At 41.2% G+C, this 241,228-nt stretch overlaps 1 protein-coding gene, 5 non-coding genes and 3 pseudogenes across 6 annotated transcripts; 6 read left to right on the top strand and 3 right to left on the bottom strand.

Annotated features, from left to right (window-relative positions):
• The first annotated feature begins 845 nt into the window (after positions 1–845).
• Positions 846–16,634, top strand: TRIM27 (tripartite motif containing 27). The gene is made up of 8 exons (XM_036249038.1): positions 846–1,578; positions 2,731–2,826; positions 6,519–6,749; positions 9,996–10,018; positions 12,449–12,564; positions 12,681–12,713; positions 14,462–14,488; positions 15,812–16,634. The coding sequence occupies exons 1-8, from the start codon at positions 1,159–1,161 to the stop codon at positions 16,405–16,407; spliced, it is 1,542 nt and encodes a 513-aa protein (XP_036104931.1). The 5' UTR covers positions 846–1,158; the 3' UTR covers positions 16,408–16,634.
• A 9,397-nt stretch (positions 16,635–26,031) lies between these two features.
• TRNAL-CAA lies at positions 26,032–26,135 on the top strand. Its single transcript has 2 exons — positions 26,032–26,069; positions 26,090–26,135. It is a non-coding gene; the product is annotated as a tRNA-Leu (tRNA).
• A 2,110-nt stretch (positions 26,136–28,245) lies between these two features.
• LOC118621687 lies at positions 28,246–29,149 on the top strand (annotated as a pseudogene).
• Positions 29,150–50,302: 21,153 nt separating this feature from the next.
• Positions 50,303–50,374, top strand: TRNAA-AGC. The gene has a single exon. It is a non-coding gene; the product is annotated as a tRNA-Ala (tRNA).
• A 22,543-nt stretch (positions 50,375–72,917) lies between these two features.
• LOC118622041 lies at positions 72,918–73,024 on the bottom strand. The gene has a single exon (XR_004957880.1). It is a non-coding gene; the product is annotated as a U6 spliceosomal RNA (small nuclear RNA).
• An 11,910-nt stretch (positions 73,025–84,934) lies between these two features.
• LOC118621279 lies at positions 84,935–205,704 on the bottom strand (annotated as a pseudogene).
• Positions 97,353–97,424, top strand: TRNAA-AGC. The gene has a single exon. It is a non-coding gene; the product is annotated as a tRNA-Ala (tRNA).
• Positions 99,194–99,294, bottom strand: LOC118622079 (annotated as a pseudogene).
• Positions 154,206–154,277, top strand: TRNAA-AGC. The gene has a single exon. It is a non-coding gene; the product is annotated as a tRNA-Ala (tRNA).
• Positions 205,705–241,228: the final 35,524 nt, after the last annotated feature.

Here is a 241,228-nt window from a genome sequence, read left to right as displayed (position 1 = left end):
TAGTCAGTATAACTCTATGCAGCGGGTTTCTTTCTTTAAAAAGTTTTTAAATTGATTTTAGAAAGAGAGGAAGGGAGAAAGAAGGAGAGAGAGAAACATTGATTTGTTTTTCCACTTATTTGTGCACTTACTGGTTGATTCTTGTAGGTGCCCTCATGGGGGGTGGAACCTGCAACCTTAGCTATTAGGACGACTGCCTTTTTTTTTTTTTTTTTTAATGAATAAATACCCTTGTGGTTAAAGAGGCAAAGGATGTAATGAAGTCTCCTTGGTGGAATATCATTATCCTCATTTCACCAGATAGGAAACTAGGCCTCAGAACGGTAAACAAACTGCTTAGGCACAGTAGTAAGTAGACTGCCTCGGATTCTGTCCCACAGACGCGTTGTCTGATAATTAAGTCTTCCTTTTTTTCTGAAACAAAACTGCAAGTGCCTGTAAATGGCGTTAACAAAGCGCCCCACAGACCAGGCAGGCTAGGTCAGCTACCCCGCTGCTCCTGTCGGTCCTGGGGAGGCCAGATGCCCGTTCTTCCCGCACCACCCCGGAGCCAGCGCTCCGTCTCCGGGCACCACCCCGGAGGCCAGTTCCCTGCCTGCGGCCGCGGGGCTCGGCGGTAAGCCCGGAGCGTGCAGGCAGGGCCACCTTGTCACTGCCGCACCCCGCGGACACCGTGCGTGGGCGGGTGGCCCGGCCTCCTCGGTCCTCTCGGGAGGACACAGAACCGTTCAGGACCCAGGGCCACGAAATTCCGTAGCCGCCAGAGCCGGGCAAGCCCCGCCCCCGGAGCCGCCCCTTCCGCTGTTGCCGGGGTGGGGTCTGTGCGGCCGCAGGGATCCGCTCGGACGCGGCCACGTTGTCCTGCGGTCTTTGGCGCGTGTGGCCCACGGGGGCGACCCGGGGCATCGCCGCTGGCCTCGGCTCGGCCGCAGTGTTCCCAAGCCCGCTCAGCGCGGGGAGCGGCCCGGCCACGCCGCGGCTCACGCGCACGGGCGCGTCTGGGCCCTGGGCCCTGGGCCCGGGAGGAGCCGCCCTCCGCCGCCCCGCCGCCGCTGCACGCCGCCCAGACACAGCCCGCCGCGGGGAGCGCGGTCGAGTGGGGCCCCGCGCGGACCTGTGCGCTGGAGCCCATGCTCGTGCGCCCCGCGGGCCCGCGCCATGGCCTCCGGGAGCGTGGCCGAGTGCTTACAGCAGGAGACCACCTGCCCCGTGTGCCTGCAGTACTTTGTCGAGCCCATGATGCTCGACTGCGGCCACAACATCTGTTGCGCGTGCCTCACCCGCTGCTGGGGCGCGGCCGAGACCAACGTGTCGTGTCCGCAGTGCCGGGAGACCTTCCCGCAGCGGCACCTGCGGCCCAACCGGCACCTGGCCAACGTGACCCAGCTGGTGAAGCAGCTGCGCACCGAGCGGCCGTCGGGGCCCGGAGGCGAGATGGGCGTGTGCGAGAAGCACCGCGAGCCCCTGAAGCTGTACTGCGAGGAGGACCAGATGCCCATCTGCGTGGTGTGCGACCGCTCGCGTGAGCACCGCGGCCACAGCGTGCTGCCGCTGGAGGAGGCCGTGGAGGGCTTCAAGGTGAGGGCCGGCGGCGGGGCGCGGGGGCAGCCTGACAAAGGGAGAAGCGCCAAAGAGGCTTCCTTTTTTCTGCCTAGAAAATGGCCGAGCCGGACGTGTGGTTCACAGCCGTCATTTCCTCTCTGTCTGCTCTAGAGCCTGGGCACTCAGATTTGGGAGGAAAACCTGTGGATGGTGAGGAAGTCACAAGTCTCCCCGCCCCACTCTCCTTTTCTTATGTGCCCCTGTGTTTTCCGGCTCGCGGGCACCTTATACAGAAAGACTGCCCACGGAAACCCCCTTTTGTATAAAAGATGCTCGTTAAACCACGTATGTATCATCAAGTTCCAGAGATGCGCATACAACTGTTGGCTCCTGGTTGATCTCAGACAGAACATACGTTAACTGGCAGTATACCCGTCAAGCAGATGCCCACTACTTAGTCTGTACGCATTTCCCCGGCACTTCCCTGTGTCCTGTTCTGTTCTAGAAGCTCAAGAAAAAGAACACAACTATTTATTGCTTAAGTTATTTAACCATTCAGACTCTAGGAAGTAACAGTTATTATGAAGATTAAGTGAAATAAAATGATGTGTGGAGCCCTTTGTGACTGTTGATCCAACAGATAGCACATGGAAACAATGTCAAGCCTCAGAGTCCAGTCCCATTTCCACTAGGACAGTGACTTTCAACCCCTGTGCTGCGGCACAAGAATTTTTAAAACATGCAGTACCTGACTACTTAGTCATGGGCCACTGACCTCTTTTCCTTAGTTTATCAAATTAAAAAATGACAACAGCCAACACAATAGCCGTCCTGTGTGAGTGAATAAAAATTATACCTTTTTTTTTTTGTCAGATTGGCAAAAAATATAGTCTGTTTTTGGATGTGCTACAGAATTGGTGTGCCATGAGATTGAAAATTGATGCACTAGGTCATAACAATATCCTTCCAGGGACAGGTAGTCGACTCACTGTTTAAGTTACACACTAATTGCCACAGGAGAGCTGTGGTGACCCCTGTGCCCTGGTGAGGGCAATGTGGTCCAAGGATAGGCTCTAACCCAGGGCTTGGCACCAGAAACATGGGTTGCGTGTGTGGTGATTGGAGTTGCCATGCTGATGTTAAGGTCTACCTAATCTTGAATAGCTCCACTATTTTTGCTTTTCTTAGGAGCAAATCCAGAACCAGCTAGACCACCTAAAAAGAGTGAAAGACTTAAAGAAGAGGCGTCGGGCACAGGGGGAGCAGGCACGAGCGGAACTCTTGGTAAGGGTCTTTGGAATTCATGGATATTATTACTGGACAGGGACCTGGCCCTGAGCAAGTCTGTCTAGGGCCAGCCAGTAGTATGTCAGTTCTTGTCTGCATGCAGGAAAGATTTCACAACCCGAGTCCAGGTGATTGAGGACACGTTTATTAAAGCTGGGGGCAGTGGCACAAGGAAGGGCCCAGCATAGAAGAAGCAACAGGAGAGCCCAGCCTGGGCTGCTTTGGCTCTCTAAAAACGGTATAGGAAAGGAATGAGTCAAAGTGGGGCTACTTTAGCTCAATGGGAAGCCAGAGAAAAGGGAACCTTGGAGACAGGTTCAGGGGGATAGCCGAAGAGGAGCAGCTGCTGTCCATTGCTTCCCTGGTTGTAAGTCTTGTGAGGTCCCTTAGAGTTTAGGAGATGCACACCTGTGGGTGAAGAGGGGCCAGGGGAAGGCCAGGGCATGCTCCCCAGAGGGAGAGCACGTGCTGATCCTTTGTCTTGAGGGTTTTTATCTCTCTTGCAGGCTGGAATTCTAGGGGAGGTCTCTGGGGAGGGTTTCAGCAGAATATTCATCGCTTTTCCAGGTGTGCCCTTTCAGAATCATGGTTTCTGCTGATTGGTCAGTGTCCTGGGGTTGGGGGGGTGTCATTGCAGCTGGTCCTGGTGCCGCCCACCTGGTTTTGCTCCTTTCCTGGGCCTGGAGCTGAAATACAACTGAAGCCTAAATGTTATCTCTACAGGGGTGACCTTCTGTATCTGGCTATAAATTGCTTGGACAGTTTGTTCAGCTCTCTGTCTCAGTTTCCCCATTCCACTTGCCAAGGAATTTCCCTAGCTTCTTACTATCCTGCCTCAATATCACTTCTGCTGGTTACTTTCCCTTTTGTGAGGCTGTTGCTACTTCCTTAACCTTGTCCAGCCAAGTCATCCAGACATCTAGGTGAAGGTGGAACAATGCCGTATGGAGATCTGACCTATCGAAAGTTTAACTTTATAGCGCTGGCCAGTGTGGTTCAGTTGGTTAAGTGTCGTCCTATGCACTGCAAGGTTGCTCCTTTGATTTCCGGTCAGAGCACATACCCAGTTGTGGTCTGGTTCCCGGTTGGGGTTCGCCTGAGAGGCAGCCAGTCGATGTTTTTCTCTCTCTCTCCCTCTCCCTTTCTCTCCAAAATCAATAAAAATAAATCTTTAAAAAAAAAAAAGTTTAACCTTCTAGCTTCCTGTAGATCAGGGTTGACTGTTGGCAAAGATGACGTAGGTGAAATTCCGGGGCCTCCTTTGGCACTGTGTGCAGACAGCGGCCGGTGTTTGTGAGCCTGACTGCGCCTTCTTATTGAAGTGTTCATTTCCTTTGTTTCCCTTTTTATATTTATTCTTGAAAGTGTTTCCCTTTTTATATTTATTGTTGCCCTTTGTGAAGTGTTCACTTTCTCGACAACACTTCAGTTCTGACTCCTCATTTTGTTCCCCCTGGTCTCCCGAGGCCTTAGCAGGTGGCTGCTGTGCTGATTGGGGATATTTGGGATATTTGGGGTTTTGTTTTGAAAACCAAAAAAAGAAGTACAGAGACATATATATATATATATATATATATATATATATATACACTTAAAAACCCACCATCTAGGTTTTGAGCATTTTTTTGAACAATAAATATTAAAAATTCCCACCCATTACAGGTGCTTGCATGTGAGAAGCAAACTTGGATGAGTGTGTCTAAACCGGCTTGTGAGAGTCTGTCAGTCCTGGCCAGGGCGTAGCTGAGAACTTTGGTCAGGGAACTTACTCCTTGATGCCCTAGATGCTACCAGTTGTTCTGCCCTGACAGTCCTCTGAGACCTCAGCCCCCCTTGCTTGAAAATAGGTCTGGTGGATGGAGAATCTTCATGTGAGCTTGAGTGGAGTCAAATTATTATGCACATAATCTTGTCCTCTGTGGGAGGGTTGTCAGAGGGGAGACCGCCCTTCTCTGATAGGCAGGGTACCTGAACACATTTCTTGGCTTTGATACTAGCCAAGTGGATAGATGGAGAGAGTAATACAATCTCTTCAGGCCTCAGTTTTCTCATATGTGACATAGGTAGGTTAGACTAGACTTGTTCTTCAGCAAGGCTAGTGGTACTGCCCTCTCCTTCCCTGCCAGAGTGTATGTGTTTCTGTGGTTGTCACTTGATTGGGAAGGGTGGGGCAGGGATGCTAAATGTCCTGCAATCTAGAAACAGTCCCACAGCCAAACAGAATCCCCCACCCCACCCCCACCAGGGTGGTGATGACCTCCCTTTGAGAAGTACTGACCTAGTTGATCTTTAAGGTCTCTTTGAGCTTTAATTTTCTGTTTCTAAGACTGTAATGTATTGTTTATGCCTTGGAAAGGCTTATCCAGCCGAGGAGAGGTATGAGCTCAGGCAGGACGGTTAGGGAGGGAGGGTCTCAGGAGCTGAGTGAAGTGGTCAGCAAGCTGACTGTAAGGGGCCACATAGTAGATATTCTTGGCTTTGTGGACCATAGCATCTGTCACAACCACTCAGCTCTGCTGCTGTGGCCCAAAGCTGTTAAAGACAATATGTAAATGATGGGTGTGGCTATGTCCCAATAAAACTTTGCTCCAAAGGAATAAACAAAGGGGGTTTGCTCACCCTTTGTTTAGAGCCAGTTACTAATAAGGCCCTGTCTGTAGGTGGGGGTGCGGTAGAGAAGGAAGGGCCAGGAAACGGGGGCAAATAAATCTGTACTAATGAACCTTGACAGTGAGATAGTGGAGGCACTAAGGGAACCCATCGAAGTTATGTGAGGATTGTCGCACAAGTTGTGTTCGAATGTTCCAGATCGTCCTCCACAGGCACATGTCTGACCATGTCACTTCCTGGCAGCCGTCCATGGCTCCCTTTTGCAATCAAGTCCTTGCCCCTTAGCCTGCCTGGAAGGCACTTTCTGGTCTCATTGTTTCTGGGCTCTGCCTTCCTCTGCTCACTGCTGACCCACGCAGAGCCGTTGCCTTCTCTCCCTGCTTCTCCGCCTGCGCCATTTCTTCTGCCTGGAAGGCTCTCCTGGTCTTTGACCACATGGCGAGCTCCCGGCCATCCTACAAGTGTGGTGAACACTGCTTTTGTGAAGACTACCAACTTCTCTGCCACAGTTGTCGCTGCTGGCTTTTAACTGCCGCGGGCACCTGACAGTGACTGTGTCTTCATTATCACTGCTAACTCAGCTCTTGGACATTCTCTGTCCAGTCAGTAAGGACTGGAAAAAAGGAGTGAACAAGATACGTGTTCAATTTTATTTTATTTATTGATTGAGAGAGAGAGAGAGAGGAAGGGAGACAAACAGAGAGACATGGATTTGTTGATCCACTTATTGATGTATTCACTGGTTGATTGTTGTATGTGCCCTGACCAGCCATCGAACCCACAATCTTGGCGTATCAGGACAACGCTCTAACCAGCCGAATAACTGGTGACACCCTCTTAGGCCATATTGTCCCCATTACAGGAAAAGAGAGAAAAAAATGAGAAGAGAAAGGATTCTGAATGTTTAGGAAGCAACAATCATAAGCTGACTTTGCCCGAGTCCCTGTGAGCGTCCACTCCCCCCCCCCCCCGCTGAAATTTCCATATACTGGATGCAACATGAGTCTTGGAGTGTGTGTGTGTGTGGGGGGGCTGTATGGTGAACCTTCCCTGCTTACTGCCCCTCACTGTGTGCACAGAGCCTGACCCAGATGGAGAGGGAGAAGATCATTTGGGAGTTCGAGCAGCTGTATCACTCCCTGAAGGAGCATGAATACCGCCTTTTGGCCCGCCTGGAGGAGCTAGACCTGGCCATCTATAACAGCATCAACGGCGCCATTACCCAGTTCTCTTGCAACATCTCTCAGCTCAGCAGCCTGATCGCCCAGCTGGAAGAGAAGCAGCAGCAGCCCACCAGGGAGCTCCTGCAGGTAAGGCTAGAGCGCCCTGCCCTGCTGGCAGCTCCCTTTTCTTGGACAGCACGCACGTGAGCAGGAGTGGTCAGCCCGAGCAGGCACAGGGCACCTCGCCCAGCGAGACCGCGGGAATGGTGATGCCTGTCGTGCTCACGAGCACGTGTGAACGGTCTGCTCTGCGAAGGGCATGCTCCCGGCACTGGGACGAGTGGCGAAGAAGCTCTCGTGAAATCGATGCTCTAATGTTGAGGTCAGACGGTGAGGAAGCAAACTAGTATCACAGGTGTTGACAAATGCCATTAAAAATGGGGCTCACCACCTGTTTGTGTGTCCTGAGGTAAGTAGGGTTTTTACATATTAAAGTGGTTGGAAAAAATCAAAGTAGTGTTATTTCATGTATGTGAAAATATATAAAATTCAAATTTCATTATCCATACATTATACTGGAGCACACCCATGCTCACTGACAGCATACTGTCTGTGTTACTTTCTCACTATAACTGCAGAGTTGAATAGTTGTGACAGAAACTGTTTGGCTTTTAAAAAAAGTAGTTTTGCAGCTCCTGCTTCAAGTAAGGAGAGGGGGGGCCTTCTCTGAGCTTTGTGAACTCCAGTGTTTCTTTGCCAGGCGAGAGGGAGGGTTTGTGCAGGGAGCGGGTGGCCAGCGCGCAGTGTAAGCAGGAAAGATGTTTCAGGAAGAAGGGAGTGGACAGCAGACTTGAGGTGAAATAGGAGGGCTGATGTTGGTGGGTTTTGAAAACATGGCCACTGACAACCTGTGTGAAGATCTCAAGACTAGATGACTATTTGAAGAAGAGATTGAAGATGTACGAAAATACTCAGAGATGAGGTGGGGTTGTGGGGCTTCATGGGCAGAGATGATCAGGGAGGCTACTTACACATTTTAAAGGGATCTACAAAGGGGAGAGCCGAGGTCAGGAGCAAGGTGAGGAAAGTCAGAGCCGTAACAGCGATAGACTGATCACTACAGTGTTGTCCTGAGAAGGCAGAATGGGAACTAAACCATGTGTGTGGGAGCTGGTGTTGGAAATCCTCTGTTGTGTGGGAAGAAAGGAGACGGCAGGGGGTGCAGGCAGGTGCGAGGCGTCATAAAACCTGGTGGGCTTCATTCTCTGTTGAGGTTGGAAAGCAAGGTCATCTCCTAGCAGGAGTTAGGGAAATGGATCCTTGAAGAGTGTGGGGAAGTTCTGAAACTATCGTTTCAAAGTTGGTTTCTGAGACAGTCCTTGGTCAGTGGACGCGGGCTGGGGCCGTCTGCCCGTCACAGCTCTGACACGGCGGAGGGACACACGGAGTCGGGCTCCTCTAGGGTGAGGACTTTGAAAGATGGACTTCAGGGTTTTTTGTTGTGATAAACATAATATAAATTCACTATTTTGGCCATTTCAAAGTGTACAACTCCGCAGCGTTCAGTAAACTCGCTGAGTTGTGCAGTCATCACAGCTGTAGTTCCGGAACCCGGACACCCCGAAGGAACCCGGGCAGCCGCGGCGCCTGTGCGCCTGTGCGCCTGTGCGCCTGTGCGCCTGTGCGCCTGTGCGCCTGTGCGCCTGTGCGCCTGTGCGCCTGTGCGCCTGTGCGCCTGTGCGCCTGTGCGCCTGTGCGCCTGTGCGCCTGTGCGCCTGTGCGCCTGTGCGGCGGGGGGGGGGTCCGCCTGTGCGTTCGCTCCGGAGGGCACAGGAGGGCAAGGACAGCTCTGAACAGAGGCACTTCCAGGATGCGGTCTTAAGTGAAAAAAATCAAAGCACAAAATGGAGAGGATGCTACTTATTGTGTAACAAAGAAGAGATCATTGGAAAATCTATGTATTTAGCTTATTTTTGCAAAGGAAATACTGGAAGGGTAAACCAGAACATACGGGAATGGGGATAGTGATGGAGAAAGAGTGACAGGTTCAGACTTTTCAGCACCAAAATGAAGAACTGATGGATTATAACCCATTGAATAATGTAAGAACCTATCAGTCCATATTAATAAATAATAAGGGAAAATTCTTCCTTCCAGTAGACTGTCAACTAAGTAATATAGAAGGAATTTTGAAGTTAGAATTTACCAATTGGCAACTGTCACAATGAAAGTGAATTGAGACTTATCCGGCTGGTGTGGCTCAGTGGTTGAACGTGGACCCATGCACCAAGAAGTTGCTGGTTTGATTCCTGGTCAGGGCACATGCCCAGGTTGTGGGCCGGATCCCCAGTTGGGGTCATGCAGGAGGCAGCCAGTCGATGTTCTCTCTCATCAATGTTTCTCTCTCTCTCCCTTCCTTTCTCTCTAATATCAATAAAGGGGGAAAAATTTAAAAAAAGAAAAAGAAAATTGAGATCTTAATTATTGATGGATGCTAAATCTAAGAAGGGAAAGTTTTATAAGAATTGAAATGTTAACATAATTTCAAAGTATCACTTTAGGTTACTTATTAATTACACAAGGAAATATTGTAGCTATATAGTGATGAAAATATCACTGGTAAGGGGAAGGCAAATACTGTGAACCTTTAGAAGGATACAACACACTAGTCCCAGGTTGTACAGCCTGACTTTAGTCCTGAAGGGGAATATCTGACCAACCCAACGGGAGGACAGTCTAAAATAAACCAGTGTCAGTGTCATGGAGGGTGAATCAAGGCTAAGGAAGTATTCAAGATTAAAGACACTTATCACTAAATGCAGTGGATGTTCCTGGATTACTTTAGGGGAGAGGAGTAGTGTAAAGAACATTATAAAGGCAGCTGGTTACATTAGAGTATGGACCATGGATTAGATAAACATCACTGTTCGGTTTGCTAGTAACTACTATAGTTATATAGGAAATGCACACAGAAGTGTGAAAGGGTCTGGGGCGCAGTGGCAACAGTGGCCTCTGGCGCTCCTGGGGGTAACTATGTTTGTAATAACCTGGTAAATCTGGTGAAGCCTGAACGGGAGCCCTTTGTGTTGGCAGCTTTTCTGTGTATTTGAGATAGTTTCACAATAGAAAGTCAAAGGAGCAAGCCGCACATTTGTGATGCGAGGGTGGGGTGCGTGGGTTAGTACAGGTGAGATTGTAAGTCCTTGGGCAGTGTGGCAAGCAGTGTGTACCCCAGCTTCCTGGGCGGGTTTCTAGCTCCTTGATGTGAGTGGTCCTGTCTGCCTGGCTTCTCCAGGAGGGCTGGCCCCTACTTGCGATTTCAGCAGACATCTAGGAGAGAAGACTAAAATGATGGATGACTTCTCATGGCTGTCCTTTTCCTTTCTGTTACAGGACATCGGGGACACATTGAGCAGGTACAGTTTTCTCTCCCTGGTGTGCAATCAAGCAGGGGAAGATGCCCTCTTCATGCTTATAAACCCTGAAAGGAGCCCGAAGCCAGAGGTGGCCGTTTGACCACGTGCCATATACACTGCCTGTCCCTGAACAGGTCACTCGTCGCCAAGAAATGGGATGAACCGTAGCTCTTCTCTCAGAACGCAGGAGTTACTGACACATTGTGGGGCGGGGTGAAGTAGGGAGGGGCTCTCGGTGGGTGCCACGAGGACATTTCCATGGGGAGGGTGGGTGCTCACAGGGACTCGGGCAGGGTACAGTTTATGATTGTTGCTCCCCAAACATTTCAGAACCCTTTCTCTTCTCATTTTTTCTCTCTTTTTCTATAAATGGGGACAATATGGTCTGAGAGGGTGTGACCTGCTCGGTTACTAGTTGGCGATGACGCACCTGGGCTGGCCCTCGTCATCTGTGCTGCGGCCAGACAGTGCGGAGGAAAGCCCCCCGGTGCCTGCAGAAGCGAGCAGGCAGAGCTGGGCTGGGCGGATGGGCCTGGGCCTGGGCAGAGGGTGTGCGTGGCGCCTCCGGGGTGGGAACCGACTTGGAGGGGCTGAAGCTCGAAGTTGATTGACACCGTGGAGAGGAAGTGCAGCCCCGACTGCACGAGGAGGCGGGGACCTCATAGACGCAGCGGCCGGCTGGGTCTGTGGATGGGATCACGTTGATGGACTTGTTTCTTTTCTTTCTTTTTATTTGACGTTACATTTTTTATTTCAAGGAAGAATTGGTGTTTTTTACACAATTTTGAAATTATATTTCACAATTTATGTAGCTGACTTGATATACTTTATTTTTATTTAGAAATTTATTTTTAAATATTCTTTATTGATTTTAGAGAGAGAAGAAGGGAGAGGCAGAGAGAGATAAAGAATATCAATGGGAGAGAAACATCAATCGGCTGCCTCCTGTACATCCCCCACACGATGGGCACGCAACCTGGGCATGTGCCCTGACCAGGAATTGAACCCGTGACCTCTTGCCGCATGGGCTGACACTCAACGACTGAGCACACCAGCTGGACTATTTTTTGATTTTATTTATTTTAATATGTTTTTATTTATTTTTTTAGAGAGAGAGGGAGATAGAAATATTGATGAGAGAGAGAAATATTGATCAGCTGCCTCCTGCACACCCCCTACTGAGGATCAAGCCTGCAACCTGCATGTGCCCTGACCAGAAATCGAACTGGGTGGGACCTCTCAGTCCATGGGACAATGCTCAAATCCACTGAGCCAGACTGGCCATGCTGATGTACTTTTTAAAATTGATTTTGTTTTGAGAGAGAGAGAGAGAGAAACATCAATTTGTTATTTCACTTATTTATGCAGTCATTGGTTGCTTCTTGTATGTGTCCTAACTGGAGATCAAACCTGCAACCTTGCAGTATCAAGACGAGCTGCCAATTGAGCTACTGGTCAGGGAGATAGACTGGTTTCTTGAGGGCCCCTGGGAGGGAGATGAGCTGGTACCTGTAACTGTCCCAGCCAGCTGAGCCCAGCAAATGCTGCCTTTCTTGTTTTGTTGACTGCTACCAGTCTAGTTCTAACCTAACAAGACCCTAGAGCAGCGGTTCTCAACCTGTGGGTTGCGACCCCTGTGGGGGTTGAATGACCCTTTCACAGGGGTCGCCTAAGACATAACAGTAGCAAAATTACAGTTATGAAGTAGTAATGAAAATAATTTTATGGTTGGGGGTCACCACAACACGTACTGTATTAAAGGGTCGCGGTATTAGGAATGTTGAGAACCACTGCTTGAGTTTGTGCCATTAAGGTTTGGGTTTGGCTGTAGGAGATAGGAAACCCAAAATTTCGTTAGCTTCAGGCTTAAACACAATAAAAAAAAATTTGTAACCATGTAAGAAATGTGCCCAGGGCTGGTATGGTGGCTCCAGTGTTCATCAGATTAACACAAGATACTTTTTAACCTCTCGGTGGCCAGAACTGTCGCGAGGTTACATCTAGACTGGGCAGCCATGAACCGGTCGAGTCTGGGAGACGGAGGTGCAGGAATAACTGTGGGTAGGCATTTAGCAATCACCGTGGCCTCGGCCCTTTGAAGCGTGTGGTGATCGGTTGTTGTCCAGAGAGGACCCGTCTGTCTGAATGTGGTTCTCACCCTGTCTAGGGACCCGTGAATATCTAGGACTTTGTCATGGAGTCAGTGCTTTGTGGCTTTAACTTCAATTTAATTCATGAACCTCATGCTTTGGGGGATTAAAAAATGAGGATGTCTCCCCTTTTCTTGCCTAGAGGATCACAGTTCAGAAGGGGACTGGAAAAGCAGCTTTTAAAGACTGTTGGCCTCTGTGAGCCAGTCGGGCCCTGTCCTCGGCCCTGGAAGGGCATGGGGTTGGCGAAGGCATTCACTCTCTTTTTTTTAAAACTTAGGGCTGAAAGAATTAGGATCCCTGAGCCTTGGATCACACCTCCAGATCTGCAAGAGAAAATCCATATTTTTGCCCAAAAATGTCTGTTCATGACTGAGAGCCTGAAGCAGTTCACAGGTAATGTGGAACAGAGCTGTAGGGGAGGGGGTTTATGCTCTGACTGTTGCCTCACAGGATACGTTTTCCAGCCAGGCAATGGGATGTAAACTGATGATCTTCTTTTCTCCCCTTAGAAAAAATGCAGTCAGATATGGAGAAAATCCAAGGTAAATTCATCTACCAATGGGCTTTTGATGTTGAAGTTTCCTGGGAAAATGAACATCTGCATTAAAAATGTGGGGAAATTGGGCAGGGGTGATAGGTGCCCACTGGCCAGTCGTCTCTGATATTTTACACCTTCCTTTTGCTTTGGTAGTTTTTTCAATTAATATCCTCTTGTTTCACTTTGATGTCTTTTAACTGTGTGTACTCGGTTCTCAGTCTACATTAATGGATGAGAAAAATAGGCAATCTGAAATTAATCCAGAATTAGTGTGATTATTTTTATTCTTTAATTGGGAAGAAAGGGAACAGAAACTATCTTAGTTACATTTCATCTGACCCAGTATTTATAGTTGTAATTTATGGAGTCTCTACTGCTGATGGGCGTAGCTGTGACCAGTTGAGGAGGGAAGTGATGAGGAGCGGGGTTCAGGAGTGAGGGTGCCTGGGTCCGGGCCTGGTGCTGCTATGTCGGTTCTGCACCATGTGGGTGTAGCTCGGGTACTGCAGGTTTGGTTCCAGACCACCGCAGTAAAATGGATTTTGCGGTAAAGTGAGTCACACAAGTATTTGGCTTTCCCAGTGCTTATAAAAGTTATGTTTACACTATGCTGTCTATTAAGTGTGTAAAAGCATTATGTCTAAAAAACAAAAAACAACAATACTTAATTTAAAAATAATTATTGTTTAAAAAAAAAACGTGCTAACCATCATTGGAGCCTTCAGCTTGTAGAAAAACCACAATATCTGCAAAGCACAATATAATGAGGTATGTTTGTAATTTCTTCATCTGTAAAATAAGGAAATCAATAGTTCTCACCTCATAAGGTTATAAAGATTGAATTATATTAGGTGCCATTTGTAAAGCCTTTAGAACATAGCCTGACTCATAATAAACCATATGTTTCTGTTTATTAAATAAAGTATTCTAGATGTTTAAGGAAAACTTTTAAGTATAAAAGTTTCTTCTCATGTGCCACATTCAGGTAGAAGCTGGCTATATATTAAATGCCAAAAATTCCTAGGCAATCTGGTGGAATCGAAATCCTTATATGTAGGTGAACTCTTCTTACTACTGCAACTACAATTTCCCATAATCTCTGATAATTTCCTGCGTTATGTATGCTGACTTTTTATTTGCATTGTATCTTTTCACACGCATACTCTTGGTATCTGCCAACATAGTTGTAGGGGACACTAATGTCCATAAGCACCCACACGGGGAGGAAGGCCACTCGGTGCAGCGGAACCAGCAGAAGCCGTTCGCGCAGGCCCGGCTCCAGGGCCTGGCTCTTTCCCTTCTCTCCTGCCCCGACGAGGCTCACTGCGAGCGTATGGTGTAAACACTCCATCGACAGCTCCAAGGCCTTCTCAGTGAATGGCCTGGTTTGTCCCAGTGTGGCAGTAGGGACTTGAGCCACTCAGCCCCTAGAACAGATGTGGCTGGTGAAAGCAAGAGTTGTGTCTGGACTGAGAGTTGTTTCCCCTTGCAGACCCAGCTTGCACCCTGGAGGGTGCGGCCCTTGAGCTTGGCTCAGTTTGACCCAGGAGGCTGCCAGGGCCAGGCATGTGGTTGCCCTTTCACCCAGACTTCCCAGTCCCTGTTCCCCTGAAGCTGGGTGAGGGAGTCGTGTTGTAGGAAGATCAGTGCATGACTCAGGGGTTCTGGTGGAGACTTGAACCAAAGCTCCCTCAAGTCGGGTATTTCCTGGAATGTGACTTTCATAACTTCTTTTTTCTTTTGTTCTTTCAGAATTAAGAGAGGCTCAGTTATACTCAGGTAGGTGATAGAAAAACCATTCAGGGTAGGAGCACAAATCCTTATGAACGTAACCAGTATTGAATGACTAGAAATTGCCTAATTCGGGATCCTTTAGGTTCCATGTGTAAAAATGACAACAACCATTAAAAAACCATTGTTTCCTTGCGTTTACAACACTGTTGCCTCCTACAATTCAGAGCTGAAGCCATGGCCTCTGAAACAGGAGGAAGTCAGGCTCAGTGCCATGGAGAGTTAGCACGAAGCTGCCGCTCTGGAAAGCATCGTCCTTCCCAAAGTGGTTTGAGCCCAGCTCTTTCTGAGTGCTAGGGAGAGCTTAGGAGTCCTGTGCGGCCTCATCTCTGTGCCGACGCCCCGCCCCGGGGCCATCACCGGCACCTAGCGGCAGGGAGACTGGTAAGTCTGTTCTCAGGAGTGCCAGATCTGAGGTGTCCTTTCCATAGTCACATGGCCGTATTTAATTCTTTCAACAAGTTTTAATCAAATACCTTGTTTCTGCCCTCCACTGTCTAACACTGTGCAGAGGAGCCTAGGAGGAACAAGAGACCATAAGACACTGCCCTGTCCTTGGAGTTCAGTGTCTGGTTGGAGGTAGGAAGTATACCTGTGGCGTGAGAAAGAAATGGGTGACTGTTGTGGACAGATGGTTGAACTGAGAACTGACCATCTGGGATCTGTCACCTCTGCCAAGTTGCCTGTCTTGAACCTGTTGTGGGATCCATGTAGCCACCTGAGCTTTGGTTTGGAGGGATGATGTCTGGCAGTCTTCCTCCTGAAGGTGATGAAGAGCAAGTGAGAGGATATGTACCAGGCTTGTCAGTCAGGGCATCCACGTGAGTGAAGGTCTGTAACCCTAAACTCTGGGTGTGAGACACGGCCGGCACGGTAGATGTAAGAGAGGGAACATGTTAAACACAGCGCTTTGAGGAAAACACGGGTCACGAACTGGACATTCGCAGAAGGTGAATAAGGGTTTGGATGTGCTGAGCCAAGACCCCGTGGAATGGAGGGTATAAAAGTGAACTGAAAGATGGCAAATTGTTCCAGGTTCCCAGAACTAAATGTATGTGGGAGATTCAGTCTGCAATAGATATTGTGGCTCAAGATGTGAAGGAAAGGAAATAGAGATAAAAACCTCAATATTTCAATGTATTCTGGCTTAATAAGGTAACCAGCTAATCTAAACAGTAATTTTTTTAAATGCTGCTTTCAAGGTGTGTTTCATCATCAAATGAATGCAGCCTTAGTGGAGCAGGTAGGAGAAAACGGGGCAGGTGTTCGGGGTGTTCTCAGCTGACTGTGCCTTCACCTCTGTCTCCGCAGTGGATGTGACCCTGGACCCAGACACGGCCTACCCCAGCCTGATCCTCTCTGACAACCTGCGGCAAGTGCGGTACAGTTACCTCCAGCAGGACCTGCCTGACAACCCTGAGCGCTTCAATCTGTTTCCCTGTGTCCTGGGCTCTCCATGCTTCATTGCTGGGAGACATTACTGGGAGGTAGAGGTGGGAGATAAAGCCAAGTGGACCATAGGTGTCTGTGAAGACTCAGTGTGCAGAAAAGGTGGGGTAACCTCTGCCCCCCAGAATGGATTCTGGGCAGTGTCCTTGTGGTATGGGAAGGAATACTGGGCTCTTACCTCCCCGATGACTGCCCTTCCCCTGCGGACCCCTCTTCAGCGGGTGGGGATTTTCTTGGACTATGATGCTGGTGAGGTCTCCTTCTACAATGTGACAGAGAGGTGTCACACCTTTACTTTCTCTCACGCTACCTTCTGTGGGCCTGTCCGGCCCTACTTCAGTCTGAGTTACTCAGGAGGGAAGAGCGCAGCTCCTCTGATCATCTGCCCCATGAGTGGGATCGATGGGTTTTCTGGCCATGTTGGGAGTCATGGTCATTCCATGGAGACCTCCCCTTGAGGTGAACACAGGCCCGCAGGGCTGTCGGACGCAGTCTAACCCAGGCACAAGGGATCTCGCTGCCTTGCCACTTCCTGCCCTCACAGCTGGATGCCCTTGCCACTCACCATGCCCCTGCAGTGGGAGACGGATGTCCACGTCCTCTGCCATCCTCTCCGTTCCCGGGAAAATGAGATGTAACGAGAAGCACCGAGATTTTTCAGAAATAAAAACCAGGTGTCCACCTCTAGTGTGTCACACTTTTTGGTCTGTGCATTGCTGGAGGGGATAAAGGGTTTGGATGATCCTTGGATTTGGAAAGCCATTCGAGACACTTGCACCGAGCTCAGCCTGGCTTCCTCTGGTGCCGCCCGCGGTGGACATGCGGCTCTGCAGTCACTTCTGCCCTGGCCTCGCTGAGCCCCACAAGGGCCGTCAGCATGGGTCCCTTTACTCCACTTTTCCCTGCTAGGAATGGTTCCTCTCCCTGATTCCCACTCTGCCATACTTTTTAAAAAAATAAACTCTCTTTAAATTTTTTTTTTCCTTTATTGATTTTAGAGAGAGGAAGTGAGGGGGAGAGAAAGATAGAAACATTGATGCGAGAACATTGTTTGGTCGCCTCCTGCATGCCCCCCACTGGGGATTGGGCCCACAACCTGGGCATGTGCCCTGACCAGGAATTGAACCGGCGACCTCTTGGTGCATGGGTCCACGCTCAACCACTGAGCCACACCAGCCAGACATGCCATACTTTTAGTAACTCCATTAAACAGGGCTATATGTGTTTTGAATAGTTATTTTACAGTAATGTGGGAAACGACGTGCCTCTGTTATGAAGTCATGCTTCAGTCTCTTCTGAGGTTTCGTCGGCTCACTCCATTCTAATAAAGTGTCCTGGTGCTGGATGGACGTCACTGAGGGTAGTTTTCTGCCCAACACCCTCCATTGCCCTTCCATCTGTCAGTCAACATCTGTGGACTGCCAGTCATTGCACAGCATCCTCAAGGATTCTGGGGCAGAGTCCAGGGATTCACGCACCTGTTGCCTCCTGTTCTCCTTTGGGATTGGGGGACTCAACCTTTCCAGTGTGTATCCCATCCAAGGGCCAGGTCCCCATGGCCACTGCCTACAGGGCGTACCACTCTGAGCAAAGTCCTCGGATGGCTCTTAGTTACACTTCTCTTTGGGTACATGCCCCTCTGAAATAAAGTGAGTTTTGATGTTGTTCACATTGTTTTCTGAGTCGGTAAGATTGGGTACGTAGATGTTGGAAGAAAGGGGGAACTAGTTAATGGTGTTGATTTCCCGTTCTGGCCAGTCTTTTACTTCTGACTGGGTGACCAGGTGGCTTCCTCAGCACCACACCACTCCTGCTGGTGCCTGGCGCTCTGCATTGGCTCGCCCTACGCGCCCCTGGAACTGCCTCCAGGCCTTCGGATAATGGGCAGTGGGATCGTGCAGCCGTGCTCGGCATGCAGCAGGGTCCAGAACTTGCCTTCCAACCCAGAACCACTGAGCTAAACCCTTGCGGGTGTTGTCACAGGCTGAGGAGGAGAGATTGGGCTGAGAGAATGTCTTCAGATTGGGCTGAGAGAATGTCTTCGTTCCTGGGGATTTGCATTTCCTGTTTGTGGACATGGCCTTGGAAGATGAGGTTCTGGGGTCCACACTGAGTCCTGGACCAGGTGTTGGGTTCCATGGATGAAGATCATGAGTTGGTGATTTGTCTTAATTCATTTATCTGCTAGATTTTAAGGGGAACAATACAATGAGGTGCTGTAGAGGGCTTGCAGAGGCCAGGTCAGCTTTGCCAAATGCTCTTAAATTAACACAAAATGCCGTAAATGTGTATTCCATACAAATATTTCACACATGTATAGTATAGGTGCTTTGTGCATAATAATTTATTTAATGTTCATAACAATCCTATGCCCACAGAGTGGGTATTGTTGCCCTTATTTTACAGATGAGGACACAAGTACAGAGAGGGAGAGTGACTTATCCAAGTTGCAGAGCCAGGATTCCAGTTGAGATGGAACACATGATGGAGCACATCTTACCTTGTCCCACCACAGACACACATATGTACACGCAGTGCATGAGAAGGCGGAGCAGAGACTAGCAGCCTTGGCGTGCCAGTACTTGGACATCTACCTTGAACAGTAACTGCTCTAGATTTAAGGATCTGCAACTGGAAAACAGTGAAGAGTGATGATCAAAACTGCATTCCACTGTCACCTAATGTAGTCCACTGGGGCCCACAGAGAGGGCACCGGTTTGTGGCAGTCCACCCTGCCAACCCCCCGTCACGGCCTGACGGCACGGGCTGTCTGCAGACTGATTGGAGGGTCACAAACTGACTGGGGTCCGCCTGCTCCCCAGCTCAGGGGCAGCAGCAGCTGGAGCAGGAATAAGCAACCTTGTTGGATTAAACAAATCTTCCAGTTTGGATGGGGATGTACCACAAGAATGACTTTTGTTGTTGTTAATCCTCACCTGGGGATATTTTTCCATTGATTTGTAGAGCGAGTGGAAGGGGGAGAGAGACAGAAACAAACATCAATGTGAGAGACATCAATTGGTTGCCTCCTGCACGACCCCAACCAGAACCGGGGAGCAAACCTGCAACCCAGGCATGTGCTCTTGACCAGAAATCGAACCCATGACCCTTTGGATCATGGGCTGACACTCTAATCACTGAGCCAAACCAGTCAGGGCAAGAATGACTTTTACTAAATATATTAAATTAAAGAAGTCTTAAGAGTATATATCTTATGATACCCTGTTTATTTATTAATTTTTTTTTTCTTTCTTGATTTTAGAGAGAGATGGAAACATCAATGAGAAAGAACATTGATTGGCCTCCTCCTGCATGTCCCCCACTGGGGATCTGGCCCACAACCTGGGCATGTGCCCTGACCGGGAATTGAACCGGTGACCTCTTGGTGCCTGGGTCGACGCTCAACCACTGACCCACACCAGCTGGGATTTAATTTTCTTTTTAATCCGGGATATTTTTCTATTTATCTCTAATAGAGTGGGAGGGAGGGAGAGGAGGAGAGATAGAAACATCAACGTGAGAGAGAGACATCAACTGGTTGCCCCTGCATGACTCTGAACAGGGCCCTGAGACTCTGGTCTGTGGGCTGACACTCTAACTGCTGAGCCAAACCGGCCAAGGCATGACAGCCTTTTTTAAAAATAATATTTTGTTGTTGATCCTCATCTAAGAATATTTTTTTCCCCATGGATTTTTTTTTTTAAGAGAGAGTGGGGTTGGGGGGTACATCTATTTGAGAGAGACACATTGATTGGTTACCTCCTATACACACCCCAGCGATCAAACCTGCAGCCCAGGTATGTGCCCTTGACCAAAAATCAAACCCACAACCCTTTGGTGTGCAGGGCATCGCTCTAACCACTGTTCAGCCAATGCTTGTGATAGTCTTCTTCTAATATGGACAAAAGGCTTGTAGTTAGCAGAGGGGAATATGGGAGGAGGGGGAGTGGGGGGGCATCAGTTATTGTGTGTTGATTATTTTCTGATTCTTGTGATGGATTCATAAGTATTTAAATTTTTAATTTTTAAACTCTGCCATTTTGGATGAATCCAAATGAACGTGTAAATGATTCTAAAGTGTACTCATATGCGCCATCTGCAGAACTCACTGACTCAGCCTCTGGCCTCCTTAAGGCAGATGAGGGCCCAGTAGCATTTTTTATTGGCTCCTCTTGATTCTTTTCTCAGCTTAATTACACATTAGGTCTTCAAAACCTCTTTCCTTTCTTTTTCCTTTATATTATTTTATTTTTTTCCATCACCATTATACCCCCTATACCTTCTTCCCTCCTCTTTCTTTAGTTCTTTTGCTGCCCCAGGAAAATTGTGTATCTTCATCTGCTCTGTTGTTTCTAATACTGGCCTAGGAGGCCATCTCCCCCCAGAGCAGACAAGGCCTGGAAGAGAGGTTGAGCGTGAAGGGGAACTGGACACGGCCCGGCCTGCCACGGTTACAGCTGTGGTGAGAGAAGACAGCTGGTTCCTGCCGACACAACGGCACCATCCATGAAGAGCGAACATCTCTCATAGGGGAAAAGAGTGCTGTCTTCAGTCCTCTGCATCCCAGCCAGGGTGCAGAGGGAAAGCACACCTCTCTCGGAAAAATAAAAACTAAAAGGGTTAGTGTGCCGGGGGGGTGAGGGGGTGCTGCCTCTTCACAGATGAAAGACAGTGATTCTGTGACTCCAACACACAACTTACCAGTGACTCCAGCTGAACCTGAGTCCTGAGAATAGAAGAGAACATGGATTCTGTTTGGAAAAAGTTAAAGTGAATTAAGAGGAGAAACACACATGGAAAGGAGAGAACAACAGAAGATGATCTGTGGATACGTGAAACATCGTGTACTGCTTGAGACAGTATGGATCACAGTGCCTGCAGGAAGCTGAAATCCCAGGCCCACATTTAATTGGTACCTTTTTTTTTTTTTTTTTGAGGCAGAGAGGCCAGTATTGGTCCTGCAATAATTTTCCTTTATGTGTTTAAATCACAAAACCCCTGCCCCTCCTTTAACCCAGAAACCCCTGCCATGTGAAGTCTGCAGAAGAATGAGAAGGTGCAAACACATCCTGTGTAGGTTGTAGGGGAATTGACTCTGCTAGGATGTTAATCAAGTAACTTAAATTTCAGACAGAAAACAATGCACTAAGTCTTCACTTAGTGTGGTCAACTTTAAGCGAAATGCATGATGAAACTAATTTACCATAAGTTTAAGATATAAACAAGAGCTAAGGTCTACTGACATCTCATCAACATAATGAAATGTTATTTGAGGATCTGCTGTACTTTAACAATAATGCCGCAGTTACAGTCCCCTTTTCTGTTTGGAGAGTGGGAAAGAAAAAGAAAGAAAAGAAATAAAAAAGAACAATGCAGCTGTGGCTGCCATACCAGAGAAACTGCCTTGTGGATCTTATCCTCAAACTTTTGAAATGTTAAAACAGCAAAATTACCTTTGGACTGGTCCTAGGGCAACACTGTGCCCCAAAGAACTGCTTGCAACATAACAAGAACTACTGGACTGAAAATTGAAAACATTTTTAGAATAAATGCCACTGCATTAGCTAGCTTGTCTGCATGGTAGAAATGCCTTTTTTCTATTGATGTAATTATTCCTATTCCCTTTCTCATAAATATCCATTGCCTTTATCTCCTAATGGGAACATTATTTGGGCTTCTGTCTGAATCAGTGTTTCTTGCATTGCTATTCTTTTCGATATCAAAGAAATGCTTGTTGCCTCTCACTTTGAGAGGCATTTTATTTTTAGCTTAATTATAAATTTCAAAGATCTGTTTTGTTGTCTTAATTTTGCATTTGAAGTCTGAAATGTAACCAAGGCATCTGAGGTGCATTCAGAGCACATACAGAACGTATCTGGATAATAGTATGGGATGTAACTGCCAAACCCATTTTGGGCTTTGTGATACACAGAATAATGTAATAGAAAAAGAAAATTTAGTGTAGTGAGATTCCGTATTTTTCAACCTACACATTAAGAATAGAAACTAAAAAAATATATCAAAATAATAACATGTGACTTCTGGTCAAGGTGGCGGCATAGGTAAATGCGGTATCACGTCCTCCCACAACCACATCAAAGTTACAACTAATCTACAGAACAACCATCATTCAAAACTGCCTGACATCAAGCTGAATGGAAGTCCTACAACTACGGAATTAAAGAAGCAGCCACATGGAGACTGGTAGGAGGGCGGAGGAGGGCGGAGGTGGACGGGCTGGTCCCACACCCACATGTGGCGGATAAAAATCAGGAGGACACCTCCGCTGGGAAGGTCCTCCCTGAGGAGTGAGGGGTCCTCGTCTCATACCAGGCGCCCAGCTCAGGGTTCCAGTGCCAGGAAGAGAATCCCCATAACTTCTGGCTGTAAAACCAGCGGGAACTGAGGCTGAGAGAGGCTGAGGCTGCTGGAGCCCCAGGCAGCTCCTCTTAAAGGGCCCGTGCACGGACTTACTCAGACTTGCTCCCTGCAGGCTCCAGTGTTGGTGAGGCAGTTTGAAAGGCAGCAGAGACCATGAGGAAGAACTGAGCTCTTTGATCTCGGGATGAGATCAGCTTTCTTTGGGACAAACGTGCTGTCAGAGGCCTTTGTTCCTTTGGTGAGCCCTTCCCTGGGGCGCAGACAGCCGCCATATCTGGGACTCCAGCAACCTGGCTCACACTGGTAGCCCTGCCCTGGTGATTCCCTGAGGTCCCACCCCACCCAACTTTCAGGCCCACTCAAGCTGTTTCCAGTGGCTTTACCACTGGATTGGCCTGTCTTGGATTTTGCTTCAGGTTTTCCTAAAATCTCTCAAACAAGCAGCACCTGGTCTCAGTGAGCCTCACATCTTGTTAGGTGGCCTCAGGCCTGGCACTAGAAGCAGCCAGCCGTGGTTTACAACAGCACAAGAAGCAGCCATTGGCAGATCACTTTGTAGTTTATGCCTGGTGTCCCTGGGAAGAACACCAGCACACCCAGTGGACAGCTTCAGATCACATCAAAGCACCACCACCCAACCATCTCCACAAGTGACACAATGAGTGGACTCAGTGGGTACCAGAGCCCTGCTGAAGTAAGTCTTGCTCTGTGTGGTGAGCCCCTGCACAGCTGATCCCCCAAGGTGGTCAGAGGCCAGTGGTCAGTGGGCACAGCCAGTCCTTGCAGCTGATCAGTCTTAGTAAAGCCCTCTCATTGATGTGCCGATAGCAATCAAGACTCAGTCACAACAGAAGGGTGTACTCTAGGGGTGCACTCGAGTGCTCAGCTGGGTTGATCAGAGAGGCTGTGCCACTGGATCCTATAGGACACCTACTGCAACAGGCCACCCTACAAAGCCTAGGAGACACAGCAACTCTGCCTAATACATAGAAACAATCGCAGGGAAGCAGCCGAAATGAAGAGACAAAAAAACATGACCCAAATGAAAGAAAAGAACAAAACTTCAGGGAAAGAACTAAATAAAATGGAGATAAACAATCAACCAAATGCAGAGTTCAAAACACTGGTTATAAGGATGCTCAAGGAACTTAGTGAGACCTTCAAGGAACTTAAGGAGGCCATCAAACACATAAAAAAGGACCAGTCAGAAATGAAGGATGCACTAACTGAAATAAAGAATAATTTACAGCCCTGGCCAGTTTGCTCAGCGGTTGGAGCATCGGCCTGCAGACCAGAGAGTCTCAGGTTCGGTTCCCGCTAGGGGCACGTACCAAAAAAGAAAAAAAAAAAAAAGAATAATTTATAGAGAATCAATAGTAGAGTAGGTAAAGCCAAGAAGCAAATCATCGATTTGGAATATAAGGAAGCAAAAAACACCCTATCAGAACAATGAAAAGAGAAAAGAATCCTCCCCCCCCCCCCCCGAAAAATGAGGATAGTGTAAGGAGCCTCTGGGACAAGTTCAAGTGTACCAACATTTGCATCATAGGGGTGCCAGAAGGAGAAGAGAGAGAACAAGAAATTGAAAACCTATTTGAAACAATGATAGAAAACTTCCCTAACTTGGTGAAGGAAACTGACATACAAGTCCAGGAAGCACAGAGAGTCCCAGACAAGGTGAACCCAAAGAGGCCCACACCAAGACACATCATCATCAAAATGCCAAAGGTTAAAGACAAAGAGAGAATCTTTTTTTTTTTTTTTTATCCTCACCCCTTCAATTTTTGTTCAGATAGAGTGGGAGGGAGAGAGAGACATCATCATGTGGTTGGTTGCCTCCTGCACAACCCTAACCGGGACCGGGGACAAACTGCAATCAGTATACGCCGGGAACCCAACCCAGGTCTCTCTGGAGGTGGGCCGACGCTCTAACCACTGAGCCAAACCGGCCGGGGCCAAAGAGAGAATCTTAAAAACAGTAAGAGAAAAGCAGTTCGTGACCTACAAAGGAGCTCCCATAAGACTGTCAGCCCATTTCTCAAAAGAAACTTTGCGGGCCAGAAAGGAGGCAAGAGATATTCAAGGTGATGAAAAGCAACGACCTACCACCAAGATTACTCTATCCTGCAAAGCAATCTGTTAGAATCAATGGCCTTATAAAGAGTTTCCCAGACAAAAAAAAGCTAAAGGAGTTCATCACCACCAAACCCATTATATGAAATGTTGAAGGGTCTTATTGAAGGAGAATAACAAAAATATGAACAATAAAATGGCAATTAATACATATCTATCAACAATTGAATCTACAAACAAAAAGAGCAAGCAGAACAGAAACAGACTCATAGACACAGGGAACTTTTTGTTGCTTGCCAGATGCGGGGATTAGGTGAAAAAAGTGAAGGGATTAAGAAGTACAAATTGGTTGTTAGATGGATAAACCTCAAAGGGAAGGGGGGTGAGAGGGCGATATGAGATAAACCAAAGAACTTGTATGCATATATGCATAACCAATGGACACAAACAAGAGTTTGGGGACGTCAGGAAGGGGGCGGGATTGGGGAGGAGGAGATCATGGGGGAAAAACGGGGGAACCTCTGTAATGTATTCAACAAAGAAGATATGTAAAAAAAAAAAAAAAGCCCGGCCAGTGTAGCTCAGCGGTTGAGCATGGACCCACGCACCAAAAGGTGCAGGGTTCCATTCCATGATGTTTCTGTCTTTCCGTCTCCCTTCCTCTGTCTCAAAAAATTAAAACAAAAAGCCAAATACATATAATAACGCCTCACCCATTAAACTGTTTTGCTGTTGTTTGGGGTATCTAAAATGCTTCAGATTTTTTGGTAAGAAGTTGTACAGTATTTGTCAAAAGCGTTTAAAACTGGATAAACTTTAATGTAGTGATTCCACTTCTAGAAACTTGAAATAATTATCGGTATATGTCTACCTTACTGAAAGAAAAAGAAAAACTTCTGGGTGTCAATAAATACAGACTATATCCCATCGGGGCAAATCTACTTAAAATCCCAAATCCATGTCTGCTTCTGAACTTCGCCGTTCAGAACAGGGCAGCTGAAGCAAGCGTCAAACGGCTTCGGGGGCCACGGGGCGGGCGCCGGGGGCCGCGCGGCGCGGGAGCCGCTGTCCCGCCTCCGCCCGCCCAGGGCCGCGCCGAGCTCCGATCCTCTGCGAAGAGCTGAGGGTCCGCGGAGGGTCCGCGCCCGCCGGCGGCCGGAGGCCCGGGGAGCGTGTGCGCCGGCCGGTCCCCGCCGCTCCCGCCGGCCCGTCCGAGCCCCGAGAAACTGCCCGCCGGGCGGCAAGGCAGTTCTGGGCGCAGACAGGACCTGAGCGGAGGGGCGAACCCGCGGCCATGCCGCAGACTCGGGGTCCTCTGTCCCAGTCGTGGTTGCTCCTCACCGTCTGCGAGACGAGGAAGCCCTGCGACCACGCTGCGGTCGGGGCCGCGGAGGGCCCCCTGGCCCGCGGGCGCGCCCCTTCTCACGGGGAGCCGGCAGGGCCCCCGGAGACCTGCGCTCCGTTCTACGCAGTAACGTTCTTCCTACTCCGCAAAGTCTTCCCTTTCCACCCACGCCGGGCCGTGCTCCGGTGTCCCCGCGTCCAGCACGTCCGCCCCAGCCCGTCCGCGCCGCGTCACCGGGCCGCCCAGCCTTCATCTGAGCGGCCAGCGGCCTGTGCTGCAGGGTGTCAGGATGGCCGAGTGGTCTAAGGCGCCAGACTCAAGCTCTGCTTCCCTGCTGGGGATTCTGGTCTCCGTATGGAGGCGTGGGTTCGAATCCCACTTCTGACACATACCTTTTTCGCCCCCACTTATTTTCCAGTAGTATTTGACCATATCGTATAAACAATTTCCCAACCCAGTGTTAAAAATTCCTTTTAAAAATTTCTCAGAGGAACTGTTAACACCGAAAGTATTAGAAGCGGAAACATCGCGATATTATTTAGAAGCCGCGAGACTTGGGGCACAGACGCTCAAATAAAGAACAGGTTCCTAGAGGACTTGACGGAGGCATCGCCGAGTAATCTGGGAACCGCCAGGATTGGAGCCGGTAGTGCTCGGGCAAAGGGGCCGGTGGCCCTCCGCCTCGTCCCGGGCCCTCCCCGAATGTTCCTCTAGCAGCCTGCCTTCAGTCTCCGGGCAGTGCCTCTCCACGAAGTCCTGCTGCAGGTCCTCTGCTCGCTTCTGCACTTTCAGAAGATATGAGACTAGTTCCCAGACGTTTCCTTTGTGAATGATGCACCTTCACACTCCCTTGGCATCTGAAATTATTGTTTTGTCTCAGTCAAAATTGAGTACCATTTTAACTTTTGAATAAAACAGGAAAGCTGTATACCTTTCTTGAAATGTAACCACTATCATCTTATTGTATATTTTACGGTTCCATTTCTCTGCATTTGCGTGTATGTATTAAATAATATTTTGTTTGCTTTTCACAGAAATGCAGTCATACCAAACAAACCGTTCTCTGAAAAACTTTTCACTTAATATATCGTAGGCTCTTTCCATGGGAACACATGTTCTTTTTCCTTACAAAGGAAATATCACAAATCATTCCACAGGATAGACATATCCTACTTCACTTTTCTACTTTTGGTTTTCTCAGGGAACGTTTAATGTATTTCTAATTGTCATTTATCCCATAACTATTTAATGAGTGCTTTTTAGGTCAGGGGATGCAGCCCCAAGGCCGTGGCAGTAAAAATATGAAACAGAATAAGGTAAGATAGGACAAAAATTAAACTAAAATTTAAAAATAATATAACTTTCTGCCCTTGGATTGTTTATATTCCAGTTAAATGACTTTGTTTCTGCCCCAGGACCACCACATCCCAAGATTTCCTTATTCTTCAGGGGAGATATGAGGACCTTGAGACGGTGTTTAATGCCAGCGATTTAACATTCATATCTGCATGACCATATATTTTACCATCATTATGACCATTCGTGACTGTACTCATTTGATTGTTGATTTTATCCTAATAGTCAAAATGTGAGACACTGGAAAGGTGAACAAAAAAAAGCTGCCTTATTTGACATTAAAAATTTCAGGAAACATTTAGCAAAGACAGGATCTATTGTTCCACTTGAGAGGACACATTCTGAATTCAGATGTTGAAACCAATAGCTTTGAGGCCTACCAGACAGGCTCCCCCTGTGCTACAGCCCACGGTCAGACAGGCACAGCAGTGCAGGAAGGATAGGCCAGGCAGGGAGCCACCAGGGTGGAAAGCCCAGGTGCCTAGCAACTGGCAAAACTGGGAGGACAAGTACTGTAGGTCACCCTCCCCCCCTTTCCCTCCCCTAGCATATGGCTGGTCATGTGGTTTAGACCCCCATCCCTCCTGACCTTTTATATCACTGGCCATGCAGTTCAGACCCTCCCCTGATCTCTCCCTCCCTGGCATGTCACTAGTCATGTGGTAGACCCCCTCCGAGGAGGAACAGGGGGGCAGAGAAAAGCTTCAAAGCCCTTGCAGGATCACTCGCTCCCTTAAGCATTAAGTCACCAAGATGATATTTTGACCGCATCAAATTATCTTAGGAACAAAGCCTTGGGTTTGTCGACTACAGAGACAGAGTTTTGGTCAAACTAAAGATAACACTAGGCCTCAGCTGTGTTTTAGCTCAGTAAAGCAGCTCAGAAAAGCAGCAAGGCCAAGCCCAAAAAACCATGGCTGACATCAGGACTAGCTGGGATGATTAATGAGCCTGTCAATCAGTGGCGACCACAACTCTCAGGAGACACACCTGGAAAGCTGATGAATATTCTATTGAGATCCTCCCCTGAAACCTCCCTGAGACCTCAAGATAAAAGCGCTTAAGACTAAGGACCCAGAGTTCTCAGAGCTTCTTCCAACCATGGGACTTCCCTTCTGGCTCATTCTCCAACTCTCCTCACAGCATGGCCCCCAAATGCCAGTCTTCCCTGCCAGCTCAAACAAAGAAACTGCGACTTCCTCTGCCCCCAAGCCAGAGGAGAAGTCAACCCCTCAGGAATTGCCAAAGGGAGAAAAAGAACAGCAAGAAGCAATTGAACATTTTGATAAAGTACAAAATGAAACAGACAGACTTCATGAACAAGCCAGTGAGGAGATTTTGAAAGTAGAACAGAAATATAACAAACTCCTCCAACCATTTTTCAGAAGAGGTCAGAATTAGAAAATAAAAAAAAAAAGAAAAAAGAAGAGGTCAGAATTGATGGCCAAAATCTCAAATCTTTGGGTAACAACATTTGTCAACCACCCACAAGTGTCTGCACTGCTGGGGAAGAAGATGAAGAGGTACTGCATTACTTGACAAGAGTTGTAGTGACAGAATTTGAAGATATTAAATCAGGTTACAGAATATATTTTTATTTTGATGAAAAACATTACTTTGAAAATAAAGTTCTCTCCAAAGAATTTCATCCAAATGAGAGTGGTGATCCATCTTCAAAGTCCACTGAAATCAAATGGAAATCTGGAAAGGATTTGACGAAACGTTCAAGTCAAACACAGAGTAAAGCCAGCAGGAAGAGACAGCATGAGGGACCAGAGAGCTTCTTTACCTGGTTTACTGACCACTCTGATGCAGGTGCAGATGAGTTAGGAGAAGACATCAGAGATGACATTTGGCCAAATCCATTGCAGTACTACTTGGTTCCTGACATGAATGATGAAGAAGGGGAAGGAGAGGAAGGTGATGATGATAAAGAGGAGGAAGGGTTGGAAGTTATTGATGAAGAAGGTGATGAGGATGAAGGTGAAGAAGATGAAAATGATGAGGGGGAGGAAGGAGAGGAAGATGAAGGAGCAGATGACTAATGGAACACTGATGGATTCCAACCTTTTTTAATTTTCTCCAGTCCCTGGGAGCAAGTTGCAGTCTCTCCCCCCCCCCCCCCCCCCGGCTTTGTGCTCAGTCACCCTGTTTTTGAGGTCTCTTTTCTCTCCTTTACACCATGGTTCTTACCTTATTTGGGGAGGATGTACTTTGAGCAGAATACAGTGGGAAAAGGATCTCTGCCCCTTTCTGTTCCAAATTCATTTTTATCCCTTCTTGTCTCAAGAAACTTTATGGAATCAACACCACCGTGCTCTGTGGGAAAAAATAAACAAACACCTTCTGCTCCCTTAGCACTGCTGGAAGCTGGAGGGTGCTGGGCCCTGTGTAGCAGTGCATAGAATTCTAGCTGTTTTCCTCCTTCCTCTGTATATTGGGCTCAGAGATTACACTGTGTCTCTATGTGAATATGGACAGTTAGCATTTACCAACATGTATCTTTCTACTTTCTCGTTTATAAAAAAGAAAAAAAAACTTAAAAAAAGGGTGGTGGTGGTTATAGAAGGTCAGCAAAGGGTGGGTTTCAGATGTTTGGGTGGGTTAAGTGGGCATTTTGACAACATGGCTTCTCCTTTGGCATGTTTAATTGTGATGTTTAACGAACATCCTTGCAGTTTAAGATGACACTTAAAATTCTCTCCTAATGATGACTTGAGCCCTGCCACTCGATGGGAGAATCAGCAGAACCTGTAGGATCTTATTCGGAATTGACATTTCTCTATTGTAATTTTGTTCCTGTTTATTTTTAAATTTTCTTTTTGTTTCACTGGAAAGAAAAGATGATGCTCTGTTTTAAATGTTAAAAGTGTACAAATTGCTTTGTTACAATAAAACTAAATGTGTACACACACACACACAAGACTAAGGACCCAGTGTGCGCTCGTGGTGGCACAAGCTCGCTCTCTTTCTCTCTCTCTCATGTCCACGCCTTTCTCCCTCTTCTTCCCCCAGGAACATTTTCTTTGTCTTTCTTTCTCCTAAGTGCCAAGGGCCTTCTTTTGCCTCTAACTTGTTTCCTGAGCCCAGGCAGCCCAGCTGGCTCACTTCTTCTACCCTCAGGGCCCCTGTGATTTTCTAAATAAACTTTTGCTTATATTTGAGTTCTTTGGTTCTGAATTCTTTTTAGCTTAACTCAAGAACTGAGGTGTAACATCTGGTGCCATTCATTTTTAACACCTGCAGTACTTAAATTAACTGTGCTTATGAAATAAAATATAAAAGATTAATTCTAACAAGATTTCTATTATATTATTAAATATATAAATGTATAGGGCAATATATCATATGTGTGTATAACCATGGCATTCATAAAATCATTTTCAGGGAACAGATGAGTGTGTCTCTGAAGAGTCTAGAATTTGTAGAGTCTGCTGGAGAACTGGGTGAGTTAGAGAAAGACAAGAGGATAGCATGAGGGACAGTAAATAGCAGCTGTCATACTGAATTTTAAAATTAATTTTAGTTAGAAAAAAAACATGATTACAAAATTTTTATAAAACTACTTTTTAGGAGGAAATTGTTCTCTTAAAGATAATTCAGTTCCCTTCATTCACTTTCTTCTTTGCTGTTTGAATAAGAGTCAGTAAGAATTTTTACCTTTCTCAACCCACATCTCTCTTTGGGTGGCATCAATGTTGAGCGTCACCTGTGTGGTCTCCCTTAGCCCTTTGCACTGGTGGTTTTTCAGGGTACGCAGGCCCTCACAGGCTGCTCGGCGAGCGTGACGACAGGGTTCCAGGTCCAGACATGGTAAAAGGAGTAGAGAAAGCCCGTTATAGATTCAGATCCAAACCATATTCTACAATCTACTTTTACCAGCCACAAAGTTGATATTTTGTTTCTGCCACAGAGTATACGCCACAGTTGTTACCTTAAAAAAATTGCTACTTTGCCTTCACTGAGTGACTTGGTTGTCCATCATCCCATACACCAAAGGTGGCCAGTTAGCTTCCAATCAGGGCACATCCCAGGTTGCAGGTTTGATCCTCTGTCAGGGCCTGTGTAGGAGGCAACTGATCGATGTACCATGTCTTCAGGTGAAGATTAAAAGAGAGATTGTTCCTTAAAAAATAAAAAAGTAAAATTATGACTTTTGTACAAATAGAAATGAAGTGTCAAAGACTAATTAATTAATGAAATAATGAACAACCAGTAAGGTGTTAAAATTAGTTCAAAAGAAAATTCAAAATACCATATATTTATGAATAATCTAGAAGGCTGAAACAAATTTGGAAATAAATTTAAAATTTTTTTCAATTTCCAGGTAATGATTAATTGCGTTCCACTGGACCCAACTTATTTGTATTTCTATGGATGAACACGATTTACATCATTATATGTTTTCTACAATTTAAAGAGCTGTAAGACAGCTCAAAATCAATTCAAGTTGCTCTTATGGACTGAATGCTTGTGTCTACCCCCCGCCCCCAAATTCATGTTGAAACTGTCCGATGGCCTGGGGAACTGGCACCAGGCAAAGTGCTCGACCATTGTCTCCTTGCTCAGCCTTGTCTCCCACCCTGAATGGCCTGCCTCGAGGCTATAGATTAACTCCCATCTTATCTATTCATATTCCATAGGCTCCATGCATAGCCCCCGCAGGGCCAAACCCTAAGAGACAAATTCCAGCTGCAACAGGCAGATATAAAAGACACAAGCCCCTACATTGAGTACGGCTTCTAGGACTCGACCCCCGGAGTCTGTGAACCCGCCCGGAGTGCACCCAATAAAGCCTGATCCCTGTTCATTCGGCTGATTGGCTCTCCAGTCTCTTCTCTGTTTTATTCGGCGGCGCCCCCGATTCCTTACAGAAACCTTACGTCCTAATGTGATGGCATTATGAGAAGGGGATTTTGGAAGGTAATGATTAGGATTTGATGAGGTTATGAGGCTAAAACCCCACGAATGGGATTCCTGTTCTAAGAGTCCTGGGAGACTTTGCTGCCTCACCCCGCTCTCTGCCATGTGGGGACACAGCAAGGACAGCCTTCTGCAGCCAGCCTTCTGCTTCCCCACGGGGGCCAACAGGACTGTCCAACTGTCAGAGCTATAAGAAATAAATGCATGTTACTTAAGCTTCCCAGTTCATGGTATTTTGTTATAGTCGTCCAACTTGACTAGGACGTTTGCCCTAGACAACATACCCAGGAATGCCTTTTCCCATCTCAAACTCACAGTTTTTCCTGGCCATACTCACTTGGGAGAAGGATGTGATGATAACTCTCTAAATTGAACACACCCTTCCTGACAAGGAGAAAATTCTGAGATGTTCTAAATTACAGAGGCTTGGAGAATGAGCGAAAGAGAACTACTAGCCTGCTAACGGCTGTTGTCTGGTGAAAAGGCTTCTCACTTCACTGTTTGGCCTGCTGGGATGTTGTATGAATTTCCAGGTGGCTATCTCTGTAGATTACCTTGGCCAGACGCCATCAGACTCCAGAAGCCTCTGCTCGGGCAGTGGGGCACTGTGTGGCTTTTCATTTGCACAGGGGCGGCCCTGACTGCCGCCCTAGCTGGTCCGCAGGAGCGGACGCTGCTTGAGGACAGAAGGCAGCCTTTTCCTTTCTCATATTTTTTCCACAACTTATTAGAAGCACCTGGTAATTAAACGCGGAGACAGCTGGTGTCTGCACCTTCAAACTGCCTTTCTACCCAACTGCAAGGGGGCAGGAAGGAATATTAGAATTAATGAAAATATTAGAAGAGTAAGAAAACTAATCAGCCCTGGCCGGTTTGGCTCAGCGGTTAGAGCGTCGGCCTGCGGTCCGGAGAGACCCGGGTTGGGTTCCCGCTAGGGGCGCGTACCTCAGTTGCAGTTTGTCCCCGGCCCTGGTTGGTCGTGCGGGTGGCAGCCACTTGATGTGTCCCTTCACGTCGATGTTTCTCTCTCTCTCTCCCTTCCTCTCTCTCTCTCCCACTCTATCTGTACAAAAAATGGAAAAATATCCTCGGGTGAGGATAAAAAAAAAAAAAAAAAAGAAAACTAATCATTGTGGGGCACTAGCCATAGTTAGAAAAACGTTAATCATCCTTTATGATGTTGGTTGTGGTTGCTTTGTTCTGATTAAAGCAAAGGCCATCTGACCTGGCTGGGAGGTGGGCGCTGACCTCGGAGTGGTGTCCGTTCTCCGAGTCTGAGGACAAGGGACTACTGACTTCCTGGAGATGAACGACCTGACTATCAGAACACTGAGCCCGTGGCTGCGGCTCACTGGTGACCAGCCCCAGCCCACATGCCTTCTCTCCTTTTTCCCAGGCATATTTTACAGGCTAAAGAAGATATGACAAGAACCCCCTGGTACGTCTGCCCTTTACTCCCAAAAGCCCCCAATAAAAGAGCAACTCCCACTTTCTGCTCTGCCCTTGTACTCCAGTCAGTGCATGGGCCCTTTCCCTGGCTGTGGGGAAAGTTAATAAAATGTCCTCCCTTTTCTCTCTTCTCCCAGTTGTGAATTCTTTCACAAGCCCGTGTCATTGGCCTAAACAAAAGCCTAGCAATTATTTTATGTGGAGTCTCCTATCCTGGAACTGGCCCTGTTTGACCTTCCTTCACCACTTTGCCTGTAGTTCATGTAAATTGTTCCAGACTATCTCCTTCTTCCTCCTCCCCCTACTTGATGTATAAACACACTTGGCAAACTTTGGGATGACGGACATGTCTTTTTCACTTAGCCATGCTCCTGGTGGTTTAGATTTCATGCCCAAGATTGGTCTTTTGGCTAGCATTTTTGGCTCAATAAAACCTTACTTAAAAAAAGAGTTTCAGTCATGGAAGATAAATTTTTTTGGTTTAACATTTCCTATTTAGCTAATACAATGATAAAAAACTGGGTTTTAGAGTTGAATTTATTAACAAGTTGTGGATGAAAAAGGGACCACATATTAAACCTAACAAGTTCAGGGGAGGCCTGCACGGTGGCCTTACAAACTCAGAGACCAAAAATAACCATGTAGGATGGTCTGAAATAAAAACTTCCTGGAGATTCCAAAACGGCGGCGGAGTGAACAGAAGCTACACAGACCGTCTCCCAGAACCAAACTGGAATTACAACTATAACACAGACAAATCGACGGGAAAAACCAACAGAAAAGCAGCTTGCGAGGACCATATAACCAGGGACACTGGCTCGATCCTGGTAGGATTGCGAAGGCGTGAGACGGGGCTGGAGCCCACGGTCGGCAGCTCGGCAGCGGCCTCAGCTGGGAGCAGCGCCCTCGGGTTACACTCCCAGGCGGCTCCACAGCGCAGCCGGGACAGAGGATAAAAAAGCCACAGCCACTCACCTTGGGCTCCGGCAGAGGGAAGGCAGACTGGACTGGAACTGTGTCGGGACACTCAGGATTTGGAGGGCACTCAGAGCTTTGGCTGAGTGCAGCCACGCAGGACAGTGGCCATATTGCTCCTTCTCAGGGCCCTGGGGAGAGGCAGCAACCCCTCCCTCTGAGATCCAATCCCACCCTGTGGGCCACAAAAGTGCTAATTGAAGCTCATTAACAACCAGCATCTGCCCCACCTTGTGAAATCCCCTTATGCTGAGCACCTGAGGGAGTTTTTCAATCAACTGACAACCCAAAACTCATCAAGTAACCTGGACTGCTAGCCTCCAGGCAAAAAGCTAGAGGATAACAGTACCTTTCCTGGGCTAGCACTTTAACCAGGAAAGTAAGACTTGACAGTGGTGTTTAACGTGGGCCCTCCCTCGCTCATCTAAACCCAGGAGAGGGAGCCACAAACAGCAGAACACCAACACCCACAGAGAAAACCTGACAGGCTCCAAAGCCCACTGTGATAGCCAAAATGGTGAAACACAGAAACAGAAGCCAAATGAAAGAGCAAGAGACTTCCACTGAAGATGAGATCAATGTGGAGCAATTAGGCATGTTAACAGAGCTAGAATTCAGAGCCATGATCTTGAGGAAGCTCAACAGCATGAGTAAGGACATAGAGATGCTGAAAATAAGCCAATTGGAAATTAAAAACCATGAAGACAAGATTAAAAATGACATATCAGAAATGAAAAACACATTGGAACGTTTAAAAAGTAGAGTAGAGGAAGCTGAGGACCGGATCAGTGAATTAGAAGATAGGGTAGAAAAAATCAACCAATCAGAAAAACAAAAGGAAAAAACTATTAAAAAACAGGAAGACAGCTTAAGAGAACTGTGAGACAGCTGGAAACGTAATAATATTCGCATCATAGGCGTTCCCGAAGAAGAAAAAAATGAGCAAGGGATAGAGAATATATTAAAAAAAAATAGTGAGAGAAAACTTCCCTAATTTGGTGAAGGAAGAAGGCATTCAAGTTCAAGAAGCACAGAGAGTCCCAAGTAAGAAGAACCCAAACGGGCCCACACCAAGACACATAGTAATTAAAATTAAAGACAAAGAGAGAATCCTAAAAGCAGCAAGAAATAAGCAACAGGTTACCTACAAAGGAAACCCCATAAGGCTCTCAGCTGACTTCTCACAAGAAACACTACAGGCCAGAAGGGAGTGGCATGAAGTAATCAAAGTCATGAAAAACAAGAATCTGAATCCAAGACTACTCTACCCAGCAAGGCTATCATTCAAATTAGAAGGTCAAATAAAGAGCTTCCCAGACAAAAACAGGCTAAGGGAATACATTAGCACCAAATCAGCACTGCAAGAAATGTTAAAAGGACTGCTGTAAGTAGCAGGAGAAATGGGAAGAAAAATAGAACCACACTAAACAAAAATGGCAATAAATATCAATAATCGCCTTAAATGTAAATTGACTGAATGCTCCCATAAAAAGACACAGAGTAGCTGATTGGACAAGAAAGCATGACTCATCTATATGTTGTTTACAAGAGACCCACCTCACAACAAAAGACTCACATAGGTTGCAAGTGAAGGGATGGAAAAAAATCTTCCAAGCAAATGAAAAGGAAAAAAAGCTGGGGTAGCAATACTCATATATGATAAAATAGATTTCAAAATGAAGGCCATAACTAGAGACAAAGAAGGCCACTACATAATATTGAAAGGATCTATCCAACAGGAAGATATAACCTTGATAAACATATATGCACCCAATATAGGAGCACCAAAATATATTAAAAATCTTCTGGAGGACTTCCAAGGAGAAATCGACAGCAATACAATCATAGCAGGGGACTTCAACACCCCATTGACAGCACTGAATAGATCCTCTAGACAAAAAATTAGCAAGGAAACAGAGACTCTAAATGAAGCACTAGACCAAATGGATTTAACAGATATCTACAGAGAATTACACCCCAAAACTACAGAATACACATTCTTCTCAAGTGCACATGGGACATTCTCAAAGATAGACCACATGATAGGACACAAACTAAATCTCTACAAGTTCAAGAAGATTGAAATCATATCAAGCATCTTCTCAGAACACAATGGCATGAAACTAGAAATCAATTGCAACAAGAACATGCAAAGACATTTCAATACATGGAGGCTAAATAGCATGTTATTAAACAATGAATGGGTTACCGAGGAGATCAAGGAAGAAATTAAAAACTTCCTGGAAACCAATGAAAATGAACACACAACAACACAAAATCTATGGGATGCAGCGAAAGCCGCTCTGAGAGGGAAGTTCATAGCATTACAGGCCTACCTCAAGAAACAAGAAAAATCTCTAATTGACTGTCTAACCTCACAACTTAAAGAACTAGAGAGCAAACAAAAAGAAAACCCCAGAGCAAGTAGAAGGAAAGAAATAGTAAAGATCAGAGCAGAAATAAATGACAATAAAAACAATTCAAAGGATCAATGAAACAAAGAGCTGGTTTTTCGAAAAGATAAACAAGATCAATGGACCCTTATCTAGACTCACCAAGAAACAAAGAGAGAGAACCCAAATACACAAAATCAGAAATGAAAGAGGAGAATTAACAACCAACACTACAGAAATACAAAAGATCATTAACAGCTACTATGAACAACTATATGGCAACAAATTTGACAATGTAAGCGAAATGGACACATTTCTAGAAACACACAGTCTCCCAATACTGGACTGGGAAGAAATAGAAAACTTGAACAGACCAATAACAACTAAGGAAATTGAAGCGGTAATGAAGACTCTCCAGGCAAACAAAAGCACAGGCCTAGATGGCTTTACGGGGGAGTTTTACCGAACATTCAAAAAAGAACTAACACCCATTTTCCTCAAACTATTTCAAAAAATTCAAGAAGAAGGAAGTCTTCCAAACACATTCTATGAGGACAGCATAATTCTAATTCCAAAACCAGAAAAAGACACTACAAAGAAAGAAAACTACAGGCCAATATCCCTGATGAACATAGACGCCAAAATCCTGAACAAAATACTAGCAAATCGGATCCAGCAATAAATCAAAAAAATTATTCACCATGACCAAGTGGGATTCATTCCAGGGATGCAAGGCTGGTATAATATTCACAAATCAATAAATGTGATACACCACATAAACAAAATGAAGACTAAAAACCACATGATCATATTAATAGATGATGAAAAAGCATTTGACAAAATCCAGCATCCATTTCTGATAAAAACGCTCAGCAATGTGGGAATAGAGGGATCATATCTCGACATAATAAAGGCCATATATGAAAGACCTATAGCCAACATCATACTCAATGGGCAGAAACTAAAAAGATTTCCATTAAGAACAGGAACAAGACAGGGGTCCACTTTCACCACTCTTATTTAACATAGTACTGGAAGTTTTAGCCATAGCAATCAGACATGAGGAAAAAATAAAAGGGATCCAAATTGGAAAGGAGGAAGTGAAACTGTCATTATTTGCAGATGACATGATATTATACATAGAAAACCCTAAAGACTCCATCAAAAATCTACTAGACTTAATAAATGAATTTGGAAAAGTAGCAGGATACAAAATTAACGTCAAGAATCGACGGCATTCTTGTACACCAATGATGAACTCACAGAAAGAGAAACTGAAAAAACAATCCCATTTACCATCACTCCAAAAATATTAAGATACCTAGGAATAAACTTTACCAAAGAAGTAAAGGACCTATTTGCAGAAAACTACAGGACATTGAAAAAATAAATAGAGGAAGATATAAAAAAAGTAGAACCACATACACTGTTCATGGATTGGAAGAATTAACATCATTAAAATGTCCATACTACCCAAAGCAATCTATAGATTCAATGCAATCCCTGTCAAAATTCCAACGACATATTTCACAGAACTAGAACAAATACTTCAAAAGTTCATATGGAACCAAAAATGTCCCCGAATAGCAACAGCAATTTTGAAAAAGAAGGACAAAGTAGGTGGGATCACAATACCAGATATCAGGTTATACTACAAAGCGACTGTAATCAAAACAGCCTGGTACTGGCACAAGAACAGGCATATAGACCAGTGGAACAGAACTGAAAACCCAGATATGGACCCCAGGCAATATGCTCAATTAATATTTGACAAAGGTGGCAAGAGCATATAGTGGAGTAAAGACAGCCTCTTTAGTAAATGGTGTTGGGAAAATTGGACAGCTACATGCAAAAAAAAAAAAAAAAAAAAGAAACTAGACCATCAACTTACACCACACACAAAAATAAACTCAAAATAGATAAAAGACTTAAATGTGACCCGTGAATCCATAAAAATTCTAGAAGAAAATATAGGCAACAAAATATCGGACATCATATGCAGCAGAATTTTCACTGATACATCACCTAAGGCAACAGAAACAAAGGAAAAAATGAACTCATGGGACTACGTCAAACTAAAAAGCTTTTGCACAGCAAAAGAAACAATCATGAAAATGGAAAGGCAACCCACTGTATGGGAGAACATCATTGCCAATGATGTATCAGATAAGGGGTTAATTTCCAATATATATAGAGTGCTCATACAACTCAACAAAAGGAAGACAAAGAACCCAATTAAAAAATGGGCAGAGGAGCTGAATCGACACCTCTCCAAACAGGACATACAAATGGCCAAGAGACATATGAAGAAATGCTCAACATCACTAATCATCAGAGAGATGCAAATTAAAACAACAATGAGGTATCACCTCACACCTGTCAGAATGGCCGCCATCAACAAATCATCAAACAACAAGTATTGGCGAGGGTGTGGAGAAAAGGGGACTCTAAAACACTGCTGGTGGGAATGCAGACTGGTGCAGCCACTATGGAAAACAATATGGTGCTACCTCAAAAAATTAAAAATTGAACTTCCATTTGACCCAGTGAACCTGCTTCTAGGAATATACCCTAAGAAGCCTGAAACACCAATCAGGAAGAATATATGTACCCCCATGTTCATAGCAGCACTATTTACAATAACTAAGATCTGGAAACAGCCCAAGTGTCCATCAGTGGATAAAAAAGCTGTGGTACATATACACAATGGAGTACTATGCACCGTTAAGAAAGAAAGATTTCTTATCCTTTGAGACGACATGGAGGGACCTGGAAAGTATTATCCTAAGTGAAATTAGCCAAGGAGAAAAAGACAAATACCACATGATCTCACTTATATACGGAATATAATGAACATAACAGTCTGAGGAATACGGGAGACCCAGAAACATGGAAGTAGGGCACAGACTGACATCCCTCAGAAGAGGGGGTGGGAAGAGATAACCCACAGAACTTATATGCATGTATGCATGACCAATGGACATGAACAACTAAGCCGGGGACGGGGCGGGGGTGGGGTGGGGAAGGGGGTGCCAATGGGGTAAAAAAAAAAAAAAAAGAAGAAATATCTGTAACAGAAAAATAAATAAAAAATTAAAAAAAAAACTCGACAACTTCCTACCTAAAAGCGGGTGTTTGCAGGTACATCCTAGGCCTGCGTCTTCCTTGACAAAGGCCAATTGTTACCTTTACTGAGTCTGTCTACTGTCTTTTTGCACATAAGATAATGTACCTTGGAATGTCAGAGTAATCCCCCTTTTTTTGACCCCTCAGGGTATAGGGCAGGAGACCATAGACCCCTCATTGTTCTCTTGCTCCCCAAATACCATCCCTATGTGCTGTAAATGTTCATTGTTAACTATCCTATAACCATCAATGTGTATTTGTCACTTCATTTTACTCTTTGGCCAATCTCAGAGATTACCCCATTTTGCTTTCTCCTGCCTTTCTAATATACCACCACAAGATTTCATGTACCCTCTTTACATTTCCTCCTTTGACTCTAATGTACCAAATAAGCTGCAAAACTGCCATTCTCTGGAGCATTTTCTCAATCTGTTGAGATTTTGCTTCCAAGCAGTTGTCATCAATTTGGCTCAAATACACTCGTAAAAATTATCTGCAGGTTTGGATGTTTCTCATGTTGACAAAGTGGAGCCTCTACCTCACCACTTGCCAGCAAGCATCTTTAATTTGAAACAATTCTCCAGTCAATCAGTGTCTTATTGTGTGTAATAACAGCAAACATTTATTGAATAATTCTATGAAATTTACAGTATGTTACATGCAAGTGTTACTGGGGGAACACTAGTCTGGAGATAGGTTTGACCTGATGTTTCAGGAAGAGTTTCGGGGACACAGGCGGGGGATCTGAGCGATAGTGGCAGATTTCTTAGCGTGCCCTCGAAAAGGCTGCGGCACGACAAGCACGTCCCAGCACTCGGCCTCTAGAGCCCTTCACTGCACCCAGATGCACTACACCTGAGCCACAGGTGGTTTAGCTCTGTCTCCCTGTGGGCTATGTCCAGCCTCCAGGATTGCAGGCTGGCAACTGCGCCCACCAAAAGCAGGAGGGCCTGGGCCCCTTACCCTGGCTGCCCTCTGGCCCGTGGGGCTGCTAAAGAGAGACTGGGGTCTTTGTTAAGCTTTCCTTGGGCTTGGAAGAGAGTAGGCTTTTCTACAAACTATTCAATCTCTTTCCTGTCTTTTCCTGGACTTGCACCCTTGTCTTATCCAATCTTTTTTCCAGGTTTGTCTCCTCTCCTTGAGGATCACCACCTTGGCTTCCACTGAGCGCGTAGGCACTCAGTAGGGAATTTCCCCCTTGACCGTTTCTCTCTGCTCTCACCCACACCAACCCCGGGAACTGCACGTCTGTTCCCTGGGTAACGGGAACGCCAGTCTGCCCCGCCCACTTGCATGCACATTGGTCCGTCTGGCGGAGCGATGCCGCTATTCCCGTAGTTTCTGTGAAATTGTAATTTCCAGATTTATTCAGGCTTAGCCAGTTTTTCTCCCTTCTCTTTTGTTAATACCCAATAGCTGTCTACTGCGACCCCAGTGCTGCATATGTTAAGTTTTAAAATATTTTTATTTTCATTAACATCATGGTAGTGATGACAAGAAAGACAAGGAGGAAGAGGAGGGAAAATGACTAAAATTTCTACTTAATATAATCACTTATGGTTTGAAGCATTAGCCACCAAACTAAATGACCCCTGACCTTGACCTAGTAATCTCTTCTGGGATAGCTCTTTGTTCCCCACTTCTCCCTTTTCTCATGTTCCCTTCCCTGGGGACATGTTCCCTTCCCCGCGCTCCTGCCACGGGGTCATCTTCTCCGCAGGAACAACAGAGTGACTGCCCCTTATTTAACGAAATGAAAGGGGATTATAAATTCTCTTCTAAATTCACTGAGGAAAGAAAACATTTTTTAAAATCCAACAAGCATTTTATTTTGCAAAACAAAACTTTACTGCGCAAAAATTTGTAGTTTGGCCCTCGTCGGTTTGCTCAGCGGTTAGAGCATGGGCCTGCGGTCCAGAGAGACCCGGTTCGTTCCCGCTAAGGGCACGTACCCCGGTTGCAGTTGGTTTGCAGTTGGTAGCGTGGGTGGCAGCCACTTGTGGTGTCCTTTCCCATCGATGTTTCTCTCTCTCCCTCCCACTCTACCTGAATAAAAAAATGGAAAAATGTCCCCTGGGTGAGGATAAAAAAACAAACGTTTTAGTTTGATGTAGTCCCATTTGTTTATTTTATTTTTTGTTTCCCTTGCCATTAAACATATCGAAAAAAATATACAAAGAATGATGTCAAATAGTTTTCTATGTTTTCTTCAAGGAGTTTTATGGTTTCAGGGTTACATTTAAGTATTTAATCAATTTTAGTTTATTTTTGTATGTAGTGTAGGAAAGTGATTCACATCAGGCTTTTGCATGTATCTGTCCATTTTTCCCCAAACAGTTTACTGAATAGATGGTCTTTTTTTTTTTAGAACTATTAATCATTTCTATTTGATATTTCTAGGGAGATATCCTCTGTAAATTAAAGATTTCAAGAAAATGATTTGCCTTATAGATTATTATTATTATTTTAAAAATATTCACCTGAGGATATGTTTTATTTATTTATTTATTTAATTTATTTTTCCTTTTTCCCCATTGACCCCTCCTTCCTGCTCCCAACCCCCTTCTGCTTTCCCCAAACTATATTCTGTGTCCATTGGTTGTGCATATATGCATATAAGCTCTTTGGTTTATCTCTTCTCACCTCTTTCACCCCTCCCCCCCCATCCTCTGAGGTTTGTCAGTCTGTTCCTTACTTCCATGATTCTGGAGCGCTTTTGACTGACAGCTTACTCTGTTCATGATATTCCATAAATAAGTGAGATCATGTGGTACTTGTCTTTTTCTGACTGGCTTATTTTGCTCAGCATAATACTCTCCAGGTCCCTCCATATCATCTCAAAGGGTGAGAGATCTTTCTTTCTTACAGCTGTATAGTATTCCATTATGTATATGTACCACAGTTTTTTATCCACTCATCTACCGATGGGCACTTGGGCTGTTTCCAGATCTTAGCTATTGTAAACAGCACTGATATGAACATAGGGGTGCATATATTCTTTCTGATTGGTGGTTCAGGCATGTTGCTTTCTCCCTTTATGCCCACTAATATTTGCTTTATATATTTAGGCATTCCTATGCTTGATGCATAGATGTTAATGACAGTAATGTCCACTTGTTTGATTTGTCCATGTATCATAATGCAATGTCCTTCTTTGTCTCTTAGTATATATAGCTTTTGTTTTAAAGTCTATTTTATCTGATACAAGTATTGCTACCCCAGTCCTTTTTGTTTTAATATGTTTTTATTGATTTTAGAGAGAGAGAGATGAAGAGAGAGGGAGAGAAGAGAAACACTGATGAGAGAGAATCATCGCTTAGCTGCTTCCTGCATGCCCCCTATTGTGGATCAAGCTGCAACCTGGGTATGTGCCCTGACCAGGAATCAAACCAAGACCTTTTGGTGTGTGGGGCAATGCTCAACCAATGACCCACAATGGTGAGGGCTGTTTTTCATTTTCACTTGCCTGTAGTATCTCTTTTCATTTCTTTACTTTTATTCTCTCTGTTTCTTTCTATCTGAGATGGGTCTCTTGTAGGCAGATTATATATGGCTTTTGTATTTTATCCACTCAGCCACTATATGTGTTTTGATTTGAGCATTTAGTCCATTTACAGTTGTCCCTTGCCACTTCAAAAAACCGTGTTAGAGTGAAGCCGTAAAGTCAAAGTGCGAAGTGGAAGGGACGACTGTATAAATAAAGAATCCTACTTTGCGGAAATGCATTTATCGCGGTAGAGTCTGGAACTGATTAACCATGATAAACGAGGGCCGACTGTACATCTAAAGTACTTATTGATAAGGATGTGCTTATTGCCGTTTTACTAATTTTTTTCTGGCTAGTTTTGTGCTACTTCTCTGTTCCTTTTTATAAGTTTTTTGCTTTCTTGTAAGTTGATGACTTTCTATATTATTGTGTTTTGATTCTTTTCTCTTTATTTCTTGTATATCTCTTGTAGACTTTTGGTTCGTGGTTATCATGCACTTTTTATATACCAAGCTATGTTTATAGCAGTCTGTTTAAGTTAATGGTCATTTACATTCAAACACATTCTAAAATTACTACTTTTATCTACTCCTTTCTCATTTATATTTTTGTAATTATTTTTTCCTCTTTTGTGTGTGTATCTATCTGATGGTGGGGCAAAGGTATGTTGGCCACCATAACAAGAAGGTATCACTGACCAAAGGACAAAGCAGGCAACCCTACTGAGTAGAACAGAATTTATTATAGGGCAATTTACTTACAGGCAGATTGGACTGAATCAGACAGATGGCCCAGAAATTTTGTGCAAATTATGTAATAGTGTAGCACAGGTACTAATGATTGACAAGCAAAGGGACAAAGAATGCAGTAGTGCCAGGAGCCTACTTCCTGGTAGTCTTTGATAGATGATTCCTGTATTTAATACTATTACCAATTTGATATTTATCTCAGTTGTCATGTTATCCTGGCTGTTGCTAACAAAAATATTTATGGCTACATTTTAAGAAATATAGATATTCATCAACAAGAAAGTGAAGTTGCTCAAAGTTCACAGCATGAAACTTAAAAATGATGAAATCTGGGACACAGAGATGGGGTTGGTTTTGTTCACATCTACATCTATACAGTATCCTTTAATGTACTGTTGTGATTACACATGGTCTTCCTATTCTTGCCTTTCAATATTTGTACTAGCTTTATATTTGATTCACTACTTTTATTATGTGTTTGCTTTTGTCACTGAGAAATTGTCCTTTTCTTTTCTTCTTAAATAAATTCCTTAAACATTTCTTGCAATACTGATTTAGTGGTGATGAACTTCTTTAATTTTTTTCTTGTCTGGGAAATTCTTGATTTCTCCTTTGATTCTAAATGATAGCCTTGGTGGGTACAGTAGTCTTGGTTGTAGGTCCTTTCTCTTCATTATTTTGAATATTTTGTGCCAATTTCTTCTGGCCTGAAATGTTTCTGTTGAAAAATCAGCTGACAGTCTTATAGGAGCCATGTGGGGTAATACAGGGGAGCCAAGAATATGTGCCCCTTGCAACCAAGAGTCCCAAGAGTCCTGAAAACACAAGAGAGAAACATTCTTTGTTTAGGAGATTAAATACCTCAAATGTTCCCATCCTTGCAGTGGCCATGCCTACTCTGGTCAATGACCTGTTCCCAGGTGTAACTGACAGGCAAGCACCTTCCCTATGTCATGCAGACTTTACTGGGCACGCGTCTTGTCTGTTCTTCACTCTGTTTGGTCCCTTTCCTCAGTGATCTGTGGGGAATAGACTGGTGGCTTACTGGGGTATATTGAACTGCAGCTTCCTGGCAAAGCTGCACAAATGGCATGCCTATCCTATTTGGCCTTCCCTTTGCTTCTTTCCAGTTATTCATAATTAGGTTAATTAGAATAGTATCAACTGGGGTGAAGTGAATGGTGTTAGTCAGGTTAATGGAGCATTCAGATTTGGAGACTAGTTGTGCCTGCCAGCTGGGTGGAAGGAGGGCTCAAGAAAGGAACAATGGCACCTGCCAACACTTTTTTGTTGTTGTTAATCCTCACCTGAGGATATTTTTCCATTGATTTTTAGAGAGAGTGAGAGGGATGGGGTGGGGAGAGAAAGAGAGTGAGAGAGAGAGAGAATGAGAGAAAGAGAGAGAAACATCTTTGTGAGAGAGACACATTGATTGATTGCCTCCTGCATGACCCAGACCCGGGCAGGGAATGAAACCTGCAACCCAGGTTTGCACCCTTGACTGGAATTGAACCTGTGACCCTTCAGTTCACAAAGCAACACTCCAACCATGGAACTAAACTGTTCAGGGCCACCAACACTCTTTTTCAGAAGAGAGCTCTTCTAACCCCTACCTCTTCAGCTCTTGCCCTGAATCTAGCCAACCCAGTTCCTCCATTTATGTTCCTGGAGCTTTATGAGCTGTTGCTCCTGTGCTGGAGTTTTGAGTGAGTGAGTTTGTTAGCAAGTGAGCCTGTGTGGGGCCCTTTAAGACCTGCAGTGCCTATGTTTCTAGCAGCCCATTGTCTTTCTTGGCCACCAACCCTGCCGATTTTCACAGCCAGGTGTTGTTGAGGACCTCTCTTTCCCACATGGTACCCTGCACTGGGAATCCCAGTGTGGGGCTGGGACCCCTTGCTTCTCAAGGGATAACTCCATAGCTGAGATATTTTTCCTGAATCTTATCCATCACACCATGAGTTTGGGACCTGCTCTTGGTGTGGCTTCTTCTTTATATCTCTAGTTATAAGAATTCTGTTCAGCTAGTCTTCAGGTGGTTCTCAAGAGTGCTTGTTCTGTAATTTTGACGTGGTTCTGAGAGGAAGTGAGTACAGCATGTACCTATTTTGTCATTTTGACCAGAAGTCAACAAACTTCTTATAAGGAATTAGAGCCCTTATAAGAAGAGCTCAGAGAGCTAGGACTTAATCCAACCCCACCACATACAATGAGATGCCTTTTATTGAAGTCGTTGTAGTCTGCATCTCAGAAGAAGGCTCTCACCAGAATCTATGTTGAAACCCTGATCTCAACTTCCCTTTTCCTGAGCTGGTTTGGCTCAGTGGTTAGAGCATCGGCCCCCAGACCAATGAGTCGCATGTTTGATTCCAGTCAAGGCCATGCCCCTCCCTTGTGGTTTGTCCCTGGCTCTGGTTGGGGTCGTGTGGGAGGCAACCAGTCGATGTGTCCCTCTCATGTCAATGTTTCTGTCTCCCTCTCTGTCCCTCCCTCCCACTCTATCTGGATAAATAGAAAAATATCCTTGAGTGAGGATTAAAAAAAGAAACAAATGCTACTGTTTAAGCTACCCAGTCTTTGGTATTTTGTCAGTCAATGTAAGAAATATTCAAACCCATAGAGAATTTTTGTGAGTTTATTTGAGCCAAACTCAGAAAATGCTCCAGAATATGGCAGTTTTACATCTTTTTTTTTTTTTTTTTTTTTTTTTGTACAGATAGAATGGGAGGGAGAGAGAGGAAGGGAGAGAGAGAGAGAAACATCGATGTGAAGGGACACATCGAGTGGCCGCCACCCGCACGACCAACCAGGGCCGGGGACAAACTGCAACCAGAGTACATGCCCTTAGCGGGAACCGAACCCGGGTCTCTCCGGACCGCAGGCCGACACTCTAACCGCTGAGCCAAACTGGCCAGGGCTACATCTTATTTTATACTTTACAATAAAAAGAGAAGATGTAAGTGGGTTACATGAATTCCACTGGTGATAGATTAGGAAGGCAGGAGAAAGCAAAGTGGGGAACTCTCCAAGATTGAATAAAAAGTAAAATGGAAAGACACATAGTCTTTTACACTGGTGAGTACAGGGTAGTTAACAATTATATTAACTGCACATAGAGGTGGTATATGGGGAACAAGATAACAGTGAGGGGTTCTCAGATCTATGCTCTGGTGGGAGATTGTGCCCTGAGGGGTCTGGAGAAAGGGGATTACTCTGACATTCCAAAGGTATGTTATTGTAGATGCAAAAAGGCAACAGACAGGCTCAATTAAGGTAAAGAAGATATGGCTTGCGGCATGACTACCAACCATTGTTCACTTTTAGGTAGGAAGTTTTAATTTCAGACCATCCTATGTGGTTACTTTGGGTCTCTGAGTTTGTAAGGTCACCATACAGGCCTCCCCTGAGCTTGTCAAGGTATGTCAGCCTCCTGTCATTTTCATCCACATGATGTAAAATCAAATGATCCCTTAAGTATATAATGGCTTAAGCAAAAAAGAAATTATGTTTTGTTCACATAGAGCAAAGACCTGGGGTTCCTAACCACTGGAAGCATTTTTTCAAACAATGGGTCAGAAACCCAGCTCCTATCAATGTGTGGCACACTGTCTTCAACACCTCATTTCTAAGTCTGCCCGCTCATTAAGACTGTAGGTAGGGAAATAACTTCTACGAAATATTTCTATGATCCAGTCCTGGAAGAGGTAAGAGTCACATCTGTTCACATTCCATCAGCTAGAACTCAGTTACCTGTGACTCAGGAAGCAGAGAGTCCAGTTTGGCATCTAGCTAGGCAGTATTTACCACAAGAGGATCTAACAAATATCAAACAAAATGCTTGAAAAGGATCTATACCAGTACATATAAAATTTCAGTGCACTGGAAAGATTCTTACACACAATATTTTTTACTGATAGATCAGCTTGGCTGTCCATACTTAGGGACTGCACATTTAGTGAAGAACAGAGATTAAAAAAAAAAAAAAGGGAGCAGTTTATTAGAGATTTTGAGACTTTGGGCCTTTCCACGTGAGCAAAAATGTAGCACAGTATTCCCTTCAGGCTCTATGTTTATTTAGACTGGAAAGTAAGGGAAACTTTACTAAGGTCTCACTACACAAGACTCATAGACTACTCACTCCTGGAGGGAAATAGAGCAGAGAAAAACAAAAGGTAACTTCTCACTAGGAGAAATGACAGGAGGCTGACATAACTTGGCAATGTGCTAACAAATAATAGTCATACAAGATTTGTTGAGGCCCTAACTTGCATTTTGCATCTCTGACTTCTAACTCAAGGTATGACTTATAAATAGTCCACTAAATAGGGTGTGTGTGCATATGTATACTCATGCACATGTGTATATTAAGAGATATTAAGACATAAAAGGCCATAGCGAGAGGCAACAAGTGTTTATTTGAGATTAAAAAAAAAAGTTATTTGGGAAGCACTGATTCAGGCAGAAACCCAAATAGTATGATGATAGGTGATTCAAATAATTGCATGAATAAAATAAACTTCTATAGATACAGATAAGTTTGCATAATGATGTTTATTCTAATTTTCAGTTCACAGTTATAACAAACAGTTGTTTGGGACACAATGCTGCTTTAGGTTCAGTCCAAAGGTTATTTTGTCCAGTTTTAGCATCCAGACATTTGAGGAGTTAGATGAGGAAGGCAGGTTCTCTGGAATGACAGCTCAGACTTTATTTTAAAGTGGCTTCTTTTATATTATTTTTTACATTAGCTAAAGAACAACTTCACATATTAGCACCAATAGAAACTCCTTAATTCTGGTAATGTGATTATTTTTCTTCCCTTTCTCCTACAAACTCCTTGCCTTCACCCCATTATTGGAATACTATTTGGGTCTCTGGCCTGAATCAGTGCTTCCCGAGACAGCTGCAATTCTTTGATCTGAAATAAATCCTTTTGCCTCTCACTTTGGCTTTTTATTTTTAAGGTTAATACTACCTAGTGCTCTTCCTAGGCGAGGCCTATCACTTTTCCGTTCCATTGTTAGTCTACAAGTCTGAGGATCCGTCTTCTGGGGTGGCTTCTGGAGAGTTTTAGAAGTTCTTCCAGACCGATGAAGTTTAAAGAGGCCTCCAAGCCATTCCTGTGTACATGGAATAGTTCCCTAAGGTCAGAGGGAGAACAGAAAAGAACACTGAATAGGAACCTGTTATGATGAAATGGTCCTTCTTTATGTCCTCTAGGTAAGTTTCAGGGCAATACGGTCATCAGAATGACTCTTCGGGGCAAGATGTGCCCAGGGGCAAGTTCATCCTTTGTTGTCTAATTTCATGAATGAGTCCCACCCACAAAGCCCGAAGGGCACTTCTCGGCCCTCTGCCCATTTTCCACGGACACTGTTCTGCGGCTTGGTCCCGGGCAGAGCCGGGCGGCCGCGCCCCGCCAGCCCCCGCCAGCCCCCGTGCCCGCCAACCCCCGCGCCCAGCCAGCCCCCGTGCCCCGCCAGCCCCCGCGCCCCGCCAGCCCCCGCACCCCGCCAGCCCCCGCGCCCCGCCCCCCGCCGGCCCCCGCGCCCCGCCGGCCCCCGCGCCCCGCCAGCCCCCGCGCCCCGCCAGCCCCCGCGCCCCGCGCCCCGCCAGCCCCCGTGCTCCACCAGCCCCCGTACCCCGCCAGCCCCCGTGCCCCGCGCCCAGCCAGCCCCCGCGCCCCACCAGCCCCCGTACCCCGCCAGCCCCCGCGCCCCGCCCCCCGCCGGCCCCCACGCCCCGCCAGCCCCGCGCCCCGGCGGCCTCCGCGTCCCGCCGGCCCCCGCGCCCCCGCTCCGCCCCGCCCACGAGCCCGGGCAGCGTTTAGGACTTTCTTCCTTTTAGCCTCTTGCACTACACTCTCGGTTCTACGGCAACACTGCCAAGCAGAGAACCGTCATCCCAGGCTGTCCTCGGGGAGCGCCAGCCTCCCGGCCGACGGTGGCGGCCCAGCGCCAGAGGCGGGCTTCTGCTGCGGAGCCGCAGGCCGTCCGGGCGCGGGGAGGGAGAGGTGAGTTCGAGCAAGTACCGCTCCTGTCGCCTCTGACACGCAGTCACTCAGGGCCATGCAGCGCTCGCCCAGGCGGCCCGGCGCCCGGGGGTGTAGCTCAGTGGTAGAGCGCGTGCTTAGCATGCACGAGGCCCCGGGTTCGATCCCCGGCACCTCCAGCCCGTCGGGGTGCGTACCGGCCCCCCCTTTTTCTGGTTCTTTCTTGTTTCTCAGGACTTTTAAGTCACAATCTGACCGAGGCCTCCCTGCGTCAGGACCATTCACTACCGCGAGCAGCGGTCGGCTGCAGCCCACCCCGGGGCGCCAGTGCACACGCTGGGGCGCGGCAGTTCGCGGGGCAGCGGGGGGGCGACACGACGGGGGAGGGCGACCGGGCATCCTTGTATCGTTCGCTTCCTGAGCTCCTCGGGGACCGCCGTCCCAGGGAGGGCCCCGCCAACGCGCCCCGCCGCCGGGCCCTCCGTCGCCTTACACGACTCCTGCATTTCTCTGCCCCGCGGTCACCTTCACGTACCACACGAGCATCGGCTCTAGATGGTCCTGTCGTGTTTAAGTGGTAGTGTTCTTGTCTGACTGACCTGAAGCAGCTGCTTGGCCACTTTTACAAGATTACTGAGGGAGGAGAGTCAAAATAAAGGCACCCTCACACCTCCTTGGTACCCCTCCTGGCCCCATTGCCCACAGTGAGGGCCTCACATGCCTGTGTGAGCCCATCACCGCGCTTCCAGTCCAGCCAGGGCCACCGCCCGCCCAGAAGCATCCCCCACGCAGGCCTGCGGTCCGCAGGATGGGGCAGGACAGGGGCCTGTGCAAGCCCGAGCGTGGTCGGGGCTCTCGTGGCAGAGGTTCTAGGAGCCCTGGTAACAGTGAGGACTCCACCGTACCATGGGAAGACACCCGGCTAGGAGAGGCCTCGGGGTGTAAGTGTGCCCTGCCCAGGGTTAAACACCACATGGGTATGTGCTCAGAGTTTAAAGGTGTATTTGTGTTCAACAGTACCTGAAACAGTTCTTTCCAATGCCTGCTAAGGTTAACCTGACATGCTGTCTTTCCCAAAATGAGCAGTTTCCCGACTCAGGTCTGTGGGGGTCTGGTACTGTCTCTGGCAATACACTTTTACCTGCAGGACATTAGACTGTATACTTGACATTAGATTTTGACAATACTTACAAAACTAAATTTTATGGGGTTGGGGGGGTTGTTTTCTCGGCCTTCTTAGGGTTACTGACTAGGTCCGAAAATTGAATGACAAAGACAGAAGAAAAGGATACACATTTATTTAATGAGTTTTATGTGACAGGACAGCCTTCAGGAGGAGATAAAGATATGTCAATGTAAGAAATATTCAAACCTATAGAGGATTTTTGTGAGTTTATTTGAGCCAAATTATCGACAATTATCAGGAAGCAAAATCTCAATGGATTGAGATGATGCTCCAGAAAATGGTAGTTTTGCACTTTATTTTATACATTACAATCCTGAGAGAAGACATAAGTGGGTTACATGAAATCCACCGGTGCTAGATTAGGGAGATGGGAGAAAGCAAAGTGGGGGGCACCTCTGGGATTGGATGAAAAGTACAATGATAGACACATAGTCTTTTACATAGGTGGGTACAGGATAGTTAACAGTCAACAATTAACATGGTAACAATAACAATGAGAGGCTTTATGATCTCCATCCTGGTGCATTGGTTGTGCCCTGAGGGGTCTGGAAAAAGAGGAGGTACCCTGACATTCCAGAGGAATGTTATCATAGATGCAAAAGAATAGACAGGCTCAGTGAAGTAAAGATGGACAATTGTCGGGAAGATTCTAGCCTAGGACATGACAACCTGCCATAAACTGCTTTTAGTTAAAAAGTTTTAATTTCAGACCATCTTTTGTGGTTATTTCGGGTCTCTGAGTTTGCAAGGCCTCCACGTAGACCATCCCTGAGCTTGTCAGGTTAGCATTGTTGTAAGCCAGGAGAATCAGTCTCACTCGGACACAAAGTAATTTTGAATATTAGGAGCTTTATTACCTGTGCAGGGACTGCAGCCAACGTACACAGAGGAGAACTGCAGCCCTGAGCTCAGGGGAGGGCTGCTTGTATAGGACAGGGGTCACTCAAGAGTTTAGCAGAGCAAGCAAGCTGCATGTACAGAAGTGGAGGCAGTTAGTGATAAGCAGGAGGGAACAGAGATGGGAGGGAGCTGAGGCAAAAGGGAACTGGGCGAACTGGGTCAGCACACATCTATCCTGCTATTCATTCTATTATCTAAGTTTTAAATACTAACAAATTCGCTTAGAGGACACCTTCACTTAGAGGAGTATCAGGCCAGCTGGTACTTCCTCAGGTTGCCTCTGAAAGCTTCACAGTTGGCCTTTTGTTTATTTAATCAGGACAAAGTGATAGGAGCAGGTTATTACATTCCCCACTGGTTTTCAGGGGAATCAAATCTTTGATTCTTGTTCATCTAATGGCAACCTTTGGCCAAAAGAGGCCAGGACTAATAATTTGACAGATTGGACCCTCTCTCTTATGAAAGCTATTAATTTGCTTATAATTATAGGTCTATATGTCAGTCCTAGAAATAGGAGTGTGAGGGGGCCTCTAGGGCGGAGAGAAGAGTAGTGAGCTGACACCTCAACCGAGACAATGACGATCATTTATCTTGGGTCCTAATAAAACCTGAAGGGACTTGGTTTGTATATATCTCTGGATTTATCCACTGCCTAACATCCTTATTAGACCCCTGTATAGTCATAATCAGAAAAATTAGAGTCCCAATAAATGTAAGAGTCTTATTTTTAAGGCATCTGGTGAAGCCTGCACCGTCCATTTTGTTTTTTCTGCCTTCAGCCAGGAATGGTGCAGCCAGACCGGGATGCCGTTGACCTTGACAGCCGTTGGTGAAGGCAGGATGACGGTGTATGGTCCCTTCCAGGCTGGATTCAGTCCCTGGGTGGTGAATTTCTTTATTTACATCGAGTCCCTGGCTGGAAGGGGTGCACAGGGTTTGAGGTGGGCACAGGCAAGGCATTGCAGATGTGTTTATGGTTAGCCTTCTGGGCAGACTGCAGGGCCTGCAAGAACTGTAAGAGGGCGAGGGGGAACAGAGTAGACCAGTTTTCACTGGTTTCTAAAGTCCTGTTTAGGTGCTTGATCTGCCTGGAATTCCATTGTGCGGTAAGCACAATGGAGCTTCTAATTTAAATTTAATCCCTTAGAGATATCCTGTGATATCTTTGCTATCAAGGTGGGGTCATTGTCTGATCTAAGGGTCAGGAGTAGCCTAAACCTGTTACTCCCTTTACTACATCCCAGACTGTTATTCCTTTACTAGGGGTAAGCTCTCCCTTCTCAGTGTACTATCTTCTTCCCTTCTTGAGTATTCCTCCAGTGTCCTGTCTTCCTGTAATATGTATGCCCCTTTCTTTTGTCCTTCTCTTTTTATTTTTTCCCTCTCTATAATCCTTCTTCAGTTTGCTGATAGACCCTTTATGACTTACACAATCCTTCTTCAACTTACATAGACCCTCTGCGACTTTTCTATTTCCTCCCCTGACATGAACCTGAGAGCTTGCTCAATCTATCTGCTGTCTGCACATCCCCTAGCCTTTTTTTTTTCTTCCTCCCTATTTAGATTTATAGATTCCTGTTTCCTTCCATCTTCTCCTTTTCTCTGTGATCTTATTGGACATTTCCTGCCTCCCAGGAATTCAGTAAGCTTGGTGTAACCCAAGAGGGTAGTCTGGTGCAGCTGGTTGATTAAAGTCTGACCTAGAGCCTCTGAGACCAATAACCTCCCAGCAGGCAGTGTCTATTGTTCACTGATTTCCTTTATAACTTGTTTCTGCTCGGTTAAGTCATTTTCTGACCCAGTGTAAGTAGGCGTCAGAGGAGAACTTGGGTTTGGCGTGGTGACTGATATCTGGAGAGGTCCCCACTGGTTTTAGGGCCATATGTCGAGCTTCCTTATTTGCAGCATGGTTTCCCCTTGTCTCATCAGAGAGCCTGGATTAGGGCTATAAGTTCAACCTATTGGGCTGAAGTTCCCCTACTTAATGACACGGTCCAGAGTTATTGCTGTCCCAGCATACTTGATTTCTTCTTGGATACAGTTGTTCCCGTCTGTGAACAATACCTCATCGGATGATGGCAGTGGGTCATCCCTGAGGTCTGGGCAGCCATCTGCAGTGTCGATTGCCTCCAGGCAGTCCTGTAGAGGTTTCTCTGGGTCATCATCTGGAGGCAGGCTGGCAGGATTGATGGCCAACGTCTTGTGGAACTTGATGCGGGGGCTGGCCTGGAGTGGCAGTGGCCAGCAACTGAATCATCTCTGGAGTAGATCACATCTGAGTAGGGGGTATGGGCATTCTGGTAAGAACAGAAACGAATGCGTCACAGTATTTTTCCCAAAGTCTATAATCCTCTTTGAAGTCCAGGGGTAGGTTAGGGTCCTATTTGCTCAGTCAAGACTGAGTCTGAATTAAAAAATGGGCAGAGGAACTAAATAGACACCTCTCCAAACAGGACATACAAATGGCTAAGAAACATATGAAGAAATGCTCAATATCACTAATCATCAGAGAGGTGCAAATTAAAACAACAATGAGGTATCACCTCACACCTGTCAGAACGGCCGCCATCAACAAATCATCAAACAACAAGTGTTGGCGAGGGTGTGGAGAAAAGGGGACTCTAGTGCACTGCTGGTGGGAATGCAGACTGGTGCAGCCACTATGGAAAACAATATGGTGTTTCCTCAAAAAATTAAAAATTGAACTTCCATTTGACCCAGTGATCCCACTTCTAGGAATATACCCTAAGAAGCCTGAAACACCAATCAGAAAGAATATATGTACTCCCATGTTTGTAGCAGCACTATTTACTGTAGCTAAGATCTGGAAACAGCCCAAGTGTCCATCAGTAGACAAATGGATAAAAAAGCTGTGGTACATATACACAATGGAGTACTATGCAGCTGTAAGAAAGAAAGATCTCTTATCCTTTGAGACTACATGGAGGGACCTGGAAAGTATCATCCTAAGTGAAACAAGCCAAACAGAGAAAGACAAGTTTCATATGATCTCACTTATTTGTGGAATATAATGAACGTAACAGTCTGAGGAATGGGGTAGTCCCAGAGATGCGGAAGTGGGGTACAGACTGACAATCCCCTAAAGAGGGTGGTGGTGGGGGAGAGATAAACCACAGAACTTATATGCATGAACAGTGGACATGGACAACAAACTGGGGACAGGGCAGGGAGGGAGAGGGAGGGAGGAATCAGTGGGGGGAAAAGGAGAAACATCTGTAACAAAAATTAATTAATAAAAAAATAAAAATAAAATAAAATAAATTCACTACTCCAAAAAAAAAAAAGAAAAGACTGAGTCTGCTGCACCAGTGTCTACCAGGAAACTAACTAGTTTGTCCCCTATTATTTAGTATTATTCTGGGCTCCAGAGGGCTCATTTGGAAGGAGCCCTGTCATTTTCCTAAATTAAGGACGGCTTTTTATTTTGTTCCTCTATATCTGACTTTGTCCTTGTCTTTTCTATTTCTAATTGGGACCTAGGCCTGTTGTCTTAATCTTTCCTTATGTTTCCCTTCCTAGGGTGATCCTATTCTATGGGCCCTGTGTCCCTTAAGGCTATTATTATTATCTTTGCTAATTCAGCCAATTGGTCCAATAGGCCTAACAGGAGAACACGGTGAAAAGTGTCTAAGGAAGCCCTTCCCCCGACAGTATTTGGGTCCTACCATGGGCAGAGGAATGGGAACATTTCCTCTCACCCAGGTTTACAAAAGAATGCAGGAAAGGGGAGCAATGTTTTAACATGTATGTTTACGTGAGGCAGAGTGTTTTTTCAATTCTCTAAGAGCATTTTGTATCCATGCCTGGGATCCCTATATTCAATTCCCCAAAGTTCAAAGAAGCCTGTTGGAAATTAGTTGCCATCAAACCCGCTGTGGCATTTCAATGGTTAAACAATTTGCCTGTGAGAATGTTAGTAAACCTTGTAGAGAGGCATTGAGATCTCACCGTAAAGAAGCCAGTACATCCGAACACATCCCTATCCATTCAGACATTGGGTCCCCTCATACACAGGGGACACAGCAACTGAGGCTCTGAGAGAAGCCTTCCTGCCCACAAGGAATCACCATCTTTTTTATTCCTTTATGTCAATTTTTTTATCTTCTATCATTCATAAATCTTAAATCTTTATTATTTAATAATTTCCTTTTCATAAAGCCCTTCTCAGGTGGAGACCCAAGTACATCAGAGGCATCATTTTATTTATGCTATAGTAACCATAGCTCAGATCCATTTTTTTTTCTTTTTATATGTGAGTACATTATCACACCATGAAAGAAAAAACTTTCTTAGTTAAACCAAAAAGAGCTTGATCTTCAGGCCTCTGGGGCTTAATTATGTTCTTTCTTTAAATAATCCAAGCATGACTTTATAAAATATCTTATATTATATGTCCCTTTAAAGTGAGGACTGTTTGTATAACCCATAGCATTAGCAGAGACCCACATATAAGAGGCATCTGTGCATCTGCTAAGAGAACAAATAATCACTCTTAGTAGTGTGTATGCTCTTGCACTTGGAGTCTGCTGTCCCCTTACCCGTACTCCAGTGGGGAACAGACTGTGTTAAGCCATCTGCACTGATTGGTTTCCTTTCATAGGAGAGAACACAGATCTTTGGGGAATTCCAGGTCCTATTGGAATGACTCAAAACAAATTCCAGGTCAAGAAAATGTTTCTTAAAATTCAAATCCTGGAAAGGTTGTCAAACATATTTGACCAAAAGATTATATAGTATTATTATTAAATAATATTCAATTATTTATTCATTTAAAGTGACAATGACAGATGTTAAACATAAACATAGGTGAGACTTCAGTTCTTATAAATAAGAAAATGTGTCTTTAAGGAATTAAGTACTTGATTAACATAACATAAAACCATTTCAATAATATATATAATTTTTGTTTCCCAGGCAAATATTGGGAAAAAACTTTTTCCCTTTTAACGGGCTAAAAAAAAAACACACCAAATAAATTCTATATTAATTTATTTTAGATTCATGTATCTTATTAAATTCATTATTTATTTTATTTATGATTTCCTTCTAAGATTTCTCTTAACAAATCTTTTAATTTTCATGAACCTTTTTATCCATTCAGAAACAACCAATTTTAGAACAACTTTCTTTTAAAAAATTCTATATATATTTCTTGAAGTCTTTCTCTCACTCTCTCCTAAGTTTCTAAATCTATCGTTCCTTCTTCTGGGAACTAGGGACAAACTTCTTCTATAAATCCCCCAAATGTTTTTAGTCGGTCCTTACCGACCCTGACTCCTTTAGCTTGTATTTCTTGGTGAAGCTGGAGAATATTGATTGATTCATTAGCATCATACCATATACCTTGCAAATGAGATTGTATCTTTTCCCAGGCAATTTGATTATCATTGTATTATTTAGGTGAAATACAAATCCAATGATATTTTGCATGACATTGCAGCTGCATTCTAATTTTCATAGTTACTAATTCCTGTCCTCTATATTGTATCATGTCAAACAGAGCATTTACTTTTTCAGCTAATTTCTTATCTATATATATCCTTTTGAGTACCTAAAGCAGTTGTAACATTTTTGGACAGCTCAGTAGTATAATGTCCCGTTAGGATGGACTGACTTAAGGCCATCGCTGCCATAGCTGCCGTGGCAACAATGGTGACTAGGCCCGCTATACCAGCAATTAGTAGCCCAATAAAGTGGCAGGGTCTATTAAGCCCCCTTTTTATTTTTTCAATTTGAACCTTAAGGGTTCCATGAGCTCTCTCTACAATTCCTTGTCTTTGAGGATTATAAGGAATTCCAGTCTTATGTTGAACAGAAAATTTGGCACAGAATTTTAGAAATGTCTGATTAGTATATCCTGAGCTGTTGTCAGTCTTAATGACTTTAGGTATTCCTAGAATTGAAAAGCATTTAAGGCAGTGGGCAATTATATGTTTAGTTGCCTCTCTTGTCTGTGGAGTAGCAACTATAAACCCTGAACAAGTATCAATAGTTACATTATAATCTTTTGTTTTCCAAATTCAGGAATGTGGGTAACATTCATTTGCCATATTTGATTCGGAATAAGGCTTCTTGGGTTTATTCCTAATGGAGGAGCAGGTTGAGTTAGAGGGCAGGTTGCACAATGTTTAACTATTTGTCTGGCAGCCTCCCAGCTGATTTTAAACTGCTGATGGAGGCCAGAGCTGTTTTGATGATGTATGGCATGAGATTGCTGAGCCAGCGTTCCCGAGTGAGGAAGACTTGCCTAGTCGCTGAATCTACTACAGTGATACCTCGGTTCTCGAACGCCTCGGTTTTCGACCAAATCGGTATTCGACCAGGAGACTCGAGAAACTTTTGTCTCGGAATCCGAACAAATATTTGGAACTCGAACTTCCGAGATGAGCCGAGTTGAGCCGAATGGCGTTCATTCGGCCCAGCGCGCCTTGCTCGCGTCATCAGTGTGAGAGCAGAGAGAGAGTCACGCTTTGTGGAGTCACGCTTTCCTATTGGGTTTCATTGCTTCGGTTCTCGAACAATTCGGTTCTCGACCGTCCTCCTGGAACGAATTATGTTCGAGAACCGAGGTATCACTGTACTACATTACCTTCTGCCAATGGCCTGGGAGTCCTGTATGAGCTCGTAGATGACCAGCATAACAAGGTTGACTGCGGTTTCTTAATTTTTGCTGAATAAATTGGAATAAAGCTTGAATTTCATTATTAACAGTTTCTATAAAGGCAACAGTTTCCAAAATTTGTAAGGTGTTCACAACATAAAGACTGGCGGAATATAAATTAAATTTTTGTCTTGTGATTTTATTCAAAACCAAGCATATTGCTCTTAATTCAACAATTTGAACTGAGGCTGGGGTGGCTTTCCTCAAATCCATAGCCATCTGCCTTATTTGTTGCCCGCTTTTAAAGGCATAAATTACAGAGAAAAAAAACAACATTCTCTTGGTGCCGCTTCTGGCACGTTAAGGGGCTGACAGACACAGAGAAGGGGAGAGGAGCTGTTAGGGCAGGGCAGCCAGTAATCTCTTTTTTCTCATGATTCCTCTGAGTTTCCCAAGGCCATCATTAACCCCTTATCTTTATATTTTTTTGGGATTTCTCAAGGCCCTTCTCAGGTTAATTGACATTTTAGTATATTCTCAAGGGGGTTCCTGAAGGACGGGACAGAATTTCCTCAGGGGGCTGGGAGGAGTTACTGTCCCTCAGGGCAGGCTGAGGCATTGTTAACAAAACAGTTTTTCCTTTCATTTGAACCTCTGGGTACTGACATTTCTTAATATAACTGGGTTTGTCAGTAGTTATGTCAATCCAAATATCAATATATGGCATTTGTTCCAGGTGACCAAGGCATCTGCATATTTTCTGACGGGCCATAAAAGTCAATTACAAATTGAAACTACCTTTGGGTGGCCAATTAACCCCGTAGGCAGGCCATTCAAGTTCACAGAGTGCTCTCAGGAAACCAGGATCTGCAGGCTTTTCATAGTCACAGGAGCTTAAAGAAATCAGAAAAGTTATTCACCATGCATTGGAGCGGGGTTCGGGCCTTCGAGTCGGCTTGCCCCATTCTGTAGGAAGGAAAAGTAGCCGGCACACGACAATAACAACACAAGGACAGACACGAACAGACAGTGAGCGCCACTTTCATTCATGCACCAGATGAATCCGCAAGCGGATTCCCAGAAGTCGGGGACGGCATCCCGTCCGACCGGGGTGAGGCAGTTCTGCAGTGTCCCGCCTGCGGAACACCCGATACAGCCTGGAGGATACAACAGAAGCAGACTGAAAGGGATGGGGTTTCCCTCACCTCCAGACGTCCCGGGACGGATCCGAAAAGCTCGTGTAGTCAGATCAACAGCCAATTTGAGGCGAAGGATATGGAGGCTTCCTTCGCCTAGTCCGAGGAGGTCTACCCCAAAGGGAGGGGGACCTCGCGGTGACCTCACTGGGGCCTCCAGATGTTGTGACCCAGGAGAACCAACCTCCCTGGGACACAGAGTAATTTTGAATATTAGGAGCTTTATTACCTGCGCAAGGACTGCAGCCAACCTACACAGAGAACTGCAGCCCCGAGCTCAGGGGAGGGCTGCTTAGATAGGGCAGGGGTCACTCAAGAGTTTAGCAGAGCAAGCGAGCTGCGTGTGCAGAAGCGGAGGCAGTTAGCGATAAGCAGGAGGGAACGGAGGGGGGAGGGAGCTGAGGCGAAAGGGAACTGGGTGAACTGGGTCAGCACACATCTATCCTGCTACTCATTCTATTATCTAAGTTTTAAAAACTAACAAATTCGCTTAGAGGACACATTCACTTAGAGGAGCATCAGGCCAGCTGGTGCTTCCTCAGGTTGCCTCTGAAAGCTTCACAGTTGGCCTTTGGTTTATCTCATCAGGACAAAGTGACAGGAGCAGGTTATTACAAGCATGTGGCCCCTTTTCGTCCACAACCTAAAGAAACAGTTAGATCCAAGTATTTTATGTTAGGTTTGATGAAGAGTGTGACAAGGAAAAAATTTTTTGAGTTACCCTAAATTAAAATACAGCAGGCCAAGGGGTAGAAAGAAGAGACAAGAGGAATTAATCACTTAACTGCAGGATAAAACCAACAAAAGACTGCTCACACTCCTGGATGTGTGTTGAACTTGCACTTCTAGGTGGCTGTCACTCCAGCTGTCTAAAGAGAATAACCAGGCACCACTGACACCCAGGAGCTTCTGCTTCTTGTTTATACATGAACTTTCTGGACTGTTGCCCACAACCTCTCCAAAGGAGCACACACTTCTTCCGCAGGATCTGCACTGTCCCAGAACCAGCCCGGCTTCACCTTCTCCTGCCCATTATCTACAGCCAAAGCAGTTCTTTCCCAACAACTTCCATCTGTCTTCCCAGACTGTTTCCATGAAAGAGCCAGTTCACGCAAAGACGACAAACACATGTGTCTTCTCTACCCAGCCCTGCTGATAGAGACTCGGACTCCACGCCCAGGGCCTCATCCTTGTCTGGCCAGCATTTGACCAGTTCTTTCAGAAAAGCTTTTGGTCAATTAGAAAGCAGAATTTTCTATCAGCTCTCCTGTGAGAGCAAAGCACTAGTCAGGTTCCCGGGGCAGCGAGGTGGACGGCCCTACCCCAAGCCAGTCACTGGCACTCCCTGAGCCTGTTCAGATCTGCAGGCTTGCCCCTCCACTGCTGTTTGCTTTGCAAGGCTCGAGATGCAGGGTCTGACAGGCAGTGTTCCTGAGGTGCGGTGAGCTGTGTCCTCTGAGGGGCGGGGGCTCCTTTACCTGAGCAGTGGCTTCTGGGAGGGGCCAGCATGACTGGATTCAGGGCACCTGGTAGCCGATTTCCCTGTCCTTCCCTAAGGCTTTCCACCCCAGCCTCTCCTCAGGCATCTCTAGTCTGCACCATCCTCCCTCCACCGAAGCCTTTGGTGAGTAGCTATAAATAAAAATCTTGTGCTCTGGATTTAAAAAAACAGAAAGCAGAGAAAAGAAGCAAACAAACAAAAATCTGTGGCATTATTTCTGGCTGGCTCAGTCTCCTCAGTGTCCAGAAGCCCTGTCGCATTTTGCAGCTAGATGTTATGTGGGTCACTGTTTCTGCTCGCACTGGGGTGCCTAGCCTGAGGCTGGGGCCTGCATCCTCTCAGGGGAAACCCACACGCAGCCCGAGATCCCTCCTCTCCCTCAGCCTGCCACCCGTGGCAGACCCTCTCCTTAGCTCACCCTTCCTACCAGACCATAGGGGATTCTGTTCTTCCTTTGTATAAGTCTCCTTTCAACTGGACCTCAGTTGGTAATTCCAAGTGAATGTTCCCCAATTTAGTTTTATTTCCAGTCTGGCCCTGGGAGGAGGTGCAAGAAAATGGTCTGCCTATACGGCCACCATCTTCCAGACCCACCCCTCTCACTGTGGTTTCAATTTGCATTTCTCTGATGATTAGTGACATTGAGCATCTTTTCATATGTCTGTTGGCCATCTGTGTATCTTCTTTGGAGAAGTGTCTATTCAGATCCTTTGCTTATTCATATAATTGGATTTTTAGGTGTTGCGCTTTATAAGTTTTATGTAAATTTTGAATATTAACTCCTTATCAGATGCATCGCTGGCAAACATGTTCTCTCAAATAGTGGGTTCACTTTTCATTTTGTTGATGGTTTCCTTTGCTGTGCAGAAATGTTTTAGCTTGATGTAGTCCCATTTGTTTATTTTTCTTTTGTCTTCCTTGACAAAAGAGATATATCAGACAAAATATTGGGACTCTTGTTTGGGACTCTGTGCTTCCTGGACTTGTGTGTAATTTTCTTTTTCCTTCACCAGGTTAAAAAAGTTTTCAGTCATTATTACTTTCAAAAAGGTTCTTGACCTTATGCTCTCTTTCTTCTCCTTCTAGTGCCTATGTGATGTCGACCTGGTTACGCTTCATGCTGTTTCAAAGGTTCCTTAAATTAATCATCATTAAAATTTTTTTTTTTTGCTGATCTGATTCAGTATTTTCTGCTACCTTATCTTTCAAATCACTGATTACTGATTTTTTTCTAGTGTATTCTTCATTTCAGATAGTGTATTCTTTATTTCTGACTGGTTCTTTTTAATTGTTTCTATGTCCCCCACCCCCCCTTTTTTTTATCCTCACCCAAGGACATTTTCGATATTTTGTTCAGATAGAGTGGGAGGGAGAGAGAGAGAGAGAAACATTGAGGTGAAAAGGATACATCGAGTGGTTGCCACCCACACGACCCAACCAGGCCAACCAAGGCCGGGGACAAATTGCAACTGAGTTATGTGCCCTTAGTGGGAATCAAACCCCCGGTTTCTCTGGACTGCATGCCAATGCTCTAACCGCTAAGCCAAATCTGCCAGGGCTATGTTCTTGTGTAGTAAGTGTTCTGTGCTATCCAGTGGTGTGGTCTACTTGATCACCTGAGCTGGGTGCTCCAGGGATGTCCCTTGTGTGGATCATGCAAGCCCTTCTGTTGTAATTGAGTCCTGATTGCTGTTGGCCATTCATGTGTGGGTTTGACCCTCAGGTTGACTGACTGTGAAGACTGACCTTAACCAGAGGTGCCTGCCAAGATCTCCCTTTGGATGTGCCACTTGTGTAGGTAATTGTATCCTGCTTTGATGTTGTCTGAAGCTGGCCACTTAGTTTGTTTGTTTTGGGGCCTCTTGGGAGGACTATTGCAGGTCAGTGTCAGATGCTGCCTGTGACTGGCCCTGGACAACCTGTTTGGAGCTACAAAGTTATCTAAAGTGTATGGCTGCCTTTGCTGGGCCTGGAAGTGTGTGGAAAGAAGCGAGCTGTGCACCAAGGCTGGCTTCCTCCAGCAGATACTTTATGGCTGCTCAAGGTCTGCCTCTGCCTGTCTCTGCCCGCCAGCTGCCTGTTAAGCTCAGTCACTGAAAGAGGCACTGGTGGCACTCAAAGTGCATGAGGCAGGTTTCAGTGAGTCACCAGGTAGGGGTGAGTTGTGTTCATCAAATTAATACAGGTTCAATCTTGGCACCAGTGCTGAGTCTTAGGCCACTCGCAAATGTCTCAGGGTATACCAAGTCTAGCTGTTATATGCCTGGTGCTTGCAGACCTTTTTGGTGAGTCAGGGTCTCAGGAAGTCATCAGGGTGAGACTAGAAGAGTTTATCAGGCCCAAACAGACCAAGATTTGACAGTGTGAAAGGAGGGTTCTTCACACTTTGGGCATGTGGGGGGAAATGGCCCTGATTCCAGAGCCACACAACTCAGTTACTGACACTCCCTGCGTGTACCTGGACCCTGTGCAGCTGAGATAGCGTTCTGGGATCTGTAAATCTCTGGATTTAAGATTTCTTTTCAGCTAGCCTTTGGTTGGTTATTCAGGCTGATTGTTCTATATTTTAGTTGCAATTCCAGTTTGGTCCTGGGAGAAGATGAGTGTAGCTTCCACCTACTCTGCTGTCATCTTGGATCCCCCTTTTTTCTTCTTAAATAAGTCTCTTTAACATTTTCTGTAACACTGGTTTTGTGGTGGTGAACTTTTTAAGCTTTTTCTCATGTGGGAAGCTTGGTTGTACAGTGATACCTCGGTTCTCGAACATAATTCGTTCCAGGAGGACGGTCGAGAACCGAATTGTTCGAGAACCGAAGCAATGAAACCCAATAGGAAAGCGTGACTCCACAAAGCGTGACTCTCTCTCTGCACTCACACTGATGACGCAAGCAAGGCGCGCTGGGCCGAATGAACGCCATTCGGCTCAACTCGGCTCATCTCGGAAGTTCGAGTTCCAAATATTTGTTCGGATTCCGAGACAAAAGTTTCTCGAGTCTCCTGGTCGAATACCGATTTGGTCGAAAACCGAGGCGTTCGAGAACCGAGGTATCACTGTACTAATCTTTTTTTTTTTTTTTTTAATCACTTTGAATATTTATGTGAATCCTTCTGGCCTTCAAAGTTTCTGTTGAGAAATTATCTGACAGTCTTATGGGAGCTCCCTTGTAGGCAATTAACTACTTTTTTTTTTTTTTTTCCTGCTTTCAGGGTTATCTCTTTGTCTTTAATTAACATTTGCCATTTAAATTAGATTATGTATCTTGATGAAGTCCTCTGTGGGTTCATATTGTCTGGATTTTATGTGATTTTTGGAATTGTGTGTCTTTATCTTTTCCCAGGTTAAGGAATTATTTTGTCATTATTTCTTCAAATAGGGGCTTAATTTCTTGTGCTATCTCTTCTCCTTCTGATACCCCAATGAAGTGAATGTTATGTTTGATGTTGTGTGAAGGGTTCCTTAAACTATTCTCATTAAAATATTTTTTTTGTTGTTGTTGTTGTTGCTGTTCTGCTTTTGTTTTCTAGTATTTTGTCTTCCAAATGGCTTATTTGATCCTCTTCTTCATCTAATCTGGTGTTGATTCCTTCTAGTGTTTTCTTCATTTCAGGTGCATTCTTTATTTCTGACTAATTATTTATTTGTGATTTTCATGTCTTTTTTTATGCTTACTTTTTCTTTGTTAAAATTTTCATTTAGTTTCTTGAGCATCTTTTTAAAAAAAAAATCCTCATCTGAAGACATGCTTAGAGAGAGGAAGAGAGAGAGAGAGAGAGAGAGAGAGAGAGAGAGAGAGAGAGAGAGATTGAACCTGCAACCCAGCTAGGTACCTTGATTGGGAATCAAACCAACCATCTTTCTGTACATGAGATGATGCTCAACCAACCAAGCCACTCCAACCAGGCTCTTGAGTGTCTTCATAACCGGTGCTTGGAACTCTGTATCTGGTAGATTTCTTGTCTCCATTTTATTTAGAATGTTTTTTGTGGAGTTTTCTTCTGTTCTTTCACTTGGGACATGTTTCTTTGTCTCTTCATTTTGGCTACCTCTCTGTGTTTGTCTTATGAATTAGAGAGATCTAGTACAACTCCCAGCTTTTGCAGGATCACCCAGTGGCTCAGTCTCTCTGATTACCTGAGCTGAATGCTTCAGAAGTGTCCTGTTACTTGTGTGGGTTGTGTGTCCTCCTCTTGTAGTTGATCCTTGATTGCTGTGGTGGGACTGACACCTAGGCTGACTGGCTGTGAGGATGTGTCAGGACTATGGCATATAAACTGCTCTGTGGAGGCTGACCACACAATGCTCAGGATCTACCCAAGAAGGCTTTGGTGCCTGCTGAGACCACCCTTTGGGTGTGCTGCTTGTGGAGCTAATTGGGTAGTGCTGTGTTGTGTTCTGAAACTGGCCACTCAGTGTGTTGTTTCTAGGGCTTCTTAGGAGGGCCCTCTCTTAAGGCTGTGGCCCTCTGCTGCTTGTGACTAACCCAGGGCTGTTTGGTAGAAGCCGCATTCTTCATGGTTGGTAGCTGCCTACGCTGGACCTGGAGTCATGTGGGAGAGGCCATGCTGTGAACCAAGGCTGGCTGCCTTATTGCTGGGCCTGGGGCAGCTCAGGGTAATACACAGGGCACCCCAAGGCCTGCCACTACTTGCCTGTAATGTTTTATCATTGAAATGGTCTTGGGTGGGGCAAGGTCTCAAGGAGTCATCAGGATGGGTGAGTAAAGTTCACCAAGTTAATGCAGATTCAGATGTGGTGCTGGTGCTGAGCCTGCAGCTCTTAGTGAGGGCACAGACACAGGGTTGGCACCACTTGCCTGGAATCTGGGGGCCTTGGTGTTTCCTAAGGCTGCAGTGTGTACGCTCAGGTTGTGGGCCCAATCCCCAGCGGGGGGCATGCAGGAGGCAGCCAATCGATGTTCTCTCTCATCGATGTTTCTCTCTCTCTAAAATCAATAGAGAAAAAATATAAAAAAAATAAAAATAAAAAAAAGAAAAAGATGGCTGCAGTATGAGACAAGAACACTGCTGGCCACTAAAATAGCCTCTGGCAGTTGGGAGGTTAGTTTGGGCAGCGTGTCAGGGAGTCATCAGGGTGGAGCAAGTGGTATTCACCAGGTTAATGCAGATTCAGATTTGGCCATGTAGGGGAGGGCTCAGCATAGGAGAGATTGTTCCCACCTGCCCCTTTCCTTCTAGCACAAATCGTGAAGGCGCACAACTCAGTTTATCCCTGCATGTCTCCAGCACCTTTTAAGTCAATGTCCCTTCACCAAAGCCCAGCGTAAGTGCCTGTGAGTGAAAGAGTCTGTGTGTGGGCCTTTCAAGAAGGTTCCTGGGCTGCCAATAGCATTCCATCCCACCCACATGGGCAAAATCCCTGCTGATTTTCACTGCCAGATGTTGTGGGGGATCCTCTTCTGGACACTTGTCGTCTGGGCTGGGGAGCCTGCTGTGGGCCTGGGGCTCCTCAGGGGGACCTCTGCAACTGGGATCCATCTGGATTCTCAACCGCCACATGCGGGTGTGGGGCCAGCTCATTTTGCTTTTCTATGTTTCCTAGAAGTCTCAATGTGGCTTTTTTCTTTATGTCCTTAGTTATACAACTTCCTTTCAGCTCATTTTTACCTGGTTCTCCAAGTTGACTGTCATGTAATTTACTTGTAATTTTGAAATGGTCAAGAGATGAGGCACCTACACCATTTTCTACCGCACCACCTGCACTGGATCTGCCTCATTAGCTTCATGCCTGATGTCACCAGAACTTTTGCCTCTGAAGAGCTTGGCTGTTAGCACAGGTGACAGCCCCTTTGGCCTGGATCCTGTTTAGAATTTCAACTTTTATGTATTTTTGATCATATGATTCATGTGTTTTCATAGCCTATGAAAAATAATGAATCAGAAGAAGTTTTTTATTTGCCTTAGTACTTCTATTATCCTCTCCTTTGAACTATGTTTAATCACTAAGTTTTCGATAGGGAGAACTCAGTGCACTTTTGCAAAAAGTCCTTATTTTAAAGTATTTATAATTAAATAGATACATTACTAACATCTCAGATAAAAAAGAATGAAGTAGACAACTCCAGTGAATTTGAGCTGTTGTCTGACTCAGACACACGGCTCTATTGATGGCATATCATTTAATCAGTGAAGACAAAATTTGATCGTTCTGCAGTAAGCTTTTTAAAAATATAAGCAAATTAACATTTCTTTCTTATTTCATTTTTTTTCCAACAATTCATTCCATTAATAGTGCTATCAAATATTGGGGAGAATGGAAACGAGTCTCAGGTTTAGATAAGGGCACTGCATATTCATACAGAGCCTGTAACAGGAGGTGAAGTGCAGACAGGAGGTGCCGGATAGATATCTAACCTACTCTTTTTAAGCATAGGTTTAGACTTGAATGTTCCAGTTTTCTTTCAAACCCTGGGGGTGCTATTTACCACTGTGGTTAACACTTTGATACCAGGCAGCTAGATTTGAGTCTGATCTTTTCTAAAGGTACTACAGGTAGAGGCTCACTCACACTTTCAGCATATGAGTATATTCCACAGACCACAGTGCATTCTGTTCAGCTGATATTCAGGGGGCTCTTCCAGTTTTTTTTTTTATCCTCACCTGAGGACATTTTTCCATTTTTCGTTCAGATAGAGTGGAAGGGAGGGGGAGAAAGAGAGAGAGACAGAGACATCGACACATCCAGTAGCTGCCACTTGCACGACCAACCAGGGCCAGGGACAAACCGAGGTACGTGCCCTTAACGGGAACTGAACCCGGGTCTCTCTGGACCGCAGGTCAATGCTCTAACTGCTGAGCCAAACAGGTCAGGGCCAGTTTTTAACTATGGGAGTAAAGAGAGCTAACTTTGCTCCTTATAATGACAGACTATGTAATTCAGAATAACCCTCCCAGTGAAGACAATAAAAATGTTGGCTGGTATATAAAAATAATTCTTTAAAAAATATGTTTTTGCCTGGCCGGTGTGGCTCAGTGGTTGAGCGTCGACCCATGCACCAAGAGGTCACCGGTTCGATTCCTGGTCAGGGTACATGTCCAGGTTGTGGGCCCAGTCCCCAGTGGGGGGCGTGCAGGAGGCGGCCAGTTGATGTTCTCTCTCATTGATGTAAGGAAAAAATTTCACATTATTTTTAGAAATAATTTATTAAAACTGAACATGCACATTACATGAAGAAAAAAGACTCCATGAGTGAGAATCAACAGGAACAACAAACAACAGAAACGGAAGCACCAGGAATCCCGATTTTGGACAAAGGAATTCTGATTTTGCTCACTGCACTTAAAAGAACAAAAGCGAAACTAAATTTATAAAGAAAGAGTTGATAATTATAAAAATTGACAGGGCAGATTTGAAATAGAAAGCAAAAACTTATTTGTAATTTAAATATACAGTTACCAAAATTAAGAATTAAAAGAAAGATTTAGGGTCAGCAGCATGGTAGCACGAGAGAATCTCCGAGTCCCTCCCCTTGAAGTTACAAGTTGGCAACTATAGTTCAACAAAAGATTTCCTGCTCAACGTGCAAATACATCCGAGACATCTGGAGGTGGGCGTATCCCAGCAAACAGCAGAGAGGTGACAAGGAGGAAGGAAAGCAGAGACGAAGCCACCTGCCGCCCTGTGCTCCTGTTGGCCACCACAGAGGAAGCTCTAGCAGTTCCCGACAGGTGGAGCAGGCCAGGACAGAGACAGCAATCAGGCACCAGTGGTTAAAACATTGAGGCAGAGCCCAGGATCAGGGTAAGAGAAATGATGCAAAAATATTGCTACACTCCAAAGGCCACCAGCACCAGACAAAGGATTCTGCAAATCCACCCATTCCTGTGGCCCTACCTGCAAGAGAATTCTAACTCCGCGGGGGAAGGGGAGGGGCTTTCAAGCCTCCGTGGTCTGTACTCACTGTGCTAAACCCGTGACAAAGCAAAAGGTGGACGCATGAACCAGCTTCTCCCCCCCCCCCCCATTCCCGGATAGGCTGGCAGAAGCAGCTGCATCAACTCAGAGCACCAGAAACACAAAGGGGACCCGTAGCCTGCCCCTTACAACCCCAACCCATGAGAGTGGTGCCTTGAAACCGAAGTGACCAGATGTAAAGAAGGTGGCCACCTGCTAACGGAATATGTAATGTTTCCCCTGCTGAGGCAACCCCAACCCACAGAGATCTTGAAAAGCCCAGAATAGCAGGTATGAAAAAAAAAAAAAAATGCATTTCAGCGCCCCCTACTGGAAAACAAAAGAAAGACTTCCACTTATCAGCCTGCTAAAAACAAAGTGTAAACTTCTTTAAAAAAGCAGCTTTCATTCCCACAAATACCCAGAGAACTAATCCATCAAGTGCAATGAATAATTAAGATAAACAGAATACAGAAAAAAAGATAAACTTAAAGAGCTGAAAGACTTATTTATTTATTTATTTATTTATTATTAATTTGTTTTGGTTACAGATGCCCCCCCCCCATCCTCTGCTTTGTTGTCTATGGCCATTGGTCATGCATACATGCATATAAGTTCTGTGGTTTATCTCTTGCCCCCCATACCCCCTCTGAGGTTTGTAAGTCTGTACCCCACCTCTATGACTCTGGGTCAATTTTGTTCATCAGTTTGTTTAGTTCATTATATTCCACAAATAAGTGAGACCATGTGATATTTGTCTTTCTCTGCTTGGCTTGTTTCGCTTAGGATAATACTCTCCAGGTCCATTCATGTCATCTCAAAGGTTGAGATCTTTCTTTCTTACAGCTGCATAGTACTCCATTGTGTATATGTACCACAGCTTTTTATCCACTCATCTACTGATGGACACTTATGTTGTTTCCAGACCTTAGCTGCATAGTACTCCATTGTGTATATCTACCACAGCTTTTTATCCACTCATCTACTGATGGACACTTATGTTGTTTCCAGACCTTAGCTATTGTAAATAGTGCTGCTTTGAACATAGGGGTACATATATTCTTTCTGATTGGTGTTTCAGGCTTCTTAGGGTATATTCCTAGAAGTGGGATCACTGGGTCAAATGGAAGTTCAATTTTTAACTTTTTGAGGTAACACCATAGTGTTTTCCATAGTGGCTGCACCAATCTGCATTCCCACCAGCAGTGTAATAGAGTCCCCTTTTCTCACACCCTCTTCCTTTATTTCTTTTTCCAATGACCTGTAGTTTTTTGTGAAGAGGTCCTTTACTTCTTTGGTTAAATTTATTTATTTATTTATTTATTTATTTATTTATTTATTTATTTATTTTATCCTCACCCGAGGACATTTTTCCATTTTTTGTTCAGGTAGATGGGAAGGAAAGAGAGGAACAGAGAGAGAGAGAGAAACATCGATGTGAAAGGAACACATCGAGTGGCTGCCACCCGCACAACCGACAAGGGCCGGGGACAAACTGCAACCGAGGTATGCGCCCTTAGCGGGAACTGAACCCGGGTTTCTCAGGACCGCAGGCTGACGCTCTAACCGCTGAGCCAAACCGGCCAGGGCTACTTCTTTGGTTAAATTTATTCCTAGGTATCATAATTTTTTTGCTGTGATGGTAAATGGGATTGTTTTTTAGTTTCTCTTTCTGTGAGTTCATCATTGGTGTATAAGAATGCCGTCAATTTCTTGACGTAATTTTGTATCCTGCTACTTTGCCAAATTCATTTATTAACTTTAGTAGATTTTTGATGGAGTCTTTAGGGTTTTCTATGTACAATATTATGTCATCCGTAAATAATGACAGTTTTAGTTTCTCATTTCCAATTTGGATCCCCTTTATTCTTTATTCATGTCTAATTGCTGTAGCTAAGACTTCCAGTACTATGTTAAATAAGAGTGGTGAAAGTGGGCATCCTTCTCTTATTCCTATTCTTAAGAAAATGCTTTTAGTTTTTGCCCATTGCGTATGATGTTGGCTGTAGGTTTTTCATATATGGCCTTTATTATGTCGAGATATGATCCCTCTATTTCCACATTGCTGAGTGTTTTTATTAGACATGGGTGCTGGATTTTGTAAAATGCTTTTTCAGCATCTATTGATATGATCATATGGTTTTTATCTTTCCTTTTGTTTATGTGGTGTATCACATTTATTGATTTGTGAATATTGTACCATCCTCGCATTCCTGGGATGAATCCCACTTGGTCATGATGAATAATTTTTTTGATGTAATCCTGGATCTAATTTGTTAATATTTTATTAAGGATTTTGACATCTATGTTCATCAGGAATATTGGCCTGTAGTTTTCCTTCTTTGTAGTGTCTTTTTCAGGTTTTGGAATTAGAATTATGCTGGTCTCAGAAAACGAGTTTGGCTTCATTCTGTCTTCTTGGATTTTTTTGGACTAGTTTGAGAAGAATGGGTATTAGATCTTCTTTGAATGTTTGGTAAAACTCCTTTGTGAAGCCATTGGGGCCTGGGCTTTGGTTTGCTGGGAATTTCTTGATTACATCTTCAGTTTTCTTTTTTGTTATTGGTATGTTCAAGTTTTCTATCTCTTCCTGGTTCAGTTCTGGGAGGCTGTGTGTTTCTAGAAATTGTCAATTTCTCCTAGATTGTCCAATTTGTTGGCGTATAATTGTTCATAGTATGCTTCAAAGATCTTTCTGTGTGTATTTCTGTGGTGTCAGTTGTTACTTCTCCTCTTTCGTTTCTCATTTTGTTTATTTGGTCTCTCTCCTTTTGTTTCTTAGTGAGTCTGGCTAAAAGTCCATCGACTTTATCTTTTCAAAGAACCAGCTTTTTGTTTCATTGATCCTTTGAATTGTTAGTTTTTTTTTTTAGTTTTCATGTCATTTATTTCTTTTTTTCCTCTCTTTATTTTTAATTAATTAATTAATTATTGTTACAGATGTTTTTCCTTTTCCTCCCACTGATATCCCTCTCCCCTTCCTCCGCCTCCCTGTCCCCAGCTTTGTTGTCCATGTCCATTGTTCATGCATATATGCATATAAGTTCTGTGGTTTATCTCTCCCTCCCACCCCCTCTTCTGGGGATTGTCAGTCTGTATCCCACTTCCATGTCTCTGGGACTGCCCCATTTCTCAGACTGTTATGTTCATTATATAAGTGAGATCATATGATACTTGTCTTTCTTTGCTTGGCTTGTTTCACTTAGGACACTACTTTCCAGGTCCCTCCATGTTGTCTCAAAGGATAAGAGATCTTTCTTTCTTTCTTACAGCTGCATAGTACTCCATTCTGTATATGTACCACAGCTTTTTATCCATTCGTCTACTGATGGACATTTGGGCTGTTTCCAGATCTTAGCTGTTGTAAATAGTGCTGCTATGAATATGGGGGTACATATATTCTATAAAAATATGGAATGCTTCACAAATTTGCATGTCATCCTTGTGTAGGGGCCATGCTAATTTTCTCTGTATTGTTCCAATTTTAGTATATGTACTGCCAAAGTGAGCACTATGTCATTTATTTCTGCTCTGATCTTTACTATTTCCTTCCTCCTTACTAGCTCTGGATTTTTTTGTTTGTTTGTTTGTTTATTTTCTAGTTCTTTAAGTTGTAGGGTTAGAAAGTCAATTAGGAATTTTTTTTGGTTTCTTGAGGTAGGCCTGTAGTGCTATGAACTTCCCTCTCAGGACTGCTTTCGCAGCATCCCATAGATTTTGTGTTGTTGTGTATTCATTTTCATCGGTTTCCAAGAAGTTTTTAATTTATTCCTTGATTTCGTTAGTTACCATTTGTTGTTTAATTACATGATATTTAGCCTCCAAGTGTTTCAATGTTTTTGTGTATTTTTATTGTAATTGACTTCTAGTTTTATGCCACTGTGATCTGAGAAGATGCTTGATATGATTTCAATCTTCTTGAATTTGTAGAGACTTGCTTTGTGTCCTAACATGTGGTCTATCTTTGAGAATGACCCATGTGCACTTGAGAAGAAAGTATATTCTGCAGCTTTGGAGTGAAATTTCTGTAAATACTAGTGAAGTCCAACTAATCTAGTTCATCTTGTAAGGACTCAATGTCCTGTTAATTTTTTGTCTAGATCTATCCAGTGGTGTCAGAAGCATGTTAAAGTCACCCACTATGATTGTGTTGCTATTGATCTCTCCCTTGAAGTCCTCCAGAAGTTTTTTTTTTTTTTATCCTCACCCGAGGACATTCTTCCATTTTTTGTTCAGCTAGAGTGGGAGAGAGAGAGAGAGAGAAACATTGATGTGAAAGGGACACATTGAGTGGTTGCCACCCGAATGACCCAACCAGGGCCGGGGACAAACTGCAACCAAGGTACATGCCCTTAGTGGGAACTGAACCCAGGTCTCTCTGGACTGCAGGCCGATGCTCTAACCACTGAGCAAAACTGGCCAGGGCCTCCAGAAGTTTTTAAATATATTTTTGTGCTCTCATATTTGGTGCATATATGTTTACCAGGGTTGTATTGTGTTGTTGGATTGATCCTTGTAATATTATGTAGTGACCTTCTTTGTCTCTTATTATAGCCCTTGTTTTGAAGTCTATCTTGTAATATATGAGTATTGCTACACCAGCTTTTTGTTCATTTCCATTTGCTTGGAAAAATTTTTTCATCTCTTCACTTTCATCCTGTTTGAGTCTTTTGTTGTGAGGTGGGTCTCTTGTAGACAGCATATATCCATTCAGCTACCCTGTCTTTAGATTGGAGCATTTATGCCATTTACATTTAAGGTAATTATTGATAGATAGTTATTAGTTGTCATTTTAATTTTATGCCTGTGTTTCTCTCTCTCTCTCTCTCTCTCTCTCGTCTCTCTGTTTCTTCTTCTTCTTACAACAGTGCTGGTTTGGTGGTGGTAAATTCCTTTAGATTTTTTTTTTTTATTTGTGAAACTCTTTATTTCTCCTTCAATTTTGAATGATAGCCTTGCTGGATAGAGTAGTCTTGAATTCAAACCCTTGCCTTGCATTACTTTGTACACTTCATGCTACTTCCTTCTGGCCTGCAGTGTTTCTATTGAGAAATCAGCTGACAGTCTAATGGGAGCTCTATTGTAGGTAACTTTCTGTCTCTCTTTTGCTTCCTTTAAGATTCTTTCTTTGTCTTTAATGTTTGCCACTTTTATTATAATGTGTCTAGCTGTGGGTCTTCTGGGGTTCATCTTGTTTGGGACTGTCTGTGTCTCCTGGACTTGTGTGACTTTTTCCTTTACCAGTTTAGGGAAATTTTCTGTCATTATTTCTTCAAACAGGTTTTCTATTCCTTTCTTCAATTATTCTCCTTCTGGTACCCCTAAAATGCAAATGTTGTGATGTTTGTATTGTCCCACAGATCCCTTAAACTCTCCTCCTGCTTTTTAAACTTTTTTTCCATTTGCTGCTCTATTTGTGTGTTTTTCTCTACCTTGTCTTCTAAGTCACTGATTCAGTCTTCAGCTTCCTCTAATCTATTGAATCCTTACAAGGTATTTTTATAACAGCTATGTCATTCTTTATTTCCTCTTGATTTTTATGCATAGCTTCTACCTCTTTTTTTAAGCTGAAGTAGTCCCACTGAGCTCTTCATAATTCTTTTAACTTGCTTGTAGTTCTTACCAAATTGTTTGAGCACCCTTAAAATCATTGCTTTGAATTCTTTATCTGACAAGTTGCTGTCTTCCGTTTCCTGTAGTTCCTTTTCTGGTCATTCCTCTTTTTCTTTCCTTTGGGTGTTGCTTTTTTGTCCCTCCATTTTAGCCGTCTGGTTGCTCTAGACCCAGTGAGGGATGTTTGGATGTGTAGGCAGCTCACTGTATATCAAATAAAGCTACTGTGCCTCCCAGAGTGTTCTGTTGTGTGTTGCCTCTTGCCTGCTATGAATCCTGGAGGATTGACTACTGGGGGCTCGTATTGGTGTGTCCTGGTAGATGCTGCTGCTGGATCATGTGGGCCACTCTGGAGCTGTGTTCACAGCTGGTCACTGTGCCACCTATGGCTGTATAGCTCAGGCCCTTTTGGAACTGCACTCTCTGCCCGCACTGTGGGCAGGTGGATTGCATAGGGGCCATTGGAGCCCCAGCTTCCCGCTGATCCCATGGTCAGCTAAATCGCACAGTCTCTTCTGGAGACCTGGCTCCACGCTTATCTTGTGGGCTGCTGGGTTGCATAGGCCCCCGTGGAGCCCCAGGTCCCGCCGCTGGCAGCTGGGGAGTGCTGCTGCCCCGTGGGGCTCAGCTCCTGCTCAGCCTTTGTTACAGTTTTTGGGGATGGGTCTCAGCTGCTGGTCTGTGCTTCTGTTGCCTGGGGATGGATGTCTGCTCCCCAGCCTCTGTTGCTGGGGGTATATCTGGACTCTGATCGGGCTGCTACTATGGGGGATGGTGCTGGGCTCCCAGCTGTTTGCTGCGGCTTCTGCAACCGGCACCTTGGCAGCTTCACTACTGTGCACTGGTCTGTGTCGACACAGAGTGTCCACTGGTCCGATGGTGCCAGGTGCACTGGTGGGCTCAGGTTGCTGGGCCCCAGACGCTCCCACTGCCTCCTCCCAGGGAAGGCCCGGGATCTTCCAAAATGGTGGGACCTCCGCACAGGCGCAGAGAGAAGGCCCTGAAGGGCCGCTCACCACGGTAGCCAGCTGCTCCGTCAGCACAGGGACCTCCTGCTCCGCGGCTCTGCACTGCTCGGGTTTGGTCGTCCACCTTCACGTCCACTCACACTCTCTCACACACTCGCTCACTCTCTCACACACTCACCCTCCCTCCGGTCCTGCCTGCAGCCATCTTCCTGAAAGACTGATTTAAATATCAAAATTCAACTTTCAGTTATGAGACATCTCAATGAAATACAATCAAACATATAAAGGAAATTCAGAAAACTCAGAAATAAATTCAACAAACAAAAGGAATTTTCACCAGAGAGATTAAAACTATAAAATGAACAAAAGGGAAATTCTGGAGCTGAAATACTCAACTAAAGAGGAGAAAGAACTAGCCAGCTCAGACCAAATGGAAGAAAGAATCAGTGACACAGAAAATAGAAATCTAGAAATGACTCAGGTGGAAAAAGAGAGAGAATCAAGAGTAAACAAACGAACAAACAAACAAACAAACAAACAACTCTATGAGTACTATCTGACTCTATTAGAAAAAGCAATATAAGAATAATGGGTATACCGCCCAGCCAGTGTGGCTCAGTGGTTGAGCATCGACCCATGCACCAAGAGGTCGCCGGTTCAATTCCCAGTCAGGGCACATGCCCAGTTCGTGGGCCTGATCCTCAGTGTGTGTGTGTGTGTGTGGGGGGGGGCATGCAGGAGGCAGCCAGCTGATGTTCTCTCATCAATGTTTCTATCTCTCCATCCCTCTCCCTTCCTCTCTCTCACTAAAAAAGAAAAAAACAAAATCAATGAAGAAGAATAATGGGTATACCAGAGGGAGAAGACAGGGCAAAAGGGACAGAGAGCTTATTCAAACAAATAATCAATGAGAACGTCACAAACTAATGTACAGAGATGGATAATCAAATTTAAGAAGCTAATAGAACACTTAATTATTTCAGTCTAAGGCACATTATACTAAAACTGTCAAAAATTAACCACACACACACACACACACACACACACACACACACACAAATTCTGAAGGCCACTAGGAAAAGGAAGATGGTAACTTATAAAGCCCATTATATTATTATTAGATTTTGTAGCAGAAACCCTACAAGCTAGAAAAGAGTGGAATCAAATATTTAAATTACTGAAAAAGGGAAATCACCAGCCCAGAAAATATATTCAGCAAAGTTAACCTTTAGGTATGAAGGATGAATACAGTTGTCCCTCGCCACTTTGTGCTTTGACTTTTGTGGCTTCACTCTATCGCTATTTTTTTCAAAATAATTTTGCAAAAGTTGAAGCGCGAAGTGGTGAGGGACAACTGTATTGTTCATCAGTTTATTTTGTTCATTATATGCCACAAATAAGGGTATTGTGGTATTTGTCTTTCTCTGATTGGCTCATTTCACTTTGCATAATACTCTCCAGGTCCCTCCATGTAGTCTCAAAGGATAAGAGATCTTTCTTTCTTACAGCTGCACAGTACTCCATTGTGTATATGTACCACCACTTTTTTTATCCATTCGTCTACTGATGGACACTTGGGCTGTTTCCAGATCTTAGCGATTGGAAATAGTGCTGCTATGAACATAGGGGTACATATATTCTTTCTGATTGGTGTTTCCGGTTTCTTAGGGTATATTCCTAGAAGTGGGATCATTGGGTCAAATGGAAGTTCAATTTTTAACTTTTTGAGGTAACACCATAATGTTTTCCACAGTGGCCGCACCAGTCTGCATTCCCACCAGCAGTGTACTGGAGTCCCCTTTTCTCCACACCCTGGCCAACACTTGTTGTTTGAGGATTTGTTGATGTCAGCCATTCTGATAGGTGTGAGGTGATACCTCATAGTTGTTTTAATTTGCATCTTTCTGATGATTAGTGACATTGAACATTTTTTCATATGTTTCTTGGCCATTTGTATATCCTGTTTGGAGAGGTGTCTATTTAGCTCCTCTGCCCATTTTTAATTGGGTTCTTTGTCTTCCTTTGTTGAGTTGTATGAGTACTCTATATATTTTGGAAATTAACCCTTTATCTGATGTAGCGTTGGCAATTATGCTCTCCCATATAGTGGGTTCTTTTTCCATTTTGATGGTTGTTTCTTTTCCTGTGCATAAGCATTTTAGTTTGATGTAGTCCCATGTGTTCATTTTTTCCTTTGTTTCTCTTGTCTTAGGTGTTGTATCAGTGAAAATTCTTCTGTGTATGATGTCTAAAAAATATTTTTTTTTGCATTTATCTTCAGATAGAGTGGAGGTGGGGAAGAGAGAGAGAAACATCAATGTGAGAGAACTATATTGAGTGGTTGCCACCCACACGACTCCAACCAGGGCAGGGACAAACTGCAACTGAGTTACATGCCCTTAGCAGGAACTGAACCTGCCACTCTCTGGTTCGCCGGCTGATGCTCTAACCGCTGAGCCAAACTGGTCAGGGCTGTCTGAAATTTTGTTGCCAATATTTTCTTCTAGAATTTTTATGGATTCATAAAATTTAAATCTTATGGGTCATATTTCAATCTTTTCTCCATTTTGAGTTTATTCTTGTATGTGGAGTAAGTTGGTGGTCTAGTATAATTTTTTTGCATGTAGCTGTCCAATTTTCCCAACGCCATTTATTTATTTATTTATTTATCTGCACCCGAGGACATTTTTCTATTTTGTGTTTAGATAGAGTGGAAGGGGGGAGGGGAGAGAGACATTGATGTGACAGGGACACATCGAGTGGTTGCCACCTGCACGACCCAACCAGTGCCAGGGTCAAACTGCAACCGAGGTACATGCCCTTAGTGGGAATCAAATTCAGGTCTCTCTGGACCATAGGCTGATGCTCTAACTGCTGAGCCAAACCGATCAGGGCCCAACACCATTTATTGAAGAGGATGTCTTGACTTCACTGTATGCTCGTGCCACCTTTGTCAAATATTAATTGAGCCTAATGATTTGGGTCAATTTCTGGTTCTTTGTTCTGTTCTATTGACCTATATGCTTGTTCTTGTGCCAGTACTAGGCAGTTTTGATTACAATGGCTTTGTAGTATAACTTGATATTCAGTATTATAATCCCTCCTACTTTGTTCTTTGTTTTCAAGATTGCTGTGGCTGTTCAGGGTCTTTTTGGTTCCATATGAACTTTTGGAGTAGTTGTTCTAGTTCTGTGAAGTATGTCGTTGGTATTTTGATGGGGATTGCATTGAATCTATAGATCGCCTTGGGTAGTATGAACATTTTAATGATGTTAATTCTTCCAATTCATGAAAAAGGTATATACTTCTACTTTTTAATATCTTCCTTTATTTTTTTTTCCAATGCCCTGTAGTTTTCTGTGAAGAGGTTTTTTACTTCTTTGGTTAAGTTTATTCCTAAGTATCTTAATTTTTTTGCCGCAATGGTAAATGGGATTTTTTTTTAGTTTCTCTTTCTGTGAGTTTTTCATTGGTATATAAGAATGCCATTGATTTCTTGATGTTAACTTTATATCCTGCCACTTTGCCAAATTCATATATTAAATCTAGTAGATTTTTGGTGCAGTGTTTATGGTTTTCTATGTACAATATCATGTCATCTGCAAATAATTACAGTTTCATTTCCTCCTTTTCAATTTGGATCCCCTTTATTTTTCCTTCATGTCTAATTGCTGTGGCTAAGACTTCCAGTACTATGTTAAATAAGAGTGACAAATGTGAGCATCCCTCTCTTGTTCCTGTTCTTAAGGGAAATGCTCTTTGTTTTTGCCCATTGAGTATGATGTTGGCTGTAGGTTTTTCATATATGGTCTTTTCATGTCAAGAGATGATCCTTCTAGTCCCCTAGTACTGAGCATTTTTTTTGTTGTTGTTCAGATAGAGTGTGTGTGTGTGTGTGTGGGGGGGAGAGAGAGACATCAACGTGAAAGGGACACATTGAGTGGCTGCTACCCGTACAACCCAACCAAAGCCAGGGACAAACTGCAGCCGAGGTACATGCTGTTAGCGGGAACCAAACCCGGGTCTCCACAGGTGGATGCTCTAACCGCTGAGCCAAACCGACCTGGGCAGTGCTGAGCATTTTTTTCAGATATGGGTGCTGGATTTTGTTGAATGATTTTTCAGCATCTATTGATATAATCACATGTTTTTTATCTTTCATTTTGTTTATGTGGTGTATCACATTTATTGATTTGTAAATATTGTACCAGCCTTGCATCCCTGGGATGAATCCCACTTGTTCATGTTGAATAACTTTTTAAATATATTGCTGGATCTGACTTGCTAATATTTTGTTAAGGATTTTGGTATCTGTGTTCATCAAGGATATAGGCCTATAGTTTTTTTTTTTTTTCTCTTTGTAGTGTTTTCATCCAGTTTTGGAATTAGGATTATGCTGGCTTCATAAAATGAGTTTGAAAGTCTTTCATCTTCTTGGTTTTTTTGAAATAGTTTGAACAGAATGAGTGTTAGTTATTCTTTGAATGTTTGTTAGAACTCCCCTGTGACGTCATCCAGGCCTGAGCTTTTGTTTGCTGGGAGTTTCTTGATTACACCTTTAATTTTCTTAGTTATTGGTCAAGTTTTCTGTCTCTTCCTGGTTTAGTTTTGGGAGACTATGTGTTTCTAGGCATTTGTCCATTTTGCCTAGATTGTCCCATTTGTTGGCATATAATTAATTGTTTGTAGTATGTTTTAGTTATCCTTTTTATTTCTATGGCATCAGTTGTTACTTTTCCTCTTTCATTTCTGATTTTGCTTATTTGCTTCCTCTCCGTTTGTTTCTTTGTGAGTCTGGCTATGGGTCCATCAACCTTATTTATCTTTTCCAAGAACCAGCTCTTTGTTTTATTGATCTTTTGAAATTTTTTTTTTTTAAGTTTCTATGTCATTTATTTCTGCTCTGACCTTTACTATTTCTTTTCTTCTACTTGCTCTCGGTTTTTCTTTTTGTTTGCTCTCTAGATCTTTCAGTTGTAGGGTTAGAAAGTCAATTAGAATTTTTCTTGTTTCTTGAGGTAGGCCTGTAGTGCTATGAACTTTATCTCAGGACTGCTTTTGCTGTATCCCATAGATTTTGTGATGTTGTGTGTTCATTTTTATTGGTTTCCAGGAAATTTTAAGTTTCATCCTTGATCTCCTTGGTAACCCATTAATTGTTTAATAACATTCAATTTAGCCTCCATTTGTTTGAAATTTTGCATGTGTTTGTTGTAATTGATTTCTAGTTTCATGCCATTGTGATCTGAGAAGATGCTTGATAATCATTCAATCTTCTTGAATTTGTAGAGACTTATTTTGTGTTCTAACATGTGTTCTATCTTTGAGAATCTCTCATGTGCACTTTCACCTTCTATTTTGAATAATAGCCTTACTGGATAGAGTAGTCCTGGATTCAGTTCCTTGTTTTTTATTACCTTGATTACTTCAAGGCATTCTCTTCTGGCCTGTAGTGTTTCTATTGAGAATTCAGCTGATAGCCGTATGGGGTTTCCTTTGTAGGTAACCTGTTGCTTATCTCGTGCTGCCTTTAGGATTCTCTCTTTGTCTTTCATTTTTGGCATTTTGATTATTATGTATCTAGGTGTGGGCCTGTTTGGGTTCTTCTTACTTGGGACACTCTGTGCTTCTTGGACTTATATGCTTTTTTTCTTCACCAAGTTTGTTAAGTTTTCTGTCACTATTTTTTCAAATACATTCTCTAACCATTGCTCAATTTCTTCTTCTGGAACTCCTATGATGTGGATCTTGTAACATTTCATGTTGTCCCACAGTTGTCTTCCCTTTTTTTAAATTGTTTTTTCTCTTTGGTTCTCTGATTGGACAATTTTTTCTACCCTGTCTTCTAATTCAGTGATTTGCTCCTTAGCTTCCTCTATTCTGCTGGTTATTCCTTCCAATATGTTCTTTATTTCTGCTATATCATTCTTCATTTCCAATTGGCTGGTTTTCAATGCTTCTATATCTTTACTCATGCTGTTGATCTTTCTCATAATTATTACTCTGAACTTTCCCTCTAATATCTTGATTTATTCCCTTTCATTTATTTAATATTCTGTTAAATTATCTTCTTCCATTTGGGATTTATTTATTTGTTTCACCATTTTGGCTGTCTCAGTGGGTTTTGGAGCCTGTCAGTATTTCCCTGTGGGTTTTGGTGTTCTGTTAGTTGTGGCTCCCTCTGCTGGTTTGGATGAGTGTGGGAGGACTCATGTTAAACTACGTTTTCTTCTAGAAGTTTTCTGGTTTTAGTTTTTATATTTACATTTTTAATCCACTTTTAGTTATTTTTATATGGTATAAATGTAAGGGTCTAACTTTTTTATTTTTGAATACATATATCCAATTCCCCCCCATAACATTTGTTACAGAAACTGTCTGGAAGTTGTATAGTCTTGGCATTCTTGTCAAGAATTATTTGTTCATATAATCAAAAGTTTATTTCTGTACTTCTTGTTCTGTTCTATTGTTCTATTATTCAGTCTTTTGCCAGTACCACATCATCTTAATTACTCCTACTTTGTAGTGTATTTTGAAATCAGGAAGTGTGATGCCCCCAACCTTTTTTTCCCTTCAAGATCATTTTGTCTACTTGGGTTCCCTTGAGATTTCATATAAATTTTAGAATTTTTATTATTATTATTTTTTAAAAAGCCATTTGCATTTGATAAGAATTGCATTGAGTCTGTAGATTGCTTTGGGTAGTTTGGGCATTTTGACAATGTTAAGTTTTCCAATTCAGAAGCAGGGGATGTACTTTTGTATATACATGAAAGTATTACAGATGTACCTCCTTTTTGCCCCCATTGACACCCCACTTTCTGCTCCCCCTGCCTTCACTGCACTATTGTCTGTGTCCATGGATTATGCATATGCATATAAGTTCTTTTGTTTATCTCTTCTTGCCTTCTCCATATCCCTTCCCTCTGAGGTTTGTCAGTTTGTTCCCTACTTTCATGACTGTGGATCTATTTTGTTCATCATCTTATTTTGTTCATTAGAGTTCACATATAGGTTAGATCATGTGGTACTTTATCTTTCTCTGATTGGTTTATTTCGCTTAGCACAATACTCTCCAGGTCCCTCCATATTGTCTCAAAGGGTAAGAGATCTTTCCTTCTTAAAGCTCTATAGTACTCCATTGTGTAATGTACTAAAGCTTTTTTATCCACTAATCTACTGATGGACACTGGGGCTGTTTCCAGATCTTAGCTATTGTAAAATAACACTACTAGGAACATAGGGGTGTATATTCTTTCTGATTGGTGTTTCAGGATTTTTAGGATATACTCCTAGAAGTGAGATCACTGGGTCAAATGGCAGTTCCATTTGTAATTTTTTGAGGCAGCTCCATAGTGTTTTCCATAGTGGCTGCACCAGTCTGCATTCCCACCAGCAGTGTACCAGAATCCCCTTTTCTCCACACCCTCGCCAACACTTGTTGTTTGATGATTTGTTGATGGCGGCCATTCTGGCAGGTGTGAGGAGATACCTCAAAGTTTTTAAAATTTGCATCTCTCTGATGATTAGTGACGTTGAACATTTTTTCATATGTCTCTTGGCCATTTGTATGTCCTCTTTGGAGAAGTATGTATTCAGGTCCTCTGCTCATTTTCTAATTGGATTTTTGTCTTTCTTTTGTTGAGATGTATGCGTACTTTATATATTTTGGATATTAACCCCTTATCTGAGGTATCATTGGCAAATATGTTCTCCCATAGAGTGGGTTCCTTTTTCATTTTAATGTTTTTTGTTGTTGTTGTTGTTGTTGTTGTTATTGTTGTTGCTGAGCAGAAGCGTTTTCATTTGATGTAGTCCCATTTATTAATTTTTTTCTTTGTTTCTCTTGCCCTAGGTGATGTATTGATGAAAATTTTGCTATGTGTGATTTCTGAGATTTTGCTGTCTACATTTTCTCTTAGGATTTTTGTGGTTTCACGACTTACATTTAAGTCTTTTATCCATTTTGAGTTTATTGTGTATGGTGTAAGTGGTGGTCTAGTTCCTTCCTTCCTTCCTTCCTTCCCTCCCTCCCTCCCTCCCTCCCTCCCTCCCTCCCTCCCTTCCTTCCTTCCTTCCTTCCTTCCTTTTGCCTGTACCTGTCCAATTTTCCCAACACCATTTATTGAAGAGACTGTCTACTCCACTGTATGCTGTTACCTCCTTTTTCAAATATTAATTGAACATAATGTCTTGGGTTGATTTCTGGCTTCTCTGTTCTATTTGTGTATTCTTTGATTTCTTTTAACATTGTTTTGTAATTTGCAATGTACATGTCCTTTACCTCCTTAATTAAGTTTATTCCTAAATATTTTGTACTTTTAAATGGGATTGTGATTTTAATTTTCTTTTCAGATTGTTATTGTTTTATTTTGTTATAGTAAAAACAGGATTTTAATGTAATATTGAAGCCTGGCATTTGCTGTTAACAACAAATCAATATTGCTCCTCCTTAACCGATAAACATGTTTTTTTGCCTTTTACACAAATATTCAACCTCCTCTCCTCCCCCATTTCCTCCTTTCCCACTGACAGCCCCCTCCCGCATTTCATGAAGCCCAGGATGTGGTGGTGAATGGCACCTGTGGTGTCATGTGACTTGACATTGATAGGACTTAGCTGAGATCATCGTCACTCACCAGAGGAAGAACATGGGCCATGGAGAGGGTCTCTCTCTCCTCTCTGGAGAGAGGCTTGGGGTGGGGAGTGTCAGTTGTATTTGGCCCTGATAATGGACCCTTTGGTGCAGCCTGAGAAAGGTTAGAGTGGTGGGAGGAGGAACCGAGACTCCCTTGAAGGCCCTGACTGGTGCCTGTGGGGACAAATAAAAAACTGCAGTGGTCAGACCCAGTGGATGAACAGGTGCCCCGGGTGTCTGTGAACACAAGTAGCAATGACTGACACCTGAGAAGGCATGAGGGACATGTAGAGAGGGCAACACCTGGTAGCATGCAGGGTTCTGTGACCTTTGGCAGCACCCCTTGGCACAGTCAGCTAGTCCTCTGTCTCCAGAGAACAGAAGGCACCTAAGGCAGTGAGTGTTCCAGGTGCTTCTGGAGGCTGAGTTGATGTCAGAGGTCTCTGGGGACAACTGGGAGGTTGACTCCCAGAACTTCTTTTTCTGGACATTGAGGACTCTGGGACTCAATGTTGCTCACGTTTATCATGTTGGAGCTGGAGGAGTTGTCCGGGTGGATGCTGGGTGCATTGGTAATGTCCCCACTGCTGAGACAGAGGCCACACCTGAGCTGGTCACAGGACTTGGAATGTGAGCTTCTTCTGGTACTCAGCTCTGTTTTGGGGGCCTGGTGGTCACTCCAGTCCTTGACAGTGGTCATATTTTTGAACTTCAAAGTCTTGCTGGGTGACTCAAAGTGGGAATTCAGCTCATGCCACAGGTTGTAGCTCACAGTCTTGATGAGCAGCTCCATGGCCTGTTACCAGGCTCCAAAGAGCTCTTTGAGCTCGATGCAGGCAGACTGAAATAGCTTAACTGGGTTATGACTTTGAGTTCCTTCCTCCTCTTCTTCAAGTTGATCAGTTTCCCATACAGGTAGTCCTTTATCACACTATCCAGCATCACCAGGCCTGTGAGGAACATGCCCAGGTAGGGGATGGTGCCCTGGATGTCACCTGTGTCCTTAGGCCACTTCTGGGCTCTCTTGGGATTCATCTCCAGGATGACAAACTTGAGGTTCCTTCCTTGATGAGTAGCTCTCTGCTCAGTTAGTAGTTCTCATTCAGGAAAATCTCTGACAACTTCTGAAAGATCTGAAGCTTTTCCCCATGTCTTTTTCAGTGGGTAGGTAGAGTTTCTCTGCAGAGAAGAGAGGATGGCATAGAGTGAGAAGAATTTCTTGAGGACTTGGTACACCCTGGCCATCTCAATCCAGTGCTTCCCCTTCCCTGGCCCTGTCCCTGGCTGTCACACTCCAGTTCCAGAGGCAGGTGGTGATGATACAGTTGGCTATACTGTTGAACTGGTGATGGTGGAAGCCAGGTTCTCCTTGCCCTTCTTGTCCTTCTGGGATCAGATGGAGCCCTGGCCGTGGTAGGGCACCATCTTCTTGAACAGTCCTGCATCCATCAGGGCAAACTACTCTGCCAACAGGTAGGGAGAGAATGCCAAAATGTGAGGCTTCCCCTCACTCAACCTTTCTTTGCAGCCATAGGTGAAGGCCAGGAAATGCCTGGGACTGGAGCTGATGCTGGCACTGGACTGGGTGCAATATCTGGAGCTAAACTGGGCGCTAGAGCTGATGCTGGAGCTGGCTCTAGCTCTGAAGTTGGTTTTAGAGCTGCATTGGAGCTGGAGCTAGAGCTGGTCATGGGCTTCCAGCTCTGCCTCAGTGAGTTCTAAGTGCTCCAACTGAGCCCGAAGAAGGTGGGCACAGTGCTCCAGGTTGGATCCATGCATGTTGAGGTGCACATAGGCCATCAGCTGGTTGAGGTAGGAAAAGTTGGGAGGTTGACAGAACCTTCTGAATACTGTTCTAGCTAGGTGCCCAGCAGGGAGGAGATAGCATTTTTCAGTTGGTCCTGGGGTCCACCATCTTCCTGGGAACAAGGAGGGGTACATCCTTATCTAGATGAGACCACGAGGGTGTCACATCTACCATATCTTTTGAACAGTAGGTTCAGGACCTTCTGGGTGGTAGAGAAGGTTCAGAAGACACAAAGGAAGGTGGTGACATAGAAAAGGTCACTGCCCTGGAAGGCAGGAACCAGGTGCTCCACCAGAGTCTCCAATGTGCCTGCCCCTACATACTTTTCAGGTTCAGGATTGGCTTACTTTTACACCCAAACCAGCGTTGGCCCTTGTTGGCACCATGGTATACCTGCGCTTTGCACAGAGATGGAGTAGACCACCAGGTTGACCAGCTCCTTGATGATCCAGGCTCAGCAGGTGGGAGTTGAGCTGCATGAAGCTGTGCAGTACTACTGGGCAGCTTTTGAGACCATCCACCTCCAGGGGCACAGGTTTGGCTCTGTCAGGAACCTAGAAACAGGGGCTGGACATGCCCACAGGCCAGCCCACAGGCACTGCACTGGACTGCTTGCAGATGCGCAGGCAGGTGCCGGCACAGCTGGGAGCTACCTGTGGTTATTGTTAATGTATAGAAATAAAACTGAATTTTGTGCAATTTTGCTGAAAATTGTTTGTAACTGTGTGTGTGTGTGTGTGTGTGTGTGTGTAGTTTTTAGGGTTTTCCACACAGATGATCAAGTCACCTGGGAACAAAGATAATTTTACTTTTCTTCCAATTTGTGACTTTTATTTATTTTTTCTTGTCTAACTGCTTTGACTACTTCTTCCAGAACTATGTTGAATAGTAGTCTTGAGAATGGGCATCCTTGGTTTGTACCTGATCTTAGAGGATAAGCTTTCAGTCTTTTACCATTGAGTGTGATGTTAACAGTGGGCTTTTCATACATTTTATTGTGTTAAGGTAGTTTCCTTTTATTTCTACATTGTTGAGTACTTTTTTATTATTATTATGAAAAGGTGTTTACTTTTGTCAAATGTTTTCTCTGCATCAATGGAAAGGATCATGTGATTTTGTCCTTCTTCTTGTTAATGTGGTGTATCACTTTGATTTATTTTCATATGTTCAGCTATCCCTTCATTGAAGGTATAAGTTCTACTTGATTGTAGTGTATAACCCTTTTAATATGTTGTTGATTTCAGTTTGCTAGTATTTTGTTGAGAATTTTTGCATCAATATTCATTTGGGATATTGTTTTATAGTTTTCTTTTCATGTTATGTCTTTGTCTGGTTTTGGTTTGAGTAATGCTGGCCTCATAGGATGAATTTGGAAATGTTTCCTGTTCTTCAGTTCTTTGAAAGAGTTTAAGGGAATCGGTGTTTTTTCTTTTTTAAATACTTGTTAGAATTCTCCAGTGAAGTCATCTTGTTCCAGACTTTTCTTTGTTGAGAATTTTTTTTTATTACTGCTTCAATTTTCTTACTAGTTATAACTCTGTTCAGATTAAAAAAAGTTTTTTTTTTATGATACAGTCTTGGTAGATTATATGTTTCTAAGTCTTTATGTATTTCTTCCAGGTTATCTAATAATTTGTCATGGCTGTTCATAGTTGTCCTCTTGATTCTTTTTATTTCTGGGATATCAGCTGTACTCTCTCCTCTTTCATTTCTAGTTTTAGTTGAGGTTTTTCACTTTTTCTTTTAATTAGTGTAGCTAAGAGTTTGTAAATTTTGTTAATTAAAAACAATTCTTGATTTTGTTTATCTTTTGTTTTTCTATTCTTTAGTTTATCTCTGCTCTAATCTTTATTTCTTTCCTTCTGTTAACTTTTGGTTTAGTTTGTTCTTTTTCTAGTTCCTTGAGGCTTGAAGTTAGATTGTTGAATTGAGATCTTTCTTCTTTTTTAATGTAAGCATTTATCACTATTAACTTCCCTCTTATACTAAGTTCATGCATTTCACACATTTTGGTTGTATTGTGTTTTTCATTTGTCTCCAGTTATTTTCTAAATTCCCTTGCGAATTTTCTTTAACCCATTGATTGTTTAAGAGTGAATTGTTTAATTTCCACATATTTGTGGGTTTTCCTTCTGCTATTGATTTTTAGTTTCATCCATTGTGGCTGGAGAAAACACTTTATATACTTTCAATCTTTTTTAAATTGTTAAAGTTTTTTTTGTATAATATAACTTGTGCTCTGTCCTAGAGAATGTTCTATGTGCATTTGAGAAAAATGTGTATTCTGCTGTTGTTGGATGTAGTTTTCTGTATATGTCTGTTAGATCTAATAGATCTATAGTGTTGTTCAGGTTGTCTGTTCCCTTATTGATCTCAGTCTGTTTGTTGCATCTGTAACTAAAAGGGGTTATTATAGTCTTCTATAACTATTATACTGCTATCTATTTCACCCTTTGGTTCTGTCAAGAAATATATATAATTGTTATACATTCCTGGTAAGTTGATCTTTCTATCATTATATAATGTTATGCTTTGTCTTTTGTGAGTTTTTCTCTTGAAGTTTATTTTATGTTACATAGGTGTGGTCACCCCCGGAAACTTTTTGTTTCAGTTTGCATGGACTATCTTTTTCCAGCCTTCCACTTTTAGCCGATGTGTGTCTTTAGATGTATGGTGAGCTTTTGTAAACAGCATATGGTTGGATCTTGTTTTTTTGAAATCCAGTCAGCCACTCTGTGTCTTTTAATTGGTGTGTTTAGTTCATTTACAATTAAACTAATTATTGATGAAGGTCTCACTATTGCCATTTGTCGTTTTCTGTATGTCTTGTACTTTTGTGTCCCTTCTGTCTTACCTTGCTGCCTGCCTTTGTGTTTCATTTACTTATTATTTTTTTTGTAGTGATGTTGTTATTCTCTCCTAAAATCCATATGTTGAAATGATAACCTTTAAAAGTGAGGTCCTTGGGAAATAATTAGGCTTAGATGAAGTCATGAGGGTACAATCCCCTTGATGTAATTAATACCCTTATAAGATGAAGGGACCAGAGCTTTTTCCCTCTTCTTTACCATGTGGAGATACACGAAGAAAATGGCCATCTGTAAGCCAGGGAGTGAGCTCTTATCAGACCGGGCCTGCTGGCAGGCCCCCTGACCTTGGGCTTTGTAGCCTCCAGAACTGTGACAAATAAATGTTTCTTGTTTAAGCCATCTAGTCTGTGGTCTTCTGTTATAACAACCCCAACTGACTAAGATAAACATGCTTTGCTTCAGCTTCTCTTTGTGTACATTCTATAGATATTTTCTTTGAGGGTGCCATTAATATTAATTATCTTAAAATTTAACAATCTATTTTAAATTAATAATATAAAATTAACTAATATCAACTGCATATGAAAACTCTAATCTTTCACATCTCTGCCCCCTCACTTACATTGTTATTGATGACACAAATTATCTTTTTTATATTGTGTAACCATTACCATAGACTTGTAACACTTTTTATGTTTTTGTTTTTAAAGTTGTATATCATATTTAAACATGATTTATCCACCTACATTATAATACTACGGGATTCTAGCTTTGTCCTTTACCATGTTATATTTTTGTACAGTTTGTGTTGTTATTTATTGTCTTTTTGCTTCAACCTGAAGGATTTTCTTCAGCATTTCAGCTGAGGGACAGGGACAGGCACACTTCTCTCTGAGTGACACTCTTATTTTAATAGCTGGGTGGTTGGCAAGGGGCAATAGCCTCAGGTATTCTTGGCATTTCTCTCCTGGCAAAAACCTCTGGATTATGCTGGGGTGAGGGCAGTGGGGCCCCAATATTCACAAGACCCCCAAAATAGAGCCATTGTTCTATGAGTGAGGGCTTGGAGGGAGACCCCACCTCTTGGTTCCACCGGCCCACAATTTAGCCTCTGCAACAGGTAGTTGAGGGCAGGATGGGTTCTTTTCCATCTTTTGCTTTATAAGTATTGATGTGATGAATAGTCTTAAATATCTATTATCTTTTTATTTTTATTAAAAAAATTTTTTCTATATCTCTGGATAGTTTCCTAGAAGTGGGATTTATGGATCAAATGGTGAATAAAAATATAATTTCTCTAGAAATGGAAAATTTCCTTCCTTTAGGATTGTATCATTTCCCTTTTCTACCAGCAATCCACTTGACTACTTTCTCTGCGACCTTGACAACAGAGTATGCTATTCAACTTTTGGATTTTTGCTAATCTGAGGGGTGAAAAATGGTATCAGAGTATAAATTTAGATGTATTTTATTATTATGAGGAAAGTTGAACATCTTTTCATATGGTTAAGAACCATTTTCTTTTATGTTAACTCTTTTTAAAAAAAATAATTAATTTATTTTTGTTACAGATGTTTCTCCTTTTCCCCTCACTGACTCCTCCCTCTCCCTCCTTCCCTGCCCTGTCCCCAGCTTTGCTGTCCATGTCCATTGGTCATGCATACATGCATATAAGTTTTGTGGTTCATCTCTCCCCGACCAGGGCCTCTTCTGGGGATTGTCATTCTGTACCCCACTTCCACGTCGCTGGGACTACCCCATTCCTCAGACTATTATGTTCATTATATTCCACAAATAAGTGAGATCATATGATGCTTCTCTTTCTCTGTTTGGCTTGTTTTGCTTAGGATAATATTTTCCAGGTCCCTCCATGTCGTCTCAGAGGATAAGAGATCTTTCTTTCTTACAGCTGCATAGTACTCCATTGTGTAAGAGAGAGAGGAAGAGAGAGAAACATCAACATCAGTTGGCTGCCTCTTGCACACTCCCTACTGGGGATCAGCCTGCAACCCCGGCATGTCCCCTAACTGGGAATTGAACCAGTGACCTCTTGATACATATAGATCAAGGCTCAACCACTGAGTCACACTAGCCAGGCTCTTCTATTAACTCTTTATTCATATCTCTAAACTATTTCTGTATAGGTTTATGGGCTTTTTTCTTTCTTTAAAATTTTTGTTTGTATAGGAGAAATAGTGTATCATTTATCATGATATAAATTAGAACTGATTTTTCTGGCTTATTATCTAACTTTTTGTTTGATTATGGTGTTTTGTAATGTAAAAGTTTCTTTTCTCTAATGTTTATGTAATCATATTTTTGAACATTTACAATATTGTTTTTAGATTTTGAACCATATTTAGATAATTTTGCTACTCTTTAGGTTATAGAGGAGTTCATCCATATTTTCTTTTTGTACCTCTGTGGTTTCATTTTCTTTACCTTAAACTTTGAATGCACTTGGAACTTATCCTGGTGCACAGGGCGAGGAATAGATTGAATTTTATCCTTTCCTGTGTGAGGATCCAATTATTTCAACACTACAAATTAGGAAGGTCATTGTTTTGTGTTGTTTGTTGTTGATAAGAGATATTGCTTTATTGTAAACTATTTTTTATTTGCAACTGAATTTGTTATAGGAGTTCTATTTTTTCTGTCAATAAAATACTGCAATTATAAGGTTTTATGGTATGTTTTAATGTCTTCTGGGCTAGCTCACCCTCTTGCTTTTTTTTTTAGGGATTTCCTGGCTATTATTAATAGCTCATTCTCCTTTATAAAAATTGCTCAGTTCCAGAAAAAAAAAGATGTTTTTTTTTTTTTTTTGTATTGGAATTGCATTATATTCATAAATTGTCTTAAGAGAAAGTAACATTTATATAAAGTTGTGACTTTTCCTACTAAAATATGGTATGTTTTTACAATGTTCAAATATATTTTTGTGACTTCCAGGAGTGCACTACAGTTTTCTTCATATAGGTTTGGCAATTTCTTTTTAAGTTTATACTCAGGGATTTTTTTCTTTAATTTTTTTTTTTCCTTTCCCCTTTTTTTCCTTCCCTTTCCTCCACATTTTCCTTCCCCCAATCTTTCCTTTTTTTCTGTTTGCTATTGTTAATAGCTTCCTCTGTTGTATTATATATTTTAATCTTCTGTATTTATAAAAGGTATTGATTTTTGTGTGCTGTTTTTCTAACCTACCACTTTATTAAAATCTCTTATTTTTTGTAGTAGTTTTTTCATTAATTTTTTTCAAGTATAGAATTATAACTCTGAAGCTTCTTTGAATTTTTTGCCTTTAACGTGCCTTTACGACCCATCTTGTCATTGTTTTGACAACTATCTCCAACCTAATAATAAATAGCAGTGCATTTTATTATCCTTATTTTGTCCTGCCATTAGTAGCAAAGCTTCTAGTATTTCTCAATGAACCAAAATGCTAGTTTTGGGACTGACATATATATGTTATATGTATTTTATCATGTTGAGAAGTGTCTATCAATTCTTGTTTTATTGAGTGCTTTTAGCACATTTTTATTAATTTCTTAAGGCTACTAAAACAAATTACCACAGCCTGGTGGCTTAAAACAATAGGAATTTATTCTCTCACAGTTCTCTAGGCCCGAAGTCTCTAGTGAAGAATTCTTTTTTGTCTCATCTTAGTTTCTGGCTTCCAGTAATCCTTGGTTTAGAGTTGCATTACTCTGCTTCCATCATCATATGGTCTTCTTCCCTCTGTGGGTCTCTGTCTCTGCATGTTCTCCTCTTTTTATAAAGACACTAGTCATTGGATTTAGGGTTCACCCTAATCCAATATGATCTCACCTTAATAAATTACATCTACAAAAATCTAATTTCTCATTAAGATCACATTTTCAGAATCTGAGTGGACATGAATTTTTGGAGTATACTATACAATCCACTACAATATTAAATATGTGTTGACTTGTCACATATTTTTCCGCATCTATGGAGATAATCATTTATGCCATTTCTCTTTACCTCTATCAGTATGATGAATTATGTTAATTTTGTTAAAAATAAACCAGAGCTTGAGGACTGAGGGGTCCCCGTCCCACACCAGGCACCCCGCTCAGGGTTCCAGTGCCAGGAAGAGAATCCCCAACACTTCTGGCTGGAAAACCAGTGGGAATTGAGGCTCAAGGAGGCTGAGGTGGCTGGAGCCCCAGGCAGCTCCTCTTAAAGGGCCCGCGCACGGACTTATCAGACTCTCTCCCTCTAAGCTTGGAGGGGAGGCAGCTCAAGAGATACCAGAGACATACAGGGAAGAACTGAGCTGTTTGGCACTGGAGCGAGGGCTGGAGAGGGAGCTTTCTCCTGGACAGACGTGCTGTCAGAGGCCTTTGTTCCTTTGGTGAGCCCTTCCCTGGGGTGGCAGACAGCCGCCATATCTGGGACTGCAGCAACCTGGCTCACACTGGTAGCCCCACCCTGCTGACTCCCTGAGGCCCCGCCCCACCCAACTTTCAGGCCCACCCAAGCTGTTGCCAGTTACTTCACCATAGGATTGGCCTGTCTTGGATCCTGCTTCAGGTTTTCCTAAATTCTTTCAAACAAGCAGCATCTGGTCTCAGATAGCCCCATATCTCTTGTTAAGTAATACATAGAAACAAACACAGGGAGGTGGCCAAAATGAGGAGACAAAGAAACAGTTCCCAAATGAAAGAACAATAAAACACCAGGAAAAGAACTAAGTGAAATGTAGATAAGCAACCTAACAGATGCTGAGTTCAAAATACTGTTTATAAGGATGCTCAGTGAACTTAGTGAGAACCTCAGTGAACTTAGGGAGGGCCTCAAGAGCATAAAAAAGGACCAGTCAAAAACGAAGGATGCACAGTCAGAAAAGAAGGAGCCACTAACTGAAATAAAGAATAATTTACACAGATTCAATAGTAGAATAGGTAAAGCCAAGAAATAAACCATCAATTTGGAATATAAGGAAGCATAAAACACCCAATCAGAACAGCAAAAAGAAAAAAGAATCCAAAAAAATGAGGAGAGTGTAAGGAGCCTCTGGGACAACTTCAAGCATGCCAACATTCGCATCTTGGGGGTGCCAGAAGGAGAAGAGAGAGAACAAGAAATTGAAAACCTATTTGAAACAATAATGACAGAAAACTTCCCTAACTTGGTGAAGGAAACAGACATGCAAGTCCAGGAAGCACAGAGAGTCCCAAACAAGATGAACCCCAAGAGGCCCACACCAAGACACATCATCATCAAAATGCAAAAGGTTCAAGACAAAGAGAGAATCTTAAAAGCAGCAAGAGAAAAGCAGTTATTTACCTACAAGGGAGTTCCCATAAGACTGTCAGGAGGAAGTGGCAAGAAATATTCAGAGTGCACTCCTGATGAAAAGCAAGAACCTACAACCAAGATTACTCTATCCTGCAAAGCTGTCATTTAGAATCAATGTCCATATAGAGACTTTCCCAGACAAGGAAAAGTTAAAGGAGCTCATCACCACCAAACCGTTATTATATGAAATGATGAAGGGTCTTTTTGAAGAAAAAGATAAAATATATGAACAAACAAAATGGCAATGAATACATATCTATCAACAATTGAATCTACAAACAAAATGAACAGAAAGAATCTCATAGATACAGAGAACAATTTGTTGGTTGCCAGATGGGAGGGGTGTTGGGGGAATGGATAAAAAAGGTGCAGGGATTAAGAAGTACAAATTGGTTGCTAGACTGACAAACCTCAAAGGGAAGGGGGTTGTGGGGTGGGAAGAAATAAACCGAAGAATTTATATGCATAACCAATGGACACAGACAACAGTGTGGGAAAAGGCAGGAGGGGGGCAGGAGTGGGGAGGAGGGCGGTAAATGGGGCAAAAATGAGGAACATCTGTAATACATTCAACAATAAAGATAAAAATAAAAAATAAATAAAAAAATAAACCAGAGCTGGACAGTATTTAAAGTGGTAAAACCAGATTTTATTCAGGTATATTTCAATAGGGGAAGAGACGTCAGTGTAGAAGCAGCATCAATTCCAAATACACCATGGGTATGTGGGAATTTATAGAGAAGTAGAAAATTACTAAGAAAATTACTAAGAGTAAATATGAGAGATAAGGGAGGATTCTGGCTAAACTGACCAAATAGAAATTTTGCTTCAGGCTGACCAAGGTAATCAGATGTCACCTGAGGGAGAGCAGAAGATGAAAAACCCAATAAGACATATAGGGTGATCAGATAAAGAGGTGGGAGATTCTAGCCTGGTCGGGGTGGCTCTGTGGTTGAGCATCGACCCATGCACCAGGACATTGCTGGTTTGATTCCCTGTCAGGGCACATTTCTGGGTTGTGGGCCCCATCCCCAGTGGGAGCATGCAGGAGGTGGCCAATCGATGTTCTCTCTCATCGATATTCTCTCTCATCGATATTCTCTCTCTCATCACTCCCTCTCTCTCTAAAACCAATAAGGGGGGGGGGGAGGTTGGGAGAGTCTAGCTAAATCAGCTTAGCAGGATTCTTGTTATCACTGGACAACAGAGATGAAAACAGAAGTTCAAGAAGGCTGGTTAAAAAGGAGTTCAGAGAGAGAAGTCTGTCACTGTCTTCTTTAATGGGTGCTTAGGCACTTCTGGAATAAAACCAACTTGGACAGCCTATATTATTATTTTTAATTTGCTATCGTCTGTTTGCTGTTAATTTTATATAAAACTTGGGCATTAAGTTTCCTATATTTCATGTGCGAGATTGGCCTGTAGTTTTTTTTATGCTAAATGAAAAAGTTTGTGGTGAGTGTTATACTCACTTTATAAAATCAACTGGAAGGTTTTTCTTCTGTTTCTATGCTTTTTATAATTTAAGTGGCATTACAATGTTCTGATATGCAGCAATTTGGAAGAATATCCTGTGAATGTATTTGAGTGTGGTGCCCTTCTTCGAAGGCGTGCCAATTCACACATTTTCTCTATTGTTTTAAAGTAATGGTCTGTTTGGACTTTCTATCTCTACAAGAATTAATTTGGGGTATGCTGTATTTATCTACAGAATCCACTTCACATTTTCAAATTATTTGCTGAGTTGTGCTATGGTGTTTTTTATGATTTAAAAAAAGATTTGTTTTGATGGTCATTTCCTCTAGTCCGTTCTGATTCTGTGTACTTGCATCTCCTCCTCGCCCCTGTTTTGTAGATTAGGTTGGCTAGAAGTTTGTCTATTTTGTCGAGTTTTCAAAATCCAGATCTTTTATTAGTTATAAAAACGCATTTTTTTCCCGAGTTTGCCTCCATCAATTCTTCTTTATACATTCTTTAGGCTTACTTTGTTCTATTTTGTAACATCTTGAGCTAAGAATTCGATTCATTTATTTTTCATTGTTATTAACGCCCTTTTAATCTCTGATTGTGCTTAAAAAGCACACTTGAAAGTGCTTAATCATGCCTTTGTTCTCCGGGGCGACCTCCTGGGTGTGAGCCCGGCTCGGTGCGCTGGCTGGAGGGGAGCGGCTCCGCTCCGGAGGAGGATGCGGCCGGCGAAGCCCACGCGGCTGCGCGGAGGGTCCGCCGGGCTGAGCGCAGGCGGCTGGCGCCGAGCCCTCGGCCGGGGCTCTCGCGCGTGTCCCGGGACCTCCCTCCCGCCCAGGCTCCCGCCGGGGCGCGCCCCCCTTCCGAGACCCACAGCCGCAGCTCCGCGTCTGTCCGTCCACCTTCTCTCCGCTTCTGGAACCCACGCGCCCTGTCTGTCCGCCGCGGAGCACTCGGGCCTTCGCGCAGCCCTGCAGCCCGGGGGGGAGCCAGGGCGGCGGGGAGGTTCGTCCCGCCGGCAGTGTCCGCAGGCGGCCGGAGTCCGGGCTCCAGAGCGTGTGCTCCCGTCTCAGCCCTGCCGACAGGGGCGGGGACGTTCCCGTTTCAGACACAGCAGAATTAGAACGATTTTGACTCGGTACCGACGCCTAAGCATCCAATCCCAAATGGCTGTGATTTGTCTTCAGTGTATTCTCGAGAGCAGCCTGCCAGCCAGGGGGTGTAGCTCAGTGGTAGAGCGCGTGCTTAGCATGCACGAGGCCCCGGGTTCAATCCCCGGCACCTCCACGGTCACTGCTTGCTGTCTCTCTCCTTTTCTCTGCGCGCGGAACACCCCCCCCCCCCCCCCCCAAATTTCACTCTTTTTCCCTACACAGAAAGAAAGAAAGTAAAATCTTCGGGGTTGGCCACGCCCAGTGTGTCTGCGGAAGCAAAAGGAGAACCAGGTGAAAGGAGAAAACTAGGCTCACTCAACAGCTAGATTCCCAAACGACCAGCACATCACCAAACGGACCTTTGGCTTCATTTCCCAGTATTATTAATAAATCAGGGAAGAAAAGGAAAGGATGGACAGATTTAACAAAAGAAAAACACACGGCACACAATACAGGTGATGTATCATAGAAACATAGACTTAAACCATATATAATCTTATTAACCAATGTCACCCCAATACATTTAATTAAAAAAACCCCTATAGAATCTCATACAAATGTATCTTAGTTGCTTGTTTGTTTTGTTTTCGAGTGTTGATCGTGATCAGATTGTGTGCGGAAGTCACACTTAGTCCGAAATAGCTCAATGGAAAAGTATATTCATCCACTCATCTACTGATGGACACTTGGGTTGTTTCCAGATCTTAGCTATTGTAAATAGTGCTACTACAAACATGGGGGTACATATATTCTTTGTGATTGGTGTTTTAGGCTTCCTAGGGTATATTCCTACAAGTGGGATCACTGGATCAAATGGCAATTCAATTTTTAATAACACCACAGTGTTTTCCACTGTGGCTGCACCAGTCTGCATTCCCACCAGCAGTGTACTGGAGTCCCCTTTTCTCCACACTCCCTGGCCAACAGTTTGATGATTTGTTGATGGCAGCCATTCTGAAAGGTGTGAGGTGATACCTCATAGTTGTTTTAATTTGCATCTCTCTGACAATTAGTTATCTTGAGTATGCTACATGTACACAATGGAATACTCTGCAGCTGTAAGAAGGAAAGATCTCTTATTCTTTGAGATGGCATGGAAGGACCTGAAGAGTATTATGCTAAGCGACACAAGCCAAGCAGAGAAAGACAAATATCACATGATCTCACTTATTTGTGGAATATAATAAACTAAACATACTGCTGAACAAAATTAACCCAGAGACACAGAGGTGGGGTACAGATTGACAAGCTTCAGAGGAAGGGGGTTGTGGGAGTAGAGATAAACCACAGAATTTACATGCATGTATGCATGACCAATGAACATAGACAACAAAGCTGGGGATGGGGGAGGGAGGGGAGGATGGTGTCAATGGGGGAAAATGAGAAACATCTGTAACAAAAACAAATTAATAAATAAAAAAATTAATTAAAAATAATAAAAAAGCAATATCTGCAAAGCACAATAAAATGAAGTACATTAAAATGAAAAAGTATATTCAACCGTAAATCTCTAAATTCACAGATTAATTTCCAGTTTTGTTCTGTCTTTACTCTTACCTGAGAATTAGACTAGATGATTTACATGACTCAAACAGAAATAATTTTGTCTACGACAGATGCACCATCTATTGGAAAAGAATTTTCCAGACCCCTGGTTAGTGTGGACCTTGGCCCCAAAGAGTGGGTAGCACACAATAATTTGTGAGACATGCAGAATGTCAGCCCTAACCCAGACCTCCTGGACTAGAATCAGCATTTCACAGGATGGCATGGGATTTCTGTGACATTAACATCTGGGAAGCACTGGTTTGAGTGTTGTGAACAGAATCCAGAGGGTACATAATCCAGTATAAATACATCACTGCATTTTACTTTTATTCTAATGTAGAAAAAAATAACTGCAAAAATGTACTTCTATTTTTGTTTTTTCTTCATCCTTGTGCAAGGGTCATGCTAATCTTCCCTATATCCAATTTTAGTATATGTGCTGCCTAAGTAAACACTGTATTTCTATTTTTGAACCGTGTGTATTCTGATCATTGACCCTGCTCCCTCTCAATGGTAATATTTATTAATATTTTTGAATCACTATACATAACTGAATTTGATGTAAAGTTTTTCCTTTCTTCTTAACAAAAATTTCGCAACTTTTGCAATCAAGACTGTGTTAACTTCCAATATGAACCGGGAAGTTAATATCTTTGTTTCTGCTTGGCAACATTTTAAACAGAGTAAGATGTTGTAAACATTTATAAACTCAGAGTTGCCTCTTCCTCACCAAATCCTCAGGAACTTTTGTGTTGACCTCCATTTGTGTACTGAGTGATGTGACAGATTTTGAAGATCCAAAACCCTTAGCCGTGGCAACAGAAGTGTGGGCTGAAGGGCTGGTCAGCATTTGGGAAATCCACAGTTGCCTGAATATAGAAAATGTCAGATTATTTTTCTCTATGTGAAGTGGTTAGGTAATTTTTAAATGAGAAATTAAGTTTCAAAAGACATACTTTTTCAAGGTAACATGTCTAAACTTAGGAAAGATTTGCATAGAATATTCAAAGAGATGAAATTCAAGGACCTACAACCAAGACTACTCTATCCTGCAAGACTACCATTTGAAATGGAAGGAGAAATAAAAAGTTCCCAGACAAGTAAGAGCTAATGAAGCTTATTACACCAAACCAGTATTAAAAGAAATATTTAAAAAATTTCCCCTTTATTAATTTTAGAGAAAGGAGAAGGGAGAGGGAGAGAAAGATAGAAACATCGATGAGAGAGAACATCAATTTGTCGCCTTCTGCATGCCCCACACTGAGGATTTGGCCCACAACGTGGGCATATGCCCCGACAGAGAATCAAACCAGCTACCTCTTGGTGCATGAGTTGACGTCCAACCACTGAGCCACAGCAGTCAGTCTAAAATAAATATTAGAAAAACTTTAAGCCTGGCTGCCTGGCTGGTGTGGCTCACTGGTTGAGCATCTGTGTTCTGTCTAATGGTGTTTCTCTCTCTCTCTCCCTCTCCCTCTCCCTTCTTCTCTCTCTAAAATAAAAGAGAAAAAAATTTAAACAAGGATTTTATAAAGAAGAACATATAAAGAATAAAATAGCAGTAAATACATACCTATCAATAATCACTTTACATGTGAATGAATTAAATGCTCTAATAAAAAGACATAGGGTAACTGAATGGATAAGAAAACATGACTCATATATATGCTGTCTGCAAGAGATCCACTTCATAAACAAAGACACATATAGATTAAAAGTAAAGGGATGGAAAAAGATATTTCATGAAAATAAAAACAACAACAAAAAGCTGGGTTAGCACTACTAATGTCTGACAAAATAGACTTTAATACAAAGCCTATCCTAAGAGACAGAGATGGACATTACATAATAATAGAGGGGACACTCCAGCAAGAGGATATAACCCTTAAAAACATTTATGCACCTGACACAGGAGCATAAATGTAAACATGTAAAGCAAATATTGATGGACATAAAGGGAGAGATCCAGGTAATACAGTCATAGTAGGGCACTTTAAAAAATCTACAAGGAAACAGTGGCCTTAAATGACACACCAGACTACATGGATTTTTAAAAAGTTATTGGTAATATTAAATTCTCTATTTATTTATTTTAATTAATTTATTTTTGTTACAGATGTTTCTCCTTTTTCCCCCACGGATCCCCCCCGCCCCCGTCCTCAGCTTTGTTGTCCATGTCCATTGTTCATGCATACATGCATATAAGTTCAGTGGTTTATCTCTCCACCACCACCCCCACTTCTGGGGATTGTCAGTATGTACCCCACTTCCACGTCTCTGGTACTACCCCATTTCTCAGACTGTTATGTTCATTATATTCCACAAATAAGTAAGATCATATGATACTTGTCTTTCTCTGTTTGGCTTGTTTCACTTAGGATAATACTTTCCAGGTCCCTGCATGTTGTCTCAAAGGATAAGAGATCTTTCTTTCTTATAGTACTCCATTGTGTATATGTACCACCACTTTTTTATCCATTTGTCTACTGATGGACATTTGGGCTGTTTCCAGATCTAAGCTATTGTAAATAGTGCTGCTATGAACATGGGGGTACATATATTCTTCCTGATTGGTGTTTCAGGTTTCTTAGGGTATATTCCTAGAAGTGGGATCACTGGGTCAAATGGAAGTTCAATTTTTAATGTTTTGAGGTAACACCATATTGTTTTCCATAGTGGCTGCAGCAGTCTGCATTCCCACCAGCAGTGTACTAGAGTCCCCTTTTCTCCACACCCTCGCCACCACTTGTTGTTTGATGATTTGTTGATGGCGGCCATTCTGACAGATGTGAGGTGATACCTCATTGTTGTTTTAATTTGCATCTCTCTGATGATTAGTGATGTTCAGGATTTTTTCATATGTCTCTTAACCATTTGTATGTCCTGTTTGGAGAGGTGTCTATGTAGTTCCTCTGCCCATTTTATAATTGGGTTCTTTGTATTCCTTTTGTTGAGCTGTATGAGCACTTTATATATGTTGGAAATTAACCCCTTATCTGATGTATCATTGGCAATTAAGCTCTCCCATAGAGTGGGATGCCTTTCCATTTTGGTGGTTGTTTCTTTTGCTGTGCAGAAGCTTATGAGTTTAATGTAGTCCCATGTGTTCATTTTCTCCTTTGTTTCTGTTGCCTTAAGTGATGTATCAGTGAAAATTCTGCTGCGTATGATTTCAGAAATTTTGTTGCCTACATTTTCTTCTAGGACTATTATGGATTTACGAGTCACATTTAAGTCTTTTATCCACTTTGAGTTTATTTTTGTCTATGGCGTAAGTTGATGGTCTAGTTTTATTTTTTTGCATGTAGCTGTCCAATTTTCCCAACACCATTTATTAAAGAGGTTGTCTTTACTCTATTGTATGCTCTTGCCATCTTTGTCAAACATTAATTGAGCATAATGTTTTGGGTCTATTTCTGGGTTCTCTGTTCTATTTCATTGATCTATGTGCCTGTTCTTGTGCCAGTACCAGGCTGTTTTTTTTTTTTTGTTTGTTTTTTTTTTTGGTACGTGCCCCTAGCGGGAACTGAACCCAGGACTTTCTAGTCCGCAGGCTGACACTCAACTGTTGAGCCAAACTGGCCAGGGCTAGGCTGTTTTGATTACAGTAGTTTTGTAGTATAACCTGATATCTGGTATTGTGATCCCATCTACTTTGTCCTTCTTTTTCAAGATTGCTGTGGCTATTTGGGATCTTTTTTGGTTCCGTATGAACTTTTGAAGTACTTGTTCTAGTTCTGTGAAATATGTCGCTGGTATTTTGATGGGGATTGCATTGAATCTATAGACTGCTTTGAGTAGTATAAACATTTTAATGATGTTAATTCTTTCAATCCATGACAAGGTATGTGCTTCCACTTTTTTTATATCTTCCTTTATTTCTTTTTTCAATGTCCTGTAGTTTTCTGCAAATAGGTCCTTTACTTCTTTGGTTAAGTTTATTCCTAGGTATCTTAATTTTTTTTGCTGTTATGGTAAATGAGATTGTTTTTTTTTAGTTTCTCTTTCTGTGAGTTCATCATTGGTGTATAAGAATGCTGTCGATTTCTTGACGTTAATTTTTGATGGAGTCTTCAGGGTTTTCTATGCATAATATCATGTCATCTGCGAATAATGACAGTTTCACTTCCTCCTTTCCAATTCGGATCCCTTTGAATTTTTCTTCATGTCTGATTGCTGTAGCTAAGACTTCCAGTACTATGTTAAATAAGAGTGGCTAAAGTGGACATCCTTGTCTTGTTTCTGTTCTTAAAGGAAATGGTTTTAGTTTTTTGTCCATTGAGTATGATGTTGGCTGTAGGTCTTTCATATATGGCATTTATTATGTCGAGATATGATCCCTCTATTCCCAAATTGCTGAGCATTTTTATCAAAATGGGTGCTGGATTTTGTCATTTCAGTGTCTATTGATATGATCATATGATTTTTATCTTTCATTTTGTTTATGTGGTTTATCACATTTATTGATTTGCAAATATTGTACCAGCCTTGCATCCCTGGAATGAATCCCACTTGGTTATGGTGAATAATTTTTTTGATGTGTTGCTGGATCCGATTTGCTAGTGTTTTGTTCAGGATTTTGGCATTTATGTTCATCCGGGATATTGGCCTGTAGTTTTCTTTCTTTGTAGTGCCTTTTTCTGGTTTTGGAATTAGAATTATGCTGGCCTCATAAAGTGAGTTTAGAAGTCTTTCTTCTTCTTAAATTTTTTGTAATAGTTTGAGGAGAATGAGTATTAGGTCTTCTTTGAATGTTCGGAAAAGTTCCCCCGTGAAGCTCTACAGGCCTGGGCTTTTGTTTGCTCGGAGAATCTTGATTACATCTTCAAATTTCTTCATGTTATTTGACTGTTCAAGTTTTTTTAATCTCTTCCCAGTTCAGTTTTGAGAGACTGTCTTTCTAGAAATTTGTACATTTCGCTTAGATCGTCCAATTTGTTGCCGTATAATTGTTCATAATATTTGTTAACAATACTTTGTATTTCTGTGGTGTCAGTTATTATTTCTCTTTTTTCATTTCAAATTTGTATATTTGGGTTCTCTCTTTTTGTTTCTTGGTGAGTCTAGCTAAGGGTCCATCAATCTTGTATATCTTTTCAAAGAACCAGTTCTTTGTTTCATTGATACTTTGAATTGTTTTTTATTTCTCCATATCATTTATTTCTACTCCGATCTTTACTCTTTCCTTTTTTCTACTTGCTCTGGGGTTTTCTTTTTGTTTGCTTTCTAGTTATTTAAGTAGTGAAGTATGGTAGTCAATTAGAATTATTTTTTGTTTCTTGAGGTAGGCCTGTAGTGCTATGAACTTCCCTCTCAGAACTGCTTTTGCTGCATCCCATAGATTTTGTGTTGTTGTGTGTTCATTTTTATTGGTTTCCAGGTAGTTTTTAATTTCTTCCTCGATCTCCATGGTAACCCATTCATTGTTCAATAACATGCTATTTATCTTCCATGTTTTCAAATGTCTTTGCATGTTCTTGTTGCAGTTGATTTCTGGTTTCATGCCATTGTGATCTGAGAAGATGCTTAATATGATTTCAATATTCTTGAACTGGTAAAGACTTAGTTTTTATCCTAACATGTGGTCTATCTTTGAGAATATCCCATGTGCACTTAAGAAGAGTGTGAATTCTGCAGTTTTGGGGTGTAATTCTCTGTAGATATCTATGAAATCCATTTGAGCTAGCACTTCATTTAGAGTCTCTCTTTCCTTATTAATTTTTTGTCTAGAGGATCTATGCAGTGATGTCAGTGGGGTGTTGAAGTCCCCTGCTATGATTGTATTGCTGTCAGTTTCTCCTTTGAAGTCCTCTAGAAGATTTTAAATATATTTTGGTGCTCCTATATTGGTTGCATATATATTTACCAAGGTTATATTTTCCTGTTGTTAGTTAGATCCTTTCAATATTATGTAGTGGTCTTCTTTGTCTCTAGTTATGACCTTCATTTTGAAATCTAATTTATCAGATATGGGTATTGCTACCCCAGCTTTCTTTTCCTTTCCGTTTGTTTGGAAGATTTTTTCCCATCCCTTCACTTTCAAGCTATGTGAGTCTTTTGTTGTGAAATGGCTCTTTTGTAAACAACATATAGATGAGTCACGCTTTCTTATCCAGTCAGCTTCTCTGTGTCTTTTTATCGGAGCATTCAATCCATTTACATTTAAGGTTGTTATTGATATGTACTTATTTATTGCCATTTTTATTTAGTGTGGTTATATTTTTCTTCCTATTTCTCCTGCTAATTACAGCAGACCTTTTAACATTTCTTGCAGTGTTGGTTTGGTTCTAATGTATTTCCTTAGCCTTTTTTTGTCTGAGATGCTCTTTATTTGACCTTCTATTTTGAATGATAGCCTTGCTGGGTAGAGTAGTCTTGGATTCAGATTCTTGTTTTTCATGACCTTGATTACCTCATGCCATTCCCTTCTGGCCTGTAGTGTTTCTGTTAAGAAGTCACCTGAGAGCCTTATGGGGTTTCCTTTGTAGGTAACCTGTTGCTTCTCTCTTGCTGCTTTTAGGATTCTCTCCTTCTCTTTAATTTTTGGCACTTTGATTACTATGTGTCTTGGTGTGGGCTTGTTCTGGTTCTTCTTACTTGGGGCTCTCTGTGCTTCTTGAACTTGAATGCCTTCTTCCTTCACCAAATTAGAGAAGTTTTCTGTCACTATTTCTTCAACTATATTCTCTAATCCTTGCTCATCTTCTTCTTTTTTGGGGACTCCTATGATGCGAATGTTATTACGTTTGCAGTTGTCCCACAGTTCTCTTAAGCTGTTTTCCTGTTTTTTTAATTACTTTTTCCTTTTGGTTTTCTGATTGGTTGATTTTTTTCTACCCTGTCTTCTAATTCACTGATCCGGCCTCAGCTTCCTCTACTCTGCTATTTAGACTTTCCAATGTGTTTTTTATTTCTGATACGTCATTCTTCATTTCTTCTTGGTGGTTTTTAATTTCCAAGTGGTTGATTTCCAACATTTCTATGTCTTTACTCATGGTACCCATGTCCTTACACATGCTGTTGAGCTTCCTCAAGATCATGGCTCTGAATTCTAGTTGTGTTAACTTGCTTAACTATACACCTCATTGATCTCATCTTCGGTAGAGGTCTCTTGTTCTTTCATTTGGCTTTTGTTTTTGTATTTCACCATTTTGGCTATCACTGTGGGCTTTGGAGTCTGCCAAATTTTCCCTGTGGGTGTTGGTATTCTGCTGTTTGTGGCTCCCTCTCCTGGGTTTGGATGAGGCAGGGAGGACCCACTTTAATTTTTTTTTTTTTTTATCCTCACCCAGAGGACATTTTTCCATTTTTTGCACAGATAGAGTGGGAGGGAGAGAGGAAGAGAGAGGGAGAGAGAAACATCGATGTGAAAGAGACACACTGAGTGGCTGCCACCCGCACAACCAACCAGGGCCAGGGACAAACTGCAACCGAGGTACATGCCCTTAGCGGGAACCGATCCCTGGTCTCTCCGGGCCACAGGCCGACACTCTAACCGCTGAGCCAAACCGGCCAGGGCAGGGAGGACCCACTTTAAACACTACTGTCAAGTCTTAACTTTCCTGGTTAGCGTTGCTAGCCCAGGGAGTGGTAGTTATCCTCTAGCTTTTTTGCCTGGAGGCTATTAGGAGTTGTCACCTGAAAAACCTTGGTTTGTGAGTTGACTGAAAAATTCCCTCAGGTGCTCAGTGTAAGAAGATTTCTCGAGGGTGGGGCAGATGCTGGTTGTGAATGGCCTCAATTAGCATTTCAATGGCCACTGGTGGAGTTAAATCTCCGAGGGAGGGGCCGCCCCCTCTCCTCAGGGACCTGAGAAGGAGTAAGATGGCCATAGTCCTGCAGTGGCCACACTCAGTAAAAGCTCTGAGCACCCTCTAAATCCTGAGTGTCCCCACACAGTTCCAGTCCAGTCTGCCTTCCCTCTGCCGGAGCCCAAGGTGAGTGGCTGCTGCCAATTTAGCCTCTGTCCAGACTCTGCATCGTGGAGCCGCCTGGGACTTTAACCTGAGGGCGCTGCTTCCAGCCAAGGGCGGCCAAGGCTGAGGAAGCTCCCAGCCAAGGGCAGAGCACCCAGCCCAGGTTGCAGGACCCAGCTGAGGGCGTAGCACCCAGCCGAGGTGGCCGTAGGTCCCAGCCGAGGTGGCCGTAGGTCCCAGCCGAAGTGGCCGTAGGTCCCAGCCGAGGCCAGAGGACCCAGCCGAGGGCGCAGCTTCCAGCCAAGGCCACTGGTCCCAGCCCAGGTCGCTGCGGACCGTGGGCTCCCGGCCCCCTCTCGCGTCCTCGCAAGCCTACCAGGATTGAGTAGGTGTCCCTGGTTATGTGGTCCTCCAAGCTCCCTTTTGGTTGCCCCTTCCTGATGATTTGTCTTTATTTTTGTTGTAATTCCAGTTTGGTCCTGGGAGATGGTCTGTGTAGCTACATTCACTCCACCGCCATTTTTTCTCTTCTAACTCTTTCTTATTTGTCTTTCGCCATTATCCTCTCATATTCTTCTTTCCCCCTTTTCTTTATATCTCATAGAAAGAAAAAAAAATCAGAGATTGATTATAAAAGGTTACATATATTTTTTTCTTGTCATTTTGGTCACCTATTGGGGACATCTAAGCTTTACTGATAAATGTAACATCAAAGAGGGGGTGAATCTAAAGGAACTCCTCCTGAGTTTTTTAAACTTTCTTCAGAAAATTAAAAAAACTAAAAAACTTTGTTATGTAAATGTGAAATATTTTTCAAGGAAACACATTTTCTGAATTTTTCTTATGGCTAGCAAAAATTAATAAATTAGGCTATAAAGTCTTTTATATTCAGTGGAATTTCTTTACTGACTTGGCTGTAGGGACTATTACAAACTTTTATAAAAATAAGAATCCAGAAACATGAAAATAGGGAGCAAAATGACAACCTCAGAGGGAAGGGGGAGGGAGGGCAGGAAGAGATAAACCAAAGAACTTAGATACATATCTGCATAACGAATGGACACAGACAACAGTGTGGGGAAAGTAGGAGGGGATGGGAGCAGGGAGAAGGGGGTCAATGGAGGGAACATCTGTAATACTTTCAACAATAAAGTTAAAAAACAAAAAAATAAGATGAGCATACTAATAATATTTTAAAAAATAAAAATAAGAAAATAAGAATTTTCAGAAAATAAAAAGGAATTGAAGTTCTAAGACTTTAGTACACTATTATTATTACCCTAATAACTTTTTGAGGTAAGATTTGTTAACTTTAGATATTTAATATCCTGTTATAATAACAATATATTTTGGAAGTTCTCTTTGATATTTCCCAAAATTGTGTTTTAAATTCTGAATACTGAAAACTTTAGAATTTTTCTTACATTAAAGCTAATTTTGAGTTTTCCAATTAGTTGCTGATCCACAATAAAGATTTGTTTTGGCTCTTAATAAAAAGGATACTATAAATCAGTTGTACTTTTATGCTCCACACTTTAATGAGCTAAAAAAAAAAAGTGTTGGTGTTTTGTGACAAATTTTGCAATTTGAAAAGCTAAAGAGACAAAACCCTGCCATATTAAGACGGAAACTTCCAGCTTAATTATATACAAGTAAAATGGTCTTACTATAAATATGTTTCAACAATTGTGTACATTTTCCAGTTTGGACTGGGATGTCTAGGGGCAGCAACATTGTCATTTGGTCTGCAATTCAGTTGCTTTTCTCCTGGTGTGGCAATGAGACAAAATGCAGTTCAGTGATTTCAAAACTAGTGGGATTGATCTCAGTGGACCTCTTCCTGCCAACAATCAGGATTTTGAAAACGAGATACCGGCACTAATATTTCAAGATGTATATCCAAGAGAACTTGGCTAAGTGGTATAATGTATACTCTTTACAAAAAGTAAATGAATCTCTGTAAATTTAATAGAGTTTTATTTGGGCCTTACTATAGCCTGGATATATAAATTCAAGAAGCCTTGAAAAAATGTTCTAACTTCAAAAATGTGAATGACACTTATATAGGTAGAAAGAGGGTGGGACTAAGAAGTTGAAAGTGGATTATTTCAGGAAAGAATACCTCCCTTGGGTGAAGCCAGGGTATCTTATTGGGCAGATTGCCTACTAGTGTGGATCAGAAACTTCCAAACAGCTTTTGTAAACTCCACTGCCAAGAGAGGCTGAAAGGGTGGTCCATGTTTGGATCTAGGTATCATGGGCTCTTAGCACAAACGACACCTTTTGGAGCCTGTGGTTTTCTCTTTAACAGTACTTGAAATGTACACATCTCTGTTTTATGTCTTGGAACCTTCCTGTCCCTTGCTGACACTCACCCTTATTTTTCATTCCTTTTCTTACATTTTCCCAGTATGATCTGATAGACTCCCTTTCAGGCCCCATTTGTACTCCGCAGACTTCTATATTGCTTAAGGTAAAAGACTATGGCAAAGAGTAGATGAAAAAGCATAAAAGGAAGGGACCAGCTCATGCAAAATCATGGCCAGGAAACAAAACTGACTCCACATTAATAAAAATTAATAAAAATTAACCAGCATCTATGAAAATTATGAAAGAACACACACACACATACAAAAAAAAATAAGGGATCCTCTGAAATTTTTTTTAGTTTTTTTATTTTTCTGAGCTGTGTCTGGGTCAACCAACAGTATGTAGAAGACTAGAAAGGCTTTCCAGTGAAACCCTACTATCTCTCTCTCTTGTTGCTGGAATGAAGGGGTCTGTTTGCCTGCAGGCATCAAAGCCCAATAAGGCATGAACAGGAGTTTACAGCAAAGAGAGTAAGGCTTGATGAAGGAGAGGGACCATGCCTGGAGTCACAGGTAGCTCATGCTCAAAGACCTGGCTTTGCAGTGGCTTCCAGGGGATGGAATACATAGGGAAAAAATCATTAGCCATGGCGACTAATGGGATTAGGATCATGGTCTCTACTGATTGGATGGTGGTAGGGTAATTGATCATCACATCTGGTTCTGATGTCAGTAATGGAGTTGTTCTGTCCGATTTTGCAAGGATCGGTACTGTGGGATCATCCCACTTTCCTGGGTTCAGAGCTAAAGCACAACTGAAGCCAAGATACTATGTTTGGTTTGATTAAAAACTGTCTCAGTAGTCAAGAGACCCAGGACCTTGTTCCTAAGCTTACTGGTTGTTGACCAGAACCTCATTGTCCTGAGGGCGTAATAATTAAACATGGGAATGGGAGGTGGGTGAGTCTGGGTTCTAGGTGAGGCCAATTTGAGTCAAAGGAAAAAAATGAAAATAAAAGGAAGGCCAGATTAAAGAGAATAAGGTCACACTGTCTTCCTCCTCCACCTACTATCCCAGTGCTGCTAGGAATTAAATCCAAGCAGTATAGGTGGAAAACAATAGATTTTAAACCTTTCTAATGGGTGAGTATATTGGACAATTAGACAGCAACACTTGAAGAATCTGAAATCTCCTAAAAATGGAAGTTGAAAACATCAGAGTTTGGAAAAATAATATCAAGAAACCAAAAAAAGAAAATAGGTAGTATACTAAAATTAGTGCAGTTCTCTTTGCTTTCTTAATAACCCTGTGTCGTGTGGTTGTACCAAAATCAGTTCCATTTTGTTTCCAAAGTCTTTGGATACCACCTGTTATGTCCAGAGTTGGAAGTGGAGGAAGATCAATCGCAGAAATAAAACTGCAAAAGTCCAATTTTAACAAAAAGAGCAAAATCTATTGTTTTAGGGAAACCAACAACCTTTAAGCATATGAAACAGGACCCACTGGGATTTGAACCCAGAGATCTCCAGTTTACAAGCACTTTAGCTAAAGCAGAAAACCCATGTCAGAAGGCCTCTGGTGATCTTTTGTCAGGGAACCCTTTTGTATTGGCGTGAACTTCGGGACAGGGTCCTCCTCACTCCTGTGCTGGCCTTTCGCTCCATTGGCCTTGACTGAGCTCCAAGCTCCTCGGACAGTGAGGGACCGCCCTGACCAAGGGCGGATTCATCCATCTCCCTTTCCTCTTGCCCGCGGAACCTCACTATATTTGGAGTGGAGCCTCGGATGCTACGTCAGTGAAACTCAGGTGGAACCCAGGACTCAAGCAAGACAGAAAGGAAGGGGCTATGCCGGATTTCTGGGGAAGCGGGGAGCGCCGTGGGGAGCCCTGCAGCGGGAACGCTGTGACTTGCTCTGAAAATCCCAAAGACTGTATCCTTAGGTTGATTCCTGCAACTGTTTAAGCAGAGTCTTCTACCAAATAAAGAGACCAGGAAGGAGATGATAAATAGCTTGAGGCATAACCTGAGAAGCACATGATTTTTTTGTCACACGCTTAATAGAGCTGGACAGGTTTGCAGACCCCAGACACCGCTGAGATTCAAAGCAGACACGTTTTCCCTTTCGCCAATTTTGACCTGTCCATCAACCCATAGTTTAGTTTTTTTTTTTTAAATTTTAAGGTAATCCTAAATCATTTTATCTTCTGTCCTACTTGGAAGTTTTATTCGGACCTCTGTTACCCGCAGGGGACCCATGGCTTCCCGAGAACAGAAGCGAGTACATCCGCGTAGCACAGGCCAGGCCCGGCCAGCGGGCGAGACACACAGAAGCTGAGATGGTACTGAAGATGTCACTGAAAAATATATGGAAATATATCAATATGCTTATTTATGCTTAATTACCTTACATAAAATTTAAAATACATTAACATTAATGTTATGGTGAATAACAAAGTTAACAGCATGTGACCTTCGAAGGTACAGAGAAAAAGGTACATGTAGGCTGCAGACCAATTTCATGTGGTGCCCAAACTTGAGAAACAGCTTAAGAGCTTTATAAAAATATAGATTCCTGGGTCCACCATATAACTCTTGAAGGAATTAAAAAATAAGATGGGACACTGGCCGGGTGGCTCACTTGGTTGGAACATGTACCTGTATACTAAAAAGTTGTGGGTTCTATTCCACTAATGTCACATAGGTAGGTTGTGATTTGATCCCTGTTCCGGGTGCATATGGGAGGCAACAGATCAATGTTTCTCTCTCACATTGATGAGTCTCTCTTTCTTTCTTTCTCTAAACATATCCTTGAGTGAGGATTTAAAAAAAATGGGAAGAGTAAGAATGTTTACAGTTTAAAATCCTGCTCAGATTACACTGATGGTCCGCCGGTGTGGAGAACCCCTGGCCAGGAAGTGGAGTGAGTGAGACAGTCTGCCGACAGCTTCACAGGGCAGAGGAGGAAGGAAGGGAAGAGGTGGTCGTGATGATTTGTGCAGTCTTGAGGAAAAGTAACAAAGGCTGAGGGAGGTGGCCGCAGCCAAAGAGGGTAAGGGAAAAGAAGATTCTGTGTAGAATTTAGGTGTCCAAGCCCCTATCTCATCTATACTTCTTTTAAGTAAGTGGGACGTAAGGAGACACTCTTCTTCTTAAGAGAAGTTGGCCCAAAGTGTGTGTTCTACAAAAAAAAAAAAATCTGACTTGTTTTCCTCAAGACTTTTGTGGGTTTGAAAGTGTCTTTCTGCTCATTCCATCATGAATAGACAGGATAAGCACTTAGAGGAATGCTCACATGCTTTACCTTTAATTTTATTCTTTCCCCTTCTTCTGGCATACAGCAGTGGTCAGTTTTTGCGTCTCAAAGACTTGCATATGCTTGAAAAGAAGAAAAATGAGTGATGAGAATGTGACAAATACCCAAGTTCCCTGACCCAGAGCCCGGACCTCACTCAGCAGGCCCTGCAGCGTCCAAAGCAAGTTTCTTCTTCTTCTTCTTTTTTCCATATGAAGATGCAGTGAGATATGGTAGTAGCAGAAACATTAGATTTCTTTTTCTCAAGGATTTGAATTTCTGAAAAGCTTTTTTAAAAAAAAGCACCATTATTTAGAAATAACTGTTAGCTGACTAGAAGTGACATAAGTTTTTGAGGGGATCTTGTCTCTGATAAAGTTGAAGAAACATAGGAAAGAGGAGAACATTAAGTCAGGATTCAAAGTTTATAATGAATGAGGGGAAGGGATAATGGGAGATGATGGTGAGGAGAAGCGAGCTTTTTCAGTTCAGACCATTTCCATCATTTACTTAATGAACAATGAGAAGAAGACACCTGGTCTGCAAAGGACATCTCTTCCAGGACAAGTTAACAGTGGAAAAAATTTTATAATTCATTAATACTATAGGTTTGAATGACTTGATTCTTGAGGAGTGATTCGATGAATCACCATGTATTAGAGTAGGGCCAGCACAGCAGGTCCCAGATCTCCTTGGGAGATCTAAGTGCTCATGATTTCTGCTATGAACCTGGGAAATTCCAAACTACTTCCAGGGAGGGGTGTATGTAGAGAATCCAAATACTTTGGAGGTAGCTTGTCCCAGTGTCTTGGCTGTCTGTGTGTAAATCCATAAAACAATTAATGTGATTTTCTGTGATTTCTCAAATTCACCCATATGTAAGTGTGGGAAGAGAAACAAGAAACCTCTAAAACTCAGAGGTGAAAAAATCTAGCCATCCCCCACTTTAGCCAGGACCCCTTTGCCACAGAAAGAACAACCTTCTTTTTTTACCCAAACTCCTCTTTTGCGTTCTGTACCCTACTGTAGTATTTTCTCCACATTTTAGTAAAATATAAAACCTATTTTAATATATATTCTGGATAGTATGTTTTAATACACACTAATTCATAAATATAATAACCATTTCTAAGATCAGAATACTTTAAGAAAAGTGTACGATTGTTTAAGTTTGCATCTTTTTGTGAATTTTTTTCAGCATTCCTTGTCTGACTGTAAATGCATGATACTTTAGGTTCCTTTTAGCCAGCTGTAACACCTTATTCATAAAGTAAATGAATTAATTATTTGGTTAATAATTACTCACCAATTGTTAATTCAGTAACTATTTAAATAAATCTTTGGCACATGTTCAGTTTATATTTGTATGAAAGTCATGATTTTCTTATTTTTTGGAAAATTATCCTTTAACAATTATGTGATATAGAGATGTATTGGCTACTGCATGAAGGAGTGATTGAGTACCAATGTATGGTCTTACATTCAAGGTGATTTTCCTTCACAGTGTGGTATTTGATTAAGAGCACACTAATATTTCCTACTTCTTATTGTGTTGCTAAAAGTATTCTTTGGCAAATCTGTTACTGTTTGCTTAAAGTGCTTGGATATATACTAACAACAACAACAAATGAATTTGAGTAAGGTCACAATTTAAATATTTGCCTTTCTATATTTGTCCCAGAGAAGGTTAAGTACTGGCACAAGGGATCATGCCTGACAGGTAACAGAACCACATTTTGAAGTGAGGCAGTCAGGCTTCCCAGTGAGTGTTTTACATTTTTATCATTGGAAAAAATATTCTCAGAGCAAAGACATTTCATCTTGAGGAAATTGTATCTTGAAATTCCTTTTTCTGGGCTTGCAAATCTACCCAGGAAACTAACACTTGACAGTTTAACATGGGTTCTTCCATGCGTAGTCAAACCCAGTAGAGGCAGTGACAACCAGCAGAACACCAACACCCACAGGGAAAATTTGGCAGGCTCCAAAACCCACTGAGACAGCCAAAATAGTGAAACAAAGAAACAAATCCCAAATGACAGAACAAGATAATTCTGCAGAAGAAGAAATAAATGATATAGAACTAAGCAAGATATCAGAGGGAGAGTTCAGAGTAATAATCATGAGGAAGCTCAACAGCATGAGCAAAGATATAGAAACATTAAAAACCAACCAATTGAAAATGAAAAATGACAGCAGAAATAAAGAACACATTGGAAGAAATATTCAGCAGAGTAGTAGATCACTGAATAAGAAGACAGGGTAGAAAAAAATCATCCAATCAGAAAATAAAAAAGAAAGAACAATTAAAAAACAGGAAGACAGCCTAAAAAAACTGTGGCACAACATGAACCATAACAACATTTGCATCATAGGAGTTCCAGAAAAAGAAGAAAAGGAGCAAAAGTTTGAGAATATATTTGAAGAAATTGAGACAGAAAACTTCCCAAACTTGGTGAAGAAAAAGACATCCAAGTATAAAAAGCACAGAGAGCCCCAAATAAGAAGAAGCCAAACAGGCCCACACCAAGACACATAATAATTAAAATGCTAAAAATGAAAGACAAAGAGAGAATCCTAAAGGCAGCAAGAGATAAACAACAGTTTACCTACAAAGGAACCCCCATAAGGCTATCAGCTGACTTCTCAATAGAAACACTATAGGCCAGAAGGGAATGGCATGAAGTAGCCAAGAAAATTAAAAACAAGGATCTGAATCCAAGACTACTCTATCCAGCATGGCTATCATTCAAAATAAAAAGTGAAATAAAGAGCTTCCGAAACAAAAAAAGGTTAAGGGAATATATTAGTACCAAATGAGCAATCCAAGAAATGTTAAAAGAACTGTGTAATAATGCTCTCCCATACAGTGGATTGCCTTTTTATTCTGGTGGTTGTTTCTTTTGCTGTGCAGAAGCTTTTGAGTTTGATGTAGTCCCATATGTTTATTTTCTCCTTTGTTTCCAATTGCCTTGGGTGATGTATCAGTGGAAATTCGGCTGTGTATGATGTCAAAAATTTTGTTGCCTAGATTTTCTTCTAGGATTTTTATGAATTCATGAGTCACATTTAAGTTTTTTATCCATTTTGAGTTTATTCTTGTGTATGGTGTAAGTTGATGGTTTAGTTTCTTTTTTTGCATGTAGCTGTCCAATTTTCCCAACACTATTTATTAAAGAGACTATCTTTACTCCATTATATACTCTTGCCACCTTTGTCAAATATTAATTGAGCATAATGTTTTGGGTCCATTTCTGGAAATGTCCATCAGTAGACGATAATAAAAAAGCTGTGGTACATATACACAATGGAGTACTATGCAGCTGTAAGAAAGAAAGAGCTCTTATCCTTTGAGACAACATGGAGGGACCTGGAAAGTATTATCCTAAGCTAAACAAGCCAAACAGAGAAAGACAAGTATCATATAATCTCACTTACTTGTGGAATGTAATGAACATAACAGTCTGAAGAACAGGGTAGTCCCAGAGACGTGGAAGTAGGGTACAGACTGACAATCCTCAGAAGATGGGTTTGGGGAGAGATAAACCACAAAACTTATATGCATGTGCACATAACCAATGGACATGGACAACAAAGCTGGGGACAGGGCAGGGAGAAAGGGGGAGGAGGGTGTCTATGGGGGAAAAAGGCGAAACATCTGTAACAACAACAACAACAAAAAAGAACTGTGTAATACACAGAAGAAATAGGAAAAGAAAAATAACCATAATGAAAAAATTGGCAAAAATAAGTACATATCAATAACCTTAAACATAAATGAATTAAATGCTACAATCAAAAGACACAGAGTAGCCGACTGGATAAGAAAGCATGACTCACATGTATGTTGTTTACAAGAGACCCACCTCACAACAAAAGAATCACATAGGTTGAAGGTGAAGGGATGGGAAAAAAATCTTCTAAGCAAACATAAAGAAAAAAAAAAGGTGGGGTAGCAATACTCATAAATGATAAAATAGATTTCAAAATGAAGGCCATTACCTAATATTGAAAGGATCTATTTAACAGGAGGATAGAACCTTGTTATACATATATGCACCCAACATAGAAGAACCAAAATACATTAAAAATCTTCTAGAGAACTTCAGAGGAGTAATCAAAAGCAATACAATCACAGCAGGGGACTTCAAAACACTGCTGACATCACTGGATAGATCTTCTAGACAAAAAATTAACAGAAAAATAGACTGAAAATGATGCACTAGATCAAATAGATTTAATAGATATCCACAGAGAATTACACCCAAAACCTGCAGAATTCATATTCTTTTCAAGTGCACATGGCACATTCTCAAATCTAAATCAAATGTTAGGACACAAACTAAGTCTCTACAAGTTCAAGAAGATTGAAATCATATGAAGCATCTTCTCAGATCACAACGGCATGAAACTAGAAATCAATTACAACTAAAACACACACAAGCATTCAAACACATGAAGGCTAAATAGCATGTTATTAAACAATGAATGGGTTACTAAAGAGATCAAAGAAGAAATTGAAAACTGCCTGGAAACTAATGAAAATGAACATACAACAACACAAAATCTATGGGATGCAGTGAAAGCAGTCGGGAGAAGAAAGTTCATAGCAATACACCAAAAGAATTATCCACCATGACCAAGTGGGATTCATCCCAGGGATGCAAGACTGGTACAATATTCGCAAATCAATAAATGTGATACACCACATAAACAAAATGAAGAATAAAAACCACATGATCATAACAATAGATGCTGCAGAAGCATTCAACAAAATCCAGCATCCATTTCTGATAAAAATGCTCAGCAGTGTGGGAATAGAGGAATCATATCTAGACATAATAAAGGCCATATATGAAAGACTTATAGCCAACATCACACTCAATGGGCAAAATCTAAAAGCATTTCCCATAAGAACAGGAACAAGGCAAGGATGCCCACTTTCGCCACTCTTATTTAACATAGTACTGGAAATCTTACCCACAGCAATCAGACTGGAAGAAAAAATAAAAGGGATCCAAACTGGAAAGGAGTAAGTGAGACTGTCATTATTTGCAGATAACATAATACTATACGTAGAAAACCCCAAAGACTCCATCATAAATTTACTAGACTTAAAAATGAATTTGGAAAAGTAGCAGGATACAAAATTAACGTCAAGAAATCGATGGCATTCTTATACACCAATGATGAACTCACAGAAAGAGAAACTAAGAAAACAATCCCATTTACCATTGCGGCAACAAATTAAGATACCTAGGAATAAACTTAACAAAAGAAATAAAGGACCTATTTGCAGAAAACTACAGGACATTGAAAACAGAAATAGAGGAAGATATAAAAAAGTGGAAGCACATACCCTGTTCATGGATTGGAAGAATTAACATCATTAAAATGTCCATACTCCCCAAAGCAATTTATAGATTCAATGCAATCCCCATCAAAATACCAAAGGCATACTTCACAGAATTAGAACAAGTACTTCAAAAGTTCATATGGAACCAAAAGAGACCTCGAATAGCCACAGCAATCTTGAAAAAGAGAACACAGTTGGAGGGATCACATTACCAGATTTCAGGTTATACTACGAAGCCACTGTAATCAAAACAGCCTGGTACTGGCACAAGAACAGGCATATAGACCAGTGGAACAGAACAGAGAACCCAGAAATGGACCCAAAGCAATATGCTCAATTAATATTTGACAGAGGTGGCAAGAGCATACAGTGGAGTAAGGACAGCCTCTTTCATAAATGGTGCTGGGCAAATTGGACAGCTACTTGCAGAAAAATGAAACTAGACCATCAGCTTACACCCTACACAAGAATAAACTAAAAATGGATAAAAGACTTAAATGTGACTCATGAATCCATAAAAATCCTAGAAGAAACTGTAGGCAACAATATTTCAGACATCATTTGCAGCAGAATTTTCACTGATACATCACCTAAGGCAATAGAAACAAAGGAGAAAATGAACATATGGGACTACATCAAACTCAAAGCTTCTGCACAGCGAAAGATACAATCATCAAAATGGAAAGGGTACCCACTGTATGGGAGAGCATAATTGCCAATGATATATCAGATAAGGGGTTAATTTCTAATATATATATATAGAGTGCTCATACAACTCAACAAAAGGAAGACAAAGAACCCAATTAAAAAATGGGCAGAGGAACTAAATATACACCTCTTCAAACAGGACATACAAATGGCTAAGGGACATAGGAAGAAATGCTCAACATTGCTAATCTTCAGAGAGATGCAAATTAAAACAACAATGAGGTATACCCTCACACCTGTCAGAATGGCCGACATCACAAATCATCAAACAACAAGTGTTGGCGAGGGTGTGGAGAAAAGGGGACTCTAGTGCACTGCTGGTGGGAATGCAGACTGGCGCAGCCACTATGGAAAACAATATGGTGTTTTCTCAAAAAGTTAAAAATTGAACTTCCATTTGACCCAGTGATCCCACTTCTAGGAATATATCCTAAGAGCCTGAAACACCAAACAGAAAGAATATATGTACCCCCATGTTCATAACAGCACTATTTACAATAGCTAAGATCTGGAAACAGCCCAAGTGTTCATCAGTAGACGAATGGATAAGAAAGCAGTGGTACATATACACAATGGAGTACTATGCAGCTGTAAGAATGAAGGATCTCTTATCCTTGGAGACGATGTGGAGGGACCTGGAAAATTTTATCCTAAGTGAAATAAGCCAAGCAGAAAAGGACAAATACCACATGATCTCACTTATATACGGAATATAATGAACATAACTGTCTGAGGAATACGGTAGACCCAGAATCATGGAAGTGGGGTACAGACTGAGAATCCCCAGAAGAGGGGATGGTGGGGGAGAGATAAACCACAGAACTTATATGCATGTATGCATGAACAATGCACATAGACAACAAAGCTGGGGACAGGGCGGTGGGGGGGCGAGGGGGCATCAGTGGGGGGAAATGGAGAAACATCTGTAACAAAATTTAATTAATAAAAAAAAATAAAAGAGGACATACAGATGGCCAATACGCGTATGGAAAAATGCTCAACGTCATTAATTATCAGAGAGATGCAAATTAAAACCACAATGAAGTATCACTTTACATATGCCAGAATAACTACCATCAGTAAATCAACAGAGAAATGTCGGTGAGGATGTTGGAATGCAGACTGGTGCAGCCAGTATGGAAAACACTATAGAGTTTCTTCAAAAACTTAAAAATGGAACTACCATTTGAACCAGTGATCCTAGTTCTGGGAATGTATGCTAAGAATCCAGAAACACCAACGAGAAAGAATAAATGCACCCTTATGTTCATAACTATTTATAATAGTTAAGATCTGAAAACAGCCCAAGTGTCCATCAGTATATGAGTGGATAAAAAAGCTGTGATACATTCACACAATGACATACTATACAGTTGTAAAAAAAAGAAAGATATCTTATTATTTAAGACAGCATGGATGGACCTGGAGATTATTATGCTAAGTGAAAAAAGCCATTCAGAGAAAGACAAATACCACATGATCTCATTTATATGTGAAATCTAATGAACAAAATAAACTGACAAGCAAAATAGGTCCAGAGACATGAAAACATGGAACAGACCGAGAAATCTCAGATGGAAGAGAGGGGTGGCAAGAAGATATTAACCAAAGAACTTGTATGCATTGCCAATAGACACAGACAATATGAGGTGAAGGCCTGTGGTGAGGTGGGAGCTAGGTGGAGGGGGGGGGATGGGAGTCATCTGTACTACTCTCAACAATAAAAATAAATAAATAAAAAAGATATCTCCACAGGCACTAGACCTTGCTGAGGCAAATTCTGCTTCATTTGGTCAAGACCCACACAGCATCTCATACTCTGGCCAAGGTTCATCCTCACATTCAGTCACCCTGAGGGTTGACTCCATGCACAGACAGTCCAACAGCAATCAAGACTCATTACAACAGAGGGCTCACATAATTCACACAAGTGACATTCCTGGAGTACCCTGCTCACGTCATCAAGGAAACTGTGTCACTGGATCCCACAGGAATCTTACTCTATTAGGCCACCTTACCAAGCCAAGGAGACATATCAAATCTATCTGATTCACAGAACAAACACAGAAAGGCAGTAAAAATGAAGAGACAAAAAAACATGCTCCAAATAAAAGAAGAGGAGAAATATCCAGAGAAAAAGTAAATGAGCCCTGGCTGGTGTGGCTCACTGGTTAGAGCATCAGTCCACACAACAAAGGGTTATGGGTTTGATTCACAGTCAAGTGCAAGTATCTGGATTGCAGGTTTCCTCCCCCAGTTGGGGCACATGTGGGAGGCAACCAATCAATGTGTCTCTCTCACATTGATGTTTCTCTCTTTTTCTCTCCCTTCCTTCCACTCTCTCTAAAAACCAATGGAAAAAACATCATCAAGTGAGGATAAACAAACAAACAAACAAACAAACAAACAACAACAACAAAAACTAAATAAAATGAAAGCAATCTATCTACCAGGTGTAGAGTTAAAAAATATGGTTATAAGGATGCTCAAGGAATGGGAATTGGGGCATCAGGAGCAGGAGAAAGTTCAGTGGGCACAGGGAGCAGAGGCGTGGAGGTGCAGGGCAGTGGAACAGCTGTGTTGGAAAGTCCCAAGGAGTCCAGAAGCTAGAAACAGGCGCTGGGTTCTCCCAAGAGGAACACACACCCCTAAGGAGAAACCTAAGTTGTAGTGTAGGGATAGACCCTTCTGCTTCCCACACAGTCATTTTAGCTTCCTGCTTTGTAGAACAAATATTCTAGAAAAATATACTCAACCCCCAAAACCCTGAATAGCCACAGCGATCTTGAGAAAGAACAAATTTGGAGTAATCACACTACCTGGATCAAACTATACTATAAGTTCATAGTAATCTAAACAGCATGGTATTGATATAAAAACAGACATATAATGAAATAGAGAACTTAGAAATATATACAATGCAGTAGATAGTCTCTTTAATAAATAGTGTTGGGAAAATTGGATGGGTACTTGTCAAAAAATGAAACTAGACCACATTTTTACACCATACACAAGAATAAACTCAAAATTGATTAAAGACTTTAATGTTAGACTCTAAACCATAAGAATCCTAGAAGAAAACTGTAGGCAATAAAATCTTAGACATGTCTTATAGCAATATTTTTTACTTATATATCACCTTAGGCAAGAAAAACAAAAAAAAAAACAACAAATGGGACTATATCAAAATAAAAAGTTTAAAAAAGATTTTTTTCTTTCAATTTTTATTATTAATTTATTTTTGTTACAAATGTTTCTCCTTTTCCTCGATAGACCCCCCCCTCCCCACAAGCATTGTTGTCTATGTCCACTGGTTATGCTTGCATGCATATAAGTTCTTTGGTTTATCTCATCCATCCCCTCCGGCCCCCTTCTCTGAGTTCTGTCAGTCTGAACCATATTACTTTCTATGTCACTGGGTCTTTTATTATATTCCATAAATAAGTGAGATCATGTGGCATTTGTCTTTCTCTGATTGGCTTATTTTGCTTAGCAGAATGTTCTCCAGATCTCTCCATGTCATCTCAAGGATAAGAGATCTTTCTTACAGCTCCGTAGTATTCCATTGTGTATATGTACCACTGCTTTTTTATCCACTCGTCTACTGATGGGCACTTGGGCTGTTTTCAGATATTAGCCATTGTAAATAGTGCTGCTACAAACATGGGAGTACATATATTCTTTCTGATTGGTGTTTCAGGCTTCTTAGGGTATATTCCTAGAAGTGGGATCACTGGGTCAAATGGAAGTTCAATTTTTAATTTTTTGAGGAAACACCATATTGTTTTCCATAGTGGCTGCACCAGTCTGCATTCCCACCAGCAGTGTACTAGAGTCCCCTTTTCTCCACACCCTCGCCAACACTTGTTGTTTGATGATTTGTGATGGCGGCCATTCTGACAGGTGTGAGGTGATACCTCATAGTTGTTTTAATTTGCATCTCTCTGATGATTAGTGATGTTGAGCATTTTTTCGTATGTCTCTTGGTCGTTTGTGTGTCCTTTTTGGAGAGGTGTCTCTTTAGGTCCTTTGTCCATCTTTCATTTGGGTTCTTTGTCTTCTTTTTATTGAGTTGTATGAGCACTCTATATATATTGGAAATTAACCCTTTATGTGATGTATCATTGGCAATTATGCTTTCTATAGTGAGTTCTCTTTCCATTTTGATGGTTGTTTCTTTTGCCTTGCAGAAGCATTTTAGTTTGATGTAGTCCCATGTGTTCATTTTTCCCTTTGTTTCTATTGCCTTAGGTGATGTATCAGTGAAAATTCTACTGTAAATCATGTCTGAAATTTTGTTGCCTACATTTTTTTCTAAGATTTTTATAAATTCACAAGTCACATTTAAGTCTTTTATCCATTTTGAGTTTATTCCTGTGGATGGTGTAAGTTGACGGTCTAGTTTCATTTTTTTTTTTTTTTTGCATGTGGCTGTCCAATTTTTCCGACACCATTTATTAAATAGGCTCTCTTTACTCCATTGTATGCTCTTTAAACCTTTGTCAAATATTAATTGAACATAATATCCTGGATCAATTTTCGGGTTCTCTGTTCTGTTCCATTGGTCTATATACCTATTCTCGTGCCATACCAGGTTACTTTGATTACAATGATTTTTAGTATTATCTGATATTTGGTATTGTGACCCCTCCTACTTTGTTCTTCTTTTTCAAGATGGCTGTGGCTATTCGAGGTCTTTTTGGCTCTATATGAGCTTTTGAAATATTTGTTCTGGTTCTGTGAAATATGTTATTGGTATTTCGATGAGGATTGCATTGAATCTATTAATTGCTTTGGGTAGAATGGACATTTTAATGATGTTAATTTTTTCAATCCATGAATAAGATACGTGCTGCTACATTTTTATATCTTACTCTGTTTCTTTTTTCAATGTCCTGTAGTTTTCTGCAAATAGGTCCTTTACTTCTTTGGTTACATTTATTCTTGGTATCTTAAATTTTTTGCCACATTAATAAATGGAATTGTTTTTAGTTCCTGTTTCTGTGAGTTCAGTGTTGGTGTATAAGAATGCCATCGATTTCTTGATGTTAATTTCATATCCTGCTATTTTGTAAAATTCATTGATTAAATCTAGTAGATATTTGATGGAGTTTTTAGGATTTTCAATGTACAATATCATGTCATGTGCAAATAATGACAGTTTCACTTCCTCTTTTCTAACTTGGATCCCTTTTATTTTTTCTTCATCTTTAATTGCTGTGGCTAAGACTTCCAGTACTATGTTAAATAAGAGTGGTGAAAGTGGGCATCCCTGTCTTGTTCTGTTCTTAAGAGGAATGCTTTATTTTTTGCCCATTGAACATGATGTTGGCTGTAGATTTTTCATATAAGGCCTTTATTATGTCAAGATATGATCCCACTATTCCCGCATTGCTGAGTGTTTTTATCAGAGTGCTGGATTTTGTTGAATGCTTCTGCAGCATCTATTGATATGATCATGTGGTTTTTATTCTTCATTTTATTTATGTGGTGTATCACATTTATTAATTTGTGAATATTGTACCAGCCTTGCATCCCTGGGATGAATCCCACTTGGTCATGGTGGATAATTTTTTTGGTGTATTGCTGGATCCGATTTGCTAGTATTTTGTTCAGGATTTTGGCATTTGTGTTCATCAGGGATATTGGTCTGTAGAGTTCTTTCTTTGTAGTGTCTTTTTCTGGTTTTGGAATTAGGATTATGCTGGCCTCATAAAACAAATTTGGAAGTCTTCTTTCTTCTTGAATTTTTTGAAATAGTTTGAGGAGAATGAGTGTTAGTTCTCCTTTGAATGTTCGGTAAAACTCCCCCGTGAAGCCATCCGGGTTTTTGTTTGCCTGGAGAGTCTTGATTGCTTCTTCAATTTCCTTAGTTGTTATTGGTCTGTTCAAGTTTTCTATCTCTTCCTGTTCCAGTTTTGAAAGACTATGTGTTTCTAGAAATTTGTCCATTTCGCTTAAATTGACAAATTTGTTACCGTATAATTGTTCACAGTATTTGTTAACAATTCTTTGTATATTTGTGGTGTCAGTTGTTACTTCTTCTCTTTCATTTCTGATTTTGTGTATTTGGGTTCTCCCTCTTTATTTCTTGGTGAGTCTAGCTAAGGGTCCATCAATCTTGTTTATCTTTTCAAAGAACCGGCTTCTTGTTTTATTAATCCTTTGAATTTTTTTTGGTCTCTATGTCATTTATTTCTGCTCTGATCTTTACTATTTCGTTCCTTCTACTTGCTCTGGGGTTTTCTTATTGTTTGCTTTCTAGCTCTTTAAGTTTTGAAGTTAGATAGTCAATTAGAAAGTTTTCTTGTTTCTTGAGGTAGGACTGTAGTGCTATGAACTTCTCTCAGAACTGCTTTTGCTACATCCCATAGATTTTGGGTTGTTGTGTGTTCATTTTTATTGGTTTCCAGGACAATTTTAATTTATTTCTTGATCTCCTTGTAGCCCATTCATTGTTTAATAACATGCTCTATAGCCTCCATGTGTTCAAATGTTTTTGTTTGTTCTTATTGCAATTGATTTCTAGTTTTATGCCATTGTGATATGAGAAGATGCTTGATATGATTTCAATCTTCTTAAACCTGTAGAGACTTAGTTTGTTTCCTAACATGTGGTCTATCTTTGAGAATGTTCCATGTGCACTTGAGAAAAATGTGAATTCTGCAGTCTTGGGGTGTAATTCTGTGTAGGTATCTATTAAATCCATTTAATCTAGTGCATCATTTAGAGTCTCTATTTTCTCATTAAGTTTTTGTTTAGAGAATCTATCCAGAGATGTCAGTGAGGTGCTGACGTCTCCTGCTATGATTGTATTGCTGTCAGTTTTTTCTTTGAAGTTCTCCAGAAGATTCGAAATATATTTTGCTGCTTCTATATTGGGTGCATATGTTTACCAAGGTTATGTCTTCCTGTGAGTCAGATCCTTTCAATATTATGTAGTGGCCTTCTTTGTCTCCAGTTATGGTCTTCACTTTGAAATCTATTTTATGATATGAGTGTTGCTACCCCCACTTTTTTTCCCTTTCCATTAGCTTGGAAGATTTTTTTTTCATCCCTTCACTTTCAACCTATGTCAGTCTTTTGTTATGAGGTGGGTCTCTTGTAAACAACATATATATGAGTCATGCTTTCTTATCCAGTTAACTACTCTTTGTCTTTGATCATTCAACCCATTTACATTAAGGTTATTATTGATATGTACTTATTTATTGCCATTTTTGTTTAATGTGGTTATATTTTTCTTCCTAATATTTTTGCTAATTACAGCAGTCCTTTTAACAGTTCTTGCAGTGCTGGTTTTGAGCTAAAATGTTCCCTTAGCCTTTTTTTTTTTTTTTCTGTGAAGCTCTTTATTTGATCTTCTATTTTGAATGATAAACTTGCTGGGTAGAGTAGTCTTGGATTCAGATCCTTGTTTTTTATGACCTTAATTACTTCATGCCATTCTCTTCTGGCCCATAGTGTTTCTTTTGAGAAGTCAGCTGATAGCCTTATGGGGGTTTCTTTGTAGGTAACCTGTTGCTCATCTCTTGCTGGCTTTAGGATTTTCTTTTTGTCTTTAATTTTAGGCATTTTAATGACTACATGTCTTGGTATGGGCCTATTTGGGTTCTTCTTACTTGGGGCTCTCTGTGCTTCTTGAGCTTGAATGCCTTCTATCTTCACCAAGTTAGAGAACTTTTTTGTCACTATTTCTTCAAATATATTCTTTAGCCTTTGCTCCTTTTCTTCTTCTTCTAGAACTCTTATGATGTGTATGTTATGTTTCGAGTTGTCTTAATCTTTCTTCCTGTTTTTTTAATTGTTTTTTTCTTTAGGGGCTATAATTGGACAATTTTTTCTACCCTGTCTTCTAATTCACTGATCTGGTCCTCAGCTTCACCTATTCTGATTATTCCTCCCAATGTATTATTTATTTCTGCTATGTCATTCTTTATTTCTTCTTAGTGATTTTTCATTTCCAATTGGTTTATTTTCAATGTTTCTATATCTTTATTCATAGTGTTGAGGTCTTTACTCATGCTGTTGAGCTCTTTCAAAATCATGGCTCTGAACTCTATCTCTGATAACTTATTTAACTGCATTTCATTTATCTCATCTTTGGTAGAGTTCTCTTGTTCTTTCATTTGGGATTTATTTTTTTGTTTCACCATTTTGGCTATCTCAGTGGGTTTTGGAGCCTCTCAAATTCTCCCTGTGGGTGTTGGTATTCTGTTTGTGGCTCCCTCTACTGGTTTTGAATAAGTGGGGGGGGGGGACCCACATTAAACACCACTGTCAAGTTTTACATTCTTGGGTAGATTTGCAAGACCAGGAAAGGTTCAATTGTCCTCTAGCTTTTTGCCTGGAGGCTATTAGTCTCAGTTACTTGATGAGCTTTGGGTTGTAGCCCTCAGTTGAATAATAAAAACCTCCCTCATATGTTCATCATAAGAGAATTTTCAGAGGATGGGGCAGATGCTGGTTTTTAATGAGCCTCAATTTGCATTTCTCTGGTCCAGCTTGGTGGGGTTAAATCTCCAAAGGGGGTCTTGTTTCTTCTTCCCAGGGCTCTTGGATGGGGCTCCCTGAGCAAGATCGCCACTGTTCCATGAGGGCACACTGCAGCAAAAACTCTTAGTGCCCTCCAAATCCCGAGTGTTCCCACACAGTTTCAGTCCAGTCCACCCTCCCTCTGCTCAAGCCCAAGATAAATGGCTGTTGCTAATTTAGTGCTCTGTCCTGGCCCTCTGTGCTGTGGAGCCAGCTTGGGATTTTAACCCCAAGGAAGCTGCTCACAGCTAAAACAGCAGCTGTCTTTGGGCTCTCAGCCCGCCCTCTCATGCTTCCTCAGACCTACCAGGCTTAATTCAATGTTCTATTTTCCTGTTCCTGGTTACTAATGCCCTGTCCAACTGGTTTTTGTGTGTGTGTGTGTGTGTCCCTGTCCAACTGGTTTGTGTGTGTGTGTGTGTGTGTGTGTGTATGTGTGTGTCTGTGTGTGTGTGCGTATAATTTGTTTTTATTTTAGTTTTAATTCCAGTTAGGTTCTGGGAGATGGTCTGTGTAGCTTCTATTTACTCTGCCTCCATTTTGGAATCCCTATAACACATATTCTTTACCAATTCATCAGTCAATGAAAAATAGATTCCTTTATAGCTTAGCCATTGCAAACAATGCTGCAATAAACAAAGGGGTACATATATCTTTTCAAAGTAGTGTTGTTGTTTTTTTCCAAATAGATACCCACAAGTGAAATTGCTGGATCATATTTTTATTTGATTCAATTACATTTTTGAGTATTTTTTTGATGAATACTGTTTCTAATAGTGGTTGCACTAATTTACATTCCCACCAACAGTACCTGAGAGTTCCCTTTTCTCTACATTCTTACTAACATTTTATTTCTTGTCTTTTTGATAAAGCTATTCAGATCATGTAAGGTGATATCTCATCAGGGTTTTGATTTGCATTTCTCTGATAGTTGGTAAAGATTAGCATTTTTTCAAGTACCAGTTGGGCATCTGTATATCCCCTTTGGAGAAATGTTTGTGTCCTCTGTTCATTTCTAAATTGAACTGTTTGGATTTTGTTATTGAGTTATACGAGTTCTTTATATATTTTGGATATTGACTCTATACAATATGTGATTTGCAAATATAGTTTCCCATTAAATAGGTTGCATTTTCATTTTGTTGATGGTTTTATTTACTGTGTAGAAGATTTCTAATTTGATGTAGTCCCATTTGTTTATTTTTGCTTTTGTTTTCCTTGACTTTGGAGTCAGATTATAAAATTGCTAAAACCAATGCCAAGGATCTTACCAGTTAGGTTTTCTTCTATGACTTTTATAGTTTCAGAACTTACATTCAATTCTTTAATTCATTTTGAGTTAATTTTTGTATATGGTGTGAGCAGCCCAGTTTCATTATTTTTCTTTGAGCTGTCTAATTTTTCCAACATATTTTATTAAATAGATTGTCCTTTCTCCATTGTATATTCTTGTCTCATTTGTTGTAAATTAATTAACCATGTATGTGTGGATTTATTTCTGGGTGCTTTATTTTTTCCCCATATATCTATGTGTTTGCATTTATGCCAACACCATAACGTGTTGATTACTATTGCTTTGTAGTATAGTTTGAAATCAGGCAGTGTGATGTCTCTGGCTTTATTATTTTTACTCAAGATTGTTTTGACTATTTGGAGTCTTTTTTTTTTTTGTTTCATATCAATTTTGGAACTATTTATTCTAGGTCTATAAAAGCATTATTGAAATATTTCTTTTCTTTTTTTTTTTTTTTTTTTTTTATCCTCACCCGAGGACACTTTTCCATTTTTTGTTCAGGTAGAGTGGGAGGGAGAGAGAGGAACAGAGAGAGAGAGAGAAACATTGACGTGAAAGGAACACATCGAGTGGCTGCCACCCGCACGACCGACCAGGGCCGGGGACAAACTGCAATCGAGGTACGCGCCCTTAGGGGGAACCAAACCCGGGTCTCTCTGGACCGCAGACCAACGCTCTAACCGCTGAGCCAAACTGGCCAGGGCTGAAATTTTTGATAAAAATTACATTAAATCTGTAGATTGCTTTGGGTATTATGGAGATTTTAACAATATTGATTATTCTACATCATGATCACAGGATAGCTTTTCATTTATTTGTGTCTTCAATTTCTTTCATCATTGTCTTATAGTTGTTAGTGTACAGATTTTTTACTGCCTTGGTTAAATTTATTTCTATATATTTTATTCTTTGATGCAATTGTAATTGGCATTGTTTTCTTGATTTCTTCTTTTAATAGTTTATTATTACAGAAAAATACAACATATTTTTGTATATTAATTTTGTATCCTATAAATATCCTGAATTAATTTATTAGTTCTAATAGTATCTTTGGTGGCACTTTTAGGGCTTTTGAGATTCGTATTATATAATCTGTGACAGTTTTACTTTTCAAATTGGATGCCTTTTATTTCTTTTTATTGCCTAATTTCTGTGGCTAGAACTTTTAATACTGTCTTGAATAAAGGTGGGAGAGTGAGCATCCTTGTCTTGTTACTGATTTTAGAGGAAAATATTTTAGTTTTTCACTGTTTAGAATAATATTAGCTGACCAAAGGAATGTCAGCCTCCACCAGCACATCTGTCCCAGAGAAAGCTGCCTCTCCAGATCTCACCCTGATGCCAAACAATTCAGTTCTTCTTCATATTTCTCTGGTGCCTTTCAAGCTACCTCCCCTCCACACTGGAGCTCAGAAGGAGCAAGTCTAAATGAGGAAACTGAGACTCAAGCTTGAAAAATATGTCAAGGTTACACATGCAAAAAAGGTGCATTAAAATGTAAAACCCAGAGATTCAAAAATGGCAGTGGAATAAATGGATGCTACACAAACCATCTTCTAGGACCAAACTGGAATTAAAACTTAAATAAACACAAACCATCAGAAAAAAAAAAACAACAGAAAAGGAGCTGGAGAGGACTTGTATAACCATGGACAGAAAGCAAACACTAAATTAAGCCTGGTAGAAACTATGGAGGCAAAAGAGGACAGGATGAGAGCCTACACACAGCAGCTGTAGTAGCTGTGAGCAGCTGCCTTGTAATTAATATCCCAAGCCAGCTCCACAGCACATAAGGCCAGGACAGAGCACTAAATTAACTATAACCACTCACCTTGGGCTCCAGCAGAGGAGGGGAGACAGACTGGATTGGAACTCCGTGGAGAGACTTGGGATTTGGAGAGCTGAGAGACCACTGAGAGTTTTGTGCTGAATCACTTCTTCATAGGACAGTAACCATATTACTCAAAGACCCCCCTCTCAGAGCTCCAGGAAGAAGCAAAAGCCTCTTCCTCAGGCATTTAACACCACCTGGCCAGGCCAGAGAAATGCAAATTGAGGCTTACTAATAGCCAGTAAGTATTTGTCCCCCCATTGGAAATCCTCTTACCCTGAACACCTGAGGGATTTTTTCATTCAGTTGAGTGCTACAATCCAAGGCTGATCAAGTAACTGAGACTAATAGCCACCAGGCAAAAACCTAGAAAATAACTGGACCTGTCCTGGGCTTGCAAATCTACCCAGGAAAGTAAGACTTGACAGTGGTGTTTAGCATGGATCCTCCCACACTCACCAAAACCCATTAGAGGGAGCCACAACCAGTGGAACACTGACACCTACAGGGAAAATTTGGCAGACTCCAAAACCCACTGAGACAACCAAAATGGTGAAACAAAGAAACAGATCCCAAATGAAATAACAAGATAATTCAATAGGAGATGAAATGAAAGAAAGGGAATTGAGCAAGATATTAGAGGGAGAGTTCAGAGTAATAATCATAAGGAAGCCCAACAGCATGAGTAAAAATATAGAAGCATTAAAACCAACCAATTGGAAATGAAGAATGACGTAGAAAAAGAAAGAATTCATTGGAAGTAATAACCAGCAGAGTAGAGGAGGGCGAGGATTGGATCAGTGAATTAGAAGACAAGGTAGAAAAAAATCACCCAATCAGAGAACCCAAAAGAGGAAACAATTAAAAAATAGGAAGATAGCCTAAGAGAATTGTGGGACAATATGAAACATAACAACATCTGCATCACAGAAGTTCCAGAAGAAGTAGAAAATGAGCAAGAATTAGAAAATATATTTGAAGAAAACTTTTCTAACTTGGCGAAGAAAAAACATTTAGAAGTACAAGAAGAACAGAGAGTACAAAGAACTCAATCAGGCTCATACCAAAAAACATAATAATCAAAATGCTAAAAATTAAAGACAAAGACAGAATCCTAAAGGCAGTAACAGATAAGCAACAGGTTACCAACAAAGGAACCCCCATAAGGCTATTAGCTGACTTCTCAACAGAAACACTACAGACCAGAAGAGAATAGCATGAAGTAATTAAAATAATACAAAACAAGAATCTGAATTCAAGACTACTCTATCCAACAAGGCTATTATTCAATTTCATGCCATTGTGATCTGAGAAGATACTGTACTTGATATGTTTCCAAACTTCTTGAACTTGTAGAGACTTAGTTTGCGTCCTAACATGTGGTCTGTCTTTGAGAATGTCTTTTATGCACTTGAGAAGAATGTGAATTCTGCAGTTTTGGGGTGTAATTTTTTGTAGATATCTATTAAACTCATTTGATCTAGTGCATCATTTAGAGTCTCTGTATCCTTGTTAATTTTTTATGTAGAGGATCTACCCAGTGATGTCAGTGGGGTGCTGAAGTCCCCTGCTATGATTGTATTGCTGCTGATTTCTCCTTTGTAGTCCTTCAGAAGTTTTAAAATATATTTTGGTGCTCCTATATTGGGTGCACATATGTTTACCAAGGTTATCTCTTCCTGTTGGATAGATCCTTTCAATATTATGCAGTGGCCTTCTTTGTCTCTAGTTATGGCCTTCATTTTGAAATCTATTTTATAAGATATGGGTATTGCTACCCCATGTCTTCTTTTCTTTCTGTTTGCTTGGAAGATTTTTTTCCATCCTTCACTTTCAACCTATGTGAGTCTTTTGTTGTGAGAAAGGTCTCCTGTAAACAACATATGTATGAGTCATGCTTTCTTATCCAATCAGCTATACTGTGTCTTATAAGAGTGTTCAATCCATTTAACATCTAAGGTTATTATTGATATGTACTTATTTATTGCCAATTTTGTTTATTGTGGTTATATTTTCCTTTCTATTTCTTATACTAATTACAGCAGTTCTTTTAACATTTCTTGCAGTGCTGGTTTTTTGCTGATATATTCCCTTAGGCTTTCTTTTTTTGTCTGGAAAGTTCTTTATTTCACATTCTATTTTGAATGATAGCCTTGCTGAATACTGTAGTCTTGGATTGAGATTCTTATTTTTCATTACCTTGATTACTTTATGCCATTTTTTTTCTGGCCTGTAGTGATTCTGTTGAGAATTCAACTGATAGCATTATGAGGGTTTCTTTGTAGGTAAACTGTTGCTTATCTCTTGCTGCCTTTAGAATTCTGTCTTTGTCTTTAATTTTTTGGCCTTTTCATTATAATGTGTTTTGGTGTGGGCCTATTTAGATTCTTCATACTTGGGGTTCTTTGTGCTTCTTGTACTTGTATGCGTTTTTCTTTCACCAAGTTTGGGAAGTTTTTTCTCACTATTTTTCCAAATATAGTTTTCTTCTTCTGAAACTTCTATGATGTGGATGTTGTTACTTTTCATATTGTCCCACAGTTCTATTAGGCTGTCTTCCTGTTTTGTAATTGTTTTTTTCTTTTGGGGCTTTACTTGACCAATTTTTTCTACCCTGTCTTCTAATTCAGTGATCTGATCTTTGGCCTCCTCTATTCTTCTGGTTATTCCTTCCAATGTGTTCTTTATTTCTGCTATGTCATTCTTCATTTCCAATTGGCTTGTTTTTAGTGCTTTTATATCTTTACTCATGCTGTTGAGCTTTTTCATTATTATTACTCTGAACTTTCCCTCTGATTTCTGCTCAATTTAATTTATTTCATCTTCTGTCAAATTATTTTGTTCTTTCATTGGGCATTTGTTTCTTTGTTTTACCATTTTGGCTATCTCAGTGGGTTTTGGAGCCTGCCAAATTTTTCCTGTGGGTGTTGGTGTTCTGCTGGTTGTGGTTCCTCTACTGGGTTTGGGTGACTGTGGGAAGATCCACATTGAACACCACTGTCAAGTCTTACTTTCCTGGGTAGATTTCCAAGCCCAGGATAGTTTCAGTTATCCTCTAGCTTTTTGCCTGGAGGCTGTCTTAGTTACTTGATCAGCCTTGGATTGTAGCCCTCAACGGAATGAAAAAAAAATCTCTCAGGTGTTCAGGGTAGGAGGATTTCCAATGGGTGGGGCAGATGCTATCTGGCTATTAATGAGCCTCAATTTGCATTTCTCTGGCCTGGCCAGGTGGTGTTAAATTCCTGAGTGAGGGGCTGATACTTCTCCTTGGGACTCTGGAAAGGGTCCTTCTTTGAATAACATGGTTGCTGTCTTATGAGGGAGTGATTCAGCACAAAACTCCCAATATCCTCCATATCCTGAGTCTCTCAACACAGTTTCAGTCCAGTCTGCCCTCCCTCTGCCAGAGCCCAAGATGAGTGGCTTCAGCTAATTTAGTGCTCTGTCCTGGCCCTCTTCGTTGTGGAGCCAGCATGGGATGTTAACTGAAGAAGGCTGCTCACAGCTGAAGCAGCTGCTGTGTGTAGGCTCCCAGCCTGCCCTCTTGTGCCTTTGTAGTTCCTACCAGACTTTATTTAGTGTCCTTTTTCTGTCCCTATTTATATGGGTCCTCTCCAGCCACTTTTATGTTGTTTTTTTTCTGCAATGATTTATCTATATTTTATTTGTAATTGCAGTTTGGTCCTGGGAGATAATCTGTTCCCTCTGCTGCAGTTTTGAAATTCTCTTCTTGTTGATTTTTTTGTTTAGAAGATATATACCCTGATATCAGTGGGGTGTTATCTCCTACTGTGATTATACTGCTATAGATCTCTCCCTCAATGTCCTCCAGAATTTTTTAAAAAATTATATTTTGGTGCTCTTATTTTTGGTGCATAATATTGACTAGGGTTAAATCCTCTTGAATCAATCTTTTTAGTATTATTAAGTGTTCTTCATTGTTTCTTTTTATAGTCTTTATTTATTTATTTTTTATTAATTAATTTTTGTTACAGATGTTTCTCCATTTCCCCCCACTGATTCCACCCTCCCCCTTCCATCCCACCCTGTCCCCAGTTTGTTGTCCATGACAACTGTTCATGCATACATGCATATAAGTTCTGTGGTTCATCTCTCCCCGACCATCCCCTCTTCTGGGGATTGTCAGTCTGTACCCCACCTCCATTCCTCAGACTGTTATGTTCATTATATTCCACAAATAAGTGAGATCATATGACACTTGTCCTTCTCTGTTTGGCTTGCCTCACTCAAGATGATACTCTCCAGGTCCCTCCATGTAGTCTCAAAGGACAAGAGATCTTTCTTTCTTACAGCTGTGTAGTACTCCATTGTGTATATGTACCACAGCTTTTTTTATCCATTCGTCTACTGATGGACACTTGGGCTGTTTCCAGATCTTAGCGATTGTAAATAGTGCTGCTATGAACATGGGGGTACATATATACTTTCTGATTGGTGTTTCAGGCTTCTTAGGATATATTCCTAGAAGTGGGATCACTGGGTCAAATGGAAGTTCAATTTTTAATTTTTTGAGGAAACACCATATTGTTTTCCATAGTGGCTGCACCAGTCTGCATTCCCACCAGCAGTGTACTAGAGTCCCCTTTTCTCCACACCCTCACCAACACTTGTTGTTTGATGATTTGTGATGGCAGCCATTCTGACAGGTGTGAGGTGATACCTCATAGTTGTTTTAATTTGCATCTCTCTGATGATTAGTGATGTTGAGCATTTTTTCGTATGTCTCTTGGCCGTTTGTGTGTCCTTTTTGGAGAGGTGTCTCTTTAGGTCCTTTGTCCATCTTGCATTTGGGTTATTTGTCTTCTTTTTATTGAGTTGTATAAGCACTCTATATATATTGGAAATTAACCCTTTATGTGATGTATCATTGGCAATTATGCTTTCTATAGTGAGTTGTCTTTCCATTGGATGATTGTATCTTTTGCTGTGCAGAAGCTTTTGAGTTTGATGTAGTCCCATATGTTCATTTTCTCCTTTGTTTCTATTGCCTTAGGTGATGTATCAGTGAAAATTCTGCTGCGAATGATGTCTGAAATTTTGTTGCCTATAGTTTCTTCTAGGATTTTTATGGATTCAAGAGTCACATTTAAGTCTTTTATCCATTTTGAGTTTATTCTTGTGTAGGGTGTAAGTTGATGGTCTAGTTTCATTTTTCTGCATGCAGCTGTCCAATTTTCCCAGCGCCATTTATGAAAGAGGCTGTCCTTACTCCACTGTATGCTCTTGCCACCTTTGTCAAATATTAATTGAGCATATTGCCTTGGGTCCATTTCTGGGTTCTCTCTTTGGTTCCATTGATCTATATGCCTGTTCTTGTGCCAGTACCAGGCTGTTTTGATTACGGAGGCTTTGTAGTATAACCTGAAATCTGGTAATGTGATCCCTCCAACTTTGTTCTTCCTTTTCAAGATTGCTGTGGCTATTTGAGGTCTCTTTTCATTCCATATGAACTTTTGAAGTAATTGTTCTAATTCTGTGAAGTATGCCGTTGGTATTTTGATGGGGATTGCATTGAATCTATAGATTGCTTTGGGCAATATGGACATTTTAATGATGTTAATTTTTCCAATCCATGAACAGGATATGTGCTTCCACTTTTTTATATCTTCCTCTATTTCTTTTTTCAAAGACCTGTAGTTTTCTGCAAATAGATCCTTTATTTCTTTTGTTAAGTTTATTCCTAGGTATCTTAATTTTTTGCCGCAATGGTAAATGGAATTGTTCTCTTAGTTTCTCTTTCTGTGAGTTCATCATTGGTCTATAAGAATGCCATCGATTTCTTGACCGTAACTTTGTATCCTGCTACTTTGCCAAATTCATTTATTAATCTAGTAAATTTTTGATGGAGTCTTTCGGGTTTTCTCTGTATAGTATCATTGTCACCTGCAAATAATGACAGTTTCACTTTCTCCTTTCCAATTTGGATCCCTTTTATTTTTTCTTCCTGTCTGACTGCTGTGGCTAAGACTTCCAGTACTGTGTTAAATAAGAGGGCAAAAGTGGGCATCCTTGCCTTGTTCCTGTTCTTAAGGGAAATGCTTTTAGTGTTTACCCACTGAGTGTGATGTTGGCTGTAGGTCTTTCATATATGGCCTTTATTATGTCTAGATATGATCCCTCTATCCCCACATTGCTAAGCGTTTTTATTAGAAATGGATGCTGGATTTTGTCGAAGGCTTTTTCAGCATCTATTGATATGATCACGTGGCTTTTATTCTTCATTTTATTTATGTGGTGTATCACATTTATTGATTTGCGAATATTGTACCAGCCTTGCATCCCTGGGCTAAATCCCACTTGGTCATGGTGGATAATTTTTTTGGTGTAATGCTGCATCTGATTTGCTAGTATTTTGTTCAGGATTTTGGCGTCTATGTTCATCAGGGATATTGGCTTGTAGTTTTCTTTCTTTGTAGTTTCTGTTTTTGGTTTTGGAATTAGAATTATGCTGGCTTCATAAAACCAGTTTGGAAGTCTTTCTTCTTCTCTAATTTTTTGGAATAGTTTGAGGAGATTTGGTATTAGTTCTTCCTTGAATGTTCAGTAAAACTCCCCTGTGAAGCCATCCGGGCCTTGGCTTTTGTTTGCTTGAAGAGTCTTGATTACATCTTCAATTTCTTCTGTTGTTATTGGTCTGTTCAAGTTTTCTATGTATTCCTGATCCAGTTTTGAGAGACTATGTGTTTCTAGAAATTTGTCCATTTCGCTTAGATTGTCGAATTTTTTTCCATATAATTGATCATAGTAGTTGTTAACGATGTTTTGTATCACTGTGGTGTCAGTTGTTATCTCTCCTCTTTCATTTCTGATTTTGTGTATTTGGGTTCTCTCTCTTTGTTTCTTGGTGAGTCTAGCTCAGGGTCCATCAATCTTGTTTATCTTTTAAAAAACTCAGCTCTTTGTTTCATTGTTCCTTTGAATTGTTTTATTTTTTTTTTGGTCTCTATGTCATTTATTTCTGCTCTGATCTTTACTAGTTCCTTCCTTCTACTTACTCTGGGGTTTTCTTTTTGTTTGCTCTCTAGTTCTTTAAGTTGTGAGGTTAGATAGTCTATTAGAGATTTTTCTTCTTTTTTGAGGCAGACCTGTAGTGCTATGAACTTCCCTCTCAGAACTGCTTTCGCTGCGTCCCATAGATTTTGTGTTGTTGTGTCTTCATTTTCACTGGTTTCCAGGAAGTTTTTGATTTCTTCCTTGATCTCTTTGGTGACCCATTCATTGTTTAATAACATGCTATTTAGCTTCCATGTGTTCAAATGTCTTTGTATGTTCTTCTTGCAATTGATTTCTAGTTTCATGCCATTGTAATCTGAGAAGATGCTTGCTATGATTTCAATCTTCTTGAACTTGTAGAGACTTAGTTTGTGCCCTAACATGTGGTCTATCTTTGAGAATGTCCCATGTGCACTTGAGAAGAATGTGAATTCTGTAATTTTGGGGTGTAGTTCTCTGTAGATATCTATTAAATCCATTTGGTCTAGTGCTTCATTTACAGTCTCTGTTTCCTTGCTAATTTTTTGTCTAGAGGATCTATCAAGTGATGTCAGTGGGGTGTTGAAGTCCCCTGCTATGATTGTATTGCTATCGATTTCTCCTTTGAAGTCCTCCAGAAGTTTTTAAATATATGTTGGTGCTCCTACAGTGGGTGCATATATATTTATCAAGGTTATATCTTCCTGTTGGATAGATCCTTTCAATATTAGGTAGTGGCCTTCTTTGTCTCTAGTTATGACCTTCATTCTGAAATCTATTTTATCAGATATGAGTATTGCTCCCCCAGCTTTTTTTTCCTTTCCATTTGCTTGGCAGATTTTTTTCCATCCTTTCACTTTTAACCTATGTGAGTATTTTGTTGTGAGGTGGGTCTCTTGTAAACAACATATAGATGAGTCATGCTTTCTTATCCAATCAGCTACTCTGTGTCTTTTTATGGGAGCATTCAATCCATTTACATTTAACGTGATTATTGATATGTACTTATTTATTGCCATTTTTGTTTAGTGTGGTTATATTTTTCTTCCCATTTCTCCTGCTAATTACAGCAGTCCTTTTAACATTTCTTGCAGTGCTGGTTTGGTGCTAATGTATTCCCTTAGTCTTTTTTTGTCTTGGAAGCTCTTTATTTTCCTTCCATTTTGAATGATAGCCTTGCTGGGTTTAGTAGTCTTGGATTCAGATTCTTGTTTTTCATGACCTTGATTACTTCACGCCATTCCCTTGTGGCCTGTAGTTTTTCTTGTGAGAAGTCAGCTGATAGCCTTATGGGGTTTCCTTTGTAGGTAACCTGTTGCTTATCTCTTGCTGATTTTAGGATTCTCTCCTTGTCTTTAATTTTTGGCAGTTTGATTATTATGTGTCTTGGTTAGGGCCTGTTTGGGTTCTTCTTACTTGGGGCTCTCTGTGCTTTTTGAACTTGAATGCCTTCTTCCCTCACCAAATTAGGAAAGTTTTCTGTTACTATTTCTTTGAATATATTCTCTAACCCTTGCTCATTTTCTTTTTCTTTGGGGACTCCTATGATGCAAATATTATTATGTTTCCAGTTGTCACACAGTTCTCTTAAGCTGTCTTCCCGTTTGTTCCTTTTGGTTTTCTGATTGGTTGATTTTCTTTACCCTGTCTTCTAATTCACTGATCCTGTCCTGAGCTTCCTCTACTCTGTTTTTTAGACCTTCCAATGTGTTTTTCCTTTCTGATATGTCATTCTTCATTTCTTCTTGGTGGTTTTTAATTTCCAAGTGGTTGATTTCTTTACTCATGGTGCTCATGTCCTTACACATGCTGTTGAGCTTCCTCAAGATCATGGCTCTGAATTCTAGTTCTGTTAACTTGCTTAACTGTACCTCATTGATCTCATCTTCGGTAGAGGTCTCTTGTTCTTTCATTTGGCTGTTTTTGTGTTTCACCATTTTGGCTATCACTGTGGGCTTTGGAGGTTGCCAAATTTTCCCTGTGGGTGTTGGTGTTCTGCTGTTTGTGGCTCCCTCTCCTTGGTTTGGATGAGGCAGGGACGACCCACTTTAACCACCACCGTCAATTCTTAACTTTCCTCTAGCTTTTATTTTTGCCTGGAGGCTATTAGTAGAGGTCACCTGAAGAACCTTGGTTTCTGAGTTGCCTGAAAATCTCCCTCAGGTGCTCAGTGTAAGAGGATTTCCTTCGGTTGGGGCAGATGCTGGTTGTTATTGGGCCTCAATTAGCATTTCAAGGGCCACCAGGTGGGGTTGACTCTCAGAGGGAGGGGCTGCTGCCTCCCCCCAGGGTCCTGGGAAGGAGTAACATGACCCCAGTCCTGCGTGGCTGCACTCAGCGAAAGCTCTTAGCACCGTCCAAAACCCGAGTGTCCCCACACAGTTCCAATCCAGTCTGCCTTCCCTCTGCCGGAGCCCAAGGTGAGTGGCTGCTGCCAATTTAGCCTTTGTATAGTCTCTGCGTCATGGAGCCGCCTGGGACTTTTAACCCGATGGCGCTGCTCCCAGCTAAGGGCGGCCGAGTCTGCGGACCATCCGAGGTGTAGCACTCAGCCATGTTCGCAGTACTTAGCCGCGGTTGCAGCTGAGGTGGCAGCAGCTTTTCGCTGAGTCCCCTGGTCCCAGCCGAGTCCGTGTGGCACCAGCCTAGGGCTTAACACACAGGTGAGGCGGCAGCAGCTTCCAGCTGAGTCCCCTGGTTCCAGCCAAGTTCGCTGGTCCCAGCCCAGGCTGCTATGAACCGTGGGCTCCCGGCCCCCTCTCGCATCCTCGCAAGCCTACCAGGATTGAGTCATTGTCCCTGGTTATGTGGTCCTCCAGGCTGCCTTTCGGTTGCTCCTTCCTGACGATTTGTCTTTATTTTCATTGTAAATCCAGTTTGGTCCTGGGCGATGGTCTGTGTAGCTACACTCACTCGCCACCATTTTAAGGGGTCTCTTTTTATAGTCTTCATTTTGAAGTCTATTTTGTAAGATAAGAGTATTGCTACACCAGCTTTTTTTGTTTGTTTGTTTTTATTTCCATGGAAATTGTTTCATCCCTTCATTATCATTCTGTGTGAGATTTTTGTTCTGAAGTGGTTCTCTTGTAGACAGCATATACATGGGTTATGTTTTCTCACCCATTCAGCTACTCTATATCTTTTTATTGGAGCATTTAAGCCATTTACATTTAAGGTTGTTATTGATAGGTACTTACTTATTGTCATTTTTATTATTTTGCCTGTGTTTCATCCTTTTCTTACAATAATTTTTTTATCATTTCTTACAGTGTTGGTTTGGTAGTAGTAAATTCCTATAGCCATTTTTGTTTGTGAAGCTCTTCATTTCACCTTCAATTTTGAATGATAACCTTCCTAGATAAAGTCATCTATCCTTTGCTTTTCATTATTTGTATACTTCATGCCACTCCCTTCTGTCCTGAAGTGTTTGTTTCAAGAAATCAGTTGATAGTCTCATGGAAGCTCCCTTGTAGGTAACTTTCTGTCTCTCTCTTGCTGCCTTTAAGATTCTTTTCTTGCCTTTAAATTTGCTATTTTCATTATGCGGTGTCTAGGTGTGGGTCTTTTGGGTTCATCTTGATTGGGACTCTCTGTGTTTCCCGGACTTTTGTGAATTTTCCCTTCACTAGGTTAGAGAAGTTTTTTGTCATTATTTCTTCAAAAATGTTTTCTACTCTTTTCTCCGATTCTTCTCCTCATGGTACCTCTATGATGCAAATGTTGTTATGTTTATGTTGTCCCAAAACTCCCTTAAACTACCCTTCTGCTTTTTTTCTCCTAAATTTTTTCTATTTTCTGCATTGATTAGGTGTGTTTGTTTGTTTTTTTACCATGTCTTCTAATTTGCTGATTCAACCCTCAGCTTCTTTTAATCTATGCTTGAATCTTTCTAGGGTATTATTTATTTCAGTTCTGTCATTTTTCCTTTTCGACTGGTTCTTATTTATTGTTTCTTTATTTGTTTTCATGCTGATAAAGTTTTCACTAAGTTCATCATAGTTCTCCCTAACTTGTTTAGCATCCTTATAAGCATTTCTTTGAACTCTATATCTGATAAATTGCTTGCCTCCATTTTATTCAGCTCTTTTTTTGGAGCTTCCGTTTTTTGTTTGTCTGTTTGTTTGTTTGTTTTCCCATTTTTCTTTTTCCCTTCCCTGTGTAGCAGATAAGACTTCTGTACCTCCCACTCTTGGGCAGCTGGCCTTCCTGTGAGACCCAGTGGAGTAATCTCCTTGATCTTCTGAGTTGGGTGCTCTAAGAAAGACCCTTATGTTGGTTATGTGGGCTCTTCTGTTGAATTTGGGTCTTTATTACTGTTGGTTGTTTGTGGGTGGGCTCAGTCCTCAGAGTTTTTGAATGTGAGTTTCAACACTGACCTTGTCTTGCCAACTGTTATATGAAAGCTGACAGAAAAAACAAGACACAATCAGACCAAATAAAAAACAACATGCCCCATAAATCAACAACAATAATAAAAGCAACAGCCTCAACAGAAAGACTAAAAGACAAACAAACAAAACACACACACACACACACACACACACACACACACACACACACACACAAAGAATACTAGAAGGCACAAGGCTAAAAGAATCAGCAGAGGGGAAAAAAGAATATAAAATCAAAGAAGAAAGAGACACAAGATGGTGGTAGGCAGGACTGGAGCGAGGGTGAGTGTGTGACAGTGTGGGCGAGTGAGAGAGAGTGTGAGTGGATGTGGGTGTGGATGAGCAACAGTGTAGCAATGCTGAAACTTAGGGCAGAGGGTTTCAGTGTTGTGGATGAGGGAGCAGCTGGCTACTGCTGTGCACTGCTTGTCAGGGCACTTCTCCCTGCTCAGGGCTGGAAGGCCTTGCTATTTTGGGACATCCATTGGGTCTTCTCTGGGAGGAGGTAGCAGGGAGGAGCTAAGGCCCAGCAACAGGAGGCCACCAGTGCTCTCTGCACCATCAGATGTGCCAACATGAACCAGTGCACAGTAGTGGCACAGTCAAGGTATCTGCTCCCAGAAGCAGCAGCTAGCTTCGGAGTTGAGCAACACCCCCAGCAGCAGTAGCAGCCAGCTTGAGAGCCAAGTGCCATCCCCAACAGCAGCACCAGCAGGTGGCTCAAAAGCAGAACAGAGCCACAACCCCAAAAGAAGCAAGGCGCCAAAGCTGAGTACAGCCCCCAGCAACAGTAGCAGGCAACTTGGGAGCTGAGCACCATGCTGGACAGCATCAGTGATTGGTTTGGGAGCAGAGCCCCACCCCCAGCAACAACAGAGGCTCAAGAGCTCAGACTCATCTCCTGGCAGCAGTAGCAGCAGCAGCAGCAGCACAGATTGTCAGCGGAGACCAGCCACCACAAACAGCAGCAGCCTATCAGGAGTGGAGCCCCAGCCTCAGAAACAGCAGCAGCAACAGCAGTGGATTAGGAATAGAGCTTCTCTTTCAGCAGCCTCAAAGTCCGAGGACCTGAGCATCCTCAGCCACCAGCAGCAACAGAGGACTGGAAGCTGAGACTCATCCCCTGGAAGAAGTAGCAGCAGTAGCACAGACTGGGAGTGGAGACCAGCTCCAAGGAACATCACCTGCAACTGATCAGGAGCTGAGCCTTACTATGCAGCAGTGGTACCTGAGGACCCACGCACCTTAGCAGCACACCAGCTGGACCCATGCACCCCAGCAGCACCTATCACAACAGAACAATACTAGCCGTCAGCTGTCAATTTTCCAGGACCCACAACAGACAAGAAGTGCCACATACTAGAACAGTTTGGGAGGCATAGCAGTCTCAACTGACATACACTGACCTGTCAACATATCCCAACAGCCTCAACTGACCTGGAACTGCCAGATTGCTAAAATGGTGAGACAAAGAAACAACATCCGCCCTGGCCAGTTTGGCTCAGCAGTTGGAGCATTGGCCTGCGGACCAGAGAGTCCTGGGTTCGGTTCCCGCTAGGAACATGTACCAAAAAAAGAGAAGGAATCACCAGAAAAGAAACTACATGAAATGGAAGCAAGCAATTTTTCAGATAAAGAATTCAAAGCAATGGTCTTAAGGGTACTCAAACAACTTAGTGAGAATTACAAGCCACTTAATGAGAATTGTAAAGAGCTACACCAGCATAAAACTACACCAGCATAAAAATAGAAGTAGAAGCTATGAATAAAAATCAAGTGGAAATAAAGAATAACATAGCTGATATAAAAAAACACTTTGGAAGGATTCAGTAGTAGACTAGAAGAAGCTGAAGACTGAGTCAGGACACACAGACTTCTGGTCAAGATGTCAGTGTAAGTAAACGCGGTATCATATCCTCTCACAACCACATCAAAGTGACAACTAAACTACTGAACAACCATCATTCAAAACCTCCTGAAATTGCGCTTAATGGAAGTCCTACAACTACGGAATTAAAGCAGCAGTGGCATCGAGACTGGTAGGAGGGGCAGAGGCCATTGGACTGGTCCCACACCCACATGTGGTGGATAAAAATCAGGAGGATTCCTCTGTTGGGAAGGTCCTCCCTGAGGACTGAGGGGTCCCCCTCCTACACCAGGTGCCCCACTCAGGGTTCAGTGCCAGGAAGAGAATCCCCATAACATCTGGCTGGAAAAACCAGCAGGAACTGAGGCTCAGGGAGGCTGAGGTGGCTGGAGCCCCAGGCAGCTCCTCTTAAAGGGCCCGCACACGGACTTATCGGACTCACTCCCTCTAAGCTTGGAGGGGAGGCAGCTTGAGGTGCGCCAGAGACATACAGGAAAGAACTGAGCTATTTGGCACTGGAGCGAGGGCTGGAGAGGGGGCTTTCGCTGAAACAAACGTGCTGTCAGAGGCCTTTGTTCCTTTGGTGAGCCCTTCCCTGGGGCGGCAGACAGCCACCATATCTGGGACTCCAGCAACCTGGCTCACAATGTTTGCCTCACCCTGGTGATTACCTGAGGTCCTGCCCCACCCAACTTTCAGGGCCACCCAAGCTATTGCCAATTGCTTAACCATAGGATTGGCCTGTCTTGGATTCTGCTTCAGGTTTTCCTAAATTCTTTCAAATGAGCAGCATCTGGTCTCAGCTAGCTCCATACCACTCGTCAAGTAATACATAGAAACAAATGCAGGGAGGCGGCCAGAATGAGGAGATAAAGAAACAGGTCCCAAATGGAAGAACAGAACAAAACCCCCAAAAAAGAACTAAGCGAAATGGAGCTAAGCGACCTAACAGATGCTGAGTTCAAAATACTGCTTATAAGAATGCTCAATGAACTTAGTGAGAATGTCAGCGAACTTAGTGAGGTCCTCAAGAGCATAAAAAAGGACCAGTCAGAAATGAAGGAGCACTAACTGAAATAAAGAATAATTTACACAGAGTCAATAGTAGAGTAGGTAAAGCCAAGAAGCAAACCATCAATTTGGAATATAAGGAAGCATAAAACACCCAATCAGAACAGCAAAAAGAAAAAAGAATCCAAAAAAATGAGGAGAGTGTAAGAAGCGTTTGGGACAACTTCAAGTGTGCCAACATTTGCATCTTGGGGGTGCCAGAAGGAGAAGAAAGAGAACAAGAAATCGAAAATCTGTTTGAAACAATAATGGCAGAAAACTTTCCTAACTTGGTGAAGGAAACAGACATACAAGTCCAGGAAGCACAGAGAGTCCCAAACAAGATGAACCCCAAGAGGCCCACACCAAGACACATCATCATCAAAATGCAAAAGGTTCAAGACAAGGAGAGAATCTTAAAAGCAGCAAGAAAAAAAGTAGTTAGTTACGTACAAGGGAGTTCCCATAAGATTGTCAGCTGATTTCTCAAAACAAACTTTGAAGGCCAGGAGGGAGTGGCAAGAAATATTCAGAGTGATGAAAAGCAAGAACCTACAACCAAGAGTACTCTATCCTGCAAAGCTGTCATTTAGAATGATGGCCATATAAAGACTTTCCCAGACAAGAAAAAGCTAAAGGAGTTCATCACCACCAAACCATTATTATATGAAATGTTGAAGGGTCTTTTTGAAGAAAAAGATAAAATATATGAACAAACAAAATGGCAATGAATACATATTTATCAACAATGGAATCTACAAACAAAATGAACAGGCAGAACAAAAACATTCTCATAGATAACAGAGAAATTTTGTTGGTTGCCAGATGGGAGGGGTGTTGGGGAAATGGGATTAAGAAGTACAAATTCATTACTAGACTGACAAACCTCAAAGGGAAAGGGGTTGGGGGGTGGGAAGAAATAAACCAAATAATTTATATGCATAACCAAGGGATGCAGACAACAGTGTGGGAAAAGGCAGGAGGGAGGCGGAAGGGGGACAGGAGTGGGGAAGAGGGAGTCAATGGGCGAAAATGAGGAACATCTGTAATTCAACAATAAAGATAAAAAAAAGACTGAATCAGTGAGTTCGAAGATAAGACAAAAACAAAAGAAAATAAACAAACAAAAAAACACCCAAGGAGAGCAGCAAATGGAGAAAAAAATTAAAAAGCAGAAGGAGAGTTTAAGAGAACTTTGTGATGACATGAAACATAACAACATTTGCATCATAAGGGTAGTAGAAGGAGAAGAATTGCAGAAAAGTATAGAGAACCTTTATGAAGAAATAATGACAGAAAACTTTCCTAATCTAGTGAAGAAAAAAGTCACACAAGTCCAAGAAACACAGATAGTCCCAAGGATGATGAACCCCAAAGGCTCACAGCTAAACATATCATAATTAAAATGGCAAACATTAAAGACAAAGAAAGAATCTTAAAGGAAGCAAGAGAGAGACAGAAAGTTGCCTGCCAGGGAGCTCCCATTAGACTGCAGCTTATTTCTCAATAGGAACACAGCAGGCAGGAAGGGAGTGGCATAAAGTATACAAATAATGAAAAGCAAGAATGTGAATACAAGACTAGTCTCTCCAGCAAAGTTATATTTCAAAATTGAAGGAGAAATAAAGAGCTTCACAGACAAAAAATGGCTAAAGGAATTTACTACCACCAAACCAGCACTGCAAGAAACACTAAAGGGACAGTTGTAAGAAGAAGCAATAGAGGGAGGAAAGGAGGGAGAGAGGGAGTGAGAGAGAGAGAGAGAGAGAGAGAGAGAGAGAGAGAGAGAACACAGGCATAAAATTAAAATGGCAACAAATAAGTACCCATCAACAATAACCTTAACTGTAATTGGCTTAAATGGTCCTATCAAGAGACCTAAGGTAGCTAATTGGATAAGAAAACACAGCCCATATACATGCTGTCTACAAGAGACGCATCTCACAACAAAAAACTCACAGAGGATGAAAGTGAATGGATGGAAAAAATTTTCCAGGCAAATGGAAATGAAAAAACAAAACAAAACAAAAAACCTGATATAACAATACTTATATCTGATAAAATAGACTTCAAAACCAGGGCCATAATAAGAGACCAAAAGGTCATCACATAATATTTTTTTTTTTCTTTATTGATTTTAGAGAGAAAGGAAGAGAGGGGGAGAGAGAGATAGAAACATCAATGAGAGAGAACACCGACTGGCCACCTCCTGCATGGTTATTTCTCAATAGATGATTGGGCCCACGACCTGGGCATGTGTCCTGATCAGTAATCCAACCAGCAACCTCTTGGTGTATGGGTTGACGCTCAACCACTGAGCTACAATGGCCAGACTCATCACAGAGTGTTAAAGGGATCAATCCAACAAGAGGGTATAACCTTGGTAAACATATATTCACCAAATGTAGGAGCAGATTTCAAGGGAGAGATCAGCAGCAATACAATCATAGTAGGGGACTTTAACACTCCACTGACACCACTAGATATATCTTCTAGACAAAAAGTTAATAAGAAAACAGAGACTCTAAATAATGCATTAAATCAGTTTAATTTATATTTACAGAACATTTCACTCCTAACCTGCAGAATATATATTCTTCTCAAGTGCACATGGAACATTCTCAAAGACAGACCACATGTTAGGACACAATATAAGTCTCTATAAATTCAAGAAGATTGAAATCATATCAAGCATCTTCTCAGATCACAACGGCATGAAACTAGAAATTAATTACAGTAAAAACACACAAAAAATTTAAAAACATGGAGACTAAATAGCATGCTATTAAACAATGAATGGGTTACCAATGAGATTAAGAAAGGCATTTTTAAAATTCCTGGAGACTAATGAAAATGAACACACACCAAAACAAAATCTATAGGACACAGCAAAAAACAGTTCTGAGAGAGAAGTTAATAACAATACAGGCCTACCTCAAAAAACAAGAAAAATTTCTAATAAACTACCAAATACTACAAAAAGATTTAGAAAGAGAACAAAAAGAAAACCCAGAGTTAGTAGAAGGAAGAAAATAATAAAGATCAGAGCAGTAATAATGACATAGAAACTAAAAAAAAAAAATACAAAAGATTAATAAAACCTAGAGCTGATTCTTTGAAAAGATAAATAAGATTTATCAATCTTTAGCCAGACTCACAAAGGAACACAGAGAGAGGACCCCAATTAATAAAATCAGAAATGAAAGAGGTGAAGTAACAACTGACACCACATAAATACAAAGGATTGTAAAAATATACTATGAACAATTGTATGTCAACAAATTCAACAAGCTAGTTGAAATAGACAAATTCTTAGAATCAGACAGTTCTCCAAAACTCAACTGGGCAGAGTCAGAAAACCTGAACAGACAAATAACAATTAAGAAAATAGAAGCAGTAATCAATAAACTCACAGGAAACAGAACCCCTGGTTCGGAAAAACTCAAAAGGGAGTTTTATCAAACATTCAAAGAAGAACTATCACCTATTCTTCTCAAATTATTACAAAAAGTTCAAGAAAAAGAAAGACTTTCAAGCTCTTTTTATGAGGCCAGCATAATCCTAATCCCTAAACCAGATAAAGACACTACAAAGAAAGAAAATTACAGGCCAATATCTCTGATGAACATAGACATCAAAATCTTAGTAAATTGGATCCAGCAATATATTAAAAAAAATTATATACCATGACAAAGTGAGATTTATCCCAAAGATGCAAGGCTGATACAATATTCATAAATCAATAATTGTGATATACCGCATAAACAAAATGAAATATAAAAATCATATGATCATATAAATATACGCTGAAAAAACATTTGACAAAATCCAGCACCCATTTTTGATAAAAACCCTCAGCAAAGTGGGAATACAAGGATCATACCTCAACATAATAAAGGCCATATATGAAAAATCTACATAGCCAATATCATACTCAGTGGGCAAAAATGAAATGCATTTCCCTTAAGAACAGGAACATGGATATTCACTTTCACACTTTTACTTAACCTAGTACTGGAAGTCTTAGCCACAGCAATCAGAAGAAAAAAATAAAAAGGATCCAAATTGGAAAGAAGCTAGTTAAATTGTCATTATTTTCAGATGATATGATACTGTACATAGAAAACCCTTAAGACTCCACCAAAAAACTAGTAGATTTAATAAATGAATTTGGCAAAGTAGCAGGATACAAAATCAATTGTCATTATTTTCAGATGATATGATACTGTACATAGAAAACCCTAAAGACTCCACCAAAAAACTAGTAGATTTAATAAATAAATTCGGCAAAGTAGCAGGATACAAAATCAACATCCAGAAATTGTTTGCATTTTTACACACCAATAATGAACACTCAGAGAAACTAAAAGAACACTACCATTTACTATTACAACCAAAAAATTAAGATACCCAGGAATAAACTTAAGTAAAGAAGTAAAGGACTAAGACCTATTCTCAGAAAACTACAGGACATTGAAAAAAGAAATAGAGGAAGATATAAAAAAAATGGAAGCATACACATTGTTTTTGGATTGGAAAAATTAACATCATTAAAATATCCATACTACCCAAGGTAATCTATAGATTCAGTGCAACCCCCATTAAAATACCAATGACATATTTCACAGTTTATATGTATCCAAAAAAGAACCCTAATAGCCCCAGAAATCTTGTAAAAGAAGAACAACGTAGGAGGGATCACAATACCAGATATCAGGTTATACTACAAAGCCACCGTAATCAAAACAGCCTGGTACTGGCACAAGAACAGGCATATAGATCAATGGAACAGAACAGAGAACCCGGAAATTTACCCAAGACATTATGCTCATTAATATTTGACAAAGGTGGAAAGAGCGTACAATGGAGTAAAGACAGCCTCTTTAATAAATGGTGTTGGGTAAATTGGACAGCTACATGCAAAAAAATGAAACTAGTTCACCAACTTATACTATACACAAGAGTAGACTAAAAATGTATAAAAGACTTAAATGTAACTCATAAAACCATAGAAATTGCAGAAGAAAATGTAGGCAGCAAAATCTCAGACATCATACGCAGCGGAATTTTCCCTCATACAATGCCTAAGGCAAGAGAAACAAAGGAAAAAAATGAATAAATGGAACATCAAACTAAAAAACTTCTGCACAGCAAAAGAAGCAAGCATCGAAATGGAAAGGGAACCCACTGTATGGGAGAGCATAACTGACAATAATACATCAGATGAGAGGTTGATTTCCAAAATATACAGAGTACTCATAAAATTCAAAAAAAGAAGGACAAACAATCCAATTAAAAAATGGTCAGAAGACCTAAATAGACACTTCTCCAAACAGGACATACAAATGGCCAAGAGACATGCAAAAATGCTCAACATCTCTAATCATCAGAGAGATGCAAATTAAAACAACTGTGAGGTATCACCTCACACCTGCCAGAATGACTGCCACCAACGAATCATCAAACAAGTGCTGGTGAGGATGTGGAGAAAAGGGGACTTTAGTACACTGCTGGTGGGAATGCAGGCTCATGCAGCCACTATGGAAAACCAGATGGTGTTTCCTTAAAAAGTTAAAATTTGAACTGCCATTTGACCCAGTGATCCCACTTCTAGCAATATATCCTAGAAGCCTGAAACACCAATCAGAAAGAATATATGCACCCTTATGTTCATAGTAGCACTATTTACAATCAATAATAAGGTCTGGAAACAGCCCAAGTGTCTATCAATGGATAAGTGGATAATAAAGCTGTGGTATATTTACATAATGGAATACCATGCACCTATTAAGAAAGAAAGATCTCTTACCCTTTGAGACAATATGGAGGGACCTGGAGAGTATTATGCCAAGTGAAATAAGCCAATCAGACACAGACAAATATCACATGATCTCACTTATTTGTGGCATATAATGAACAAAACAAACTAATGAATAAAATAGTCCCAGAGACATAAAAAGAAGTAGGGTTCAGATTGACAAACCTCAGAGGAGCTGGGCAGGGTACATAAACCAAAGAACTTTTATGCATATGTGCATAACCAATGGACACAGACAACAGTGTGGTAAAAGGGTTGGAGGGAGGGACTGGGAAGGAAAGTGTCAATGAGGTAAAAGGATGATCAACTATACAAAATTAATAAAAAGCAAACAAAATAATAATATTTGAAAAAAAATTTTTGCATGTGTAACCATATATTTATGTTACAACTAAATAATACATTTAAAAATAATAATGCAAAGTTTTGCACTATTATAGTAAAATTTATTCTGTTATAGGTTACTAGTAATAAAGTAAATTGTCATAGTCCTTTTAGATATCATTTGGTAACATGTGTCAAGAATTTTGGAAGTATTCATAACTTTTGAACTAGTAATCACACTGCCAAGAATCCAATCAAAAGAGATATGCCCTGCCCTGGCTGATGTGGCTTAGTTGATTGAGTGTTGTCCCAGGCACCCAAAAGTCACAGGTTCCATTTCTGGTCAGGGCACATGCCTGGGTCACAGGCTGGACTCCCATTAGGGGGCATGCAGGAGGCAGACACCTTTCTCTCTTTCCAAAATCAATAAAAACATACTTTATTTTTAAAAAGTATCTGACATTTAGAAAAATTTATCTTTATTGTTGAAAATATTAGAAAAGACCCCCATTTTATTCCCCACTGACCCCCCTCCCACCCTGCTCCTGCCCCGTCCCCCCACCTCAGGTTTTCACATAGTTTTTAAAAAGAGAAAGAGAAATAGTCTTAACTGTGGAAAAGCCTATATATCTGATGGTGTCTATGCTAACAGTATTGACAACAGTGAAAAATAAAACTACCTAAATGTCCAAGAGGGGGTTGTTAAGTTAATGATGATGATTTACTCAGTGGAATATAATGCTATGATTTATATAGAGTTCTGTTTATATAACATGGATATATAACAGTAGCCTACATTTGGTAAATTGTAAGAAAATATAATAAATGTGTTTTTTATATTTTCTATTATTTCTATCCAGTAATTTTTCTATATTTACAAAATTATCTTTACTATCATGAATTATCCATTTAATGAGAAACATGTTTTTAACTTTGTTTACATGATTGTCTTAACTTTTTCTTGGCCTGTCCTTTTTTCTATCATCTTGTATGTGTTGTTTATTATATTTTACTTCCATCTTATCCAAGCTACATTAAGAATATTTCATTTACTCTTTTCCTTTGCAGTTATATGAAAGATAGTTGTATTTAAAATTCTGAATAGTGAATAAGATTTTCAGAAACAAAATAAAAATATATATTATTCATTATTTACCTGTCAAACCTATATTTTTCTGTCAAAATCATTACTGCGTATTCTTCAGGGAGGCCTTCCCTGACCACAATTGTTATGCTCAGAAATAGGTCAAATCCTTTTATTGGATGATCCTACAGCCCCAGTGTCTGCACCCTCACTGACACTAGTCATGGCAACCTCAAAGGCTCCTTTGTAGGTGGTTGACATATTTCTAGGAAATTAAACAGGAGCATTATTGGAGAATTAAGGCAGAAGGGAGCTATGGAATTCTAGACTGACCATCATTATCTGCTTTTTTTAAATTCTAGGGATTCTCCATAATAAAACTATTGCTTTTGTTCTAAAAATATCTTATTAGGGATAATTCCAGTCAACTCAACTTCTTTTTAAATCTCATAAGAAAAAGAAGGAGCATGCCATATTTGTCTATAACTAAGAGATTTTTTTTGTTAAAGTCTCCAGATACTATTTAAAATGTGCCTTGAAAGATTATTTTGCTTTGAAGGTAGGCTCATATAGAAATAATTCGAACAGGTTAGTTTTAGAAGCTCTATTATGTATTTCACTGATATTGATACTAAGGGTATTTATTTAAGGGTCCCCAGTCTCAGTTTATTCAGGATTATGATTGTGCATAGTATTATTCAACATGCTGGATAATTATAATACATAAAATTCTAATGGGGAGGGGCCAAATTATAGAAAAAAACAAAACTGAATCTTGAAAATGTGGTAAATTTATAAATAAAAACAGTGTCTTAACTAAAATAAGAAATTCAATATAACATGATGTTATTTCCAAATAAATTTGACTATGAAAAGAATGCAAAGAGAAGTGTTTTGTGTTTTTTTATAGAATTACATTATACTTAGCATGCAGTTGGTCACTTTGGGATAGAAGCCAGCCATCTATACATTTTTTGAGGAGAAAAGTTTATTTTCCACATAGAAAAATAAAGAATGGGTATTTAATTTTTTAATTTCAAATATAAAATTAATTTTTAAAATTCAGTAAAATAGTATCAGAGACTTAAAGTATAAGAGATTTTAAAACCCTAGTGGAATTTCATGGAATATCTTATGCATAACTTCCAAGTAAATTCTTTTATGATACAAAAAAAATTGTGATGAGAACTAGTTACCAACTCAGAAAATGCCAGTCTTACTCTTGCATTATAGTCTCACAATTTGTATTAATAGCTAAACGTCAATTGAAGCACCTCCTTCAGCATGGTAGCAAATAATGGCAATATCTTAAAATGTTTCCTGTTGGTTCATAGAAAGGAAACACAGTCGTAGCATGACTGTTGTCACAATCACTGCATAGGCACACACACACACACACACACACACACACACACACAACCACACATCACAAATTCCACTTGAGAAGTAAAATCTGTTACTGTTATATTAGTAAATTTTCATAGAGTTTAGACAGCCTTTCTTAACCTAGTGAACACGTAGGCACAGGTGAAACCTGAGTCTTTACATAGGCTGTCCTATGGTCTTGTCCACCAGAGAATTCTGGACCTACCATTAAAAAAGTCATCGGAAAAGGAAATGGAAAACTATACTTATTTTAGACCACTCATGATTTATACAAACTGGGCCCATCATCTACTACATGAATACAACAGGCTCTTTTAGCAAGGCAAAATAAAGAGAAATGGTGGTGTGGTCTCCCCTCCACTCTGCTTCTCCTCCTAACCCCCAACTCCGCGGACTGCACACACTTCCACACCGCAAACCTGCTGTGTCCTCAGCTCTCCCCTCAGGTTTGCTTGGCCTTCCTATCTGTTCTGGATTTGTTCACAGATCACGTATCCGGAGCCTCTCTCAGCTAGGCAGGGAGTTTGCGCCCCGGGTGAGAAATGGGTCCCCAAGCCCGGGCGCCGGCCCTGTGCGGGGAGAGGGCCCGCCGGAGGGCGGCTCGTCTCAGCGCGTCTCTGACTCCCTCCGGGAATCGGGTGGGATCCGCGGGTTGTAGTCTCTGGATTCGGTTTGCATTCTGTGGATTAAATGAAGAACAGAAGACCACGGGGAACAGCCCGACATCTTCACCCTTTAGCCCTCCCAGTTGCTAAGAGGATGGAAGGAATTTGTTTTTGCAACAGAAACCCCCCATCGTTCTTTGTTTTCAAGAGAAGGCGCAGCGGTTTCTGCGTCCGGGACGCTGCGGAAATGGGAAGGCAAAGTAGGGGGGTTGCTGGATTCCATCGTTAAACAGCCATTGACTGAACGTTTTTATTTTTCCTTAAGGATCTTTCTTTTGTCTTGCTTCTTTGGAAAAGAGAAGAAAAAACTCAGAAAAAAAGTGACAAGGAAAATGTTCCTTACTGAGATTCCGAGCCCAGTGTGTTCCCATCAATACTGAATGTCTGCAAGATATAGAATGACTCGGTAATCCATTCTTATAAAATAGAAGTATGAAAAATTTAACTCTCATTGACGACAGAACAGATTATATTTATTTTTCAAAAATGTAAATTTATGTTTCACTACAAGAAGACAGTTTAGAAAACCGTGGTTGCACAGGGTGGGGATGTAGCTCAGTGGTAGAGCGCATGCTTAGCATGCATGAGGTCCTGGGTTCGATCCCCAGCATCTCCAGGTACTTTTGTTTCCTTACATCATCCAATTAGCGAACGAATTAGTCTTTTTACTTAGATTGAGGGGTGGGATGAATAGTGATCCCCTGTCTTATGTTTCACATTTTGAGACTGTCCAAAAATAAACGAATAAAGCTACTTTAAAATGGAGTTGGAGCTGCCATGCCACAGGAACTGCTTTGTAAGTTTCATGCCTCAGTTGTCAAAGCAGGGTACATAACTTTTGGACTGAGCCTAAAGCAATATTATAACCCAAAGCACTTACAAAGATAACAAGAAAAGCAGATATAACTGCTGGACTGACGACCAGACTGAAAACTAAAACATTGTTTAGAATTAGCATCAGTGTGCTGTGTTTTCTGCACCAACCTTCCCTTGTTTTTGTCTCCTAACTGGAAAATTATTTGGGCTTCTGCCTGAACCAGTCGGACCAGAAGAACTATTCTTATCAGTATGAAATAAATGCTTGTTGTCTCTCACTTTGGAAAGCTTTTATTTTTAGGTTGGTGAGACTCAACAGAAAGGCGGATTTCAACAGAAGCTCTGCAGAAAGAAAATACACATTTCTCAGGCCAGACACTATGAAAGTATTAGATAAATCTAGCTGCTGAAATGTGACAATTCTCTCAGAAATTGAAACCAAAGGGGTGAAACAGAAGCGTTTGACACACACATGCTGTCCCCTCAGAGCCTTGGCTGGGAGTTCACGTCACGCGGACCGGACCTGCTCCATCCTGACCATGTTTTGTCATCTCAAAGTCGGCCTCACTGATTCTGACAGAACTCACTTCAATTCTTTCAAACATGAAAAAAGAAAAATCCACATATCTTTCTAAACCTGGGCATTTTGTACCATTCATGTGGGTCAGGACTTTCTTGGCTAAAATGAAGGTTTGTTACCTTTCCGAATGAAGCATTCCTAGTGTCATGGTTGTTTTGCCTCAATTTCCAGTTTGTGACACTGTGTCACATTAACAAGAGAAGGAAAGTTAGATAAGGAGTTTTCTGTGCTTTTGTTTTTTCTCAGCCAGATCTTTAGCAACTCCAGAGTTGCAGGTGGCCCCTGTCTAGCTGTGGTTGTGTCAAAGACTAGTCCTACAGGTGCAAGAGCTCCGTGTCAGGGAATAATAATGGCTACCACCCTTCATGCCAGACTCCTTAGTATTGTGGTCGGACAGCTTGGGTGGATCCAGTGCTTGTGGCCTCGATTCTGAGAAAAACACGCAGCATTAAGGAATGGGTCTCTGGACTGGCCGGTGAAAGCGCGGTGTCCTGACGCAGACACTGCATTGGCTGCTGTTAACTCCAGGCAACATCACCCTGCAGTGTCGTTTATTGAGCAATTGTTCTTGCCTGTATTTGCTACAGACCTACAGTAGTGTGTCTCTGATGCAGTGTTACTGATAATAGAACACTTTAAACTAATTTAAAAATTTTAAATGCTACCTACCACCTGATCAGTCAATAAGAAAACACTTCACAGACTTTTCCTTGCTTCCTTTCAATGTGCCATATTAATCACAGACAAGGTTAGCAGTTGTAAAATACCAATCCCCTTCAACAGCCAGTACTGATTTGTAATTATTCCGTACCCCCTTTTCATTCTCCACCCTGCACTCTTCTGCTGTCACTTCAGTTTCCCAGACTGTGATTAACTTGGTTAAAGATCGTTTTTGTGATTTATTCCAAATCACATGAAAAGACTCTTCTTTAATTTAACCAATAAAAAGTTGAGGTATAATTTAAGAGCTGTACCCTAACTAAATTATTTTATATGGTAGGTCAAGTGTGCTCTGGGTGATGGAAGGGATAAAAACAAATTCAATATAGTTCCCTTTAGCCCTCAAATTTATGTAAGTTTAAAGCAGTGGTTTCCCATTTGGATGTGCACTGGAATTCTTAGGGTGCTCACATCTTCTGATGCCTGGACCCTACTCTGAGACATTCCAGTTTGCTCTGTCTGTAGTGTGGAATGGACATGGGCACTTTAAAAAGCTTCCTCAGTGATTTGAATATGCAGTCAAGGTTGAAAACCACTGACCTAGAAAATCTCTATTTACTAATTTATTTTATATTATTTTAAAATTGTATTTATATTTTTATTAATTTATTTTTGTTACAGATGTTTCTCCTTTTCCCCCCATTGACACCCTCCTCCAGATCCCACGCCCCTGCCCCCAGCATTGTTGTCTATGTTCATTGCTTAAGCACATATGCATATAAGTTCTGTGGTTTATCTCTTCACTTCCCCTGAGCCTGTCTTCTGAGGTTTGTGAGTCTGTACTCTACTTCTATGTCTCTAGGTCTACTTGTTCATTATGTGCCACAAATAAGTGAGATCATGTGGTATTTAACGTTCTCTGATTGGCTTATTTCGCTGAGCATAATACACTCCAGGTCCCTCCATGTCATCTCAAAGGGTAAGAGATTGTTCTTTCTTACAGCTGCATAGTATTCCATTGTGTATATGTACCACCGCTTTTTTACCCAGTCATCTATCACTGGACACTTGGGCTGTTTCCAGACCTTAGCAATTGTAAATACTGCTGCTATGAATATAGGGGTACATATATTCTTTCTGATTGGTGTTCAGACTTCTTAGGATATATTCCTAGAAGTGGGATCACTGGGTCAAATGGCACTTTTAATTTTTTGAGGAAAGACCATATGGTTTTCCATAGTGGCTGCACCAGTCTGCATTCCCACCAGCAGTGCACTAAAGTCCCCTTTTCTCCACACCCTCGCCAACACTTGTTAGATGATTTGTTGATGGCAGCCATTCTGGCAGGTGTGAGGTGATACCTCATTGTTTTTTCTAAATGCATCTCTGATGATTACTGATGTTGAGTATTTTTTTTTATATGTTCTCTTTGAAGAAGATTCAAGTTCTCTGCCCATTTTTTAATTGAATAGTTTGCTTTCTTGTGTTGAGGTGTATGAGAACTTATATATTTTGAAATTAACCCCTTATTCTATCTATCATTGGCAAGTATGCTCTCCCATACAGTTGATTCCCTTTTCATTTTTGTGCTGCTTTCTTTTGCTGTGCAAAAGATTTTTAGTTTGATCTAGTCCCAGTTCATTATTTTTTCCTTTATTAAAAAAATTTATTATTTATTTTTGTTACAGTTGTCCTCCCACCCCCCTGGCAAATACCATCCTCGATATCCTGCCCCCCACCAAACATTGTTTATGTCCACTGGTTACAGCAAACATGCAAATAAGTTCTTTGTTTTATCTCATCCCTCCCCCACCCTACCCCCAACACCTCTGAAGTTTTTCAGCCTGAAACCATAATCCTTTCTATGTCTCTGGGTCTATTTTATTCATCAGCTTTTCCTGTTCATTAAATTCCACAAATAAGTGAGATCATGTGGTATTTGTCTTTCTCTGACTGGCTGATTTCACTTAGCATACTACTCTCCAGGTCCCTCCATGTTGTCTCAAAAGATAAGAGATCCTTTTTACAGCTGCATAGTACTTTGTTGTGTGTATGTACCACAGCTATTTTATCCACTCATCTACTTATGGACACTTGGACTTTTCCAGATCTCAGCAAATGTAAATAGGGCTTCTGTGAACATAGGGGTACATATATTCTTTCTGAATAGTGTTTCAAGTTTCTTAGGATATAGTCCTAGAAGTGAGATCACTGGGTCAAATGGTAGTTTAATTTTTAATTTTTTGAGGAAATACCATATGGTTTTCCATAGTGGCTGCACCAGTCTGCATTTCCACCTGCTGTACTAGAGTCCCCATTCTCCATACCGTTGCCAGCACCTGTTGTTTGATGATTTGTTGATGGCGGCTATTCTGACAGGTGTGAGGTGATACCTCATACTAGTTGTTTTAATTTGCATCTCTCAGATGATTAGTGACATTGAGCATTTTTTCATATGTCTCTTGGCCATTTGTACAGTGATACCTCGGTTCTCGAACATAATTCGTTCCAGGAGGACGGTCGAGAACCGAATTGTTCGAGAACCGAAGCAATGAAACCAATAGGAAAGCGTGACTCCACAAAGCGTGACTCTCTCTCTGCACTCACACTGATGACGCGAGCAAGGCGCGCTGGGCCGAATGAACGCCATTCGGCTCAACTCGGCTCATCTCGGAAGTTCGAGTTCCAAATATTTGTTTGGATTCCGAGACAAAAGTTTCTCGAATCTCCATTTGGTCGAAAACCGAGGCGTTCGAGAACCGAGGTATCACTGTATGTCCTTATTGGAGAGGTGTCTCTTTAGGTCCTCTGCCCATTTTTTAGTTGAGCTCTTTGTCTTTCTTTTGTTGAGCTCTGTGAGTACTCTATATATTTTGGAAATTAATCTCTTACCTCATGTATCTTTGGCAATCATGGCCTCCCATATAGTGGGTTCCCTTTCCATTTTGATTTTTTTTTTTTCTTTTCTGCTGTGCAGAAGCTTTTTAGTTTGATGTAGTCTCATTTGTTCATTTTTTCCTTTGTTTCTGTTGCCTTAGGTGATGTATCAGTGAAAATTCTGCTGCATATGATGTCTGAAATTTTGTTGCCTACATTTTCTTCTAGGACTATTATGGATTCATGAGTCACGCTTAAGTCTTTTATCCATTTTGACTTTATTCTTGTGTATAGTGTAAGTTGGTGGTGTAGCTTCATTTTTTTGCATGTAGTTGCTCAATTTTCCTAACATCGTTTATTGAAGAGGCTGTCTTTACTGCACTGTATGCTCTTGCCACCTTTGTCAAATATTAATTAAGTACATTGTTTTGGGTCAATTCCTGGATTCTCTATTCTGTTTCACTGATCTATATGCCTGTTCTTGTGCCAGTACCAGGCTGTTTTGATTACATTGGCTTTGTAGTATAACCTGATATCTGGTAATGTGATCCCTCCTCCTTCGTTCTTTTTCAAGATTGCTGTGGCTATTCGGGGTCTTTTTTGGATACATATAAACTTTTGAAGTATTTGTTCTAGTTCTGTGAAATATGTTGTTGATATTTTGATGGGGATTGCATTGGATCTATAGATTGCTTTGAGTAGTATGAACATTTTAATGATATTAATTCTTTTAATCCATGAGCATGGTATATGCTTTCAGTTTTTTATATCTTCCTCTATTTCTTTTTTCAGTGGACTGCAGTTTTCTATGAAGAGGTCCTATACTTCTTTGGTTAAGTTTATTCCTAGGTATCTTGATTTTTTTGCTGCAATGGTAAATGAGATTGTCTTTGTAGGTTTTCTTTCTGTGAGTTCATTGTTGGTGTATAAGAATGCCATTTATTTCTTGATGCTGATTTTGTGTCCTGCTACTTTGCCAAATTCACTTATTAAGTCTTGTAGATTTTTGATGGTGTCTTTAGAATTTTCTATGGACAATAGTATGTCATCTGCTAATAATGACAGTTTCACTTCCTCTTTTCCAATATGGATTTCTTTTATTTTTTTCTTCATGTCTGATTGCTGTGGCTAGGACTTCCAGTACTATGTTAAATGAGAATGGCGAAAGTGGACATTTCTGTCTTGTTCCAGTTCTTAAGGGAAATGCTTTTAATTTTGCCCATTGTGTATGATGTTGACTGTAGATTTTTCATATATGGCCTTTATTATGTTGAGATATCGTCCATCTATTCCCACATTGCTGAGCGTTTTTATCAGAAATGGGTGCTGGATTTTGTCGAATGCTTTTTCAGTATCTATTGATAAGATCATATGGTTTTTATCCTTCATTTTGTTTATGTGATGTATCACATTTATTGATTTGCAAGTATTGTACCAGATTTGCATCCCTAGGATGAATCCCACTTGGTCATGATGAATAATTTTTATGATGTATTGCTGGATTCGATTTGCTAGTATTTTGTTAAGGATTTTGGCATCTGTGTTCATCAGGGATATCGGCCTGTAGTTTTCTTTCTTTGTAGTGTCTTTATCCAGTTTTGCAATTAGGATTATGCTGGTCTCATAAAATGAGTTTGGAAGTCTTCTGACTTCTTGGATTATTTGGAATAGTTTGAGGAGAATGGGTTTTAGACCTTCTTTGAATGTTTGTTAAAACTCCCCTGTGAAGTAGTTTGGGCCTGGGATTTTGTTTGCTGAGAGTTTTTTATTTACATCTTCAATTTCCCTAGTTGTTATTGGTCTGTTCAAATTTTCTATCTTTTTCCAGTTCAGTTTTGGGAGACTGTATGTTTCTGGAAATTGTCCATTTCTCTTAGATTGTCCAATTTGTTGGTGTATAGTTGTTCATAGTATGTTTCAGTGATCCTTTGTAATTCTGTGGTGTCAGCTGATACTCCTCTTTTGTTTCTGATTTTGTTTATTTGGATCCTCTCTTTTTGTTATTTGGTGAGTCTGGCTAAAGGTCCGTCAATCTTGTTTACCTTTTCAAAGAACCAGCTTTCTGTTTCATTGATCTTTTGACCTTTTTTTTTTTTTTTTAGTCTCTATGTCGTTTATTTCTGCTCTGACCTTTACTATTTCTTTCCTTCTACATGCTCAGGGTTTTTCTTTTTTTTCTAGTTCTTTAAGTTGTAGGGTTAGAGAGTCAATTAGGATTTTTTCTTGTTTCTTGAGGTAGGCCTGTAGTGCTATGAACTTTCCTCTCAGTACTGCTTTCTCTGCATCACATAGATTTTGTGGTGTTGTGTGTTTGTTTTCATGAAGTTTTTAATTTCTTTCTTGATCTTGTTGGTAACCCATTTGTTGTTTAATAACATGCTATTGAGCCTCCAAGTGTTTTAATGTTTTTGTTATAATTGAGTTCTAGTTTCATGCCATTGTGATCTGAGAAGATGCTTGATATGATTTCAATCTTGAATTTGTGGCTTATTTTGTGTCTTAACATGTGGTCTATCTTTGAGAATACTTCATGTGCACTTGAGATGAATGTATATTTTGCAGATTTGGGGTGGAATGTTCTGTAAATATCAGTTAAGTCCAACTGATCTAGTTTATCATTTAAGGACTCTATGTCATTGTTAATTTGTTGTCTAGAGGATTTATTCTGTGGTGTCAGTGGGGTGTTAAAAATCACCCACCGTAATCATATTGCTGTTGATCTCTCCCCTGAAGTCCTCCAGAAATTCTTATCCAATCAGCTACTCTGTCTTTTGATTGGAGCATTTAAGCTATTTGCATTTAAGGTTATTATTGATAGATAGTTATTAGTTGCCATTATTATTTTATGCCTGTGTTCCTTTTTGCCTCTGTTTCTTCTTCTTCTTACAATAGTGTCCTCAGCATTTCTTGCAGTGCAGGTTTGGGGGTGGTAAATTTCTTTAGCTTTTTTTTTTTTGTTTAAATCCATGAAGCTCTTTATTTCTCCTTCAATTTTGAATGATAGCCTTGCTGGATAGAGTAGCCTTGGATTCAGACTCTTGCCTTGCATTACTTTGTACACTTCATGTCACTCTTTTCTGGCTTGTAGTGTTTCTATTGAGAAATCAGCTGACAGTCTAATGGGAGCTCCCTTGTAGGTAACTTGCTATGTCTCTCTTGGTTCCTTTAAGATTCTTTCTTTGTCTTTAATGTTGCCATTATATTATGATGTTTCTAGCTGTGGGTCTTTTGGGGTTCACCTTGCTTGGGACTCTGTGATTCCCGGACTTGTGTGACTTTTTCTTTCATCAGTTTAGGGAAGTTTTCTGTCATTATTTTTTCAAACAGGTTCTCTATTTCTTTCTCTGATTCTTCTCCTTCCGGTACCTTTATGATGCAAATGTTGTTACATTTTGTATTGTTCCACATCTCCCTTAAACTCTCCTCCTGCTTTTTAATATTTTTCCCATTTGCTGCTCTATTTGGGTTTTTTTTTTTTTTTTTCTACCTTGTCTTTTAAGTCGCTGATTTGGTCTTCAGCTTCTTCTAATCGACTATTGAACTTTTCTAAGGTATTTTTCATAACAGCTATGTCGTTCTTTATTTTCTCTTGATTTTTATGCATAGCTTCTATCTCTTTTTTTTTTTTAAAGCTGAAGTAGTCCCAGTGAGCTCTTCATAATTCCTTTTTTTAAAAATAACCTCACCCGAGGACATTTTTTCATTTTCTTGTTCAGAGAGAGTGGAAGGGAAAGAGAGGAAGAGAGAGAAAAACATCGATGTGAAAGGGACACATCAAGTGGCTGCCACCTGCACGACCCAACCAGGGCCGGGGCAAACTGCAACTGAGGTACATCCCCTTAGTGAGAACCGATCTCAGGTCTCTCGGGACTGCAGGCCGATGCTCTAACCACTGAGAAAACTGGCCAGGGCTCATAATTCTTATTAAGCTGCTTGTAGTTCTTACCAAATTGTCTAAGCACCCTTAAAATCATTGTTTTGAATTCTTTATCTGACAAGTTGCTTTCTTCCATTTTCTGTAGATTCTTTCCTGGTGATTTCTTTTTCTTTTTTTGGGAGTTGTTTCTTTGTCTCTCCATTTTAGCCCTCTGGTAGTTGTTGTTTGTAAAGTTCTTGATGATGGCCATTCTGACAGGTGTGAAGTGATACCTCATAGTTGTTTAAATTTGCATCTCTCTGATGATTAGTGACGTTGAGCATTTCTTCATATGTCTCTTGGCCATTTGTACATCCTGTTTGGAGAGGTGTCTATTTAGGTCCTTTGTCCATTTTTTAATTGTTTTTTTTTTTTTTTGGTATTCCTTTTGTTGAGTTGTGTGAGTACTCTATATATTTTGAAAATTAACCCCTAATCTGATGTATCATTGGCAATTATGCTCCCCCATATAGTGGGTTTCCTTTCCATTTTGATGGTTGTTTCTTTTGCTGTGCAGAAGCTTTTTAGTTTGATGTAATCTCATGTGTTCATTTTTTCCTTTGTTTCTGTTGCCTTAGGTGATGTATCAGTGAAAATTCTGCTGTGTTTGATGTCTGAAATTTTGTTGCCTGCATTTTTCTTCTGGGATTTTTATGGAATTACAAGTCACATTTAAGTCTTTAATCCATTTTGAGTTTATTCTTGTGTATAGTGTAAGTTGGTGGTCTAACTTCATTTTTTTGCATGTAGCTGTCCAATTTTCCCCACACCATTTATGGAAGAGGCTGTCTTGACTGCACTGTATGATCTTGCCACCTTTGTCAAATGTTAATTGAGAATATTATCTTGGGTCTATTTCTGGGTTCTCTTTCCTGTTTCATTGATCTATGTGCCTGTTCTTGTGCCAGTAACAGGCTGTTTTGGTTATGGTAGCTTTGTAGTATAACCTGATATCTGGTAATGTGATCCCTCCTACTTTGTTCTTCTTTTTCAAGATTGCTGTGGCTATTCGGGGCCTTTTTTGGTTCCATATAAACTTCTGGAGTATTTGTTCTATTTCTGTGAACTATATCATTGGTATTTTAATGGGAATTGCTTTGAATCTATATATAGCTTTGGGTAGTATGGACATTTTAATGATGTTAATTCTTCTAATTTATGAACAAGGTATATGCTTCCACTTTTTTGTATCTTCCTCCATTTCTTTTTTCAATAGCCTGTAGTTTTCTGTGAAGAGATCCTTTACACCCTGGCTGGTTTAGCTTAGCGGTTGAGTGTTGGCCTGTGAACCAGAGAGTCCCGGGTTTGGTTTCTGCTAGGGGCACATACCAAAAAACAACAACAACAAAAACCCCAAAGAGATCCTTTACTTGTTTGGCTAAGTTTATTTTTAGGTATCTTAAATTTTTTGCCACCATGGTAAATGGGATTTTTTGTTAGTTTCTGTGAGTTCATTGTTGGTGTATAAGAATGCCATCATTTTCTTTTTTATTTATTTTATTGATTTATTTTTGGATTTTTTTCATTAATTAATTAATTTTTGTTACAGATGTTTCTCCTTTTCCCCCACTGATTCCCCCCTCACCCTCCCTCCCTGCCCTGTCTTTAGCTTTGTTGTCCATGTCCATTGTTCATAAATACATGCATATAAGTTCTGTGTTTTATCTCTCCCCCACCACCCCCTTTTCTCAGGATTGTCAGTCTGTACCCCACTTCACATCTCTGGGACTACACCATTGCTCAGACTGTTATGTTCATTATATTCCGTATATAAGTGAGATCATGTGGTATTTGTCTTTCTCTGCTTGGCTTGTTTCACTTAGGATAATACTTTCCAGGTCCCTCCATGTCATCTCAAAAGATAAGAGATTTGTCTTTCTTACAGCTGCATAGTACTCTATTGTATATATGTACCACAGCTTTTTTATCCATTCGTCTACTGATGGGACACTTGGGCTGTTTCCAGATCTAAGCAATTGTAAATAGTGCTGCTACAAACATGGGGGTACATATATTCTTTCTGTTTGGTGTTTCAGGCCTCATAGGGTATATTCCTATAAGTGGAATCACTGGGTCAAATGGAAGTTCAATTTTTAATTTTTTGAGGAAACACCATATTGTTTTCCATAGTGGCTGCACTAGTCTGCATTCCCACCAGCAGTGCACTAGAGTCCCCTTTTCTCCACACCCTCGCCAACACTTGTTGTTTGATGATTTGTTGATGGCGGCCATTCTGACAGGTGTGAGGTGATACCTCATTGTTGTTTTAATTTTCATCTCTCTGATGATTAGTGATGATGAGCATTTCTTCATATGTCTCTTAGCCATTTCTATGTCCTGTTTGGAGAGGTGTCTATTTAGTTCCTCTGCCCATTTTTTAATTGGGTTCTTTGTCTTCCTTTTGTTGAGTTGTATGAGCACTCTATATATATTGGAAATTAACCCCTTATCTGATATATCATTGGCAATTATGGTCTCCCATACAGTGGGTAGCCTTTCCATTTGGATGATTGTATCTTTTGCTGTGCAGAAGCTTTTGAGTTTGATGTAGTCCCATATGTTCATTTTCTCCTTTGTTTCTATTGCCTTAGGCGATGTATCAGTCAAAATTCTGTTGCGCATGATGTCTAAAATTTTGTTGCCTACAGTTTCTTCTAGGATTTTTATAGATTCATGAGTCACATTTAAGTCTTTTATCCCTTTTGAGTTTATTCTTGTGTAGGGTGTAAGTTGATGGTCTAGTTTCATTTTTCTGCATGTAGCTGTCCGTTTTCCCAGCATCATTTATTAAAGAGGCTGTCCTTACTCCACTGTATGCTCTTGCCACCTTTGTCAAATATTAATTGAGCATATTGTCTTGGGTCCATTTCTGGGTTCTCTGTTCTGTTTCACTGGTCTATATGCCTGTTCTTGTGCCAGTACTAGGCTGTTTTGATTACGGTGGCTTTGTAGTATAACCTGAAATCTGGTAATGTGATCCCTCCAACTTTGTTCTTCCTTTTCAAGATTGCTGTGGCTATTCGGGGTCTTTTTTGGTTCCACATGAACTTTTGAAGTACTTGTTCTAATTCTGTGAAGTATGCCGTTGGTATTTTGATGGGGATTGCATTGAATCTATAGATTGCTTTGGGTAATATGGGCATTTTAATGATCTTAATTCTCCCTATCCATAAACAGGCTATGTGCTTCCACTTTTTTATATCTTCCTCTATTTCTTTTTTCAATGACCTGTAGATTTCTGCGAATAGGTCCTTTATTTCTTTGGTTAAGTTTATTCCTAGGTATCTTCATTTTTTTTTGCCGCAATAGTAAATGGGCTTGTTTTTTCAGTTTCTCTTTCTGTGAGTTCATCATTGGTGTACAAGAATGCCATCGATTTCTTGACGTTAATTTTGTATCCTGCTACTTTGCCAAATTCGTTTATTAAGTCTAGTAGATTTTTGATGGAGTCTTTAGGATTTTCTATGTATAATATCTGTCATCTGCAAATAATGACAGTTTCACTTCCTCCTTTCCAATTCGGATCCCTTTTATTTTTTCTTCATGTCTGATTGCTGTGGCTAAGACTTCCAGTACAATGTTAAATAAGAGTGGCGAAAGTGGACATCCCTGTCTTGTTCCTGTTCTTAATGGAAATGTCCATTGAATATGATGTTGGCTGTAGGTCTTTCATATATGGCCTTTATTATGTCGAGATATGATACCTCCATTCCCACACTGCTGAGCGTTTTTATCAGAAATGGATGCTGGATTTTGTCAAATGCTTTTTCAGCATCTATTGATATGATCATGTGGTTTTTGTTCTTCATTTTGTTTACGGGGTGTATCACATTTATTGATTTGCGAATATTTTACCAGCCTTGCATCCCTGGAATGAATCCCACTTGGTCTTGGTGAATAATTTTTTTGATGTATTTCTGGATCCAATTTGCTAATATTTTGTTCAGGATTTTGGCGTCTATATTCATCAGGGATATTGGCCTGTAGTTTTCTTTCTTCGTAGTGTCTTTTTCTGGTTTTGGAATTAGAATTATGCTGGCCTCATAGAACGTGTTTGGAAGTCTTTCTTCTTCTTGAATGTTTTGAAATAGTTTGAGGAGAATGGGTGTTAGTTTTCTTCTGAATGTTCGGTAAAACTCCCCCGTGAAGCCATCTGGGCCTGGGCTTTTGTTTGCTGGGAGAGTCTTGATTACCTCTTCAATTTCCTTAGTTGTTATTGGTCTGTTCAAGTTTTTTATCTCTTCCGGGTCCAGTTTTGGGAGTCTGTGTATTTCTAGAAATTTGTCCATTTCGCTTAGATTGTTGAATTTGTTGCCATATAATTGTTCACAGTAGTTGTTAATGATCTTTTGTATTTTCGTGGTGTTGGTTGTTACTTCTCCTCTTTCATTTCTGATTTTGTGTATTTGTGTTCTCTCTCTTTGTTTCTTGGTGAGTCTAGCTAAGGGTCTATCAATCTTGTTTATTTTTTCAAAAAACCAGCTCTTTGTTTCATTGATCCTTTGAATTGTTTTTTTGGTCTCTATGTCATTTATTTCTGCTCTGATCTTTACTATTTCTTTCCTTCTACTTGCTCTGGGGTTTTCTTTTTATTTGCTTTCTAATTTTTTAAGTTGTGAGATTAGACAATTAGACATTTTTCTTGTTTTTTGAGGTAGGCCTGTAGTGCTATGAACTTCCCTCTCAGAACTGCTTTCACTGCATCCCATAGATTTGTGTTGTTGTGTGTTCATTTTCATTGGTTTCCAGGAAGTTTTTAATTTCTTCCTTGATCTTCTCTGTGACCAATTCATTGTTTAATAACATGCTATGTAGCCTCCATGTGTTGAAATGTCTTTGTATGTTCTTGTTGCAATTGATTTCTAGTTTCATGCCATTGTGATCTGAGAAGATGCTTGATATGATTTCAATCTTCTTGAACTTGTAGAGATTTAGTTTGTGTCCTATCATGTGGTCTATCTTTGAGAATGTCCCATGTGCACTTGAGAAGAATGTGTATTCTGTAGTTTTGGGGTGTAATTCTCTGTAGATATCTATTAAATCCATTTGGTCTAGTGCTTCATTTAGAGTCTCTGTTTCCTTGCTAATTTTTTGCCTAGAGGATCTATCCAGTGCTGTCAACGGGGTGTTGATGTCCCCTGCTATGATTGTATTGTTGTCAATTTCTCCTTGGAAGTCCTCCAGAAGATTTTAAATATATTTTGGTGCTCCTATATTGGGTGCATATATGTTTATCAAGGTTATATCTTCCTGTTGGATAGATCCTTTCAATATTATGTAGTGGCCTTCTTTGTCTCTAATTATGGCCTTCATTCTGAAATCTATTTTATCAGATATGAGAATTGCTACCCCACCTTTTTTTGCTTTCTATTTGCTTGGAAAATTTTTTTCCATCCCTTCACTTTCAACCTATGTGAGTCTTTTGTTGTGAGGTGGGTCTCTTGTGAACAACATATAGATGAGTCATGCTTTCTTATCCAATCAGCTACTCTGTGTCTTTTTATGGGAGCATTCAATCCATGTACATTTAAGGTGATTATTGATATGTACTTATTTATTGCCATTTTTGTTTAGTGTGGTTCCATTTTTCTTCCCATTTCTACTGCTAATTACAGCAGTCCTTTTAACATTTCTTGCAGTGCTGGTTTGGTGCTAATGTATTCCTTTAGTTTTTTTTTTTTTTTTTTTTTTTTGTCTTGGAAGCTCTTTATTTGACCTTCTATTTTGAATAATAGCCTAGCTGGGTAGAGTAGTCTTGGATTCAGATTTTTGGTTTTCATGACTTTGATTACTTCGTGCCATTCCCTTCTGGCCTGTAGTTTTTCTTGTGAGAAGTCAGCTGAAAGCCTTATGGGGTTTCCTTTGTAGGTAATCTCTTGCTTATTTCTTGCTGCTTTTCAGATTCTCTCTTTGTCTTTAATTTGTGGCATTTTAATTACTATGTGTCTTGGTGTGGGCCTGTTTGGGTTCTTTTTACTTGGGACTCTCTGTGCTTCTTGAACTTGAATGCCTTCTTCCTTCACCAAATTAGGGAAGTTTTCTGTCACTATTTTTTTGAATATATTCTCTATCCCTTGCTCATTTTCTTCTTCTTCGGCGACTCCTATGATGGGAATATTATTACGTTTCCAGTTGTCCCACATTTCTCTTAAGCTGTTTTTTAATAGTTTTTTCCTTTTGTTTTTCTGATTGGTTGATTTTTTCTACCCTCTCTTCTAAATCACTGATCCGGTCCTCAGCTTCCTCTACTCTGCTTTTTAAACCTTCCAATGTATTTTTCATTTCTGATATGTCATTTGTTATCTCTTCTTGATGGTTTTTAATGTCCAGTTATTTTCAGTGTCTCTATGTCCTTACTCATGCTGTTCAGCTTCCTCAAGATCATGGCTCTGAATTCTAGCTCTGTTAACATGCCTAATTGCTCCACATTGATCTCATCTTCAGTGGAGGTCTCTTGCTCTTTCTTTTGGCTTCTGTTTCTGTGTTTCACCATTTTGGCTATCACTGTGGGCTTTGGAGCCTGTCAAGTTTTTCCTGTGGGTGTTGGTGTTCTGCTGTTTGTGGCTCCCTCTCCTATGTTTAGATGAGTGAGGGAGGACCCACGTTAAACACCACTGTAAGTCTTACTTTCCTGGTTAAAGTTGCCAGCCCAGGAAAGGTACTCTTATCCTCTAGCTTTTGCCTGAGGCTAGCAGTCCAGGTTACTTGAAGAGTTTTGGGTTGTCAGTTGATTGAAAAACTCCCTCAGGTGCTCAGCACAAGGGGCTTTCAGGAGGGTGGGGCAGATGCTGGTTGTTAATGAGCCCGCATTAGCACTTCAATGGCCTATAGGCTTGGGTTGGATCTCCGAGGGAGGGGCTGCTGCCTCTCCTCAGAGCCCTGGGAAGGAGCAATGTGGCCATCTTCCTGAGTGGCTGGCACTCAGCAAATGCTCTGGGTGCCCTACAAATCCTGAATGTCCCCACACAGTTCCAGTCCAGTCTGCCCTCCCTCTGCCGGAGCCCAAGGTGAGTGGCTGTGGCTGTTTTAGCCTATGTCCCGGTTCTGTGCTCTGGAGCCGCCAGGGAGTGTAACCCGAGGGCGCTGCTCCCAGCTAAGGCAGCTGCCAAGCTGCCGACCTTGGGCTCCCAGCCCCTGTCTTGTGCCTTCGCAAGCCTTAGGGGATGGAGTCAGTGTCCCATTATATGGTCCTCCAAGCTGCTTTTCTGTTGCTTTTTCCCATCAATTTGTCTGTGTTATAGTTGTAATTCCAGTTTAGTTCTGGGAGATGGTCTGTGTAGCTCCGTTCACTCCACTGCCATTTTTAGATCCTCTCATTTTGATGATTGTATCTTTGCTGTGCAGAAGCTTTTGAGTTTGATGTAGTCCCATGTGTTCATTTTCTCCTGTGTTTCTGTTGCCTTAGGTGATATATCAGTGAACATTCTGCTGTGTATCATGTCTGAAATTTTGTTGCCTACAGTCTCTTCTAGGATTTTTATGGATTCATGAGTTACATTTAAGTCTTTTATCCATTTTGAGTTTATTCTCACGTAGGGTGTAAGTTGATCGTCTAGTTTCATTTTTCTGCAAGTAGCTGTCCAATTTTCCCAGCACCATTTATTAAAGAGGCTGTCCTTACTCCACTGTATGCTCTTGCCACCTTTGTCAAATATTAATTGAGCATATTGCCTTGGGTCCATTTCTGGGTTCTCTGTTCTGTTCCACTGGTCTATATGCCTGTTCTTGTGCCAGTACCAGGCTGTTTTGATTACAGTGGCTTCGTAGTATAACCTGAAATCTGGTAATGTGATCCCTCCAACTTTGTTCTTATTTTCCAAGATTGCTGTGGCTATTCAATGTCTTTTTTGGTTCCATATGAACTTTTTAAAATTTGTTTTTGTTCTGTGAAGTATGTCGTTGGTCCTTTGATGGAGATTGCATTGAATCCATAGATTGCTTTGGGTAGTATGGACATTTTAATGATGCTAATTCTTCCAATCCATGAACAAGGTATGTGCTTCCACTTTTTTATATCTTCCTCTATTTCTTTTTTCAATGACCTGTAATTTTCTGCAAATAGGTCCTTTATTTTTTTGGTTAAGTTTATTCCTAGGTATCTTAACTTTTTTTGCTGTGATAGTTAATGGGATTGTTTTTTTTAGTTTGTCTTTTTGTGAGTTCATCATTTTTGTATAAGAATGCCATCGATTTCTTGACAGTAATTTTGTATCCTGCTACTTTTCCAAATTTATTTGTTAAGTCTAGTAAATTTTTGATGGAGTCTTTGGGGTTTTCTACATATAGTATCATGTCATCTGTGAATAATGACTGTTTCACTTCCTCCTTTCCAATTTGGATCCCTTTTATTTTTTCTTCCTGTCTGATTGCTGTGGCTAAGACTTCCAGTACTATGTTAAATAAGAGTGGTGAAAATGGGCATCCTTGCCTTGTTTCTGTTTTTAAGGGAAATGCTTTTAATTTTTGCCCATTGAGTATGATGTTGGCTGTAGGTCTTTCATACATGGCCTTTATTATGTCGAGATATGATTCCTGTATTCCCACATTGCTGAACGTTTTTATGAGAAATGGGTGCTGGATTTTGTCGAATGTTTTTTCAGCATGTATTGATATGATCATATGATTTTTATCTTTCATTTTGCTTATGTTGTGTATGACATGTATTGATTTGCGAATATTGTACCAGCCTTGCATCCCTGGGATGAATCCCACTTGTTCATGGTGGATAATTTTTTTGGTGTATTGCTGGAGCCGATTTGCTAGTATTTTGTTCAGGATTTTGGCATCTGTGTTCATCAGGGATATTATCCTGTAGTTTTTTTTTTTCTTTGTAGTGTCTTTATCTGCTTTTGGAATTAGAATTATGCTTGCCTCATAAAATGAGTTTGGAAGTCTTCCATCTTGAATTTTTTGAAATAGTTTGAGGAGAATGAGTATTATTTCTTTGAATGTTCGGTAAAATTCCTCCGTGAAGCCATCTGGGCCTGCGCTTTTGTTTGCTTGGAGAGTCTTGATTACATCTTCAATTTCTTCTGTTGTTATTGGTCTGTTCATGTTTTCTATCTCTTTCCGGTTCAGTTTTGGGAGACCATGTATTTCTAGAAATTTGTCCATTTCGCTTATATTGTCAAATTTGTTGCCATATAATTGTTCATAATATTTGTTCACAGTCCTTTGCATTTCTGTGGTGTCAGTTATTATTTCTCCTCTTTCATTTCAAATTTTGTGTATTTGGGTTCTCTCTCTTTGTTTCTTGGTGAGTTGCCTTACTGTCTGGGAGTTTCTTGCCTATGTGAATTGCCCAAGTGTATGTATTAAATCTATTTTTTCCTGGTTAATCTGTCTCTGTTAATTTGGCTATTAGCTCAGCCAAAAGAACTTTAGAAGGTGGGAGAAAATGTATTAATATTGTTTTAACCTTCACAGTGATGTATCAGTTCTTCAGTTCTTGAGGTCTTCTCTGGTATTTCTTTGGTTGGTCTCATAGGAAAGTAGCCAAAGTGTTGTTCTACCTTAGGACTCAGGAACTAAAAAAATTACTTAGGTCAAGATGTTATCTTTAGCCTTTCAGAGAATTTGACTGTGTGCCTATACACACACACACACACACACACACATATATGGAGAGAGAGAGAGAGAGAGAGAGAGAGAAATTTTGTGGAGCTAGGATTTAACACTAAATTTAATCAAATTCTAAAGACCCTTGGTTTCACCATTTGTTACTATCATTTCATGAAGTTCTAGGAGGGTGGCTGGAAATCTGGGGTCTATTTGATGTGTTTACTTTGTTTAGGTTAGTGTGTCAGTGCTGACTACAAGAAGTTCTGAAGTTATAAATTTCCCCCATGGAAAAGCTACCAGGCCATTTTTGAAAAGACCTCATCACAGAAGTATCAACAAAGTGGAGAGAAGGCAGACCACACCTGCTAAGGCAACACCCCATGCAGAAAATGTTATTTTTCTCTGCAATTAGCATCATCACAGACCTTAAATATGGAGGTACAATCAAACACTCATATTGGGACCCAAAATAATCTGTTTTTATAAACTTAGTAACTTTAATTTTTCTACAGATTCTCTGTGTAACCAATGGTAATTCATAATAGCAGCTAATGAAATATTTATAGTTTAATCAATTACTGGAATTAGAAAGAGTATGACTTTATTGCTTTTTTGCTACATATGAAAACATTAAAATGTTAAAGAAGGCATCTGGAAATAGATCCCTGGATGTAAAGGTTGTTTCCTATGACGTAGAAAGATTAATTTGTAGAAGACATAGGTACCTGTCTCTTTGTAATTTATTGCCTGTCCTAGGGAAGGAAATCATTTCTCCCTCTGCCAGCCATTTCTCTCATCACTTTTACAAAGTATATAAGTTTTTATTGATTTTAGAGAGAGAGGAAGGGAGTTAGAAACAGAAACATTGATGTGAAAGACAAACATCAATCATCTGCTTCCTGCATGCCCCCTGTTGGGGATTGAGCCCAAAACCTGGGCCTGTGCCCGGACCGGAAATTGAACTGGGACCACACTCAATACACTGAGCCACACCAGCCAAGCTCTCTCATCATTCTAACAGCAAAATGTCTATTCAAACTTTAGAGACTTTCCAGGTTTGATTATATTTATCTCCAACACATTCTCTTCCTATACATTGAGGGTAATTTTTCGGGGATACATTTCTTGTTTCTGGGCCTCAGCTGCAGAAAACTGTTTTCTGGAGCATTGGGTGAGGGAGTTGGGCAGTTTCTGGAGGAGGAGTGGTCAGAGGTTTTGTCTCCTCCCAGAACGAGACACCTGGAGAATGGCTGGAGGCTGAGACACTCCACCTGACCCTGGTCCTCCACTCCCAGGCTCGTTTAGATTTCCTCCCTGGCCCCCTGCAAGGCATGTAACCTTCTCTGCAGGCTTCTCTCACAACACATGTAGGCGATTTGTAATGAATTGAGAATGCTAGGTCCTCCAACTGGAGGTTGGGTGGCTTGGACTGCAGGGACCAGGGACCGGCAGGTGGCGAGAACTGAAGTGCATTGTCTCAGTGAACGCGGGATGTTGAGAAGGGGTGAGAAGCGAGGTGCCCACAAACATGTAAGGAGAGGCACAAATTATTTCTTCATGTGCCATTGCCATCCTAGTCACTATATAAAAGTTCTGAGCCCTGGCCAGTTTGGCTCAGCAGTAGGAACATCGGCCTGTGGACCAAAGGGTCATGGGTTCAATTCCCGGTTACGGGCACATACCAGGATTGCAGGTTCGATACCCATTCCTGGTCAGGGTCGTGTGGGAGGCATACAATCGATGTGGCTCTCTTACATTGATGTTTCTCTCTCCCTCCTTTCCACTCTGCCTAAAAATCAATGGGAAAAAATATATATATACACACTTGGTGAGGATTAACAACAACAAAAAATTCTTCTGAGAGGTCCCACCAAGAGCTGAACTCACATTGCTGAATGCAAAGTCCACAGTGCTAACCATTACACCATCAGAGTAACTTGGGACTTAATATACATTTGTAGTTATAGTTAAATATCTCCTCGATAATTGCAGTAGCACTAACCCTACAATGAGACCACTTTGATAATCAAATTTAATGCTTTCTTATTTCTGGCAAAAAGACAATAGGCAAAACATAAAAGGACAATGGGGCAGCGTCTCCTGTGCTTCTGTTGGAAGCATTAGTCAGCTTCAGGAAGGCAGCAGGGCACATCCAGATTTTACTTTGGGGGTCCTCTTTAAGAAAAAGAATACATATTATTAACACATATTTAGTTATAGCCACTTCAAGGTGTATATATTTGATAATAAGTTGAAATAGAAAAAGGTAGCAGTCTTAACTAATTTTCATTATAGTATATCTTTGTGCATTTTACAAAAACATGTTTTGTACAGTGCAGCTTCTTTCAGGGCCTTGGAAAGCACCGGTACAAATGAGAGGTCTTATACTTAGTGAGACTCATAATGAATACTCCTCTAAAGGGCAGTTTGGCATATCTATCAAAACGATCTCTATTATAGCAATTTTTCTTTTAAAAAGCCATCCTACAGAAATGCAATAAAAATAAAAATGTGTACCTAAGGACAGTCATTGTAATATTTTTTGATATAAATAACTTGAAAATATATTCCCATCAATTTAATTAAATAATATACAGCTACTAAGAAGGAAGGGATATTTAGGTATTCACATGTTGGCTTGGCAGTTTATTGAGAGACATTAGTTTAAAACAAACAAAACCCAACAATTTGCTGAATTGGAATATATAGCATGATCTAATTTTTTTAACTCATAATTTGTGAGTTTATATATTCATTTTTAAGTAGGTTCAAAAAATATATACCAAATTCTTGGCATGAATTTTTCTTTGAAATGTATTTCAAAATGAAGATTTTCACTTTTTGCCATGCTCACTTTCGTGATATATTTTTATATATTTATAGGTGAATATCATTTTACTAATTAAAAGTGCAAGTTAAAAAAAATAATGCCCTTTAGTGGAGGACTTAGAAGTCATATTTACTCCATGTTGACTGCCTACTACTGTGCTCAGCACAGCCATGATCAGAGCCTGCAGAAAAAGAAAGAGATAGAAGACAGGATGATTAATCAAGGATAACAGTTGATTAGGAGGAAACCACAAAACATAAGTGGCTAGAAAATTAAATGAGGAGATTCCATCTCTTTCCTTTGAGAATCTGATGACTCGGGCAAATATACAATTCACTGATACCAAAGGTAAGAATTTTTGATTTAGAGATTTCCAAAGGAAATGTTCCGATTTTTCAAAGCCTCTCGAATCAGGAATGCCAAAATGTGAGTAGTCAATAGGGGCCAAAGTAGGAGGAAAAAGAGAATGGAGAAGTGGAGTTATTGAAGAATTCAACAGATATAACTTGGGCCTTTATTATTATTATTATTTTTTGTCTTCACCTGAGGACATTTTTTCCTTTTTTTTTGTTCAGATAGAGTGGGAGGGAGAGAGAGGAAGAGAGAGAAACATCGATGTGAAAGGGACACATCGAGTGGCTGCCACCCACACGACCCAACCGGGGCCGGGACAAACTGCAACCGAGGTACATGCCCTTAGCGGGAACAAAACCCCCTTAGCGGGAACATAACCCGGGTCTCTGGGGATCACAGGCCGACACGCTGACCACTGAGCCAAACCGGCCAGAGCTGGGGCCTTTATTATTTCTTGGTTGCTCTAAACAAGGCCCTTGGGGGCAGGGCTGCACGCAGAGGCGGAGAGGAAACCAGGCTGGCACCGCAGTGTCTGCTGCCCTTCCAGACCTCTGGCAGAATCCACTGCTTGTGATGCCCCATTACTTTGACCAGATATGATGAAAAAATCAGTATAAGAAAGTAAGGAATGCTTCTAGGAGAAACAAATAGATAAGTAGCCTAATACAATGGAAATCAGAAAATGGTGAATCATAAGAGCTCCATTCTATGATGGCTCTGTGTAACTTTTGGCATATCATACCTCCGGGCTTTAATTGAAGAGCTTAATTGCATAATATTCTAGATATTTATCAGTATTTGGAATTGGTGGTATGTGAGGTGTATTGAGCCCAGTCTTGCTGCCATTACGCTAGATGTTATTTTTAAGAAAGTGTGCGTGCCTTCTCTGACAGTAATTTTAGAACAGCATGGATATTGCAAACACATTTCTGTAATGATACTATCTCTACATTTATCTGAACTTTTTTTGATATGAATGTTTTATGTATATAAAACATTTTCTGGAATGCAAAGTCTTTCATATGAGATTGGTAAACAGGGAAATAAGTCAGTATAATGCTGAAATTGTGTTGGCTCATACATGAGTTTTCCCAGCAAATTGATGTTTTGGGCTACCAAGTAGGAGCAGCTGAATTCAAAGTGTCTGACTGTGGCTGAACATGATGCCTTTCTCCTCCACATCCTTCCTCTTGGCTCTCTCAGCCACAATCTCTGTTTTGGAAGTGCTTATTTCCGTGGATCTATATCATCTTTGAGCATTGTTTGCTAAATTTTTTGTATTGCACAAAATGAGCAAGCAAAGGGGTTTGCATGTCCGCAGAGGCTGGTGATGTTCTGCTAGCGAGCGTGAAACAGGGAAAGCTTTAACAACCGAAGAAAAGCTAAAAAATGTAAAACATTTTGAAAGAAATGAAAGAACTTGTGACATTGGTTGTGCAACTGGCATAAAGTAGTCAACACTGAGTACAATTCGGGAGGGTGCTGGGAAAATAAAAGAAAGCTATCTGGCTATTAGAACAAGGCATAAGGAAATGGAAGAAATGGAGCATAGTTAGTGTGTGGGTTGAAGACCAAACAAAGATGTAATCAGGGGCAGCCTTTCTCAAAATTAAAGAGAAGGCCTTAACAATACATGAGGAACTTTTTAAAAAAGCTGAAAATCCAGCAGAAGTTGCTTCATTCAGTGTAAGTAGTAGCTGGTTCAGTACTGTTAAGAATGGCTATGCTTTTTTATAATGTTAAGCTGCCTGGTGGAGCTGTGAGTGCAGATGAAGAAGCTGCAGAAACATTCACCCCAGTGTTAAGAAATTTGATTGATGAAGAAGGCTAGACACAGGCCCCTGGGTTTAAGGGTAAAGAAGGTCAACTTACTGTGATGCTCTGTGCAAATGCCAGTGGAGATTTAAAGCTGGAGCTGTCGTGACATCACTCTGCCAGCCCACAAGCTTGAAGGGAACTGGAAAAACTAGCTATAGGTTTAGCAAGAGAGGCTGACAACAGGGCAGCTCTTTATTAATCTTGTAGCTGATGTTTTTTATAGATGATTTTTAAAAATACTGCAAGAGGAAGAAATTGTCTTTCAAAATTCTTATAATTCTCAGTAATACATCAACACTTGCTGAGCTTTCTTCAAATATGAAAATTCTCTTTCTACCTCTTTTTGCAGTTTCTTTACTTCAGTCTCTTGATTGGGAACAATTGCAGCCTTTAAAGCTTATTATTTAGGGAAAACATTCAAGATGTTTATTCATCGGGTAAAAATGCACACAGTTTTTGAATTCTGGAGTCAAATTAACATTAAACTTGCAATTGACATTACTATAGAGGCCTAAAATGATGTCACAAAACCTGCTTGTGTGGGCTGTGGCATAAAATTGTTCCTGGTTTTATTCATGGTTGTAAAGTATTTCAGCCTTTGGAAGAGCTCCACCAAATCAAAACAAGCTGTGCTGCTCTTGCAAGGAGGCTGGATTTGCAGAAGTTGAGATGTTGAGCTGCTACCATCTCATGCAGAAGAGCTCTGTACCCAGAACAGCAACATTTAGTTGCTGAGGCACAAATGGAAGGTGTGTGCTGACTCCCGGACTGCGGAGAGTCGTCACAATGCAGTGAACTATAAGCAGACACAGCTTGGAGTTGGGGGGAGCATTGCAAGGGAGCAAATACTCCAGATCTCTGGATGCAGCCCAATTTATTTGCAAAGTGGCTCCCTAGATTACATGGTGTTTTAGGTAATTAAGCCCTTGAGATTGAGTCTCTGATTACCTTACAGCCAAGCCCAGCATACTTCCTGTCTCTAGCAGTGGAACAAATACATTCACACTTGGGAGTATCCCATTGTTGCTGTCAGGTGGCTTCCCAACCCAAATCCCACATACCTTATCTATTCACACATATACTTTACACTCAGGGTGGCCATGCACACCTTATTTATTCACATGCACACGTTGACCCTTGGCTGGCCAGGCTGTGAGAATGCATACCTCAAGGTTACATTTTGTTCATCCACCAAACTCCCGAAGATGATTTAGTTCAGCGAGCTGTCCCATAAGAGCTTTTAACGGCTCAGTTATCTTCTGTTTTAAGTGTGATAGAAAAGCAATCAGTCGCAGTGGAACGATGATAATGACCATAAGGCAGAAGGCAGCAGGATCATACTTTGTGGCCTAAGTTTAAGCAGCAAAACTGTATAACTTCTTATAAGCTAGTGACAAAAGAAATAAAAACAAGATGAGCCAGATCATCATAATATTTCTTATAATATTATTACATTTCTTGCCACATGGCTGTGAGGCAGCCCTGGGGCCTGGTGACCCTGGGGTCAAGCCCCTCTTTAGCTAGGCAACTTAGTCCCACTCTGCTGGTCTGCTCTACTGGGCTCCGCTTGGCCCACTCCAGCCACTCTGCCCTGGTCTGCCTCTGCTCCTGCATAGCTCTGCTCCAGGCACCTTCACGGGGAGATGCAGCCTTCAGCCTTTGCTGGGAAGGGGAAGTGTGCTCCTGGAGCCAGTGGGCAGCTGGCTTATATAGACAGAAGTCTTTGATTGGTCTGGCTTTATGCAAATGAGGACTCTAATCCTCACAGGTTGATTGGTCCAAAAGGCACCTGACTGGTCAGAATAGAGCTGCTCTGATTGATTGGAGCTGCACAGCTCTGCCTGGATGGGAAAAGCCTCAGTCCTATGGGTTGAAATAGGACCCCAGGAGCTCCTTTATAAGCACAAAGTTCTAGGCCTGTGAGCACGTAATCACAGGTGATCGTTGTCAGGATTACTCATGCTCAGGAGTATAAAGATGTTTACTGGGCTCAAATGGCTTTGGTGTCTGAGCAAGCAATTTGATCGACAGTTCTAGTTAGGTTTTGTACAATATCTAACTGAGCTGTACCACGGCTGCCCCATGAAAATACAATTCTGAGAAAGAGATTATCCTCATCTCCTGAAAAACTGGTAGGTCACATCCCACAGAAAGGCTGCAAGAGATATTTTATAAGCAGAGATCCTCATCAGAGTAATCTACCACTGATCAGGCCTTCTTTTTTCTCTGACTGGAACTTGGGGGGTGGGGGGGTTGCTGTTATTTTGAGGATAGTAAAAGAGGATGTCAAGTGACCCAAAGGGTATTAGTTAGCCTCCAGGCTGATCCCAAGGCTGATATTTTTTTATTCCTCACCCAAGGACATTTTTCTGTTTATCATTAGATAGAATGGGAGGGAGGGAGAGAAAGAGAGACAGAGAAAAACATCAGTGTAATAGAGACACATCGACTGGTTGCCTTCCACACAACCAGAATCAAACCCATGACTCACTGGTCCACAGACCAACACTAACCCCAGAGCCAAACAGGCCAGCACCCAAGGCTGGTTTTTATATGCATAGATAAAAATAACAGGCCAGCACCCAAGGCTGGTTTTTATATGCATAGATAAAAATATAACCTGTGAGGACACAGAGTGTGCCTGCAAGAGTCTGTTCACTTATGGATTCATTAACAGGAAGGGTGGTGAGAACGCTTTCCAACCAGGGCGCAGTCTGGTTTGAACATCCCTCTAGAAGTCCTTTCCAGGATGTCTGAACATCGTGGGGTAAACATTTAGGTTCATGACAGTGTGGGCTGTTTCCACTCATAACAGCCTTACAAAGGGGATTTCCACAGAGATCAGGGTTGAAATAAGTGCAACCATATTTAAGATATAGGTGGCAATGTGATAAGGGGTGGCTGCCAAATAATTCAACTGAGAGATGGTTGGGATCCACTTGGGGACAGTGTGACTGATGTATAGGGTGGGTTTAAGTAGACATGGGAAAGGTAGAACTCCTTATTGTAATTTAGCAGTAATTTTCAAAAGGGGGAGGTTTGATGAAATCAATAGTAAAGTTAGGGACTGTTGCAAAATTGCTAACAGGAATAACTGCGGGATTATCAGTTTTGTCAAAGGTAGAAACAGGATATGCCAGATCCAGCATTCAGACAAGTTCCCTGAGGAGGCCAGAGTTTGCACCGTGGTATTTTTATGCCAGGGTTCCCCATTTACAAGAGTTAAGGTAGCTGTCCGATGGCCTGGGGAACTGGCACCAGGCAAAGTGCTCGACCATTGTCTCCTTGCTCAGCCTTGTCTCCCACCCTGAACGGCCTGCCTCGAGCCTATAGATTAACTCCCATTTTATCTATTCATATTCCAGAGGCTCCATGCATAACCCCCGCAGGGCCAAACCCTAAGGGACAAATTCCAGATACAACAGGCAGATATAAAAGACATGAGCCCCTACATTGAGTGCGGCTTCTAGGACTCGACCCCCGGAGTCTGTGAACCCGCCCAGAGTGCACCCAATAAAGCCTGATCCCTGTTTATTCGGCTGATTGGCTCTCCAGTCTCTTCTCTGTTTTATTCGGCGGCGCCCCCGATTCCTTACATCTGGTGCCGAAACCCGGGGGGAGGGTTTTGTGACCCGGCCTGGCCTTTTTGGTCGGGACAAGAGTCCCCCTCCTCTCCCTGCGCCGCCACCCGTCTTCTGGATTCGGAATCTCCCTCGACCCAGCACCGACTTCGGAGCCAGGCTCCCAAACCGTAAGTCGTTTCACTCTTTCTCTGGGGTTTTCGGAGCCAGGCTCCAAACCCATTGGGGCCAGGCTCCAAAATCGTTTTGCTTTTTTCTGGGGCTTTGATCTGTCGTCTGTCCGGGGCTCGGGTCTCCCGTCCAAACCTTGGCCAAGTCGGGACGCCCCTGCCTCTCCGCCGGAGTTCCAGGAACTCCCGGTCTGAAGCTGCTTCGAGGGACGCCTGAGGCTCCTTCACGACCACCCTGTCCATCCAGGACAGACATCCGTCCGGGGACGGGCATTCAAAAGGGACGCCTTTTGTATGTCCGCTCTCCCGACACTCAAGCCCCTCTAATCTGTCACCATGGGCAATTCCGAATCCAGACTCGACCGTAAGATCCCCCTCGGGTGTCTCCTCGAAAATTTTCCCAAATTGGGATATTCTCAGAGTCTACACAAGGCACCAGAAAAGATTCTGAAGTCCCTTATATTCAGACTTTGTTGAATGCACTCCGCCCCCTCCCCCCCCAGATAATCCCCTCAGTTCCCCTGTCGCTGCCCACACCCGGACCCACACACCCACAGGCCACGGTCCTTGCCTCCCACTTCATCTCCCAGTCCGGCCCTGATATCAGAAAGAAGCTCAAGAAGGTTGAGGAGGGCCCTGAAACTCCCATCCAAGACCTGGTAAAAATGGCCTTTAAGGTTCTTAATGCCCGGGAGGAGACGGCTGAAGCAGCCCGCAGGGCGAGGCTCCAGCAGAAGGTAAGCCTCCAAACCCAGGCTCTGGTAGCTGCCCTCCAGCCGGCAGGGGACCCGAAAAGACACCAGGCCCCAAAAGGGGAACCTCCCTGGCCTCCAGGCGCCTGTTTCAAATGCGGCAAGGAAGGCCACTGGGCCAAAGCCTGCCCACAGCCCAGGCCACCTACCAAGCCCTGCCCCCAATGCAAACCAATGGGACACTGGAAGTCGGACTGCCCGACCCTGGCTCAATCCTCAGCACCTCAATGCGAGGGAAATGAGACCCAGGATTTCCCAGCATTGGAGCTACTAGGGCTCATGGACGACTGAGGCGGCCCTGGTTCTGCGACTCCAGTCACCCTAGCCGAGCCCAGGGTCACGCTCCAGGTAGCGGGTAAGTCTATTTCCTTCTTAATAGACACGGGGGCTGCCTACTCTGTCCTCCCCTCCCATTCGGGCCTCACTTTTCCTTCCCAGGTCTCGGTTATGGGAATTGATGGGCTCCCTACAACCCCCAAACAAACGGCCCTACTTAACTGCATCTTCGAAGGCCACCCGTTCCCCCATTCCTTTTTAGTAATGCCTGCCTGCCCAGTTCCACTCTTGGGGAGAGATATCTTATCTAAACTCCATACTACCATCTCTTTCCTCCCCCAGCAGCCGCATCTAATAGCTTTACTCTCTGGCCCTACCCAGGCTACTGCCTCAGCTTCCACGGTCCAGCTCTTACCGGCAGTCCACCCTGGGGTCTGGGACACAAACACCCCCTCGGTTGCCTCACATCACGCCCCCATCCTCATCAAATTAAAAAACCCATCATCTTACCCCAATCGCCCCCAATTTCCCATCTCTCAGGCTCACCGACTAGGACTCCACCCCATTATATCTAAACTCAGAAGCCAGGGCCTCCTCATTCCTACCAACTCCCCCTGTAACTCCCCCATTCTGCCTGTTAAGAAACCCTCGGGGCAGTACCGCCTTGTCCAAGACCTTCGCATAATTAATTCAGCAGTCATACCCATCTCCCCTGTAGTCCCAAACCCCTACACCCTCCTCTCTCATATTCCCCCCATACTACTCATTTCTCGGTTCTTGACCTAAAGGATGCTTTCTTTACCATCCCACTACATCCTGATTCCTATTTTCTCTTTGCTTTCACCTGGGAAGATCCGGTCTCCAATATTTCCCAACAGTTAACATGGACTGTCCTCCCTCAAGGATTCCGAGACAGTCCGCACCTCTTTGGTCAGGCTCTTGCTCAGGACTTAAGGGAATGTGATCTGTCCCCATGCACTCTTCTCCAACATGTAGACGATCTTCTCATCTGCTCCCCCTCTGAAGGAGATAATATCTCAGCCACCACCGCTCTCCTCAATTTTCTTTACACCAAGGGTTACTGGGTGTCACAGAAAGCCCAGATCGCGACTCCCTCAGTGACCTATCTAGGGCTCCTTGTCACTCCGACACACCGGGCAATCACCTCCGACAGGTTGCAGGCCCTTAGGGACTTACAACCCCCGACCCTGGCAATGGAAATTCAGTCCTTTCTTGGACTTATGGGGTTCTTCAGGCACTGGATCCCCAATTTTGCCCTCCTAGCCAGACCACTCTACCAGGCAGCCAGAGACACCCCCGAGGGACCCCTGACCTCCCCTAAGGAGGTCCGCCGGGTTTCCAGACCCTCCTTGAGGCTTTGTGCTCTGCTTCAGCTCTTGCTCTCCCCAGTCCCCAACGACCTTTTCTCCTCTATACAGACGAAAAACATCACTTAGCCATAGGGGTCCTGGTTCAGCCACTCGGCCCCACCCTGGTCCCTGTTGCTTACCTCTCAAAGCAGCTGGACCCCACTGTTCATGGATGGCAGCCTTGCCTCCGGGCCCTTGCAGCAGCGGCAGAACTCACCACGGAGGCTCTGAAGATCAACCTACAACAGCCTCTCCAGGTTTTCTCCCCCCACCGCCTTACTGACCTCCTAATTCGTCCAGACGCCCAAAGACTGCAAATACTGTCGGAGATCCACAAGTCTCTCCACATAGACCCCGACGCCCTTCATCGATTCTTATCCCCAATCCTCCACCCTGACAAACTCCGGCCGGCTATCCAGGCTGCACATGCCTCATGTTCTGTCTGTTCCAGGTCCAACAGCCAAGGAGCTTGCCATGTGCACAGGCCCCTACACCAAATGCGGGGTCACCTGCCAGGACAAGACTGGCAGATAGACTTCACTCATATGCCTAAACACAAACAACTAAAATATCTTAACCATGGTTGATACTTTTTCAGGTTGGATCGAGGCCCTCCCAACCACCTCAGAGACTGCAGAAACCGTAGCCACTCACCTACTGAAAGACATCAGCCCTCGCTTTGGGCTGCCAAACTCCATACAATCAGACAACGGGCCAGCTTTCATCTCCAAGGTCACTGAAGCGGTCTCGGTCTCTCTTGGCATCAAATGGAAACTACATGCAGCCTATCACCCCCAGTCCTCGGGTAAGGTTGAGCGGGCCAACGGCCTCATCAAGGAACATTTAACCAAACTCAGCCTGGAACTCCGACAGTCCTGGCCTGACCTGCTACCCCTGGCCCTTACCCGTCTTCGAGCCGCGCCTCGGGACCCTCTCACCTCAGTCCGTTTGAACTTCTATACGGAAGACCCTTCCTCCTTCCTACTCCGTCTATAGACTCCCCACCCCTCTCTGGCCTCATACCTGCCCTACCTCTCCCTCTTTCGCTCCCTCCTCCGAGAACATGCTAACCATACCCTTCCTAAACCTGGACCTGACCTGGGATCGGAGCTCTCCCAACCCATTTCACCTGGAGACCGGGTACTAATCAGGACCCTCTCTCCCCGACCCCTACACCCTAAATGGGAGGGACCGTACACCGTTATTTTGACTACTCCCTCTGCAGTTAAGGTGTTGGGGATCTCCGCCTGGATCCATCTCTCTAGGATAAAGAAAGCCCCGATTCCAGAAGAGCAACCAGTCCTGGAGCCTCGCCTCACCTGCACTCCATTGGGGCCGACGAAAATCAGAATACACAAGACGCCCTAATTGGATCATCCACGATAAGTCTGACTCTGGGCCTCGCCCCTGGTTGCCCACTCATTCTTGCCACCTTCTCTCCTTCGCTTCTGGAATCCTCCCATCTGTTCTGTACCCTGAATTTGACCCAACGTCTCCTCTATAAGGCAAACTCCACATTTGCGCCTGACTGTTGGGTCTGCCTATCCCTGTCCTCCTCAGCCTACTCTGCCATATGTGTGGGTCCACCACCTGTATGTGTCTCCCCACTAACTGGACCGGCACCTGCACCTTGGTATATCTCACCCCCAACATCAATATAGTCCCCCAGGACGCCTCCCTGCCTGTTCCCGACGTCACCCTGATAAAGAGCACAACACATTCGGGAAAGGCGAGATCAATCTTGGAGCACCTGGTTCGATTCCAACTGGGCACACTGGGTTTTGCCGCTTATGGGTCCCCTAACTCTCCTTTTTCTAGCCCTAGCCTTTGGACCCTGTCTCCTGCGACTACTCTCCTCCCTACTACAAAACCGACTGAAGGCCTTCACCAGCCAGACGGTGCACGAGATCATGATGCAAAGCCATTATCAACCTCTCACCAGATCCTCATGCCCACATGGGCCCCCTCCCCTAACGCCGCCCCTGTCCAGCTCGAAGCACCCAGAAAGACATCTGCGCCCCTTTGTCATTATCACAGAGTCGGGAATGTCCGATGGCCTGGGGAACTGGCACCAGGCAAAGTGCTCGACCATTGTCTCCTTGCTCAGCCTTGTCTCCCACCCTGAACGGCCTGCCTGGAGCCTATAGATTAACTCCCATCTTATCTATTCATATTCCAGAGGCTCCATGCATAACCCCCGCAGGGCCAAACCCTAAGGGACAAATTCCAGCTGCAACAGGCAGATATAAAAGACATGAGCCCCTACATTGAGTGCGGCTTCTAGGACTCGACCCCCTCGACCCCCGGAGTCTGTGAACCCGCCCGGAGTGCACCCAATAAAGCCTGATCCCTGTTTATTCGGCTGATTGGCTCTCCAGTCTCTTCTCTGTTTTATTCGGCGGCGCCCCCGATTCCTTACAGTAGCAAGAATCAAGAAATATTGCATTGTCAAGGAGTGAGGATGCAAGGTACCTAGACTACTGGAACACAATCAACCTTTCATTGGAGGATCAAAAATATTAAAACTTTCAGGAAGATAAATATCACAGCAAGTACTTAAGAATGGCACACAAGAGTCAATGTTAGTGGTCCAGTTTCATGTCTTTAGGGGATCTGGCTGTTTCAGATGTGTGCTTCTTGTTCTGGTTATTGGGCTTTTTGGTCAGTTGCAGTTTTGCCTCAGTGATGGGCTGAGCAGTCCACACAGCAGCTGAATGTGGAGCCTTTTTAAAATGAGAAATGTGAACCCATGAGTCAACGCCCTGTAATTCGGCCACACATGGATTGGTTAAAAGTACCTGATAAGGCCCTTCCCAGTGAGGCTGGAGAGAATCTTTGAGCTGAAGCCTTTTCCGGTACACAAAATCTCCAGGTCTGATGTTGGGATGTTCTCTGTCTCCCAGGATCTCACTGTTAAATTAATCTCTAACAAGGTTAGTATTATGCTGTAGGGCACAGATGAGCTCTGCAGTAATGTGAGAGATCTCCCTTAATACACACCAGCTGGTACAGTTAGTTCGCCATCTAGGAGAATGGGATGACTTGTAACAATCTTGAAAGAGAGGAGAACAAAGGTTGGGAGGACTAAGGGGAGTGCCTTAGGCCATGGCGGACTGAATACCTCACAAAATTTTGCTAGCTGGGTATTTATAATTCCCTTTGTTCCAGCCACCTGGAGGACTGGGGATGATAAGCATAATAAAAATGCTGATAAATAGGCCACATTTTGCAGACATTTTGCATAATTTGGCCTCTAAAATGAGTGCCCTGATCACTGAGTGCTTATGAAACTCCCCAAGTTGGGATAATCTTTTCTAGCAGGGCCCCAGCTCCTGCCACGGTTGTGGCCTGGGGCCCGGAAAGTGTCAGCTCAATGTGAAAACATGCCATCTACAGCCAGTACAGCTCTGTGACCTTGTGAAACAGGAAGTCGGATGATGTACAGTTGCCATGCCCCCAAGGGACTGCTGGGAGTGGGAAGTGGCCCGTGGAGGCATGTAATGGTTTTCCAGATTGTTCTGAGCACAAATTTCACACATTCGGCATATTCAATGGACAATAGTAGGGGAGCAATTCCAATTATATTATTTTCCTTTATGGACAATTTTAGCAGTGTTCCAGTGGGTCAAACTGTGAATGAAGGTCAAAATTTCCTTTTGGAGGCTGTTGGAGAACAGGGCTCTCATGGGCCCACCCATAGATGCTCAGAGGATTGAGAGCGGCCTGCCGGGTCCATTTCCCCTTTCCTCCCCCAGAGGCAGGCTGGGCTTTTGCTAGTTTCTGATTCGTATGGGCAACCAGAGGTAAGGCAGGAATGGATGAGATTTTTTAAAAACGTTTTTACTGATTTTTTAGAGAGAAAGAGAAATATCAATGTGAGAGAGAAACATCAATTGGCTGTCTCCTGCACGCTCTGTACTGGGGATCGAGCCCACAGCCTTCGCATGTGCCCTGACTGGGAGTCAAACCAGGACCTTTCAATCCACTGAGCCATATGGGCCGGGCAGGGTGAGGTTTCTGTAGACAGAACTGCTGTCACCCTGAGGCAGCTGACTTGGCAGCAGTATCAGCCAGTCTGTTCCCTTGTGCTCCTGCACTTTGGGCTGATGACGGCCCCTGAGTTTTAATGGTGGTGAACAATCTTGGGGTCTGATGGCATCCAGGAGCACTAGGACATAATTTCTGTTTTTAAGTTCTTGTCCAGATGAGGTAAGGAAACGGGGCTTTTTCAGAGCATGCCCAAATCACATGCCACCCGAACGCATGCCCACTGTCAGCCTAGAACAGACGCTGGCGGCTCGGCCCCTGGCAGGCAGGCAGTCTGCTCGCACAGCAGCTTTGGCGTCAGGAGAGGGCCATATTCCAGGACCTCACTAAGAGACAGTATCATACCCGCTTTGCTTCCTTTAAGTCCCCTAAGGAAGTCATTCATAATCTGTGTTAGAAAGGGGTTTCTTGGAGAGCCAGTCCTGGAGTAAGAAGCTGGTTAGTCCGTGATGCAGTCGCAGAGAATTCTGTCATCCAGAAGGGGTCAGGGCAGCAGGATTCCGCAGAGTGCGCTGGGTGGTGGGTGTGGTGAAGCCAGCCTCTCGCAGCTGGCCAGGGGGCCAGCAGAAAGGTGTGGGTCTGATGAGAACTGAGTTTCAACAGTGAGGGACACAGAAGGAGGGGACCCTGTGAGGGTCTGTCCTGTGATGTGGGCTTGTGAAAGAATTCACAGCAGAGAGAAGAGGGAAAAGGACATGTATTTTCCTTTCCCATGGTAGGGAAAGGGCTGATGCACTGACGGGCAATACGAGGGCAGGGAAGAAAGAGAGAGTTGCTTTTTTATTGGGGGCTTTACGGAGTGAAGGGCAGTTGGGAGCGGGAGGGGATCCTGCTGACCTTGAACTTGAGAAGTTGCCGTCTGTTTGTTTTCCAGGAGACAGTCCGGCAGGTGTGCCAGGGAGGCGTCCTGCCAGCGTCTCCTCTCACATATAAAATGTGCTTTGGAGCAAAGAAAGTTACAGAGTGTGAAAAGGGGGAGTCTTGGTAACCCAAGCGGGTTACCAAGAATTTGAAAAAGGGAGATTTGTTTGAAGGGGAGGGAGAAGGGAACTTTCTGTTTATCAGAGACACTTCAGTGCAAATTATCCCAGAACTGTTAAAACCGCAGGGAGGCGGAGTGGGGGGAGCACAGCCCTTATCTATTGTTTGAGCAGAAAGGCAGATTGAATTTAGGGTCATCAACAATCTCCACATTTAATTACCAGGTGCTTCTCATAAATTGTGGAAAAATTATAACAAAAATAAAAAGCCTGTTTTCTGTCCTTACAATTACCCCCTCTGAGTATTGAAAGTGTTATTCTTAGCAATGGACTTGAAACCAGGGAACATAGGTGAAGGTCAGTCTTCTGTAACTGCTTCAAGCTTAGTTAGGGCACATAAGCTGTCCCTGACTGCGGGTCCAGATAGGAGTCATCTAGAGGGAGGGGCTTGTAGCCGACAGTTTCACAGGCGAGGCACTGTGGCAAGGAGTGGAGGAACTTACAGTGTATCTGTGACAGGTTTGTGTTTCTTGAAGAGGAGCTTGAGGTCCTCCACGGGTTTACAAGAGTAGGTCTCAGGCTGAGGTTCCAGGGGGGACTCACAAGGAATCTTTTAAATTTGAGATAAGTGAGGTCTATATTGTGTAAACAAGTAATCATGTATTTAATAAGGTCATAGGCATATATCCTATGAAATAGAAAGAATACAAGGGTTAAATCAACATAGCAAGATATAAACCTGAGTCTGTAAGTCTGTCGGTCGCAAGGCTGAGTTTCTTTCGCTGGAATGCAAGCGGCAGAAACATCTGACATGCTCTTTGTCTGAAGTTTTAATATCTTTGGTGAGGTCATTAGATGTTTAGGTAAATTTTTTACGGTTGATATTTTATTAGTAGTTTTTAATAATTTTAATTAAAGGATAGAAAATAAATGAAACATTAGCTTGGAGGGTTGAAGACAACTAGAAGAATTCAGGAGTTAGTTTGATAATTAGGTAAAAACAGGACTTTAAAATTTGAAGACAATTAACCATGTTAGATTTTTATTGAAACAGAATTTTTGTTCCTAAAATTATTCTCATTTTTATTAAAGAGACCATTAGGTCTGGTTTTAATTTTGCCTGGTTATTTGTATAAATACAACAAGAATAGCAATCGTCTATATAGAGTTTTTCGAATGCACTTTGCTGGAATTGTATTTATAAGGAATATTCAGATCGAGGCTTCGTCAGCACCCAGGGCAGAGGCTCCAAGCCATTGCAGCTGCCATCTGGCTTTGACTGCAAGGGCTGGGTGGATTCCTCAAGTGCTCGAGGTCCCCAATTGTCTTGAGGTTCTTTACTTGCCATCTTTCAGGAAAGCAACCTTTGTTCCTTACCTGGAAAGACTGCCATGACCCACTGACCAAGCAAGATACCAGATCATTTCTCCAAGGTGTTCTTATTGGCTTCAAAGTCAGTCTCATTTCTTAAACCTTTCTGGTGACAACCAGAATCCTGGCGTGTCTTTTTTATACATGACACTCAAGTCACAGTCTTGGTTAATCAGACCATAATTGCAATCTGGTTTTCTATTACAAATGGAACAGATTTTTATTGGATTTATACAAATAAATATATTGCTATGAAGATAATATTTACTTATTGAGAGTTGCCAAATTCTGGAGGGAGTAGGCAGGGAGAAAAATATAAATGCTTCAGTATTACTTATAAAGGTATAATTTCTAAAGACTTCATTAATATGTTTGCAAATGTATTAGAGTGAAACAATGACTCTATAAATGAAAAACCAAATGACATGGTTACAGACTTGATTATAATGCAATTGATAAAGATGTTTGCCTTTTTGTAAAATAAAGCTTTCTAAGATAACAATTTCTTCGTAAATAATAATTTTTATGAGATGATATAGGAAAACAATATAAAGCTCATGATTTTAGATTCAATGTGCAATTTTAATATATATATAAAGAATATGCAAGATTTTAAAATGCTGCACATGGTTCATTGGAAGTGTGCGTTGAGCAGTGCAAATAAATACCCCAGGGTATGGATCACAAATACCTGGAGTACCACTGCTTGCAGGATGCCTTTTATTTATTTGTTTTTATATGTTTTTATTGATTTTTTTAAAGAGAGAGAGAGGAAGGGAGAGGGAGAGAGAGAAACATCAATCAGCTGCCTCATGCACATCCCTACTGGGGATCGAGGTGCAACCAGGAATCCAACCACCTCTCAGTCCATGGGACAACGCTCAATCCACTGAGCCACACCCCTGGGCTGGATGCCTTCTGTACACGGAAACCATTATTATTGGCTTGCCCAGTATCACTGACAAAATATTTGTTACTCTTGAGAGTTTCCTATTTGAAATTGGCTCTGAATTTTTGCAAGTTTCTTTTTAGAACAGACTGAAATTTCTAGAACATCCATTTTAATAGAAATATATGTATATGAATAAAACAGTTGTTATTAATTTTTATCTGGTAAAGCTTTTCATGTAATTTTTCAAGTATATTAAATAGGCCTAAGTAGTTTAAAAATTTAGGAGAGAGAATAAATTCTTGAGGTATTCCAGGGCCCGTTGGAGTAACTGAAAGTCATTTCTAAGTTGAAAAAGCCTTTTAAAACTTAAACTTTGGGAAGGTTGTCAAATATACTTAACCAAAGGATTATATTATAATTAATTTGTAAATCTAGGTAAAACAGATATACATTTTATGGTAATAATTCTAAAAGACATTGATTAAAATTAAACTGGTTTTAATATTAAATATTTTATCCAGACCACAGGATTTTGCATAACCTATATAAGCATTTAATCTCTATAGGCCAATAAAATATACCCTAGTAATGTCATTCAGAGGCAGAAAACACATTATATAGTACACAAAAAATTAATTAAAGGCAGTATATATTATTTAAATTATTAATTTTTATAGAGAAGACAAGATTTTTCATTTGCTTTTGGTAACTTTTATGAAGGCTAAAACAGGGAAATTCCTAAATATCAAGTCGGCAAACCTGATGAAACTTTTAATGAAGGCATCAAGGCTGTGAATGGCTGGTGGAAACAAAGGAAGTCTAGACTGCAATCCAAGGGATTAAGCCATATTAGAAAGCCTGACTGGGGCTGCTTTGGATCACTGAAAAGTCAGAAACTGGTGATATAAGCAAGAGAGACACAAGGAGTGATCTGGCCCTGTGGGCGGGGACTCATGGCTGGAGGGCAGGCATACCATCATCTTCAGGAAGGACTTACTCTGCAGCTAGCAGGTAGATTTCCCCACACTGATAAGAAAGAGCAAGAGAAAGTGTAATAAAAGCAATTTTAGGTCCATCAGAGAGAAATTAGGTTGAGGAAGGGGACTGAAACCTGACTTGGGTTTTTCTATAAACTTAAAACTTTCACAAACTTTTACAACCTTCACAACCTTCTACAAACTTCCTGTAATTTGCACAAAGTTTCTTTTCACCCATTCAGAAATAATCATTATTAGAACAACATTTTTTGCTTTCTTAAAAAAAAAATCTCTCAACTGGAAAGAGTCAGAAAACCCGAATAGACCAATAACAATTAAGGAAATAGAAGAAGTAGTCAATAAAATCCCAGCAAACAAAAGCCCTGGTCCAGGTGGCTCTACAGGGGAGTTTTACTGAACATTCAAAGAACACCTATTCTCCTCACACTATTACAAAAAATTCAAGAGGAAAGAAGACTTCCAAGCTCCTTTTATGAGACCAGCATAATTTTAATCCCAAAACCAGATAAAGACACTACAAAGAAAGAAAACTGCAGACTAATATCCCTGATGAACATAGATGCCAAAATCCTTAACAAAATATTAACAAATTGGATCCAGCAATACATTAAAAAAATTATTCACCATGACCAAGTGGGATTCATCCCAGGGATGCAAGGCTGGTACAATATTTGTAAATCAATAAATGTGATACACCACATAAACAAAATGAAAGATAAATATCATATGATCATATCAATAGATGCTGAAAAAACATTTGACAAAACCCAGCACCTATTTTTGATAAAAACTCTCAGCAAAGTGGGAATAGAGGATCATATCTCAACATAATAAGGGCCATTTATGACAACCCTACAGCCAACATCATACTCAATGGCAAAAACTAAAAGCATTTTCCCTAAGAACAGGAACAAGACAGGGATGTCCACTTTTACCACTCTAATTTAACATAGTACTGGAAGTACTAGTTACAGCAATCAGACAACAAGAAAAGAATAAAAGGGATCCAAATTGGAAAGGAAGAAGTGAAACTATCATTATTTGCAGATGACATGATATTGTACATAGAAAACCCTAAAGACTCCATCAAAAAACTACTAGATTTAATGAATGAATTTGGCAAAGTAGCAGGATACAAAATCAATATCCAGAAATCATTTTCATTTTTATACACCAATAATAAACTCACAGAAAGAGAAACTAAAAAACAATCCCATTTACCATTGTGGCAAAAAAAAATTTAGCTACCTAGGTCTAAAATTAGCCAAATAAGTAAAATACCTATTCACCAGAAACTACAGGACATTGAAAAAAGAGATAGAAGAAAATATGAAAAAGTGGAAGCATATACCTTGTTCATGGATTGGAAGAATTAATATTGTTAAAATAGTACCCAAAGCAATCTAAAGATTCAATACAATCCTCATTAAAAGACCAATGACATATTTTTATAGAACTAGACCAAATACTTCAAAAAGTTATATGAAACCAAAAAAGACCCCGAACAGCCACAGCAATCTTAAAAAAGAACAAAAAAGTAGGAGGGATCTCAATACTGGATATCAGATTATACCACAAATTTATTGTTTTCAAAACAGCCTGGTACTGGCATATAGATCAATAGAACAGAACAGAAAAGCCAGAAATTGACCCAAGACATTACGCTCAATTAATATTTGACAAAGGTGGCAAAAGGATACAATGTAGTAGACACTCTCTTTAATTAATGGTGTTGGGAAAATTGGACAGGTGACCTGTCCCGCAGGTCGAGCAACGAGGACTCTAGAGGGGGAGTGAGGATGAGGAGGGACAAGAGACAAGAGAAATGGAGACAAGACAGGGCTCTGATCAAGTCTCGTTTATTCAGGGGGAGTTCACATAATATATAGGGGAAAAACAGGTGAAACAGTTAATTAGTATCCCACCTGAAGCAAATTCCAGTAAATACCCCAGGTGGAACAAATGATAAGCAAAGAATGGAGTAAACAATTATCTAGAAGAATGCAGACACTGTATGCAGAGAGACCCCGCCCTGGGGCCGGAGACAGCAGAGCAGACTGCAACAAGATGGATGCCATGCAAATGGTCTCCCACAGACAGGTACATGCAAAAATGAAACTAAACCACCAATTTACACCATACACAAGAACAAACTGATAAGATCTTTCTTTCTTACAGCTGCATAGTACTTCATTGTGTATATGTACCACTGCTTTTTTATCCATTCGTCTACTGATGGACACTTGGGCTGTTTCCAGATCTTAGCTTTTGTAAATATGCTTAATTAATATTTGACATGCTGCTATGAACATGGGAGTATTCCAGGGCCCGTTGGAGTAACTGAAAGTCATTTCTTAGGGTATTTTCCTAGAAGTGAGATCACTGGGTCAAATGGAAGTTCAATTTTTAATTTTTTGAGGTAATACCATATTGTTTTCCATAGAGGCTGCACAGTCTGCATTTTCATCAGCAGTGCACGAGAGTCCCCTTTTCTCCACACCCTCGCCAACACTTGTTTGATGATTTGTTGATGGCGGCCATTCTGACAGGTGTGAGGTGATACCTCATTGTTGTTTTAATTTGCATCTCTCTGATGATTAGTAACACTGAGCATAACACTGTGTATGATGTCGGAAATTTTGTTGCCTACATTTTCTTCTAGAATTTTTATGGATTCACAGGTCACATTTAAGTCTTTTATCAATTTGAGTTTATTCTTGTGTATGGTGAAAGTTGATGGTCTAGTTTCATTTTTTTGCATGTAGGTGTCCAATTTTTCCAACACCATTTATTAAAGAGGCTGTCTTCACTCTACTGTATGCTCTTGCCACCTTTGTCAAATATTAATTAAGCATATTGCCTTGGGTCCATTTCTGGGTTCTCTGTTCTGTTCCACTGGTCTATATGCCTGTTCTTTTTTTTTTTTTTATCCTCACCCGAGGACATTTTTCCATTTTTTGTTCAGATAGAGCGGGAGGGAGAGAGAGAAAGAGAGAGAGAGAGAAACATCGACGTGAAGGGACACATCGAGTGGCTGCCACCCGCACGACCAACCAGGGCCGGGGACAAACTGCAACCGAGGTCCGTGCCCTTAGCGGGAACCGAACCTGGGTCTCTCTGTACCACAGGTCGACATTCCAACCACTGAGCCAAACCGGCCAGGGCTATATGCCTGTTCTTGTGCCAGTTCCAGGCTATTTTGATTACAGTCGCTTTGTAGTATAACCTGATACTTGGTATCGTGATCCCACCTACTTTGTCCTTCTTTTTCAAAATTGCTCTGGCTATTCGAGGTCTTTTTTGGTTCCATATGAACTTTTGAATTATTTGTTCTAGTTCTGTGAAATATGTCGTTGGTATTTTGATGGGGATTGCATTGAATCTATAGATTGCTTTGGGTAATGTGGACATTTTAATGATGCTAATTCTTCCAATCAATGAACAAGGTATGTGCTTCCACTTTTTTTATATCTTACTCTATTTCTTTATTCAATGTCCTGTAGTTTTCTGCAAATAGGTCCTTTACTTCTTTGGTTAAGTTTATTCTTAGGTATCTTAATTTTTTTTGCCGTGATGGGAAATGGTGTTTTTTTTTCAGTTTCTCTTTCTGTGAGTTCATCATTGGTGTATAAGAATGCCATCGAGCCCTGGCCGGTTTGGCTCAGCGGTTAGAGCGTCGGCCTGCAGTCCAGAGAGACCCGGGTTCGGTTCCCGCTAAGGGCACATACCTCGGTTGCAGTTTGTCCCCGGCCCTGGTTGGGTTGTGCGGGTGGCAGCCACTCGATGTGTCCCTTTCACGTCGATGTTTCTCTCTCTCTCCCCCTCTCTTTCCCTCCCACTCTATCTGAACAAAAAATGGAAAAATGTCCTCGGGTGAGGATTAAAAACAAAACAAAAGAATGCCATCGATTTCTTGATGTTAATTTTGTATCCTGCTACTCTGCAAAATGCATTTATTAACTATAGCAGATTTTTGATGGAGTCTTTAGGGTTTTCTATGTATAATATTATGTCATCTGCGAATAATGACAGATTCACTTCCTCCTTTCCAATTTGGATCCCTTTTATTTTTTCTTCATGTCTAATTGCTGTGGCTAAGACTTCCAGTACAATGTTAAATAAGAGTGGCGAAAGTGGACATCCCTGTCTTGTTACTGTTCTTAAGGGAAATGTTTTTATTTTCTGTCCATTGAGTATGATGTTGGCTGTAGGTCTTTCATATATGGCCTTTATTATGTCTAGATATGATTCCTTTATTCCCAGATTGCTGATCGTTTTAATCAGAAATGGATGCTGGATTTTGTCTAATGCTTTTTCGGCATCTATTGATATGATCATGTGGTTTTTATTATTCATTTTGTTTATGTGGTGTATCACATTTATTGATTTGCGAATATTGTACCAGCCTTGCATCCCTGGGATGAATCCCACTTGATCATGGTGAATAATTTTATTGATGTATTGCTGGATATGATTTGGTAGTATTTTGTTCAGGATTTTGGCATCTATGTTCATCAGCAATATTGGCCTGTAGTTTTCTTTCTTTGTAGTGTCTGTTTCTGGTTTTGGAATTAGAATTATGCTGGCCTCATAGAAGGTGTTTGGAAGTCTTCCTTCTTCTTGAATTTTTTGAAATAGTTTGAGGAGAATGAGTATTAGTTCTTTTTTGAATGTTCAGTAAAACTCCCCCATGAAGCATCTGGGCCTAGGCTTTTGTTTGCTGGTAGAGTCTTGATTACCTCTTCAATTTACTTAGTTTTTATTGGTCTGTTCAAGTTTTCCATCTCTTCCTGGTCCAGTTTTGGGAGACTGTATGTTTCTAGAAATTTGTCCATTTTGCTTAGATTGTCGAATTTGTTGCCATAGAGTTGTTCATAGTAGCTGTTAACGATCTTTTGTATTTCTGTGGTGTCAGTTGTTACTTCTCCTCTTTCATTTCTGATTTTGTGCATTTAAGTTCTCTTTGTTTATTGGTGAATCTAGCTAAGGGTTCATCAATCTTGCTTATTGTTTCAAAAAACCACCTCTTTGTTTCATTGATCCTTTGAATTGTTTTTTTGGTCTCTATGTCATTTATTTCTGCTCTGATGTTTACTATTTCCTTCCTTCTACTTGTTCTGGTGTTTTATTTTTGTTTGCTTTCTAATTCTTTATGTTGTGAGGTTAGACAGTCAATTAGAAATTTTTCTTGTTTCTTGAGGTAGGCCTGTAGAGCTGTGAACTTCCCTCTCAGAACTGCTTTCGCTGCATCCCATAGATTTTGTGTTGTTGTTTGTTCATTTTCATTGGTTTCCAGGAACTTTTAAATTTCTCCCTTGATCTCCTCGGTAACCCATTCATTGTTTAATAACATGCTATTTAGCCTCCATGTGTTGAAATGTCTTTGCTTGTTTTTGTTGAATTGATTTCTAGTTTCATGCCATTGTGATCTGAGAAGATGCTCGATATGATTTCAATCTTCTTGAACTTGTAGAGATTTAGTTTGTGTCCTATCATGTGGTCTATCTTTGAGAATGTCTCATGTGCACTTGAGAAGAATGTGAATTCTGTAGTTTTGGGGTATAATTCTCTGTAGATATCTATGAAATCCATTTGGTCTACTGCTTCATTTATGGTCTCTGTTTCCTTGTTAATTTTTTGTCTAGAAGATCCATCCAGTGGTGTCAATGGGGTGTTAAAGTCCCCTGCTATGATTGTATTGTTGTTGATTTCTCCTTTGAAGTCCTCCAGAAGATTTTTAATATATTTTGGTGCTCCTATATTGGGTGCATATATGTTTATCAAGGTTATATCTTCGTGTTGGATAGATCCTTTCACGATTAGGTAGTGGGCTTCTTTGTCTCCAGTTATGGCTTCATTTTGAAATCTATTTTATCAGATATGAGTATTACTACCCCAGCTTTTCTTTTCTTTTCGTTTGTTGGAAAAATTTTTTCTATCTCTTCACTTTCCACTTATATGAATCTTTTGTTGTGAGGTGGGTCTCTTGTAAACAACATATAGATGAGTCATGCTTTCTTATCCAAACAGCTCCTCTGTGTCTTTTTATTGGAGCATTCAGTCCATTTACATTTAAGGTGATTATTGATATGTACTTATTTATTGCCTTTTCTGTTTAGTGTGGTTATATTTTTCTTCCTATTTCTTCTACTAATTACAGCAGTCCTTTTAACATTTCTTATAGTGCTGGTTTGGTGCTAATGTATTCCCTTAGCCTTTTTTTTTTGTCTGGGAAGCTCTTTATTTGACCTTCTATTTTGAATGATAGCCTTGCTGGGTAGAGTAGTCTTGGATTCAGATCCTTGTTTTTCAAGACATTGATTACTTCATGTCATTCCCTTCTGGCCTGTAGTGTTTCTTGTGAGAAGTCAGCTGATAGCCTTATGGGGTTTCCTTTGTAGGTAACCTGTTGCTTCTCTCTTGCTGCTTTTTGGATTCTCCCTTTGTCTTTAATTTTTGGCATTTTATTGTTTTATTTTTTTTATCCTCACCTGAGGACATTTTTACATTTTTTATTCAGATAGAGTGGGGAGGGAGAGAGAGAGAGAGAGAGAGAGAGAGAGAGAGAAACATCGACATCAAAGGGACACATGGAGTGGTTGCCACCCGCACGACCCAACCAGGGCTGGGGACAAACTGCAACCGAGGTACATGCCCTTAGCAGTAACCAAACCCGGGTCTCTCTGGACCACAGGCTGACGCTCTACTGCTGAGCCAAACTGACCAGGGCAATTTTTGGCATTTTAATTACTATGTGTCTTGGTGTGGGCCTGTTTGGGTTCTTCTTAGTTGTGGCTCTCTGTGCTGCTTGAACTTGAATGTCTTCTTCATCAAATTAGGTAAGTTTTCTGTCACTATTTCTTTGAATATATTCTCTAACCCTTGCTCATTTTCTTCTTCTTCGTGGACTCCTATGATTAGAATATTATTACGTTTCCAGTTGTCCCACAATTCTCTTAAGCTGTCTTCCTGTTTTTAATCGTTTTTTACTTTTGGTTTTCTGATTGGTTGATTTTTTTCTACACTATCTTCTAATTCACGGATCCGGTCCTCAACTTCCTCTACTCTGCTCTTTAGACCTTCCAATGTGTTATTTATTTCTGATATGTCATTCTTGATTTCTTCTTGGTGGTTTTTATTTTCCAATTGGTTTATTTTCAGCATCTCTATGTCCTTACTCATGCTATTGAGCCTCCTCCAGATCATGGCTCTCAATTCTAGGTCTGTTAACCTGCCTAACTGCTCCACATTGATATCATCTTCGGTGGAGGTCTCTTGTTCTTTCATTTGGCTTTTGTTTCTGTGTTTCAGCATTTTGGCTATCACAGTGGGCTTTGGAGCTTGTCAAGTTTTCCCTGTGGGTATTGGTGTCCTGTGTTTGTGGCTCCCTCTTCTGGGTTTAGATGAGCGAGGGAGGACCCACGTTAAACACCACTGTCAAGTCTTACTTTCCTGGTTAGAGTTGCTAGCCCAGGGATCGTACTGTTATCCTCTAGCTTTTTGCCTGGAGGCTAGCAGTCCAGATTACTTGACCAGTTTTGGTTTGTCAGTTGATTGAAAAACTCCCTCAGGTGCTCATCGTAAGGGGATTTCTGGAGTGTGGGTCAGATGCTGGTTGTTAGTGAGCCTCAATTTGCATTTCAATGGCCCACAGGGTGGGGTTGGATATCTGAGGGAGGGGCTGCCACCTCTCCCCAGGGCCTTGGGAAGGAGCAATATGGCCACTGTCCTGCGTGGATGCACTCAGCAAAAGCTATGAGCGCCCTCCAAATCTCGAGTGTCCCCACACAGTTCCAGTCCAGTCTGCCCTCCCTCTGCCGGAGCCCAAGGTGAGTGGCTGTGGCTTTTTTAGACTCTGTCCTGGCTCTGCGCTGTGGAGCCGCCTGGGAGTGTAACCCGAGGGCGCTGCTCCCAGCTAAGGCCGCTGCTGAGCTGCCGACCGTGGGCTCCCAGCCCCCTCTCTCGTCCTCGCAAGCCTACCAGGATGGAGTCAGTGTCCCTCGTTATATGGTCCTCGCAAGCTGCTTTTCTGTTGCTTTTTCCCATCGATATGTCTCTGTTTTAGTTGTAATTCCAGTTTGGTCCTGGGAGACGGTCTGTGTTGCTTCCATTCACTCCGCCGCCACTTTGGAATGATATATATATTTTTTTAATATGACAAGTAAGTAATTAACATTCCTTGGACTGGCAAATTTATTCACATTTTCAAGAGACATTTTTCAAATAAAATAGAAGATATTCATTGACAGATCTAATTCCATCCCTTAGCTTTTCTGTAATAAGAATCCAAAAGCAGGCAGACTCAGTTAATTAACATTTCAGTATCCTGTTATTTTAAATCCCTGGATATTTAACATTTTAATCATTTAACCCAGCAAACCTCCAAATCTTAAGTTACCAAAGACTTTGGAAAACTATGTTTAGGCATATATATAATTATCACTGAAAAGCTTTATCAAAGACCCTCCATTTTAGTTACATTGTTACGGAAAAGGCCCAGATGGACACTGAGGCAGCGGAGCAGCTCCTGTACGCATGCGTGGACCCAGAGAGGCAGGTTCTGGGCCAGGTCAGGGCGCCCCAGCCTTACAGCGGGCTGGGCGGGCAGTCGGCACCAGAGCTGTAAGCAACTTACAGAAGCAGGAAGCGAAAGGGGTCACATCATTTCTCAGATGATGGCTCAGTTAAAATGGTGGTTTACTTCCTCTATCAACATCTATTTATTATTTCTTTAAATTTTTACCCCACCTATTTTCTTGACAAATTCTGTAACAGAGATAAATAAACTTATTTATTCCTGCAGACCCAGAAAGTCATGTTAATAACTTTAAAAGACATCCATGAAACTTAAATTACCCATATGACTCTTGGTGATGACTGTATTCCTTTAGTGTGCTCAGCCGTGAGCTGGTTTAACTCTCTAGTGTCCTTGGCTGCTTCTAGGAGGCTGGAGAAGAGGTGGGGGAGGGGAGAGCACAGGCCTGGTGGCTTGTTCCAGGGGCTGCAGTAGCTCCCACACCTCCAGTGGCTCGAATTTAAAAGTATCATTTTTTCCCTCCACATTGAGGTGGGCACTGGCGCTGCACAGGGTTTGGGGTGCACTGGTTTCCCCGTCTTCCCAGGACTGCTGTAGCTCCGGGCCTCCAGGAGGAGGATGTGGAGTGTTTAATAGACTTATTTCATCATTTAAAAAAATTTTTAACTCTCTGGCAGGGGAGTGAGACCTTTCCCCCTCTTTGAACCATCAATTTAGTTCTAAATACATATGGCCCTTCTGGAAAAAGCAGATGTGGACGTCACTGATTAACAAACAGAACGAAGACCTCACCCTGTCAGGGGAATTGGGGCAGATTTGATAAGCAAAGGTATATATTGCCCCCATAACCTTTCCTAGTTAGAAGGCGACAGGTTTCTGATTTAAAAACAGACATTGATTAGCTATTCCTGACATTTATAGAGAAACTTTACTCCCAGAAAGGAGACAACTTAGTGGGGTGTGGCTAAGAACAAATAAAGTAGCCCCAGTATCTCTAGGGGTCTTACCTGGTCCTGCTGTTCTGTTTGAACAGAGGAGGTTTTGAGTCACAGGAGCCAACAACAATCTCAGGGTTTAATCAAGTGTTTCTCATAGATTGTGGAAAAAAGAACGCCCTGTTTTCTATAACCCACCCCCCAAAATCCTGAGTCTTGAAATTGTTATTCTTAACAATGGACTGAAACTAGGGAACATGGTCAAAGGTCAGTCTTCTGTAGATTGGGATATCTAGGAAATTTAACATCATTTATATCCGTTTTTAGTGTCTAAGACAATAGGTGGGACTCCTCATATATCCCTGGGGCATTACTGTCCAAGTAAATTTGTAATCTTCCTAGGTGAAGCAAAGACATACTGGTTGTCTTTTTTATCTGGAGTGCTGAAAAAGACACTACATAAATCTGTTACTGAAAAATACTGGCGGTCACAGGGATGGCTGATAATAAGGTGTGAGGGTTTGGAGCCACAGGGTGTCTGGGAAGAACTAGTTTATGTTAAAGGCAGTGCTTGTTCAAAGCTAGTGGTGATAACTTTTGAATACTCCTGCCTGATAAACTGATTTGTGATCATCGATGTCCATTCTAATCTAACCTCTTCCTTGTCTAACCGTATCATTGGTGAAGCAGGCTTGTCTTTGCTCAGGCCCCTGTGGCACTGCTGCCCTCAGGTGAGTCCAGTCCTTGGAAAGAGTGGAGACCAGATCTGGGACAGGGAACGACAGGGTGGCCATGCAATTGTGTGTTATTCTGAAGGCAAGACATAGGAAGTCACCATTTTATAACCCCCAGTATAAAAACAGATTCAAGTAAAAATCATCAATAAATGCTGAAACCTGTGGGGAATAGGATATTTACATAATTCCAAATTATTACCCCATAGCTGATTTATTAAAAATATTTTTCTAATGGAGCTCATGATTATTATTTTAATCAAGTCATCAAATTTAGCATGTACCCTGTGATGTGACATAATCAACATACATCACTTATGTAGTAACCTTCCAAAAATGTTTAACCAGAATCTATTTGTGAAGAAACAATCAGATAAATCCCTAATGTGGGATATTCTATAAAAATATACTTTTCAATATTTAATATCATTAAAAAGGCAGAAAACTGTTTTGGAAAAGATGTAAAAGAGGTATAATAATTAAAAGCAATGTGTAAATAATGATGAATTTATAAAACATAAAATATATTTGAGGGACAATAGGAAAAATATAATTATAAACCATATACTAGATGATTAGTATAAGGATAGGATAAGGTTTTCTTCCCAACACAGTTATACAACTTAATTGACTTTTTCCCCATCCGTGACACACTGGGTTAATGTTTTTCACATTTGGCCTAAAAGAACTGCAAGACTTCTTCCCGGGTTAAACAGCTCATTAGCTAATCTGCACATCCCCCACCTCGAATATTTTCTTTTAATCATTCACACTAAACCTCATTTACAATTTTCTTTCAATGATCCCAATTTAGGAAATATTCCTTTAATGTATTTCTATTATTATTCTTCAAAACAGAAATCACAGGGATGCTTATAAACTCATCCAATGGAGACAGTTTTTGTTGCATGGCTCTGGTTTTATTAGTCCCAGCATTTCTTTTATTTCTATTCTTATTCTGTCTTACACTCCTCTTAGATATTCATTGAATACTTTTTTTTTTTTCTTACATCCATTTCAGTAGAAGCATGTTTTGAGGTTTGGCTATGGTTTATGAATGATCCCTTATATTAATTTCCAAATGTACCTATTTGTCCCCAGCGCCCACAAGGAACTTCTGGGAAGAAAGTTCTTATGAAAGGAAGGGCTCCTGGATTCTGCCAAGGGCCCTGCGGTCCCCAGCTTCAGTCTGTGGGACACAATGGCATGTGGATCTCCAGAGCCACACCCACGTCAAGATGATGGTGAGGATCATTCAGCTTCTGAAAAGCGGATGAGATTTAGGGGTGGGGGTCTCATCATTAAAAAGTTAACAAACCTCATTCTGTTGCAGCTTCTACAGGATATGATGTAATGTTATTACAGGAGTTGAATTAAGTAATCAATTAATAATGTAAAAAAATAGTTGAACACAAGAACTTTTAATGAATATTTTACAATGGAATTAAGTACCTGTGGATAAATCAAAGATGCATCTGTGTATCAGTGTTAACCAGTGCAGCCATAGGTCCCATTTCTGTAGTGTCTGCCACAGTTTTTGTCAATATGACTGTTTAAGACTTGGAAATACTACCTAGGAATTCTGCGGAAGGAAATTGGCCTTCTGAAGTCTGCGCTGTGACAGTTCCGGGTTAACAGGCTGGCCTGGGTCTGGAGCTGCTGTCTTTTCCAAAAGGTTTACGTCTGACTGAGGCCATTTTGACCTGTTCCGTCACAGCTCTGGCTGCTCCCCATCCCCTGCTCATCCTAGACCTTCTAGTGTTGATTCTACTGACCTCCGGAGCTGACCGATTGTCCTGGTGCTCTTGACGTCGCTCCGTATCCTTTCTTTCTCAAAGTCGTCCTTGTCACCTTCCCGCTCCGTGTCCTTGTCACCTTCCCGCTCCGTGTCCTTGTCACCTTCCCGCTCCGTGTCCTTGTCACCTTCCCGCTCCGCTCCTGGTCCTTGTCACCTTCCCCTCTCCGTGTCCTTGTCACCTTCCCGCTCCGTGTCCTTGTCACCTTCCCGCTCCGTGTCCTTGTCACCTTCCCGCTCCTGGTCCTTGTCACCTTCCCGCTCCGTGTCCTTGTCACCTTCCCGCTCCGTGTCCTTGTCACCTTCCCGCTCCGTGTCCTTGTCACCTTCCCGCTCCGTGTCCTTGTCACCTTCCCGCTCCGCTCCGTGTCCTTGTCACCTTCCCGCTCCGTGTCCTTGTCACCTTCCCGCTCCGTGTCCTTGTCACCTTCCCGCTCCGTGTCCTTGTCACCTTCCCGCTCCGTGTCCTTGTCACCTTCCCGCTCCGCTCCTGGTCCTTGTCACCTTCCCGCTCCGTGTCCTTGTCACCTTCCCGCTCCGTGTCCTTGTCACCTTCCCGCTCCGTGTCCTTGTCACCTTCCCGCTCCGCTCCTGGCGCCGTCCACGCCCGGTCCTTTCTGTCCCACGATGAGCGGTTTACGTGGGTGTTGCCATCTGCATTATCAAATGAGTCAGTACATTCTTAGTCAACCCTTTTCCATGTAGTCATGTGTTAGATAATAGAAAAGATACTGGAGAAATAAGTGACCCCTGCTTTTTTAGAAACTGACATCTCATTAGTTCTACATATAAAACATTAAAGAAAGTGTTGCAGTGCTGGCATATGTTATGAATAAATTATGTTTTCCAAGAAAGAACTCACTGTGAGCATAAAATAAATGATCAAGGAAGTCTTATTGGAACAATTGAGAACTAAGTGAGGCCAAAACAAACATCAACGTCACTAATTTGAAACTAAGTTTAGATATTATGAACATTTGAGAAAGATTTAAATTACCAGTTCTACATTCGATGTGAAAATTGGTAGTATAAAGCAATATACTAGACAAACCAATATACTGAAAGTATTTTTTTCCAAGCAGCTAGAAGACTGTCTAGAGGTTATATGCTAATTCCAAATTATTTATTTATATATTTTTCTAAATAGTTTCTTAAGACTAGCCAAATTTAAATTATTCCATGTTATGAATATTATAAATGTTTATTTTAATATGGTATGTTAAGTCAGAAATTTTTCACTACTTCAGGTTCATCTACAACTCTTTCTTTATTAAAACTATTAATAAGGATATTTTAATTGAGTTTATAGTTTTATAAGCCCCAAAGGGGAGCTGATATAAATATGATGTTAAAACTTAAGCCCAAATATATTGCTAACCTGACTGAATAACAAACTGTGGTATAGTCTAGGGCTTTTTATTTATTTATTTATTTATTTATTTATTTATTATTTTTTTAAATCTTTTTATTGATTGTTTTAGAGAGAGAGGAAGGCAGAGAGAGAAACATGGATGTGAGAGATACATCAATCAGCTGCCTCCTGCATGCCCCCTACTGGGCATGGAGCTGGAAACCTGGCCATGTGCCCTGATGGGACGGTGCTCAATCCACTGAGCCACACCAGCCAGGCTAGTCTGGAGCTTTTAAAAATATATATGAGTGCCCTGGCTGGTGTGGCTCAGTTGGTTAGGTGTCCTCCCATGCACCAAAAGGTTGCCAGTTTGATTCCCGGTCAGGCCACATGCCCAGGTCGCTGGCTCCATCTCCAGCAGAAGGCATGCAGGAGGCAGCCAACTGATGTTTCTCTCTTCCTCTTCCCCTCTCTCTAAAAAATCAGTAGAGAAAATTTTCTAAAGATGCAAAATTCAGGCAAGATAGCATTTAAATATATAGAATATATAGATAAATAAATGAGATATTACTGTATTATTGAGGCTTCTCTAGCAAAGACATATATATATTTTTTGTGTATAATTAAAAAAAAAACTGACATTAATTTGCTTCCTATTTTCCATAAAACAAGGCTTTACTTTAAAGCTAACCCTGGATACTGCTCTGGAGAGTCACGTTCTGGCTTGCTGCGCCTTCCTGTGTGAGACCGTGATGTTCCTGGCTGGAGCTCTTCATCCCTCGTCTCCTCATCCCACAGCTGGACTTCCTGACCAAGCTGCATCCCCCACTTCCACGTGACCATAGCCTCTACTTCTACCCCAAGCTCGAGTGGCTACTCAAGCAATACATGTATTTTAAATTATATTTTTAAATATTCTAATTGATTTTTTCTTCATATGTTAGTGTCATTTCTTGTGGCTTTCCAAGATGTCTCGAAGCATGGGTGATGACCACTTCAGTAGCCTAGATACTAATGAAGCAGAAATTAACTGGGAAACATGAGGGAAAAATTCTTCAGAAACTTAGCAGTGTTACTGGAAAACAAAAGTAATAATACCAAGGTATTTTCTAAAGTAAAGTACTGTCAGTGAGGGAAGTGAAGGAGGTAAAGCTAAAGCAAAGAAGGATTCGGCTGATCGCCTCACTTGGCTGGATTTGATGTGATACTTGTAAAAGGACATGAGAAGCGACTGAGGCTCTAAACGGGGAGACAGATAAGACACGGTACGATTTGCACAGTGAGGACTTGTCTGGCACTCTGCATGGCCGGCATCCCAGCACTGGACATGGTGGACGTGCCAGCATGGAGAGCGAGGTACAAGCAAAATACCGCATCACAGAAGAAGCTGTAATGCTGTCTTGGCGCTCTGCAGACTGTGCCCGTGGGAAAATTCAAAACTAGAAAGTTCTAACCTCAAAGCCAGTTAAGGAAGTTAACTCAAGCTGCCAAGTGCATCTTACAGACATGCAATGGGGTCCTGATGGGAAGTATAAATTTATTATGCATTACCAAGACCTTCATACAAAGCTGAGTTTTTGCAGTCATTAAAATCTGAAAGGCCTAAGGAAGTTATACATGTTCTTTTAGATATTTTTACAATTATTGGAGCACCCAGTATCCTACAGTCTGACAATAGGAAGGAATTTCCAAGACAGATGGTCAGTGAACTCTAATATTTGGCCAGAATTGAAAACTGTCCATGGGAAGCCTGAGTCCTCCAAAGCCAGAGTTATATAAATCAAACTAGTGAGGATATCAAAAGTAGGGGTATCTCCTGAGTCTCTGTGATTCATTCAGATGACACCAAACGAACCCTGTCGCAGAAGCATGCGGCAGACTCCGTGTGAAGGCACATTTATTTATTTATTTATTTATTTAGTGCAGGCACATTTCGCTCTGAAGCTAAACTGGGCCCGTGTCATTCTCAGTTAACTGAGGAGCGTGCTGCCACCTGAGCACAGAGAGGTAGGCCGCAGTCTCAGAGCCCAGCGTGAAGAAGCACCGAGCCTGGGACACACAGAGATGTTGGAGAGACTCTCTCTGTTACTCCTAAGGCGTCAGAAAGAAACCCTCTTGAAAACAAACTAAATTTTTTACTCTATGTACTTTGTGCTGATTGTTGTCCATCATGTGACGGAAACGCCATGTGATCTGTGGAATGCCCTCTCTGCAGAAGACTGAGGATGTCATCACAGAATGACCTGTCTCTGCCATGAGGCCACTGCAGTGGAAAGGAAACGTGGCGAGATTCAGTTCACCTGCTCCGCCGTCCAAGGCTGAAGCCATCAGAGACCATTTCCATCAGACCGAGGAGGAGACTGGGTGAGAGTCTGTCTGCTGTAGATCAAAGCAGAGAAGAGCCTCAGTTAACGTGACTGTGATCATGATGAGTGAGAATTTTGTATGTTATACTAAAGCACAGTTTTGGCTATCTTGGATCTATTTTCTCCAAAGAGAGATCAATTACTTTTAATGTCCCCTCCTTCTTTCAGGTTGGAAGTTAGAACCTTGAACGCTGTCTTATTCATTGTTTCAGAGTGGATAGCACCTCTTCTCCTCCTTCCTGATTTGGGCATTTTGAGGGGAATGAGAAAGCAAGGATCCAGGTGATAGATAGGGTATATGATGGAATATTTAATGCAGAGGATGAATTTGTGATCAGATGAATTTACTGTCACTTTGTTTTAATTGTGTGTAAGTTTGGGTGGGAAGGTAAGCTAAGTAAGGATGTCTCAGGTCAAGTGAAGGGGTGTTCTGGAAGAGCTGGGATGATAAGTTTGGTTGGGAGATGGGATAATTCAGTTTTCAGATTTAAATGGTTATTTAAGATGAGGCCAAAGCGATTTTACATTGATAGCTTTTATAAAGTGGAGCTCCTGTGTGTTCAGGTTAGAATTTTGAAGTATGAGGGTCACACACGATTTGGGCCAGTGGCACTCAAGAGTTTGACGTCAGACTGCTGCTGGTCTGCAGACTGACACTTGTCTTTTTGACTAGGATGCAGACCGTTGGCACTGTCCAGCGCCTGGCGCCATCAGGCACAGTAGGTTCACGCTACAGTCCAGTTTGTGAGCTGTAACCCAAAAGAATATAAAACTCAAGAAAATATAAACCTTTATTTATCTTTTTAACTTAAATGGCAGAACAAGTCTCCTTGTATTTTTGTCAAAAAAGACACCTTTTCTGACTGCAGCAGTCATAGTAACAGAGATGGTAACAACAGAAGGCACCCCAAGGAAGTGAAAACCAAAAGAGTTCATGCTGGTGTGACCCCCTCATAATCGAGCCTGGTTTTGTAGCTTTGATTGACAGTGAAGTGCTAAAACCACAGTGTATTTATTATTTGTGGAGATGTACTGGCTAATGAAGCAATGAAACCACCAAAACTTACGTGGCATTTATATTCAAAACATGAAGAAATACAATCACAACCAAACGAATTTTTTGAAAGAAAGAGCAGTGAAATTAAAAAGCCAACCAAAACAGGTGTTCATTGTTTCTCATATAAACATTAGTACTTTGCGGGCTTCTTATAAAGTTGCTCTTCCAGGGGCTAAATCTCAAACATCGTACACAATTGCCAAGACAGTGGAAAGACTGCAGCAAAGAAGGGGGCTCAGGACCACTTTCTGATGCCACTGTAGCTCGACATGTTCAGGCACAGCTAATGAAATGGAAGACCAACTCGCAGAACAGGTAAAAGCACTAAGTGTTTTGCACTGCAACTTGCTGAATGCAGAGGTATTGCTGACATGCTCATTCTTTTAGTACACGTGAGGTTTGAACACGATGATGATATAAAGGAAGAATTCTTTTTTTCAGCCTCTTGACCAACAAACATAACTAGCTCAAAACTATATGAAGTTATGAAGAATTACATTGCTGACAAGTGTGGTTTGAAATTTAAGTTTTGTGTAGGAGTATGTTCTGATGGGGCAGCTTCAGTGACAGGGAGGCACTGAAATGGCCCAGATGAAAAAACTCATGCCAGAGAATGTAAAATAATACATTGCTTTATTCACTGAGAAAGTCTTGCTATGAAGAAAATATCAGTTGAACCAAATAGTGTGCTCACTGAGTAGTAAAACTTGTGATTGATGTAAAATTCTCCCCATGATGTGGTGATATGGAAGTTGATCACAGGCAGCTGTTACTGCTGAGACACGCTGGTCTTCACAGGGGAAAACTCTATCAGGAATGTTTCCAATATGAAATGAACTAGCAGTATTTTTGCAAAGCAGGAAATCAGTTTGGTCCCAACTTTTGGACAGATATGAATTGGACAGCCAGACTTGCATATTTACATAATATCTTCAGTTGTTTTAATAATCTTAATATTTCCACGAAAGGAAAGACCACAGCATGGTTTTCAATGGCAGATAAGAACGAAGGGCAAAACAAAAGTTAAAAGCTTGGAGAAACCGACTTTCTACAGATTGTTGTGATGTGTTTCATACTTTAACAACAATCATTAGTGAAGTGGGTAATGAACTTGGTATTGCATATCTCAGGAAAGTTGTCAATGAACACCCTACACATTTGTTAGATGATTGTGGACTGCATTTTCCATGAAAAGAAGATCCACACACAGGAAATTTATGGATACAGAATCCGTCTCTTTCATCAAAAGATAATTTAAATTTAACTACAACCCTACAGGATAAGCTGTTGAAGCTGGCTACTGATGAAAGATTGAAACTGAATTTTGAAAATACACCATCACTTGCTTCATTTTCAATAAAAGTTAAAAATGAATATTCTGAACTTGCCAAGATCAATTAAAAAATCTCTTCTTCTCACCTGGCTAGTGTGGCTCAGTGGATGGAGCGTTGTCCCATGGACCGAGAGGGTTGCAGGCTCCATCCTCAGTGGGGTGGGTGGGGGGGTGCAGGAGGCAGATGATTGATGTATCTCTCTCACATCCATGTTTCTATCTCTCTCTCCCTTCCTCTCCCTCTAAAATTCAATAAAACATATTTAAAAAAATAAAATCTCTTCTTTTTTTTTTTAATCCTCAACATGCCTCTGTGAGACTAGGTTCTCTGTTTTAAGTGTTATTAAAACAAAACATAAAAACAGTTTAAACATACATCATCCCCTGAGAATAGCATTGTCAGATAGAGTGGGAGGGAGAGAGAGGAAGAGAGAGAGAGACAATCTCAAGAGAGACTTGGTTACAAATCAACTTTCACTGAAAGGACTATTAAGCAGAATACAATTCAATCATAAAAAAACAAAAACAAAACAAAACAAAACAAAAAAACCTGAGCTCAATAAAGAATGATAAGCAATGGAAGTAATGAGCATCTAGGAAACCTAAATAAACATTGCTGTAAAATAATATTATTAATAATGTATAATTATTGGGGGTAAATCATCAAGAAGGAACTTAAAACATTAAAGAATGATAAGTAAGCTGGGCAGAGCATGGTGATAATAATGTTTTCAAAACAATTCAAATGATAAAGGACAAACCCAGTTTTCTTTCCTTGTATCCAACAAATGCATTTTCCTAATGACAAGATATTTCATTGGAAGTTCTAATGGCAATTACTATTAAAAATCTTTAAATTTAATAGGGGATATTCTTGCTCATCTTAGCAAATAAATAAGGCAAAAATTCAAACTTATGATGACAAGATGCAGATTATACATATATTTAACCTGTAATGACACTAAACCCACCTGGTGAATGCTTTTTATACCTATGCAGTAATTGGAACAATACACTCTAATCTTCACAAAAAGAATACTGACTTGATATCAAATGCACTAAGTGAACCCTCATCTTCTCAAGTATTGTCACAATAACTCTGACTGATCGCACTCAATTTGCACTTGTTCCCCTTCAGTCTATTCTCAACTCTGCCGTCAGAGATCTGAGATCCTAATGTCTGGATTAAGTTATGCCCCTGTCTCCCCAAACCCTCCAGTGGCCTCCATCTCATTCCAAGTAAAAACCTGCCCATTATATGCCTCCAGGTCCTAATTCCTCATTCTCTTTCCCTGCTCTATTTCCTCCATCAATCCATCTTATAATTTTTTTGTTTTCTCAATAGAATATAATATCCATAAGAGGATGGGTTTTTAATGTTATGTTTATTGATATACCCCATTCCTAGAAAAATGCCAAGCACCTGGTAAGGCCCAATACATATTTGTTGAATAAATGGGTGAATAGATGTCAATTCAAGGACTTGGGAATGTATTAATATTTTCCATTGTAATAAATGGTAATTTTTTTTGAACGGGAGGAAAAAGTTTTATTCAATTTACATCATTTAATGCAAACTGTACCCAGTCATGGCTACACGTGAATCATTTGTGGAACTATGATTCCTGGGCCCACCTAATACATCAAAAACTCTGAATATGATGCTTTAGAATCAGATGCATTACAGATGTTCTCACTTTTTCCCCTATTGACCACTTCCTCTCCACTCCCACCCCACTCCTGCCTTCCCCACACTATTGTCGGTATTGTTTACGCATATATGTTATATACGTTCTTTAGTTTATCTCTTCCCTCCCTGCCCCCACACCCCCTTCCCATTGAGGTTCATCTGTCTACAAACAAATGTGTACGTTTTTAAAATTTTAATTTAATTTTTTAAATGTATTTATTTTTGTTATAGATGTTTCTCCTTTTTTCCCCCATTGACACCCTCCTCCCAGTCCTCCCCACCAGCATTATTGTCTATGCCATTGTTTACACCTACATGTGTATAAGTTCTGTGGTTTATCTCTTCCCTCCCCCCATGTCCACCTCTTCTGAGGTTTGTCAGTTTGCACCCCATTGCCATGTCTCTGGGTTTGCTTTGTTCATTATATTCCATAAATAAGTGAGATCATGTGATACTTGTCTTTCTCTGACTGCCTTATTTCACTTAGTATAATACTCTCCAGGTCCCTCCATGTAGTCTCAAAGGATTAAGAGATCTTTCTTTCTTACAGCTGCATAGTACTCCATTGTGTATATGTACCACAGCTTTTTTATCTACTCATCTACTGATGGACACTTGGGCTTTTTCCAGATCTTAGCTTTTGTAAATTGTGCTGCTATGAACATAGGGGTACATATATTCTTTCTGATTGGTGTTTCAGGCTTCTTAGGGTATATTCCTAGAAGAGGAATCATTGGATCAAATGGCAGTTCAATTTTTAGTTTTTTGAGGTACACCATATTGTTTTCCATAGTGGCAGCACCAGTCTGCATTCCCACCAGCAGTGTACTAGAGTCCCCTTTTCTCCATACCTTCGCCAGCACTTGTTGTTTGATGATTTGTTGATGGCAGCCATTCTGGCAGGTGTGAGGTGATACCTCATAGTTGATTTAATTCTAATTTGTACTTCTTAATCTCTTCACCTTTTTCAACTATCCCCCAACCTCCCTCCCATCTGGCAACCATCAAAAAGTTCCCTGTATCTATGAGTCTGTTTCTGTTCTGCTTGCTCATTTTGTTTGTAGATTCAATTGTTGATAGATACGTATTTATTGTCATTTTATTGTTCATATTTTTATCTTTTTCTTCAAGAAGACCCTTTAAAATTTTATATAATACTAGTTTGGTGGTGATGAACTCCTTTGGCTTTTTCTTGTCTGGGAAATTATTTATATGTCCATCAATTCTAAATGATAACTTTGCAGGATAGAGTAATCTTGGTTGTAGGTCCTTGCTTTTATTCACTTTGAAAATTTCTTGCCACTCCCTTTGGCCTGCAAAGTTTCTTTTGAGAAATTGGCTGACAGACTTATAGGAGCTCCCTTGTAGGTAATAAACTGCTTTTCTCTTGCTGCCTTTGAGATTCTTTTTGTCTTTAACCTTTGCATTTTGATGGTGATGTTCTTGATGGGGCCTCTTTGTGTTCATCTTGTTTGGGATTCTCTGTGCTTCCTGGACTTTTTTGTCTGTTTCCTTCACCAAGTTAGGGAAATCTTCTGTCATTATTGTTTCAAATAGGTTTTCAATTTCTTGCTCACTCTCTTCTCCTTCCGCACCCCCATGATGCAAATGTTGGCACGCTGGAAGTTGTCCCAGACGCTTCTTACACTATTCTCATTTTTGGGGGGATTCTTTTTTCTTTTTGCTGTTCCAATTGGGTGTTTTTTGCTTCCTTATATTCCAAATCGATGGTTTCCTCCTTGGCTTTACCTACTCTACTATTGATTCCCTGTGAATTATTCTTTATTTCAGTTAGTGCCTCCTTCATTTCTGACTGTGTATCCTTCATTTCTGACTGGTCCCTTTTTATGCTCTTGAGGTCCTCACTAAGTTCATTGAACATCCTTATAACCAGTGTTTAGAATTCTGCATCTGTTAGATTGCTTATCTCCATTTCATTTAGTTCTTTTCTTGGAGTTTTGTTTTGTTCTTTCATTTGGGACATGTTTCTTTGTCTCCTCATTTTGGCTGCCTCCCTGTGTTTTTTCTATGTATTAGGTAGAGTTGCTATGCCTTCTAGGATTCCTAGGGTAACCTGTTGTAGCAGGTGTCCTGTAGGCTCCAGTGGCACAGCCTCCCTGATAACCCAGCTGGGCTCTCAAAGTGTGCTCCTTGTGTGGACCGTACAACCTTCTGTTGTAATTGAGTCTTGATTGCTGTTGGCACATCAATGGGAGAGATTTACTCAGGCTGATCAGTTGCAAGGACTGGCTCTTCCCACTGACCACTGACCTCTGACTACCTTGAAGGATCAGCTGTGTAAGGCACACCACACAGAGCAAAACTTACTTCATCAGGGCTCTGGAACCCACTGAGTCCACTCCTTGAGTGTGTGGCTTTTGGAGGTGGTTGGGTGGTGGTGCTTTGACATGGTCTGAGGATCTCAGCTTGGTGTGCTGGCTCTGTGGCAAGGTCAGCCATTACCTGGGTCCACCAGGTGTAAGCTAGAAAGAGATTTGCAGATGGCAGTTTCTTGTGCTGGTCTTGGAGGTGCCCAGGCAAAAGCAAGCTGTGAACCAAGGTTGGCTGCTTCTAGTGCCAGGCCTGGGGACAATTAACGAGAGGTAGGGGTTTGCTGAGGCCAGATACTGTTTGGGAGCATTTAGGAAAATCTAAATCAGGAGCCAAGACAGGCTAATTCTATAGTAAAGCCACTGAAAACAGCTTGGGTGAGCCTGAAAGTTGGGTGAGGCAGGGCCTCAGGGAATCACCAGGGTGGAGCAAACAGTGTGAGTCAGGTTGCTGGAGTCCCAGATATGGCGGCCCTCTGCCTGCCCTATTGGGGAAGGGCTAATCAACAGAACAAGGGCCTTCACCAGTATGTCTCCCTGGGAGGAAGCTACCTGTCCAGGTCTCACTCTGATGCCAAACAACTCAGTTCTTCCCCATTTGTCTCTGGTGCCTTTCAAGCTACCTCCCCCACTCTCGAGCCTGGAGAGAGCAAGTCCGAGTATGTCTATGTGCGGGCCCTTTAAGAGGAGCTGCCTGGGGCTCCAGAAGCCTCAGCCTCCCTCAGCCTCAGTTCCTACTGGTTTTACAGCCAGAGGTTATGGGGACTTTTCCTGGCACTAAAGCCCTGAGCTTGGGGGCCTGGGACCCCTCACTTCTCAGGGAAGACCTTCACAGCTCAGGTGTCCTCCTGATTTTGATCTGCCACATGTGGGTGTGGGACCAGCCTGTCTGCTTCCACCCTTCTTACCAGTCTCAAAGTGGCTTCTTCAATTTTGTAGTTGTAGGACTTCCATTCAGCTAAATTTCAGGCGGTTTTGAATGATTGTTGTTCAGTAGTTTAGCTGTGATTTTGATGTAGTTGTGGGAGGAGGTGAGACCGTGTTTACCTATACCGCCATCTTGACCAAAAGTCATAAATGGTAATAGTAATGCCACTTACAGTAATTTGCCTTATGTTTTTTTTGCACAAATTACCTTCAAAAGTCAAGGGAAGATTGTATTATAAAGATGGTATTTCAAAAAATTAAGTAAACATTTTCCATGAGACAAAAGGCTAACTTGATGGAACAAATTAAGGTCTTATTTATTACTTTCATCAAAATGAATCCTGGATATATTATTCCTAAACGTACTTTCTAAATGTAAGATAAATTTAGATTCATAGTTATGTAAACAGTGGGAGGGAAAAGACATCAAAGGATGACTTCCAGAAATATTACCATAAAGAAGCAAATTATTAGATTTAACTCCATTGACAATTTATAATTCCACCTTGGAAAAAAGCTATTAATAAATATAACACTCAAATTAGTAACTAGTAAAACATTATGAATACACAATACATATAGTTGGTCTACTCTGTTTGTTTTGTTTTATTTTTATTGTTTTAATATGTTTTTATTGAATTTTTAGAGAGACAGGGAGAGAGAGAAACATTGATGTGTGAGAGAGACATGGATCAGCTGCCTCCTGCACACCCCCGACTGGGGATTGAGCTCACAACTTGGGCATGTGCCCCTACCAGGAATCTAACCAGTTCCACCTAGTCTGTGGACTACGCTCAACCCATTGACTATTTGAACAGATAAGTGTTGAACAGCCTAAAAGGAAAACACACACACACACCAGATCAAGGATTCCAGTGGTTTAAAGAAACAAACATTTATCTCTCATTTACAGGTCCCTTGCTTCGCTAGGCCATGCTTAGCTGAGCTGGGACTGTTTGGACTTTGTTGTATTATCTGTATGTCTCTATATGTATCTTCATTCCAGACCAGCAGCTACCTGGTATGCTATTCTCATATTGTAATACAGGCTGCAGGTGGGCTGGAAAACGTTGCCATGACTTATTTTTTCATTTTTAAAATTTTTTATTTATTTTTTTATATCTTTACCAGAGAACATTTTTCCATTTTTGTTTAGACAGAGTGGGAGGGAGAGAGAGAAATATCGACGTGAAAGGGACACATCGAGTGGCTGCCTCCTGCACAACCCCAGCTGGGGCTGGGGACAAACTGCAACTGAGGTACATGCCCTTAGCGGGAACCGAACCCGGGTCTCTCTGGACTGCGGGCCGACACTCTAACCTCTGAACCAAACCCGCCAGGGCAACTTTTAAAACCTCAGCTCAGAAGCATACACCCTGCTTTCCCCCACAGTCCATAGCTCAAATTAAGTCTTATTGTTAAGCAGTGAGCTTCACCCATAGGAAGCTATATCAAGGGCACAGAGAGAAAGACAAATCATGCAGAACATCTAACAGATAAGAGTAGATACACATTTCTGGGAAATGAATACAAAGAAATAACAAATATAAGAAAACTCCAACTGAGGAAATGCCACCAGAAAGAATGATTAAATGATGTATATTTGACTAGTTAGATTAGCAAAGACTATAAAAATATAAATTCATTACAAATGTATGTGGCAGCAGAAAACAGAATATTCAACTAAAAGTCATTTAAATCACAAACCCATTCTTTTTATATAGCTCTCAAAATTACTCCCAGAAATGTTATCAGAGATCCAGAATTTGCTCATGCTTCACTCTATTTTTCTGTCTATCGGTGTTTGTCCTTGGGCTTGTCAACAGAGCTCACAAGTGTCTGTGTTGCCACTCCCATTTACTTCTCATAAAAACGAAACAAAGCAAGCAAGTGTGGGAGAGAAATGAGGCAGAAAAACATTCTCTCAAAACTCTTCCATCACTAAGGAAAAACTTTTCCAAAAGCTTCCAGCACATTTCCCCTTCAACTAAACAGCCATGGTTGGGTCATATAACTCACCGACACAGATCCTTACCTACGGGGACCAGGACTGCCATGGCTGGCGTGGAAAATCCACAGTTTATTCCCTGCTCCAGGACACGCTGCCACGCAGCAAGAACTTGTTATGGAGATGAACAGAGAAGCTGCTGGGGTTGATGAGGGTGTGAGTGGGCACTTCCTGGAGGCTTGCTGGAGGGGAGACATGTTTACAGCCTTTCAGGACGACAATCGAGAAACATGATGGAGGCGTCTAAAAAGTTGGTAACTTTAACCACCAACTAGAATTTCTAGAAAATTGTATAATATATACCCCAAATCTAATAATGAGATTAATATATTAGAATAGTTTATATTATTACTCTAGGACAGAAAAGCCATCCAAGGACCAACTTTAGAGGAAGTGTTTACTCAAGTAATGTTTCTTTGATACATTTAAATACTAAGCAGTCTTAATAAAAATGTAGATATATTTTCTTCCATAAGAAGCTGGCCATAACATTGTGTTAACTGAAAAAAAGATTCTAGAAGAGTTTATGTAGTACAATCCGAGTTTGGAAATTGTATTCTATGTGTATTAACATGTCTGAAAAGTTGTTTCCCCCAAATTTTAACAGCAGATGTCAAGAATGTGATAATATAGTTTGAAAAATTATTGAGTTATGAAGGTGTCTAGGAATAAACATTTGAAAGCTTGAAAATACTCTAATTAAACTTTGGTTAAAATAAGATTTATTTTAAAAACTATAATCACAATAGAATTTAATTTAAAAAGTCTTGAAAGGAAAAAAATGATGGTTGATGTAAGTGCTTTTAAAAATACAAAGTCATTATTCTTTGTTATAAATAAAGGGGAGAAGATTGGAAAATATTCGCATCCCAATTGCCACAAAAATATAGAGCTTTCACCAGGTGCGGTTTGAGCCATGTTTAAATTGAGTATATAATCATCTTGTCACAAAGAACCGCATTTCTGGCTAGTTTATTTGCTGAGATGAGCAAGAAACTGGCCAAATTAAAAACTTTCAATATTAATTACCTTTAGGACTAACATTGTTAATAAAATATTTTGTCATATATGTTAAAGGACATCAAGTTTTTTCCTTAAAGTTATAAATTATGGTTTTTTCTTTTTTTTAGTGAATTTGCATGCTATTCCTGGTTACTTAACTCAATGACTGTGAACTTAGACTGGTCTTGCTATACTTCATTTCACTGATACATAAAACCAAAAATTTTCTGTGGGTTAGGCAAAATATATTGTCCAAACCCTGAATAAAAAGACAGAGCCTTCCTCTTTCAAAGGAGAGGGCAGTTTTCTTCCTGTTGGGGGACAGTAAAGCTGAAATGTGCTAATCTTCACAAGGAAAATACCTGCGATTGTACGTATTAGTGATTCCTTTTGAAAATTTAAAAATAACTGATTTTTAAAAGGATGCTTCCATAATACCCATGTAAAGATTTTGTGTAGTTGCACGTGCTCTATGTCGGACCGCAGGGCAGTTATAGGTGTGGTGTCTTTGACTAAGAGCGAGACACAGGAAGCTGTTGGGTGGAGTAGGGAGACAAAAGGAGACAACCCTTTTAGCTCAACCTGATGAGTTTGACATGTTGGATGGGAATTCAGGACTTCAAAAGGCTAAACTATGAGTTTGAAACTAGGATGGAAGTTTTTGACTACCGTGAAACTGAATAAAATAATTAAAGGTGAATGTGTGACATGACAAGAGAAATTTCAAGGACCAAACACTTGAAATACAGGTTCACACAGAGAAAGAGGACTCAACAAGATATGGAGAAGAAATGGTGAGAAACCCAATGAGAACTGGTGATGGTAATTTAATGGTAGCCAAGGAATGAGACATATGCAGGGAAGTAATTGTGAACTATGTAAGATTCTCGGTGAACCAGGGCCGGCACGGTGCGGTCTTGGGGACCTGAAGTGAACACGCACAGAGGCCTGCTCAGCAGTCTCCACCTCGTGCTGGGGACCGTCTGCTGGCCTCCCTCACCGTGCGGACGCGGTGGCGTCCACGTCGATCTCCCTCGAACCCACGGACGTGGCCCGAGTTGACTGATCTTTTTGCACATCGGATACAACTCGGCCCTCTCGGGGGTTTGGACATGAGAGGAAATACAGGAATGGGACTCGCTCTGTCTGTTGGTTTCCCCAGACGCAAGGCGGAGCTCCCCTGCAGGTGCCAGCGTGTCCGTGTCCTGTCCGGGACTCAGTTATTTGGCTTCTCGCGTTCTGCTAAAAGAAGTTAATAAATTCTCCTCCTTGTTTAAGCTAGTTAAAGTAGGATTTTTGCCATTCTTAAAAAAAAATTTTTTTTTCCTTTACTGATTTTTAGAGAGAGAGGAAGTAAGGGGGAGAGAGAGAGAGAGAGAGAGAGAGAGAGAGAGAGAAACATCATGCCCCCACTGGGGATCAGGCCCGCAACCTGGCATGTGCCCTGACTGGGAATCAAACCAGCGACCTCGGGGTGCCTGGATCGACGCTCAACCACCGAGCTACACCGGCGGGACAGGGTTTCTGCCATTCTTAATACAGTTTCTTAATTTTGCAAAAACAGGGGTCATTCATTACCCTGGAGTAGTACAAATAGAAAATATTACAGTTTAGTTACTTCACTAAGACAAGGAAGCTGACGAGAAGCTATTTACAGCGATGCATACAAGAGAGAAGGGACAGTGACCAGAGGGGTTTGAAACAGGGAGGGGATCCCTGAAGGAGCTAGAGTTCAAGGAGGCAAGTGGCAGCGTAGTCGGTCAGGCTGGAAGGGTTTACCTAGCAGAGGGAGAAAACTTCCTTTCAAAAAGGAGGGATACTTAGAATCCTCTGGGCAGCACTTTAGAAATCGAATTCTTTGAATACATTTGCTGGGAGAACGAATTTTACTTTGTGTCTTACAAAGCAGCACTCCTGCAGAACAGTGAGACTGCCTTGCCTCTGTGAGCAGTGCTTGCCTCCTTGGGCGCAAAGGGAAGGAGGCAGCAGGAAAAATAGTATATACAACACCACTGAAAATAAGGAAGATAACTAATATACCAATACTAAAAATAAAGAAGATACCTTTTCCTCATTCTCAGTAAGGGTAGCCTCTTGTCATTCTGTCATCTGTGTATCGATGCTAGCTTGTAAGCCCTCAACATAACTTTAAATAACATGTTAAATGAGTGTCCCTTTCCAGAAGCCCCAGTCTTTGATGCCAACTTCTTATCCAGATACTGCAGCTCAAACACCTGTGTGGAGATGGGGAGCGACCAAGGAATGGGGAGAAGAGGATCACCAGTATTCTCTATGCTCTAGGACAGTGGTTTTCAAAGTGTGGTCCCAGCCGCATCAGTATCACTTTGGAATTTGTTAGAATGTAAATTATTGGACCCTGCATCAGGACCTATGGAATCAGAAACTGCAACATGTGTTTTAACAACCCCTCCAGGTAATTCTGACGCATATCAGTTTGAGAAGCACTGTTCTAGGGCCATGCTTCTTAACTATAATGTGCATCTGAGTTGCCTGGGCGTTGTTAAAATACAGGTTCTGTTGACCCCAGTGCCACCTCTTCTAAGCACTCAGCCTTCATCTTTCTTTAGCCCTGACATGGGATGAGGAGAGACTGTTCCGGATCATGATTCATCTGAATGAGGAGCAAGATTTTGCATTTCTAACATGCTCCCAGATGTTTCTTTTGAGCACTGACTCCAGGGTCTGGAGGTGGGGATAGTGATCAAGATTGTTATTCTGTACCTGAGGCAGCTATTGACCATATGCAAAGTGTCAATCAAGGTCTCAGATCTGGGTGAACAAGTGTCTGTTGTCAAGTACTACCTTGTTTGTACTTCTCTCAGCTAAATGCAATGTATATTTTCCTCCTTTCTCCCACTCTTCATCCCAAATACATAAGAACAACAGGTTATACTGACAGAATTTCCAGTGTCAGCACTAGCTCAGCTCATCTTTACAATATTGATACGTATGTTTTTCAAACTGCTACAAGTTTAAAACCCATAAAATTGAACATTTCAAAACAGATAGGGAGGAGATAAACAAATAAAGACATTTTTTAAGAAAGAGAAAGTAGAAAAAAAAGAAGGAAAGAAGTAGAAGAAAGAAAGGAAGGAAGGAAGGAAGGAAGGAAGGAAGGAAGGAAGGAAGGAGAGAAAGAAGGAAGGAAGGAAGGAAGGAAGGAAGGAAGGAAGGAAGGAAGGAAGGAAGGAGGGAAGGAGGGAGAGAAAGAAGGAAGGAAGGAAGGAAGGAAGGAAGGAAGGAAGGAAGGAGAGAGAGAAGGAAGGAAGGAAGGAAGGAAGGAAGGAAGGAAGGAAGGAAGGAAGGGAGGGAAGGAATAAAAGAAAGAAAGAACGAAAGAGAGAAAGAGAGAAAAGGTAGAGAGGAGGTGAGGGGCGAAAGGAAGAAAGACCTGGAGTGTTGCAATAAGAGACACCCCTGGATGGCAGTCTGAACTTAACTACCCAGCAGTATCTGTGCCTCTTTCTGAGGTACGGTGGTACTCCCCACTCCACAGAGATCAGTCGTGGCTCCTTCACTTCACTCTGGATAATGAAATAACTTGTTGCTGATGACATAAGAAATGTCCAAACCTGTAGATAATTTTTGAGTTTGTTTGAGCCAAACTGATAACAATTGCCAAGAAGCAAAATCTCAACAGACTGAAAAAATGCTCTGGAAAATGGCAGTTTTACTACTTATTTTATACATTAGAATCATCAAAGGAGAAGACCTAAGGGTGCTACGTGAAATCCATTGGTGATAGATTAGGGAGGTAGGAGAAAGCAAAGCAGGGAAATCTGAGACTGGGTGAAGAGTACAGTGGAGAGACACTTCTCTTACAGGGGTGGGGACAGCTGTGTCTCAGCACACAGACAATATGTGGAGGGACAAGAGAACGAGGGGTTCTGTGTCTCTGCTCTGAGAGGGGTGCCTGAGGGGTCTGGAAAAGGGGATTACTCTGACAAGGTATGTTATCGTAGATGCAAAAAGACAACAGAGAAGCTCAGTTAAGGTAAAGATTGACATTTGTCAAAGAAGATATGCCTACCACATGACCACCCATGGTGACTTGCTTTTAGTTAGGGAGTTTTCATTTCAGACCATCCTGTGGTTACTCTGGGTCTGAGTTTGAAAGGCTGCCACACAGGTTTCATATGTGGCCTCTTTTCATCCACATTAATTTGGGGCAAAAATCAAGAAACAATCCTTAATTTGCCATATTTGTTTTCTCCTGTCAAGAGACCATCAATGTTCCAGAGAGAAATCATTCCATCTCCCCGGGCCCTGTCCCCATGGACAAATAGCACGAGCAGGAAATATATCTTTGTGGTTGTAAGCCACTATCATTCTCGGGCTGTTTCATGTCCACAGCACTGTGGAAATGCTGTGCTGACAACACGATTGAATCAGCATCGGAAAATGAGTTCAAGTCTGGGCTCTAAGGCTTCACTATCAGAACAAACCTGACCAAGTTCCTCAATATTTTGGGTGTGTGTGTGTTAAATATGAAATAGAGATTATAGTAAATATGCTCAATATCTTGGGGTTGTCCTTGATGTTCAAAGAGGAAATAAATTTAAATGCTTTTGGAGAAGTCTAACGAGCTACTGAAATGTGAGGTATTTGTAATATTTACACTCAGTCTGGACTCGTTTTGCTGCTGGGCTGCTATGAGGCCCTTTCCCAGGCCCCTGCAAGCACACAAACTGCCTAAATAGGAATAAAATGAGAAAAGAAGAGCCTGTTTGTGTTTCTCAATGTTTGGTAAATGATGAATTAAATCAAAGGCACTTTGAACTATGGTTTTGCTTAGCTCTGTGGCTTAGCTGGTTAAAGCGCCTATGTTGTAAACCAGGAATCCTGGGGTTGATCGCAGTGCCACCTCTTGTGGGCGCTCCACCTTAGGGCACCCATCTTTCTTTAGCCTTCAGATGGATGAAGAGAGACTCTCCCCGATCACCAAACCATAGCACCGCTGTCGCCCCTCAACCCTCAAAGTAGGACTCTAAGAAATAACCTTAAACTTTGGCAATTTATCTTCCCATCAAAGAAAGGCAAGTAAACTTGTGAGGATCATTTTGGGGATGGGGTTAACATGCCTCCAGCCCCTCAAAAGAGCTCTTCTCCAGATATCTGGGCCTCTGCCCAGGGCGGAGAAGTGGAGCTGGTAGAAACCTTCCCAGATGATAACCTCTGGTATTGCTGCAGCCAGAAGTCGTATCACTGCTTTAAACTGTGGCCCATGCTTAAGGACAAGTAAGGAATATTACTATTTTTGAGGTTTTCCTGGAACTAAGATTTTATAACTAAGGCACAGAATCAATAAACTTGTGAGCCAATGACTGATGTTTATAGGCAGGGTGTTTTGAAGATAATTATTGAGCATCGGTGTTGGCAAGAGAACTCTGTCTATAACCCAGCAAAGGCTGCTGACACATATCTTCCCCTCCCCTCCTGGTCCTATAAAATGCCCATATGGGCAACACTGGCTGCGCCTGGCCCAAGCTAAGATCTTCCTGTTTGTTGAATGACTAAATAGATGCTTGAATGAATGAACCAAAGATGTCTATATTAGGGTCCTGTCTCCTGTTTCTAACAAGATTCCAAGGAAGTCTCCCCACCCTTTACTCCCACCTCCAGCCCTCCCCCTTGCCCTGTCCTTCCTCTTCCTGCTTTTCTTCTCCCCCTCTTTGTCTGCCCCCTCTCTCTTTCTGTCTCTCTGTCAATTTCCCCTCTTTTTCTTCTCTCAGTGGTGGTTTTAACCTCTGCTTCCATCATACATAATCACTTACTGACAAGCTGAAGACTGCTGGGAGAGAAGGGCCCTAAGTCTAGCAGGAAAAGGTGAGGGTTCTGTGAAAAGCAGAGGAAATTTGACAAGGTATCACCAACTCCAACTTCAGAAACTGGGCGACACTGGGCGTCTCCTTGGCACCATGCCCTAACCTGTTGCTGCCTTCACTAGTTCCCTTGACCAGAGGGGAGACTGTGGTTGTCAGCAGAGTTGCTACTCTTTTCAATAATGTGAGTTTTCTTTTAAATGCTAATAATTTGGTTTTCATTCCAAAATGGCAGCAGAGTGAATGGAAGCTACACAGACCATCTCCTAGGAAAAAACTGGAATTACAAATAAAATAAAGACAAATTGTTGGGAAAAAGCAACAGAAAAGCAGCTGGATAGGACCCATACAACCATGGACAGGAAAAAAAGGACATTGAATCGAGCCTGGTAGGTTTGTGGAGGTGCAAATAAGTGGGCTGGGAGCCCACAAACAGCAGCTGTTATAGCTGTGAGCAGCTCCCTTTGGGTTAAAATCTCAAGCCGGCTCCACAGTGCAGAGGCTGGGACAGAGCACTAAATTAGCTACAACCACTCAACCAAGGCTACAGCAGAGGGAGGGTTGACTGGACTAGAACTGTGTGGGGACATGTGGGATTTGGAGGGCATTGAGGTTTTGCTGAATCACAGCCACACAGAACTGTGGTCATCTGCTTCTTCCTGGAGCTTTGGGGAGAAGCAGCAGCCCCTCTCCCACTCAGCTGGGCCAGAGAAATGCAAATTGAGGCTCATTAACAACCAGCATCTGACCCAACCTCTGGAAATCCTCTTATGCTGAACACCTGAGGGAGTTTTGCATTTAGCTGAGGACTATAACCCAAAGCTCATTAAGTAACAGACTACTAGCCTCCAGGCAAAAAGCTAGAGGATAACTGAACCTTTCCTGGGCTTGCAAATCTACTCAGAAAAGTAAGACCTGACAGTGGTGTTTAATGTGTGTCCTCCCACACTCATCCAAAACCCAACAGAGGGAGCCACAAACAGCAGAACACCAACATGCATAGGGAAAATTTGGCAGGCTCCAAAACCCACAGAGATAGCCAAAATAGTGAAACAAAGAAACAAATCCCAAGTGAAAGAACAAGAGAACTCTACTGAAGATGAGATAAATGAAATGCAGTTATGCAAGTTATTAGAGGTAGAGTTCAGAGCCATGATCTTGAGGAAGCTCAACAGCATGAGTAAGGACCTCAACACCATGAGTAAAGATATAGAAATACTAAAAATCAACAAATTGGAAATGAAAAACCACCAAGAAGAAATGAAGAATGAGATAGCAGAAATAAAGAACACATTGGAAGGAATAACCAGCAGAGTAAAGGAAGCCGAGGACAGGATCAGTGCATTAGAATACGGGGTAGAAAATATCAACCAATCAGAAAACCCAAAGGAAAAAACAATTAAGAAACAGGAAGACAGTTTAAGAGAACTGTGGGACAACTGGAAACATACTAACATTTGCATCATAGGAGTCTCCGAAGAAGAAGAACATGAGCAAGGGTTAGAGAATATATTTGAAGAAATAGTGACAGAAAACATCCCTAACTTGGTAAAGGAAGAAGACATTCAAGTTCAAGATGCACAGAGAGCCCCAAGTAAGAAAAACCTACACAAGCCCACAACAAGACACATAATAATTAAAATGCCAAAAATGAAAGACAAAGACAGAATCCTAAAGGCAGCAAGAGATAAGCAAGAAGTTACCTACAAAGGAGCCCTCATAAGGCTCTCATCTGACTTCTCAATAGAAACACTACAGGCCAGAAGGGAATGGCATGAAGTAATCAAGGTCATGAAAAACAAGGATCTGAATCCAAGACTACTCTATCCAGTAAGGCTATCACTCAAAACAGAAGGTAAAACAGAGCTTCCCAGACAAAAAAAAAAAAAAAAAAAAGGCTAAGGGAGTATATTAGCAACAAACCAGCACTGCAAGAAATGTTAATCGGACTGCTATAATTAGTAGAAGAAATAGGAAGAAAAATATAACCACACTAAAATAAAATAGCAATAAATAAGTACATATCAATAATCACCTTAAATGTAAATGGACTGAATGCTCCAATCAAAAGACACAGAGTAGCTGATTGGGTAAGAAAACATGACTCACATATATGTTGTTTGCAAGAGACCCACCTCACAACAAAAGACTCACATGGTTAGAAAGGGAAGGGATGGAAAAAATCTTCCAAGCAAACGAAAAGCAAAAAAAATCTGGGGTAGCAATACTCATATCTGATCAAGTAGATTTCAAAATGAAGACCATAACTAGAGACAAAGAAGGACACTATATAATATTGAAAGGATCTATCCAACAGGAAGATATAACCTTGGTAAACATATGCATCAAATATAGGAGCACCAAATTATATTAAAAATCTTCTGTAGGACTTCAAAGGAGAAATCGACAGCAATACAATCATAGCAGGTGATCTCAACACCCCGCTGAAATCACTGGATAAATTCTCTAGACAAAAAATAACAAGGAAACAGAGACTCTAAAGGAAGTGCTAGATCAAATGGATTTAATAAATATCTACAGAGAATTACAACCCAAAACTGCAGAATTCACATTCTTCTCAAGTGTACATGGGACATTCTAAAAAATAGACCACATGTTAGACACAAACTAAGTCTCTACAAATTCAAGAAGATTGAAATCATATCAAGCACTTTCTCAGATCATAATGGCATGAAACTAAAAATCAATTGTGACACGAATGTGAAAGACATTTGAACACTTGGAAGTTAAATAGCATATTATTAAACAATTAATGGGTTACCAAGGAGATCAAGGAAGAAATTAAAAATTTCCTGGAAATGAATGAAAAGGAACACACAACAACACAAAATCTATGGGATGCAGCAAAAGCAGTTGAGAGAGGAAAGTTCATAGTACTACAGGCCTACCTCAAGAAACAAGAAAAATTTCTAATTGACTAACATCACAACTTAAAGAACTAGAAAGCAAACAAACAAACAAAAAAAACCCAGAGCAAATAGAAGGAAAGAAATAATAAGGATCAGAGCAGAAATAAACGACATAGAGACCAAAAAAAAAGAAAAAAACAATTCAAAGGAGCAATAAAACAAAGAGCTTGTTCTTCGAAAAAATAAACAAGATTGATGGACCCTTAGCTAGACTCACCGAGAAACAGAGAGAGGACCCAAATACTCAAAATCAGAAATAAAAGGAGAAGTAACAACTGACACCACAGAAATACAAAGGACTGTTAACAAATAGTACAAACAATTATACGGCAACAAATTGGACAAGCTAAGAAAAATGAACAAGTTTATAGAAACACATAGTCTCCAAAAACTGAACCAGGAAGAGATAGACAACTTGAACAGACCAATAATAACTAAGGAAATTGAAGATGTAATCAAGAGTCTCCTAGCAAACAAAAGCCCAGGCCCAGACGGCTTTACATTGCAGTTTTACCGAACATTCAAAAAAGAACTAACACCTATTGTTCTCAAACTATTCTAAGAAATTTAAGAAGAAGAGAGACTTCCAAACTTGTTACATGAGACCAGAATAATTCTAATTTAAAAACCAGATAAAGACACTACAACAAAAGAAAACTACATGCCAATATCCCTGATGAACACATATGCCAAAATTCTGAACAAAATATTAGCAAATCGGATCCAGCTATACATTAAAAAAATTATTCACATGACCAAATGGGATTCATCCCATGGATGCAAGGCTAGTACAATATTTGCAAATCAATAAATGTGATACACCACATAAACAAAATGAAAGATTAAAATCATATGATCATTTAAATACACCTTATAAAGCCTTCAACAAAATCCAGCACCCATTTCTGATGAAAATGCTCAACAATCTGGGAATAGAGGGATCATATCTTGACATAATAAAAGCTATTTATGAAAAACCTACAGGCAATATCATACTCAATGGACAAAAACTAAAATAATTTACCTTAAGAACTGGAACAAGAAAAGGATGCCCACTTTCATCACTCTTATTTAACATAGTACTGGAAGTCTTAGCCACAGCAATCAGACATGAAAAAAAATAAAAGGGATCGAAATCAGAAAGGAGGAAGTGAAACTGTCATTATTCACAGATGACATGATATTGTACATAAAAAACTCCATCAAAAATATACTAGACTTAATACATGAATTTGACAAAGTAGCAGGATACAAAATTAATGTCAAGAAATCGACAGCATTCTTATACACCAATGATGAACTCACAGAAAGAGAAACTAAAAAAACAATCCCATTTATCATCGTGGCAAAAGAACTAATATACTTAGGAATAAACTTGACCAAAGAAGTAAAAGATCTATTTGCAGAACACTACAGGACATTGAAGAAAGAAACAGAGGAAGATATAAAAAAGTAGAAGCACATACCTTGTTCATGGATTGGAAGAATTAACATCATTAAAATGTACATACTACCCAAAGCAATCTATAGATTTAATGCAATCCCCATCAAAATACCAACAACACATTTCACAGAACTAGAACAAATATTTCAAAAGTTCATATGGAAAAAAGAGACCTCGAATAGCCACAGCAATCTTGAAAAAGAAGGACAGAGTAGGAGGGATCACAATACCAGATATCAGGTTATACTGCAAAGCCACTGTAACCAAAACAGGCTGGTACTGACACAAGAACAGGCAGATAGATCTATGGAACAGAACAGAGAACCCAACAATGGACCCAAGACACTTTGCTCAATTAATATTTGACAAAGGTGGGAAGAGCATACAATGAAGTAAAGACAGCTTCTTTAATAAATGGTGTTGGGAAAATTGGACAGCTACATGCAAAAAAAAAAAAAAAAAAAAAAAAAAATGAAACTAGGTCATCAACTTACACCCTACACAAGAATAAACTCAAAATGGATAAAAGACTTAAATGTGACTCATGAATCCATAAAAATCCTAGAAGAAAATGTAGGCAACAAAATTTCAGACATCATACACAGCAGAATTTTCACTGATACATCACCTAAGGCAACAGAAACAAAGGAGAAAATGAACACACGGGACTACTTCAAATTAAAAAGTTTCTGCACAGCAAAAGAAAAAACCATCAAAATGGAAAGGCAACCCACTGTACGGGAGACCATAATTGCCAATGATACATCAGATAAGGGGTTAATTTCCAAAATATATAGAGTGCTCAAACAATTGAACAACAGGAAGACAAAGAACCCAATTAAAAAATGGACAGAGGACCTAAGTAGATACCTCACCAAAAAGAACATACAAATGACTAAGAGACATATGAAGAAATGCTCAACATCACTAATCATCAGAGAGACGCAAATTAAAACAACTATGAGGTATCACCTCACACCTGCCAGAATGGCTGCTGTCAACAAATCAACAAACAAGTGCTGGCGAGGGTGTGGAGAAAAGGGGACTCTAGCACACTGCTGGTGGGAATGCAGTCACTATGGAAAACAATATGGTGTTTAATTCAAAAAATTAAAAATTGAATTGCCATTTGACCCAGTTGTCTCACTTCTAGGAATGTATCCTAAGAAGCCTGAAAAACCAATCAGAAAGAATATATGTACCCCTATGTTTATAGAAGCACTATTTACAATCACTAGATCTGGAAAGAGCCCAAGTGTCCATCAGTAGATGAGTGGATAAAAAAGTGGTGGTACATATACACAATGGAGTACTATGCAGCTTTAAGAAAGATCTCTTATCCTTTGAGATGACATGAAGATATCTGGAGAGTATTAGGCTAAGCGAAATAAGCCAATTAGAAAAAGACTAATACCACGTGATATCACTGATTTGTGGAATATAATGAAGAAGGGGGCCTGATGAATGAAATAGACCCAGAGACATAGAATGGAGTATGGTTCAGACTGACAAACCTCAGGGTAGGGGGATGGGAGTGATGGATGAGATTTACCAAAGAACGTATATGCATGTATGCGTAACCAATGCAGATAGACAACAATGCTGGGGGTGGGTGGGAGGGCGGGATGGTGAGCTGGGTGTCTAGGAGGGAAAAGGGAGAAATATCTCTAACAAAAATAAATTAATAAAAATTGAAAAAAAATCATTTGTTTTAATATAGTAAAAACATCCCTGGCCGGTTTTGCTCAGTGGTTACAGTCATGGGTTTGATTCCAGCCAGGGACAGGTACCTCAGTTGCAGTTTGTCCCTGTCCTGGTTGGGGTCGTGAAGGAGGCAACCAGTCAATGTGTCTCTCTCACATTGATGACTCTCTCTCTCTCCCTCCCTTCCTCCCACTGTGTCTGAAGATAAATGTAAAAATATCCTCAGGTGAGGATTAAAAAATAAGTAAATAAAATATTAATAAAATAGTAAAAACAATATTATAGTAACAACATATATATTTCTTAATATAATGGTGAATGGGATACAGCAACTCCAGTATGATTTCATTTCATTTACAAACACAAAACTGTCTATTGTTTGTGGATCACTTTAATTTAGTAAAGCAAAAATATGAACAAAAAATACAAACAGTTATTGCATACTGACTGCTTCTGCAGAATGAGATGGGAGATGTATCTTAATGTCCCATTTCTTAAACTAAGTATTATCCTGTGAGTTTTTCTTCTGCAATATAAACATTGAAGACTGTCTGGTATAGTTCGTCTTTCCCATTGAAATGCCAAGACTTTGTTTTCTTTGATTTTCTGCAAGAAGACCCAGTTTCTGGCCTATACCCAGGCGATTATAGTAAAGTATGAGGAGATCAGATGATAGTCTCAATAAATGTCATTAATTTATTCTAACGTAACTAACAACATACAAATTGAGTATAAAATCCTTTAGTGGGAAACAAGCACATGAGATTATCTATAACTAATGTACAAGTTCTCAATTGATGATAAATTTGAAGGGAAGAAAATATTCTGGACAATATGAATTTCCAATGTATTGTAATGCATCCTGATGCCATTCGACAGAAGTATTTTTAAGCGAGAGATAAAATCCTGTTAGAAATGAATTTAATGACAGTTGTTCTGTGAGTTTGTGTATATGTATCACTTCAACTGATCTGAAAATGGGATGTATATGTATGAATTTCTACTGAACCTAAATGGGACGTGGTCACTGAAAAAGTACATATCAATGGCACTTTTGTTAAATTAGAAAAAGGTCTCAAGGTCTGGGTGGTTCTTACTAAATGTTACCTTGTTAAATGTTAAAATGTAGCACAGTCTTTTGCAGACTCAGCTGTAACCAAATGAACTTGAGCAGAACCCAACTGGATAGTTTAGAAAAAATCAACATGTAGTTAACCAAATAGTGTTTTTAACCAAAGGCTAAATCTCCCCTTGTGGAGGCAGAGCTTTGGAAATGATTCCCCTGACTCTTTGCTTGACACAAGTAAAAATATAATCTTTTTTCTTCCAATAAGACTGTGGTACACTCCAAGCGGGACCCCTTGTGTTCAGTTACACTTTCTCTTCTTTAATGAGTTGATTATATTTTCCATCTCTGAGCTCTAAAGGGAAGTCAATATAATACATTTGAATTGATTAAGAAGGTATGGAGCAGTCTAATTTTTCTAGCATCCCCATATTTTTTAGTGCTGTGTTGTGGATTAGAAGAGGGAGCAATATTTGAGTGTTGCCAGCTGGCTGTCTGGGTGGCACCAAAGTTGATCTCTAAAATTTTGGCCTGATCTTAGAAAAATCAGGCTGAGGAAAAGATGTCAGAGAAGAGACAAATGACCAAGAATCAAAATTATGATAGCCTTATCTACGTTATCAATGACAGTATCCATACTTTTATATTGAAAAATGATAAAACATAGCAAATCTCAAGAGTTTTAGTTTCTCCGAATGTGAGGAACCCCATATTATTCTATTTTCTTACAGGCTATGGTTATAAAATGCACAAAGCAGCACAAAAACGTGGAAGTGACTGTCCCTGTTGAGACGGACATTCAGGTCAGACGGCTCCAAAGCCTTGGCCTGTCGGGAAGAGGGGAGCAGCGTCGCTCAGCCGCCCTTGTCTTGACCGCCAGCCCTCCTCTCTCGTACACACACTGTTCAGAATGAGTGTGTAATATACCTTTATTTATATGTATTTTATTATATATAACATATATAATATTTAATATGAAATAATACTTTATGACATGTAGATTTTAAATTTTACCTTTAAAATATAATTAATCTTATCAAGCATATTATAAGACTGAGTTTTTACTACTTTGAATTATATGAATGAACAGGTAATTTACAAACAAATAAGTTATGAGGAACAAATAATTTATATAAATAACAGTACATCAGAAAAAATGTGGTGATGTAGTTTTAAAGAAAAAAATGAAGACTTTATTTCTTTAGAGCAGTTTTAGGTTCACAGAAAAGTCATCTGCTACTCCCACCCATGCAGTCTCTCCCGTGGTCAACATCCCCCACCCCAATAACACATTTGTTTCAATTGATGAACCTATTGACACAACATTACCACTCAAAGTCCATAGTTAACATTAGGATTCTCCCTTGGTGTACATTGGTGGGTTTGGACAGGTGTTGTCATGTAGCTATCAGTGTAGTATCACACTTAGTATTTTCACTGCCCTAAAAATCCTGGGTGCTTTGCCTATTCCCTCCACTCTACCCCCAATCCCTGGCAATCCTATTATTTTCGCTGTCTTCATAGTTTGGCCTTTCCTGAACATCACACAGTTGGAATTATAGAATATGTAGCCTTTACACATTATGCATTTAAGTTTTCTCAGTGTATGTTCATAGCTTAAAAGCTCATTTCTTTTTATTTTTTATTAAAAATTTTTTTCTTTATTGATTTTTAGAGAGAGAGATAGGGAGAGGGAGAGGGAGAGGGAGAGAGAGAAAGAGACATCGGTGAGACAGAACATCAATTGGCCACCTCCTGCATGCCCCCCCTAGGGATCGGGCCCACAACCTGGCCATGTGCCTTGACTAGGAATCGAACCAGCAACCTCGGTGCATGGGTCGACGCTCAACCACTGACCCACACTGGCCAGGCAAAGCTCATTTCTTTTTAGTACTGAATAATATTCCATTGTCTGCATATACTACAATTTGTTTAGCCATTCACCTCCTGAAGGACAAGTAGGTTGCATCCCAGTTTTGGTAATCATGAATAAAGCTGCTATAAACATCTTTATGAAGCTTTTTTGTGGTCATAAGTTTTCAGCTCCTTTGGGTAAATGCCAAAGAGTGTGATTGCTCACTTGTATGGTAAGAACATGTTTGATTTTGTAAGAAACCAACAAACTGTCTTCTAAAGTGCCTGTGTAATTTTGCATTCCAACCAGCAGTGTATGAGAGCTTCTGATGCTCCACTTGGTGTGTCAGTGTTTTGGTTTTGTCCATTCTATTAGTGTGCAGTGCTATCTCATTGTTTTAATCTGTATCTCCCTGATGACACATGAGGTGGAGCATCTTTTCATATGCTTTTTTGCCACCTGTGAATCATCTTTGGTAAGGTGTCTGTTAAATTTTTTGGTTCATTTTTTAATTGGGTTAGGTTGCTTTCTTATTGTTGAGTTTAACATCCCTTTTTTATATTTTGGATACCAGTTTTTTTGTTTTGTTTTGTTTTGTTTTTTTATCAGATATGTGTTTTTCAAATATTTTCTCTTGTCTTCTTGTTCTCTCAACATTGTCTTACACAGAGCAGAAGTTTTTTATTTTAATAAAGTCCAGCTTATCAGTTATTGCTTTTATGCATCATGCTTTTCTTTTTTTAAATCTTTTCCATTTTTTGTTCAGATAGACTGGGAGGGAGAGAGATAGAGAGAAACATCGACGTGAAAGGGACACATCGAGTGGTTGCCACCACACGACCCAACCAGGGCCAGGGCCGGGGACAAACCGCAACCAAGGTACATGGTCTGTTATAGCTCACTATCCTTGGAATTCAATAAAGAAAAACAACTTGTCCTTGAGCTGCCCTAATTAACAGCCTCAGGGACAACAAGAGAAACAATGGGGATGTTACAGACGGCTTTCACTGGGAATTTGAAAAGTAATATCCTTCAGAAAAAGGGAGGACAGAAATGGCCCCAAGGCCAGAATGTCCTGCATACTCTGTAAATAAACTGATAGGGAGAAACTGAAGCTCCCTTTACCCCATAAAACTGTAACTGTTAAAAATATATGCATTGCACCTGGCTAACCACTGATATCCGTCTCAAATTTGTTAGTTATTAAAACTTAGATAATAGAATGAGTAGCAGGATAGATGTGTGCTGACCCAGTTCACCCAGTTCCCTTTCGCCTCAGCTCCCTCCCACCTCCATTCCCTCCTGCTTATCGCTAACTGCCTCCGCTTCTGTACACTCTTTTTTTTTTTTTTTTTTTTATCCTCACCCGAGGATATTTTTCCATTTCTTGTACAGATAGAGTGGGAGGGAGAGAGAGGAAGGGAGAGAGAGAGAGAAACATCGATGTAAAGGGACACATCGAGTGGCTGCCACCCGCACGACCAACCAGGGCCGGGGACAAACTGCAACCGAGGTACATGCCCTTAGCGGGAACTGAACCCGGGTCTCTCCGGACCGCAGGCGGACGCTCTAACCGCTGAGCCAAACCGGCCAGGGCCGCTTCTGTACACTCTTGAATGAGCCCCTGCCCTATATAAGCAACCCTCCCCCTGAGCTCAGGGCTGCAGTCCTCCTCTGTGTAGGTTGGCTGCAGTTCCCGCGCAGTTAATAAAGCTCACCTTTAATTCACCCAACTTTGTGTCCTAGTGAGGTCCACTCTCCTAGGTTACAACAATGCCCTTAGCAGGGACCGAACCCGGGTCTCTCCGGACCGCAGGTCAACACACTAACCGCTGAGCCAAACTGGCCAGGGCTGCATTGTGCTTTTCATGTTGTATCTAAAAGTCATCTCCAGTCCTGGCCAGTTTGGCTCAGCAGTTAGAGACCCAGGTTTGGTTCCTGCTAAGGGCATGTACCTTGGTTGCAATTTGACCCCGGCCCTGGTTTGGGTTGTGGGGATGGGAACCGGTTGTGTCTCTCTCGCATCAATGTTTTTCTCTCTCTCTTCCTCTCTGCCTCCCACTCTATCTGAAGATAAGTGCAAAAAAAAATGTCCTCAGGTGAGTAATAAAAAAAAAGTGATCTCCATACTCAGGGTCATTGAACTTTTTCTTCTTTGTTATCTACTAAGAGTTTTATAGTTCTGTATTTTACATTTGTTGAAAAGTCTGTCTTTACTCCATTGTATTGCTTTGCTCCTTTCTCAAAGATCAGTTGACTATATCTATATGGGCCTTTTTCTGGACTGTCTAGTTTGTTCCATTGATTTACTGCTATTACCAAACTGTCTTGATTACTGTAGTTATAGTAATCTTGTAGTCATGTAGCGTCAGCCCTCTGACTTCATTCTTCTCTTTCAATCCTGTGTTGTCTATTTTGGGTCTTTTGCCTCTCCACATAAACCTTAGAAGTAGGTGGCCAACATCCACAAAATAACATGCTGGGATGTTGAGTGCAATTGCATTGAATCTATAGATCAAGTTGGGAACTGATGTCTTGACAATATTGCCTTTTCCTATCCATGAACATAGAATAATTTATTTAGTTTTTCTTTGATTTTGTTCATTAGAGTTTTGTACTTTTCCTTATATGATTTTGTACATATTTTGTTAGAATTATACCTCAGTGTTTCTTTTATGTGGGGGGTGCTAAAATACTATTGTGTTTTTAATTTTAGATTCCACTTTCATTGCTGGTATATAGGGAAGCAGTTGACCTTTGTAAATTAACCTTGTATTCTGCGACCTTGCTATAATTACTTATTAGTTCCAAGAGTTTTTTTTGCTGATTTTTAAAAAAATTTTCTACATAGATGCTCATGTTATCAGCAAAGACAGTTTTATTTCTCCTTCCCTATCAATATATCTTCTTTTTCTTTCTTGTCTTATTGCATTAGCTAGAATTTCTAGTGTCCAATGGCCTGGGGACTGGCGCCAGGCAAAGTGCTCGACCATTGTCTTGCTTGCTCAGCCTTGTCTCCCACCCTGAACAGCCTGCCTCGAGCTTGTAGATTAACTCCCATCTTGCTCTTATCGATTCACATTCCAGAGGCTCCATGCATAGCCCCCGCAGGGCCAAACCCTAAGGGACAAATTCCAGCTACAACATGCAGATATAAAAGACACAAACCCCTACATTGAGCGCGGCTTCTAGGACTCGACCCCCGGAGTCTGTGAACCCGCCCGGAGTGCACCCAATAAAGCCTGATCCCTGTTTATTCGGCTGATTGGCTCTCCAGTCTCTTCTCTGTTTTATTCGGCGGCGCCCCCGATTCCTTACCTCTAGTACATTGTTAAAAGGGAGTGGTGAGAAGGTATATCCTTACCTTGCAACTGAACTTAGTGTTTTTTACCATAGTATAATGCTATCTGTAGGTTTCTTGTAGATGATTTTATCAAGTCGAGAAAGTCACCCTCTATTTATAGAGGTATTTTTTTTTTTTTATCATGAATGCGTGTTGTATTTTGTTAAAAGCTTTTTCTTGCAGCTATTTTCTTTTTTAGCCATTTGAAGTAATTTTCATTGATTAATTGATTTTTGAATGTCGAACCAGCTTTGCATAACTGAGATTAATCCCACTTATCATGACATATAATTCTTTTATATACTATTGAATTCGACTTACTAATATTTTGTTGAGAATTTTTCATCTATGTTTATGAGAGAGAGTGTAGTTTCTTAGAGAAGTTTCCTTGTACTGTCTTTGTCTGGTTTTAACATTAGGGTAATGCTGTCCTCATAGAATAAGTTAGAAAGTACTCCTCTGCTTCTTCTTTTAAAAAAATTTATTGATTAATTTTAGAAAGAGGGGGAGAAAAAGAGATTGATTTGTTGTTCCATTTATTGATGCATTCATTGGTTGATTCTTGTATGTGCCCAGACTGGAGGTTAGACACACAACCTGGCATATCAGGAGGATGTGCCAATCAGCCGAGCCACCTGCCAGGGCCATCCTCTTGAAGAGATGAGAATTGGTATAATTCCTACCTTAAACGTTTGGCAAAATTCACCAGTGAATCTGTCTGGGCCTGTTTTCTGTTTTGGAAAGTTATTAATTATTGATTTAATTTCTTTAATAGCTATAGGCTTATATTCAGATTGTCTGTATCTTCTTATGTGAGTTTCCACAAAAATGTGTCTTTTAAATAATTGTTTTATTTCACGAGGTTATCCAATATGTGGGTCGAGAGTTGTTCATGCTATTTCTTTATTACCCCTTTTTATGTCAATAGAATTTATAGTGATGCCCCTTGCCCTTTTAATTCTAATATTAGAAATGCATGCCTTATCGCTAGTTAAACTGAGTGAAGGGTTACTGATTTTATTGACCCTCTCGAGAACCAGATTTTGGTTTCTGATTTTTTCTAATAATTTCCTATTTTCAATCTTATTGATTGCTGTATTAATTTGTGTTATTTTCTTCTGTTTACTTTGGATTTAATGTGCACTTCTCTAGTTTCCTAAAGTGAAAACAAATGATTGACCTTATATCTTTTTTCTTTTCTAGTATGTGCTTCACTGCTATAAATTCCCTCTAAACAGTTTTTACTGTATCCCACCAATTGTGATGTTTTCATTTAGTTAGTGATGTTTTCATTTCAAAGAAGTTAAAAATATTTTAATTTCTCTGAGATTTCTTACTTGATCCATGTGTTATTTAGATGTGTGTGTTTAATCTCAACGTGTTTTGGGGTGTTCCACTTTATTTTGTTATTGATTTCTAGTTTCATTTTTTATAGCATATGGGCAGATATTATATGATACCTATTATTTAAAAAAATGTTTGCCTTGGCCAGATGGCTCAGTTGATTGGAGCATCATCTCCTACACCAAATGGGCACATACTTAGGTTGCGGGTTTAAGTCCCTGTCAAGGCATGTACAGATGGCAACCAATCAATGTTGCTCTCTCACATCAATGTTTCTCTCTCGCTCTTCCTTCTTCTCTCTCTAAAAAAATCAGTAAAAATATGTCACCGAGTGAGGTCTAGAAAAATGTTAAAGTATCTTTTATGGTGCAGACTGTGGTCTATCTTGGTAATGTTCTGTGTGAGCTTGAGAAGAATGTTAATTCTGCTATTGTTGGATGAATTAGTCAATAGATGTCAATTATATATAATTGTTGTTGAGTTCATCTATGTCCTTATTGATTTCTGCTTGCTGAATCTGTCCATTTCTGAGAAGGGTGTTGACTATCCAACAATAATAGTGCTTCATCTGTTTCTCCTTGCTGTTGTATCGGTTTTTGCCATATATAGTTTTACACTCTGTTGTTAGGTGCTAATAGGTTAAGAATTAGCCAGTTTAGCTCAGTGGTTAGAAGATCAGCCTGCAGACCAAAGGGTTGAGGGTGGCATGTACCTGGGTTGCAGGTTCAATCCTTGGCCCCCATTGGGGCACATGCAGGAGGCAACCAATTGATGTGTCTCTCTCACATAGATACTTCTCTCTCCTTCTCCTCCTCTTTCTCTCCCTTTCACTTGCTCTAAAAAAAAAAAAAATCAATGGAAAAAAATATCCTCCAGTGAGGATTAACAACAACAACAAAATTGTTAAGTCTTCTTGGAGAATTGACGTCTTTATAATTAGGTAATACTCTTCTCTATCCCTGATAACTTTACTTACTTGAAGTCTGCTTTGTTCAAAATGAATATAACTACTCTTACTTTCTTTTGACTAGTGTTAACCTGGTATATTTTTCTCCATCCATTTATTTTTAATCATGTATGTCTTCACATTTAAAGTAGATTTCTTATAGATAGTATAAAATTGAGCTGTTTTTTGATCCACTCTGACAATCTTTGTCATTGAATTGAGACAGTTAGACAATCAAATTAATTATTGATGTACAGTTGGCTCTTGAACAGCACAGTGGAAGGCCAACCTTGTACACAGTTGAAAATCCACATATGACTTTTGACTTCTCAAAAACTTAACCACAGTAGTCCCTCAGTATCCATGGAGGAGTGGTTCCAGGATTATCTCTACCCCAACAGATAACAAAATATGTAGATTCTCAAGTCCTTTAAATAAAGTGGTATGGAATAATGCATGCAGTTGGATTCCCAAACAAGGATAAAACAAATGCTGTTTTATTTTCTACTGTTAATCCTCACCCGAGGATATCTTTTTTTTTTTCATTTATTTTTAGAGAGTGGAAGGGAGCGGGAAGACAGAACAAGAGAGAGAGTGAGAGAGAGAGAGAGAAAGAGAGGGAGAAGGAGAGAGAGAGAGAGAGAGAGAGAGAGAGATTGATGTGAGAGAGACACATTGATTGGTTACCTTCTGCATGTGCCCCATTCAGGGTGAGGATATAACCTGAAACCCAGGTACCTTCACTAGGAATCAAACCCACAAACCCAAGGGTCTAACCTCTAAGCCATACTGGCCAAGGCCAATAATGCTGTTTTTATTAGAGGCTGATTGAATCTGCTATATGAATCTGGGAATAAAAAGGGCCAACTATTTATTTGTTGCAAAAAATCTGCATATAAATAGATTCAAACTTGTGTTGTTCAAAGGTCAACTTTAGTTGGATTAGTAGAAACAATTTTAATACTGTTTCCTTTTTGTTGTCCTTGTTCTTTGTTCCAAATTTTGGCTTCTTTCTTTGCCTTTTGTGGTTTTAACTGAGCATTTTCTATTATTTCATTTTTCTTCTTTCTAAGTATATTGCTTATATTTCTTTATTTAGAAAGAAGAAAACGTCTTTTAGTGGTTGTCCCACAGTTTGCAATATATATTTACAGCTAATCCAGGTCCATTTTTTTTTTTTTTACCATTCACTAGCTTTTCTTTAATTTTAACTTTTGTACATAGGAAGCCCTTCTAAGATTTAATTCCTTTATTATTATTATATTTTAATTAATTAAGTGACTAATTAATTATTGTTACAGATGTTTCTCCTTTTTCCCCAATTGACACCCTCCTTCCAGCTCCCATCCACCCCCCCCCCACCTTCACAGAATTGTTGTCTGTGTATATTGGTTGAGCATATATACATAGAAGTTCTTTGGTTTATCTCTTCCTGACCTCCAATCCCAATTCTTTTTTTTTTTTTTTCTTTTTTTTTTTTTTTTATCCTCACCCGAGGACATTTTTCGATATTTTGTTCAGATAGAATGAGAGGGAGAGAGAGAGAGAGAGAGAGAGAGAAACATCGACATGAGAGCAACACATCGAGTGGTTGCCACCCACACGACCCAACCAGGGCTGGGGACAAACTGCAACCAAGGTACGTGCCCTTAGCGGGAACTGAACCCCGGTCTCTCCGGACCGCAGGCCAACGCTCTAACCGCTGAGCCAAACCGGCCAGGGCCCAATCCCAATTCTTTTTGAAGACTGTCAGCCTGTTCCCTACTTCCATGTCTCTGGGTCTGTTTTGTTTATCAGCTCATCTTGTTCATTATATTACACAAATAAATGAGATCCTGTGATATTTGTCTTTCTCTGGCTTATTTCACTTAGCATAATATTCTCTAGGTCCCCCCATGTTGTCTCAAAAAATAAGCGATCTTTTTTTTCTTACAGCTGCATAGTATTCCATTGTGTACATGTACCACAGCTTTTTAATCCACTCATCTACTAATGGACACTTGGGGCTGTTTCCAGATCTTAGTTATTGTAAATAGTGCTGTTATGAACATAGGGGTTCATATATTCTTTTTCATTGGTGTTTCAGGCTTCTTAGGATATATTCCTAGAAGTGGGATCACTGGGTCAAATAGCAGTTCAATTTTTAATTTTTTGAGGAAACTTCATACTGTTTTCCACAGTGGCTGCACCAGTCTGCCAACACACCAGCAATGTACTAGAGTCTCCTTTTCTCCACATCCTCACCGGCACTTGTTTGAAGATTTGTTGATGGTGGCCATTCTGGTAGGTATAAGATGACAGTGAGCATTTTTTCCATATGTCTCTTGGCCATTTGTATGTCTTGTTTGAAGAGGTGTCTATTCAGGTCCTTGGCCCATTTTTTTAATCTTATTGTGTTGAGTTGTATGAGTATTCTATATATTTTGGAAATTAACCTCTTATCTTATGTATCATTGACAATTATGTGCTCTCATACAATGGGTTTCCTTTTTCATTTTGATGCTTATTATTTTTACTGGGCAGAAGCATTTTGGTTTGATATAGTCCCATTTATTAATTTTTCTTTTTGCTTCTCTTGCCCTAGGTGACGTATTGGTGAAAATTCTGCTACCTGTGATGTCTGAGATTTGGCTGCCTACATTTTCTTCTAGGATTTTTATGGTTTTACCAGTGACATTTAAGTGTCTTACCCATTTTGCCTTTATTTTTGTGTGTGGTGTAAATTGGTGGTCTAGTTTCATTTTTATGCATGTAGCTGTCCAATTTTCCCAACATTATTTATTGAAGAGTCTGCCTTTACTCCATTGCCTTCTCTTGCCACCCTTGTCAAATATTAGCTGAGCATAATGTCTTGGGTCAATTTCTGGGTTCTCTGTTCTGTTCCATTGGTCTATATGCCTGTTCTTGTGCAAGTACCAGGCTGTTTTGATTACAGTGTCTTTGTAGTATAACCTGAAATCTGGTAATGTGATTTCTTCTACTTTGTTCTTCTTTTTCAAGATTGCTGTGGCTATCCAGGGTCTTTTTTTGGTTTCATATAAACTTTTGGAGTATTTGTTCTACATCTGTGAATTATACATTGGTATTTTAATGGGAATTGTGTTGAATGTATAGATTGCTTTGTGTAGTATGGACATTTTAATGATGTTAATTTTTCCAATCCATGAACATGCTATATA

The sequence above is a fragment of the Molossus molossus genome, unplaced genomic scaffold (assembly GCF_014108415.1).
Source record: "Molossus molossus isolate mMolMol1 unplaced genomic scaffold, mMolMol1.p scaffold_m16_p_8, whole genome shotgun sequence".
Taxonomy (NCBI): Eukaryota; Metazoa; Chordata; class Mammalia; order Chiroptera; family Molossidae; genus Molossus; species Molossus molossus.
Note: the sequence above shows the minus strand (reverse complement) of the source record. Positions and strands in the feature narration are given on the sequence as shown.

Bases quoted from the DNA above. Each gene is read 5' to 3' on its own strand.
- TRIM27 (XM_036249038.1), top strand. From the start codon at position 1,159: ATGGCCTCCGGGAGCGTGGCCGAGTGCTTACAGCAGGAGACCACCTGC. The intron at 1,579-2,730 runs GTGAGGGCCGGC...TGCTTTTCTTAG, and splicing joins AGGCCGTGGAGGGCTTCAAG to GAGCAAATCCAGAACCAGCT. The intron at 2,827-6,518 runs GTAAGGGTCTTT...CTGTGTGCACAG, and splicing joins AGGCACGAGCGGAACTCTTG to AGCCTGACCCAGATGGAGAG.